Genomic DNA, 288,358 nt, shown 5'->3' on the forward strand with positions numbered 1-288,358 from the left:
GAGCATGAAACGGTCTGAAAAATAGGAGGAGCATGAAGCGGTGTTGAAAAAAATGAAGAGCCTGAAAAGGTGTGAAAAATATGAAGAGCTTCTAAAGGTGTCAAAAATATGAGGAGCCTGAAACGGTCTAAAAAATAGGAGGGTCATGAAGCGATGTTGAAAAACATGCAGAGCCTGAAAATGTGTGAAAAATATGAAGATCTTCTAAAGGTGTCAAATATATGAGGACAATGAAACGGCCTGAAAAATTGGAGGAGCATGAAGTGGTGTTGAAAAACATGAAGAGCTTGAAAAGGTGTGAAAATTATAAAGAGCTTCAAAAGGTGTCAAAATTATGAGGAGCATGAAACGGTCTGAAAAATAGGAGGAGCATGAAGTGGTGTTGAAACACATGAAGATCCTGAAATGGTGTGAAATATATAAAGACCTTCAAAATGTGTGAAACATATGAGGAGCTTCAAAACGTGTCAAAAATATGAGGAGCATGAAATGGTCTGAAAATTGGAGGAGCATGAAGTGCTGTTCAAAAACATGAAGAGCCTGAAAAGGTGAGAAAAATACGAAGAGCTTCTAAAGGTGTGAAAAATATGAAGAGCTTCAAAAAGGATGAAAAATATGAGGAGCATGAAACTGTCAGAAAAATAGGAGGATCATGAAGCGGTGTTGAAAAACATGAAGAGCCTGAAAAGGTGAGAAAAATACGAAGAGCTTCTAAAGGTGTGAAAAATATGAGGAGCATGAAACGGTCTCAAAATAGGAAGAGCATGAAACGGTCTGAAAAATAGGAGGAGCATGAAGCGGTGATGAAAAAATAGAAGAGCATGAAATGGTTTGAAGAATATAAGGAGCTTCAAAAGGTATCAAAAATAGTAGTAGCATGAAACGGTGTTGAAAAACTTGAAGAGCCTGAAAATGTGTAAAATATGAACAGGTTAAAAGGTGTCAAAATATGAGGAGCATGAAACGGTCTGAAAAATAGGAGGAGCATGAAGCGGTGATGAAAAAAAAGAAGAGCATGAAATGGTTTGAAGAATATGAGGAGCTTCAAAAGGTATCAAAAATAGGAGTAGCATGAAGCCGTGTTGAAAAACATGAAGAGCCTGAAAAGGTGTGAAAAATATGAAGAGCTTCAAAAGGTATCAAAAATAGGAGTAGCATGAAGAGGTGTTCAAAAATATGAAGAGCCTGAAAAGGTGTGAAAAATATGAAGAGCATGAAACGGTCTGAAAAATAGGTGGAGCATGAAGCGGTGTTCAGAAGCATGAAGAGCCTGAAAACTGTGAAAAATATGAAGAGCTTCAAAAAGTGTGAAAAATATGAAGAGTTTCAAAAGGTGTGAAAAATATGAGGAGCATGAAACGGTCTGAAAAATAGGAGGAGCATGAAACAGTGTGTAAAAAATGAAGAGCATGAATAGGTGTGAAAATTATGAAGAGCTTTAAAAGGTTTGAAAAATATGACGAGCATGAAATTGTCTGAAAAATTGGAGGAGCATGAAGCGGTGTTGAAATACATGAAGAGCCTGTAAAGGTTTGAAAAATATGAAGAGCTTCAAAAGGTGTGAAAAATATGAAGAGCTTCAAAAGGTGTCAAAAATAAGAGGAGAAAGACACGGTCTGAAAAATAGGAGGAGCATGAAGCGGTGTTGAAATACATGAAGAGCCTGTAAAGGTTTGAAAAATATGAAGAGCTTCAAAAGGTGTGAAAAATATGAAGAGCTTCAAAATGTGTCAAAAATAGGAGGAGCATGACACGGTCTGAAAAATAGGAGGAGCATGAAGCGGTGTTGAAAAACATGAAGAGCCTGAAAACGTGTAAAAAACATGAAGAGCCTAAAAAGGTGTCAAAAATATGAGGAATATGAAACGGTCTTAAAAATAGGAGGATCATGAAGAGGTGTTGAAAAACATGAAGTTCCTGAAAAGGTGTGAAATATATGAAGAGCTTCAAAAGTTGTGAAATATATGAGGAGCATGAAACGGTCTGAAAAATAGGAGGAGCATGAAACGGTGTTCAAAAACATGAAGAGCTTCAAAAGGTGTGAAAAATATGAACAGCTTCAAAAGGTGTCAAAAATGAGATGAGTAAAAAACGGTCTGAAAAATGGGAGGAGCATGAAGTTGTGTTGAAAATAATGAAGAGCCTGAAAAGGTGTGAAAAATATGAGGAGCATGATACGGTCTGAAAAATAGGAGGAGCATGAAGTGGTTGTGAAAAAACATGAAGAGCCTGAAAACGTGTGCAAAATATGACGAGCTTCAAAAGGTGTGAAATACATGAGAAGCTTGAAACGGTCTGAAAAATAGGAGGAGCATGAAGCGATGTTGAAAAACATGAAGAGCCTTAAAATGTGTGAAAAATATGAAGAGCTTCAAAAAGTGTGAAAAATATGAGGATCATGAAACGGTCTGAAAAATAGGAGGAGCATGAAGCGGTGTTGAAAAACATGAAGAGCCTGAAAAGGTGTGACAAATATGAAGAGCTTCAAAAGGTGTGAAATACATGAGGAGCATGAAACGATCTGAAAAATAGGAGGAGCATGAAGCGGTGTTCAAAAACATGCAGAGTCTGAAAAGGTGTGAAAAATATGAAGAGCTTCAAAAGGTGTCAAAAATGAGATGAGCATGAAACGGTCTGAAAAATAGGAGGAGCATGAAACGGTGTTCAAAAACATGAAGAGCCTGAAAAGGTGTGAAAAATATGAAGAGCCTCAAAAAATGTCAAAAATATGAGGAATATGAAACGGTCTGAAAAATAGGAGGATCATAAAGCGGTGTTGAAAAACATGAAGAGCCTGAAAATGGTGTGAAAAATATGAAGAGCTTCAAAAGGAGTCAAAAATGAAATGTGAATGAAAAGGTCTGAAAAATATGAGGAGCATGAAGTGGTTGTGAAAAACATGAAAAGCCTGAAAATGTGTGCAAAATACGAAGAGCTTCAAAAGGTGTGAAATACATGAGGAGCATGAAACGGTCTGAAAAATAGGAGGAGCATGAAAAGATGTTGAAAAACATGAAGAGCCTGAAAACGTGTGAAAATATGAAGATCTTCAAAAGGTGTGAAAAATATGAAGAGCTTCAAAAGGTGTCAAAAATGAGATGAGCATGAAACTGTCTGAAAAATGGGAGGAGCATGAAGTGGTGTTCAAAAAAATGAAGAGCCTAAAAAGGTGTGAAAAATATGCAGACTTTCAAAAGAAATCAAAAATATGAAGAGCATGAAACGGCCTGAAAAATTGGAGGAGCATGAAGCGGTATTCAAAAACATGAAGAGCCTGAAAAGGTGTGAAAAAAGTGAAGAGCTTCAAAAGGTCTCAAAAAAATGAGTAGCATGAAACGGTCTGAAAAATCGGAGGAGCATGAAACGGTGTTCAAAAACCTGAAGAGCCTGAAAAGGTGTGAAAAATATGACGAGCTTCAAAACGTGTCAAAAATATGAGGAGCATGATACGGTCTGAAAAATAGGAGGAGCAAGAAGCGGTGTTGAAAAACATGAAGAACCTGAAAAGGTGTGAAAAATATGAAGAACTTCAAAAGGTGTGAAAAATATGAGGAGCATGTAACGGTCTGAATAATAGGAGGAGCATGAAGCGGTGTTCATAAACATGGAGACCCTGAAAAGGTGTGAAAAATATGAAGAACTTCAAAAGGTGTGAAAAATATGAAGAGCTTCAAAATGTGTCAAAAAGAGATGAGCATGAAAGGGTCTGAAAAATAGGAGGAGCATGAAGTGGTTTTGAAAAACCTGAAGAGCCTGAAAAGGTGTGAGAAATATGAAGAGTTTCAAAAGGTATCAAAAATATGAGGAGACTGAAACGGTCTGAAAAATAAGAGGAGCATGAAGCGGTGTTCAAAAACATGAAGAGTCTGAAAAGGTGTGGAATATATGAAGACCTTCAAAAGGTGTCAAAGGTATGAGGAGAATGAAACGGTCTGAAAAATACGAGGAGCATGAAACGGTGTTCAAAAACATGAAGAGCCTGAAAAGATGTGAAAAATATGAAGAGCTTCAAAAGGCGTCAAAAATATGAGGAGCATGAAACGGTCTGAAAAATAGAAGCAGCATGAAGCGGGGTTGAAATAGATAAAGAGCCTGAAAACGTGTGAAAAATATGAAGAGATTCAAAAGGTGTGAAAAATATGAAGAGCTTCAAAAGGTGTGAAAAGAATTAAGAGCTTCAAAAGGTGTCAAAAATATGAGGAACATGAAATGGTCTGAAAAATTGGAGGAGCATGAAGCCGTGTTCAAAAACATGAACAGCTTGAAAATGTGTGAAAAATATGAAGAGCCTGAAAAGTTATGAAAAATACGAAGAGCTTCAAAAGGTGTCAAACATAAGAGGAGCATGAAACGGTCTGAAAAATAGGAGGAGCATGAAACGGTGTTCAAAAACATGAAGAGCCTGAAAATGGTGTGAAAAATATCAAAGGCTTCAAAAAGTGTCAAAAATGAGATGTGCATGAAACGGTCAGAAAAATAGGAGGAGCATGAAACGGTGATCAAAAACATGAAGAGCCTGAAAAGGTGTGAATAATATGAAGTACTTCAAAAGGTGTCAAATATATAAGGAGCATGAAACTGTCTGAAAAATAGGAGGATCATAAAGCGGTGTTGAAAAACATGAAGAGCCTGAAAATGGTGTGAAAAATATCAAAGGCTTCAAAAAGTGTCAAAAATGAGATGTGCATGAAACGGTCAGAAAAATAGGAGGAGCATGAAACGGTGTTCAAAAACATGAAGAGCCTGAAAAGTTGTGAAAAATATGAAGAGCCTCAAAAAATGTCAAAAATATGAGGAATATGAAACGGTCTGAAAAATAGGAGGATCATAAAGCGGTGTTGAAAAACATGAAGAGCCTGAAAATGGCGTGAAAAATATGAAGAGCTTCAAAAGGAGTCAAAAATGAAATGTGCATGAAACGGTCTGAAAAATATGAGGAGCATGAAGTGGTTGTGAAAAACATGAAAAGCCTGAAAATATGTGCAAAATACTAAGAGCTTCAAAAGGTGTGAAAAACATGAAGAGCTTCAAATGGTGTGAAATACATGAGGAGCATGAAACGGTCTGAAAAATAGGAGGAGCAAGAAGGTGTGCTCAAAAACATGAAGAGCCTGAGAAAGTGTGAAAAATATGAAGAGCTTCAAAAATATGAAAAATATGAAGAGCTTCAAAAGGTGTGAAAAATATGAGGAGCATGAAACGGTCTGAAAAATATGAGGAGCATAAAGCGCTGTTCAAAAACATGAAGAGCCTAAAAGGTGTGAAAAATATGAAGAGCTTCAAAAGGTGTCAAAAATATGAGGAGCATGAAACGGCCTCAAAATAGGAGGAGCATGAATCGGTGATGAAAAACATGGAGAGCCTGAAAAGGTGTGAAAAATATGAAGAGCTTCAAAAGGTTTCAAAATGTGTGGAGCATGAAACGGTCTGAAAAATAGGAGGAGCATGAAGCGGTGTTGAAAAACATGAAGAGCCTGAAAAGGTGTGAAAAATATGAAGAGCTTGAAAAGGTGTGAAAAATATGAAGAACTTCAAAAGGTGTGAAACATATGAAGAGCTTCAAAACGTGTGAAATACATGAGGAGCATGAAACTCTCTGAAAAATAGAAGGAGCATGAAGTGGTGTTCAAAAACATGAAGAGCCTGAAAAGGTGTGAAAAATATGAAAAGCTTCAAAAGGTGTCAAAAATATGAGGAGCATGAAACGGGCTGAAAAATAGGAGAAGCATGAAGTGGTGTTGAAAAACATGAAGATCCTGAAAAGGTGTGAAAAATATGAAGAGCTTCACAAGTGTGAAATACATGACGAGCATGAAAAGGCCTGAAAAATACGAGGAACATGAAACGGTGTTCAAAAACATGAAGAGCCTGAAAAGGTGTGAACAATATGAAGAGCTTCAAAAGGTGTCAAAAATATGAGGAGCATGAAAACGTATGAAAAATAGGAGGAGCATGAAGTGGTGTTGAAAAACATTAAGAGCCTGAAAGGGTGTGAAAAATATGAAGAGCTTCAAAAGGTGTCAAAAATATGAGAAGCATGAAACTGTCTGAATAATAGGAGGAGCATGAAGCGGTGTTCAAAAACATGAAGAGTCTGAAAAGGTGTGAAAAATATGAAGAGCTTCAAAAGGTGTCAAAAATATGAGGAGCATGAAACGGTCTGAAAAATGGGAGGAGCATGAAATGGTGATCAAAAACATGAAGAGCCTGAAAAGGTGTGAAAAATGTGAAGAGCTTCAAAAGGTGTGAAAGACATGAGGAGCATGAAACGGGCTGAAAAATAGGAGAAGAATGAAGTGGTGTTGAAAAACATGAAGAGCCTGAAAAAGAGTGAAAAATATGAAAAGCTTCAAAAGGTGTGAAATACATGAGGAGCATGAAACTCTCTGAAAAATAGAAGGAGCATGAAGTGGTGTTCAAAAACATGAAGAGCCTGAAAAGTTGTGAAAATATGAAGAGCTTCAAAAATATGAAAAATATGAAGAACTTCAAAGGGTGAGAAAAATATGAAGAGCTTCAAAAGGTGTCAAAAATATGAGGAGCATGAAACGTTCTGAAAAATAGGAGGAGCATGAAGCGGTGTTGAAATACATGAAGAGCCTGAAAATGTGTGAAAAACATGAAGAGCTTAAAAAGGTGTCAAAAATATGAGGAGCCTGAAACGGTCTGAAAAAGAAGAGGAGCATGAAGCGGTGTTGAAAAACATGAAGAGCCTGAAAAGGTGTGAAAAATATGAAGAGCTTCTAAAGGTGTCAAAAGTATGAGGAGCATGAAACGGTCTTAAAAATACGAGGAGCATGCAGTGGTGTTGAAAAACATGAAGAGCCTGAAAAGTTGTGAAAAATATGCATAGCTTCAAAAGGTGTCAAAAATTAGATGAGCATGAAACGGTCTGAAAAATTGGAGGAGCAAGAAGTACTGTTGAAAAAAATGAAGAGCCTGAAAAGGTGTGAAAAATATGAAAAGCTTCAAAAGGTGTCAAAAATATGAGGACCTTGAATCGGTCTGAAAAATAGGAGGAGCATGAAGCGGTGTTGAAAAATATGAAGAGCCTGAAAAGGTGTGAAAAATATGAAGAACTTCTAAAGGTGTCAAAAATATGAGGAGCAAGTAACGGTCTGAAAAATAGGAGAAGCATAAAGCGGTGTTGAAAAACATGAAGAGCCTGAAAAGGTGTGAAAAATATGAAGAGCTTGAAAAGGTGTGAAAAATATGAAGAACTTCAAAAGGTGTGAAACATATGAAGAGCTTCAAAACGTGTGAAATACATGAGGAGCATGAAACTCTCTGAAAAATAGAAGGAGCATGAAGTGGTGTTCAAAAACATGAAGAGCCTGAAAAGGTGTGAAAAATATGAAAAGCTTCAAAAGGTGTCAAAAATATGAGGAGCATGAAACGGGCTGAAAAATAGGAGAAGCATGAAGTGGTGTTGAAAAACATGAAGATCCTGAAAAGGTGTGAAAAATATGAAGAGCTTCAAAAGTGTGAAATACATGACGAGCATGAAATGGCCTGAAAAATACGAGGAACATGAAACGGTGTTCAAAAACATGAAGAGCCTGAAAAGGTGTGAACAATATGAAGAGCTTCAAAAGGTGTCAAAAATATGAGGAGCATGAAAACGTATGAAAAATAGGAGGAGCATGAAGTGGTGTTGAAAAACATTAAGAGCCTGAAAGGGTGTGAAAAATATGAAGAGCTTCAAAAGGTGTCAAAAATATGAGAAGCATGAAACTGTCTGAATAATAGGAGGAGCATGAAGCGGTGTTCAAAAACATGAAGAGTCTGAAAAGGTGTGAAAAATATGAAGAGCTTCAAAAGGTGTCAAAAATATGAGGAGCATGAAACGGTCTGAAAAATGGGAGGAGCATGAAATGGTGATCAAAAACATGAAGAGCCTGAAAAGGTGTGAAAAATGTGAAGAGCTTCAAAAGGTGTGAAAGACATGAGGAGCATGAAACGGGCTGAAAAATAGGAGAAGAATGAAGTGGTGTTGAAAAACATGAAGAGCCTGAAAAAGAGTGAAAAATATGAAAAGCTTCAAAAGGTGTGAAATACATGAGGAGCATGAAACTCTCTGAAAAATAGAAGGAGCATGAAGTGGTGTTCAAAAACATGAAGAGCCTGAAAAGTTGTGAAAATATGAAGAGCTTCAAAAATATGAAAAATATGAAGAGCTTCAAAGGGTGAGAAAAATATGAAGAGCTTCAAAAGGTGTCAAAAATATGAGGAGCATGAAACGTTCTGAAAAATAGGAGGAGCATGAAGCGGTGTTGAAATACATGAAGAGCCTGAAAATGTGTGAAAAACATGAAGAGCTTAAAAAGGTGTCAAAAATATGAGGAGCCTGAAACGGTCTGAAAAAGAAGAGGAGCATGAAGCGGTGTTGAAAAACATGAAGAGCCTGAAAAGGTGTGAAAAATATGAAGAGCTTCTAAAGGTGTCAAAAGTATGAGGAGCATGAAACGGTCTTAAAAATACGAGGAGCATGCAGTGGTGTTGAAAAACATGAAGAGCCTGAAAAGTTGTGAAAAATATGAAAAGCTTCAAAAGGTGTCAAAAATATGAGGACCTTGAATCGGTCTGAAAAATAGGAGGAGCATGAAGCGGTGTTGAAAAATATGAAGAGCCTGAAAAGGTGTGAAAAATATGAAGAACTTCTAAAGGTGTCAAAAATATGAGGAGCAAGTAACGGTCTGAAAAATAGGAGAAGCATAAAGCGGTGTTGAAAAACATGAAGAGCCTGAAAAGGTGTGAAAAATATGAAGAGCTTGAAAAGGTGTGAAAAATATGAAGAACTTCAAAAGGTGTGAAACATATGAAGAGCTTCAAAACGTGTGAAATACATGAGGAGCATGAAACTCTCTGAAAAATAGAAGGAGCATGAAGTGGTGTTCAAAAACATGAAGAGCCTGAAAAGGTGTGAAAAATATGAAAAGCTTCAAAGGTGTCAAAAATATGAGGAGCATGAAACGGGCTGAAAAATAGGAGAAGCATGAAGTGGTGTTGAAAAACATGAAGATCCTGAAAAGGTGTGAAAAATATGAAGAGCTTCAAAAGTGTGAAATACATGACGAGCATGAAATGGCCTGAAAAATACGAGGAACATGAAACGGTGTTCAAAAACATGAAGAGCCTGAAAAGGTGTGAACAATATGAAGAGCTTCAAAAGGTGTCAAAAATATGAGGAGCATGAAAACGTATGAAAAATAGGAGGAGCATGAAGTGGTGTTGAAAAACATTAAGAGCCTGAAAGGGTGTGAAAAATATGAAGAGCTTCAAAAGGTGTCAAAAATATGAGAAGCATGAAACTGTCTGAATAATAGGAGGAGCATGAAGCGGTGTTCAAAAACATGAAGAGTCTGAAAAGGTGTGAAAAATATGAAGAGCTTCAAAAGGTGTCAAAAATATGAGGAGCATGAAACGGTCTGAAAAATGGGAGGAGCATGAAATGGTGATCAAAAACATGAAGAGCCTGAAAAGGTGTGAAAAATGTGAAGAGCTTCAAAAGGTGTGAAAGACATGAGGAGCATGAAACGGGCTGAAAAATAGGAGAAGAATGAAGTGGTGTTGAAAAACATGAAGAGCCTGAAAAAGAGTGAAAAATATGAAAAGCTTCAAAAGGTGTGAAATACATGAGGAGCATGAAACTCTCTGAAAAATAGAAGGAGCATGAAGTGGTGTTCAAAAACATGAAGAGCCTGAAAAGTTGTGAAAATATGAAGAGCTTCAAAAATATGAAAAATATGAAGAGCTTCAAAGGGTGAGAAAAATATGAAGAGCTTCAAAAGGTGTCAAAAATATGAGGAGCATGAAACGTTCTGAAAAATAGGAGGAGCATGAAGCGGTGTTGAAATACATGAAGAGCCTGAAAATGTGTGAAAAACATGAAGAGCTTAAAAAGGTGTCAAAAATATGAGGAGCCTGAAACGGTCTGAAAAAGAAGAGGAGCATGAAGCGGTGTTGAAAAACATGAAGAGCCTGAAAAGGTGTGAAAAATATGAAGAGCTTCTAAAGGTGTCAAAAGTATGAGGAGCATGAAACGGTCTTAAAAATACGAGGAGCATGCAGTGGTGTTGAAAAACATGAAGAGCCTGAAAAGTTGTGAAAAATATGCATAGCTTCAAAAGGTGTCAAAAATTAGATGAGCATGAAACGGTCTGAAAAATTGGAGGAGCAAGAAGTACTGTTGAAAAAAATGAAGAGCCTGAAAAGGTGTGAAAAATATGAAAAGCTTCAAAAGGTGTCAAAAATATGAGGACCTTGAATCGGTCTGAAAAATAGGAGGAGCATGAAGCGGTGTTGAAAAATATGAAGAGCCTGAAAAGGTGTGAAAAATATGAAGAACTTCTAAAGGTGTCAAAAATATGAGGAGCAAGTAACGGTCTGAAAAATAGGAGAAGCATAAAGCGGTGTTGAAAAACATGAAGAGCCTGAAAAGGTGTGAAAAATATGAAGAGCTTGAAAAGGTGTGAAAAATATGAAGAACTTCAAAAGGTGTGAAACATATGAAGAGCTTCAAAACGTGTGAAATACATGAGGAGCATGAAACTCTCTGAAAAATAGAAGGAGCATGAAGTGGTGTTCAAAAACATGAAGAGCCTGAAAAGGTGTGAAAAATATGAAAAGCTTCAAAAGGTGTCAAAAATATGAGGAGCATGAAACGGGCTGAAAAATAGGAGAAGCATGAAGTGGTGTTGAAAAACATGAAGATCCTGAAAAGGTGTGAAAAATATGAAGAGCTTCAAAAGTGTGAAATACATGACGAGCATGAAATGGCCTGAAAAATACGAGGAACATGAAACGGTGTTCAAAAACATGAAGAGCCTGAAAAGGTGTGAACAATATGAAGAGCTTCAAAAGGTGTCAAAAATATGAGGAGCATGAAAACGTATGAAAAATAGGAGGAGCATGAAGTGGTGTTGAAAAACATTAAGAGCCTGAAAGGGTGTGAAAAATATGAAGAGCTTCAAAAGGTGTCAAAAATATGAGAAGCATGAAACTGTCTGAATAATAGGAGGAGCATGAAGCGGTGTTCAAAAACATGAAGAGTCTGAAAAGGTGTGAAAAATATGAAGAGCTTCAAAAGGTGTCAAAAATATGAGGAGCATGAAACGGTCTGAAAAATGGGAGGACCATGAAATGGTGATCAAAAACATGAAGAGCCTGAAAAGGTGTGAAAAATGTGAAGAGCTTCAAAAGGTGTGAAAGACATGAGGAGCATGAAACGGGCTGAAAAATAGGAGAAGAATGAAGTGGTGTTGAAAAACATGAAGAGCCTGAAAAAGAGTGAAAAATATGAAAAGCTTCAAAAGGTGTGAAATACATGAGGAGCATGAAACTCTCTGAAAAATAGAAGGAGCATGAAGTGGTGTTCAAAAACATGAAGAGCCTGAAAAGTTGTGAAAATATGAAGAGCTTCAAAAATATGAAAAATATGAAGAGCTTCAAAGGGTGAGAAAAATATGAAGAGCTTCAAAAGGTGTCAAAAATATGAGGAGCATGAAACGTTCTGAAAAATAGGAGGAGCATGAAGCGGTGTTGAAATACATGAAGAGCCTGAAAATGTGTGAAAAACATGAAGAGCTTAAAAAGGTGTCAAAAATATGAGGAGCCTGAAACGGTCTGAAAAAGAAGAGGAGCATGAAGCGGTGTTGAAAAACATGAAGAGCCTGAAAAGGTGTGAAAAATATGAAGAGCTTCTAAAGGTGTCAAAAGTATGAGGAGCATGAAACGGTCTTAAAAATACGAGGAGCATGCAGTGGTGTTGAAAAACATGAAGAGCCTGAAAAGTTGTGAAAAATATGCATAGCTTCAAAAGGTGTCAAAAATTAGATGAGCATGAAACGGTCTGAAAAATTGGAGGAGCAAGAAGTACTGTTGAAAAAAATGAAGAGCCTGAAAAGGTGTGAAAAATATGAAAAGCTTCAAAAGGTGTCAAAAATATGAGGACCTTGAATCGGTCTGAAAAATAGGAGGAGCATGAAGCGGTGTTGAAAAATATGAAGAGCCTGAAAAGGTGTGAAAAATATGAAGAACTTCTAAAGGTGTCAAAAATATGAGGAGCAAGTAACGGTCTGAAAAATAGGAGAAGCATAAAGCGGTGTTGAAAAACATGAAGAGCCTGAAAAGGTGTGAAAAATATGAAGAGCTTGAAAAGGTGTGAAAAATATGAAGAACTTCAAAAGGTGTGAAACATATGAAGAGCTTCAAAACGTGTGAAATACATGAGGAGCATGAAACTCTCTGAAAAATAGAAGGAGCATGAAGTGGTGTTCAAAAACATGAAGAGCCTGAAAAGGTGTGAAAAATATGAAAAGCTTCAAAAGGTGTCAAAAATATGAGGAGCATGAAACGGGCTGAAAAATAGGAGAAGCATGAAGTGGTGTTGAAAAACATGAAGATCCTGAAAAGGTGTGAAAAATATGAAGAGCTTCAAAAGTGTGAAATACATGACGAGCATGAAATGGCCTGAAAAATACGAGGAACATGAAACGGTGTTCAAAAACATGAAGAGCCTGAAAAGGTGTGAACAATATGAAGAGCTTCAAAAGGTGTCAAAAATATGAGGAGCATGAAAACGTATGAAAAATAGGAGGAGCATGAAGTGGTGTTGAAAAACATTAAGAGCCTGAAAGGGTGTGAAAAATATGAAGAGCTTCAAAAGGTGTCAAAAATATGAGAAGCATGAAACTGTCTGAATAATAGGAGGAGCATGAAGCGGTGTTCAAAAACATGAAGAGTCTGAAAAGGTGTGAAAAATATGAAGAGCTTCAAAAGGTGTCAAAAATATGAGGAGCATGAAACGGTCTGAAAAATGGGAGGAGCATGAAATGGTGATCAAAAACATGAAGAGCCTGAAAAGGTGTGAAAAATGTGAAGAGCTTCAAAAGGTGTGAAAGACATGAGGAGCATGAAACGGGCTGAAAAATAGGAGAAGAATGAAGTGGTGTTGAAAAACATGAAGAGCCTGAAAAAGAGTGAAAAATATGAAAAGCTTCAAAAGGTGTGAAATACATGAGGAGCATGAAACTCTCTGAAAAATAGAAGGAGCATGAAGTGGTGTTCAAAAACATGAAGAGCCTGAAAAGTTGTGAAAATATGAAGAGCTTCAAAAATATGAAAAATATGAAGAGCTTCAAAGGGTGAGAAAAATATGAAGAGCTTCAAAAGGTGTCAAAAATATGAGGAGCATGAAACGTTCTAAAAAATAGGAGGAGCATGAAGCGGTGTTGAAATACATGAAGAGCCTGAAAATGTGTGAAAAACATGAAGAGCTTAAAAAGGTGTCAAAAATATGAGGAGCCTGAAACGGTCTGAAAAAGAAGAGGAGCATGAAGCGGTGTTGAAAAACATGAAGAGCCTGAAAAGGTGTGAAAAATATGAAGAGCTTCTAAAGGTGTCAAAAGTATGAGGAGCATGAAACGGTCTGAAAATCGGAGGAGCATGAAGTGGTGTTCAAAAACATGAAGAGCCTGAAAAGGTGAGAAAAATACGAAGAGCTTCTAAAGGTGTGAAAAATATGAAGAGCTTCAAAAAGGATGAAAAATATGAGGAGCATGAAACTGTCAGAATAATAGGAGGATCATGAAGCGGTGTTGAAAAACATGAAGAGCCTGAAAAGGTGAGAAAAATACGAAGAGCTTCTAAAGGTGTGAAAAATATGAGGAGCATGAAACGGTCTCAAAATAGGAGGAGCATGAAACGGTCTGAAAAATAGGAGGAGCATGAAGCGGTGATGAAAAAATAGAAGAGCATGAAATGGTTTGAAGAATATAAGGAGCTTCAAAAGGTATCAAAAATAGTAGTAGCATGAAACGGTGTTGAAAAACTTGAAGAGCCTGAAAATGTGTAAAATATGAACAGGTTAAAAGGTGTCAAAATATGAGGAGCATGAAACGGTCTGAAAAATAAGAGGAGCATGAAGCGGTGATGAAAAAAAAGAAGAGCATGAAATGGTTTGAAGAATATGAGGAGCTTCAAAAGGTATCAAAAATAGGAGTAGCATGAAGCCGTGTTGAAAAACATGAAGAGCCTGAAAAGGTGTGAAAAATATGAAGAGCTTCAAAAGGTATCAAAAATAGGAGTAGCATGAAGAGGTGTTCAAAAATATGAAGAGCCTGAAAAGGTGTGAAAAATATGAAGAGCATGAAACGGTCTGAAAAATAGGTGGAGCATGAAGCGGTGTTCAGAAGCATGAAGAGCCTGAAAACTGTGAAAAATACGAAGAGCTTCAAAAAGTGTGAAAAATATGAAGAGTTTCAAAAGGTGTGAAAAATATGAGGAGCATGAAGCGGTCTGAAAAATAGGAGGAGCATGAAACAGTGTGTAAAAAATGAAGAGCATGAATAGGTGTGAAAATTATGAAGAGCTTTAAAAGGTTTGAAAAATATGACGAGCATGAAATTGTCTGAAAAATTGGAGGAGCATGAAGCGGTGTTGAAATACATGAAGAGCCTGTAAAGGTTTGAAAAATATGAAGAGCTTCAAAAGGTGTGAAAAATATGAAGAGCTTCAAAATTTGTTAAAAATAAGAGGAGAAAGACACGGTCTGAAAAATAGGAGGAGCATGAAGCGGTGTTGAAATACATGAAGAGCCTGTAAAGGTTTGAAAAATATGAAGAGCTTCAAAAGGTTTGAAAAATATGAAGAGCTTCAAAATGTGTCAAAAATAGGAGGAGCATGACACGGTCTGAAAAATAGGAGGAGCATGAAGCGGTGTTGAAAAACATGAAGAGCCTGAAAAGGTGTAAAAAACATGAAGAGCCTAAAAAGGTGTCAAAAATATGAGGAATATGAAACGGTCTTAAAAATAGGAGGATCATGAAGAGGTATTGAAAAACATGAAGTTCCTGAAAAGGTGTGAAATATATGAAGAGCTTCAAAAGTTGTGAAATATATGAGGAGCATGAAACGGTCTGAAAAATAGGAGGAGCATGAAACGGTGTTCAAAAACATGAAGAGCTTCAAAAGGTGTGAAAAATATGAACAGCTTCAAAAGGTGTCAAAAATGAGATGAGTAAAAAACGGTCTGAAAAATGGGAGGAGCATGAAGTTGTGTTGAAAATAATGAAGAGCCTGAAAAGGTGTGAAAAATATGAGGAGCATGATACGGTCTGAAAAATAGGAGGAGCATGAAGTGGTTGTGAAAAAACATGAAGAGCCGGAAAACGTGTGCAAAATATGACGAGCTTCAAAAGGTGTGAAATACATGAGAAGCTTGAAACGGTCTGAAAAATAGGAGGAGCATGAAGCGATGTTGAAAAACATGAAGAGCCTTAAAATGTGTGAAAAATATGAAGAGCTTCAAAAAGTGTGAAAAATATGAGGATCATGAAACGGTCTGAAAAATAGGAGGAGCATGAAGCGGTGTTGAAAAACATGAAGAGCCTGAAAAGGTGTGACAAATATGAAGAGCTTCAAAAGGTGTGAAATACATGAGGAGCATGAAACGATCTGAAAAACAGGAGGAGCATGAAGCGGTGTTCAAAAACATGCAGAGTCTGAAAAGGTGTGAAAAATATGAAGAGCTTCAAAAGGTTTGAAAAATATGAAGAGCTTCAAAAGGTGTCAAAAATGAGATGAGCATGAAACGGTCTGAAAAATAGGAGGAGCATGAAGCGGTGTTCAAAAACATGAAGAGCCTGAAAAGCTGTGAGAAATATGAAGAGCTTCAAAAGATGTCAAAAATATGAGGAGCATGAAACGGTCTGAAAAATAGGAGGAGCATGAAATGGTGTTCAAACACATGAAGAGCCTGAAAAGGTGTGAAAAATATGAAGAGCTTCAAAAGGTGTGAAATACATGAGGAGCATGAAACGGTCTGAAAATAGGAGGAGCATGAAGCGGTGTTCAAAAACATGCTGAGACTGAAATCTTGTGAAAAATATGAAGAGCTTCAAAAGGTGTGAAAAATATGAGGAGCATGATACGGTCTGAAAAATAGGAGGAGCATGAACCGGTGTTCAAAAACATGAAGAGCCTGAAAAGGTGTGAAAAATATGAAGAGCTTGAAAAGGTGTCAAAAATATGAGGAGCATGAAACGGTCTGAAAAATAGGAGAAGTAAGAAGCGTTATTGAAATACATGAAGAGCCTGAAAACGTGTGAAGAATATGAAGAGCTCAAAAGGTGTGAAAAATATGAAGAGCTTCAAAAATATGAAAAATATGAAGAGCTTCAGAAGATGTCAAAAATGAGATGAGCATGAAACGGTCTGAAAAATAGGAGGAGCATGATGTAGTGTTGAAAAAAATAGAGCCTGAACAGGTGTGAAATATATGAAGAGCTTCAAAAGGTGTGAAAAATATGAGAAGCATGAAACGGTCTGAAAAATATGAGGAGCATGAACCGGTGTCGAAAAACCTGAAGAGCCTGAAAAGGTGTGAAAAATATGAAGAGCTCCAAAAGGTGTGAAAAATATGAGGAGCATGATACGGTCTGAAAAATAGGAGGAGCATGAACCGGTGTTCAAAAACATGAAGAGCCTGAAAAGGTGTGAATAATAGGAAGAGCTTCAAAAGGTGTGAAAAATATGAGGAGCATGAAACGGTCTGAAAAATAGGAGGAGCATGAAGTGGTGTTGAAAAACATGAGGAGCCTGAAAAGGTGTGACAAATATGAAGAGCTTCAAAAGGTGGGAAATACATGAGGAGCATGAAACGGTCTCAAAAATAGGAGGAACATGAAGCGGTGTTCAAAAACATGAAGAGCCTGAAAAGGGGTGAAAAATATGAAGAGCTTCAAAAGGTGTCAAAAATATGAGGACCATGAAACGCTCTGAAAAATAGGAGGAGCATGAAGCGGTGTTGAAAAACATGAAGAGTCTGAAAAGGTGTGAAATATATGAAGAGCTTCAAAAGGTGTAAAAAATATGAGGAGTTTGAAACGGTCTGAAAAATATGAGGATCTGGTTTCCTCATTGTGTATGCCCAGAAGTGGAATTGCTGGGTCATATGGCAGTTCTATTTCCAGTTTTTTAAGAAATCTCTTCACCGTTTTCCATAGCGGCTGTACTAGTGTGCATTCCCACCAACAGTATAAGAGGGTTCCCTTTTCTCCACTCCCTCTCCAGCATTTATTGCTTGTAGACTTCTGGATAGCAGCCATCCTGACTGGCATGTAATGGTACCTCATTGTGGTTTTGATTTGCATTTCTCTAATAATGAGTGATGTTGAGCATCTTTTCATGTGTTTGTTATCCATCTGTATGTCTTCTTTGGAGAAATGTCTGTTTAGTTCTTTGGCTCATTTTTTATTGGGTCATTTATTTTTCTGGAATTGAGCTGCAGGATTTGCTTGTATATTTTTGAGATTAATCCTTTGTCTGTTTCTTCATTTGCTATTATTTTCTCCCAATCTGAGGGCTGTCTTTTCACCTTACTTATAGTTTCCTTTGTAGTGCAAAAGCTTTTAAGTTTCATTAGGTCCCATTTGTTTAGTTTTGCTTTTATTTCCAATATTCTGGGAGGTGGGTCATAGAGGATCTTGCTTTGATTTATGTCGGAGAGTGTTTTGCCTATGTTCTCCTCTAGGAGTTTTATAGTTTCTGGTCTTACATTTAGATCTTTAATCCATTTTGAGTTTATTTTTGTGTATGGTGTTAGAAAGTGTTCTATTTTCATTCTTTTACAAGTGGTTGACCAGTTTTCCCAGCACCACTTGTTAAAGAGGTTGTCTTTTTTCCATTGCATATCCTTGCCTCCTTTGTCAAAGATAAGGTGTCCATAGGTTCGTCTGAAAGAGACACGTGCACCCCAATGTTCATCGCAGCACTGTTTATAATAGCCAGGACATGGAAGCAACCTAGATGCCCGTCAGCAGATGAATGGATAAGAAAGCTGTGGTACATATACACCATGGAATATTACTCAGCCATTAAAAAGAATTCATTTGAATCAGTCCTAATGAGATGGATGAAGCTGGAGCCCATTTTACAGAGTGAAGTAAGCCAGAAAGATAAAGAACATTACAGCATACTGACACATGTATATGGAATTTAGAAAGGTGACAACGATAACCCTATATGCAGAACAGAAAAAGAGACACAGAAATACAGAACAGACTTTTAAACTTTGTGGGAGAATGTGAGGGTGGGATATTTCAAAAGAACAGCATGTATGCTATCTATGGTGAAACAGATCACCAGCCCAGGTAGGATGCACGAGACAAGTGCTCCGGCTTGGTGCACTGGGAAGACCCAGAGGAATCGGGAGGAGAGAGAGGTGGGAGGGGGAATCGGGACTGGGAATACATGTAAATCCATGGCTGATTCATATCAAAGTATGACAAAACCCACTGGAAAAAAAAATAAAAATAATAAAAAAAAATAAAAAAAAATAACAATAAAAAAAAAATAAGAGGAGCATGAAACGGTGTTCAAAAACATGAAGAGCCTGAAAAGGTGTGAAAAATATGAAGAGCTTCAAAACGTGTCAAAAATATGAGGAGCATGAAACAATCTGAAAAATAGGAGGAGCATTAAGCGGTGTTCAAAAACATGAAGAGCCTGAAAAGGTGTGAAAAATATGAAGAGCTTCAAAACGTGTCAAAAATATGAGGAGCATGAAACAATCTGAAAAATAGGAGGAGCATTAAGCGGTGTTCAAAAACATGAAGAGCCTGAAAAGGTGTGAAAAATATGAAGAGCTTCAAAACGTGTCAAAAATATGAGGAGCATGAATCGCTCTGAAAAATAGGAGGAGCATGAAGCAGTATTCAAAAACATGAAGAGACTGAAATGTGCGATAAATATGAAGAGCTTCAAAACGTGACAAAATATGAGGAGCATGAAACGGTCAGAAATATAGGAGGTGCATGAAGTGGTGTTGAAAAACATGAAGAGCCTGAAAAGGTTTGAAAAATATGAAGAGCTTCAAAGGTGTCAAAATTATGAGGAGCATGAAACGGTCTGAAATATAGGAGGTGCATGAAGAGGTGTTGAAAAACATGAAGAGCCTGAAAAGATGTGAAATATATGAAGAGCTTCAGAAGCTGTCAAAAATATGAGGAGCATGAAACGGTCTGAAAAATAGGAGGAATATGAAACGGTGTTGAAAAATATAAAGAGCTTGAAAAGGTGTGAAAAAAATGAAGAGCTTCAAAAGGTGTGAAAAATATGAGTAGCATGAAACGGTCTGAAAAGTAGAAGGAGCATGAAATGGTGTTCAAAAACATGAAGAGCCTGAAAAGGTGTGAAATATAGGAAGAGCTTCAAAAGGTGTAAAAATATGAGGAGCATGAAACGGTCTGAAAAATATGAGGAGCATTAAGCGGTGTTGAAAAACATGAAGAGCCTGAAAAGTTGTGAAAAAATATGAAGTGCTTCCAAAGGTGTGAAAAATATGAGGAGCATGAAACGGTCTGAAAAATAGGAGGAGCATGAAGCGGTGTTGATAAAAGTGAAGAGCCTGAAAAGGTGTGAAAAAATATGAAGTGCTTCCAAAGGTGTGAAAAATATGAGGAGCATTAATTGGGCTGAAAAATAGGAGGAGTATGAAACTGTGTTCAAAAACATGAAGAGCCTGAAAAGGTGTGAAAAATATGAAAAGCTTCAAAAGGGATCAAAATTATGAGGGGCATGAAACGGTGTGAAAAAGAGGAGGAGCTTGAAACAGTGTTCAAAAACATGAAGATCCTGAAAAGGTGTGAAAAATATGAAGAGCCTCAAAAGGTGTCAAAAATATGAGCATCAAGAAACGGTCTGAAAAATAGGAGGAGCATGAAGCGGTGTTGAAAAACATGAAGAGCCTGAAACGGTGTGAAATATATGAAGAGCTTCAAAAGGTGTCAAAAATATGAGGAGCAGGAAACGGTCTGAAAAATAGGAGGATCATGTAGCGGTGTTGAAAAACATGAAAAGCCTGAAAAGGTGTGAAAAATATGAAGAGCTTCAAAAGGTGTCAAAAATATGAGGAGCATGAAACGGTCTTAAAAATAGGAGAAAGATGAAGCGGTGTTCAAAAACATGAAGAACCTGAAAAGGTGTGAAAAATAAGAAGAGCTTTAAAAGGTGTGAAAATTATGAGGAACTTGAAACGGTCTGAAAAATAGGAGGAGCATGAACTGGTGTTGAAAAACATGAAGAGCCTGAAAAGGTGGGAAAAATATGAAGAGCTTCAAAAGGTGTGAAAAATATGAGGAGCATGAAACGATCTGAAAAATAGGAGGAGGATGAAACGGTAATCAAAAACATGAAGAGCCTGAAAAGGTGTGAAAAATTTGAAGAGCTTCAAAAGGTGTGAAATACATGAGGAGCATGAAACGGTCTGAAAAATAGGAGGAGCATGAAGCGGTGTTCAAAAAAATGCAGAGACTGAAAAGTTGTGAAAAATATGAAGAGCTTTAAAGGTGTGAAAAATATGAAGAAGTTCAAAATGTGTCAAAAATGAGATGAGCATGAAACGGTCTGAAAAATAGGAGGAGCATGAAGCGGTGTTCAAAAACATGAACAGCCTGAAAAGTTGTGAAAAATATGAAGAGCTTCAAAAGGTGTCAAATATATGAGGAGCATGAAACGGTCTGAAATATAGGAGGAGCATGAAGCGGTGTTCAAAAACATGAAGTGCCTGAAAAGGTTTGAAAAATCTGAAGAGCTTCAAAAGGTTTTAAAAATATGAGGAGCAAGAAATTGTCTGAAAAATAAAGGAGCATGAAGCGATGTTCAAAAACATGAAGAGCCTGAAAAGGTGTGAAAAATATGACGAGCTTCAAAAGTTGTCTAAAATATGAAGAGCATGAAACCGTCTGAAAAATAGGAGGAGCATGAAGCGGTGTTCAAAAACATGAAGAGCCTGAAAAGGTGTGAAAAATATGAAGAGCTTCAAAAGGTTTGAACTACATGAGGAGCATTAAACGGTCTGAAAAATAGCAGGAGCATTAAGTGGTGTTGAAAAACCTGAAGAGCCTGAAAAGATGTGAAAAATATGAAGAGCGTCAAAAGGTGTAAAAAAAATATGAAGAGCCTGAAACGGTCTGAAAAATAGGAGGAGCATGAAGCGGTGTTTAAAAACATGAAGAGCCTGAAAAGGTGTGAAATATATGAAGAGCTTCAAAAGGTGTGAAAAATATGGAGAGCTTCAAAAGGTGTCAAAAATATGAAGAGCATGAAACGGTCTGAAAAATAGGGGGAGCATGAAATGGTGTTCAAAAACATGAAGAGTTTGAAAAGGTGTGAAATATATGAAGAGCCTGAAAAGGTGTGAAAAATATGAAGAGCTTCAAAAGGTGTCAAAAATATGAAGAGCATGAAACTGTCTGAAAAATAGGAGGAGCATTAAAAGGTGTTCAAAAACATGAAGAGCCTGAAAAGGTGTGAAAAATATGAAAAGCTTCAAAGGTGTGATATACATGAGGAGCATGAAACGGTCTGAAAAATAGGAGAAGCATGAAGTGATGTGGAAAAACATGAACAGCCTGAAAAGGTGTGAAAAATATGAAGAGCTTCAAAAGGTGTGAAATACATGAGGAGCATGAAACTCTCTGAAAAACAGGAGGAGCATGAAGTGGTGTTCAAAAACATGAAGAGCCTGAAAATGTGTGAAAAATATGAAGAGCTTCAAAAGGTGTGAAATATATGAGGAGCTTCAAAAGGTGTGAAAAATATGAAGAGCTTCAAAAGATGTCAAAAATATGAAAAGCATGAAACGGTCTGAAAAATAGGAGGAGCATGAAATGGTGTTCAAAAACATGAAGAGCCTGAAAATGTGTGAAAAATTTGAAAAGCTTCAAAGGTTTGAAATACATGAGGAGCATGAAACGGTCTGAAAAATAGGAGAAGCATGAAGTGGTGTGGAAAAAAATGAAGAGCCTGAAAAAGTGTGAAAAATATGAAGAGCTTCAAAAGGTGTGAAATATATGTGGAGCATGTATCTCTCTGAAAAATAGGAGGAGCATGAAGTGGTGTTGAAAAACATGAAGAGCCTGAAAAGGTGTGAAAAATATGAAGAGCTCCAAAAGGTGTGAAAAATATGAGAAGCATGATACGGTCTGAAAAATAGGAGGAGCATGAAGTGGTGTTCAGAAACATGGAGAGCCTAAAAAGGTGTGAAAAATATGAAGAGCTTCAAAAAGTGTCAAAAATATGAGGAGCTTGAAACGGTCTGAAAAATAGGAGGAGCATGAAGCAGTGTTCACAAACATGAAGAGCCTGAAAAGGTGTGAAAAATATGAAGAGCTTCAAAACGTGTGAAATACATGAGGAGCATGAAAAGGTCTGAAAAATAGGAGGAGCATGAAATGGTGTTCAAAAACATGAAGAGCATGAAAAGGTGTGAAAATTATGAAGAGCTTCAAAAGGTGTCAAAAACATGAGGAGAATGAAATGGTCTGAAAAATAGGAGGAGCATGAAGCAGTGTTCAAAACATGAAGAGCCTGAAAAAGTGTGAAAAATATGAAGATCTTCAAAAGTTTGAAAAATATGAAGACCCTGAAAAGGTGTCAAAAATGAGATGAGCATGAAACAGTCTGAAAAGGAGGAGGAGCATGAAGTGTTGTTCAAAAACGTGAAGAGCCTGAAAAGTTGTGAAAAATATGAAGAGCTTGAAAAGGTGTGAAATACCTGAGGAGCATGAAACGGTCTGAAAAATAGGAGGAGCATGAAGCGGTGTTCAAAACATGAGGAGCCTGAAAAAGTGTGAAAAATATGAAGAGCTTCAAAAGGTTTAAAAAATAGGAGGAGGATGAAGCGGTGTTCAAAAACATGAAGAGCCTGAAAAAGTGTGATAAATATGAAGAGCTTATAAAATTGTCAAAAAAATGAGGAGCATGGAGAGATGTTCAAAAACATGAAGAGGCTGATAAGGTGTGAAAAACATTAAGAGCTTCAAAAGGTTTGAAAAATAGGAGGAGCATGAAGCTGTGTTCAAAAATATGAAGAGCCTGAAAATGTGTGAAAAATATGAAGAGCTTCAAAACATGTGAAATACATGAGGAGCATGAAAAGGTCTGAAAAATAGGAGGAGCATGAAGCGGTGTTCAAAACATGAAGAGCCTGAAAAAGTGTGAAAAATATGAAGAGCTTATAAAATTGTCAAAAATATGAGGAGCATGAAACGGTCTGAAAAATACGAGCAGCCTGAAACGATCTGAAAAATAGGAGGAGCATGATGCGGTGTTCAGAAACATGAAGAGCCTGAAAAGGTGTGAAAAATATGAAGAGCTTCAAAAGGTGTCAAAATATGAGGAGCATGAACGGTCTGAAAAATAGGAGGAGCATGAAACGGTGTTCAAAAACATGAAGAGCCTGAAAAGGTGTGAAAACTATGAAGAGCTTCAAAACGTGTCAAAAATATGAGGAGCATGAAACGGTCTGAAAAATGGGAGGAGAATGAAACCTTGTTCAAAAACATGAAGAGCCTGAAAAGATGTGAAAAATATGAAGAGCTTCAAAATGTGTCAAAATATGAGGAGCATGAACGGTCTGAAAAATAGGAGGAGCATGAAACGGTGTTCAAAAACATGAAGAGCCTGAAAAATGGGAAAAATATGAAGAGCTTCAAAACGTGTCAAAAATATGAGGAGCATGAAACGGTCTGAAAAATGGGAGGAGCATGAAACCTTGTTCAAAAACATGAAGAGCCTGAAAAGATGTGAAAAATATGAAGAGTTTCAAAAGGTGTGAAATACATGAGAAGCATGAAAGGGTGTGAAAAATGGAGGAGCAAGAAGCTGTGTTGAAAAACATGAAGAGCCTGAAAAGGTGTGAAAAATATGAAGAGCTTCAAAAGGTGTGAAAAATATGAGGAGCATGAAGCGGTGTTCAAAACCCTGAAGAGCCTGAAAAGGTGTGAAAAATATGAAGATCTTCAAAAGGTGTGAAATACTTGAGGAGCATGAAACGGTCTGAATAATAGGAAGATCATGAAGCGTTGTTGAAAAACATGAACAGCCTGAAAAGGTGTGAAATATATGAAGAGATTCAAAAGGTTTAAAATATATGAGGAGCATGAAACGGTCTGAAAAATAGAGGCAGCATAAAACGGTGTTCAAAAACATGAAGAGCGTGAAAAGGTGTGAAAAATACGAAGAGCTTAAAAAGGTGTGAAATGTATGAGGAGCATGAAACGGTCTGAAAATTAGGAGGAGCATGAAGCTGTGTTCAAAAACATGAAGAGCCTGAAAAGGTGTGAAAAACATGAAGAGCTTCAAAAGTTTGAAAAATAGGAGGAGCATGAAGCGGTGTTCAAAAACATGAAGAGCCTGAAAAAGTGTGAAAAATATGAAGAGCTGATAAAATTGTCAAAATTATGAGGAGCATGAAACGCTCTGAAATATAGGAGGATCATGAAGCGGTGTTGAAAAACATGAAGAGCCTGAAAAGGTGTGATAAATGTGAAGAGCTTCAAAAGGTGTCAAAAATATGAGGAGCATGAAACGGTGATCAAAAACATGAAGAATCTGAAAACGTGTGAATAATATGAAGAGCTTCAAACGGTGTGAAAAATATCAGGAGCATGAAACGGTCTGAAAAAGATGAGGAGCATGAAGTGGTCTTCAAAAACATGTACAGCCTGAAAAGGTGTGAAAAATATGAAGACCTTCAAAAGGTGTGAAATACATGAGTATCATGAAACGGTATAAAAAATAGGAGGAGCATGAAACTGTGTTCAAAAACATGAGAGCCTGAAAAGGTGTGAAAATATGAAGAGCTTTAAAAGGTGTGAAAAATACGAGGAGCATGAAACGGTGTTCAAAAACATGAAGAGCCTAAAATGGTGTGAAAATTATGAAGAGCCTCAAAACGTGTCAAAAATATGAGGAGTATGAAACGGTCTGAAAAATAGGAGGAGCATGAAGCGATGTTGAAAAACTTGAAGAGCCTGAAAACGTGTAAAATATGAAGAGCTTCAAAAGGTGTGAAAAATATGAAGAGCTTCAAAAGGTGTCAAAAATGAGATGAGCATGAAACGGTCTGAAAAATAGGAGGAGAATGAAACGATGTTGAAAAACTTGAAGACCCTGAAAAGCTGTGAAAAATATGAAGAGCTTCAAAAGGTGTGAAAAATATGAAGAGCTTCCAAAGGTGTCAAAAATATGAGGAGCATTAAAAGGTCAGAAAAAGAGGAGGAGCATGAGTGGAGTTGAAAAACATGAAGAGACTGAAAAGGTGTGAAAAATATGAAGAGCTTCAAAAGGTGTCAAAAATATGAGGAGCTTGAAACGGTCTGAAAAATAGGAGGAGCATGAAGCAGTGTTCAAAAACATGAAGAGTCTGAAAAGGTGTGAAAAATATGAAGAGCTTCAAAACGTGTGAAATACATGAGGAGCATGAAAAGGTCTGAAAAATAGGAGTAGCATGAAGAGGTGTTCAAAAACATGAAGAGGCTGATAAGGTGTGAAAAACATGAAGAGCTTCAAAAAGTTTGAAAAATAGGAGGAGCATGAAGCGGTGTTAAAAAACATGAAGAGCCTAAAAAAGTGTGAAAAATATGAAGAGCTTATAAAATGGTCAAAAATATGAGGAGCAAGAAACGGTCTGAAAAATAGGAGGAGCATGAAACGGTGATCAAAAACATGAAGAGCCTGAAAACGTGTGAAAAGTATGAAGAGCTTCCAACGGTGTGAAAAATATGAGGAGCATGAAACAGACTGAAAAAGATGAGGAGCATGAAGTCGTGTTCAAAAACATGTGCAGCCTGAAAAGCTGTGAAAAATATGAAAAGCTTCAAAAGGTGTGAAAAATAGGAGGAGGATGAAGCGGTGTTCAGAAACATGAAAAGCCTGAAAATGTGTGAAATATGTGAAGAGCTTCAAAAGATGTCAAAAATATGAGGAGCATGAAACGGTCTGAAAAATAGGAGGAGTAAGAAGCGTTATTGAAATACATGAAGAGCCTGAAAACGTGTGAAGAATATGAAGAGCTCAAAAGGTGTGAAAAAAATGAAGAGCTTCAGAAGGTGTCAAAAATGAGATGAGCATGAAACGGCCTCAAAAATAGGAGGAGCAGGAAGTGGTGTTCAGAAACATGGAGAGCCTGAAAAGGTGTGAAAAATATGAACAGCTTCAAAAGGTGTGAAATACATGAGGAGCATGAAACGGTCTGAAAAATAGGAGGAGCATGAAGAGGTGTTCAAAAACCTGAAGAGCCTGAAAAGGTGTGAAAAATATGAAGAGATTCAAAAGGTGTGAAAAACAGGAGGAACATGAAGCGGTGTTCAAAAATATGAAGAGCCTGAAAAGGTGTGAAAAATATGAAGTGCTTCAAAAGGTGTCAACAATATGAGGAGCATGAAACGGTCTGAAAAATAGGAGGAGCTAGAAGCGGTGTTGAAAAACAAGAAGAGAAGGAAAAGGTGTGAAAAATATGAAGAGCTTCAAAACGTGTCAAAAATATGAGGAGCATGAAACGGTCTGAAAAATAGGAGGAGCATGAAGCGGTGTTGAAAAACATGAAGAGCCTGAAAACGTGTGAAAAATCTGAAGAGCTTCAAAAGGTATGAAAATATGAAGAGCTTCAAAAGTTGTCAAAAAAGAGATGAGCATGAAACGGTCTGAAAAATAGGAGCAGCATGAAGCGGTGTTGAAAAACATGAAGAGTCTGAAAAGGTGTGAAAAATATGAAGAGCTTCAAAAGGTGTCAAAAATATGAGGAGCATGAAACGGTCTGAAAAATAGGAGGAGCATGAAGCGGTGTTGAAAAACATGAAGAGCCTGAAAACGTGTGAAAAATATGAAGAGCTTCAAAAGGTATGAAAATATGAAGAGCTTCAAAAGTTGTCAAAAAAGAGATGAGCATGAAACGGTCTGAAAAATAGGAGCAGCATGAAGCGGTGTTGAAAAACATGACGAGCCTGAAAATGTGTGAAAAACGTGAAGAGCTTCAAAAGATGTCAAAAATATGAGGAGCATGAAACGGTCTGAAAAATATGAGGAGCATGAAGCGGTGTTAAAAAACATGAAGAGCCTGAAAAGAAGTGAAAAATGTGAAGAGCTTCAAAAGGTGTGAAAAATATGAAGTCCTTCAAAAGGTGTCAAAAATATGAAGAGCTTCAAAAGATGTCAAAAATATGAGGAGCATGAAACGGTCTGAAAAATATGAGGAGCATGAAGCGGTGTTGAAAAACATGAAGAGCCTGAAAAGCTGTGAAAAATAGGAAGAGCTTCAAAAGCTGTGAAAAATATGAGGAGCATGAAAAGGTCTGAAAAATAGGAGTAGCATGAAGAGGTGTTCAAAAACATGAAGAGGCTGATAAGGTGTGAAAAACATGAAGAGCTTCAAAAAGTTTGAAAAATAGGAGGAGCATGAAGCGGTGTTAAAATACATGAAGAGCCTAAAAAAGTGTGAAAAATATGAAGAGCTTATAAAATGGTCAAAAATATGAGGAGCATGAAACGGTCTGAAAAATAGGAGGAGCATGAAACGGTGATCAAAAACATGAAGAGCCTGAAAACGTGTGAAAAATATGAAGAGCTTCAAACGGTGTGAAAAATATGAGGAGCATGAAACAGACTGAAAAAGATGATGAGCATGAAGTCGTGTTCAAAAACATGTGCAGCCTGAAAAGCTGTGAAAAATATGAAGAGCTTCAAAAGTTGTGAAAAATAGGAGGAGGATGAAGCGGTGTTCAGAAATATGAAAAGCCTGAAAATGTGTGAAATATGTGAAGAGCTTCAAAAGATGTCAAAAATATGAGGAGCATGAAACAGTCTGAAAAATAGGAGGAGTAAGAAGCGTTATTGAAATACATGAAGAGCCTGAAAACGTGTGAAGAATATGAAGAGCTCAAAAGGTGTGAAATAAATGAAGAGCTTCAGAAGGTGTCAAAAATGAGATGAGCATGAAACGGCCTCAAAAATAGGAGGAGCAGGAAGTGGTGTTCAGAAACATGGAGAGCCTGAAAAGGTGTGAAAAATATGAACAGCTTCAAAAGGTGTGAAATACATGAGGAGCATGAAACGGTCTGAAAAATAGGAGGAGCATGAAGAGGTGTTCAAAAACCTGAAGAGCCTGAAAAGGTGTGAAAAATATGAAGAGCTTCAAAAGGTATGAAAAACAGGAGGAACATGAAGCGGTGTTCAAAAATATGAAGAGCCAGAAAAGGTGTGAAAAATATGAAGTGCTTCAAAAGGTGTCAACAATATGAGGAGCATGAAACGGTCTGAAAAATAGGAGGAGCAAGAAGCGGTGTTGAAAAACAAGAAGAGAAGGAAAAGGTGTGAAAAATATGAAGAGCTTCAAAACGTGTCAAAAATATGAGGAGCATGAAACGGTCTGAAATATAGGAGGATCATCAAGCGGTGTTGAAAAACATGAAGAGCCTGAAAATGTGTGATAAACGTGAAGAGCTTCAAAAGATGTCAAAAATATGAGGAGCATGAAACGGTCTGAAAAATATGAGGAACATGAAGCGGTGTTAAAAAACATGAAGAGCCTGAAAAGAAGTGAAAAATATGAAGAGCTTCAAAAGGTGTGAAAAATATGAAGACCTTCAAAAGGTGTCAAAAATATGAAGAGCTTCAAAAGATGTCAAAAATATGAGGAGCATGAAACGGTCTGAAAAATATGAGGAGCATAAAGCGGTGTTGAAAAACATGAAGAGCCTGAAAAGCTGTGAAAAATAGGAAGAGCTTCAAAAGGTGTGAAAAATATGAAGAGCTTCAAAAAATGTCAAAAATATGAGGAGCATGAAATGGTCTCAAATATAGGAGAATCATGCAGCGGTGTTGAAAACTATAAACAGCCTGAAAAAGTGTGAAAAATATGAAGAGCTTCAAAAGGTGTCAAAAATATGAGTATCATGAAATGGTCTGAAAAACAGGAGCAGCATGAAACAGTGTTCAAAAACATGAAGAGTCTGAAAACGTGTGAATAATATGAAGAGCTTCAAACGGTGTGAAAAATATCAGGAGCATGAAACGGTCTGAAAAAGATGAGGAGCATGAAGTGGTCTTCAAAAACATGTACAGCCTGAAAAGGTGTGGAAAATATGAAGAGGTTCAAAAGGTGTGAAATACATGAGTATCATGAAACGGTATAAAAAATAGGAGGAGCATGAAGCTGTGTTCAAAAACATGAGAGCCTGAAAAGGTGTGAAAACATGAAGAGCTTTAAAAGGGTGTGAAAAATACGAGGAGTATGAAACGGTGTTCAAAAACATGAAGAGCCTAAAATGGTGTGAAAATTATGAAGAGCCTCAAAACGTGTCAAAAATAGGAGGAGCATGAAGCGATGTTGAAAAACTTGAAGAGCCTGAAAACGTGTAAAATATGAAGAGCTTCAAAAGGTGTGAAAAATATGAAGAGCTTCAAAAGGTGTCAAAAATGAGATGAGCATGAAACGGTCTGAAAAATAGGAGGAGAATGAAACAGTGTTGAAAAACTTGAAGACCCTGAAAAGCTGTAAAAAATATGAAGAGCATCAAAAGGTGTGAAAAATATGAAGAGCTTACAAAGGTGTCAAAATTATGAGGAGCATGAAAAGGTCACAAAAAGAGGAGGAGCATGAGTGGAGTTGAAAAACATGAAGAGACTGAAAAGGTGTGAAAAATATGAAGAGCTTCAAAAGGTGTCAAAAATATGAGGAGCTTGAAACGGTCTGAAAAATAGGAGGAGCATGAAGCAGTGTTCAAAAACATGAAGAGTCTGAAAAGGTGTGAAAAATATGAAGAGCTTCAAAACGTGTGAAATACATGAGGAGCATGAAAAGGTCTGAAAAATAGGAGTAGCATGAAGAGGTGTTCAAAAGCATGAAGAGTCTGATAAGGTGTGAAAAACATGAAGAGCTTCAAAAAGTTTGAAAAATAGGAGGAGCATGAAGCGGTGTTAAAAAACATGAAGAGCCTAAAAAAGTGTGAAAATTATGAAGAGCTTATAAAATGGTCAAAAATATGAGGAGCATGAAACGGTCTGAAAAATAGGAGGAGCATGAAACGGTGATCAAAAACATGAAGAGCCTGAAAACGTGTGAAAAATATGAAGAGCTTCAAACGGTGTGAAAAATATGAAGAGCATGAAACAGACTGAAAAAGATGAGGAGCATGAAGTCGTGTTCAAAAACATGTGAAGCCTGAAAAGCTGTGAAAAATATGAAGAGCTTCAAAAGGTGTGAAAAATAGGAGGAGGATGAACCGGTGTTCAGAAACATGAAAAGCCTGAAAATGTGTGAAAAATGTGAAGAGCTTCAAAAGATGTCAAAAATATGAGGAGCATGAAACGGTCTGAAAAATAGGAGGAGTAAGAAGCGTTATTGAAATACATGAAGAGCCTGAAAACGTGTGAAGAATATGAAGAGCTCAAAAGGTGTGAAATAAATGAAGAGCTTCAGAAGGTGTCAAAAATGAGATGAGCATGAAACGGCCTCAAAAATAGGAGGAGCAGGAAGTGGTGTTCAGAAACATGGATAGCTTGAAAAGGTGTGAAAAATATGAACAGCTTCAAAAGGTGTGAAATACATGAGGAGCATGAAACGGTCTGAAAAATAGGAGGAGCATGAAGAGGTGTTCAAAAACCTGAAGAGCCTGAAAAGGTGTGAAAAATATGAAGAGCTTCAAAAGGTGTGAAAAACAGGAGGAACATGAAGCGGTGTTCAAAAATATGAAGAGCCTGAAAAGGTGTGAAAAATATGAAGAGCTTCAAAAGGTGAGAAAAATATGAAGAGTTTCAAAAATGTGAAAAATATGAAGAGCTTTAAAAGGTGTGAAAAATATGAACAGCTTCTAAAGGTGTCAAAAAAGAGATGAGCATGAAACGGTCTGAAAAATAGCAGGAGCATGAAGCGGTGTTGAAAATCATGAAGAGCCTGAAAAGGTGTGAAAAACATGAAGAGCTTCAAAAGGTGTGAAAAATATGAAGAGCTTCAAAAGGTGTCAAAATTATGAGGTGCATGAAACAGTCTGAAAAATAGGAGGAGCATGATGCGGTGTTGTAAAACAAGAAGAGACTGAAAAGTTGTGCAAAATTGGAAGAGCTTCATTACGTGTGAAATACATGAGGAGAATGAAACGGTCTGTAAAATAGGAGGAGCATGAAGCGGTTTTCAAAATGATGAAGAGCTTGAAAAGGTGTGAAAAATAAGAAGAACTTCAAAAGATGTGAAAAATATGAGGAGCATGAAACGGTCTGAAAAATATGAGGAGCATAAAGCGGTGTTGAAAAACATGAAGAGTCTGAAAAGGTGTGAGAAATATGAAGAGCTTCAAAAGGTTTCAAAAATATGAGAGGCATGAACGGTCTGAAATGTAGGGGGAGCATGAAGCGGTGTAGAAAAACATGAAGAGCCTGAAAAGGTGTGGAAATTATGAAGAGCTTCAAAAGGTGTCAAATATATGAGGAGCATAAAACGGTCTGAAAAAAAGGAGGAGCATGAAGCGGTGTTGAAAAACATGAAGAGCCTGAAAAGGTGTGATAAATATGAAGAGTTTCAAAACGTGTCAAAAAGATGAGGAGCATGAAACGGTCTGAAAAATAGGAGGAGCATGAAGCGGTGTTGAAAAATATGAAGAGCCTGAAAAGGTGTGAAAAATCTGAAGAGCTTCAAAAGGTGTCAAATAAATGAGGAGCATGAAACGGTGTGAAAATTAGGAGGAGCATGAAGTGGTGTTGAAAATCATGAAGAGCCTGTAAGGTGTGAAAAATATGAAGAATTTCAAAAGGTGTCAAAAATATAAGGAGCATGAAACGGACTGAAAAATAGGAGGAGCATGAAGTGGTGTTGAAAAACGTGAAGAGCCTGAAAAGGTGTGAAAAATATGAAGAACTTCAAAAGGTGTCAAAAATATGAGGAGCATGAAACGGTCTGAAAAACAGGAGGAGCATGAAACGGTGTTCAAAAACATGAAGAGCCTGGAGAAGTGTGAAAAATATGAAGAGCTTCAAAAGGCGTCAAAAATATGAGGAGCATGAAACGGTCTGAAAAAAAGGAGGAGCATGAAGCGGTGTTGAAAAACATGAAGAGCCTGAAAAGGTGTGAATAATATGAAGAGCTTCAAAAGGTGTCAAAAATATGAGGAGCATGAAACCGTCTGAAAAATAGTAGGAGCATGAAGCAGTGTTGAAAACATGAAGAGCCTGAAAAGGTGTGAAAAATATGAAGAGGTTCAAAAGGTGTCAAAAATATGAGGAGCATGAAACGGTCTGAAAAATAGGAGGAGCATGAATCGGTGTTCAAAAACATGAAGAGCCAGAAAAGCTGTGAAATATATGAAGAGCCTCAAAGGTGTCAAAAATATGAGGAGCAAGAAACGCTCTGAAAAATAGGAGGAGCTTAAGCGGGTTGAAAAATATGAAGAGCCTGAAAAGATGTGAAAAATATGAAGAGCTTCAAAAGGTGTCATATATATGAGGAGCATGAAACGGTCTGAAAAATTGGAGAAGCATGAAGTGGTGTTGAAAAATATGAAGAGCCTGAAAAGGTGCGAAAAATATGAAGAGCTTCAAAGGGTGTCAAAAATATAAGGAGCATTAAACGGTCTGAAATATAGGAGGAGCATGAAAAGGTGTTAAAAAACATGAAGAGCTTCAAAAGGTGTGAAACATATGAGGAGCATGAAACGGTCTGAAAAATAGGATGATCATGAAACGGTGTTCAAAAACATAAAGAGCCTGGAAAGGTGTGAAAAATATGAAGAGCTTCAAAAAGTGTCAAAAATATGAGGAGCATGAAACGGTCTGAAAAATAGGAGGAGCATGAAGTGGTGTTGAGAAACATGAAGAGCCTGAAAAAGTTGTGAAGCATATGAGGAGAATGAAACGGTCTGAAAAATAGAAGGAGCATGAAGTGGTGTAGAAATACATGAAGACCCTGAAAAAGTGTGAAAAATATGAAGAGCTTCAAAAGTTGTCAAAAATATGAGGACCATGAAACGGTCTGAAAAATATGAGGAGCAAGAAACTGTTTTCAAAAACATGAAGAGCCTCAAAAGGTGTGAAAAGTAGGAAGAGCTTCAAACTGTGTCAAAAATATGATGAGCATGATACGGTCTGAAAAATAGGAGGACCATGAAGTGGTGTTGAAAAACATGAAGAGCCTGAAAAAGGTGTGAAACATATGAGGAGCATGAAACGGTCTGAAAAATAGGAGGCGCATGAGACGGTGTTGAAATACCTGAAAAGCCTGAAAAGGTGTGAAAAATATGAAGAGCTTCAAAGGATGTCAAAAATATGAGGAGCATGAAAATGTCTGAAAAATAGGAAGAGAATGAAGCAGTGTAGAAAAACATGAAAAGCCTGAAAAGGTGTGAAAAATATGAAGAACTTCAAAAGGTGTCAAAAATATGAGGAGCATGAAACGGTCTGAAAAATAGGAGGAGCATGAAGTGGTGTTGAGAAACATGAAGAGCCTGAAAAAGTTGTGAAACATATGAGGAGAATGAAACGGTCTGAAAAATAGGAGGAGCATGAAGTGGTGTAGAAAAATATGAAGACCCTGAAAAAATGTGAAAAATATGAAGAGCTTCAAAAGGTGTCAAAAATATGAGGAGCTTGAAACGGTCTGAAATATAGGAGGAGCGTGAAAAGGTGTTAAAAAACATGAAGAGCTTCAAAAGGTGTCAAAAATATGAGGAGCAAGAAACGGTCTGAAAAATAGGAGGAACATGAAACGGTTTGACAAATAGGAGGAGCATGAAACGGTGTTGAAAAGCATGAAGAACCTGAAAGGTGTCGAAAATATGAAGAGCTTCAAAATGTGTCAAAAATATGAGGAGCATGAAACGGTTTGAAAAATAGGAGGAGCATGAAACGGTGTTGAAAAACATGAAGAACCTGAAAGGTGTCGAAAATATGAAGAGCTTCAAAATGTGTCAAAAATATGAGGAGCATGAAACGATCTGAATAATCGGAGGAGCATGAAAGCGTGTTGAAAAACATGAAGAGCACGGACAGGTGTGAAAAATATGAAGAGCTTCAAAAGGTGTCAAAAATATGAGGACCATGAAACGGTCTGAAAAATAGGAGGAGCATGAAGCGGTGTTGAAAAACATGAAGAGCCTGAAAAGGTGTGAAATATATGAAGAGCTTCAAAAGGTGTAAAAAATATGAGGAGTTTGAAACGGTCTGAAAAATAAGAGGATCTGGTTTCCTCAGTGTGTATGCCCAGAAGTGGAATTGCTGGGTCATATGGCAGTTCTATTTCCAGTTTTTTAAGAAATCTCTACACCGTTTTCCATAGCGGCCGTACTAGTGTGCATTCCCACCAACAGTATAAGAGGGTTCCCTTTTCTCCACTCCCTCTCCAGCATTTATTGCTTGTAGACTTTTGGATAGCAGCCATCCTGACTGGCATGTAATGGTACCTCATTGTGGTTTTGATTTGCATTTCTCTAATAATGAGTGATGTTGAGCATCTTTTCAAGTGTTTGTTATCCATCTGTATGTCTTCTTTGGAGAAATGTCTGTTTAGTTCTTTGGCTCATTTTTTATTGGGTCATTTATTTTTCTGGAATTGAGCTGCAGGATTTGCTTGTATATTTTTGAGATTAATCCTTTGTCTGTTTCTTCATTTGCTATTATTTTCTCCCAATCTGAGGGCTGTCTTTTCACCTTACTTATAGTTTCCTTTGTAGTGCAAAAGCTTTTAAGTTTCATTAGGTCCCATTTGTTTAGTTTTGCTTTTATTTCCAATATTCTGGGAGGTGGGTCATAGAGGATCTTGCTTTGATTTATGTCGGAGAGTGTTTTGCCTATGTTCTCCTCTAGGAGTTTTATAGTTTCTGGTCTTACATTTAGATCTTTAATCCATTTTGAGTTTATTTTTGTGTATGGTGTTAGAAAGTGTTCTATTTTCATTCTTTTACAAGTGGTTGACCAGTTTTCCCAGCACCACTTGTTAAAGAGGTTGTCTTTTTTCCATTGTATATCCTTGCCTCCTTTGTCAAAGATAAGGTGTCCATAGGTTCGTCTGAAAGAGACACGTGCACCCCAATGTTCATCGCAGCACTGTTTATAATAGCCAGGACATGGAAGCAACCTAGATGCCCGTCAGCAGATGAATGGATAAGAAAGCTGTGGTACATATACACCATGGAATATTACTCAGCCATTAAAAAGAATTCATTTGAATCAGGCCTAATGAGATGGATGAAGCTGGAGCCCATTATACAGAGTGAAGTAAGCCAGAAAGATAAAGAACATTACAGCATACTGACACATGTATATGGAATTTAGAAAGGTGACAACGATAACCCTATATGCAGAACAGAAAAAGAGACACAGAAATACAGAACAGACTTTTGAACTTTGTGGGAGAATGTGAGGGTGGGATATTTCAAAAGAACAGCATGTATGCTATCTATGGTGAAACAGATCACCAGCCCAGGTAGGATGCACGAGACAAGTGCTCCGGCTTGGTGCACTGGGAAGACCCAGAGGAATCGGGTGGAGAGGGAGGTGGGAGGGGGAATCGGGACTGGGAATACATGTAAATCCATGGCTGATTCATATCAATGTATGCCAAAACCGACTGGGAAAAAAAATAAAAATAATAAAAAAAAATAAAAAAAATAACAATAAAAAAAAATAAGAGGAGCATGAAACGGTGTTCAAAAACATGAAGAGCCTGAAAAGGTGTGTAAATTATGAAGAGCTTCAACAGGTGTCAAATATATGAGGAGCATAAAACGGTTTGAAAAAAAGGAGGAGCATGAAATGGTGTTGAAAAACATGAAGAGCCTAAAAAGGTGTGAAAAATATGAAGAGCTTCAAAAGGTTTCAAAAATATGAGAGGCATGAACGGTCTGAAATGTAGGGGGAGCATGAAGCGGTGTAGAAAAACATGAAGAGCCTGAAAAGGTGTGGAAATTATGAAGAGCTTCAAAAGTTGTCAAATATATGAGGAGCATGAAACGGTGTGAAAATTAGGAGGAGCATGAAGTGGTGTTGAAAATCATGAAGAGCCTGTAAGGTGTGAAAAATATGAAGAACTTCAAAAGGTGTCAAAAATATAAGGAGCATGAAACGGACTGAAAAATAGGAGGAGCATGAAGTGGTGTTGAAAAACGTGAAGAGCCTGAAAAGGTGTGAAAAATATGAAGAACTTCAAAAGGTGTCAAAAATATGAGCAGCATGAAACGGTCTGAAAAACAGGAGGAGCATGAAAGGGTGTTCAAAAACATGAAGAGCCTGGAGAAGTGTGAAAAATATGAAGAGCTTCAAAAGGCGTCAAAAATATGAGGAGCATGAAACGGTCTGAAAAATAGGAGGAGCATGAAGTGGTGTTGAGAAACATGAAGAGTCTGAAAAAGTTGTGAAACATATGAGGAGAATGAAAAGGTCTGAAAAATAGGAGGAGCATGAAGTGGTGTAGAAAAACATGAAGACCCTGATAAATGTGAAAAATATGAAGAGCTTCAAAAGGTGTCAAAAATATGAGGAGCTTGAAACGGTCTGAAATATAGGAGGAGCGTGAAAGGTGTTAAAAAACATGAAGAGCTTAAAAAGGTGTGAAACATATGAGGAGCATGAAAAGGTCTGAAAAATAGTAGGAGCATGAAGCGGTGTTGAAAAACATGAAAAGCCTGAAAAGGTGTGAAATATATGAAGAGCTTCAAAAGGTGACAAAAATATGAGGAGCATGAATAGCTCTGAAAAATAGGAGGAGCAAGAAGCGGTGTAGAAAAACATGAAGAGCCTGAAAAGGTGTGAAATCTATGGAGAGCTTCAAAAGGTGTCAAAAATATGAGGAGCATGAAACGGTCTCAAATAAAGGAGGAGCATGAAGTTGTGTTGAAAAATATGTAGAGCCTGAAAAGGTGTGAAAAATATGAAGAGCTTCAAAAGGTGTCAAAAATATGAGGATCAAGAAACGGTCTGAAAAATAGGAGGAGCATTAATCGGTGTTCAAAAATATGAAGAGCCTGGAAAGGTGTGAAAAATATGAAGAGCTTCAAAAGGTGTCAAAAATATGAGGAGCAAGAAACGGTCTGAAAAATAGGAGGAGCATTAATCGGTGTTCAAAAATATGAAGAGCCTGGAAAGGTGTGAAAAATATGAAGAGCTTCAAAAGGTGTCAAACATATGAGGAGCATGAAACCGTCTGAAAAATAGGAGGAGCATGAAACCTTGTTGAAAAATATGAAGAGCCTGAAAAGGTGTGAAAAATATGAAGAGCTTCAAAAGGTGTCAAAATATGAGGAGCATGAAACGGTCTGAAAAAATGGAGGAGCATGAAACGGTGTTCAAAAACATGAGGAGCCAGAAAAATTGTGAAAAATATGAAGAGTTTCAAAAGGTGTCAAAAATATGAGGAGCATGAAACGGTCTGAAAAATATGAGGAGCATGAAACGGTGTTCAAAAACATGAAAACCCTGAAAAGGTGTGAAATATATGAAGAGCTTCAAAAGATGTCAAAAATAGGAGGAGCATGAAGCGGTGTAGAAAAACATGAAGAGCCTGAAAAGGTGTGAAAAATATGAAGAGCTTCAAAAGTTGTCAAAAATATGAGGAGCATGACACGGTCAGAAATATAGGAGGAGCGTGAAGTGGTGTTGAAAACATGAAGAACCTGAAAAGTTGTGAAAAATATGAAGAGCTTCAAAAGGTGTCAAATATATGAGGAGCATGAAACGGTCTGAAAATTAGGAGGAGGATGAAACGGTGTTCAAAACATGAAGAGCCTGAAATGTTTTGAAAAATGTGAAGAGCTTGAAAAGGTGTCAAAAATATGAGGGGCATGAAACTGTCTGAAAAATAGGAGGAGCATGAAACGTTGTTCAAAAACATGAAGAGCCTGAAAAGGTTTGAAAAATGTGAAGAGCTTGAAAAGGTGTCAAAAATATGAGGGGCATGAAACGGTCTGAAAAAGAGGATGAGCAAGAAACGGTGTTGAAAAACATGAAGAGCCTGAAAATGTGTGAAAAATATGAAGAGCTTCAAAAGGAGTCAAAATATGAGGCGCATGAAACGGTCTGAAAAATAGGAGGAGCATGAAACTGTGTTGAAAACATGAAGATCCTGAAAAGTTGTTAGAAATATGACGAGCTTCAAAAGATATCCAAAATATGAGGCGCATGAAACGGTCTGAAAAATATGAGGAGAATAAAGCGGTGTTGAAAAACATGAAGAGCCTGAAAAGCTGTGAAAAATATGAAGAGCTTCAAAAGGTGTCAAAAATATGAGGAGCATGAAACGGTCTGAAAAATAGGAGGAGCAGAAGCAAATTTGAAAAACATGAAGAGCCTGAAAAGGTGTGATAATTATGAAGCGCTTCAAAAGGTGTCAAAATTATGGGGAGCATTAAACGGTCTGAAAAATAGGAGGAGCATGAAAACTTGTTGTAAAATATGAAGAGCCTGAAAAGGTGTGAAAAATATGAAGAGCTTCAAAATGTGTGAAAAATATGAGGAGCATGAAACGGTTTAAAAAATAGGAGGAGCATGAAATGGTGTTCAAAAACATGAAGAGCATGAAAAGGTGTGAAAAATGTGAAGAGCTTCAAAAGGTGACAAAAACATGAGGACCATGAAACGGTCTGAAAAATAGGAGGAGCATGAAGCGGTGTTGAAAAACATGAAGAGCCTGAAAAGGTGTGAAATATATGAAGAGCTTCAAAAGGTGTAAAAAATATGAGGAGCTTGAAACGGTCTGAAAAATAAGAGGATCTGGTTTCCTCAGTGTGTATGCCCAGAAGTGGGATTGCTGGGTCACATGGCAGTTCTATTTCCAGTTTTTTAAGAAATCTCCACACTGTTTTCCATAGCGGCTGTACTAGTGTGCATTCCCACCAACAGTGTAAGAGGGTTCCCTTTTCTCCACACCATCTCCAGCATTTATTGCTTGTAGACTTCTGGATAGCAGCCATCCTGACTGGCATATAATGGTACCTCATTGTGGTTTTGATTTGCATTTCTCTAATTATGAGTGATGTTGAGCATCTTTTCATGTGTTTGTTATCCATCTGTATGTCTTCTTTGGAGAAATGTCTGTTTAGTTCTTTGGCTCATTTTGTATTGGGTCATTTATTTTTCTGGAATTGAGCTGCAGGATTTGCTTGTATATTTTTGAGATTAATCCTTTGTCTGTTTCTTCATTTGCTATTATTTTCTCCCAATCTGAGGGCTGTCTTTTCACCTTACTTATAGTTTCCTTTGTAGTGCAAAAGCTTTTAAGTTTCATTAGGTCCCATTTGTTTAGTTTTGCTTTTATTTCCAATATTCTGGGAGGTGGGTCATAGAGGATCTTGCTTTGATTTATGTCGGAGAGTGTATTGCCTATCTTCTCCTCTAGGAGTTTTATAGTTTCTGGTCTTACATTTAGATCTTTAATCCATTTTGAGTTTATTTTTGTGTATGGTGTTAGAAAGTGTTCTATTTTCATTCTTTTACAAGTGGTTGACCAGTTTTCCCAGCACCACTTGTTAAAGAGGTTGTCTTTTTTCCATTGTATATCCTTGCCTCCTTTGTCAAAGATAAGGTGTCCATAGGTTCGTCTGAAAGAGACACGTGCACCCCAATGTTCATCGCAGCACTATTTATAATAGCCAGGACATGGAAGCAACCTAGATGCCCGTCAGCAGATGAATGGATAAGAAAGCTGTGGTACATATACACCATGGAATATTACTCAGCCATTAAAAAATTCACTTGAATCAGGCCTAATGAGATGGATGAAGCTGGAGCCCATTATACAGAGTGAAGTAAGCCAGAAAGATAAAGAACATTAGAGCATGCTGACACATGTATATGGAATTTAGAAAGGTGATAACGATAACCCTATATGCAGAACAGAAAAATAGACACAGAAATACAGAACAGACTTTTGAACTTTGTGGGAGAATGTGAGGGTGGGATATTTCAAAAGAACAGCATGTATGCTATCTATGGTGAAACAGATCACCAGCCCAGGTAGGATGCACGAGACAAGTGCTCCGGCTTGGTGCACTGGGAAGACGGAGAGGAATCGGGTGGAGAGGGAGGTGGGAGGGGGGATTGGAATTGGGAATACATGTAAATCCATGGCTGATTCATATCAATGTATGACAAAACCGACTGGGAAAGAAAAAATAAAAATAATTTAAAAAAATTTAAAAAAAAAACAATAAAAAAAAAATAAGAGGAGCATGAAATGGTGTTCAAAAACATGAAGAGCCTGAAGAGGTGTGGAAATTATGAAGAGCTTCAAAAGGTGTCAAATATATGAGGAGCATAAAACGGTTTGAAAAAAAGGAGGAGCATGAAATGGTGTTGAAAAACATGAAGAGCCTAAAAAGGTGTGAAAAATATGAAGAGCTTCAAAAGGTTTCAAAAATATGAGAGGCATGAACGGTCTGAAATGTAGGGGGAGCATGAAGCGGTGTAGAAAAACATGAAGAGCCTGAAAAGGTGTGGAAATAATGAAGAGCTTCAAAAGGTGTCAAATATATGAGGAGCATAAAACGGTCTGAAAAAAAGGAGGAGCATGAAATTGTGTTGAAAAACATGAAGAGCCTGAAAAGGTGTGATAAATATGAAGAGTTTCAAAACGTGTCAAAAAGATGAGGAGCATGAAACGGTCTGAAAAACAGGAGGAGCATGAAACGGTGTTCAAAAACATGAAGAGCCTGGAGAAGTGTGAAAAATCTGAAGAGCTTCAAAAGGCGTCAAAAATATGAGGAGCATGAAACGGCCTGAAAAAAAGGAGGAGCATGAAGCGGTGTTGAAAAACATGAAGAGCCTGAAAAGGTGTGAATAATATGAAGAGATTCAAAAGGTGTCAAAAATATGAGGAGCATGAAACCGTCTGAAAAATAGTAGGAGCATGAAGCGGTGTTGAAAACATGAAGAGCCTGAAAAGGTGTGAAAAATATGAAGAGGTTCAAAAGGTGTCAAAAATATGAGGACCATGAAACGGTCTGAAAAATAGGAGGAGCATGAAATGGTGTTCAAAAACATGAAGACCTGAAAAGGTGTGAAAAATATGAAGAGCTTCAAAAGGTGCCAAAAATATGAGGAGCATCAAACGGTCTGAAAAAAGGAGGAGCATGAAGCGGTGTTGAAAAACATGAAGAGACTGAAAAGTTGTGAAAAATATGAAGAGCTTCAAAAGGTTTCAAAATATGAGAAGCATGAAACGGTCTGAAAATTAGGAGGAGCATGAAAAGGTCTGAAAAATAGGAGGAGCATGACGCGGTGTGGAAAAGCATGAAGGGCCTGAAAAGGTGTGAAAAATATGAAGAGCTTTAAAGGTGTCAAAAATATGAGGAGCATGAAACGGTCTGAAAAATAGGAGGAGCATGAAGCAGTGTTGAAAAACATGAAGAGCCTGAAAAGGTGTGTAAAATATGAAGAGCTTCATTATATGTGAAAAACATGAAGAGCTTCAAAACTTGTCAAAAATGAGATGAGCATGAAACGGTCTGACAAATAGGAGGAGCAATAAGCGGTGTTGAAAAATATGAAGAGCCTGAAAATGTGTAAAAAATATGAAGAGCTTCTAAATGTGTCAAAAATATGAAGAGCTTCAAAAGGTGTCAAAAATGAGATGAGCATTAAACGGTGTGAAAAAAATGAGGAGAATGAAGTGGTGTTGGAAATCATGAAGAGTCTGAAAAGGTGTGAAATATATGAGGAGCTTCAAAAGGTGTCAAAAATATGAGGGTCATGAAACGGTCTGAAAATTAGGAGGAGCATGAAGCGGTGTTGAAAAACATGAAGAGCCTGAAAAGTTGTCAAAAATATGAAGAGCCTCTAAAGGGGTCAAAAGTAGAGGAGCTTCAAAAGGTGTCAAAAATGAGATGAGCATGAAATGGTGTGAAAATAGGAGGAGCATGAAGCCGTTTTGAAAATCATGAAGAGCCTGAAAAGGTGTGAAAAATAAGAAGAGCTTCAAAAGTTGTCAAAAATATGAGGAGCATGAAACGGTCTGAAAAAGAGGAGGAGCATGAAGCGGTGTTGAAAACCATGAAGAGCCTGAAAAGGTGTGAAAAATATGAAGAGCTTCTAAAGGAGTCAAATATATGAGGACCATGAAACGGTCTGAAAAATAGGAGGAGCATGAAGTGGTGTTCAAAAACATGAAGAGCCTCAAAGGTGTCAAAAATATGAAGAGCTTCAAAAGGTGTGAAAAATAGGAGGAGCGTGAAATGGACTGAAATATAGGAGGAGCATGAAGTGGTGTTCAAAAACATGAAGAGCCTCAAAGGTGTCAAAAATATGAAGAGCTTCAAAAGTTGTCAAAAATATGAGGAGCATGAAACGGTCTGAAAAATAGGACGAGCATGAAGTGTTTGTGAAAAACATGAAGAGCCTGAAAAGCTGTGCAAAATATGAAGAGCTTCAAAAGGTGTGAAATACATGAGGAGCATGAAACGGTCTGAAAAATAGGACGAGCATGAAGCGGTGTTCACAAACATGAAGAGCATGAAAAGGTGTGAAAAATATGAAGAGCTTCAAAATGTGTCAAATATATGAGGAGCATGAAATGGTCTGAAAAATAGGAGGAGCATGAAGCGGTGTGGAAAAACATGAAGAGCCTGAAAAGGTGTGAAAAATATGAAGAGCATCAAAAGGTGTCAAAATTATGAGGAGCATGAAAGGGTCTGAAAAATAGGAGGAGCATGAAGCGGTGTTGAAAAACATGAAGAGCCTGAAAAGGTGTGAAAAATATGAAGAGTTTCAAAATGGGTCAAAAATATGAGGATCATGAAACGGTCTGAAAAATAGGAGAAGCAAGAAGTGGTGTTGAAAAACATGAAGAGCCTGAAAACGTGTGAAAAATATGAAGAGCTTCAAAACGTGTGAAAAATATGAAGAGTTTCAAAAGGTGATAAAAATGAGATGAGCATGAAACGGTCTGAAAAATATGAGGAGCATGAAGCGGTAATGGAAATCATGAAGAGTCTGAAAAGCTGTGAAATATATTAAGAGCTTCAAAAGATGTCAAAAATATGAGGAGCATGAAACGGTCTGAAAAATAGGAGGAGCATGAAGCGATGTTGAAAAACATGAAGAACCTGAAAAGGTGTGAAAAATATGAAGAGCTTCAAAATGTGTCAAAACTATGAGGAGTATGAAACGGTCTGAAAAATAGGAGGAGCATGAAAAGTTGTTCAAATGCATGAAGAGCCTGAAAAGGTGTGAAAAATATGAAGAGCTTCAAAAGGTGTAAAATACATGAGGAACATGATACGGTCTGAAAAATAGGAGGAGCATGAAGCTCTGTTCAAAAACATGAAGAGCCTGAAAAGTTGTGAAAAATATGAAAAGCTTCAAAAGTTGTCAAAAATATGAGGAGCATGAAACATTCTGAAAAATAGGAGGATGATGAAGCGGTGTTCAAAATCATGAAGAGGCTGAAAAGGTGTGAAAAATATGAAGAGCTTCAAAACGTGTGAAATACATGAGGAGCATGAAACGGTCTGAAAAATAGGAGGAGCATCAAGCGGTGTTCAAAAACATGAAGAGCCTGAAAAGGTGTGAAAAATATGAAGAGCTTCAAAAGGTGGGAAAATTGGAGGAGCATGGAACGGACTGAAATATAGGAGGAGCATGAAGCGGTGTTCAAAAACATGAAGAGCCTGAAAAGTTGTGAAAAATATGAAGAGCTTCAAAATGTGTCAAAAATACGACGAGCATGAAACCCCCTTAAAAATAGGAGGATGAAGCGGTGTTCAAAAACATGAAGAGCCTGAAAATTTGTGCAAAATATGAAGAGCTTCAAAAGGAGTGAAATACATGAGGAGCATGTAAAGGTGTTCAAAAACATGCAGAGACTTAAAAGGTGTGATAAATATGAAGAGCTTCAAAAAGTGCCAAAAATTAGATTAGCATGAAAGGGTCGGAAAAATAGGAGGAGCCTGAAGAGGTGTTGAAAAACATGAAGAGCCTGAAAAAGTGTGAAAAATATGAAGTGCTTCAAAAATATGAAAATTATGAAGAGCTTCAAAAGGTGTGAAAAATATGAAGAGCTTCAAAAGATGTCAAAAATGAGATGAGCATGAAACGGTCTGAAAAATAGGAGGAGCATGAAGTGTTGTTGAAAAACATGAAGAGCCTGAAAAGGTGTGAATAATATGAAGAGCTTCAAAAGGTGTCAAAAATATGCGGAGCATGAAACGGTCTGAAAAATAGGAGGATCATGAAGCGGTGTTGAAAAACATGAAGAGCCTGAAAAGGTGTGAAAAATATGAAGAGCTTCAAAGGTGTCAAAAGTATGAGGAGCATGAAATGGTCTGAAAAATAGGACGAGCATAAGCGGTGTTCAAAAACATGAACAGCCTGAAAAGGTGTGAAAAATATGAAGACCTTCAAAAGGTGTGAAAAATATGAAGAGCTTCAAAAGGTGTCAAAAATTAGATTAGCATGAAAGGGTGTGAAAAATAGAAGGAGCATGAAGTGGTGTTGAAAAACATCAAGAGCCTGAAAAGGTGTGAAATATATGAACAGCTTCAAAAGGGGTGAAAAATATGAAGAGCTTCAAAAGGTGTCAAAAATATGGGGAGCATGAAACGGTCTGAAAAATAGGAGGAGCATGAAGTGATGTTCAAAAACATGAAGAGCCTCAAAATGAGTGAGAAATATGAAAAGCTTCAAAAGGTGTGAAAAATATGAGGAGCATGAAACGGTCTGAAAAATAGAAGCAGCGTGAAACGGTTTTGAAAAACATGAAGAGCCTGAAAACTTGTGAAAAATATGAAGAGCTTTAAAAGGTGTGAAAAATATGAAGAGCTTCAAAGGTGACAAAAATGAGAAGAGCATGAAACGGTCTGAAAAATAGGAGGAGCATGAAGTGGTGGAGAAAAACATGAAGAGCCTGAAAAGGTGTGAAAAATATGAAGAGCTTCAAAATGTTTCAAAAATATGAAGAGCATGAAACGGTCTGAAAATCAGGAGGATCATGAAGCGGTGTTCAAAAACATGAAGAGCCTGAAAAGGTGTGAAAAATATGAAGAGCTCAAAAAGTGTCAAAAATATGATGAGCATGAAACGATCTGAAAAATAGAAGGAGCATGAAACGGTGATCAAAAACATGAAGAGCCTGAAAAGGTATGGAAAATATGAAGAGCTTCAAAAGCTGTGAAATACATGAGGAGCATGAAACTCTCTGAAAAATAGGAGGAGCATGAAGCGGTGTTCAAAAACATGAAGAGCCTGAAAAGGTGTGAAAAATATGAAGAGCCTCAAAAGGTGTAAAAAATGAGATGTGCATGAAACGATCTGAAAAATAGGAGGAGCATGAAGTGGTTGTGAAAAACATGAAGAGCCTGAAAAGGTGTGCAAAATATGAAGAGCTTCAAAAGGTGTGAAATACATGAGGAGCATGAAACGGTCTGAAAAATAGGAGGAGCATGAAGCGGTGTTCAAAAACATGAAGAGCCTGAAAAGGTGTGAAAAATATGAAGAGCCTCAAAACGTGTCAAAAATATGAGGAGTATGAAACGGTCTGAAAAATAGCAGGAGCAAGAAGCGGTGTTGAAAAACATGAAGAGGCTGAAAACGTGTGAAAAATATGAAGAGCTTCAAAAACGTGAAAAATAAGAAGATCTTCAAAAGGTGTGAAAAATATGAAGAGCTTCAAAAGGTGTCAAAAATGAGATGAGCATGAAACCGTCTGAAAAATAGGAGGAGCAAGAAAGGTTGTTGAAAAACATGCAGAGCCTGAAAAAGTGTGAAAAATATGAACAGCTTCAAAAGATGTGAAAAATATGAAGAGATTCAAAAGGTGTCAAAAATGAGATGAGTATGAAACCGTCTGAAAAATAGGAGGAACATGAAGCGGTGTTCAAACACATGAAGAGCCTGAAAATGTGTGAAAATTATGAAGATCTTCAAAAGGTGTCAAAATTATGAGGAACATGAAACGGTTTGAAAAATAGGAGGAGCATGAAACGGTGTTGAAAAACATGAAGAGCCTGAAAAGGTGTGAAAAATATGAAGAGCTTCAAAATCTTTGAAAAATATGTAGAGCTTTCAAAGGTGTGAAATACATGAGGAGCATGAAACTCTCTGAAAAATAGGAGGAGCCTGAAATGGTGTTCAAAAACATGAATAGACTGAAAACGTGTGAAAAATATGAAGAGCTTCAAAAGGTGTCAAAAATATGAGGAGCATCAAACGGTCTGAAAAATATGAGCAGCATGAAGCGGTGTTGAAAAACATGAAGAGCCTTAAAAGGTGTGAAAAAATTGAAGAGCTTCAAAAGGTGTCAAAAATATGAGGAGCATGAAACGGTCTGAAAAATAGGAGGAGTATGAAGCTGTGTCGAAAAACATGAAGAGCCTGAAAATGTGTGAAAAATATGAAGAGCTTCAAAAGGTGTGAAATACATGAGGAGCATGAAACTCTCTGAAAAATAGGAGGAGCATGAAGCGATGTTCAAAAACATGAAGAGCCTGAAAATGTGTGAAAAATATGAAGAGCTTCAAAAGGTGTCAAAAATATGAGGAGAATGAAACGGTCTGAAAAATAGGAGGAGCATGAAGCTGTGTCGAAAAACATGAAGAGCCTGAAAATGTGTGAAAAATATGAAGAGCTTCAAAAGGTGTCAAAAATATGAGGAGAATGAAACGGTCTGAAAAATAGGAGGAGCATGAAGCTGTGTCGAAAAACATGAAGAGCCTTAAAAGGTGTGAAAAATATGAAGAGCTTCAAAAGGTGTCAAAATTATGAGGAGCATGAAACGTTCTGAAAAATAGGACGAGCATGAAGCAGTGATAAAAAACATGAAGTGCCTGAAAAGGTGTGAAAAATATGAAGAGTTCCTAAAGGTGTCAAAAATATGCGGAGCACCAAACGGTCTCAAAAATAGGAGGAGCATGAAGTGGTGTTGAAAAATATGAAGAGCCTGAAAATGAGTGAAAAATATGAAGAGCTCCAAAAAGTGTCAAAAATATGAGGAGCATGATACGGTTTGAAAAATAGGAGGAGCATGAAGCGGTGTTGAAAAACATGAAGAGTGTGAAAACGTGTGAAAATATGAAGAGCTTCAAAAATATTAAAAATATGAAGAGCTTCAAAAGTTTTGAAAAATATGAAGAGATTAAAAAGGTGTCAAAAATGAGATGAGAATGAAACGGTCTGAAAAATAGGAGGAGCATGAGCGGTGTTGAAAATCATGAAGAGCCTGAAAAGGTGTGAAAAATATGAAGAGCTTCAAAAGGTGTGAAATACATGAGGAGCATGAAACTCTCTGAAAAATAGGAGGAGCATGAAGCGATGTTCAAAAACATGAAGAGCCTGAAAATGTGTGAAAAATATGAAGAGCTTCAAAAGGTGTCAAAATTGAGATGAGCATGAAACGGTCGGAAAAATAGGAAGAGCATGAAGCGGTGTTGAAAAACATTAAGAGCTGAAAACGTGTGAAAAATATGAAGAGCTTCAAAAGGTGTCAAAAATGAGATGAGCATGAAACGGTCTGAAAAATAGGAAGAGCATGAAGCGGTGTTGAAAAACAATAAGAGCTGAAAACGTGTGAAAAATATGAAGAGCTTCAAAAGGTGTCAAAAATATGAGGAGCATGAAACGGTCTGAAAAATAGGAGGAGCATGAAACGGTGACCAAAAACATGAAGAGCTTGAAAAGGTGTGAAAAATATGAAGAGCTTCAAAAGCTGTGAAATACATGAGGAGCATGAAACGGGCTGAAAAATAGGAGAAGCATGAAGTGGTGTGGAAAAATATGAAGAGCCTGAAAATGTGTGAAAAATATGAAAAGCTTCAAAAGGTGTCAAAAATGAGATGAGCATGAAACGGTCTGAAAAATATGAGGATCATGAAATGGTGTTGAAAAACATGAAGAGCCTGAAAAGATGTGAAAAATATGAAAAGCTTCAAAAAGTGTCAAAAATATGAGGAGCATGAAACGGTCTGAAAAATAGGAGGAGCATGAAGCTGTGTTCAAAAATATGAAGAGCCTGAAAAGGTGTGAAAAATATGAAGAGCTTCAAAAGTTGTCAAAAATATGAGGAGCATGAAACGGTCTGAAAAATAGGAGGAGCATGAAGCTGTGTTCAAAAACATGAAGATCTTAAAAGGGTGTGAAAAATATGAAGAGCTTCAAAAGGTGTGAAAAATATGAGGAGCATCAAACGGTCTGAAAAATAGAAGCAGCATGAAACGGTTTTGAAAAACATGAAGAGCCTGAAAACTTGTGAAAAATATGAAGAGCTTTAAAAGTTGTGAAAAATATGAAGAGCTTCAAAGGTGACAAAAATGAGAAGAGCATGAAACGGTCTGAAAAATAGGAGGAGCATGAAGTGGTGGATAAAAACATGAAGAGCCTGAAAAGGTGTGAAAAATATGAAGAGCTTCAAAATGTTTCAAAAATATGAAGAGCATGAAACGGTCTGAAAATCAGGAGGATCATGAAGCGGTGTTCAAAAACATGAAGAGCCTGAAAAGGTGTGAAAAATATGAAGAGCTCAAAAAGTGTCAAAAATATGATGAGCATGAAACGATCTGAAAAATAGAAGGAGCATGAAACGGTGATCAAAAACATGAAGAGCCTGAAAAGGTGTGGAAAATATGAAGAGCTTCAAAAGCTGTGAAAGACATGAGGAGCATGAAACTCTCTGAAAAATAGGAGGAGCATGAAGCGGTGTTCAAAAACATGAAGAGTCTGAAAAGTTGTGAAAAATATGAAAAGCTTCAAAAGGTGTTAAAATTAGATGAGCATTAAACGGTCTGAAAAATAGGAATAACATGAAACGGTGTTGAAAATCATGAAGAGCCTGAAAAACTGTGAAAAATATAAAGAGCTTCAAAAGGTGTCAAAAATATGAGGAGCATGAAACGGTCTGATATATAGGAGGAGCATGAAGCTGTGTTCCAAAACATGAAGATCCTGAAAAGGTGTGAAAAATATGAAGAGCTTCTAAAGGTGTCAAAAATATGAGGAGCATAAACGGTCTGAAAAATAGGAGTAGCATGAAGCAGTGTTCAAAAACATGAAGAGCCTGAAAAGGTGTGAAAAATATGAAGAGCTCAAAAAGTGTCAAAAATATGAGGATCATGAAACGGTGTGAAAAATTGGAGGAGCATGAAGCAGTGTTCAAAAACATGAAGAGCCTGAAAAGGTGTGAAAAATATGAAGAGCTTAAAAAGGTGTCAAAAATATGAGGAGCATGAAACGGTCTGAAAAATAGGAGTAGCATGAAGCGGTGTTCGAAAATATGAAGAGCCTGAAAAGGTTTGAAAAATATGAAGAGCTCAAAAAGTGTCAAAAATATGAGGAGCATGAAACGATCTGAAAAATACGAGGAGCATGAAGCAGTGTTCAAAAACATGAAGAGCTTCAAAAGGTATGAAAAATATGAGAGCTTCAAAAGGTGTCAAAAATATGAGGAGCATGAAACGGTCTGAAAAATAGGAGGAACATGAAGCGGTGTTCAAACACATGAAGAGCCTGAAAATGTGTGAAAATTATGAAGATCTTCAAAAGGTGTCAAAATTATGAGGAACATGAAACGGTTTGAAAAATAGGAGGAGCATGAAACGGTGTTGAAAAACATGAAGAGCCTGAAAAGGTGTGAAAAATATGAAGAGCTTCAAAATCTTTGAAAAATATGAAGAGCTTTCAAAGGTGTGAAATACATGAGGAGCATGAAACACTCTGAAAAATAGGAGGAGCCTGAAATGGTGTTCAAAAACATGAATAGACTGAAAACGTGTGAAAAATATGAAGAGCTTCAAAAGGTGTCAAAAATATGAGGAGCATGAAACGGTCTGAAAAATATGAGCAGCATGAAGCGGTGTTGAAAAACATGAAGAGCCTTAAAACGTGTGAAAAAATTGAAGAGCTTCAAAAGGTGTCAAAAATATGAGGAGCATGAAACGGTCTGAAAAATATGAGCAGCATGAAGCGGTGTTGAAAAACATGAAGAGCCTGAAAAGGTGTGAAAAATATGAAGAGCTTCAAAAGGTGTGAAATACATGAGGAGCATAAAACTCTCTGAAAAAGAGAAGGAGCATGAAGTGGTGTTCAAAAACATGAAGAGCCTGAAAAGGTGTGAAATATATGAAGAGCTTCAAAAGGTGTGAAAAATATGAGGAGCATGATATGGTTTGAAAAATAGGATTAGCATGAAGCGGTGTTCAAAAACATGAAGAGCCTGAAAAGTTGTGAAAAATATGAAAAACTTCAAAAGGTGTCAAAAATGAGATGAGCATGAAACGGTCTGAAAAATAGGACGGGCATGAAGCGGTGTTTAAAAACATGAAGAGCCTGAAAAGTTGTGAAAAATATGAAGAGCTTCAAAAGGTGTCAAAAATATGAGGAGCATGAAACGGTCTGAAAAATAGGAGAAGCATGAAGCGGTGTTCAAAAACATGAAGAGCCTGAAAAGGTGTGAAAAATATGAAGAGCTTCAAAAGGTGTCAAATATATGAGGAGCATGAAACGGTCTGAAAAATCGGAGGAGCATGAAGCGTTGTTGAAAAACATGAAGAGCCTGAAAGGTGTGAGAAATATGAAGAGCTTCAAAAGGTGTTAAAAATATGAGTAGCATGAAACGGTCTGCAAAAAAGGAGGAGCATGAAGTGGTGTTGAAAAAGATGAAGAGCCTGAAAAGGTGTTAAAAATATTAAAGCTTCAAAAGGTGTCAAAATATGAGGAGCATGAAACGGTCTGAAAAATAGGAATAACATGAAGTGATGTTGAAAAACATGAATTGTCTGAAAACGTGTGGAAAATATGAAGAGATTCATAAATGTGAAAAATATGAAGAGCTTCAAAAGGTGTGAAAAATATGAAGAGCTTCAAAAGATGTCAAAATGAGATGAGCATGAAACGGTCTGAAAAATAGGAGGAGCATGAAGTCGTATTCAAAAAAAGGAAAAGTCTGAAAAAGTGTGAAATATATGAAGAGCTTCAAAAGGTGTCAAAAATATGAGGAGAATGAAACGGTCTGAAAAATAGGAGGAGCATGAAGCGATGTTGAAAAACATGAATTGTCTGAAAACGTGTGGAAAATATGAAGAGATTCATAAATGTGAAAAATATGAAGAGCTTCAAAAGGTGTTAAAATGAGATGAGCATGAAACGATCTGAAAAATAGGAGGAGCATGAAGTGGTGTTGAAAAAATGAAGAGCCTGGAAAGGTGCGAAATATCTGAAGAGCTTCAAAAGGTGTCAAAAATATGAGGAGCATGAAACGGTCAGCAAAATACGACGAGCATGAAGCGGTGTTGAAAAACATGAAGAGCCTGAAAAGGTGTGAAAAATATGAAGAGCTTCAAAAGGTGTCAAAAATATGAGGAGCATGAAACAATCTGAAAAATAGGAGGAGCATGAAGCGGTGTTCAAAAACATGAAAAGCCTGAAAAGGTGTGAAAAATATGAAGAGCTTCAAAAGGTGTCAAAAATATGAGGAGCATGAAACGTTCTGAAAAATAGGACGAGCATGAAGCAGTGATAAAAAACATGAAGTGCCTGAAAAGGTGTGAAAAATATGAAGAGTTCCTAAAGGTGTCAAAAATATGCGGAGCACCAAAAGGTCTCAAAAATAGGAGGAGCATGAAGTGGTGTTGAAAAATATGAAGAGCCTGAAAATGAGTGAAAAATATGAAGAGCTTCAAAAAGTGTCAAAAATATGAGGAGCATGAAACGGTCTGAAAAAGAGGAAGAGCATGAAGAAGTGTTCAAAAACATGAAGAGCCTGAAAAGGTGTGAAAAATATGAAGAGCTTCAAAAGTTTTCAAAAATATGAGGAGCATGATACGGTTTGAAAAATAGGAGGAGCATGAAGCGGTGTTGAAAAACATGAAGAGTCTGAAAACGTGTGAAAATATGAAGAGCTTCAAAAATATTAAAAATATGAATAGCTTCAAAAGTTTTGAAAGATATGAAGAGATTAAAAAGGTGTCAAAAATGAGATGAGCATGAAACGGTCTGAAAAATAGGAGGAGCATAAGCGGTGTTGAAAAACATGAAGAGCCTGAAAAGGTGTGAAAAATATGAAGAGCTTCAAAAGGTGTGAAATACATGAGGAGCATGAAACTCTCTGAAAAAGAGGAGGAGCATGAAGCGATGTTCAAAAACATGAAGAGCCTGAAAATGTGTGAAAAATATGAAGAGCTTCAAAAGGTGTGAAATACATGAGGAGCATGAAACTCTCTGAAAAAGAGGAGGAGCATGAAGCGATGTTCAAAAACATGAAGAGCCTGAAAATGTGTGAAAAATATGAAGAGCTTCAAAAGGTGTCAAACTTGAGATGAGCATGAAACCGTCTGAAAAATAGGAAGAGCATGAAGCGGTGTTGAAAAACATTAAGAGCTGAAAACGTGTGAAAAATATGAAGAGCTTCCAAAGGTGTCAAAAATGAGATGAGCATGAAACGGTCTGAAAAATAGGAAGAGCATGAAGCGGTGTTGAAAAACATTAAGAGCTGAAAACGTGTGAAAAATATGAAGAGCTTCAAAAGATGTCAAAAACATGAGGAGCATGAAACGGGCTGAAAAATAGGAGAAGCATGAAGTGGTGTGGAAAAATATGAAGAGCCTGAAAATGTGTGAAAAATATGAAAAGATTCAAAAGGTGTCAAAAATGAGATGAGCATGAAACGGTCTGAAAAATAGGAGGATCATGAAATGGTGTTGAAAAACATGAAGAGCCTGAAAAGATGTGAAAAATATGAAAAGCTTCAAAAGGTGTCAAAAATATGAGGAGCATGAAACGGTCTGAAAAATAGGAGGAGCATGAAGCTGTGTTCAAAAATATGAAGAGCCTGAAAAGGTGTTAAAAATATGAAGAGCTTCAAAAGTTGTCAAAAATATGAGGAGCATGAAACGGTCTGAAAAAAAGGAGGAGCATGAAGCTGTGTTCAAAAACATGAAGATCTTAAAAGGGTGTGAAAAATATGAAGAACTTCAAAAGGTGTGAAAAATATGAGGAGCATGAAACGGTTTGAAAAATAGAAGCAGCATGAAACGGTTTTGAAAAACATGAAGAGCCTGAAAACTTGTGAAAAATATGAAGAGCTTCAAAAGGTGTGAAAAATATGAAGAGCTTCAAAGGTGACAAAAATGAGATGAGCATGAAACGGTCTGAAAAATAGGAGGAGCATGAAGTGGTGGAGAAAACAATAAAGAGCCTGAAAAGGTTTGAAAAATATGAAGAGCTTCAAAATGTTTCACAAATATGAAGAGCATGAAACGGTCTGAAAAACAAGAGGATAATGAAGCGGTGTTCAAAAACATGAAGAGCCTGAAAAGGTGTGAAAAATATGAAGAGCTTCAAAAGGTGTCAAAAATATGAGGAGCATGAAACGGTCTGAAAAATAGGAGGAGCATGAAACGGTGATCAAAAACATGAAGAGCCTGAAAATGTGTGAAAAATATGAAGAGCTTCTAAAGGTGTCAAAAATATGAGGAGCATAAACGGTCTGAAAAATAGGAGCAGCATGAAGCGGTGTTCAAAAACATGAAGAACCTGAAAAGGTGTGAAAAATATGAAGAGCACAAAAAGTATCAAAAATATGAGGATCATGAAACGGTGTGAAAAATTGGAGGAGCATGAAGCAGAGTTCGAAAACATGAAGAGCCTGAAAAGGTTTGAAAAATACGAAGAGCTCAAAAAGTGTCAAAAAATGAGGAGCATGAAACGATCTGAAAAATACGAGGAGCATGAAGCAGTGTTCAAAAACATGAAGAGCTTCAAAAGGTATGAAAAATATGAGAGCTTCAAAAGGTGTCAAAAATATGAGGAGCATGAAACGGTCTGAAAAATAGGAGGAACATGAAGCGGTGTTCAAACACATGAAGAGCCTGAAAATGTGTGAAAATTATGAAGATCTTCAAAAGGTTTCAAAATTATGAGGAACATGAAACGGTTTGAAAAATAGGGGGAGCATGAAACGGTGTTGAAAAACATGAAGAGCCTGAAAAGGTGTGAAAAATATGAAGAACTTCAAAATCTTTGAAAAATATGAAGAGCTTTCAAAGGTGTGAAATACATGAGGAGCATGAAACACTCTGAAAAATAGGAGGAGCCTGAAATGGTGTTCAAAAACATGAATAGACTGAAAACGTGTGAAAAATATGAAGAGCTTCAAAAGGTGTCAAAAATATGAGGAGCATGAAACGGTCTGAAAAATATGAGCATCATGAAGCGGTGTTGAAAAACATGAAGAGCCTTAAAAGGTGTGAAAAAAATGAAGAGCTTCAAAAGGTGTAAAAAATATGAGGAGCATGAAACGGTCTGAAAAATATGAGCAGCATGAAGTGGTGTTGAAAAACATGAAGAGCCTGAAAAGGTGTGAAAAATATGAAGAGCTTCAAAAGGTGTGAAATACATGAGGAGCAAAAAACTCTCTGAAAAAGAGAAGGAGCATAAAGTGGTGTTCAGAAACATGAAGAGCCTGAAAAGGTGTGAAATATATGAAGAGCTTCAAAAGGTGTGAAAAATATGAGGAGCATGATATGGTTTGAAAAATAGGATTAGCGTGAAGCGGTGTTCAAAAACATGAAGAGCCTGAAAAGTTGTGAAAAATATGAAAAACTTCAAAAGGTGTCAAAAATGAGATGAGCATGAAATGGTCTGAAAAATAGGACGTGCATGAAGCGGTGTTGAAAAACATGAAGAGCCTGAAAAGTTGTGAAAAATATGAAGAGCTTCAAAAGGTGTCAAAAATATGAGGAGCATGAAACGGTCTGAAAAATAGGAGAAGCATGAAGCGGTGTTCAAAAACATGAAGAGCCTGAAAAGGTGTGAAAAACATGAAGAGCTTCAAAAGGTGTCAAAAATATGAGGAGCATGAAACGGTCTGAAAAATCGGAGGAGCATGAAGCGTTGTTGAAAAACATGAAGAGCCTGAAAAGGTGTGAGAAATATGAAGAGCTTCAAAAAGTGTTAAAAATATGAGTAGCATGAAACGGTCTGCAAAAAAGGAGGAGCATGAAGTGGTGTTGAAAAAGATGAAGAGCCTGTAAAGGTGTTAAAAATATTAAAGCTTCAAAAGGTGTCAAAATTATGAGGAGCATGAAACGGTCTGAAAAATAGGAGGAGCATGAAGCGATGTTGAAAAACATGAATTGTCTGAAAACGTGTGGAAAATATGAAGAGATTCATAAATGTGAAAAATATGAAGAGCTTCAAAAGATGTCAAAATGAGATGAGCATGAAACGGTCGGAAAAATAGGAGGAGCATGAAGCAGTGTTGAAAAACATGAAGAGCCTGAAAACCTGTAAAAAATAGGAAGAGCTTCAAAAGGTGTCAAAAATGAGATGAGCATGAAACGGTCTGAAAAATAGGAGGAGCATGAAGCGGTGATGAAAATCATGAAGAGCCTGAAAAGGTGAGAAAAATATGAAGAGCTTCAAAATGTGTGAAAAATATGAGGAGCTTCAAAAGGTGTAAAAAATATGAAGAGCTTCAAAAGTGTCAAAAATTAGATGAGCATGAAAAGGTCTAAAAAATAGGAGGAGCAACAAGTAGTGTTGAAAAAAATGAAGAGCCTGAAAAGGTGTGAAAAATATGAAGAGCTTCAAAAGGTGTGAAAAATATGAGGAGCATGATACTGTCGAAAAAATAGGAGGAGCATGAAGCGGAGTTCAAAAACATGAAGAGCTTGAAAAGGTGTGAAAAATATGAAGAGCCTCAAAACGTGTCAAAATATTAGGAGTATGAAACGGTATGATAAATAGAAGGAGCATGAAGCGGTGTTGAAAAACATGAAGAGTCTGAAATTGTGTGAAAAATATGAAGAGCTTCAAAAAGGTGAAAAATATGAAGAGCTTCAAAAGTTGTCAAAAATTAGATGAGTATGAAACGGTCTAAAAAATAGGAGGAGTAACAAATAGTGTTGAAAAAAATGAAGAGCATGAAAAGGTGTGAGAAATATGAACGGCTTCAAAAGGTGTGAAAAATATGAGGAGCCTGAAACGGTCTGAAAAAAAGGAGGAGCATGAAGTGGTGTTGAAAAACATGAAGAGCCTGAAAAGGTGTGAAAAATATGAAGACCTTCAAAAGGTGTCAAAAATATGAGGAGCATGAAACGGTCTGAAAAATAGGAGGAGCATGAAATGCTGTTCAAAAACATGAAGAGCCTGAAAAGGTGTGGAAAATATGAAGAGCTTCAAAAGGTGTCAAAAATATGAGGAGCATGAAACGGTCTGAAAAATAGGAGGAGCATGAAGTGCTGTTCAAAAACATGAAGAGCCTGAAAAGGTGTGAAAAATATGAAGAGCTTCAAAAGGTGTGAAAAATATGAGGAGCATGATACGGTAGAAAAAATAGGAGGAGCATGAAGCTGTGTTCAAAAACATGAAGAGCCTGAAAAGGTGTGAAAAATATGAAGAGCCTCAAAACGTGTCAAAAATATGAGAAGTATGAAACGGTATGATAAATAGCAGGAGCATGAAGCGGTTTTGAAAAACATGAAGGGTCTGAAATCGTGTGAAAAATATGAAGAGCTTCAAAAATGTGAAAAATATGAAGAGCTTCAAAAGGTGTAAAAAATATGAAGTGCCTCAAAATGTGTCAAAGATTAGATGAGTATGAAAAGTTCTAAAAAATAGGAGGAGCAACAAGTAGTGTTGAAAAAAATGAAGAGCCTGAAAAGGTGTGAAAAATATGAAGACCTTCAAAAGGTGTCAAAAATATGAGGAGCATGAAACTTTCTGAAAAATAGGACGAGCATGAGGCAGTGATAAAAAACATGAAGAGCCTGAAAAGGTGTGAAAAATATGAAGAGTTTCTAAAGGTGTCAAAAATATGAGGAGCATGATACGGTTTGAAAAAAGGAGGAGCATGAAGCGGTGTTGAAAAACATGAAGAGTGTGAAAACGTGTGAAAATATGAAGAGCTTCAAAAATATTAAAAATATGAAGAGCTTCAACAGTTGTGAAAAATATGAAGAGATTAAAAAGGTGTCAAAAATGAGATGAGCTTGAAACGGTCTGAAAAATAGAAGGAGCATGAAGCGGTGTTGAAAATCATGAACAGACTGAAAACGTGTGAACAATATGAAAAGCTTCAAAAGGTGTCAAAATGAGATGAGCATGAAACGGTCTGAAAAATAGGAGGAACATGAAGCGGTGTTGAAAATCATGAAGAGCCTGAAAAGGTGTGACAAATATGAAGAGCTTCAAAAGGTGTCAAAAATATGAGGAGCATGAAACGGTCTGAAAAATAGCAGGAGCATGAAGCGGTGTTCAAAAACATGAAGAGCATGAAAATGTGTGAAAAATATAAAGAGCTTCAAAAGATGTGAAAAATATGAAGAGCTTCAAAAGGTGTCAAAAATGAGATGAGCATGAAACGGTCTGAAAAATAGGAGGAGCATGAAGCGGGTTGAAAAACATAAAGAACCTGAAAAGGTGTGAGAAATATCAAGAGCTTCAAAAGGTGTCAAGTATATGAGGAGCATGAAACGTTCTGAAAAAGAGGAGGAGCATGAAGCGGTGTTGAAAAACATGAAGAGCCTGAAAAGCTGTGTAAAATATGAAGAGGTTCTAAAGGTGTCAAAAATATGAGGAGCATGAAACGGTCTTAAAAATAGGCGGATTATGAAACGGTGTTCAAAAACATGAAGAGCCTGAAAAGGTGTGAAAAATATGAAAAGCCTCAAAACCTGTCAAAAATATGAGGAGCATGAAACGGTATGAAAAATCGCAGGGGCATGAAGCGTTGTTGAAAAACATGAAGAGTCTGAAAACGTGTGAAATTATGAAGAGCTTCAAACATATGAAAAATATGAAGAGCTTCAAAAGGTGTGAAAAATATGAAGAGCTTCAAAAGGTGTCAAAAATGAGATGAGCATGAAACGGTCCGAAAAATACGAGGATCATGAAGCGGTGTTGAAAATCATGAAGAGCCTGAAAAGGCGTGAAAAATATGAAGAGCTTCAATGATGTGAAAAATATGAAGAGCTTCAAAAGATGTCAAAAATATGAGGAGCATGAAACTGTCTGAAATAATAGAAGCAGCATGAAACGGTGTTGAAAAACATGAAGAGCCTGAAAAGGTGTGAAAAATATGAAGAGCTTCAAAACGTGTCAAAAATATGAAGAGCATGAAACGGTCTGACAAATAGCAGGAGCATGAAGCGGTGTTGAAAAACATGAAGAGTCTGAAAACGTGTGAAAAACATGAAGAGCCTAAAAAGGTGTGAAAAATATGAAGAGTTTTTAAAGGTGTCTAAAATATGAGGAGCATGAAACGGTCTGAAAAATAGCAGGAGCATGAAGCGTTGTTGAAAAACATGAAGAGTCTGAAAACGTGTGAAAAACATGAAGAGACTGAAAAGGTGTGAAAAATATGAAGAGCTTCAAAATGTTTCAAAAATATGAAGAGCATGAAACGGTCTGAAAAACAGGAGGATCATGAAGCGGTGTTCATAAATATGAAGAGCCTGAAAAGGTGTGAAAAATATGAAGAGCTTCAAAAGGTGTCAAAAATATGAGGAGCATGAAACGGTCTGAAAAATAGGAGGAGCCTGAAACGGTGTTGAAAGACATGAAGAGTCTGAAAAGTTGTGAAAAATATGAAAAGCTTCAAAAGGTGTCAAAAATATGAGGAGCAAAAAACGGTCTGAAAAATAAGAGGAGCATGAAGCGGTGTTCAAAAACATGAAGAGCCTGAAAAGGTGTGAAAAATATGAAGAGCTTCAAAAGGTGTGAAAAATATGAGGAGCATGAAACGGTCTGAAAAATAGAAGCAGCATGAAACGGTGTTGAAAAATATGAAGAGCCTGAAAACATGTGAAAAATATGAAGAGCTTCAAAAGGTGAGAAAAATATAAAGAGCTTCAAAGGTGAAAAAAATGAGATGAGCATGAAACGGTCTGAAAAATAGGAGGAGCATGAAGCTGTGTTGAAAAACATGAAAGGCCTGAAAAGGTGTGCAAAATATGAAGAGCTTCAAAAATGTGAAAAATATGAGGAGCATGAAACGTTCTGAAAAATAGGAGGAGCATGAAGCGGTGTTCAAAAACATGAAGAGCCTGAAAAGGTGTGAAAAATATGAATAGCATCAAAATGTTTCAAAAATATGAAGAGCATGAAACGGTCTGAAAAATAGGAGGAGCATGAAGTCGTGTTGAAAAAAAAAGAAGAGACTGAAAAGGTGTGAAATATATGAAGAGCTTCAAAAGGTGTCAAAAATATGAGGAGAATGAAACGGTCTGAAAAATAGGAGAATCATGAAGCTGTGTCGAAAAACATGAAGAGCCTGAAAAGGTGTGAAAAAAATCAAGAGCTTCTAAATGTTTCAAAAATATGAGGAGCATGAAACGGTCTGAAAAATAGGAGGATCATGAAGCGGTGTTCAAAAACATGAAGAGCCTGAAAAGGTGTGAAAAATATGAAGAGCTCAAAAAGAGTCAAAAATATGATGAGCATGAAACGATCTGAAAAATAGAAGGAGCATGAAACGGTGATTAAAAACATGAAGAGCCTGAAAAGGTGTGAAAAATATGAAGAGCTCAAAAAGTGTCAAAAATATGAGGAGCATGAAACGCTCTGAAAAATAGGAGGAGCATGAAGCGATGTTCAAAAACATGAAGAGCCTGAAAAGGTGTGAAAAATATGAAAAGCCTCAAAACCTGTCAAAATTATGAGGAGCATGAAACGGTATGAAAAATCGCAGGGGCATGAAGCGTTGTTGAAAAACATGAAGAGTCTGAAAACGTGTGAAATTATGAAGAGCTTCAAACATATGAAAAATATGAAGAGCTTCAAAAGGTGTGAAAAATATGAAGAGCTTCAAAAGGTGTCAAAAATGAGATGAGCATGAAACGGTCCGAAAAATACGAGGATCATGAAGCGGTGTTGAAAATCATGAAGAGCCTGAAAAGGCGTGAAAAATATGAAGAGCTTCAATGATGTGAAAAATATGAAGAGCTTCAAAAGATGTCAAAAATATGAGGAGCATGAAACTGTCTGAAATAATAGAAGCAGCATGAAACGGTGTTGAAAAACATGAAGAGCCTGAAAAGGTGTGAAAAATATGAAGAGCTTCAAAACGTGTCAAAAATATGAAGAGCATGAAACGGTCTGACAAATAGCAGGAGCATGAAGCGGTGTTGAAAAACATGAAGAGTCTGAAAACGTGTGAAAAACATGAAGAGCCTAAAAAGGTGTGAAAAATATGAAGAGTTTTTAAAGGTGTCTAAAATATGAGGAGCATGAAACGGTCTGAAAAATAGCAGGAGCATGAAGCGTTGTTGAAAAACATGAAGAGTCTGAAAACGTGTGAAAAACATGAAGAGCCTGAAAAGGTGTGAAAAATATGAAGAGCTTCAAAATGTTTCAAAAATATGAAGAGCATGAAACGGTCTGAAAAACAGGAGGATCATGAAGCGGTGTTCATAAATATGAAGAGCCTGAAAAGGTGTGAAAAATATGAAGAGCTTCAAAAGGTGTCAAAAATATGAGGAGCATGAAACGGTCTGAAAAATAGGAGGAGCCTGAAACGGTGTTGAAAGACATGAAGAGTCTGAAAAGTTGTGAAAAATATGAAAAGCTTCAAAAGGTGTCAAAAATATGAGGAGCAAAAAACGGTCTGAAAAATAAGAGGAGCATGAAGCGGTGTTCAAAAACATGAAGAGCCTGAAAAGGTGTGAAAAATATGAAGAGCTTCAAAAGGTGTGAAAAATATGAGGAGCATGAAACGGTCTGAAAAATAGAAGCAGCATGAAACGGTGTTGAAAAATATGAAGAGCCTGAAAACATGTGAAAAATATGAAGAGCTTCAAAAGGTGAGAAAAATATAAAGAGCTTCAAAGGTGAAAAAAATGAGATGAGCATGAAACGGTCTGAAAAATAGGAGGAGCATGAAGCTGTGTTGAAAAACATGAAAGGCCTGAAAAGGTGTGCAAAATATGAAGAGCTTCAAAAATGTGAAAAATATGAGGAGCATGAAACGTTCTGAAAAATAGGAGGAGCATGAAGCGGTGTTCAAAAACATGAAGAGCCTGAAAAGGTGTGAAAAATATGAATAGCATCAAAATGTTTCAAAAATATGAAGAGCATGAAACGGTCTGAAAAATAGGAGGAGCATGAAGTCGTGCTGAAAAAAAAAGAAGAGACTGAAAAGGTGTGAAATATATGAAGAGCTTCAAAAGGTGTCAAAAATATGAGGAGAATGAAACGGTCTGAAAAATAGGAGAATCATGAAGCTGTGTCGAAAAACATGAAGAGCCTGAAAAGGTGTGAAAAAAATCAAGAGCTTCTAAATGTTTCAAAAATATGAGGAGCATGAAACGGTCTGAAAAATAGGAGGATCATGAAGCGGTGTTCAAAAACATGAAGAGCCTGAAAAGGTGTGAAAAATATGAAGAGCTCAAAAAGAGTCAAAAATATGATGAGCATGAAACGATCTGAAAAATAGAAGGAGCATGAAACGGTGATTAAAAACATGAAGAGCCTGAAAAGGTGTGAAAAATATGAAGAGCTCAAAAAGTGTCAAAAATATGAGGAGCATGAAACGCTCTGAAAAATAGGAGGAGCATGAAGCGATGTTCAAAAACATGAAGAGCCTGAAAATTTGTGAAAAATATGAAAAGCTTCAAAAGGTGTCAAAAATGAGATTAGCATTAAATGGTCGGAAAAATAGGAATAACATGAAACGGTGTTGAAAATCATGAAGAGCCTGAAAAGGTGTGACAAATATGAAGAGCTTCAAAAGGTGTCAAAAATATGAGGAGCATGAAACGGTCTGAAAAATAGCAGGAGCATGAAGCGGTGTTCAAAAACATGAAGAGCCTGAAAATGTGTGAAAAATATAAAGAGCTTCAAAAGATGTGAAAAATATGAAGAGCTTCAAAAGGTGTCAAAAATGAGATGAGCATGAAACGGTCTGAAAAATAGGAGGAGCATGAAGCGGGTTGAAAAACATAAAGAACCTGAAAAGGTGTGAGAAATATCAAGAGCTTCAAAAGGTGTCAAGTATATGAGGAGCATGAAACGTTCTGAAAAAGAGGAGGAGCATGAAGCGGTGTTGAAAAACATGAAGAGCCTGAAAAGCTGTGTAAATATGAAGAGGTTCTAAAGGTGTCAAAAATATGAGGAGCATGAAACGGTCTTAAAAATAGGCGGATTATGAAACGGTGTTCAAAAACATGAAGAGCCTGAAAAGGTGTGAAAAATATGAAAAGCCTCAAAACCTGTCAAAAATATGAGGAGCATGAAACGGTATGAAAAATCGCAGGGGCATGAAGCGTTGTTGAAAAACATGAAGAGTCTGAAAACGTGTGAAATTATGAAGAGCTTCAAACATATGAAAAATATGAAGAGCTTCAAAAGGTGTGAAAAATATGAAGAGCTTCAAAAGGTGTCAAAAATGAGATGAGCATGAAACGGTCCGAAAAATACGAGGATCATGAAGCGGTGTTGAAAATCATGAAGAGCCTGAAAAGGCGTGAAAAATATGAAGAGCTTCAATGATGTGAAAAATATGAAGAGCTTCAAAAGATGTCAAAAATATGAGGAGCATGAAACTGTCTGAAATAATAGAAGCAGCATGAAACGGTGTTGAAAAACATGAAGAGCCTGAAAAGGTGTGAAAAATATGAAGAGCTTCAAAACGTGTCAAAAATATGAAGGGCATGAAACGGTCTGACAAATAGCAGGAGCATGAAGCGGTGTTGAAAAACATGAAGAGTCTGAAAACGTGTGAAAAACATGAAGAGCCTAAAAAGGTGTGAAAAATATGAAGAGTTTTTAAAGGTGTCTAAAATATGAGGAGCATGAAACGGTCTGAAAAATAGCAGGAGCATGAAGCGTTGTTGAAAAACATGAAGAGTCTGAAAACGTGTGAAAAACATGAAGAGCCTGAAAAGGTGTGAAAAATATGAAGAGCTTCAAAATGTTTCAAAAATATGAAGAGCATGAAACGGTCTGAAAAACAGGAGGATCATGAAGCGGTGTTCATAAATATGAAGAGCCTGAAAAGGTGTGAAAAATATGAAGAGCTTCAAAAGGTGTCAAAAATATGAGGAGCATGAAACGGTCTGAAAAATAGGAGGAGCCTGAAACGGTGTTGAAAGACATGAAGAGTCTGAAAAGTTGTGAAAAATATGAAAAGCTTCAAAAGGTGTCAAAAATATGAGGAGCAAAAAACGGTCTGAAAAATAAGAGGAGCATGAAGCGGTGTTCAAAAACATGAAGAGCCTGAAAAGGTGTGAAAAATATGAAGAGCTTCAAAAGGTGTGAAAAATATGAGGAGCATGAAACGGTCTGAAAAATAGAAGCAGCATGAAACGGTGTTGAAAAATATGAAGAGCCTGAAAACATGTGAAAAATATGAAGAGCTTCAAAAGGTGAGAAAAATATAAAGAGCTTCAAAGGTGAAAAAAATGAGATGAGCATGAAACGGTCTGAAAAATAGGAGGAGCATGAAGCTGTGTTGAAAAACATGAAAGGCCTGAAAAGGTGTGCAAAATATGAAGAGCTTCAAAAATGTGAAAAATATGAGGAGCATGAAACGTTCTGAAAAATAGGAGGAGCATGAAGCGGTGTTCAAAAACATGAAGAGCCTGAAAAGGTGTGAAAAATATGAATAGCATCAAAATGTTTCAAAAATATGAAGAGCATGAAACGGTCTGAAAAATAGGAGGAGCATGAAGTCGTGTTGAAAAAAAAAGAAGAGACTGAAAAGGTGTGAAATATATGAAGAGCTTCAAAAGGTGTCAAAAATATGAGGAGAATGAAACGGTCTGAAAAATAGGAGAATCATGAAGCTGTGTCGAAAAACATGAAGAGCCTGAAAAGGTGTGAAAAAAATCAAGAGCTTCTAAATGTGTCAAAAATATGAGGAGCATGAAACGGTCTGAAAAATAGGAGGATCATGAAGCGGTGTTCAAAAACATGAAGAGCCTGAAAAGGTGTGAAAAATATGAAGAGCTCAAAAAGAGTCAAAAATATGATGAGCATGAAACGATCTGAAAAATAGAAGGAGCATGAAACGGTGATTAAAAACATGAAGAGCCTGAAAAGGTGTGAAAAATATGAAGAGCTCAAAAAGTGTCAAAAATATGAGGAGCATGAAACGCTCTGAAAAATAGGAGGAGCATGAAGCGATGTTCAAAAACATGAAGAGCCTGAAAAGTTGTGAAAAATATGAAAAGCTTCAAAAGGTGTCAAAAATGAGATTAGCATTAAATGGTCGGAAAAATAGGAATAACATGAAACGGTGTTGAAAATCATGAAGAGCCTGAAATAGTGTGAAAAATATAAAGAGCTTCAAAAGGTGTCAAAAATATGAGGAGCATGAAACAGTCTGATAAATAGGTGGAGCATGAAGCTGTGTTCAAAAACATGAAGAGCCTGAAAAGTTGTGAAAAATATGAAGAGCTTCAAAATGTTTCACAAATATGAAGAGCATGAAACGGTCTGAAAAACAGGAGGATCATGAAGCCGTGTTCAAAAACATAAAGAGCCTGAAAAGGTTTGAAAAATATGAAGAGCTTCTAAAGGTGTCAAAAATATGAGGAGCATAAACGATCTGAAAAAAAGGAGTAGCATGAAGCGGTGTTCAAAAACATGAAGAGCCTGAAAAGGTGTGAAAAATATGAAGAGCTTCAAAAGGTGTCAAAAATATGAGGAGCATAAACGATCTGAAAAAAAGGAGTAGCATGAAGCGGTGTTCAAAAACATGAAGAGCCTGAAAAGGTGGGAAAAATATGAAGAGCTTCAAAAGGTGTGAAAAATATGAGGAGCATGAAACGGTCTGAAAAATAGAAGCAGCATGAAACGGTGTTGAAAAATATGAAGAGCCTGAAAACGTGTGAAAAATATGAAGAGCTTCAAAAGGTGTGAAAAATATAAAGAGCTTCAAAGGTGACAAAAATGAGATGAGCATGAAACGGTCTGAAAAATAGGAGGAGAATGAAGTGGTGGCGAAAAACATGAAGAGCCTGAAAAGGTGTGAAAAATATGAAGAGCTCAAAAAGTGTCAAAAATATGAGGAGCATGAAACGGTCTGAAAAATACGAGGATCATGAAGCAGTGTTCAAAAACATGAAGAGCCTGAAAAGGTGGGAAAAATACGAAGAGCTTCAAAAGGTGTGAAATATATGAGGAGAATGAAACGGTCTGAAAAATAGGAGGATCATGAAGCGGTTTTCAGAAACATGAAGAGCATGAAAAGGTGTGAAAAATATGAAGAGGTTCAAAAGGTGTGAAATATATGAGGAGAATGAAACGGTCTGAAAAATCGGAGGATCATGAAGCGGTTTTCAGAAACATGAAGAGCATGAAAAGGTGTGAAAAATAGGAAGAGTTTCAAAAGGTGTCATAAATATGAGGAGCATGAAACGGTCTGAAAAATAGGAGGAGCTTGAAACGGTGATCAAAAACATGAAGAGCCTGAAAAGGTGTGAAAAATATGAAGAGCTTCAAAAGGTGTGAAATACATGAGGAGCATGAAACTCTCTGAAAAATAGGAGGAGCATGAAGCGGTGTTCAAAAACATGAAGAGCCTGAAAAGGTTTGAAATATATGAAGAGCTTCAAAAGGTGTCAAAATATTAGGAGCATGAAACGGTCTGAAAAATAGGAGGAGCATGAAGCTGTGTTGAAAAACATGAAGGGCCTGAAAAGGTGTGCAAAATAAGAAGAGCTTCAAAAAGTGTGAAAAATATGAGGAGCATGAAACGTTCTGAAAAATAGGAGGAGCATGAAGCGGTGTTCAAAAACATGAAGAGCCTGAAAAGGTGTGAAAAATATGAAGAGCTCAAAAAGTGTCAAAAATATGATGAGCATGAAACGATCTGAAAAATAGAAGGAGCATGAAACGGTGATCAAAAACATGAAGAGCCTGAAAAGTTGTGAAAAATATGAAGAGCTCAAAAAGTGTCAAAAATATGAGGAGCATGAAACGCTCTGAAAAATAGGAGGAGCATGAAGCGGTGTTCCAAAACATGAAGAGCCTGAAAAGTTGTGAAAAATATGAAAAGCTTCAAAAGGTGTCAAAAATGAGATTAGCATTAAACGGTCGGAAAAATAGGAATAACATGAAACGGTGTTGAAAATCATGAAGAGCCTGAAATAGTGTGAAAAATATAAAGAGCTGCAAATGGTGTCTAAAATATGAGGAGCATGAAACGGTCTGATAAATAGGTGGAGCATGAAGCTGTGTTCAAAAACATGAAGAGCCTGAAAAGGTGTGAAAAATATGAAGAGCTTCAAAATGTTTCACAAATATGAAGAGCATGAAACGGTCTGAAAAACAGGAGGATCCTGAAGCGGTGTTCAAAAACATGAAGAGCCTGAAAAGGTGTGAAAAATATGAAGAGCTGCAAAAGGTGTCAAAAATATGAGGAGCATGAAACGGTCTGAAAAATAGGAGGAGCATGAAACGGTGATCAAAAACATGAAGAGCCTGAAAAGGTTTGAAAAATATGAAGAGCTTCTAAAGGTGTCAAAAATATGAGGAGCATAAACGATCTGAAAAATAGGAGTAGCATGAAGCTGTGTTCAAAATCATGAAGAGCCTGAAAAGGTGTGAAAAATATGAAGAGCTCAAAGAGTGTCAAAAATATGAGGAGCATGAAACGATCTGAAAAATAGAAGAAGCATGAAACGGTGATCAAACACATGAAGAGCCTGAAAAGGTGTGGAAAATATGAAGAGCTTCAAAAGGTGTGAAATACATGAGGAGCATGAAACTCTCTGAAAAATAGGAGGAGCATGAAGCGGTGTTCAAAAACATGAAGAGCCTGAAAAGTTGTGAAAAATATGAAAAGCTTCAAAAGGTGTCAAAAATGAGATGTGCATTAAACGGGCTGAAAAATAGGAATAACATGAAACGGTGTTGAATATCATGAAGAGCCTGAAATAATGTGAAAAATATAAAGAGCTGCAAAAGGTGTCAAAAATATGAGGAGCATGAAACGGTCTGATAAATAGGTGGAGCATGAAGCTGTGTTCAAAAACATGAAGAGCCTGAAAAGGTGTGAAAAATATGAAGAGCTTCAAAAGGTGTGAAAAATATGAGGAGCATGAAACGGTCTGAAAAATAGAAGCAGCATGAAACGGTGTTGAAAAATATGAAGAGCCTGAAAACGTGTGAAAAATATGAAGAGCTTCAAAAGGTGTGAAAAATATAAAGAGCTTCAAAGGTGACAAAAGTGAGATGAGCATGAAACGGTCTGAAAAATAGGAGGAGAATGAAGTGGTGGTGAAAAACATGAAGAGCCTGAAAAGGTGTGAAAAATATGAAGAGCTTCAAAATGTTTCAAAAATATGAAGAGCATGAAACGGTCTGAAAATCAGGAGGATCATGAAGCGGTGTTCAAAAACATGAAGAGCCTGAAAAGGTGTGAAAAATATGAAGAGCTCAAGAAGTGTCAAAAATATGAGGAGCATGAAACGATCTGAACAATACGAGGAGCATGAAGCAGTGTTCAAAAACATGAAGAGCCTGAAAATGTGTGAAAATTATGAAGAGCTTCAAAAGGTGTCAAAATTGAGATGAGCATGAAACGGTCTGAAAAATAGGAGGAGCCTGAAACGGTGTTGAAAGACATGAAGAGCCTGAAAAGTTGTGAAAAATATGAAAAGCTTCAAAAGGTGTCAAAAATGACATGAGCATGAAACGGTCTGAAAAATAGGAGGAGCATGAATCGGTGTTGAAAAATGAAGAGCCTGAAAAGGTGTGAAAAATATGAAGAGGATCAAAAGGTGTCAAATATATGAGGAGCATGAAAAGGTCTGCAAAAAAGAAGGAGCATGAAGTGGTGTTGAAAATCTTGAAGAGCCTGAAAAGGTGTGAAAAATATGAAAAGCTTAAAAAAGTGTTAAAAATATGAGGAGCAAAAAACGGTCTGAAAAATAAGAGGAGCATGAAGCGGTGTTCAAAAACATGAAGAGCCTGAAAAGGTGTGAAATATATGAAGAGCTTCAAAAGGTGTCAAAATATTAGGAGCATGAAACGGTCTGAAAAATAGGAGGAGCATAAAGCTGTGTTGAAAAACATGAAGGGCTAGAAAATGTGTGCAAAATATGAAGAGCTTCAAAAAGTGTGAAAAATATGAGGAGCATGAAACGTTCTGAAAAATAGGAGGAGCATGAAGCGGTGTTCAAAAACATGAAGAGCCTGAAAAGGAGTGAAAAATATGAAGAGCTTCAAAATGTTTCAAAAATATGAAGAGCATGAAACGGTCTGAAAAATAGGAGGAGCATGAAGTCCTGTTGAAAAAAAAAGAAGAGACTGAAAAAGTGTGAAATATATGAAGAGCTTCAAAAGGTGTCAAAAATATGAGGAGAATGAAATGGTCTGAAAAATAGGAGGATCATGAAGCTGTGTCGAAAAACATGAAGAGCCTGAAAAGGTGTGAAAAAAATGAAGAGCTTCTAAATGTGTCAAAAATATGAGGAGCATGAAACGGTCTGAATAATAGGAGGATCATGAAGCGGTGTTCAAAACCATGAAGAGCCTGAAAAGGTGTGAAAAATATGAAGAGCTCAAAAAGTGTCAAAAATATGATGAGCATGAAACGATCTGAAAAATAGAAGGAGCATGAAACGGTGATCAAAAACATGAAGAGCCTGAAAAGGTGTGAAAAATATGAAGAGCTCAAAAAGTGTCAAAAATATGAGGAGCATGAAACGCTCTGAAAAATAGGAGGAGCATGAAGCGGTGTTCAAAAACATGAAGAGCCTGAAAAGTTGTGAAAAATATGAAAAGCTTCAAAAGGTGTCAAAAATGAGATTAGCATTAAACGTTCGGAAAAATAGGAATAACATGAAACGGTGTTGAAAATCATGAAGAGCCTGAAATAGTGTGAAAAATATAAAGAGCTGCAAAAGGTGTCAAAAATATGAGGAGCATGAAACGGTCTGATAAATAGGTGGAGCATGAAGCTGTGTTCAAAAACATGAAGAGCCTGAAAAGGTGTGAAAAATATGAAGAGCTTCAAAATGTTTCACAAATATGAAGAGCATGAAACGGTCTGAAAAACAGGAGGATTATGAAGCGGTGTTCAAAAACATGAAGAGCCTGAAAAGGTGTGAAAAATATGAAGAGCTTCAAAAGGTGTCAAAAATATGAGGAGCATGAAACGGTCTGAAAAATAGGAGGAGCATGAAACGGTGATCAAAAACATGAAGAGCCTGAAAAGGTTTGAAAAATATGAAGAGCTTCTAAAGGTGTCAAAAATATGAGGAGCATAAACGATCTGAAAAAAAGGAGTAGCATGAAGCGGTGTTCAAAAACATGAAGAGCCTGAAAAGGTGTGAAAAATATGAAGAGCTCAAAAAGTGTCAAAAATATGAGGAGCATGAAACGATCTGAAAAATAGAAGAAGCATGAAAAGGTGATCAAACACATGAAGAGCCTGAAAAGGTGTGGAAAATATGAAGAGCTTCAAAAGGTGTGAAATACATGAGGAGCATGAAACTCTCTGAAAAATAGGAGGAGCTTGAAACGGTGATCAAAAACATGAAGAACCTGAAAAGGTTTGAAAAATATGAAGAGCTTCAAAAGGTGTCAAAAATGATAATGAGCATTAAACGGTCTGAAGAATAGGAATAACATGAAACGGTGTTGAAAATCATGAAGAGCCTGAAATAATGTGAAAAATATAAAGAGCTGCAAAAGGTGTCAAAAATATGAGGAGCATGAAACGGTCTGATAAATAGGTGGAGCATGAAGCTGTGTTCAAAAACATGAAGAGCCTGAAAAGGTGTGAAAAATATGAAGAGCTTCAAAAGGTGTGAAAAATATGAGGAGCATGAAACGGTCTGAAAAATAGAAGCAGCATGAAAAGGTGTTGAAAAATATGAAGAGCCTGAAAAGGTGTGAAAAATATGAAGAGCTTCAAAAGGTGTGAAAAATATAAAGAGCTTCAAAGGTGACAAAAATGAGATGAGCATGAAACGGTCTGAAAAATAGGAGGAGAATGAAGTGGTGGTGAAAAACATGAAGAGCCTGAAAAGGTGTGAAAAATATGAAGAGCTTCAAAATGTTTCAAAAATATGAAAAGCATGAAACGGTCTGAAAATCAGGAGGATCATGAAGCGGTGTTCAAGAACATGAAGAGCCTGAAAAGGTGTGAAAAATATGAAGAGCTTCAAAAGGTGTCAAAAATATGAGGAGCATGAAACGGTCTGAAAAATAGGAGGAGCATGAAACGGTGATCAAAAACATGAAGAGCCTGAAAAGGTGTGAAAAATATGAAGAGCTTCAAAAGGTGTGAAATACATGAGGAGCATGAAACCGGCTGAAAAATAAGAGAAGCATGAAGTGCTGTGGAAAAACATGAAGAGCCTGAAAAGCTGTGAAAAATATGGAGAGCTTCAAAAGGTGTGAAATACATGAGGAGCATGAAACGGGCTGAAAAATAGGAGAAGCATGAAGTGGTGTGGAAAAATATGAAGAGCCTGAAAATGTGTGAAAAATATGAAAAGCTTCAAAAGGTGTAAAAAATGAGATGAACATGAAACGGTCTGAAAAATAGGAGGATCATGAAGCTGTGTCAAAAAACATGAAGAGCCTGAAAAGGTGTGAAAAAAATGAAGAGCTTCTAAATGTGTCAAAAATATGAGAAGTATGAAACGGTCTGAAAAATAGGAGGATCATGAAGCGGTGTTCAAAAACATGAACATAAGGTGTCAAAATTATGAGGAGCATGAAACGGTCTGAAAAATAGGAGGAGCATGAAACGGTGATCAAAAACATGAAGAACCTGAAAAGGTTTGAAAAATATGAAGAGCTTCTAAAGGTGTCAAAAATATGAGGAGCATAAACGATCTGAAAAATAGGAGTAGCATGAAGCGGTGTTCAAAAACATGAAGAGCCTGAAAAGGTGTGAAAAATATGAAGAGCTCAAAAAGTGTCAAAAATATGAGGAGCATGAAACGGTCTGAAAAATAGGAGGATCATGAAGCGGTGTTCAAAAACATGAAGAGCCAGAAAAGGTGTGAAAAATATGAACAGCTTCAAAATGTGTCAAAAATATGAGGAGCACGAAACGGTCTGAAAAATAGGAGGAGCATGAAACGGTGATCAAAAACATGAAGAACCTGAAAAGGTTTGAAAAATATGAAGAGCTTCTAAAGGTGTCAAAAATATGAGGAGCATAAACGATCTGAAAAATAGAAGCAGCATGAAACGGTGTTGAAAACTATGAAGAGCCTGAAAACGTGTGAAAAATATGAAGAGCTTCAAAAGGTGTGAAAAATATAAAGAGCTTCAAAGGTGACAAAAATGAGATGAGCATGAAACGGTCTGAAAAATAGGAGGAGAATGAAGTGGTGGTGAAAAACATGAAGAGCCTGAAAAGGTGTGAAAAATATGAAGAGCTTCAAAATGTTTCAAAAATATGAAGAGCATGAAACGGTCTGAAAATCAGGAGGATCATGAAGCGGTGTTCAAAAACATGAAGAGCCAGAAAAGGTGTGAAAAATATGAAGAGCTTCATAAGGTGTCAAAATTATGAGGAGCATGAAACGGTCTGAAAAATAGGAGGAGCATGAAACGGTGATCAAAAACATGAAGAGCCTGAAAAGGTGTGAAAAATATGAAGAGCTTCAAAAGGTGTGAAAAATATAAAGAGCTTCAAAGGTGACAAAAATGAGATGAGCATGATACGGTCTGAAAAACAGGAGGATCATGAAGCGGTGTTCAAAAACATGAAGAGCCTGAAAAGGTGTGAAAAATATGAAGAGCTTCAAAAGATGTGAAAAATATGAGGAGCTTCAAAAGGTGTCAAAAATGAGATGAGCATGAAACGGTCTGAAAAATAGGAGGAGCATGAAGTGGTGTTGAAAAACATGAAGAACCTGAAAAGGTGTGAGAAATATCAAGAGCTTCAAAAGGTGTCAAATATATGAGGAGCATGAAACGTTCTGAAAAAGAGGAGGAGCATGAAGCGGTATTGAAAAACATGAAGAGCCTGAAAAGCTGTGTAAAATATGAAGAGGTTCTAAAGGTGTCAAAAATATGAGGAGCATGAAACGGTCTTAAAAATAGGCGGATTATGAAACGGTGTTCAAAAACATGAAGAGCCTGAAAAGGTGTGAAAAATATGAAAAGCCTCAAAACCTGTCAAAAATATGAGGAGCATGAAACTGTCTGAAAAATAGCAGGGGCATGAAGCGGTGTTGAAAAACATGAAGAGTCTGAAAACGTGTGAAAATATGAAGAGCTTCAAACATATGAAAAATATGAAGAGCTTCAAAAGGTGTGAAAAATATGAAGAGCTTCAAAAGGTGTCAAAAATGAGATGAGCATAAAACGGTCCGAAAAATACGAGGAGCATGAAGCGGTGTTGAAAATCATGAAGAGCCTGAAAAGGAGTGAAAAATATGAAGAGCTTCAATGAAGTGAAAAATATGAAGAGCTTCAAAAGGTGTGAAATATATGAGGAGCATGAAACGTTCTGAAAAATAGGAGGATCATGAAGCGGTTTTCAGAAACATGAAGAGCATGAAAAGGTGTGAAAAATATGAAGAGCTTCAAAAGGTGTCATAAATATGAGGAGCATGAAACGGTCTGAAAAATAGGAGGAGCATGAAACGGTGTCCAAAATCATGAAGAGCCTGAAAAGGTGTGAAAAATATGAAGAGCTTCAAAAGGTGTCAAAAATGAGATGAGCATTAAACGGTCTGAAAAATAGGAATAACATGAAACGGTGTTGAAAATAATGAAGAGCCTGAAAAACTGTGAAAAATATAAAGAGCTTCAAAAGGTGTCAAAAATATGAGGAGCATGAAACGGTCTGATAAATAGGAGGAGCATGAAGCTGTGTTCCAAAACATGAAGATCCTGAAAAGGTGTGAAAAATATGAAGAGCTTCAAAAGGTGTGAAATATATGAGGAGCATGAAACGGACTGAAAAATAGAAGCAGCATGAAACGGTGTTGAAAAATATGAAGAGCAAAAAACGTGTGAAAAATATGAAGAGCTTCAAAAGGTGTGAAAAAAATAAAGAGCTTCAAAGGTGACAAAAATGAGATGAGCATGATACGGTCTGAAATATAGGAGGAGCGTGAAGTGGTGGTGAAAAACATGAAGAGCCTGAAAAGGTGTGAAAAATATGAAGAGCTTCAAAATGTTTCAAAAATATGAGGAGCATGAAACGGTCTGAAAAATAGGAAGAGCATGAAGCGGTGACCAAAAACATGAAGAGCCTGAAAAGGTGTGAAAAATATGAAGAGCTTCAAAAGGTGTCAAATATATGAGGAGCATGAAACGGTCTGAAAAATAGGAAGAGCATGAAGCGGTGACCAAAAACATGAAGAGCCTGAAAAGGTGTGAAAAATATGAAGAGCTTCAAAAGCTGTGAAATACATGAGGAGCATGAAACGGGCTGAAAAATAGGAGAAGCATGAAGTGGTGTGGAAAAATATGAAGAGCCTGAAAATGTGTGAGAAATATGAAAAGCTTCAAAAGGTGTCAAAAATGAGATGAGCATGAAACGGTCTGAAAAATTGGAGGATCATGAAATGGTGTTGAAAAACATGAAGAGCCTGAAAAGATGTGAAAAATATGAAAAGCTTCAAAAAGTGTCAAAAATATGAGGAGATGAAACGGTCTGAAAAATAGGAGGAGCATGAAGCTGTGTTCAAAAATATGAAGAGCCTGAAAAGGTGTGAAAAATATGAAGAGCTTCAAAAGTTGTCAAAAATATGAGGAGCATGAAACGGTCTGAAAAATAGGAGGAGCATGAAGCTGTGTTCAAAAACATGAAGATCTTAAAAGGGTGTGAAAAATATTAAGAGCTTCAAAAGGTGTGAAAAATATGAGGAGCATGAAACGGTCTGAAAAATAGAAGCAGCATGAAACGGTTTTGAAAAACATGAAGAGCCTGAAAACTTGTGAAAAATATGAAGAGCTTTAAAAGGTGTGAAAAATATGAAGAGCTTCAAAGGTGACAAAAATGAGATGAGCATGAAACGGTCTGCAAAAATGTAGGAGCATGAAGTGATGTTGAAAAACTTGAAGAGCATGAAAAGGTGTGAAAAATATGAAGAGGTTCAAAGTTGTGAAATACAAGAGGATCATGAAACGGTGTGAAAAACTGGAGGAGCATGAAGCAGAGTTCGAAAACATGAAGAGCCGGAAAAGTTTTGAAAAATATGAAGAGCTCAAAAAGTGTCAAAAATATGAGGAGCATGAAACGATCTGAAAAATAAGAGGAGCATGAAGCAGTGTTCAAAAACATGAAGAGCTTCAAAAGGTATGAAAAATATGAGAGCTTCAAAAGGTGTCAAAAATATGAGGAGCATGAAACGGTCTGAAAAATAGGAGGAACATGAAGCGGTGTTCAAACACATGAAGAGCCTGAAAATGTGTGAAAATTATGAAGATCTTCAAAAGGTGTCAAAATTATGAGGAACATGAAACGGTTTGAAAAATAGGAGGAGCATGAAACGGTGTTGAAAAACATGAAGAGCCTGAAAAGGTGTGAAAAAAATGAAGAGCTTCAAAATCTTTGAAAAATATGAAGAGCTTTCAAAGGAGTGAAATACATGAGGAGCATGAAACTCTCTGAAAAATAGGAGGAGCCTGAAATGGTGTTCAAAAACATGAATAGACTGAAAAGGTGTGAAAAATAAGAAGAGCTTCAAAAGGTGTCAAAAATATGAGGAGCATGAAACGGTCTGAAAAATAGGATGAGCATGAAGTGGTGTGGAAAAATATGAAGAGCCTGAAAAGTTTTGAAAAATATGAAGAGCTTCAAAAGGTGTGAAATACATGAGGAGGATGAAACTCTCTGAAAAATAGGAGGAGCATGAAGCGGTGTTCAAAAACATGAAGAGCCTGAAAAGGTGTGAAAAATATGAAGAGCTTCAAAAGGTGTCAAAAATATGAGGAGCATGAAACGGTCTGAAAAATAGGAAGAACATGAAGCGGTCTTCAAAAACTTGAAGAGCCTGAAACGTTGTGAAAAATATGAAAAGCTTCAAGAAGTGTCAAAAATGAGATGAGCATGAAACGGTCTGAAAAATAGGAGGAGTATGAAGCGGTGTTGAAAAAATGAAGAGCCTGAAAAGGTGTGAAAAATATGAAGAGCATCAAAAGGTGTCAAAAATATGAGGAGGATGAAACGGTCTGAAAAATAGGAAGAACATGAAGCGGTGTTCAAAAACTTGAAGACCCTGAAACGTTGTGAAAAATATGAAAAGCTTGAAGAGGTGTGAAAAATATGAGGAGCATGATATGGTTTGAAAAATGGGATTAGCATGAAACGGTGTATAAAAACATGAAGAGACCTGAAAAGGTGTGAAAAATACGAAGAGCTTCAAAAGGTGTCAAAAATATGAGGAGCATGAAATGGTCTGAAAAATAGGAGGAGCATGAAACGGTGATCAAAAACATGAAGAGCCTGTAAATGTGTGAAAAAAATGAAGAGCTTCAAAAGGTGTGTAATACATGAGGAGCATGAAACGGTCTGAAATATAGGAGGAGCATGAAGCGCTGTTCAAAAACAGGAAGAGCCTGAAAAGTTTTGAAAAATATGAAGAGCTTCAAAAGGTGTGAAATACATGAGGAGCATGAAACCTGCTGAAAATTAGGAGAAGCATGATGTGGTGTGGAAAAACATGAAGAGCCTGAAAAGGTGTGAAAAATATGAAAAGCTTCAAAAGGTGTCAAAAATGAGATGAGCATGAAACGGTCTGAAAAATAGGAGGTGCATGAAGCGTTGTTGAAAAACATGAATAGCCTGAGAAGGTGTGAAAAATATGAAGAGCTTCAAAAGGTGTGAAATAAATGAGGAGCATGAAACGGGCTGAAAAATAGGAGAAGCATGAAGTGGTGTAGAAAAACATGAAGAGCCTGAAAAGGTATGAGAAATATGAAGAGCTTAAAAAGGTGTCAAAAATATGAGGAGCATGAAACGGTCTTAAAAATACAAGGAGCATGAAGCAGTGTTGAAAAACATGAATAGTCTGAAAGGTGTGAAAAATATGAAGAGCTTCAAAAGGTGTGAAAAATATGAGGAGCATGAAACGGTCTGAAAAATAGAAGCAGCATGAAACGGTTTTGAAAAACATGAAGAGCCTGAAATGGTGTGAAAAATATGAAGAGCTTCAAAAGGTGTGAAAAATATGAAGAGCTTCAAAAGGTGTCAAAAATTTGATGAGCATGAAACGGTCTGAAAAATAGGAGGAGCATGAAGCGGTGTTGAAAAACATGAAGAGCCTGAAAAAGTGTGAAAAATATGAAGAGCTTAAAAGGTGTGAAAAATATGAGGAGCATGATATGGTTTGAAAAATAGGATTAGCATGAAGCAGTGTTCAAAAACATGAAGTGCCTGAGAAGGTGTGAAAAATATGAAAAGATTCAAAAGGTGTCAAAAATGAGATGAGCATGAAACGGTCTGACAAATAGGAGGTGCATGAAGCGTTGTTGAAAAACATGAAGAGCCTGAAAAGGTGTGAGAAATATGAAGAGCTTAAAAAGGTGTGAAAAATAGGAAGAGCTTAAAAAGGTGTCAAAAATATGAGGAGCATGAAACGGTCTTAAAAATACAAGGAGCATGAAGCGGTGTTGAAAAACATGAATAGCCTGAAAATGTGTGAAATATATGAAGAGCTTAAAAATGTGTCAAGTATATGAGGAGCATGAAACGGTCTGAAAAATAGGAGGAGCATGAAGCTGTGTTCAAAAACATGAAGAGCCTGAAAATGTGTGAAATATATAAAGAGCTTCAAAAAGTGTCAAAAATATGAGGAGCATGAAACGGTCTGAATAGTAGGAGGAGAATGTAACGGTGATCAAAAACATGAAGAGCCTGAAAAGGTGTGAAATATATAAAGAGCTTCAAAAAGTGTCAAAAATATGAGGAGCATGAAACGGTCTGAATAATAGGAGGAGAATGTAACGGTGATCAAAAACATGAAGAGCCTGAAAAGGTGTGAAAAATATGAAGAGCTTCAAAAGGTGTAAAATATGAGGAGCATGAAACGGTCTGAAAAATAGGAGGAGCATGAAGCGGTGTAGAAAAACATGAAGAGCCTGAAAAGGTGTGAAAAATATGAAGAGCTTCAAAAAGTGTGAAAAATATGAGGAGCATGAAACGGTCTGAAAAATAGGAGGAGCATGAAGCGGTGTTCAAAAACTTGAAGAGCCTGAAACGTTGTGAAAAATATGAAAAGCTTCAAAAGGTTTAAAAAATGAGATGAGCATGAAATGGTCTGAAAAATAGGAGGAGCATGCAACGGAGTTCAAAAACATGAAGAGCCTGAAAAGGTGTGAAAAATATGAAGAGCTTCAAAAGGTGTGAAAAATATGAGGAATATGAAATGGTCTGAAAAATAGGAGGAGCATGAAGTTGTGTTCAAAAACATGAAGTGCCAGAAAAGGTGTGAAAATAATGAAGACCTTTAAAAGGTGTCAAAAATTATGAGGAGCATGAAACGGTCTGAAAAATAGGAGGAGCATGAAACGGTGATCAAAACAGGAAGAGCCTGAAAAGGTGTGAAAAATATGAAGAGCTTCAAAAGGTGTGTAATACATGAGGAGCATGAAACTCTCTGAAAAATAGAAGGAGCATGAAGTAGTATTAAAAAACATGAAGAGCCTGAAAAGGTGTGAAAAATATGAAGAGCTTAAAAAGGTGTGAAAATTATGAGGAGCATGATATGGTTTGAAAAATGGGATTAGCATGAAGCGGTGTTCAAAAACATGAAGAGCCTGAAAAGGTGTGAAAAATATGAAGATCTTCAAAAGGTGTCAAAAATGAGATGAGCATGAAACGGTCTGAAAAATAGGAGGAGCATGAAGCTGTGTTGAAAAACATGAAGAGCCTGAAAAGGTGTGAAAAATAAGAAGAGCTTCAAAAGATGTCAAAAATATGAGGAGCATGAAACGGTCTGAAAAATAGGATGAGCATGAAGTGGTGTGGAAAAATATGAAGAGCCTGAAAAGTTTTGAAAAATATGAAGAGCTTCAAAAGGTGTGAAATACATGAGGAGAATGAAACTCTCTGAAAAATAGGAGGAGCATGAATCGGTGTTCAAAAACATGAAGAGCATGAAAAGGTGTGAAAAATATGAAGAGCTTCAAAAGGTGTCAAAAATATGAGGAGCATGAAACGGTCTGAAAAATAGGAAGAACATGAAGCGGTGTTCAAAAACTTGAAGAGCCTGAAACGTTGTGAAAAATATGAAAAGCTTCAAGAGGTGTCAAAAATGAGATGAGCATGAAACGGTCTGAAAAATAGGAGGAGTATGAAGCGGTGTTGAAAAAATGAAGAGCCTGAAAAGGTGTGAAAAATATGAAGAGCATCAAAAGGTATCAAAAATATGAGGAGCATCAAACGGTCTGCAAAAAAGGAGGAGCATGAAGTGGTGTTGAAAAACTTGAAGAGCCTGAGAAGGTGTGAAAAATATGAAAAGCTTCAAAAGATGTCAAAAATACGAGGAGCAAGAAACGGTCTGAAAAATATGAGGAGCATGAAGCGGTGTTCAAAAACATGAAGATCCTGAAAAGGTGTGAAAAATATGAAGAGCTTAAAAAGGTGTGAAAAATATGAGGAGCATGATAAGGTTTGAAAAATGGGATTAGCATGAAACGGTGTATAAAAACATGAAGAGATCTGAAAAAGTGTGAAAAATACGAAGAGCTTCAAAAGATGTCAAAAATATGAGGAATATGAAATGGTCTGAAAAATATGAGGAGCATGAAACGGTCTGAAAAATAGGAGGAGCATGAAGCGGTGTTCAAAAACATGAAGAGCCTGAAAAGGTGTGAGAAATATGAAGAGCTTCAAAATGTGTCAAAAATATGAGGAGCATGAAACGGTCTGCAAAAATATAGGAGCATGAAGTGATGTTGAAAAACTTGAAGAGCATGAAAAGGTGTGAAAAATATGAAGAGGTTCAAAGTTGTGAAATACAAGAGGATCATGAAACGGTGTGAAAAACTGGAGGAGCATGAAGCAGAGTTCGAAAACATGAAGAGCCGGAAAAGTTTTGAAAAATATGAAGAGCTCAAAAAGTGTCAAAAATATGAGGAGCATGAAACGATCTGAAAAATAAGAGGAGCATGAAGCAGTGTTCAAAAACATGAAGAGCTTCAAAAGGTATGAAAAATATGAGAGCTTCAAAAGGTGTCAAAAATATGAGGAGCATGAAACGGTCTGAAAAATAGGAGGAACATGAAGCGGTGTTCAAACACATGAAGAGCCTGAAAATGTGTGAAAATTATGAAGATCTTCAAAAGGTGTCAAAATTATGAGGAACATGAAACGGTTTGAAAAATAGGAGGAGCATGAAACGGTGTTGAAAAACATGAAGAGCCTGAAAAGGTGTGAAAAAAATGAAGAGCTTCAAAATCTTTGAAAAATATGAAGAGCTTTCAAAGGAGTGAAATACATGAGGAGCATGAAACTCTCTGAAAAATAGGAGGAGCCTGAAATGGTGTTCAAAAACATGAATAGACTGAAAAGGTGTGAAAAATAAGAAGAGCTTCAAAAGGTGTCAAAAATATGAGGAGCATGAAACGGTCTGAAAAATAGGATGAGCATGAAGTGGTGTGGAAAAATATGAAGAGCCTGAAAAGTTTTGAAAAATATGAAGAGCTTCAAAAGGTGTGAAATACATGAGGAGGATGAAACTCTCTGAAAAATAGGAGGAGCATGAAGCGGTGTTCAAAAACATGAAGAGCCTGAAAAGGTGTGAAAAATATGAAGAGCTTCAAAAGGTGTCAAAAATATGAGGAGCATGAAACGGTCTGAAAAATAGGAAGAACATGAAGCGGTCTTCAAAAACTTGAAGAGCCTGAAACGTTGTGAAAAATATGAAAAGCTTCAAGAAGTGTCAAAAATGAGATGAGCATGAAACGGTCTGAAAAATAGGAGGAGTATGAAGCGGTGTTGAAAAAATGAAGAGCCTGAAAAGGTGTGAAAAATATGAAGAGCATCAAAAGGTGTTCAAAAATATGAGGAGGATGAAACGGTCTGAAAAATAGGAAGAACATGAAGCGGTGTTCAAAAACTTGAAGACCCTGAAACGTTGTGAAAAATATGAAAAGCTTGAAGAGGTGTGAAAAATATGAGGAGCATGATATGGTTTGAAAAATGGGATTAGCATGAAACGGTGTATAAAAACATGAAGAGACCTGAAAAGGTGTGAAAAATACGAAGAGCTTCAAAAGGTGTCAAAAATATGAGGAGCATGAAATGGTCTGAAAAATAGGAGGAGCATGAAACGGTGATCAAAAACATGAAGAGCCTGTAAATGTGTGAAAAAAATGAAGAGCTTCAAAAGGTGTGTAATACATGAGGAGCATGAAACGGTCTGAAATATAGGAGGAGCATGAAGCGCTGTTCAAAAACAGGAAGAGCCTGAAAAGTTTTGAAAAATATGAAGAGCTTCAAAAGGTGTGAAATACATGAGGAGCATGAAACTTGCTGAAAATTAGGAGAAGCATGATGTGGTGTGGAAAAACATGAAGAGCCTGAAAAGGTGTGAAAAATATGAAAAGCTTCAAAAGGTGTCAAAAATGAGATGAGCATGAAACGGTCTGAAAAATAGGAGGTGCATGAAGCGTTGTTGAAAAACATGAATAGCCTGAGAAGGTGTGAAAAATATGAAGAGCTTCAAAAGGTGTGAAATAAATGAGGAGCATGAAACGGGCTGAAAAATAGGAGAAGCATGAAGTGGTGTAGAAAAACATGAAGAGCCTGAAAAGGTATGAGAAATATGAAGAGCTTAAAAAGGTGTCAAAAATATGAGGAGCATGAAACGGTCTTAAAAATACAAGGAGCATGAAGCAGTGTTGAAAAACATGAATAGTCTGAAAGGTGTGAAAAATATGAAGAGCTTCAAAAGGTGTGAAAAATATGAGGAGCATGAAACGGTCTGAAAAATAGAAGCAGCATGAAACGGTTTTGAAAAACATGAAGAGCCTGAAATGGTGTGAAAAATATGAAGAGCTTCAAAAGGTGTGAAAAATATGAAGAGCTTCAAAAGGTGTCAAAAATTTGATGAGCATGAAACGGTCTGAAAAATAGGAGGAGCATGAAGCGGTGTTGAAAAACATGAAGAGCCTGAAAAAGTGTGAAAAATATGAAGAGCTTAAAAGGTGTGAAAAATATGAGGAGCATGATATGGTTTGAAAAATAGGATTAGCATGAAGCAGTGTTCAAAAACATGAAGTGCCTGAGAAGGTGTGAAAAATATGAAAAGATTCAAAAGGTGTCAAAAATGAGATGAGCATGAAACGGTCTGACAAATAGGAGGTGCATGAAGCGTTGTTGAAAAACATGAAGAGCCTGAAAAGGTGTGAGAAATATGAAGAGCTTAAAAAGGTGTGAAAAATAGGAAGAGCTTAAAAAGGTGTCAAAAATATGAGGAGCATGAAACGGTCTTAAAAATACAAGGAGCATGAAGCGGTGTTGAAAAACATGAATAGCCTGAAAATGTGTGAAATATATGAAGAGCTTAAAAATGTGTCAAGTATATGAGGAGCATGAAACGGTCTGAAAAATAGGAGGAGCATGAAGCTGTGTTCAAAAACATGAAGAGCCTGAAAATGTGTGAAATATATAAAGAGCTTCAAAAAGTGTCAAAAATATGAGGAGCATGAAACGGTCTGAATAGTAGGAGGAGAATGTAACGGTGATCAAAAACATGAAGAGCCTGAAAAGGTGTGAAATATATAAAGAGCTTCAAAAAGTGTCAAAAATATGAGGAGCATGAAACGGTCTGAATAATAGGAGGAGAATGTACGGTGATCAAAAACATGAAGAGCCTGAAAAGGTGTGAAAAATATGAAGAGCTTCAAAAGGTGTAAAATATGAGGAGCATGAAACGGTCTGAAAAATAGGAGGAGCATGAAGCGGTGTAGAAAAACATGAAGAGCCTGAAAAGGTGTGAAAAATATGAAGAGCTTCAAAAAGTGTGAAAAATATGAGGAGCATGAAACGGTCTGAAAAATAGGAGGAGCATGAAGCGGTGTTCAAAAACTTGAAGAGCCTGAAACGTTGTGAAAAATATGAAAAGCTTCAAAAGGTTTAAAAAATGAGATGAGCATGAAATGGTCTGAAAAATAGGAGGAGCATGCAACGGAGTTCAAAAACATGAAGAGCCTGAAAAGGTGTGAAAAATATGAAGAGCTTCAAAAGGTGTGAAAAATATGAGGAATATGAAATGGTCTGAAAAATAGGAGGAGCATGAAGTTGTGTTCAAAAACATGAAGTGCCAGAAAAGGTGTGAAAATAATGAAGATCTTTAAAAGGTGTCAAAAATTATGAGGAGCATGAAACGGTCTGAAAAATAGGAGGAGCATGAAACGGTGATCAAAACAGGAAGAGCCTGAAAAGGTGTGAAAAATATGAAGAGCTTCAAAAGGTGTGAAATTCATGAGCAGCATGAAACGAGCTGAAAAATCTGAGTAGCATGAAGTGGTGTGGAAACACATGAAGAGCCTGTAAAAGTGTGAAAAATATGAAGAGCTTCAAAAGGTGTGTAATACATGAGGAGCATGAAACTCTCTGAAAAATAGAAGGAGCATGAAGTAGTATTCAAAAACATGAAGAGCCTGAAAAGGTGTGAAAAATATGAAGAGCTTAAAAAGGTGTGAAAATTATGAGGAGCATGATATGGTTTGAAAAATGGGATTAGCATGAAGCGGTGTTCAAAAACATGAAGAGCCTGAAAAGGTGTGAAAAATATGAAGATCTTCAAAAGGTGTCAAAAATGAGATGAGCATGAAACGGTCTGAAAAATAGGAGGAGCATGAAGCTGTGTTGAAAAACATGAAGAGCCTGAAAAGGTGTGAAAAATAAGAAGAGCTTCAAAAGATGTCAAAAATATGAGGAGCATGAAACGGTCTGAAAAATAGGATGAGCATGAAGTGGTGTGGAAAAATATGAAGAGCCTGAAAAGTTTTGAAAAATATGAAGAGCTTCAAAAGGTGTGAAATACATGAGGAGAATGAAACTCTCTGAAAAATAGGAGGAGCATGAATCGGTGTTCAAAAACATGAAGAGCCTGAAAAGGTGTGAAAAATATGAAGAGCTTCAAAAGGTGTCAAAAATATGAGGAGCATGAAACGGTCTGAAAAATAGGAAGAACATGAAGCGGTGTTCAAAAACTTGAAGAGCCTGAAACGTTGTGAAAAATATGAAAAGCTTCAAGAGGTGTCAAAAATGAGATGAGCATGAAACGGTCTGAAAAATAGGAGGAGTATGAAGCGGTGTTGAAAAAATGAAGAGCCTGAAAAGGTGTGAAAAATATGAAGAGCATCAAAAGGTATCAAAAATATGAGGAGCATCAAACGGTCTGCAAAAAAGGAGGAGCATGAAGTGGTGTTGAAAAACTTGAAGAGCCTGAGAAGGTGTGAAAAATATGAAAAGCTTCAAAAGATGTCAAAAATACGAGGAGCAAGAAACGGTCTGAAAAATATGAGGAGCATGAAGCGGTGTTCAAAAACATGAAGATCCTGAAAAGGTGTGAAAAATATGAAGAGCTTAAAAAGGTGTGAAAAATATGAGGAGCATGATAAGGTTTGAAAAATGGGATTAGCATGAAACGGTGTATAAAAACATGAAGAGACCTGAAAAAGTGTGAAAAATACGAAGAGCTTCAAAAGATGTCAAAAATATGAGGAATATGAAATGGTCTGAAAAATATGAGGAGCATGAAACGGTCTGAAAAATAGGAGGAGCATGAAGCGGTGTTCAAAAACATGAAGAGCCTGAAAAGGTGTGAAAAATATGAAGAGCTTCAAAAAGGTGTGAAAAATATGAGGAATATGAAATGGTCTGAAAAATATGAGGAGCATGAAGCGGTGTTCAAAAACATGAAGAGCCTGAAAAGGTGTGAAAAATATGAAGAGCTTCAAAAAGGTGTGAAAAATATGAGGAATATGAAATGGTCTGAAAAACATGAGGAGCATGAAACGGTCTGCAAACCTGGAGGAGCTTGAAGTGGTGTTGCAAAACATGAAGAGCCTGAAATGGTGTGAAAAATATGAAGAGCTTCAAAAGGTGTGAAAAATATGAAGAGCTTCAAAAGGTGTCAAAAATTTGATGAGCATGAAACGGTCCGAAAAATAGGAGGAGCATGAAGCGGTGTTGAAAAACATGAAGAGTCTGAAAAAGTGTGAAAAATATGAAGAGCTTAAAAGGTGTGAAAAATATGAGGAGCATGATATGGTTTGAAAAATAGGATTAGCATGAAGCGGTGTTCAAAAACATGAAGAGCCTGAGAAGGTGTGAAAAATATGAAAAGATTCAAAAGGTGTCAAAAATGAGATGAGCATGAAACGGTCTGACAAATAGGAGGTGCATGAAGCGTTGTTGAAAAACATGAAGAGCCTGAAAAGGTGTGAGAAATATGAAGAGCTTAAAAAGATGTGAAAAATATGAAGAGCTTAAAAAGGTGTCAAAAATATGAGGAGCATGAAACGGTCTTAAAAATACAAGGAGCATGAAGCGGTGTTGAAAAACATGAATAGCCTGAAAATGTGTGAAATATATGAAGAGCTTAAAAATGTGTCAAGTATATGAGTAGCATGAAACGGTCTGAAAAAAAAGGATCATGCAACATTGTTGAAAAACATGAAGAGCCTGAAAATGTGTGAAAAATATGAAGAGCTTCCAAAGTTGTCAAAAATATGAGGAGCATGAAACGGTCTGAAAAATAGGAGGAGAATGTAACGGTGATCAAAAACATGAAGAGCCTGAAAAGGTGTGAAAAATATGAAGAGCTTCAAAAGGTGTAAAATATGAGGAGCATGAAACGGTCTGAAAAATAGGAGGAGCATGAAGCGGTGTTCAAAAACATGAAGAGCCTGAAAAGTTGTGAAAAATATGAAAAGCTTCAAAAGGTGTCAAAAATGAGATGAGCATAAAACGGTCTGAAAAATAGGAGGAGCATGAAGCGGTGTTCAAAAACTTGAAGAGCCTGAAAAGTTGTGAAAAATATGAAAAGCTTCAAAAGGTTTCAAAAATGAGATGAGCATGAAACGGTCTGAAAAATAGGAGGAGCATGAAGTGGTGTTGAAAAAATGAAGGGCCTGAAAAGGTGTGAAAAATATGAAGATAATCAAAAGGTATCAAAAATATGAGGAGCATGAAACGGTCTGCAAAAAAGGAGGAGCATGAAGTGGTGTTGAAAAACTTGAAGAGCCTGAAAAGGTGTGAAAAATATGAAAAGCTTCAAAAGATGTCAAAAATATGAGGAGCATGAAACGGTCTGAAAAATAGGAGAAGCATGAAGTGGTGTAGAAAAACATGAAGAGCCTGAAAAGGTGTGAAAAATATGAAGAGCTTCAAAAGGTGTGAAAAATATGAGGAGCATGAACCGGTCTGAAAAATAGAAGCAGCATGAAACGGTGTTGAAAAACATGAAGAGCCTGAAAAGGTGTGAAAAATATGAAGAGCTTCAAAAGGTATGAAATACATGAGGAGCATGAAACGGGCTGAAAAATAGGAGAAGCATGAAGTGGTGTAGAAAAACATGAAGAGCCTGAAAAGGTGTGAAAAATATGAAGAGCTTCAAAAGGTGTGAAAAATATGAGGAGCATGAACCGGTCTGAAAAATAGAAGCAGCATGAAACGGTGTTGAAAAACATGAAGAGCCTGAAAAGGTGTGAAAAATATGAAGAGCTTCAAAAGGTGTGAAATAAATGAGGAGCATGAAACGGGCTGAAAAATAGGAGAAGCATGAAGTGGTGTAGAAAAACATGAAGAGCCTGAAAAGGTGTGAGAAATATGAAGAGCTTCAAAAGGTGTGAAAAATATGAGGAGCATGAAACGGTCTGAAAAATAGAAGCAGCATGAAACGGTGTTGAAAAACATGAAGAGCCTGAAATGGTGTGAAAAATATGAAGAGCTTCAAAAGGTGTGAAAAATATGAAGAGCTTCAAAAGGTGTCAAAAATTTGATGAGCATGAAACGGTCTGAAAAATAGGAGGAGCATGAAGCGGTGTTGAAAAACATGAAGAGCCTGAAAAAGTGTGAAAAATATGAAGAGCTTAAAAGGTGTGAAAAATATGAGGAGCATGATATGGTTTGAAAAATAGGATTAGCATGAAGCGGTGTTCAAAAACATGAAGAGCCTGAGAAGGTGTGAAAAATATGAAAAGATTCAAAAGGTGTCAAAAATGAGATGAGCATGAAACGGTCTGACGAATAGGAGGTGCATGAAGCGTTGTTGAAAAACATGAAGAGCCTGAAAAGGTGTGAGAAATATGAAGAGCTTAAAAAGGTGTGAAAAATGTGAAGAGCTTAAAAAGGTGTCTAAAATATGAGGAGCATGAAACGGTCTTAAAAATACAAGGAGCATGATCGGTGTTGAAAAACATGAATAGCCTGAAAATGTGTGAAATATATGAAGAGCTTAAAAATGTGTCAAGTATATGAGGAGCATGAAACGGTCTGAAGAATAGGAGGATCATGCAACAGTGTTGAAAAACATGAAGAGCCTGAAAATGTGTGAAAAATATGAAGAGCTTCCAAAGTTGTCAAAAATATGAGGAGCATGAAATTGTCTGAAAAATAGGAGGAGCATGAAGCTGTGTTCAAAAACATGAAGAGCCTGCAAATGTGTGAAATATATAAAGAGCTTCAAAATGTGTCAAAAATATGAGGAGCATGAAACGGTCTGAATAATAGGAGGAGAATGTAACGATGATCAAAAACATGAAGAGCCTGAAAAGGTGTGAAAAATATGAAGAGCTTCAAAAGGTGTGAAATATGAGGAGCATGTAACGGTCTGAAAAATAGGAGGAGCATGAAGCGGTGTTCAAAAACATGAAGAGCCTGAAAAGTTGTGAAATATATGAAAAGCTTCAAAAGGTTTCAAAAATGAGATGAGCATGAAACGGTCTGAAAAATAGGAGGAGCATGAAGCGGTGTTGAAAAAATGAAGAGCCTGAAAAGGTGTGAAAAATATGAAGAGCATCAAAAGGTATCAAAAATATGAGGAGCATGAAACGGTCTGCAAAAAAGGAGGAGCATGAAGTGGTGTTGAAAAACTTGAAGAGCCTGAAAAGGTGTGAAAAATATGAAGAGCATCAAAAGGTATCAAAAATATGAGGAGCATGAAACGGTCTGCAAAAAAGGAGGAGCATGAAGTGGTGTTGAAAAACTTGAAGAGCCTGAAAAGGTGTGAAAAATATGAAGAGCTTCAAAAGTGTGAAATACATGAGGAGCATGAAACGGGCTGAAAAATAGGAGAAGCATGAAGTGGTGTAGAAAAACATGAAGAGCCTGAAAAGGTGTGAGAAATATGAAGAGCTTCAAAAGGTGTGAAAAATACGAGGAGCATGAAACGGTCTGAAAAATAGGAGGAGCATGAAACGCTGATCAAAAACATGAAGAACCTGAAAAGGTTTGAAAAATATGAAGAGCTTCTAAAGGTGTCAAAAATATGAGGAACATAAACGATCTGAAAAATAGAAGCAGCATGAAACGGTGTTGAAAACTATGAAGAGCCTGAAAACGTGTGAAAAATATGAAGAGCTTCAAAAGGTGTGAAAAATATAAAGAGCTTCAAAGGTGACAAAAATGAGATGAGCATGAAACGGTCTGAAAAATAGGAGGAGAATGAAGTGGTGGTGAAAAACATGAAGAGCCAGAAAAGGTGTGAAAAATATGAAGAGCTTCAAAATGTTTCAAAAATATGAAGAGCATGAAACGGTCTGAAAATCAGGAGGATCATGAAGCGGTGTTCAAAAACATGAAGAGCCAGAAAAGGTGTGAAAAATATGAAGAGCTTTAAAAGGTGTCAAAAATGAGATGAGCCTTAAACGGTCTGAAAAACAGGAATAACATGAAACGGTGTTGAAAATCATGAAGAGCCTGAAATAGTGTGAAAAATATAAAGAGCTGCAAAAGGTGTCAAAAATATGAGGAGCATGAAACGGTCTGAACAATAGGAGAAGCATGAAGCGGTGTTCAAAAACATGAAGAGCCTGAAAAGGGGTGAAAAATATGAAGAGCTTCAAAAGGTGTCAAAAATATGAGGAGCATGAAACGGTTTGAAAAATCGGAGGAGCATGAAGCGTTGTTGAAAAACATGAAGAGCCTGAAAAGGTGTGAGAAATATGAAGAGCTTCAAAAGGTGTTAAAAGTATGAGTAGCATGAAACGGTCTGCAAAAAAGGAGGAGCATGAAGTGGTGTTGAAAAAGATGAAGAGCCTGAAAAGGTGTTAAAAATATGAAAGCATCAAAAGGTGTCAAAATTATGAGGAGCATGAAACGGTCTGAAAAATAGGAGGAGCATGAAACGGATATCAAAAACATGAAGAGCCTGAAAAGGTGTGAAAAATATGAAGAGCTTCAAAAGGTATCAAAAATATGAGGAGCATGAAACGGTCTGAAAAATAGGAGGAGCATGAAACGGTGTTGAAAACCTGAAGCGCCTGAAAAGATGTGAAAAATATGAAGAGATTCAAAACATGTCAAAATATGAGGAGCATGAAACGGTCTGAAAAATAGGAGGAGCATGAAACGGTGTTGAAAAACATGAAGAGCCTGAAAAGGTGTGAAAAATATGAAGAGCTTCAAAAGGTGTGAAAAATATGAAGAGCTTCAAAAGGTGTCAAAAATATGCGGAGCATGAAACAGTCTGAAAAATAGGAGAATCATGTAACGGTATTCAAAAACATGAAGAGCCTGAATAGGTGTGAAATACATGAAGAGCTTCAAAAGGTGTCAAAAATATGAGGAGCATGAAACTTCTAAAAAATAGGAGGAGCATGAAACGGTGTACAAAAACATGAAGAGCCTGAAAAGGTGTGAAAATATGAAGAGCTTCAAAAGGTGTCAAATATATGAGGAGCATGAAATAGTCTGAAAAATAGGAAGAGCATGAAACGGTGTTGAAAATCTTGAAGAGCCTGAAAAAGTGTGAATTATATGAAGAGCTTCAAACGTGTCAAAAATACGAGGAGCATGATACAGTCTGAAAAATAGGAGGAGCATGAAGCGGTGTTGAAAGACATGAAGAGCCTGAAAAGGTTTGAAAAATATGAAGAGCTTCAAAAGGTATGAAATACATGAGGAGCATGAAACTCTCTGAAAAATAGAAGGAGCATGAAGCGGTGTTCAAAAACATGAAGAGCCTGAAAAAGTGTGAAAAATATGAAGAGCTTCAAAAGGTGTGAAAAATATGAAGAGCTTCAAAAAGTGTCAAAAATATGAGGAGCATGAAACGTTCTGAAAATAAGAGGAGCACGAAACGATGTTCAAAAATATTAAGAGCCTGAAAAGGTGAGAAAAATATGAAGAGCTTCAGAAGCTGTGAAAAATATGAGGAGCATGAAGCGGTGTTCAAAAACTTGAATACTGAAAAGGTGTGAAAAATATGAAGACCTTCAAAAGGTGTCAAAAGATGAGGAGCATGAAACGGTCTGAAAAATAGGAGGAGCATGAAGCGGCGTTGAAAACATGAAGAGCGTGAAAAGGTGTCAAAAATATGAAGAGCTTCAAAATGTGTCAAAAATATGAGGAGCATGAAACGGTCTGAAAATTACGAGGAGCATGAGGCACTGTTGAAAAACATGAAGAGCCTGAAAAGGTGTGAAAAATATAAAGAGTTTCAAAACGAGTCAAAAATATGAGGAGCATGAAACGGTCTGAAAAATAGGAGGAGCATGACGTGGTGTTGGAAAACATGAAGAGCCTGAAAAGGTGTGAAAAATATGAAGAGCTTCAAAAGGTGTGAAAACTATGAAGAGCTTCAAAAGGTGTCAAAAATATGAGGAGCATGAAACGGTCTGAAAAATAGGAGAAGCATGAAACCATGTTCAAAAACATGAAGAGCCTGAAAATGTATGGAAAAATATGAAGAGCTTCAAAAAGTGTCAGAAATATGAAGAGCAGGGAACGGTCTGAAAAATAGGGGTAGTATGAAGCAGTGTTCAAAAACATGAACAGCCCGAAAAGGTGTGTAAAATATGAAGAGCCCTAAAGGTGTCAAAATTATGAGGAGCATGACACGGTCTGAAAAATAGGAGGATCATGAAATGGTGTTCAAAAACATGAAGAACCTGAAAATTTGTGAAAAATATGAAGAGCTTCAAAAGGTCTGAAAAATATCAGGAGCATGAAACGGTGTTCAAAAAATTGAAGATACTGGAAATTTGTGAAAAATATGAAGAGCTTCAAAAGGTGTCAAAAATATGAGGTGCATGAAACGGTCTGAAAAATAGGAGAAGCATGAAACCATGTTCAAAAACATGAAGAGCCTGAAAATGTGTGAAAAATATGAAAAGCATCAAAAGGTTTGAAAAAAATGAGGAGCATGAAACGGTGTTCAAAACCATGAAGAGACTGAAAATGTGAGAAATGTATGAAGAGCTTCAAAAGGTGTCAAAAATATGAGGAGCTTGAAACGGTCTCAAATATAGGAGGAGAATGAAACGGTGTTGACAACATGTAGATACTGAAAAGTTGTGAACAATATGCAGAGCCTAAAAAGGAGTGAAAAATATGAGGAGCATGAAACGGGCTGAAAAATAGGAGGAGCATGAAACGCTGTTCAAAACCATGAAGAGACTGAAAAGCTGTGAAATACATGAAGAGCTTCAAAAGGTGTCAAAAATATGAGGAGCATGAAACGGTCAGACAAATAGGAGGAGCATGAAACGGTGTTGAAAAACATAAAGAGCCTGAAAAGGTGTGAAATATATGAAGAGCTTAAAAAGGTGTCAAAAATATGAGGAAATGAAACTGTCTGAAAAATAGGAGGAGCATGAAGTTTTGTTCAAAACATGAAGAGCCTGAAAAGGTGTGAAAAATATGAAGTGTTTCAAAAAGTGTCAAAAATATGAGGAGCATGAAACGGTCTGAAAAATAGGAGGAGCATGAAGCGGAGTTGAAAAACATGAAGAGCCTGACAAGGTGTGAAATATATGAGGAGCTTCAAAAGGTGTCAAAAATATGAGGAGCAGGAAAAGTTCTGAAAAATAGGAGGAGCATGACCTGGTGTTGAAATACATGAAGAGTCTGAAAAGATGTGAAAAATATGAAGAGCTTCAAAAGGTGTAAAAATATGAAGAGCTTCAAAAAGTGTCAAACATATGAGGAGCATGAAACTTTCTGAAAAATAGGAGGAGCATGAAGCGTTGTTGAAAACATGAAGAGCCTGAAAAGGAATGAAAATATGAAGAGCTTCAAAAGATGTCAAAAATATGAGGAGCATGAAACGGTCAGAAAAATAGGAGTAACATAAAACGGTGTTCAAAAACATGAAGAGCCTGAATAGGTGTGAAAAATATGAGGAGTTCCATAAGGTGTCAAAAATAGGAGGAGCATGAAATGGTGTTCAAAAACATGAAGAGCCTGAAAAGGTGTGAAAAATATGAATAGCTTCAAAGGTGTGAAAATATGAGGAGTATCAAACGGTCAGAAAAATAGCAGGAGCATGAAGCGGCGTTAAACAACATGAAGAGCTTGAAAAGGTGTGAAAAATATGAAGAGGTTCAAAAAGTTTGAAAAATATGAAGAGCTTCAAAATGTGTCAAAAATATGAGGAGTATGAAGTGGTGTTGAAAAACATGAAGAGCATGAAAAGGTGTGAAAAATATGAAGAGCCTGAAAAGGTGTGAAAGATATGAAGAGCTTCAAAAGGTGGCAAAAATATGAAGAGTTTCAAAATATGTCAAAAATATGAGGAGCATGAAACGGTGTTCAAAAACATGAAGAGCCTGAAAAGGTGTGAAAAATATGAAGAGCTTCAAAAGGCGTCAAAAATATGAGGAGCATGAAACGGTCTGAAACATAGGAGAAGCATGAAACCGTGTTCAACAACATGAAGAGCCTGAAAAGGCGTGAAAAATATGAAGAGCTTCAAAAGGTGTCAAAAATATGAGAAACTTGAAACGGTTTGAAAAATAGGAGGAGCATGAAACTGTGTTGAAAAACATGAAGAGCCTGAAAAGCTGTGAAAAATATGAAGAGCTTCAAAAGGTGTGAAAAATATGAAGATCTTCAATAGGTGTCAAAAATATGAGGAGCATGAAACGTTCTGAAAAATAGGAGGAGCATGAAACGGTGTTGAAAATCATTAAGAGTCTGAAAAGGTGTGAAAAATACGAAGAGTTTCAAAAAGTGTCAACAATATGAGGAACATGACACGGTCTGAAAAATAGGAGGAGCATGAAACTTTGTTCATAAACATGAAGAGCCTGAAAAGGTGTGAAAAATACGAAGAGCTTAAAAAGGCGTGGAAAATATGAAGATTATGAAAAGGTGTGAAATATAGGAGAAGCATGAAGCGGTGTTCCAAAACAAGAAGAGCCTGAAAAAGTGTGAAATATATGAAGAGCTTCAAAAGTCGTGAAAAATATGAGGAGCATGAAAAGTGCTGAAAAATAGGCGGAGCATGAAACTGTGTTGAAAACATGAAAGGTCTGAAAAGTTGTGAAAAACATGAAGAGCTTCAAAAGGTATCAAAAATATGAGGAGCATGAAACGGTCTGAAAAATAGGAGGAGCATGAAGCGGTGTTGAAAACCTGAAGCGCCTGAAAAGATGTGAAAAATATGAAGAGATTCAAAACATGTCAAAATATGAGGAGCATGAAACGGTCTGAAAAATAGGAGGAGCATGAAACGGTGTTGAAAAACATGAAGAGCCTGAAAAGGTGTGAAAAATATGAAGAGCTTCAAAAGGTGTGAAAAATATGAAGAGCTTCAAAAGGTGTCAAAAATATGCGGAGCATGAAACAGTCTGAAAAATAGGAGAATCATGTAACGGTATTCAAAAACATGAAGAGCCTGAATAGGTGTGAAATACATGAAGAGCTTCAAAAGGTGTCAAAAATATGAGGAGCATGAAACTTCTAAAAAATAGGAGGAGCATGAAACGGTGTACAAAAACATGAAGAGCCTGAAAAGGTGTGAAAAATATGAAGAGCTTCAAAAGGTGTCAAATATATGAGGAGCATGAAATAGTCTGAAAAATAGGAAGAGCATGAAACGGTGTTGAAAATCTTGAAGAGCCTGAAAAAGTGTGAATTATATGAAGAGCTTCAAACGTGTCAAAAATACGAGGAGCATGATACAGTCTGAAAAATAGGAGGAGCATGAAGCGGTGTTGAAAGACATGAAGAGCCTGAAAAGGTTTGAAAAATATGAAGAGCTTCAAAAGGTATGAAATACATGAGGAGCATGAAACTCTCTGAAAAATAGAAGGAGCATGAAGCGGTGTTCAAAAACATGAAGAGCCTGAAAAAGTGTGAAAAATATGAAGAGCTTCAAAAGGTGTGAAAAATATGAAGAGCTTCAAAAAGTGTCAAAAATATGAGGAGCATGAAACGTTCTGAAAATAAGAGGAGCACGAAACGATGTTCAAAAATATTAAGAGCCTGAAAAGGTGAGAAAAATATGAAGAGCTTCAGAAGCTGTGAAAAATATGAGGAGCATGAAGCGGTGTTCAAAAACTTGAATACTGAAAAGGTGTGAAAAATATGAAGACCTTCAAAAGGTGTCAAAAGATGAGGAGCATGAAACGGTCTGAAAAATAGGAGGAGCATGAAGCGGCGTTGAAAACATGAAGAGCGTGAAAAGGTGTCAAAAATATGAAGAGCTTCAAAATGTGTCAAAAATATGAGGAGCATGAAACGGTCTGAAAATTACGAGGAGCATGAGGCACTGTTGAAAAACATGAAGAGCCTGAAAAGGTGTGAAAAATATAAAGAGTTTCAAAACGAGTCAAAAATATGAGGAGCATGAAACGGTCTGAAAAATAGGAGGAGCATGACGTGGTGTTGGAAAACATGAAGAGCCTGAAAAGGTGTGAAAAATATGAAGAGCTTCAAAAGGTGTGAAAACTATGAAGAGCTTCAAAAGGTGTCAAAAATATGAGGAGCATGAAACGGTCTGAAAAATAGGAGAAGCATGAAACCATGTTCAAAAACATGAAGAGCCTGAAAATGTATGGAAAAATATGAAGAGCTTCAAAAAGTGTCAGAAATATGAAGAGCAGGGAACGGTCTGAAAAATAGGGGTAGTATGAAGCAGTGTTCAAAAACATGAACAGCCCGAAAAGGTGTGTAAAATATGAAGAGCCCTAAAGGTGTCAAAATTATGAGGAGCATGACACGGTCTGAAAAATAGGAGGATCATGAAATGGTGTTCAAAAACATGAAGAACCTGAAAATTTGTGAAAAATATGAAGAGCTTCAAAAGGTCTGAAAAATATCAGGAGCATGAAACGGTGTTCAAAAAATTGAAGATACTGAAAATTTGTGAAAAATATGAAGAGCTTCAAAAGGTGTCAAAAATATGAGGTGCATGAAACGGTCTGAAAAATAGGAGAAGCATGAAACCATGTTCAAAAACATGAAGAGCCTGAAAATGTGTGAAAAATATGAAAAGCATCAAAAGGTTTGAAAAAAATGAGGAGCATGAAACGGTGTTCAAAACCATGAAGAGACTGAAAATGTGAGAAATGTATGAAGAGCTTCAAAAGGTGTCAAAAATATGAGGAGCTTGAAACGGTCTCAAATATAGGAGGAGAATGAAACGGTGTTGACAACATGTAGATACTGAAAAGTTGTGAACAATATGCAGAGCCTAAAAAGGAGTGAAAAATATGAGGAGCATGAAACGGGCTGAAAAATAGGAGGAGCATGAAACGCTGTTCAAAACCATGAAGAGACTGAAAAGCTGTGAAATACATGAAGAGCTTCAAAAGGTGTCAAAAATATGAGGAGCAGGAAAAGTTCTGAAAAATAGGAGGAGCATGACCTGGTGTTGAAATACATGAAGAGTCTGAAAAAATGTGAAAAATATGAAGAGCTTCAAAAGGTGTAAAAATATGAAGAGCTTCAAAAAGTGTCAAACATATGAGGAGCATGAAACTTTCTGAAAAATAGGAGGAGCATGAAGCGTTGTTGAAAACATGAAGAGCCTGAAAAGGAATGAAAATATGAAGAGCTTCAAAAGATGTCAAAAATATGAGGAGCATGAAACGGTCAGAAAAATAGGAGTAACATAAAACGGTGTTCAAAAACATGAAGAGCCTGAATAGGTGTGAAAAATATGAGGAGTTCCATAAGGTGTCAAAAATAGGAGGAGCATGAAATGGTGTTCAAAAACATGAAGAGCCTGAAAAGGTGTGAAAAATATGAATAGCTTCAAAGGTGTGAAAATATGAGGAGTATCAAACGGTCAGAAAAATAGCAGGAGCATGAAGCGGCGTTAAACAACATGAAGAGCCTGAAAAGGTGTGAAAAATATGAAGAGGTTCAAAAAGTTTGAAAAATATGAAGAGCTTCAAAATGTGTCAAAAATATGAGGAGTATGAAGTGGTGTTGAAAAACATGAAGAGCATGAAAAGGTGTGAAAAATATGAAGAGCCTGAAAAGGTGTGAAAGATATGAAGAGCTTCAAAAGGTGGCAAAAATATGAAGAGTTTCAAAATATGTCAAAAATATGAGGAGCATGAAACGGTGTTCAAAAACATGAAGAGCCTGAAAAGGTGTGAAAAATATGAAGAGCTTCAAAAGGCGTCAAAAATATGAGGAGCATGAAACGGTCTGAAACATAGGAGAAGCATGAAACCGTGTTCAACAACATGAAGAGCCTGAAAAGGCGTGAAAAATATGAAGAGCTTCAAAAGGTGTCAAAAATATGAGAAACTTGAAACGGTTTGAAAAATAGGAGGAGCATGAAACTGTGTTGAAAAACATGAAGAGCCTGAAAAGCTGTGAAAAATATGAAGAGCTTCAAAAGGTGTGAAAAATATGAAGATCTTCAATAGGTGTCAAAAATATGAGGAGCATGAAACGTTCTGAAAAATAGGAGGAGCATGAAACGGTGTTGAAAATCATTAAGAGTCTGAAAAGGTGTGAAAAATACGAAGAGTTTCAAAAAGTGTCAACAATATGAGGAACATGAAACGGTCTGAAAAATAGGAGGAGCATGAAACTTTGTTCATAAACATGAAGAGCCTGAAAAGGTGTGAAAAATACGAAGAGCTTAAAAAGGCGTGGAAAATATGAAGATTATGAAAAGGTGTGAAATATAGGAGAAGCATGAAGCGGTGTTCCAAAACAAGAAGAGCCTGAAAAAGTGTGAAATATATGAAGAGCTTCAAAAGGTGTCAAAAATATGAGGAGCATGAAATGGTGTGAAAAATTGGAAAAGCATGAAGTGGTGTTCAAAAACATGAAGAGCCTGAAAAGGTGTGAAATACATGAAGAGCTTCAAAAGGTGTCAAAAATATGAGGAGCATGAAGTGGTGTTGAAAAAGATGAAGAGCATTAAAAGTTGTGGAAAATATGAAGAGCTTCAAAAAGTGTCAAAAATATGAGGAGCACGAAATGGACTGAAAAATAGGAGGAGCATGAAACGGTGTTGAAACCCTGAAGCGCCTGAGAAGGTGTGAAAAATATGAAGAGTTTCAAAACATGTCAAAAATAAGAGGAGGATGAATCTGTGAAAAACAGGAGAAGCATGAAACCGTGTTCAAAAACATGAAGAGCCTGAAAAGGTGTGAAAAAAATGAAGAGCATCAATAGGTGTCAAAAATATGAGGAGCATGAAATGGTCTGAAAAATAGGAGGAGCATGAAGCGGTGTTCAAAAACATGAAGAGCCTGAAAAGGTGTGAAATATATGAAGAGCTTCAAAAGGTGTCAAAAATATGAACAGCTTCAAAATGTGTGAAAAATATGAGGAGAATGAAACTTCTAAAAAATAGGAGGAGCATGAAACGGTGTACAAAAACATGAAGAGCCTGAAAAGGTGTGAAAAATATGAAGAGCTTCAAAAGGTGTGAAAAATATGAAGAGTTTCAAAAGATGTCAAAAATGAGATGAGCATGAAACGGTCTGAAAAAAAGGGGGAGCATGAACTTGTGTTGAAAAACATGAATAGCCTGAAAATGTGTGAAATATTTGAAGAGCTCTAAACGCTGTCAAAAATATGAGGAGCATGAAATGATCTGAAATATAGGAGGAGCATGAAACGGTGTTCAAAAACATGAAGAGCCTGAAAAGTTGTGAAAAATATGAAGAGCTTCAAAAGGTGTGAAAAATATGAAGAGCTTCAAAAGGTGTGAAAAATATGAGGAGCTTCAAAAGGTGTCAAAAATATGAGGAGCATGAAAAGGTCTGAAAAATAGGAGGAGCATGAAGTGGTGTTCAAAAAAATGACGAGCCTGAAAAGGTGTGAAATATATGAAGAGCTTTAAAAGGTGTCAAAAATTTGAGGAGCATGAAACGGTCTGAAAAATAGGAGGAGCATGAAGCGGTGATGAAAAACATGAAGAGCCTGAAAAAGTGTGAGAAATATGAAGAGCTTCAAAAGATGTCAAAAATATGAAGAGCTTCAAAAGGTGTCAAAAATGAGATGAGCATGAAGCCATCTGAAAAATATTTGGAGGATGAAGTGGTGTTGAAAAACATGAAGAGCCTGAAAAGGTGTGAAATTTATGAAGAGCTTCAAAAGGTGTCAAAAATATGAGGAGCATGGAACGGTCTGAAAATAGGAGGAGCATGATGCGCTGTTCAAAAACATGTGGAGCCTGAAAAGGAGTGAAAAATATGAAGAGCTTCAAAAGGTTTCAAAAATATGAGGAGCATGAAATGACCTGAAAAATAGGAGGAGCATGAAGCGGTGTTCAAAAAAATGAAGAGCCTAAAAAGGTGTGAAAAATATGAAGAGCTTCAAAAGATGTGGAAAAATATGAAGAGCTTCAAAAGGTTTCAAATATTAGATGAAAATGATACGGTCTGAAAAATAGGAGGAGCGTGAAGCGGTGTTGAAATACATGAAGAACCAGAAAAGTTGTGAGAAATATGAAGAGCTTCATATGGTGTCAAAATTATGAGGAGCAAAAATGGTCTGAAAAAGAGGAGGAGCATGAAGCGGTGTTGAAAAAATATGAAGAGCATGAAAAGCTGTGAAAAATATGAAGACCTTCACAAGGTGTCAAAAATATGAGGAGCATGAAACGGTCTGAAAAATAGGAGGAGCATGAAGCGGTGTTGAAAAAATGGAAGAGCCTGAAAAGGTGTGAAAAATATGAAGAGCTTCACAAGGTGTCAAATATATCAGGAGCATGAAACGGTCTGAAAAATAGGAGGAGCATGAAGCGGTGTTCCAAAACATGAAGAGCCTGAAAAGGTGTGAAAAATATGAAGAGCTTAAAAAGGTGTGAAACATATGAAGAGCTTCAAAAGGTGTCAAATGTATGAGGCACATGAAACGGTCTGAAAAATAGGAGGAGCATGAAATGGTGTTCAAAAACATGAAGAGCCTGAAAATGTGTGAAAAATATGAAGAGCTTCAAAAGGTGTGAAATACATGGGGAGGATTAAACTGTCTGAAAAAGAGGAGGAGCATGAAGCGGTGTTGAAAAACATGAAGAGCCTGAAAAGGTGTGAAAAATATGAAGAGCTTCAAAACGTGTCAAAATTATGAGGAGCATGAAACGGTCTGAAATAGGAGGAGCATGAAGCGGTGTTGAAAAACATGAAGAGCATGAAAAGTGTGAAAAATATGAAGAGCTTCTAAGGGTGTCAAAAATATGAGGAGCATGAAACGGTCTGAAAAATAGGAGGACCAAGAAGGCGTGTTGAAAAACATGAAGAGCCTGAAAACGATGAAAAATATGAAGAGCTTCAAAAGATGTGGAAAAATATGAAGAGCTTCAAAAGGTCTCAAAAATTAGATGAGCATGATACGGTCTGAAAAATAGGAGGAGCATGAAGCGGTGTTGAAATACATGAAGAACCAGAAAAGTTGTGAGAAATATGAAGAGCTTCATATGGTGTCAAAATTATGAGGAGCAAAAATGGTCTGAAAAAGAGGAGGAGCATGAAGCGGTGTTGAAAAAACATGAAGAGCATGAAAAGCTGTGAAAAATATGAAGACCTTCACAAGGTGTCAAAAATATGAGGAGCATGAAACGGTCTGAAAAATAGGAGGAGCATGAAGCGGTGTTGAAAAAATGGAAGAGCCAGAAAAGGTGTGAAAAATATGAAGAGATTCACAAGGTGTCAAATATATGAGGAGCATGAAACGGTCTGAAAAATTGGAGGAGCATGAAACGGTGTTCCAAAACATGAAGAGCCTGAAAATGTGTGAAAAATATGAAGAGCTTCAAAAGGTGTGAAATACATGAGGAGCATTAAACGGTCTGAAAAATAGGAGGAGCATGAAGCGGTGTTCTAAAACATGAAGAGCCTGAAAAGTTGTGAAAAATATGAAGAGCTTCAACAGGTGCGAAAAATATGAGGAGCATGAAACGTTCTGAAAAATAGGAGGAGCATGAAGCGGTGTTCAAAAACATGAAGAGCTTGAAAAGGTGTGAAAAATATGAAAACCTTCAAAAGGTGTCAAAAATGAGAAGAGCATGAAACGGTCTGAAAAATAGGAGGAGCATGAAGCGGTGTTGAAAAACATGAAGAGCCTGAAAAGGTGTGAGAAATATGAAGAGCTTCAAAAGGTGTCAAAAATATGAGGAGCATGAAACGGTCTGAAAAATTTCAGGAGCATGAAGCGGTTTTGAAAAACATGAAGAGTCTGAAAACGTGTGAAAATATGAAGAGCTTCAAAAATGTGAAAAATATGAAGAGCTTCAATAGGTGTGAAAAATATGAAGAGCTTCAAAAGGTGTCAAAAGGAGATGAGCATGAAACGGTCTGAAAAATAGGAGGAGCATGAAGCGGTGCTGAAAAACATGAACAGCCTGAAAAGGTGTGAGAAATATGAAGAGCTTCAAAAGGTGTCAAAAATATGAGGAGCATGAAACGGTCTGAAAAATTTCAGGAGCATGAAGCGGTGTTGAAAATCATGAAGAGTCTGAAAAGGTGTGAAAATATGAAGAGCTTCAAAAATATGAAAAATATGAAGAACTTCAAATTGTGAAAAATATGAAGAGCTTCAAAGGGTGTCAAAAAAGAAATGAGCATGAAACGGTCTGAAAATTAGGAGGAGCATGAAGCGGTGTTGAAAATCATGAAGAGCCTGAAAAGGTGTGAAAAATATGAAAAGCTTCAAAAGATGTGAAAAATATGAAGAGCTTCAAAATGTGTCAAAATGAGATAAGCATGAAACGGTCTGAAAAATAGGAGGAGAATGAAGTGGTGTTGAAAAAAATGAAAAGCCTGAAAAGGTGTGAAATACATGAAGAGCTTCAAAAGGTGTCAAAAATATGAGGAGAATGAAACGGTCTGCAAAATAGGAGGAGCATGGAGCGGTGTTCAAAAACATGAAGAGCCTGAAAAGGTGTGAAAAATATGAAGAGCTTCAAAAGGTGTCAAAAATATGAGGAGTATGAAACGGTTGAAAAATAGGAGGAGCATGAAGCGGTGTTCAAAAACATGAAGAGCCTGAAAAGGTGAGAAAAATATGACGAGCTTCAAAATGTGTCAAAAATATGAGGAGCATGAAACGGTCTGAAAAATAGGAGGATCATGAAGCGGTGTTGAGAAACATGAAGAGCCTGAAAATGTGTGAGAAATATGAAGAGCTTCAAAAGGTGTGAAAAATATGAGGTGCATGAAACGGTCTGAAAAATTGGAGGATCATGAAGCGATGTTGAAAAACATGAAGAGCCTGAAAACGTGTGAAAATTATGAAGAGCTTCAAAAGGTGTGAAAAATATGAAGAGCTTCAAAAGGTGTCAAAAATGAGATGAGAATGGAACGGTCTGAAAAATAGGAGGAGCATGAAGCGGTGTTGAAAATCATGAAGAGCCGGAAAAGTTGTGAAAAATATGAAGAGCTTCAAAAGGTGTCAAAAATATGAGGAGCATGAAACGGTCTGAAAAATACGAGGAACATGAAACGGTGTTCAAAAACATGAAGAGCCTGAAAAGATGTGAAAAATATGATGAGCTTCAAAAGGTTTCAAAAATATGAGGAGCATGAAACGGTCTGAAAAATAGGAGGAGCATGAAACAGTGATGAAAAACATGACGAGCCTGAAAAGGTGTGAAAAATATGAAGAGCTTCAAAAGGTGTGAAATACATGAGGAGCATGAAACTCTCTGAAAAATAGAAGGAGCATGAAGTGGTGTTGAAAAATATGAAGAGCCTGAAAAGGTGTGAAAAATATGAAGAGCTTCAAAAAGTGTCAAAAATGAGATGAGCATGAAACGGTCTGAAAAATAGGAGGAGCATGAAGCGGTGTTCAAAAATATGAAGAGCCTGAAAAGGTGTGAGAAATATGAAGAGCTTCAAAAGGTGTCAAAAATATGAGGAGCATGAAACGGTCTGCAGAAAAGGAGGAGCATGAAGCGGTGTTCAAAAACCTGAAGAGCCTGAATAGGTGTGGAAAATATGAAGAGCTTCAAAAGGTGTGAAATACATGAGGAGCATGAAACGGGCTGAAAAATAGGAGGAGCAAAAAGGGGTGTTGCAAAATATGAAGAGCCTGAAAATGCGTGAAAAGTACGAAGAGCTTCAAAATATGTGGAAAAATATGAAGAGCTTCAAAAGGTCTCAAAAATTAGATGAGCATGATACGGTCTGAAAAATAGGAGGAGCATGAAGCGGTGTTGAAATACATGAAGAACCAGAAAAGTTGTGAGAAATATGAAGAGCTTCAAATGGTGTCAAAATTATGAGGAGCAAAAATTGTCTGAAAAAGAGGAGGAGCATGAAGCGGTGTTGAAATACATGAAGAGCCTGAAATGGTGCGAAAAATATGAAGAACTTCAAAAGGTTGGAAAAATATGAAGAGATTCCATAGGTGTCAAAAATGAGATTAGCATGAAACGGTCTGAAAAATAGGAGGAGCATGAATTGGTGTTGATAAACATGAAGAGCATGAAAAGGTGTGAAATATACGAAGAGCTTCAAAAGGTGTCAAAAATATGAGGAGCATGAAACGGTCTGAAAAATAGGAGGAGCATTAAGTGGTGTTGAAAAACATGAAGAGCCTGAAAATGTGTGAAAAATATGAAGAGCTTCAAAAGGTGTGAACAATATGAGGAGCATGAAATGGTCTGAAAAATAGGAGGAGCATGAAGCGGTGTTCAAAAACATGAAAAAATATAACAATAAACAAAAAAAATATAAAAAAAAAAACATGAAGAGCCTGAAAACGTGTGAAAAATATGAAGAGCTTCAAAAGGTGTCAAGAATGAGATGAGCATGAAACGGTTTTAAAGATATTAGGAGCATGAAGTGGTGTTCAACAACATGACGAGCCTGAAAAGGTGTGAAAAATATTAAGAGCTTCAAAAGTTGTCAAAATATGAGGAGCATGAAACGGTCTGAAAAATATAAGGAGCATGAAGTGGTGTTCAAAAAAAAGAAGAGCCTGAAAAGGTGTGAAAAATATGAAGTGCTTCTAAAGGTGTCAAAAATATGAGGAGCATGAAAAGGTCTGAAAAATACGAGGAGCATGAAACTGTGTTCAATAATATGAAGAGCTTGAAAAGGTGTGAAAAATATGAAGAGTTTCAAAAGGTGTCAAAAATATGAGGAGCATGAAACGGTCTGAAAAATAGGAGAAGCATGAAGTGGTTTTGAAAAACATGAAGAGCCTGAAAAGGTGTCCAAAATATGAAGAGCTTCAAATGGTGTCAAAAATATTAGGAGGCTGAAACGGACTGAAAAATAGGAGGAGCATGAAGCGGTGTTCAAAAACATGAGACGCTGAAAAGGTGTGAAAAATATGAAGAGCTTCAAAAAGTGTGAAATACATGAGGAGCATGAAACGGTCTGAAAAATAGGAGGAGCATGAATCGGTGTTCAAAAACATGAAGAGCCTGAAAAGGTGTCCAAAATATGAAGAGCTTCAAATGGTGTCAAAAATATTAGGAGGCTGAAACGGTCTGAAAAATAGGAAGAGCATGAAGCGGTGTTCAAAAACATGAAGAGCCTGAAAAGGTGTCCAAAATATGAAGAGCTTCAAATGGTGTCAAAAATATTAGGAGGCTGAAACGGTCTGAAAAATAGGAGGAGCATGAAGCGGTGTTCAAAAACATGAAGAGCCTGAAAACTTGTGAAAAATATGAAGAGCTTCAAAAGGTGTGAAAAATATGAACAGCTTCAAAAGGTGTCAAAAATGAGATGAGCATGAAGCAATCTGAAAAATAGGAGGAGCATGAAGTGATGTTGAAAAACATGAAGAGCCTGAAAAAGTGTGAAATATATGAAGAGCTTCAAAATGTGTCAAAAATATGAGGAGTATGAAACGGTCTGAAAAGTAGGAGCAGCATGAAACGGTGTTTAATAACATCAAGAGCCTGAAAATGTGTGAAAAATATGAAGAGCTTCAAAAGGTGTGAAATACATGAGGAGCTTGAAATGGTCTGAAAATAGTAGGAGCATGAAGCAGTGTTCAAAATCATGAAGAGCCTGAAAAGGTGTGAAAAATATGAAGAGCTTCAAAAGGTGTCAAAAATATGAGGAGTATGAAACGATCTGAAAAATAGGAGGAGCGTGAAGTGGCATTGAAAAACATTAAGAGACTGAAAAAGTGTGAAAAATATGAAGTGCTTCAAAAGGTGTGAATAATGAGATGAGCATGAAAAGGAACGAAAAATAGGTGGAGCACGAAGTCGTGTTGAAAAACATGAAGAGCCTCAAAAGAAGTGAAATATATGAAGAGATTCAAAAGGTTTCAAAAATATGAGGAGCATGAAATGGTCTGGAATATAGGACGAGCATGAAGTGGTTTGAAAAACATGAAGAGCCTGAAAAGGTGTGAAAAATATGAAGAGCTTCAAAAGGTGTCAAAAATGAGATGAGCATGAAACGGTCTGAAAAATAGGAGGAGCATGAAGTGGTCTTCCAAAAAATGAAGAGCTTGAAAAGGTGTGAAATATATGAAGAGCTTCAAAAGGTGTGCAATAATGAGGAGCATGAAACAACCTTAAAAACAGGACGAGCATGAAGCTGTGTTCAAAAACATGAGATTTTGAAAAGGTGTGAAAAATATGAAGAACTTCAAAAGGTGTGAAAATATGAGGAGCATGAAACGGTCTGAAAATTAGGAGGAGCTAGAAGCGGGGTTGAAAAACCTGAAGAGCCTGAAATCGTGTGAGAAATATGAAGAACTTCAAAAGGTGTCAAAAATATGAAGAGCTTCAAAAGGTGTCAAAAATATGAGGAGCATGAAGCAGTCTGAAAAATAGCAGGAGCATGAAGCGGTCTGAAAAATAAAAGGAGCATGAAGCGGTCTGAAAAATAGGAGGAGCATGAAGCGGTGTTCAAAAACATGAAGAGCCTGAAAAGGTGTGAAATATATGAAGAGCTTCAAAAGGTGTGCAATAATGAGGACCATGAAACAACCTTAAAAACAGGACGAGCATGTAGATGTGTTCAAAAACATGAGATTTTGAAAAGGTGTGAAAAATATGAAGAGCTTCAAAAGGTGTCAAAAATAGGAGGAGCATGAAGCGGTGTTCAAAAACATGAAGAGCCTGAAAATGTGTGAAAAATATGAAGAGCTTCAAATCGTGTCAAAAATATGAGGAGCATGAAACGGTCTGAAAAATAGGAGGAGCATGAAGCGGTGTTCAAAACCATGAAGAGCCTGAAAAGGTGTGAAAAATACGAAGAGCTTCAAATGATGAGAAATACAGGAGGAGACTGAAACGGTCGATAAATACTAGGAGCATGAAGCGGTATTCAAAAACATGAAGAGCCTGAAAAGTTGTGAAAAACATGAAGAGCTACAAAACGTGTCAAAAACTTCGAGGAGCATGAAATGGTCTGAAAAATAGGATGAGCATTGAAGCGGGGTTCAAAAACATGAAGAGCCTGAAAATGTGTGAAAAAAATGAAGAGCTTCAAAAGGTGTCGAAAATAAGAGGAGCATGAAACGGTCTGAAAAATAGGAGGAGCATGAAGCAGTGTTGAAAAACATGAAGAGCCTGAAAACGTGTGAAACATATGAAGAGCTTCAAAAGGTGTGAAAAATATGAAGAGCATCAAAAGGTGTCAAAAATATGAGGAGCAAGAAACTGTTTAAAAAATAGGAGGAGCAGGAAGCGATGTTCAAAAACATGAAGAGCCTGAAAAGGTGTGAAAAATATGAAGAGCTTCAAAAGGTGTGAAATTATGAGGATCAGGAAGCTGTCTGAAAAATAGGAGGAGCATGAAGCGGTTTTCAAAAACATGAAGAACCTGAAAAGGTGTCAAAAATATGAAGAGCTTCAAAAGGTGTCAAAATATTAGGAGCATGAAACGACTGAAAAATAGGAGGAGCATGAAGCGGTGTTGAAAAACATGAAGAGCCTGAAAAGATGTGAAAAATATAAAGAGCTTCAAAAGGTGTCAAAAATATGTGGAGCATGAAACGGTCTAAAAAATAGCACGAGCATGAAGCGCTGTTCAAAAACATGAAGAGCCTGAAAAGGTGTCAAAAATATGAAGAGCTTCAAAAGGAGTGAAAATTATGAGGATCAGGAAGCGGTCTGAAAAATAGGAGGAGCATGAAGCGGTTTTCAAAAACATGAAGAGCCTGAAAAGGTGTCAAAAATATGAAGAGCTTCAAAAGGTGTCAAAATATTAGGAGCATGAAACGACTGAAAAATAGGAGGAGCATGAAGCGGTGTTGAAAAACATGAAGAGCCTGAAAAGATGTGAAAAATATAAAGAGCTTCAAAATGTGTCAAAAATATGTGGAGCATGAAACGGTCTAAAAAATAGCAGGAGCATGAAGCGGTGTTCAAAAACATGAAGAGCCTGAAAAGGTGTGAAAAATATGAAGAGCTTCAAAAGGTGTGAAAAATATGAGGTGCATAAAACGGTCTGAACAATAGGAGGAACATGAAACTATCTGAAAAATAGAGGAGCAAAAAGCGGTGTTAAACAACATGAAGAGCCTGAAAAGGTGTGAAATATATGAAGAGCTTCAAAAGGTGTCAAATATATGAGGAGCAAGAAACAGTCTGAAAAATAGCAGGGGCATGATGCGGTGTTCAAAACATGAAACCCTGAAAAGGTGTGAAAAATATGAAAAGCTTCAAAAGGTTTCAAAAATATGAGGAACATGAATCGGTCTGAAAAATAGGAGGAGCATGAAGCGGTGTTCAAAAACATGAAGAGCCTGAAAAGGTGTGAAAAATATGAAGAGCTTCATAATGTGTGAAAAATATGAGGATCATAAAACGATGTGAAAAATAGGAGGAGCATGAAGCGGTGTTGAAAAACATTAAGAGCCTGAAAAGGTGTGAAAAATATGAAGAGCTTCAAGGATGTTAAAATTATGAGGAGCATAAAACGGTCTGAAAAATAGGAGGAGCATGAAGCGGTGTTGAAAAACATGAAGAGCCTGAAAAGGTGTGAAAAATATGAAGAGCTTCAAAAGGTGTCAAATATATGAGGAGCAAGAAACAGTCTGAAAAATAGCAGGGGCATGAAGCAGACGTCAAAAACATGAACATCCTGAAAAGGTGTGAAACATATGAAGAGCTTTAAAAGGTGTCAAAAATATGAGGAGCATGAAACTGTCTGAAAAATAGGAGGATCATGAAGCGGTGTTCAAAAACATTAAGAGCATGAAAACGTGTGAAAAATATGAAGAGCTTCAAAAGGTTTCAAAAATATGAGGAGCATGAAACATTCTGAAAAATAGCAGGGGCATGAAGCAGAAGTCAAAAATATGAAGATCCTGAAAAGGTGTGAAAAATATGAAGAGCTTAAAAAGGTGTCAAAAATATGAAAAGCATGAAACGACTGAAAAATAGGTGGAGCAGGAAGCGGTGTTGAAAAACATGAAGAGCCTTAAAAGTTGTGAAATATATGAAGAACTTCAAAGGTGTCAAAAATATCAAGAACTTCAAAAGGTGTCAAAAATGAGATGAGCATGAAACGGTCTGAAAAATAGGAGGAACATGAAACGGTATGAAAAATAGGAGGAGCATGAAACGGTGTTCAAAAACATGAAGAGCCTGAAAAGGTGTGAAAAATATGAAGAGCTTCAAAAGCTGTGAAAAATATGAAGAGCTTCAAAAGGAGACAAACATATAAGGAGCAAGAAACGGTCTGAAAAATAGGAGGAGCATGAAACGGTTTTGAAAACATGAAGAGCCTGAAAACGTGTGAAAAATATGAAGAGTTTCAAAAGATGTGAAAAATAAGAAGAGCTTCAAAAGGTGTCAAAAGTGATGTGAGCATGAAACGGTCTGAAAAATAGGAGGAGCATGAAGTGGGGTTGAAAAAATTGAAGAGCCTGAAAAGGTGTGAAATATATGAAGAGCTTCAAAAGGTGTCAAAATATGAGGAGCATGAAATGATCTGAAAAATAGGAGGAACATGAAACGGTATGAAAAATAGGAGGAGCATGAAACAGTGTTCAAAAACATGAAGAGCCTGAAAACGTGTCAAATATATGAAGAGCTTCAAAGGTGTTAAAAATATGAAGAGCTTCAAAAAGGTGTCAAAAATGAGATGAGCATGAAACGGTCTGAAAAATAGGAGGAGCATGAAACGGTGTTCAAAAACATGCAGAGCCTGAAAAGGTGTGAAGTATATGAAGAGCTTCAAAATGTGTGAAATACATGGAGAGCATGAAACGGTCTGAAAAATAGGAGAATTATGAGACGGTGTTGAAAAACATGAAGAGACTGAAAAGGTGTGAAAAATATGAACAGCTTCAAAAGGTGTGAAAAATATGAGGAGCATGAAACGATCTGCAAATTAGGAGGAGCATGAAGCGGTGTTGAAAAACATGAAGAGCCTGAAAAGGTGTGAAAAATATGAAGAGCTTCAAAAGATGTGAAATACATGAGGAGCATGAAACGGTCTGAAAAATAGCACAAGCATGAAGCGGTGTTGAAAAACATGAAGAATCTGAAAACGTGTGAAAAATTAAAAGAGCTTCAAAAGGTGTGAAAAATATGAACAGCATCAACAGGTGTCAAAATTAGGAGGAGCATGAAACGGTCTGAAAAATAGGAGGAGCATGAATGGTGTTGGAAAACATGAATAGCCTGAAAAGGTGTGAAAAATATGAAGAGCTTCAAAAGGTATCAAAAATATGAGGAGCATGAATCGGTCTGAAAAATAGGAGGAGCATGAAGTGGTGCTGGAAAACATGAATAGCCTGAAAAGGTGTGAAAAATATGAAGAGCTTCAAAAGGTGTCAAAAATATGAGGAGCATAAAACGGTCTGAAAATTAGGAGGAGCATGAAACGGTCTGAAAAATAGGAGGAGCATGAAGCGGTGTTGAGAAACATGAAGAGCCTGAAAAGGTGTGAAAAATATGAAGTGCTTCAAATGGTGTGAAATACATGAGGAGCATGAAACGGTCTGAAAAATGGGAGGAGCATTAAGGTGTGCTCCAAAACATGAAGAGCCTGAAAAGGTGTGAAAAATATGAAGAGCTTCAAAAGGTGTCAAAAATATCAAGAACTTCAAAAGGTGTCAAAAATGAGATGAGCATGAAACGGTCTGAATAATAGGAGGAACATGAAGTGGTGTTGAAAAACATGAAGAGACTGAAAAGGTGTGAAAAATATGAAGTGCTTCAAATGGTGTGAAATACATGAGGAGCATGAAACGGTCTGAAAAATGGGAGGAGCATGAAGCTGTGCTCCAAAACATGAAGAGCCTGAAAAGGTGTGAAAAATATGAAGAGCTTCAAAAGGTGTAAAATATATGACGAGCATGAAACAGTCTGAAAATTAGTAGGAGCATATAGTGGTGTTGAAAAACATGAAGAGCCTGAAAAGGTGTGAAAAATATGAAGAGCTTCCAAAATTGTCAAAATTATTAGGAGCATGAAACGGTCTGAAAAATAGGAGGAGCATGAAACGGTTGGAAAAATAGGAGGAGCATGAAACGGTGTTGAAAAACATGAAGAGCCGGAAAACGTGTGTAAAATAGGAGCAGCTTCAAAAGGTGTCAAAAATATGAGGTGCATGAAACGGTCAGAAAAATAGGAGGAGCATGAAGCGGTGTTCAAAAACATGAAGAGCCTGAAAAGGTGTGAAAAATATGAAGAGCTTCAAAAGGTGTGAAAAATGAGAGGAGCATGAAACGGTCTGAAAAATAGGAGGAGCATGAAGCGGTCTGAAAATTAGGAGGAGCAAGAAGCGGTCTGAAAATTAGGAGGAGCAAGAAGCGGTGTTGAAAAACCTGAAGAGCCTGAAAATGTGTCAAAAATATGAAAAGCTTCAAAAGTTGTGAAAAATATGAAGAGCTTCAAAAGGTGTCAAAAATGAGATGAGCATGAAACGGTCTGAAAAATAGGAGGAGCATGAAGTGGTGTTCAAAACATGAAGAGCCTGAAAATGTTTGAAATATTTGAAGAGCTTCAAAATTTGTCAGAAATATGAGGAGCATGAAATGGTCTGAAATATAGGAGGAGCATGAAACGGTGTTCAAAAACATGAAGAGCCTGAAATGTTGTGAAAAATATGAAGAGCTTCAAAAGGTGTGAAAAATATGAAGAGCTTCAAAATGTGTCAAAAATATGAGGAGCATGAAACGGTCTGAAATATAGGAGGAGCATGAAAGGGTGTTCAAAAACATTAAGAGCCTGCAATGGTGTGAAAAATATGAAGAGCTTCAAAAGCTGTCAAAAATATGAGGAGCATGAAACGGTCTGAAAAATAGGAGGAGCATGAAGCTGTGCTCAAATACATGAAGAGCCTGGGAAGGTGGGAAAAATATGAAGAGTTTCTAAATGTGTGAAAAATATGAGGAGCATGAACCGGTCTCAAAAATAGGAGGAGCATGAAGTGGTGTTGAAAAACATGAAGAGCCTGAAAAGGTGTGAAAAATATGAATAGCTTCAAAAGGTGTCAATAATAAGAGGTGCGTGAAACAGTTTGAAATATAGGAGGAGCAAGAAACGATCTGAAAAATAGGAGGAGCATGAAGCGGTGTTGAAAAACATGAAGAGCCTGAAAAGGTGTGACAAATATAAAGAGATTCAAAAGGTGTGAAAAATATGAGGAGCATTAAATGGTCTGAAAAATAGGAGAAGCATGAAACGGTGTTAGAAACATGAAGAGCATGAAAAGGTGTGACAAATATAAAGAGATTCAAAAGGTGTGAAAAATATGAGGAGCATTAAACGGTCTGAAAAATAGGAGAAGCATGAAACGGTGTTAGAAACATGAAGAGCATGAAAAGGTGTGAAAAATATGAAGAGCTTCAAAAGGTGTGAAATATATGAAGAGCATGAAACGGTCTGAAAAATAGGAGGAGCATAAAGCGGTGTTCAAAACCATGAAGAGCCTGAAAAGGAGTGAATAATATGAAGAGCTTCAAAATGTGTCATAAATATGAGGAGCATGAAACCGTCTCAAAATTAGGAGGAGCAAGAAGCAGTGTTCAAAAATATGGAGAGCCTGAAAAGGTATGAGAAATATGAAGAGCCTCAAAAGGTGTCAAAAATATGAGGAGCATGAAACGTTCTGAAAAATAGGAGGAGCATGAAACGGTGTTCAAAAACATGAAGTGCCTGAAAAGGAGTGAAAAATATGAACAGCTTCAAAAGATGTCAAAAATATGAGGAGCATGAAACGGTCTGAAAATAGGAGGAGCATGAAGCGGTGTTGAAAAACATGAAGAGCCTGAAAAGGTGTGAAAAATATGAAGAGCTTCAAAAGTTGTCAAAAATATGAGGAGCATGAAACGTTCTGAAAATAGGAGGAGCATGAAGCGGTGTTGAAAAACATGAAGAGCCTGAAAAGGTGTTAAAAATATGAAGAGCTTCAAAAGATTTGAAAAATATGAGTAGCATGAACAGATCTGAAAAATGGGAGGAGCATGAAGGTGTGCTCCAAAACATGAAGAGCCTGAAAAGGTGTGAAAAATATGAAGAGCTTCAAAAGGTGTGAAAAATATGAAGAGCTTCAAAAGGTGTGAAAAATGAGAGGAGCATGAAACGTTATGAAAAATAGAAGGAGCATGAAGCGGTGTTCTAAAACATCAAGAGGCTGAAAAGGTGTGGAAAATAGGAAGAGCTTCAAAAGGTGTCAAAAATATGAGGAGCATGAAACGGTCTGAAAAATACGAGGAGCATGAAACGGTGTTGAAAAACATGAAGAGCCTGGAATGGTGCGAAAAATATGAAGAGCTTCAAAAGGTGTGAAAAATATGAAGAGCTTCAAAAGGTGTCAAAAATATGAGGAGCATGACACGGTCTGAAAAATAGGAGAAGCATGAAGCGGTGTTCAAAAACATGAAGAGCCTGGAATGGTGCGAAAAATATGAAGAGCTTCAAAAGATTTGAAAAATATGAGGAGCATGAAAAGTTCTGAAAAATACGAGGAGCATGAAGGGGTGTTTAAAAACATGACGATCCTGAAAAGGTGTGAAAAATATGAAGAGATTCAAAAGGTGTGAAAAATATCAAGAGCTTCAAGAGGTGTCAAAAATGAGATGAGCATGAAACGGTCTGAAAAATAGGAGGAACATGAAGTGGTGTTGAAAAACATGAAGAGACTGAAAAGGTGTGAAAAATATGAAGTGCTTCAAATGGTGTGAAATACATGAGGAGCATGAAAAGTTCTGAAAAATGGGAGGAGCATGAAGCGGTGTTTAAAAACATGAAGATCCTGAAAAGGTGTGAAAAATATGAAGAGCTTCAAAAGGTTTGAAAAATACCAATAGCTTCAAAAGGTGTCAAAAATGAGATGAGCATGAAACGGTCTGAATAATAGGAGGAATATGAAGTGGTGTTGAAAAACATGAAGAGCCTGAAAAGGTGTGAAAAATATGAAGAGCTTCAAAAGGTGTGAAAAATATGAGGAACATGAAACAGTCTGAAATTTAGTAGGAGCATATAGCGGTGTTGAAAAATATGAAGAGCCTGAAAAGGTGTGAAAAATATGAAGAGCTTCCAAAATTGTCAAAAATATGAGGAGCATGAAACGGTCTGAAAAATAGGAGGAGCATGAAACGGTAGGAAAAATAGGAGGAACATGAAACGGTGTTGAAAACCATGAAGAGCCTGAAAACGTGTGGAAAATAGGAGGAGCTTCAAATTGTTTCAAAATATGAGGAGCATGAACGGTCTGAAAAATAGGAGGAGCATGAAGAGGTGTTGAAAAACATGAAGAGCTTCAAAAGGTGTGAAATATATGAAGAGCTTCAAAAGGTGTGAAAAATATGAAGAGCTTCAAAAGGTGTGAAATACCTGAGGAGAATGAAACGGTCTGAAAAATAGGAGGAGCATGAAGCAGTGTTAAAAACATGAAGAGCCTGTAAAAGTGTGAAAAATATGAAAAGCTTCAAAAGGTGTCAAAAATATGAGGATCATGAAACGGTCTGAAAAATAGGAGGAGCATGAAGCGGTGTTCAAAATATGCAGAGACAGAAAAGGTGTGAAAAATATGAAGAGATTCAAAAGTTGTCAAAAATATGAAGAGCATACAAAGGTCTGTAAAATAGGAGGAGCATGAAGAGGTGTTCAAAAACATGAAGAGCCTGAAAACGTCTGAAAAATATGAAGAGCTTCAAAAGGTGTCAAAAATATGAGGAACATGAAACGGTCTGAAAAATAGGAGGAGCATGAAGCGGTGTTCAAAAACATGAAGAGTCTGGAAAGGTGTGAATAATAGGAAGAGCTTCAAAAGGTGTCAAAAATATGAGGAGCATGAAACGGTCTGAAAAATAAGAGGAGCATGAAGTGGTGTTGAAAAACAAGAAGAGCCTGAAAAGGTGTGAAAAATATGAAAGGCTTCAAAAGGTGTCAAAAATATTTGGAGCATGAAAAGGTCTGAAAAATAGTAGCAGCAAGAAACGGTGTTCAAAAACATGAAGAGCCTGAGAAGGTGTGAAAAATATGAAGAGCTTCAAAAGGTGACAAAAATATTAACAGCATGAAACGTTCTGAAAAAAGGAGGAGCATGAGGCGGTGTTGAAAAACATGAAGAGACTGAAAAGGTGTGAAGAATATGAAGAGCTTCACAAGGTGTCAAATATATGAGGAGCACGAAACGGTCTGAAAAATAGGAGGAGCATGAAACGGTGTTGAAAAACATGAAAAGCGTGAAAAGGTGTGAAAAATAAGAAGACCTTCAAAAGATGTCAAATATATGAGGAGCACGAAACGGTCTGAAAAATATGAGGAGCATGAAACGGTGTTCAAAAACATGAAGAGCCTGAAAAGGTGTGATACATGAAGAGCTTTAAAAGGTGTCAAATATATGAGGAGCATGAAACGGTCTGAAAATAGGAGGAGCATGAAACGGTGTTGAAAAACTTGAAAAGCATGAAAAGGTGTGAAAAATAAGAAGAGCTTCAAAAGATGTCAAATATATGAGGAGCAGGAAACGGTCTGAAAAATAGGAGAAGCATGAAATGGTGTTGAAAAACATGAAAAGCCTGAAAAGGTGTGAAAAATATGAAGAGCTTCCAAAATTGTCAAAATTATTAGGAGCATGAAACGGTCTGAAAAATAGGAGGAGCATGAAACGGTTGGAAAAATAGGAGGAGCATGAAACGGTGTTGAAAAACATGAAGAGCCTGAAAACGTGTGTAAAATAGGAGCAGCTTCAAAAGGTGTCAAAAATATGAGGTGCATGAAACGGTCAGAAAAATAGGAGGAGCATGAAGCGGTGTTCAAAAACATGAAGAGCCTGAAAAGGTGTGAAAAATATGAAGAGCTTCAAAAGGTGTGAAAAATGAGAGGAGCATGAAACGGTCTGAAAAATAGGAGGAGCATGAAGCGGTCTGAAAATTAGGAGGAGCAAGAAGCGGTCTGAAAATTAGGAGGAGCAAGAAGCGGTGTTGAAAAACCTGAAGAGCCTGAAAATGTGTCAAAAATATGAAAAGCTTCAAAAGTTGTGAAAAATATGAAGAGCTTCAAAAGGTGTCAAAAATGAGATGAGCATGAAACGGTCTGAAAAATAGGAGGAGCATGAAGTGGTGTTCAAAACATGAAGAGCCTGAAAATGTTTGAAATATTTGAAGAGCTTCAAAATTTGTCAGAAATATGAGGAGCATGAAATGGTCTGAAATATAGGAGGAGCATGAAACGGTGTTCAAAAACATGAAGAGCCTGAAATGTTGTGAAAAATATGAAGAGCTTCAAAAGGTGTGAAAAATATGAAGAGCTTCAAAATGTGTCAAAAATATGAGGAGCATGAAACGGTCTGAAATATAGGAGGAGCATGAAAGGGTGTTCAAAAACATTAAGAGCCTGCAATGGTGTGAAAAATATGAAGAGCTTCAAAAGCTGTCAAAAATATGAGGAGCATGAAACGGTCTGAAAAATAGGAGGAGCATGAAGCTGTGCTCAAATACATGAAGAGCCTGGGAAGGTGGGAAAAATATGAAGAGTTTCTAAATGTGTGAAAAATATGAGGAGCATGAACCGGTCTCAAAAATAGGAGGAGCATGAAGTGGTGTTGAAAAACATGAAGAGCCTGAAAAGGTGTGAAAAATATGAAGAGCTTCAAAAGGTGTCAATAATAAGAGGTGCGTGAAACAGTTTGAAATATAGGAGGAGCAAGAAACGATCTGAAAAATAGGAGGAGCATGAAGCGGTGTTGAAAAACATGAAGAGCCTGAAAAGGTGTGACAAATATAAAGAGATTCAAAAGGTGTGAAAAATATGAGGAGCATTAAACGGTCTGAAAAATAGGAGAAGCATGAAACGGTGTTAGAAACATGAAGAGCATGAAAAGGTGTGAAAAATATGAAGAGCTTCAAAAGGTGTGAAATATATGAAGAGCATGAAACGGTCTGAAAAATAGGAGGAGCATAAAGCGGTGTTCAAACCATGAAGAGCCTGAAAAGGAGTGAATAATATGAAGAGCTTCAAAATGTGTCATAAATATGAGGAGCATGAAACCGTCTCAAAATTAGGAGGAGCAAGAAGCAGTGTTCAAAAATATGGAGAGCCTGAAAAGGTATGAGAAATATGAAGAGCCTCAAAAGGTGTCTAAAATATGAAGAGCATGAAACGTTCTGAAAAATAGGAGGAGCATGAAACGGTGTTCAAAATCATGAAGTGCCTGAAAAGGAGTGAAAAATATGAACAGCTTCAAAAGATGTCAAAAATATGAGGAGCATGAAACGGTCTGAAAATAGGAGGAGCATGAAGCGGTGTTGAAAAACATGAAGAGCCTGAAAAGGTGTGAAAAATATGAAGAGCTTCAAAAGTTGTCAAAAATATGAGGAGCATGAAACGTTCTGAAAATAGGAGGAGCATGAAGCGGTGTTGAAAAACATGAAGAGCCTGAAAAGGTGTTAAAAATATGAAGAGCTTCAAAAGATTTGAAAAATATGAGTAGCATGAACAGGTCTGAAAAATGGGAGGAGCATGAAGGTGTGCTCCAAAACATGAAGAGCCTGAAAAGGTGTGAAAAATATGAAGAGCTTCAAAAGGTGTGAAAAATATGAAGAGCTTCAAAAGGTGTGAAAAATGAGAGGAGCATGAAACGTTATGAAAAATAGAAGGAGCATGAAGCGGTGTTCTAAAACATCAAGAGGCTGAAAAGGTGTGGAAAATAGGAAGAGCTTCAAAAGGTGTCAAAAATATGAGGAGCATGAAACGGTCTGAAAAATACGAGGAGCATGAAACGGTGTTGAAAAACATGAAGAGCCTGGAATGGTGCGAAAAATATGAAGAGCTTCAAAAGGTGTGAAAAATATGAAGAGCTTCAAAAGGTGTCAAAAATATGAGGAGCATGACACGGTCTGAAAAATAGGAGAAGCATGAAGCGGTGTTCAAAAACATGAAGAGCCTGGAATGGTGCGAAAAATATGAAGAGCTTCAAAAGATTTGAAAAATATGAGGAGCATGAAAAGTTCTGAAAAATACGAGGAGCATGAAGGGGTGTTTAAAAACATGACGATCCTGAAAAGGTGTGAAAAATATGAAGAGATTCAAAAGGTGTGAAAAATATCAAGAGCTTCAAGAGGTGTCAAAAATGAGATGAGCATGAAACGGTCTGAAAAATAGGAGGAACATGAAGTGGTGTTGAAAAACATGAAGAGACTGAAAAGGTGTGAAAAATATGAAGTGCTTCAAATGGTGTGAAATACATGAGGAGCATGAAAAGTTCTGAAAAATGGGAGGAGCATGAAGCGGTGTTTAAAAACATGAAGATCCTGAAAAGGTGTGAAAAATATGAAGAGCTTCAAAAGGTTTGAAAAATACCAATAGCTTCAAAAGGTGTCAAAAATGAGATGAGCATGAAACGGTCTGAATAATAGGAGGAATATGAAGTGGTGTTGAAAAACATGAAGAGCCTGAAAAGGTGTGAAAAATATGAAGAGCTTCAAAAGGTGTGAAAAATATGAGGAACATGAAACAGTCTGAAATTTAGTAGGAGCATATAGCGGTGTTGAAAAATATGAAGAGCCTGAAAAGGTGTGAAAAATATGAAGAGCTTCCAAAATTGTCAAAAATATGAGGAGCATGAAACGGTCTGAAAAATAGGAGGAGCATGAAACGGTAGGAAAAATAGGAGGAACAGGAAACGGTGTTGAAAACCATGAAGAGCCTGAAAACGTGTGGAAAATAGGAGGAGCTTCAAATTGTTTCAAAATATGAGGAGCATGAACGGTCTGAAAAATAGGAGGAGCATGAAGAGGTGTTGAAAAACATGAAGAGCTTCAAAAGGTGTGAAATATATGAAGAGCTTCAAAAGGTGTGAAAAATATGAAGAGCTTCAAAAGGTGTGAAATACCTGAGGAGAATGAAACGGTCTGAAAAATAGGAGGAGCATGAAGCAGTGTTAAAAACATGAAGAGCCTGTAAAAGTGTGAAAAATATGAAAAGCTTCAAAAGGTGTCAAAAATATGAGGATCATGAAACGGTCTGAAAAATAGGAGGAGCATGAAGCGGTGTTCAAAATATGCAGAGACAGAAAAGGTGTGAAAAATATGAAGAGACTCAAAAGTTGTCAAAAATATGAAGAGCATACAAAGGTCTGTAAAATAGGAGGAGCATGAAGAGGTGTTCAAAAACATGAAGAGCCTGAAAACGTCTGAAAAATATGAAGAGCTTCAAAAGGTGTCAAAAATATGAGGAACATGAAACGGTCTGAAAAATAGGAGGAGCATGAAGCGGTGTTCAAAAACATGAAGAGTCTGGAAAGGTGTGAATAATAGGAAGAGCTTCAAAAGGTGTCAAAAATATGAGGAGCATGAAACGGTCTGAAAAATAAGAGGAGCATGAAGTGGTGTTGAAAAACAAGAAGAGCCTGAAAAGGTGTGAAAAATATGAAAGGCTTCAAAAGGTGTCAAAAATATTTGGAGCATGAAAAGGTCTGAAAAATAGTAGCAGCAAGAAACGGTGTTCAAAAACATGAAGAGCCTGAGAAGGTGTGAAAAATATGAAGAGCTTCAAAAGGTGACAAAAATATTAACAGCATGAAACGTTCTGAAAAAAGGAGGAGCATGAGGCGGTGTTGAAAAACATGAAGAGACTGAAAAGGTGTGAAGAATATGAAGAGCTTCACAAGGTGTCAAATATATGAGGAGCACGAAACGGTCTGAAAAATAGGAGGAGCATGAAACGGTGTTGAAAAACATGAAAAGCGTGAAAAGGTGTGAAAAATAAGAAGACCTTCAAAAGATGTCAAATATATGAGGAGCACGAAACGGTCTGAAAAATATGAGGAGCATGAAACGGTGTTCAAAAACATGAAGAGCCTGAAAAGGTGTGATACATGAAGAGCTTTAAAAGGTGTCAAATATATGAGGAGCATGAAACGGTCTGAAAATAGGAGGAGCATGAAACGGTGTTGAAAAACTTGAAAAGCATGAAAAGGTGTGAAAAATAAGAAGAGCTTCAAAAGATGTCAAATATATGAGGAGCAGGAAACGGTCTGAAAAATAGGAGAAGCATGAAATGGTGTTGAAAAACATGAAAAGCATGAAAAGGTGTGAAAAATAAGAAGAGCTTTAAAAGGTGTCAAATATGTGAGGAGCATGAAACGGTCGGAAAATAGGAGGAGCATGAAACGGTGTTGAAAAACATGAAAAGCATGAAAAGGTGTGAAAAATAAGAAGAGCTTCAAAAGATGTCAAATATATGAGGAGCAGGAAACGGTCTGAAAAATAGGAGGAGCATGAAACGGTGTTCAAAAACCTGAAGAGCCTGAAAAGGTGTGAAAAATATGAAGAGCATGAAAATGTGTGAAAAATATGAGGAGCATAAACTGTGTTCAAAAACATGAAGATCTACAAAAGGTGTGAAAAATATGAAGAGCGTCAAAATGTCTCAAAGAAATGAGGAGCATGAAACGGTCTGAAAATAGAAGGAGCATGAAGAGGTGTTGAAAAACATGAAGAACCTGAAAAGGTTTGAAAAATATGAAAAGCTTCAAAATGTGTCAAAAATATGAGGAGCATGAAACGGTCTGAAAAATAGGAGGAGCATTAAGCGGTGTTGAAAAACATGAAGAACCTGAAAAGCTGTGAAAAATATGAAAAGCTTCAAAAGGTGTGAAAAATATGAGGAGCAGGAAACGATCTTAAAAATAGGAGGAGCATGAAATGGTGTTGAAAAACATGAAAAGCGTGAAAAGGTGTGAAAAATAAGAAGACCTTCAAAAGATGTCAAATATATGAGGAGCACGAAACGGTCTGAAAAATATGAGGAGCATGAAACGGTGTTCAAAAACTTGAAGAGCCTGAAAAGGTGTGAAATATATGAAAAGCTTCAAAAGGGATCAAAATTATGAGGGGCATGAAACGGTGTGAAAATGAGGAGGAGCTTGAAACAGTGTTCAAAAACATGAAGAGCCTGAAAAGGTGTGAAAAATATGAAGAGCCTAAAAAGGTGTCAAAAATATGAGCATCATGAAACGGTCTGAAAAATAGGAGGAGCATGAAGCGGTGTTGAAAAACATGAAGAGCCTGAAACGGTGTGAAATATATGAAGAGCTTCAAAAGGTGTCAAAAATATGAGGAGCAGGAAACGGTTTGAAAAATAGGAGGATCATGTAGCGGTGTTGAAAAACATGAAGAGCCTGAAAAGGTGTGAAAAACATGAAGAGCTTCAAAAGGTGTCAAATGTGAGATGAGCATGAAACCTTCTGAAAATTAGGAGGAGCATGAAACGGTGATTAAAATCATGAAGAATCTGAAAACGTGTGAAAAATATGAAGAGCTCCAAACGGTGTGAAAAATATCAGGAGCATGAAACGGTCTGAAAAAGATGAGGAGCATGAAGTGGTCTTCAAAAACATGTACAGCCTGAAAAGGTGTGAAAAATATGAAGAGCTTCAAAAGGTGTGAAAAACAGGAGGAACATGAAGCGGTGTTCAAAAATATGAAGAGCCTGAAAAGGTGTGAAAAATATGAAGTGCTTCAAAAGGTGTCAACAATATGAGGAGCATGAAACGGTCTGAAAAATAGGAGGAGTAAGAAGCAGTGTTGAAAAACAAGAAGAGACGGAAAAGGTGTGAAAAATATGAAGAGCTTCAAAACGTGTCAAAAATATGAGGAGCATGAAACGGTCTATAAAATAGGAGGAGCATGAAGCGGTGTTGAAAAACATGAAGAGCCTGAAAACGTGTGAAAAATATGAAGAGCTTCAAAAGGTATGAAAATATGAAGAGCTTCAAAAGTTGTCAAAAAAGAGATGAGCATGAAACGGTCTGAAAAATAGGAGAAGTAAGAAGCGTTACTGAAATACATGAAGAGCCTGAAAAGGTGTGAAAAATATGAAGTGCTTCAAAAGGTGTCAACAATATGAGGAGCATGAAACGGTCTGAAAAATAGGAGGAGCAAGAAGCGGTGTTGAAAAACAAAAAGAGACGGAAAAGGTGTGAAAAATATGAAGAGCTTCAAAAGGTGTCAACAATACGAGGAGCATGAAACGGTCTGAAAAATAGGAGGAGCATGAAACGGTGTTCAAAAACATGAAGAGCCTGAAAAAGTGTGAAAAATATGAAGAGCTTATGAAATTGTCAAAAATATGAGGAGCATGAAACGGTCTGAAAAATAGGAGGAGCATGAAACGGTGATCAAAAACATGAAGAGCCTGAAAACGTGTGAAAAATATGAAGAGCTTCAAACGGTGTGAAAAATATGAGGAGCATGAAACAGACTGAAAAAGATGAGGAGCATGAAGTGGTGTTCAAAAACATGTGCAGCCTGAAAAGCTGTGAAAAATATGAAGAGCTTCAAAAGGTGTGAAAAATAGGAGGAGCATGAAGCGTTGTTCAGAAACATGAAAAGCCTGAAAAGGTGTGAAAAATATGAAGAGCTTCAAAAGGTGTCAAAAATATGAGGAGCATGAAACGGTCTGAAAAATAGGAGAAGTAAGAAGCGTTATTGAAATACATGAAGAGCCTGAAAACGTGTGAAGAATATGAAGAGCTCAAAAGGTGTGAAAAAAATGAAGAGCTTCAGAAGGTGTCAAAAATGAGATGAGAATGAAACGGCCTCAAAAATAGGAGGAGCAGGAAGTGGTGATCAGAAACATGGAGAGACTGAAAAGGTGTGAAAAATATGAAGAGCTTCAAAAGGTGTGAAATACATGAGGAGCATGAAACGGTCTGAAAAATAGGAGGAGCATGAAGAGGTGTTCAAAAACCTGAAGAGCCTGAAAAGGTGTGAAAAATATGAAGAGCTTCAAAAGGTGTGAAAAACAGGAGGAACATGAAGCGGTGTTCAAAAATATGAAGAGCCTGAAAAGGTGTGAAAAATATGAAGTGCTTCAAAAGGTGTCAACAATATGAGGAGCATGAAACGGTCTGAAAAATAGGAGGAACAAGAAGCGGTGTTGAAAAACAAGAAGAGACGGAAAAGGTGTGAAAAATATGAAGAGCTTCAAAACGTGTCAAAAATATGAGGAGCACGAAACGGTCTGAAATATAGGAGGATCATCAAGCGGTGTTGAAAAACATGAAGAGCCTGAAAATGTGTGAAAAACGGGAAGAGCTTCAAAAGATGTCAAAAATATGAGGAGCATGAAACGGTCTGAAAAATATGAGGAGCATGAAGCGGTGTTAAAAAACATGAAAAGCCTGAAAAGAAGTGAAAAATATGAAGAGCTTCAAAAGGTGTGAAAAATATGAAGACCTTCAAAAGGTGTCAAAAATGAGATGAGCATGAAACGGTCGGAAAAATAGGAGGAGCATGAAGCGGTGTTGAATAACATGAAGAGCCTGAAAACCTGTGAAAAATAGGAAGATCTTCAAAAGGTGTGAAAAATATGAAGAGCTTCAATAAATGTCAAAAATATGAGGAGCATGAAATGGTCTCAAATATAGGAGAATCATGCAGCGGTATTGAAAACTATAAACACCTGAAAATTGTGAAAAATATGAAGAGCTTCAAAAGGTGTCAAAAATATGAGTATCATGAAAGGGTCTGAAAAACAGGAGCAGCATGAAACAGTGTTCAAAAACATGAAGACACTGAAAAGGTGTGAAAAATATGAAGAGGTTCAAAAGGTGTGAAATACATGAGGATCATGAAACGGTCTGAAAAATATGAGGAGCATGAAGCGGTGTTCAAAAACATGAGGAGCCTGAAAAGGTGAGAAAAATATGAAGAGCTTCAAAAGGTTTCAAAAATATGAGGAGCTTGAAATGGTCTGAAAAATAGGACGAGCATGAAACGGTGTTCAAAAACATGAAGAGCCGGAAAAGGTGTGAAAAATGTGAAGAGCTTCAAAAGGTGTCAAAAATATGAGGAGCATGAAACGCTCTGAAATATAGGAGGATCATGAAGCGGTGTTGAAAAACATGAAGAGCCTGAAAAGGTGTGATAAATGTGAAGAGCTTCAAAAGGTGTCAAAAATATGAGGAGTATGAAACGGTCTGAAAAATAGGAGGAGCATGAAACGGTGATCAAAAACATGAAGAATCTGAAAACGTGTGAAAAATATGAAGAGCTTCAAACGGTGTGAAAATTATCAGGAGCATGAAACGGTCTGAGAAAGATGAGGAGCATGAAGTGGTCTTCAAAAACATGTACAGCCTGAAAAGGTGTGAAAAATATGAAGAGCTTCAATAGGTGTGAAAAACAGGAGGAACATGAACCGGCGTTCAAAAATATGAAGAGCCTGAAAAGGTGTGAAAAATATGAAGTGCTTCAAAAGGTGTCAACAATATGAGGAGCATGAAACGGTCTGAAAAATAGGAGGAGCAAGAAGCGGTGTTGAAAAACAAGAAGAGACGGAAAAGGTGTGAAAAATATGAAGAGCTTCAAAAGGTTTCAAAAATATGAGGAGCTTGAAATGGTCTGAAAAATAGGACGAGCATGAAACGGTGTTCAAAAACATGAAGAGCATGAAAAGGTGTGAAAATTATGAAGAGCTTCAAAAGGTGTGAAAAACATGAGGAGAATGAAACGGTCTGAAAAATAGGAGGAGCATGAAGCAGTGTTCAAAACATGAAGAGCCTGAAAAAGTGTGAAAAATATGAAGATCTTCAAAAGTTTGAAAAATATGAAGACCCTGAAAAGGTGTCAAAAATGAGATGAGCATGAAACAGTCTGAAAAGTAGGAGGAGCATGAAGTGTTGTTCAAAAAGGTGAAGAGCCTGAAAAGGTGTGAAAAATATGAAGAGCTTCAAAAGGTGTGAAATACCTGAGGAGCATGAAACGGACTGAAAAATAGGAGGAGCATGAAGTGTTGTTCAAAACATGAAGAGCCTGAAAAAGTATGAAAAATATGAAGAGCTTCAAAAAATGTCAAAAATATGAGGAGCATGAAATGGTCTCAAATATAGGAGAATCATGCAGCGGTGTTTAAAACTATAAACAGCCTGAAAAAGTGTGAAAAACATGAAGAGCTTCAAAAGGTTTGAAAAATAGGAGGAGCATGAAGCGGTGCTCAAAAACATGAAGAGCCTGAAAAAGTGTGAAAAATATGAAGAGCTTATAAAATTGTCAAAAATATGAGGAGCATGAAGAGATGTTCAAAAACATGAAGAGGCTGATAAGGTGTGAAAAACATGAAGAGCTTCAAAAGGTTTGAAAAATAGGAGGAGCATGAAGCGGTGCTCAAAAACATGAAGAGCCTGAAAAAGTGTGAAAAATATGAAGAGCTTATAAAATTGTCAAAAATATGAGGAGCATGAAGAGATGTTCAAAAACATGAAGAGGCTGATAAGGTGTGAAAAACATGAAGAGCTTCAAAAGGTTTGAAAAATAGGAGGAGCATGAAGCGGTGTTCAAAAACATGAAGGGCCTGAAAACGTGTGAAAAATATGAAGAGCTTCAAAAGGAGTCAAAAATATGCGGAGCCTGAAACGATCTGAAAAATAGGAGGAGCATGAAGCGGTGTTGAAAAACATGAAGAGCCGGAAAAGGTGTGAAAAATAAGAGGAGCATGAAACGCTCTGAAATATAGGTGGATCATGAAGCGGTGTTGAAAAACATGAAGAGCCTGAAAAGGAGTGATAAATGTGAAGAGCTTCAAAAGGTGTCAAAAATATGAGGAGCATGAAACGGTCTGAAAAATAGGAGGAGCATGAAACGGTGATCAAAATCATGAAGAATCTGAAAACGTGTGAAAAATATGAAGAGCTTCAAACGGTGTGAAAAATATCAGGAGCATGAAACGGTCTGAAAAAGATGAGGAGCATGAAGTGGTCTTCAAAAACATGTACAGCCTGAAAAGGTGTGAAAAATATGAAGAGCTTCAAAAGGTGTGAAAAACAGGAGGAACATGAAAAGGTCTGAAAAATAGGAGTAGCATGAAGAGGTGTTCAAAAACATGAAGAGGCTGATAAGGTGTGAAAAACATGAAGAGCTTCAAAAAGTTTGAAAAATAGGAGGAGCATGAAGCGGTGTTAAAAAACATGAAGAGCCTAAAAAAGTGTGAAAAATATGAAGAGCTTATAAAATTGTCAAAAATATGAGGAGCATGAAACGGTCTGAAAAATAGCAGGAGCATGAAATGGTGATCAAAAACATGAAGAGCCTGAAAACGTGTGAAAAATATGAAGAGCTTATAAAATTGTCAAAAATATGAGGAGCATGAAGAGATGTTCAAAAACATGAAGAGGCTGATAAGGTGTGAAAAACATGAAGAGCTTCAAAAGGTTTGAAAAATAGGAGGAGCATGAAGCGGTGCTAAAAAACATGAAGAGCCTGAAAAAGTGTGAAAAATATGAAGAGCTTATAAAATTGTCAAAAATATGAGGAGCATGAAACCGTCTGAAAAATACAAGCAGCCTGAAACCGTCTGACAAATAGGAGGAGCATGAAGCGGTGTTCAAAAACATGAAGGGCCTGAAAACGTGTGAAAAATATGAAGAGCTTCAAAAGGAGTCAAAAATATGCGGAGCCTGAAATGATCTGAAAAATAGGAGGAGCATGAAGCGGAGTTGAAAAACATGAAGAGCCGGAAAAGGTGTGAAAAATGTGAAGAGCTTCAAAAGGTGTCAAAAATATGAGGAGCATGAAACGCTCTGAAATATAGGAGGATCATGAAGCGGTGTTGAAAAACATGAAGAGCCTGAAAAGGTGTGATAAATGTGAAGAGCTTCAAAAGGTGTCAAAAATATGAGGAGTATGAAACGGTCTGAAAAATAGGAGGAGCATGAAACGGTGATCAAAAACATGAAGAATCTGAAAACGTGTGAAAAATATGAAGAGCTTCAAACGGTGTGAAAATTATCAGGAGCATGAAACGGTCTGAGAAAGATGAGGAGCATGAAGTGGTCTTCAAAAACATGTACAGCCTGAAAAGGTGTGAAAAATATGAAGAGCTTCAATAGGTGTGAAAAACAGGAGGAACATGAACCGGCGTTCAAAAATATTAAGAGCCTGAAAAGGTGTGAAAAATATGAAGTGCTTCAAAAGGTGTCAACAATATGAGGAGCATGAAACGGTCTGAAAAATAGGAGGAGCAAGAAGCGGTGTTGAAAAACAAGAAGAGACGGAAAAGGTGTGAAAAATATGAAGAGCTTCAAAAGGTTTCAAAAATATGAGGAGCTTGAAATGGTCTGAAAAATAGGACGAGCATGAAACGGTGTTCAAAAACATGAAGAGCATGAAAAGGTGTGGAAATTATGAAGAGCTTCAAAAGGTGTGAAAAACATGAGGAGAATGAAACGGTCTGAAAAATAGGAGGAGCATGAAGCAGTGTTCAAAACATGAAGAGCCTGAAAAAGTGTGAAAAATATGAAGATCTTCAAAAGTTTGAAAAATATGAAGACCCTGAAAAGGTGTCAAAAATGAGATGAGCATGAAACAGTCTGAAAAGTAGGAGGAGCATGAAGTGTTGTTCAAAAAGGTGAAGAGCCTGAAAAGGTGTGAAAAATATGAAGAGCTTCAAAAGGTGTGAAATACCTGAGGAGCATGAAACGGACTGAAAAATAGGAGGAGCATGAAGTGTTGTTCAAAACATGAAGAGCCTGAAAAAGTATGAAAAATATGAAGAGCTTCAAAAAATGTCAAAAATATGAGGAGCATGAAATGGTCTCAAATATAGGAGAATCATGCAGCGGTGTTTAAAACTATAAACAGCCTGAAAAAGTGTGAAAAACATGAAGAGCTTCAAAAGGTTTGAAAAATAGGAGGAGCATGAAGCGGTGCTCAAAAACATGAAGAGCCTGAAAAAGTGTGAAAAATATGAAGAGCTTATAAAATTGTCAAAAATATGAGGAGCATGAAGAGATGTTCAAAAACATGAAGAGGCTGATAAGGTGTGAAAAACATGAAGAGCTTCAAAAGGTTTGAAAAATAGGAGGAGCATGAAGCGGTGCTCAAAAACATGAAGAGCCTGAAAAAGTGTGAAAAATATGAAGAGCTTATAAAATTGTCAAAAATATGAGGAGCATGAAGAGATGTTCAAAAACATGAAGAGGCTGATAAGGTGTGAAAAACATGAAGAGCTTCAAAAGGTTTGAAAAATAGGAGGAGCATGAAGCGGTGTTCAAAAACATGAAGGGCCTGAAAACGTGTGAAAAATATGAAGAGCTTCAAAAGGAGTCAAAAATATGCGGAGCCTGAAACGATCTGAAAAATAGGAGGAGCATGAAGCGGTGTTGAAAAACATGAAGAGCCGGAAAAGGTGTGAAAAATAAGAGGAGCATGAAACGCTCTGAAATATAGGTGGATCATGAAGCGGTGTTGAAAAACATGAAGAGCCTGAAAAGGAGTGATAAATGTGAAGAGCTTCAAAAGGTGTCAAAAATATGAGGAGCATGAAACGGTCTGAAAAATAGGAGGAGCATGAAACGGTGATCAAAATCATGAAGAATCTGAAAACGTGTGAAAAATATGAAGAGCTTCAAACGGTGTGAAAAATATCAGGAGCATGAAACGGTCTGAAAAAGATGAGGAGCATGAAGTGGTCTTCAAAAACATGTACAGCCTGAAAAGGTGTGAAAAATATGAAGAGCTTCAAAAGGTGTGAAAAACAGGAGGAACATGAAAAGGTCTGAAAAATAGGAGTAGCATGAAGAGGTGTTCAAAAACATGAAGAGGCTGATAAGGTGTGAAAAACATGAAGAGCTTCAAAAAGTTTGAAAAATAGGAGGAGCATGAAGCGGTGTTAAAAAACATGAAGAGCCTAAAAAAGTGTGAAAAAAATGAAGAGCTTATAAAATTGTCAAAAATATGAGGAGCATGAAACGGTCTGAAAAATAGCAGGAGCATGAAATGGTGATCAAAAACATGAAGAGCCTGAAAACGTGTGAAAAATATGAAGAGCTTATAAAATTGTCAAAAATATGAGGAGCATGAAGAGATGTTCAAAAACATGAAGAGGCTGATAAGGTGTGAAAAACATGAAGAGCTTCAAAAGGTTTGAAAAATAGGAGGAGCATGAAGCGGTGCTAAAAAACATGAAGAGCCTGAAAAAGTGTGAAAAATATGAAGAGCTTATAAAATTGTCAAAAATATGAGGAGCATGAAACCGTCTGAAAAATACAAGCAGCCTGAAACCGTCTGACAAATAGGAGGAGCATGAAGCGGTGTTCAAAAACATGAAGGGCCTGAAAACGTGTGAAAAATATGAAGAGCTTCAAAAGGAGTCAAAAATATGCGGAGCCTGAAATGATCTGAAAAATAGGAGGAGCATGAAGCGGAGTTGAAAAACATGAAGAGCCGGAAAAGGTGTGAAAAATGTGAAGAGCTTCAAAAGGTGTCAAAAATATGAGGAGCATGAAACGGTCTGAAAAATAGCAGGAGCATGAAACGGTGATCAAAAACATGAAGAGCCTGAAAACGTGTGAAATATATGAAGAGCTTCAAACGGTGTGAAAAATATGAGGAGCATGAAACAGACTGAAAAAGATGAGGAGCATGAATTCGTGTTCAAAAACATGTGCAGCCTGAAAAGCTGTGAAAAATATGAAGAGATTCAAAAGGTGTGAAAAATAGGAGGAGGATGAAGCGGTTTTCAGAAACATGAAAAGCCTGAAAATGTGTGAAAAATATGAAGAGTTTCAAAAGGAGGCAAAAATATGCGGAGCCTGAAATGATCTGAAAATTAGGAGGAGCATGAAGCGGAGTTGAAAAACATGAAGAGCCGGAAAAGGTGTGAAAAATGTGAAGAGCTTCAAAAGGTGTCAAAAATATGAGGAGCATGAAACGCTCTGAAATATAGGAGGATCATGAAGCGGTGTTGATAAACATGAAGAGCCTGAAAAGGTGTGATAAATGTGAAGAGCTTCAAAAGGTGTCAAAAATATGAGGAGTATGAAACGGTCTGAAAAATAGGAGGAGCATGAAACGGTGATCAAAAACATGAAGAATCTGAAAACGTGTGAAAAATATGAAGAGCTTCAAACGGTGTGAAAATTATCAGGAGCATGAAACGGTCTGAGAAAGATGAGGAGCATGAAGTGGTCTTCAAAAACATGTACAGCCTGAAAAGGTGTGAAAAATATGAAGAGCTTCAATAGGTGTGAAAAACAGGAGGAACATGAACCGGCGTTCAAAAATATGAAGAGCCTGAAAAGGTGTGAAAAATATGAAGTGCTTCAAAAGGTGTCAACAATATGAGGAGCATGAAACGGTCTGAAAAATAGGAGGAGCAAGAAGCGGTGTTGAAAAACAAGAAGAGACGGAAAAGGTGTGAAAAATATGAAGAGCTTCAAAAGGTTTCAAAAATATGAGGAGCTTGAAATGGTCTGAAAAATAGGACGAGCATGAAACGGTGTTCAAAAACATGAAGAGCATGAAAAGGTGTGAAAATTATGAAGAGCTTCAAAAGGTGTGAAAAACATGAGGAGAATGAAACGGTCTGAAAAATAGGAGGAGCATGAAGCAGTGTTCAAAACATGAAGAGCCTGAAAAAGTGTGAAAAATATGAAGATCTTCAAAAGTTTGAAAAATATGAAGACCCTGAAAAGGTGTCAAAAATGAGATGAGCATGAAACCGTCTGAAAAGTAGGAGGAGCATGAAGTGTTGTTCAAAAAGGTGAAGAGCCTGAAAAGGTGTGAAAAATATGAAGAGCTTCAAAAGTTGTGAAATACCTGAGGAGCATGAAACGGTCTGAAAAATAGGAGGAGCATGAAGTGTTGTTCAAAACATGAAGAGCCTGAAAAAGTGTGAAAAATATGAAGAGCTTCAAAAAATGTCAAAAATATGAGGAGCATGAAATGGTCTCAAATATAGGAGAATCATGCAGCGGTGTTTAAAACTATAAACAGCCTGAAAAAGTGTGAAAAAGATGAAGAGCTTCAAAAGGTTTGAAAAATAGGAGGAGCATGAAGCGGTGCTCAAAAACATGAAGAGCCTGAAAAGTGTGAAAAAAATGAAGAGCTTATAAAATTGTCAAAAATATGAGGAGCATGAAGAGATGTTCAAAAACATGAAGAGGCTGATAAGGTGTGAAAAACATGAAGAGCTTCAAAAGGTTTGAAAAATAGGAGGAGCATGAAGCGGTGCTCAAAAACATGAAGAGCCTGAAAAAGTGTGAAAAAAATGAAGAGCTTACAAAATTGTCAAAAATATGAGGAGCATGAAGAGATGTTCAAAAACATGAAGAGGCTGATAAGGTGTGAAAAACATGAAGAGCTTCAAAAGGTTTGAAAAATAGGAGGAGCATGAAGCGGTGTTCAAAACATGAAGGGCCTGAAAACGTGTGAAAAATATGAAGAGCTTCAAAAGGAGTCAAAAATATGCGGAGCCTGAAACGATCTGAAAAATAGGAGGAGCATGAAGCGGTGTTGAAAAACATGAAGAGCCTGAAAAGGTGTGATAAATGTGAAGAGCTTCAAAAGGTGTCAAAAATATGAGGAGCATGAAACGCTCTGAAATATAGGTGGATCATGAAGCGGTGTTGAAAAACATGAAGAGCCTGAAAAGGTGTGATAAATGTGAAGAGCTTCAAAAGGTGTCAAAAATATGAGGAGCATGAAACGGTCTGAAAAATAGGAGGAGCATGAAACGGTGATCAAAATCATGAAGAATCTGAAAACGTGTGAAAAATATGAACAGCTTCAAACGGTCTGAAAAATAGGAGGAGCATGAAGTGGTGTTGAAAAACATGAAGAGCCTGAAAACGTGTGAAAAATATGAAGAGCTTCAAAAGGTTTGAAAAATATGAAGAGCTTCAAAAGGTGTCAAAAAGGAGATCTGCATGAAACGGTCTGAAAAATAGGAGGAGCATGAAGTGGTGTTGAAAAAAATAAATAGCCTGAAAAGGTGTGAAAAATATGAAGAGCTTCAAAAGGTGTCAAAAATATGAGGAGCATGAAACGGTTTGTAAAATAGGACGAGCATGAAGCGATGTTCAAAAACATGAAGAGCCTGAAAAGGTGTGAAAATTATGAAGAGCTTCAAAATATGTCAAAAATATGACGAGCATGAAACCCTGTTAAAAATAGGAGGAGGATGAAGCGGTGTTCAAAAACATGAAGAGCCTGAAAAGGTGTGCAAAATATGAAGAGCTTCAAAAGGTGTGAAATACATGAGGAGCATGAAACGGTGTTCAAAAACATGCAGAGACTGAAAAGGTGTGAAAAATATGAAGAGCTTCAAAAAGTGTCAAAAATTAGATTAGCATGAAAGGGTCTGAAAAATAGGAGGAGCCTGAAGTGGTGTTGAAAAACATGAAGAACCTGAAAATGTGTGAAAAATATGAAGAGCTTCAAAAATATGAAAATTATGAAGAGCTTCAAAAGTTGTAAAAAATATGAAGAGCTTCAAAAGATGTCAAAAATGAGATGGGCATGAAACGGTCTGAAAAAAAGGAGCATGAAATGGTGTTGAAAATCATGAAGAGCCTGAAAAGGTGTGAAAAATATGCAGAGCTTCAAAAAGTGTCAAAAATATGAGGAGCATGAAACGGTCTGCAAAATACGAGGAGCATGAAGTGGTGTTGAAAACCATGAAGAGCCTGAAAAGGTGTGAAAAATATGAAGAGCTTCAAAAGGTGTCAAAAATGAGATGAGCATGAAACGGTGTGAAAAATAGGAGGAGCATGAAGTGGTGTTGAAAAAAAAGAAGAGACTGAAAAGGTGTGAAAAATATGAAGAGCATCAAAAGGTGTCAAAAATATGAGGAGCATGAAACGGTCTCAAAAATAGGAGGAGCATGAAGCGGTTTTCAAAAACATGAAGAGCCTGAAAAGTTGTGAAAAATATGAAAAGCTTCAAAAGGTGTCAAAAATGAGATGAGCATGAAACGGTTTGAAAAATAGGAGGACCATGAAGTGGTGTTGAAAAAAAAGAAGAGACTGAAAAGATGTGAAAAATATGAGGATCATGAAAATGTGTCAAAAATATGAGGAGCATGAAAAGGTCTGCAAAAAGGAGGAGCATGAAGTGGTGTTGAAAAACTTGAAGAGCCTGAAAAGGTGTGAAAAATATGAAAAGCTTCAAAATCTGTCAAAAATATGAGGAGCATGAAACGGTCTGAAAAATAGGAGGCGCATGAAGCGGTGTTCAAAAACATGACGAGCCTGAATAGGTGTGAAAAATATGAAGAGCTTCAAAAGGTGTCAAAAATATGAGGAGAATGAAACGTTCTGAAAAATAGGAGGAGCATGAAGCTGTGTTGAAAACATGAAGAGCCTGAAAACGTGTGAAAAATAAGAAGAGCTTCTAAAGGTGTCATAAATATGAGGAGCATGAAACGGTCTGAAAAATAGGAGCAGCATGAGGTGTTGTTGAAAAACATGAAGAGCCTGAAAAGGTGTGAAAAATATGAGGAGCTTTAAAAGGTGTCAAAAATATGAGGATCATGAAACGGTCTGAAAAATAGGAGAAGCATGAAATGGTGATCAAAAACATGAAGAGCCTGAAAAGGTGTGAAAAATATGAAGAGCTTCAAAAGGCGTGAAATACATGACGAGCATGTAACGGGCTGAAAAATAGGAGAACCATGAAGTGGTGTGCAAAAACATGAAGAGCCTGAAAAGGTGTGAAAAATATGAAGAGCTTCAAACGGTGTCAAAAATATGAGGAGCATGAAACGGTCTGAAAATAGGACGAGCACAAGCGATGTTCAAAAACATGCACAGCATGAAAAGGTGTGAAAAATATGAAGAGCTTCAAAAGGTGTGAAAAATATGAAGAGCTTCAAAAGGTGTCAAAAATTAGATTAGCATGAGAGGGTCTGAAAAATAGGAGGAGCATGAAGTGGTGTTGAAAAACATGAAGAGCCTGAAAAGGTGTGAATTATATGAATAGCTTCAAAAGGTGTGAAAAGTATGAAGAGCTTCAAAATGTGTCAAAAATATGACGAGAATGAAACCCTCTTAAAAATAGGAGGAGGATGAAGCGGTGTTCAACAACATGAAGAGCCTGAAAAGGTGTGCAAAATATGAAGAGCTTCAAAAGGTGTGAAATACATGAGGAGCATGAAACGGTGTTCAAAAACATGCAGAGTCTGAAAAGGTGTGAAAAATATAAAGAGCCTCAAAACGTGTCAAAAATATGAGAAGTATGAAACGGTATGATAAATAGCAGGAGCATGAAGCGGTGTTGAAAAACAGGAAGAGTCTGAAATCGTGTGAAAAATATGAAGATCTTCAAATTATGAAAAGTATGAAGAGCTTCAAAAGGTGTGAAAACTATGAGGAACTTGATACGGTCTGAAAAATAGGAGGAGCATGAAGCGGAGTTGAAAAACATGAAGAGCCTGAGAAGGTGTGAAAAATATGAAGAGCTTCAAAACGTGTCAAAAATATGAGGAGCATGAAACGGTCTGAAAAATAGGAGGATTATGAAACGGTGTTGAAAAACATGAAGAGCCTGAAAAGGTGTGATAAATGTGAAGAGCTTCAAAAGGTGTCAAAAATATGAGGAGCATGAAACGGTCTGAAAAATAGTAGGAGCATGAAACGGTGATCAAAAACATGAAGAGCCTGAAAAGGTGTGAAAATTATGAAGAGCTTCAAAATATGTCAAAAATATGACGAGCATGAAACCCTGTTAAAAATAGGAGGAGGATGAAGCGGTGTTCAAAAACATGAAGAGCCTGAAAAGGTGTGCAAAATATGAAGAGCTTCAAAAGGTGTGAAATACATGAGGAGCATGAAACGGTGTTCAAAAACATGCAGAGACTGAAAAGGTGTGAAAAATATGAAGAGCTTCAAAAAGTGTCAAAAATTAGATTAGCATGAAAGGATCTGAAAAATAGGAGGAGCCTGAAGTGGTGTTGAAAAACATGAAGAACCTGAAAATGTGTGAAAAATATGAAGAGCTTCAAAAATATGAAAATTATGAAGAGCTTCAAAAGGTGTAAAAAATATGAAGAGCTTCAAAAGATGTCAAAAATGAGATGAGCATGAAACGGTCTGAAAAAAAGGAGCATGAAATGGTGTTGAAAATCATGAAGAGCCTGAAAAGGTGTGAAAAATATGCAGAGCTTCAAAAGGTGTCAAAAATATGAGGAGCATGAAACGGTCTGCAAAATACGAGGAGCATGAAGTGGTGTTGAAAACCATGAAGAGCCTGAAAAGGTGTGAAAAATATGAAGAGCTTCAAAATGTGTCAAAATATGAGGTGCATGAATCGGTCCGAAAAATAGGAGGTTCATGAAGCGGTGTTGAAAAACATGAAGAGCCTGAAAAGGTGTGAAAAATATGAAGAGCTTCAAAAGGTGTCAAAAATGAGATGAGCATGAAACGGTGTGAAAAATAGGAGGAGCATGAAGTGGTGTTGAAAAAAAAGAAGAGACTGAAAAGGTGTGAAAAATATGAAGAGCATCAAAAGGTGTCAAAAATATGAGGAGCATGAAACGGTCTCAAAAATAGGAGGAGCATGAAGCGGTTTTCAAAAACATGAAGAGCCTGAAAAGTTGTGAAAAATATGAAAAGCTTCAAAAGGTGTCAAAAATGAGATGAGCATGAAACGGTTTGAAAAATAGGAGGACCATGAAGTGGTGTTGAAAAAAAAGAAGAGACTGAAAAGGTGTGAAAAATATGAGGATCATGAAAATGTGTCAAAAATATGAGGAGCATGAAAAGGTCTGCAAAAAGCAGGAGCATGAAGTGGTGTTGAAAAACTTGAAGAGCCTGAAAAGGTGTGAAAAATATGAAAAGCTTCAAAATCTGTCAAAAATATGAGGAGCATGAAACGGTCTGAAAAATAGGAGGCGCATGAAGCAGTGTTCAAAAACATGACGAGCCTGAATAGGTGTGAAAAATATGAAGAGCTTCAAAAGGTGTCAAAAATATGAGGAGAATGAAACGTTCTGAAAAATAGGAGGAGCATGAAGCTGTGTTGAAAACATGAAGAGCCTGAAAACGTGTGAAAAATAAGAAGAGCTTCTAAAGGTGTCATAAATATGAGGAGCATGAAACGGTCTGAAAAATAGGAGCAGCATGAGGTGTTGTTGAAAAACATGAAGAGCCTGAAAAGGTGTGAAAAATATGAGGAGCTTTAAAAGGTGTCAAAAATATGAGGATCATGAAACGGTCTGAAAAATAGGAGAAGCATGAAATGGTGATCAAAAACATGAAGAGCCTGAAAAGGTGTGAAAAATATGAAGAGCTTCAAAAGGCGTGAAATACATGACGAGCATGTAACGGGCTGAAAAATAGGAGAACCATGAAGTGGTGTGCAAAAACATGAAGAGCCTGAAAAGGTGTGAAAAATATGAAGAGCTTCAAAAGGTGTCAAAAATATGAGGAGCATGAAACGGTCTGAAAATAGGACGAGCACAAGCGATGTTCAAAAACATGCACAGCATGAAAAGGTGTGAAAAATATGAAGAGCTTCAAAAGGTGTGAAAAATATGAAGAGCTTCAAAAGGTGTCAAAAATTAGATTAGCATGAGAGGGTCTGAAAAATAGGAGGAGCATGAAGTGGTGTTGAAAAACATGAAGAGCCTGAAAAGGTGTGAATTATATGAATAGCTTCAAAAGGTGTGAAAAGTAAGAAGAGCTTCAAAATGTGTCAAAAATATGACGAGAATGAAACCCTCTTAAAAATAGGAGGAGGATGAAGCGGTGTTCAACAACATGAAGAGCCTGAAAAGGTGTGCAAAATATGAAGAGCTTCAAAAGGTGTGAAATACATGAGGAGCATGAAACGGTGTTCAAAAACATGCAGAGTCTGAAAAGGTGTGAAAAATATGAAGAGCCTCAAAACGTGTCAAAAATATGAGAAGTATGAAACGGTATGATAAATAGCAGGAGCATGAAGCGGTGTTGAAAAACAGGAAGAGTCTGAAATCGTGTGAAAAATATGAAGATCTTCAAATTATGAAAAGTATGAAGAGCTTCAAAAGGTGTGAAAACTATGAGGAACTTGATACGGTCTGAAAAATAGGAGGAGCATGAAGCGGAGTTGAAAAACATGAAGAGCCTGAGAAGGTGTGAAAAATATGAAGAGCTTCAAAACGTGTCAAAAATATGAGGAGCATGAAACGGTCTGAAAAATAGGAGGATTATGAAACGGTGTTGAAAAACATGAAGAGCCTGAAAAGGTGTGATAAATGTGAAGAGCTTCAAAAGGTGTCAAAAATATGAGGAGCATGAAACGCTATGAAATATAGGTGGATCATGAAGCGGTGTTGAAAAACATGAAGAGCCTGAAAAGGTGTGATAAATGTGAAGAGCTTCAAAAGGTGTCAAAAATATGAGGAGCATGAAACGGTCTGAAAAATAGGAGGATTATGAAACGGTGTTGAAAAACATGAAGAGCCTGAAAAGGTGTGAAAAATATGAAGAGCTTCAAAAGGTGTGAAATAGATGAGGCGCATGAAACTCTCTGAAAATTAGGAGGAGCAAGAAGCAGTGTTGAAAAACATGAAGAGCCTGAAAAGGTGTGAAAAATATGAAGACCTTCAAAAGGTGTGAAATACATGAGGCGCATGAAACTCTCTGAAAATTAGGAGGAGCAAGAAGCAGTGTTCAAAAACATGAAGAGCCTGAAAACTTGTGAAAAATATGAAGAGCTTCAAAAGGGGTCAAAAATATGAAGAACATGAAACCGTCTGAAAAATAGGAGGAGCATGAGGTGGTGTGAAAAACATGAAGAGCCTGAAAACGTGTGAAAAATATGAAGAGCTTTAAAAGGTGTGAAAAATATGAACAGCTTCAAAAGGTGTGAAATATATGAAGAGCTTCAAAATGTGTCAAAAATATGAGGAGCATGAAACGGTCTGAAAAATAGGAGGAGCATGAAGCGGTGTTGAAAAACATGAAGAGCCTGAAAACTTGTGAAAAATATGAAGAGCTTCAAAAGGGGTCAAAAATATGAAGAACATGAAACCGTCTGAAAAATAGGAGGAGCATGAGGTGGTGTTGAAAAACATGAAGAGCCTGAAAACGTGTGAAAAATATGAAGAGCTTCAAAATGTGTCAAAAATATGAGGAGCATGAAACGGTCTGAAAAATAGGAGGAGCATGAAGCAGTGTTGAAAAAACATGAAGAGCCTGCAAAGGTGTGAAAAATATGAAGAGTTTCAGAAATGTGAAAATTATGAAGAGCTTCAAAAGGTGTGAAATATATGAAGAGCATGAAACGGTCTGAAAAATAGGAGGAGCATGAAACGGTTTTCAAATACATGAAGAGCCTGAAAGGTGTGAAAAACATGAAGAGCTTCAAAAGGTGTCAAAAATATGAAGAGCATGAAACGGTTTGAAAAATAGGACGAGCATGAAGCGGTGTTCAAAAACATGAAGAGCCTGAAAAGGTGTGAAAAATATGAAGAGCTTCAAAAGGCGTGAAATACATGACGAGCATGTAACGGGCTGAAAAATAGGAGAACCATGAAGTGGTGTGCAAAAACATGAAGAGCCTGAAAAGGTGTGAAAAATATGAAGAGCTTCAAAAGGTGTCAAAAATATGAGGAGCATGAAACGGTCTGAAAATAGGACGAGCACAAGCGATGTTCAAAAACATGCACAGCATGAAAAGGTGTGAAAAATATGAAGAGCTTCAAAAGGTGTGAAAAATATGAAGAGCTTCAAAAGGTGTCAAAAATTAGATTAGCATGAGAGGGTCTGAAAAATAGGAGGAGCATGAAGTGGTGTTGAAAAACATGAAGAGCCTGAAAAGGTGTGAATTATATGAATAGCTTCAAAAGGTGTGAAAAGTATGAAGAGCTTCAAAATGTGTCAAAAATATGACGAGAATGAAACCCTCTTAAAAATAGGAGGAGGATGAAGCGGTGTTCAACAACATGAAGAGCCTGAAAAGGTGTGCAAAATATGAAGAGCTTCAAAAGGTGTGAAATACATGAGGAGCATGAAACGGTGTTCAAAAACATGCAGAGTCTGAAAAGGTGTGAAAAATATGAAGAGCCTCAAAACGTGTCAAAAATATGAGAAGTATGAAACGGTATGATAAATAGCAGGAGCATGAAGCGGTGTTGAAAAACAGGAAGAGTCTGAAATCGTGTGAAAAATATGAAGATCTTCAAATTATGAAAAGTATGAAGAGCTTCAAAAGGTGTGAAAACTATGAGGAACTTGATACGGTCTGAAAAATAGGAGGAGCATGAAGCGGAGTTGAAAAACATGAAGAGCCTGAGAAGGTGTGAAAAATATGAAGAGCTTCAAAACGTGTCAAAAATATGAGGAGCATGAAACGGTCTGAAAAATAGGAGGATTATGAAACGGTGTTGAAAAACATGAAGAGCCTGAAAAGGTGTGATAAATGTGAAGAGCTTCAAAAGGTGTCAAAAATATGAGGAGCATGAAACGCTATGAAATATAGGTGGATCATGAAGCGGTGTTGAAAAACATGAAGAGCCTGAAAAGGTGTGATAAATGTGAAGAGCTTCAAAAGGTGTCAAAAATATGAGGAGCATGAAACGGTCTGAAAAATAGGAGGAGCATGAAACAGTGATCAAAATCATGAAGAATCTGAAAACGTGTGAAAAATATGAACAGCTTCAAACGGTCTGAAAAATAGGAGGAGCATGAAGTGGTGTTGAAAAACATGAAGAGCCTGAAAACGTGTGAAAAATATGAAGAGCTTCAAAAGGTTTGAAAAATATGAAGAGCTTCAAAAGGTGTCAAAAAGGAGATCTGCATGAAACGGTCTGAAAAATAGGAGGACCATGAAGTGGTGTTGAAAAAAAAGAAGAGACTGAAAAGGTGTGAAAAATATGAGGATCATGAAAATGTGTCAAAAATATGAGGAGCATGAAAAGGTCTGCAAAAAGGAGGAGCATGAAGTGGTGTCGAAAAACTTGAAGAGCCTGAAAAGGTGTGAAAAATATGAAAAGCTTCAAAATCTGTCAAAAATATGAGGAGCATGAAACGGTCTGAAAAATAGGAGGCGCATGAAGCGGTGTTCAAAAACATGACGAGCCTGAATAGGTGTGAAAAATATGAAGAGCTTCAAAAGGTGTCAAAAATATGAGGAGAATGAAACGTTCTGAAAAATAGGAGGAGCATGAAGCTGTGTTGAAAACATGAAGAGCCTGAAAACGTGTGAAAAATAAGAAGAGCTTCTAAAGGTGTCATAAATATGAGGAGCATGAAACGGTCTGAAAAATAGGAGCAGCATGAGGTGTTGTTGAAAAACATGAAGAGCCTGAAAAGGTGTGAAAAATATGAGGAGCTTTAAAAGGTGTCAAAAATATGAGGATCATGAAACGGTCTGAAAAATAGGAGAAGCATGAAATGGTGATCAAAAACATGAAGAGCCTGAAAAGGTGTGAAAAATATGAAGAGCTACAAAAGGCGTGAAATACATGACGAGCATGTAACGGGCTGAAAAATAGGAGAACCATGAAGTGGTGTGCAAAAACATGAAGAGCCTGAAAAGGTGTGAAAAATATGAAGAGCTTCAAAAGGTGTCAAAAATATGAGGAGCATGAAACGGTCTGAAAATAGGACGAGCACAAGCGATGTTCAAAAACATGCACAGCATGAAAAGGTGTGAAAAATATGAAGAGCTTCAAAAGGTGTGAAAAATATGAAGAGCTTCAAAAGGTGTCAAAAATTAGATTAGCATGAGAGGGTCTGAAAAATAGGAGGAGCATGAAGTGGTGTTGAAAAACATGAAGAGCCTGAAAAGGTGTGAATTATATGAATAGCTTCAAAAGGTGTGAAAAGTATGAAGAGCTTCAAAATGTGTCAAAAATATGACGAGAATGAAACCCTCTTAAAAATAGGAGGAGGATGAAGCGGTGTTCAACAACATGAAGAGCCTGAAAAGGTGTGCAAAATATGAAGAGCTTCAAAAGGTGTGAAATACATGAGGAGCATGAAACGGTGTTCAAAAACATGCAGAGTCTGAAAAGGTGTGAAAAATATGAAGAGCCTCAAAACGTGTCAAAAATATGAGAAGTATGAAACGGTATGATAAATAGCAGGAGCATGAAGCGGTGTTGAAAAACAGGAAGAGTCTGAAATCGTGTGAAAAATATGAAGATCTTCAAATTATGAAAAGTATGAAGAGCTTCAAAAGGTGTGAAAACTATGAGGAACTTGATACGGTCTGAAAAATAGGAGGAGCATGAAGCGGAGTTGAAAAACATGAAGAGCCTGAGAAGGTGTGAAAAATATGAAGAGCTTCAAAACGTGTCAAAAATATGAGGAGCATGAAACGGTCTGAAAAATAGGAGGATTATGAAACGGTGTTGAAAAACATGAAGAGCCTGAAAAGGTGTGATAAATGTGAAGAGCTTCAAAAGGTGTCAAAAATATGAGGAGCATGAAACGCTATGAAATATAGGTGGATCATGAAGCGGTGTTGAAAAACATGAAGAGCCTGAAAAGGTGTGATAAATGTGAAGAGCTTCAAAAGGTGTCAAAAATATGAGGAGCATGAAACGGTCTGAAAAATAGGAGGATTATGAAACGGTGTTGAAAAACATGAAGAGCCTGAAAAGGTGTGAAAAATATGAAGAGCTTCAAAAGGTGTGAAATAGATGAGGCGCATGAAACTCTCTGAAAATTAGGAGGAGCAAGAAGCAGTGTTGAAAAACATGAAGAGCCTGAAAAGGTGTGAAAAATATGAAGACCTTCAAAAGGTGTGAAATACATGAGGCGCATGAAACTCTCTGAAAATTAGGAGGAGCAAGAAGCAGTGTTCAAAAACATGAAGAGCCTGAAAACTTGTGAAAAATATGAAGAGCTTCAAAAGGGGTCAAAAATATGAAGAACATGAAACCGTCTGAAAAATAGGAGGAGCATGAGGTGGTGTTGAAAAACATGAAGAGCCTGAAAACGTGTGAAAAATATGAAGAGCTTTAAAAGGTGTGAAAAATATGAACAGCTTCAAAAGGTGTGAAATATATGAAGAGCTTCAAAATGTGTCAAAAATATGAGGAGCATGAAACGGTCTGAAAAATAGGAGGAGCATGAAGCGGTGTTGAAAAACATGAAGAGCCTGAAAACTTGTGAAAAATATGAAGAGCTTCAAAAGGGGTCAAAAATATGAAGAACATGAAACCGTCTGAAAAATAGGAGGAGCATGAGGTGGTGTTGAAAAACATGAAGAGCCTGAAAACGTGTGAAAAATATGAAGAGCTTCAAAATGTGTCAAAAATATGAGGAGCATGAAACGGTCTGAAAAATAGGAGGAGCATGAAGCAGTGTTGAAAAAACATGAAGAGCCTGCAAAGGTGTGAAAAATATGAAGAGTTTCAGAAATGTGAAAATTATGAAGAGCTTCAAAAGGTGTGAAATATATGAAGAGCATGAAACGGTCTGAAAAATAGGAGGAGCATGAAACGGTTTTCAAATACATGAAGAGCCTGAAAGGTGTGAAAAACATGAAGAGCTTCAAAAGGTGTCAAAAATATGAAGAGCATGAAACGGTTTGAAAAATAGGACGAGCATGAAGCGGTGTTCAAAAACATGAAGAGCCTGAAAAGGTGTGAAAATTATGAAGAGCTTCAAAATATGTCAAATATATGACGAGCATGAAACCCTCTTAAAAATAGGAGGAGGATGAAGCGCTGTTCAAAAACATGAAGAGCCTGAAAAGGTGTGCAAAATATGAAGAGCTTCAAAAGGTGTGAAATACATGAGGAGCATGAAACGGTGTTCAAAAACATGCAGAGACTGAAAAGGTTTGAAAAATATGAAGAGCTTCAAAAAGTGTCAAAAATTAGATTAGCATGAAAAGGTCTGAAAAATAGGAGGAGCCTGAAGTGGTGTTGAAAAACATGAAGAACCTGAAAACGTGTGAAAAATATGAAGAGCTTTAAAAGGTGTGAAAAATATGAACAGCTTCAAAAGGTGTGAAATATATGAAGAGCTTCAAAATGTGTCAAAAATATGAGGAGCATGAAACGGTCTGAAAAATAGGAGGAACATGAAGCGGTGTTGAAAAACATGAAGAGCCTGAAAATGTGTGAAAAATATGAAGACCTTCAAAAGGTGTGAAACATATGAAGAGCTTCAAAAGGTGTAAAAAATATGAAGAGATTCAAAAGATGTCAAAAATGAGATGAGCATGAAACGGTCTGAAAAATAGGAGCATGAAGTGGTGTTGAAAATCATGAAGAGCATGAAAAGGTGTGAAAAATATGCAGAGCTTCAAAAGGTGTCAAAAATATGAGGAGCATGAAACGGTCTGAAAAATACGAGGAGCATGAAGTGTTGTTGAAAACCATGAAGAGCCTGAAAAGGTGTGAAAAATATGAAGAGCTTCAAAATGTGTGAAAAATATGAGGTGCATGAATCGGTCCGAAAAATAGGAGGTTCATGAAGCGGTGTTGAAAAACATGAAGAGCCTGAAAAGGTGTGAAAAATATGAAGAGCTTCAAAAGGTGTCAAAAATATGAGGAGCATGAAACGGTCTGAAAATAGGACGAGCACAAGCGATGTTCAAAAACATGCACAGCCGGAAAAGGTGTGAAAAATATGAAGAGCTTCAAAAGGGGTCAAAAATATGAAGAACATGAAACCGTCTGAAAAATAGGAGGAGCATGAGGTGGTGTTGAAAACATGAAGAGCCTGAAAACGTGGAAAAATATGAAGAGCTTTAAAAGGTGTGAAAAATATGAACAGCTTCAAAAGGTGTGAAATATATGAAGAGCTTCAAAATGTGTCAAAAATATGAGGAGCATGAAACAGTCTGAAAATTAGGAGGAGCATGAAGCGGTGTTGAAAAACATGAAGAGCCTGAAAAGGTGTGAAAAATATGAAGAGCTTCAGAAATGTGAAAATTATGAAGAGCTTCAAAAGATGTGAAATAGATGAAGAGCATGAAACGGTCTGAAAAATAGGAGGAGCATGAAACGTTGTTCAAATACATGAAGAGCCTGAAAATGTGTGAATAAAATGAAGAGCTTCAAAACGTGTCAAAAATATGAGGAGCAGGAAACGGTCTGAAAAATAGGAGGAGCATGAAGCGATGTTCAAAAACATGAAGAGACTGAAAAGTTGTGAAAAATATGAAAAGCTTCAAAAGGTGTCAAAATTGAAATGAGCATGAAACGGTCTGAAAAATAGAGGTGCATGAAGCGGTGTTGAAAAACATGAAGAGCCTGAAAAGGTGTGAAAAATATGAAGAGCTTCAAAATGTGTGAAATACATGAGGAGCATGAAACGGATGAAAAATAGGAGAAGCATGAAGTGGTGTGGAAAAACATGAAGAGACTGCAAAGGTGTGAAAAATATGAAGAGCTTCAAAAGGTGTGAAATACATGAGGAGCATGAAACTCTCTAAAAAATAGGAGGAGCATGAAGTGCTGTTCAAAAACATGAAGAGCCTGAAAAGGTGAGAAAAATATGAAGAGCTTCAAAAGGTGTGAAAAATATGAGGAGCATGATACGGTCGAAAAAATAGGAGGAGCATGAAGCGGAGTTCAAAAACATGAAGAGCCTGAAAAGGTGTGAAAAATATGAAGAGCCTCAAAACGTGTCAAAATATGAGGAGTATGAAACGGTATGATAAATTGAAGGAGCATGAAGCGGTGTTGAAAAACATGAAGAGTCTGAAATTGTGTGAAAAATATGAAGAGCTTCAAAAATGTGAAAAATATGAAGAGCTTCAAAAGGTGTGAAATACATGAGGAGCATGAAATGGGCTGAAAAATAGGAGAAGCATGAAGTGGTGTTTAAAAATATGAAGAGCTTGAAAAGGTGTGAAAAATATGAAGACCTTCAAAAGGTGTTAAAAATGAGATGAGCATGAAACGGTCTGAAAAATAGGAGGATCATGAAACGGTGTTGAAAAACATGAAGAGCCTGTAAAGATGTGAAAAATATGAAGAGCTTCAAAAGGTGTCAAAAATATGAGGAGCATGAAACGTTCTGAAATATAGGAGGAGCATCAACCTGTGTTCAAAAACATGAAGAGCCTGAAAAGGTGTGAAAAATATGAAAAGCTTCAAAATGTGTCAAAAATATGAGGAGCATGAAACGGTCTGCAAAAATGTAGGAGCATGAAGTGATGTTGAAAAACTTGAAGAGCATGAAAAGGTGTGAAAAATATGAAGAGGTTCAAAGTTGTGAAATACATGAGGATCATGAAACGGTGTGAAAAATTGGAGGAGCATGAAGCAGAGTTCGAAAACATGAAGAGCCTGAAAAGGTTTGAAAAATATGAAGAGCTCAAACAGTGTCAAAAATATGAGGAGCATGAAACGATCTGAAAAATATGAGGAGCATGAAGCAGTGTTCAAAAACATGAAGAGCTTCAAAAGGTTTGAAAAATATGAGAGCTTCAAAAGGTGTCAAAAATATGACGAGCATGACACGGTCTGAAAAATAGGAGGAACATGAAGCGGTGTTCAAACACATGAAGAGCCTGAAAATGTGTGAAAATTATGAAGACCTTCAAAAGGTGTCAAAATTATGAGGAACAAGAAACGGTTTGAAAAATAGGAGGAGCATGAAACGTTGTTGAAAAACATGAAGAGCCTGAAAAGGTGTGAAAAATATGAAGAGCTTCAAAATCTTTGAAAAATATGAAGAGCTTTCAAAGGTGTGAAATACATGAGGAGCATGAAACTCTCTGAAAAATAGGAGGAGCCTGAAATGGTGTTCAAAAACATGAATAGACTGAAAACGTGTGAAAAATATGAAGAGCTTCAAAAGGTGTGAAAAATATGAGGAGCATGATACGGTCTGAAAAATAGGAGGAGCATGAAGCTGTGTTCAAAAACATGAAGAGCCTGAAAAGTTGTGAAAAATATGAAAAGCTTCAAAAGGTGTCAAAAATGAGATGAGCATGAAACGGTCCGAAAAATAGGAGGAGCATGAAGCGATGTTCAAAAACATGAAGAGCCTGAAAAGTTGTGAAAAATATGAAAGGCTTCAAAAGGTGTGAAAAATATGAGGAGCATGAAACGGTCTGAAAAATCGGAGGAGCATGAAGCGGTGTTGAAAAACATGAAGAGCCTGAAAATGTGTGAAAAATATGAAGAGCTTCAAAAGGTGTCAAAAATATGAGGAGCAGGAAACCGTCTGAAAAATATGAGCAGCATGAAGCGGTGTTGAAAAACATGAAGAGCCTAAAAGGTGTGAAAAATATGAAAAGCTTCAAAAGATGTTACAAATACGAGGAGCATGAAACGGTCTGAAAAATAGGAGGAGCATGAAACGGTGTTCAAAAACATGAACAGCCTGAAAAGGTGTGAAAAATATGAAGAGCTTCAAAAGGTGTGAAATACATGAGGAGCATGAAACGGTCTGAAAAATAGGAGGAGCATGAAGCTGTGTTGAAAAACATTAAGAGCCTGAAAAGATGTGAAAATTATGAAGAGCTTCAAAAGGTGTCAAAAATATGAGGAACATGAAACGGTCTGAAAAATAGGATGAGCATGAAGTGGTGTTGAAAAATATGAAGAGCCTTAAAAGGTGTGAAATATATGAAGAGCTTCAAAATGTGTCAAAATTATGAGGAGTATGAAACCGTCTGAAAAATAGGAGCAGCATGAAACGCTGTTCAAAAACATGAAGAGACTGAAAAGGTGTGAAAAATATGAAGAGCTTCAAATGGTGTGAAATACCTGAGGAGTTTGAAACGGTCTGAAAATTGTAGGAGCATGAAGCGTTGTTCAAAAACATGAAGAGCCTGAAAAGGTGTGAAAAATATGAACAGCTTCAAAAGGTGTGAAAAATAGGAGGAGCATGAAGCGTTGTTGAAAAACATGAAGAGCCTGAAAATGTGTGAAATATATGAAGACCTTCAAAAGGTGTGAAAAATAGGAGGAGCATGAAACGGTGCTCAAAAACATGAAGAGCCTGAAAAGGTGTGAAAAATATGAAGAGCTTCAAAAGGTGTGAAATACATGAGGAGCATGAAACTGTCCGAAAAATAAGAGGAGCATGAAGCTGTGTTGAAAAACATGTAAAGACTGAAAAGGTGCAAAAAATATGAAGAGCTTCAAAAGGTGTCAAAAATATGAGGAGCATGAAACTGTCTGAAAAATAGGAGGAGCATTGTAGCGTTGTTCAAAAACGTGAAGAGCCTGAAATCGTGTGAAAAATATGAAGAGCTTCAAAAGGTGTCAAAAATATGAGGAGCATGAAACGGTCTGAAAAATAGGAGGAACATGAAACGGTGTTCAAAAACATGAAGAGCCTGAAAAGGTGTGAAAAATATGAAGAGCTTCAAAAGGTGTGAAATACATGAGGAGTATGAAACGGTCTGAAAAATAGGAGGATCATGAGCTGTATTGAAAAACATAAATAGCCTGAAAAGGTGTGAAAAATATGAAGAGCTTCAAAAGGTGTCAAATATATGAGGAGCATGAAACGGTCTGAAAAATAGGAGGAGCATGAAACGGTGTTGACAAACATGAAGAGCCTGAAAAGGTGTGAAAAATATGAAGAGCTTCAAAAGGTGTGAAATACATGAGGAGTATGAAACGGTCTGAAAAATAGGAGGAGCATGAAGCCGTGTTCAAAATTATGAAGAGCCTGCATAGGTGTGAAAAATATGAAGAGCTTCAAAGGTGTGAAAAATATGAGGAGCACAAAGCGGTCTGAAAAATAAGAGGAGCATGGAGCCTGTTGAAAAACATAAAGAGCCTGAAAAGGTGTAAAAAATATGAAGAGCTTCAAAAGTTGTGAAACATATGAGGAGCATGAAACGGTCTGAAAAATAGGAGGAGCAAGAAACTGTTTTCAAAAACATGAAGAGCCTCAAAAGGTGTGAAAAATGTGAAGAGCTTAAAACTGTGTCAAAAATATGAGGAGCATGTAACGGTCTGAAATATAGGAGGAGCGTGAAAAGGTGTTAAAAAAATATGAAGAGCTTCAAAAGGTGTGAAACATATGAGGAGCATGAAACGGTCTGAAAAATCGGAGAAGCATGAAGTGGTGTTGAAAAATATGAACAGCCTGAAAAGGTGTGAAAAATATGAAGAGCTTCAAAGGTGTCAAAATTGTGAGGAGCATGAAACGGTCTGAAATATAGGAGGAGCATGAAAAGTTGTTAAAAAATATGAAGAGCCTGAAAAGGTGTGAAAAATATGAAAAGCTTCAAATGGTGTCAAAAATATGAGGAGAATGAAACGGTCTGAAAATTAGAAGGAGCATGAAGCGGTGTTGAAAAACATGAAGAGCCTGAAAATGTGTGAAATATATGAAGAGCCTCAAAGGTGTCAAAAATATGAGGACCAAGAAACGGTCTGAAAAATAGGAGGAGCTTGAAGCGGTGTTGAAAAATATGAAGAGCCTGAAAAGGTGTGAAATATATGAAGAGCTTCTAAAGGTGTCAAAAATATAAGGAGCATGAAACGGTATGAAATATAGGAGGAGCAAGAAAGGGGTTAAAAAACATGAAGAGCTTCAAAAGGTGTGAAACATATGAGGAGCATGAAACGGTCTGAAAAATAGGAAGAGCATGAAGTGGTGTTGAAAACCATGAAGAGCCTGAAAGGTGTGAAAAATATGAAGAACTTCAAAAGGTGTCAAAAATATAAGGAGCATGAAACGATCTGAAAAATAGGAGGAGCATGAAGTGGTGTTGAAAAACATGAAGAGCCTTAAAAGGTGTGAAAAATATGAAGAACTTCAAAAGGTGTCAAATATATGAGGAGCATGAAACGGTCTGAAAAATAGGAAGATCATGAAACGGTGTTCATACACTTGAAGAGCCTGGAAAGGTGTGAAAAAAATGAAGAGCTTCAAAAAGGTGTCAAAAATATGAGGAGGGTGAAAGGGTCTGAAAAACATGAGGAGCAAGAAACTGTTTTCAAAAACATGAAGAGCCTCAACATTTGTGAAAAATATGAAGAGCTTCAAACTGTGTCAGATATATGAGAAACATGAAAAGGTCTGAAAAATAGGAGGAGCATGAAGTGGTGTTGAAAACCATGAAGAGCCTGAAAAAGGTGTGAAACATATGAGGAGCATGAAACGGTTTGAAAAATAGGCGGAGCATGAAGCGGTGTTGAAAAACATGAAAAGCCTGAAAAGGTATGAAAAATATGAAGAGCTTCAAAAGGTCTCAAAAATATGAAGAGCATGAAACGGTCTGAAAAATAGGAGGAGCATGAAGTGGTGTGGAAAAACATGAGGAGCCTGAAAAGGTGTGAAAAATATGAAGTGCTGTAAAAGGTGACAAAAATATGAGGAGCATGAAACGGTCTGAAAAATAGGAGGAGCTTGAAGCGGTGTTGAAAAACATGAAGAGCCTGAAAAGGTGTGAAAAATACGAAGAGCTTCAAAAGGTATCAAAAATATGAGGAGAATGAAACGGTCTGAAAAATATGAGGAGCATGAAGCTGTGTTGAAAAACTTGAAGAGCCTGAAAAGGTTTGAAATATATGAAGAGCTTCAAAGGTGTCAAAAATATGAGGAGCTTGAAACGGTCTGGAAAATAGGAGGAGCATGAAGCGGTGCTGAAAAACATGAAGAGCCTGAAAAGGTGTGAAAAATATGAAGAGCTTCAAGAGGTATCAAAAATATGAGGAGCATGAAACGGTCTGAAAAATAGGAGGAGCATGAAATGGTCTGAAAAATAGGAGGAGCATGAAGTGTTGTTGAAAATCATGAAGAGCCTGAAAAAGGAGTGAAACATATGAGGAGCATGAAACGGTCTGAAAAATAGGAGAAGCAAGAAGTGGTGTTCAAAAACATGAAGAGCATGAAAAGGTGTGAAAAATATGAAGAGCTTCAAAACTTGTCAAAAATATGAGGAGCATGAAACAGTCTGAAAAATAGGAGGAGCATGAAGCGGAGTTGAAAAAAATGAAGAGTCTGAAAAGGTGTGAAAAAAAGGAAGAGATTCAAAAAGTGTCAAAAATATGAGGAGCATGAAACGGTCTGAAAAATAGGAGGAGTATGCAGCGGTTAAAAAACATGAAGAGCCTGAAAAAGTTTGAAAAATATGAAGAGCTCCAAAAGTTGTCAAAAATATGTGGAGCGTGAAACAGTCTCAAAAATAGGAGGAGCGTGAAGCGGTGATGAAAAACTTGAAGAGCTTGAAAACGTGTGATAAAATATGAAGAGCTTCAAAGGTGTCAAAAATATGAGGAGCATGAAACGGTCGCAAAAATAGGAGGAGCATGAAGCGGTGTTGAAAAACATGAAGAGCCTGAAAAGGTGTGAAAAATATGAGAGCTTCAAAAGGTGTCAATAATAAGAGTAGCATGAAACAGTCTGAAAAATAGGAGGAGCATGAAACGGTCTGAAAAATAGGAGAAGCATGAAGCGGTGTTGAAAAAGATGAACAGCATGAAAAGCTGTGAAAAAAAGGAAGAGCTTGAAAAAGTGTCAAAAATATGAGGAGCATGAAACGGTTTGAAAAATTGGAGAAGCATGAAGTGGTGTTGACAAATATGAAGAGCCTGAAAAAGTGTGAAAAATATGAAGAGTTTCAAAAGGTGTCAAAAATATAAGGAGCATGAAACGGTCTGAAATATAAGAGGAGTATGAAAAGGTGTTAAAAAACATGAAGAGCTTCAAAAGGTGTGAAATATATGAGGAGCATGAAACGGTCTGAAAAATAGGAAGAGCCTGAAGTGGTGTTGAAAACGATGAAGAGCCTGTAAAGTTTGAAAATTATGAAGAACTTCAAAAGGTGTCAAAAATATAAGGAGCATGAAACGGTCTGAAAAATAGGAGGAGTTTGAAGAAGTGCTGAAAAACATGAAGAGCGTGAAAAGGTGTGAAAAATATGAAGAACTTTAAAACGTGTCAAATATATGAGGAGCATGAAACGGTCTGCAAAATGGGAGGATCATGAAACGGTGTTCAAAAACTTGAAGAGCCTGGAAAGGTGTGAAAAATATGAAGAGCTTCAAAAAGGTGTCAAAAATATGAGGAGGGTGAAAGGGTCTGAAAAATATGAGGAGCAAGAAACTGTTTTCAAAAACATGAATAGCCTCAGCAGGTGTGAAAAATATGAAGAGCTTCAAACTGTGTCAAAAATATAAGGAACATGAAACGGTCTGAAAAATAGGAGGAGCATGAAGTGGTGTTGAAAAAATGAATAGCCTGGAAAGGTGTGAAATATATGAAGAGCTTCAAAAGGTGTCAAAAACATGAGGAACATGAAATGGTCTGAAAAATAGGAGGAGCATGAAGTGGTGTTGAAAACCATGAAGAGCCTGAAAAAGGTGTGAAACATATGAGGAGCATGAAACGGTTTGAAAAATAGGCGGAGCATGAAGCGGTGTTGAAAAACATGAAAAGCCTGAAAAGGTATGAAAAATATGAAGAGCTTCAAAAGGTCTCAAAAATATGAAGAGCATGAAACGGTCTGAAAAATAGGAGGAGCATGAAGTGGTGTGGAAAAACATGAGGAGCCTGAAAAGGTGTGAAAAATATGAAGTGCTGTAAAAGGTGACAAAAATATGAGGAGCATGAAACGGTCTGAAAAATAGGAGGAGCTTGAAGCGGTGTTGAAAAACATGAAGAGCCTGAAAAGGTGTGAAAAATACGAAGAGCTTCAAAAGGTATCAAAAATATGAGGAGAATGAAACGGTCTGAAAAATATGAGGAGCATGAAGCTGTGTTGAAAAACTTGAAGAGCCTGAAAAGGTTTGAAATATATGAAGAGCTTCAAAGGTGTCAAAAATATGAGGAGCTTGAAACGGTCTGGAAAATAGGAGGAGCATGAAGCGGTGCTGAAAAACATGAAGAGCCTGAAAAGGTGTGAAAAATATGAAGAGCTTCAAGAGGTATCAAAAATATGAGGAGCATGAAACGGTCTGAAAAATAGGAGGAGCATGAAATGGTCTGAAAAATAGGAGGAGCATGAAGTGTTGTTGAAAATCATGAAGAGCCTGAAAAAGGAGTGAAACATATGAGGAGCATGAAACGGTCTGAAAAATAGGAGAAGCAAGAAGTGGTGTTCAAAAACATGAAGAGCATGAAAAGGTGTGAAAAATATGAAGAGCTTCAAAACTTGTCAAAAATATGAGGAGCATGAAACAGTCTGAAAAATAGGAGGAGCATGAAGCGGAGTTGAAAAAAATGAAGAGTCTGAAAAGGTGTGAAAAAAAGGAAGAGATTCAAAAAGTGTCAAAAATATGAGGAGCATGAAACGGTCTGAAAAATAGGAGGAGTATGCAGCGGTTAAAAAACATGAAGAGCCTGAAAAAGTTTGAAAAATATGAAGAGCTCCAAAAGTTGTCAAAAATATGTGGAGCGTGAAACAGTCTCAAAAATAGGAGGAGCGTGAAGCGGTGATGAAAAACTTGAAGAGCTTGAAAACGTGTGATAAAATATGAAGAGCTTCAAAGGTGTCAAAAATATGAGGAGCATGAAACGGTCGCAAAAATAGGAGGAGCATGAAGCGGTGTTGAAAAACATGAAGAGCCTGAAAAGGTGTGAAAAATATGAGAGCTTCAAAAGGTGTCAATAATAAGAGTAGCATGAAACAGTCTGAAAAATAGGAGGAGCATGAAACGGTCTGAAAAATAGGAGAAGCATGAAGCGGTGTTGAAAAAGATGAACAGCATGAAAAGCTGTGAAAAAAAGGAAGAGCTTGAAAAAGTGTCAAAAATATGAGGAGCATGAAACGGTTTGAAAAATTGGAGAAGCATGAAGTGGTGTTGACAAATATGAAGAGCCTGAAAAAGTGTGAAAAATATGAAGAGTTTCAAAAGGTGTCAAAAATATAAGGAGCATGAAACGGTCTGAAATATAAGAGGAGTATGAAAAGGTGTTAAAAAACATGAAGAGCTTCAAAAGGTGTGAAATATATGAGGAGCATGAAACGGTCTGAAAAATAGGAAGAGCCTGAAGTGGTGTTGAAAACGATGAAGAGCCTGTAAAGTTTGAAAATTATGAAGAACTTCAAAAGGTGTCAAAAATATAAGGAGCATGAAACGGTCTGAAAAATAGGAGGAGTTTGAAGAAGTGCTGAAAAACATGAAGAGCGTGAAAAGGTGTGAAAAATATGAAGAACTTTAAAACGTGTCAAATATATGAGGAGCATGAAACGGTCTGCAAAATGGGAGGATCATGAAACGGTGTTCAAAAACTTGAAGAGCCTGGAAAGGTGTGAAAAATATGAAGAGCTTCAAAAAGGTGTCAAAAATATGAGGAGGGTGAAAGGGTCTGAAAAATATGAGGAGCAAGAAACTGTTTTCAAAAACATGAATAGCCTCAGCAGGTGTGAAAAATATGAAGAGCTTCAAACTGTGTCAAAAATATAAGGAACATGAAACGGTCTGAAAAATAGGAGGAGCATGAAGTGGTGTTGAAAAAATGAATAGCCTGGAAAGGTGTGAAATATATGAAGAGCTTCAAAAGGTGTCAAAAATATGAGGAACATGAAATGGTCTGAAAAATAGGAGTAGCATGAAGTGGTGTAGAAAACCATGAAGAGCCTGAAAAAGGTGTGAAACATATGAGGAGCATGAAACGGTTTGAAAAATAGGAGGAACATTAAACGGTGTCAAATATATGAGGAGCAAGAAACGGTCTGAAAAATAGGAGGAGCATGAAGTGGTGTTGAAAAAATGAATAGCCTGGAAAGGTGTGAAATATATGAAGAGCTTCAAAAGGTGTGAAAAATATGAAGAGCTTCAAAATGTGTCAAAAATATGAGGAGCAAGAAACGGTCTGAAAAATAGGAGCAGCATGAAATGGTGTTCAAAAACCTGAAGAGCCTGAAAAGGTGTGAAAAATATGAAGAGCGCCAAAACTTGGCAAAAATATGAGGACCATGAAACGGTCTGAAAAAGAGGAGCAGCATGAAATGGTGTTCAAAAACATGAAGAGCCTGAAAAGGTGTGAAAAATATGAAGAGCTTCAAAAGGTGTCAAATATATGAGGAGCATGAAACGGTCTGAAAAATTGGAGAAGCATGAAGTGGTATTCAAAAATATGAAGAGCCTGAAAAGGTGTGAAAAATATGAAGAGCTTCAAAAGGTGTCAAAAATATAAGGAGCATGAAATGGTCTGAAATATATGAGGAGCATGAAAAGGTGTTAAAAAACAAGAAGAGCTTCAAAAGGTGTGAAATATATGAGGAGCATGAAACGGTCTGAAAAATAGGAAGAGCATGAAGTGGTGTTGAAAACGATGAAGAGCCTGAAAAGTTTGAAAAATATGAAGAACTTCAAAATGTGTCAAAAATATAAGGAGCATGAAACGGTCTGAAAAATAGGAGGAGCATGAAGCTGTGCTCAAATACATGAAGAGCCTGAGAAGGTGTGAAAAATATGAAGAGCTTGAAAAGGTGTGAAAGATATGAAGAGTTTCTAAAGATGTCAAAAATATGAGGAGCATGAAACGGTCTGAAAAATAGGAGGAGCATGAAGTGGTGTTGAAAAACATGAAGAGCCTGAAAGGGTGTGACAATTATGAAGAGCTTCAAAAGGTGTCAAAAATATGAGGAGCATGAAACGGTCTGAAAAATAGGAGGAGCATGAAGTGGTGTTCAAAAACAAGAAGAGACTGAAAAGGTGTGAAAAAAATGAAGAGCTTCAAAAGGTGTCAAAAATATGAGGAGCATGAAACGGTCTGAAAAATAGGAGGAGCATGAAGTGGTTTTGAAAACATGAAGAGCCTGAAAGGGTGTGAAAAATATGAGGAGCTTGAAAATGTGTGAAATATATGAAGAGCTTCAAAAGGTGTCAAAAATGAGATGAGCATGAAACGGTCTGAAAAATAAAGGAGCATGAAATGGTGATCAAAACGTGAAGAGCCTGAAAAGGTGTGAAATATTTGAAGAGCTTCAAAAGGTGTGAAATACATGAGGAGCATGAAACGGGCTGAAAAATAGGAGAAGCATGAAGTGGTGTGGAAAAACATGAAGAGCCTGAAAAGGTGTGAAAAATATGAAGAGCTTCAAAAGGTGAGAAATACATGAGGAGCATGAAACTCTCTGAAAAATAGAAGGAGCATGAAGCGGTGTTCAAAAACATGAAGAGCCTGAAAAGGTGTGAAAATATGAAGAGCTTGAAAAGGTGTGAAAAATATGAAGAGCTTCAAAAGGTGTGAAATATATGAGGAGCATGAAACGGTCTGAAAAATAGGAGGAGTATGCAGCGGTTAAAAAACATGAAGAGCCTGAAAAGGTGTGAAAAATACGAAGAGCTTCAAAAGGTGTCAAAATTACAAGGAGCATGAAACGGTCTGAAAAATAGGAGGAGCATGAAGCGGTGTTCAAAAATATGAAGAGCCTGAACAGGTGTGAAAATTATGAAGAGCTTCAAAAGGTGTCAAAAATATGAGGTGCATGAAATGGTCTGAAAAAGAGGAGGACCATGAAGCGGTGTTCAAAAACATGAAGAGCCTTTAAAGGTGTGAAAAATATGAAGAGCTTCAAAAGGTGTCAAAAATATGAGAAGCATGAAACGGTCTGAAAAATAGGAGGAGCATGAAGCGGTGTTGAAAAACATGAGGAGGCTGAGAACTTGTGAAAAATATGAAGAGCTTCAAAAGGTGTCAAAAATATGAGGAGCATGAAAGGGTCTGAAAAATAGGAGGAGCAAGAAACGGTGATCAAAAAAATGGAGAGCCTAAAAAGATGTGAAAAATATGACGAGCTTCAAAAGGTGTGAAAACTATGAGGAGCATGAAACGGTCTGAAAAATAGGAGGAGCAAGAAACGGTGATCAAAAACATGGAGAGCCTTAAAAGGTGTGAAAAATATGACGAGCTTCAAATGGTGTGAAAAACATGATGAGCATGAAACGGGCTGAAAAATAGGAGAAGCATGAAGTGGTGTTGAAAAACATGAAGAGCCTGAAAAAGTGTGAAAAATATAAAGAGCTTCAGAAGGTGTGAAAAATATGAAGAGCTTCAACAGGTGTCAAAAATTAGATGAGCATGAAATGCTCTGAAAAAGTGGAGGAGCAAGAAGTAGTGTTGAAAAAAATGAAGAGCATGAAAAGGTGTGAAAAATATGAAAAGCTTCAAAAGGTGTCAAAAATATGAGGAGCATGAAACGGTCTGAAAAATAGGTGGAGCATGAAGCAGTGTTGAAAAATATGAAGAGCCTGGAAAGGTGTGCAAAATATGAAGAGCTTCAAAAGGTGTGAAATATATGAAGATCTTGAAAAGGTGTCGACAATGACATGAGCATGAAACGGTCTGATAAATAGGAGGAGCATGAAACGGTGATCAAAAACATGAAGAGCCTGAAAAGGTGTGAAAAATATGAAGAGCTTCAGAAGGTGTCAAGAATATGAGGAGCACGAAACGGTCTGAAAAATATGAGGAGCATGAAGCGGTGTTCAAAAACATGAGGAGCCTGAAAACGTGTGGAAAATATGAAGAGCTTCAAAAGGTGTGAAAAATATGAAGAGCTTCAAAAGGTGTGAAAAATATGAGGAGAATGAAACGGTCTGACAAATAGGACGAGCATGAAATGGTGTTCGAAGACATGAAGAGCATGAAAATTTGTGAAAAACATGAAGACCTACAAAACGTGTCAAAAATGAGATGAGCATGAAACGGTCTGAAAAAAAGGAGGTGCATGAAGCGGTGTTGAAAAACATGAAGAGGCTGAGAACGTGTGAAAAATATGAAGAACTTCTAAAGGTGTGAAAAATATGAAGAGCTTCAAAAGGTGTCAAAAATGAGATGAGCATGAAACAGCCTGAAATATAGGAGGAGCATGAAGTGGTGTTGAAAACCATGATGAGCCTGAAAAAGTGGGAAATATATGAAGAGCTTCCAAAGGTGTCAAAAATATAAGGAGCATGAAACGGTCTGAAAAATAGGAGGAGCATGAAGCGATATTCAAAACCATGAAGAGCCTGAAAAGCTGTGCAATTATGTCAAGCTTCAAAAGGTGTGAAAATTATGAGGAGCATGAAACTGTCTGAAAAATAGGAGGAGCATGAAGCGGTGTTAAAGAAAATGAAGAGCCTGAAAAGGTGTGAAATATATGAAGAGCTTCAAAAGGTGTCAAAAATATGAGGAGCAGGAAACGGTCTGAAAAATAGGAGGAGTATGAAACGGTGTTCAAAAATATGAAGAGTCTGGAATGGTGTGAAAAATATGAAGAGCCCAAAACGTGTCAAAAATATGAGGAGCATGTAACGGTCTGAAAAATAAGAGGAGCATGAAATGGTGTTGAAAAACAGGAAGAGCCTGAAACTGCGAGAAAAATATGAAGAGCTTCAAAAGGTTTCAAAAATATGAGGAACATGAAACTTTCTGAAAAAGAGGAGGAGCATGAACCGGTGTTGAAAAACATGAAGAGCCTGAAAAGGTGTGAAAAATATGAAGAGCGTCAAAAGGTGTGAAAAATATGAAGAGCTTCAAAAGGTGTCAAAAATATGAGGAGAATGAAACGGTCTGAAAAATAGGCGGAGCATGAAACAGTGTTCAAAAACATGAAGAGCCTAAAAAGGTGTGAAAAATATGAAGAGCGTCAAAACGTGTCAAAATATGAGGAGCATGAAACGGTCTGAAAAATAGGAGGAGCAAGAAGCGGTGTTGAAAAACATGAAGAGCCTGAAAATGTGTGAAAAATATGAAGAGCCTGAAAAGGTGTGAAAAATATGAAGAGCTTCAAAAGGTGTCAAAATTATGAGGAGCATTAAACGGTCTGAAAAATAGGAGGAGCAAGAAGCGGTGTTGAAAAACATGAAGAGCCTGAAAATGTGTGAAAAATATGAAGAGCCTGAAAAGGTGTGAAAAATATGAAGAGCTTCAAAAGGTGTCAAAATTATGAGGAGCATGAAACGGTCTGAAAAATAGGAGGAGCATTAAACGGCGTGGAGAAACATGAAGAGCCAGAAAAGGTGTGGAAAAATAGGAGGAGCTTCAAAATGTGTCAAATATATGAGGAGAATGAAACGGTCTGAAAAATAGGAGGAGCATGAAACGGTCTGAAAAATAAGAAGAGCATGAAACGGTCTGAAAAATAGGAGGATCATGAAGCGGTGTTGAAAATCGTGAAGAGCCTGAAATGGTGTGAAAAATGTGAAGAGCTTCAACAGGTGTCAAAAACTTGAGGAGAATGAAACGGTCTGAAAAATAGGAGGAGCATGAAGCTGTGTTGAAAAACATGAAGAGCCTGAAAAGGTGCGTAAAATATGAAGAGCTGCAAAAGGTGTAAAAAATGAGATGAGCATGAAACGGTCTGAAAAATAGGAGGAGCATGAACTGGTGCTGAAAACATGAAGAGCCTGAAAAGGTGTGAAAAATATGAAGAGCTTTAAAAGGTGTCAAATATATGAGGAGAAAGAAACGGTCTGAAAAATAGGAGGAGCATGAAGTGATGTTCAAAAACTTGAAGAGCCTGAAAAGGTGTGAAAAATGTGAAGAGCTTCAAAAGGTGTGAAAAATATGAAGAGCTTCAAAAGCTGTCAAAAATGAGATGAGCATGAAACGGTCTGAAAAAAAGCAGGAGCATGATGCGTTGTTGAAAATCTTGAAGAGCTTGAAAAGGTGTGAAAAATATGAAGAGCTTCAAAAGTTTTCAAAAATATGAGGATCATGAAACGGTCTGAAAAATAGGAGCAACATGAAACGGTCTTAAAAATAGGGGGATTATGAAGCAGTGTTGAAAAACATGAAGAGCCTGAAAAGGTGTGAAAAATATGAAGAGCTTCAAAAGGTGTGAAAAATATGAAGAGCTTCAAAAGGTGTCAAAAATATGAGGAGACTGAAACGGTCTGAAAAATAGGCGGAGCATGAAACGGTGTTCAAAAACATGAAGAGCCTGAAAAGGTGTGAAAAACATGAAGAGCTTCAAAACGTGTCAAAATATGAGGAACATGAAACGGTCTGAAAAATAGGAGGAGCAAGAAGCGGTGTTGAAAAACATGAAGAGCCTGAAAATGTGTGAAGAATATGAAGAGCTTCAAAAGGTGTGAAAAATATGAAGAGCTTCAAAAGCTGTCAAAAGAGATGAGCATGAAACGGTCTGAAAAATAGCAGGAGCATGAAGCGGTGTTCAAAAACATGAAGAGCCTGAAAAGGGGTGAAAAATATGAAGAGTTTCAAAAGGTGTCAATAATAAGACGTGCATGAAACAGTCTGAAAAATAGGAGGAGCATGAAACGGTCTGAAATATAGGAGGAGCATGAATCTGTGCTCAAATACCTGAAGCGCCTGAGAAGGTGTGAAAAATATGAAGAGCTTCAAAAGGTGTGAAAAATATGAGGAGCATAAAACGATCTCAAAAATAGGAGGAGCATGAAGCGGTGTTAAAAAACATGAAGAGCCTGAAAAGGTGTGACAAATATAAAGAGCTTCAAGATGTGTGAAAAATATGAGGAGCATGAAACGGTCTGAAAAATAGGAGGAGCATGAAACGGTGTGAAAAAAATGAAGAGCATGAAAAGGTGTGAAAAATATGAAGAGCTTCAAAAGGTGTGAAAAATATGAGGAGCATGAAACGGTCTGAAAAATAGGAGGAGCATGAAACGGTGTTCAAAAATATGAAGAGCCTGGAAATGGTGTGAAAAATATGAGAGCCCCAAAACGTGTCAAAAATATGAGGAGCATGAAACGGTCTGAAACATACGAGGAGCATGAAGTGGCGTTCAAAAACATAAAGAGCCTGAAAAGGTGTGAAATATATGAAGAGCTTCAAAAGGTGTAAAAAATTTGAGCAGCATGAAACGGTCTGAAAAATAGGAGGAGCATGAAGTGGAGCTGAAAAACATGAAGTGCCTGAAAAGGTGTGCAAAATATGAAGAGCTTCAAAAGGTGTAAAAAAAGAGATGAGCATGAAACGGTCTGAAAAATAGGAGGAGCATGAACTGGTGCTGAAAAACATGAAGAGCCTGAAAAGGTGTGAAAAATATGAAGAGCTTCAAAAGGTGTGAAAAATATGAGGAGCATGAAACATTCTGAAAAATAGGAGGAGCATGAACTGGTGCTGAAAAACATGAAGAGCCTGAATAGGTGTGAAAAATATGAAGAGCTTCAAAAAGTGTCAAATATATGAGGAGAAAGAAAAGGTCTGAAAAAAAGGAGGAGCATGAAGTGGTGTTCAAAAACATGAAGAGCCTGAAAAGGTGTGAAAAATATGAAGAGCTTCAAAAGCTGTCAAAAATGAGATGAGCATGAAACGGTCTGAAAAAAAGCAGGAGCATGAAGCGTTGTTGAAAATCTGGAAGAGCTTGAAAAGTTATTAAAAATATGAAGAGCTTCAAAAGGTTTCAAAAATATGAGGATCATGAAACGGTCTGAAAAATAGGAGCAACATGAAATGGTCTTAAAAATAAGAGGAGCATGAAATGGTTTTGAAAAACATGAAGAACCTGAAAAGGTGTGAAAAATATGAAGACGTTTAAAAGGTGTCAAAAATATGAGGAGCATGAAACTTTCTGAAAAATAGGAGGATCATGAAGCGGTGTTGAAAAACATGAAGAGCCTGAAAAGGTGTGAAAAATATGAAGAGCTTCAAAAGTTGTGAAATATATTAGGAGCATGAAACGATTTGAAAAATAGGACGAGCATGAAACGGTGTTCAAAAACATGAAGAGCCTGAAAATGTGAGAAAAATATGAACAGCTTCAAAAGGTTTCAAAAATATGAGGAGCATGAAACTTTCTGAAAAAGAGGAGGAGCATGAACCGGTGTTGAAAAACATGAAGAGCCTGAAAAGGTGTGAAAAATATGAAGAGGTTTAAAAGGTGTCAAAAATATGAGGAGCATGAAACTTTCTGAAAAATAGGAGGATCATGAAACCGTGTTCAAAAACATGAAGAGCCTGAAAAGGTGTGAAAAATATGAAGAGCCTTAAAAAATGTCAAAAATATGAGGAGTATGAAATGGTCTGTAAAATAGCAGGAGCATGAAGCGGTGTTGAAAAACATGAAGAGCCTGAAAAGGTGTGAAAAATATGAAGAGCTTCAAAAGGTGTGAAAAATATGAAGAGCTTCAAAAGGTGTCAAAAATATGAGGAGAATGAAACGGTCTGAAAAATAGGCGGAGCATGAAACGGTGTTCAAAAACATGAAGAGCCTGAAAAGGTGTGAAAAATATGAAGAGCTTCAAAACGTGTCAAATTATGAGGAGCATGAAACGGTCTGAAAAATAGGAGGATCTAGAAGCGGTGTTGAAAAACATGAAGAGCCTGAAAATGTGTGAACAATATGAAGAGCTTCAAAAGGTGTGAAAAATATAAAGAGCTTCAAAAGCTGTCAAATTAGATGAGCATGAAACGGTCTGAAAAATAGAAGGAGCATGAAGCGGTGTTCAAAAACATGAAGAGCCTGAAAAGGGGTGAAAAATGTGAAGAGCTTAAAAAGGTGTCAAAATTATGAGGAGCATTAAACGGTCTGAAAAATAGGAGCATGAAGCTGTGTTCAACAACATGAAGAGACTGAAAAGGTGTGAAAAATATGAAGAGCCTGAAAAGGTGTGAAAATTATGAAGAGCTTCAAAAGGTGTCAAAAATGAGATGAGCATGAAACGGTCTGAAAAATAGGAGGAGCATTAAGCGGTGTTGAAAATCATGAAGAGCCTGAAAAGGTGTGAAAAATATGAAGAGCTTCAAAAATGTGAAAAATATGAAGAGCTTCAAAATGTATCAAATATATGAGGAGAATGAAACGGTCTGAAAAATAGGAGGAGCATGAAACGGTCTGAAAAATAGGAGGAGCATGAAGCTGTGTTCAAAAACATGATGAGCCAGACAAGGTGTGAAAAATATGAAGAGCTTCAAAAAGTGTCAAAAATATGAGGAGCAAGAAACGGTCTGAAAAATAGGAGTAGCATGAAACAATCTGAAAAATAGGAGGAGCATGAAGCTGTGTTGAAAAACATGAAGAGCCTGAAAAGGTGTGAAAAATATGAAGAGCTTCAAAAGGTGTAAAAAATGAGAGCAGCATGAAACGGTCTGAAAAATAGGAGGAGCATGAAGTGGAGCTGAAAAACATGAAGTGCCTGAAAAGGTGTGCAAAATATGAAGAGCTTCAAAAGGTGTAAAAAATGAGATGAGCATAAAACGGTCTGAAAAATAGGAGGAGCATGAACTTGTGCTGAACAACATGAAGAGCCTGAAAAGGTGTGAAAAACATGAAGAGATTTAAAAGGTGTGAAAAATATGACGAGCATGAAACGTTCTGAAAAATTGGAGGAGCATGAAGCTGTTTTCCAAAACATGAAGAGCCTGAAAAGGTGTGAAAAATATGAAGAGCTTCAAAATTTGTAAAAAATTTGAGCAGCATGAAACGGTCTGAAAAATAGGAGGAGCATGAAGTGGAGCTGAAAAACCTGAAGAGCCTGAAAACGTGTGAAAAATATGAAGAGCTTCAAAAGGTGTGAAAAATATGAGGAGCATGAAACGGTCTGAAAAATAGGAGGAGCATGGATCGGTGTTCAAAAACATGAAGAGCCTGAAAAGTTGTGAAAAATATGAAGAGCTTCAAAAAGTGTCAAATATATGAGGAGAAAGAAACGGTCTGAAAAAAAGGAGGAGCCTGAAGCGGTGTTCAAAAACATGAAGAGCCTGAAAAGGTGTGAAAAATATGAAGAGCTTCAAAAGCTGTCAAAAATGAGATGAGCATGAAATGGTCTGAAAAAAAGGAGGAGCATGATGCGTTGTTGAAAATCTTGAAGAGATTGAAAAGGTGTGAAAAATATGAAGAGCTTCAAAAGGTTTCAAAAATATGAGGATCATGAAACGGTCTGAAAAATAGGAGCAACATCAAACGGTCTGAAAAATAAGAGGAGCATGAAATGGTGTTGAAAAACAGGAAGAGACTGAAAATGTGAGAAATATATGAAGAGCTTCAAAAGGTTTCAAAAATATGAGGAGCATGAAACTTTCTGAAAAAGAGGAGGAGCATGAACCGTTGTTGAAAAACATGAAGAGCCTGAAAAGGTGTGAAAAATATGAAGAGGTTTAAAAGGTGTCAAAAATATGAGGAGTATGAAACGTTCTGAAAAATAGGAGGATCATGAAACCGTGTTCAAAAACATGAAGAGCCTGAAAAGGTGTGAAAAATATGAAGAGCTTCAAAATGTGTCAAAAATATGAAGAGCATGAAATGGTCTGAAAAATAGGAGGAGCTTGAAGCGGTGTTGAAAAACATGAAGAGCCTGAAAAGGTGTGAAAAATATGAAGAGCTTCAAAAGGTGTGAAAAATATGAAGAGCTTCAAAAGGTGTCAAAAATATGAGGAGATTGAAACGGTCTGAAAAATAGGCGGAGCATGAAACGGTGTTCAAAAACATGAAGAGCCTGAAAAGGTGTGAAAAATATGAAGAGCTTCAAAAGGGGTAAAAAATGAGAGCAGCATGAAACGGTCTGAAAAATAGGAGGAGCATGAAGTGGAGCTGAGAAACATGAAGTGCCTGAAAAGGTGTGCAAAAAATGAAGAGCTTCAAAAGGTGTAAAAAATGAGATGAGCATGAAACGGTCTGAAAAATAGGAGGAGCATGAACTGGTGCTGAAAAACATGAAGAGCCTGAAAAGGTGTGAAAAATATGAAGAGCTTTAAAAGGTGTGAAAAATATGACGAACATGAAACGGTCTGAAAAATAGGAGGAGCATGAAGCTGTGTTCAAAAACATGAAGAGCCAGAAAAGGTGTGAAAAATATGAAGACCTTCAAAAAGTGTCAAAAATATGAGGAGCAAGAAACGGTCAGAAAATAGGAGGAGCATGAAACGATCTGAAAAATAGGAGGAGCATGAAGCTGTGTTCAAAAACATGAAGAGCCTGAAAAGGTGTGAAAAATATGAAGACCTTCAAAAAGTGTCAAAAATATGAGGAGCAAGAAACGGTCAGAAAATAGGAGGAGCATGAAACGGTCTGAAAAATAGGAGGAGCATGAAGCTGTGTTCAAAAACATGAAGAGCCTGAAAAGGGGTGAAAAATATGAAGAGCTTAAAAAGGTGTCAAAATTATGAGGAGCATTAAACGGTCTGAAAAATAGGAGGAGCATGAAGCTCTGTTCAACAACATGAAGAGCCTGAAAAGGTGCGAAAAATATGAAGAGCCTGAAAAGGTGTGAAAATTATGAAGAGCTTCAAAAGTTGTAAAAAATGAGATGAGCATGAAACGGTCTGAAAAATAGGAGGAGCATTAAGCGGTGTTGAAAATCATGAAGAGGCTGAAAAGTTGTGAAAAATATGAAGAGCTTCAAAAATGTGAAAAATATGAAGAGCTTCAAAAGGTCTCAAAAATTAGATGAGCATGAAACGGTCTGAAAAATAGGAGGAGCATTAAACGGTGTGGAAAAACATGAAGAGCCTGAAAAGGTGTGGAAAAATAGGAAGAGCTTCAAAATGTGTCAAATATATGAGGAGAAGGAAACGGTCTGAAAAATATGAGGAGCATGAAACGGTCTGAAAAATAGGAAGAGCATGAAACGGACTGAAAAAATAGGAGGATCATGAAGCGGTGTTGAAAATCGTGAAGAGCCTGAAATGGTGTGAAAAATGTGAAGAGCTTCAACAGGTGTCAAAAACTTGTGGAGAATGAAACGGTCTGAAAAATAGGAGGAGCATGAAGCTGTGTTGAAAAACATGAAGAGCCAGACAAGGTGTGAAAAATATGAAGAGCTTCAAAAAGTGTCAAAAATATGAGGAGCAAGAAAAGGTCTGAAAAATAGGAGTAGCATGAAACGATCTGAAAAATAGGAGGAGCATGAAGCTGTGTTGAAAAACATGAAGAGCCTGAAAAGGTGTGAAAAATATGAAGAGCTTCAAAAGGTGTAAAAAATGAGAGCAGCATGAAACGGTCTGAAAAATAGGAGGAGCATGAAGTGGAGCTGAAAAACATGAAGTGCCTGAAAAGGTGTGGAAAATATGAAGAGCTTCAAAAGGTGTAAAAAATGAGATGAGCATGAAACGGTCTGAAAAATAGGAGGAGCATGAACTGGTGCTGAAAAACATGAAGAGCATGAAAAGGTGAGAAAAATATGAAGAGCTTTAAAAGGTGTGAAAAATATGACGAGCATGAAACGGTCTGAAAAATTGGAGGAGCATGAAGCTGTATTCAAAAACATGAAGAGCCAGAAAAGGTGTGAAAAATATGAAGAGCTTCAAAAAGTGTCAAAAGTATGAGGAGCAAGAAACGGTCGGAAAATAGGAGGAGCATGAAACGATCTGAAAAATAGGAGGAGCATGAAGCTGTGTTCAAAAACATGAAGAGCCTGAAAAGGTGTGAAAAATATGAAGAGCTTGAAAAGGTGTACAAAATTTGAGCAGCATGAAACGGTCTGAAATATAGGAGGAGCATGAAGTGGAGCTGAAAAACCTGAAGAGCCTGAAAAGGTGTGAAAAATATGAAGAGCTTCAAAAGGTGTGAAAAATATGAGGAGCATGAAACGGTCTGAAAAATAGGAGGAGCTTGGATCGGTGTTGAAAAACATGAAGAGCCTGAAAAGGTGTGAAAAATATGAAGAGCTTCAAAAAGTGTCAAATATAAGAGGAGAAAGAAACGGTCTGAAAAAAAGGAGGAGCATGAAGCGGTGTTCAAAAACATGAAGAGCCTGAAAAGGTGTGAAAAATATGAAGAGCTTCAAAAGCTGTCAAAAATGAGATGAGCATGAAACGGTCTGAAAAAAAGGAGGAGCATGAAGCGATGTTGAAAATCTTGAAGAGCTTGAAAAGGTGTGAAAATATGAAGAGCTTCAAAAGGTTTCAAAAATATTAGGATCATGAAACGGTCTGAAAAATAGGAGCAACATGAAACGGTCTGAAAAATAAGAGGAGCATGAAATGGTGTTGAAAAACAGGAAGAGCCAGAAAATGTGAGAAAAATATGAACAGCGTCAAAAGGTTTCAAAAATATGAGTAGCATGAAACTTTCTGAAAAAGAGGAGGAGCATGAACCGGTGTTGAAAAACATGAAGAGCCTGAAAAGGTGTGAAAAATATGAAGAGGTTTAAAAGGTGTCAAAAATATGAGGAGCATGAAACTTTCTGAAAAATAGGAGGATCATGAAACCGTGTTCAAAAACATGAAGAGCCTGAAAAGGTGTGAAAAATATGAAGAGCCTTAAAAAATGTCAAAAATATGAGGAGTATGAAATGGTCTGTAAAATAGCAGGAGCATGAAGCGGTGTTGAAAAACATGAAGAGCCTGAAAAGGTGTGAAAAATATGAAGAGCTTCAAAAGGTGTGAAAAATATGAAGAGCTTCAAATGGTGTCAAAAATATGAGGAGAATGAAACGGTCTGAAAAATAGGCGGAGCATGAAACGGTGTTCAAAAACATGAAGAGCCTGAAAAGGTGTGAAAAATATGAAGAGCTTCAAAACGTGTCAAAATATGAGGAGCATGAAACGGTCTGAAAAATAGGAGGAGCAAGAAGCGGTGTTGAAAAACATGAAGAGTCTGAAAATGTGTGAAAAATATGAAGAGCTTCAAAAGATGTGAAAAATATGAAGAGCTTCAAAAGCTGTCAAATGAGATGAGCATGAAACGGTCTGAAAAATAGCAGGAGCATGAAGAGGTGTTCAAAAACATGAAGATCCTGAAAAGGGGTGAAAAATATGAAGAGCTTCAAAAGGTGTCAAAATTATGAGGAGCATTAAAAGGTCTGAAAAATGGGAGGAGCATGAAGCTGTGTTCAACAACATGAAGAGCCTGAAAAGGTGCGAAAAATATGAAGAGCCTGAAAAGGTATGAAAAATATGAAGAGCTTCAAAAGGTGTCAAAAATGAAATGAGCATGAAACGGTCTGAAAAATAGGAGGAGCATTAAGCGGTGTTGAAAATCATGAAGAGCCTGAAAAGTTGTGGAAAAATAGGAAGAGCTTTAAAATGTGTCAAATATATGAGGAGAATGAAACGGTCTGAAAAATAGGAGGAGCATTAAACGGTGTGGAAAAACATGAAGAGCCTGAAAAGGTGTGGAAAAATAGGAAGAGCTTCAAAATGTGTCAAATATATGAGGAGAATGAAACGGTCTGAAAAATAGGAGGAGCAAGAAATGGTCTGAAAAATAGGAAGAGCATGAAACGGTCTGAAAAATAGGAGGATCATGAAGCGGTGTTGAAAATCGTGAAGAGCCTGAAAAGGTGTGAAAAATGTGAAGACCTTCAACAGGTGTCAAAAACTTGAGGAGAATGAAACGGTCTGAAAAATAGGAGGAGCATGAAGCTGTGTTGAAAAACATGAAGAGCCTGAAAAGGTGTGAAAAATATGAAGAGCTTCAAAAGCTGTCAAATATATGAGGAGCACAAAACGGTCTGAAAAAAAGGAGGAGCATGAAGCGTTGTTGAAAATCTTGAAGAGCTTGAAAAGGTGTGAAAAATATGAAGAGCTTCAAAAGGTTTCAAAAATATGAGGATCATGAAACGGTCTGAAAAATAGGAGCAGCATGAAACGGTCTGAAAAATAAGAGGAGCATGAAATGGTGTTGAAAAACAGGAAGAGCCTGAAAAGGTGTGAAAAATATGAAGAGTTTTAAAAGGTGTCAAAATTATGAGGAGCATGAAACTTTCTGAAAAATAGGAGGATCATGAAACCGTGTTCAAAAACATGAAGAGCCTGAAAAGGTGTGAAAAATATGAAGAGCCTTAAAAAATGTCAAAAATATGAGGAGTATGAAACGGTCTGAAAAATAGCAGGAGCATGAAGCGGTGTTGAAAAACATGAACAGCCTGAAAAGGTGTGAACAATATGAAGAGCTTCAAAAGGTGTGAAAAATATGAAGAGCTTCAAAAGGTGTCAAAAATATGAGGAGAATGAAACGGTCTGAAAAATAGGCGGAGCATGAAATGGTGTTCAAAAACATGAAGAGCCTGAAAAGGTGTGAAAAATATGAAGAGCTTCAAAACGTGTCAAAAATATGAGGAGCATGAAACGGTCTGAAAAATAGGAGGAGCAAGAAGCGGTGTTGAAAAACATGAAGAGCCTGAAAATGTGTGAAAAATATGAAGAGCTTCAAAAGATGTGAAAAATATGAAGAGCTTCAAAAGGTGTGAAATACATGAGGAGCATGAAACGGTCTGAAAAATAGGAGGAGCATGAAACGGTCTGAAAAATAGGAGGAGCATGAAACAGTGTTGAAAAACATGAAGATCCTGAAAAGCTGTGAAAAATATGAAGAGCTTCAAAAGGTGTCAAATATATGAGGAGCTTGAAACGGTCTGAAATTAAGAGTAACATGAAACGGTCTGATAAATAGGAGGAGCATGAAGCGGTGTTCAAAAACATGAAGAGCCTGAAAAGGTGTGAAAAATAAGAAGAGCTTCAAAAGGTATGAATAATGAGAGGAGCATGAAACGGTCTGTAAAATAAGAGGAGCATGAAGCGGTGTTGAAAAATATGAAGACCCTGAAAAGGTGTTAAAAATATGAAGAGCTTCAAACCTGTCAAAAATATGAGGAGCCTGAAACAGTCTCAAAAATAGGAAGAGCATGAAACGGTCTGAAAAATAGGAGGATCATGAAGCGGTGTTGAAAATCGTGAAGAGCCTGAAAAGGTGTGAAAAATGTGAAGAGCTTCAACAGGTTTCAAAAACATGAGAAGAATGAAACTGTCTGAAAAATAGGAGGAGTATGAAGCTATGTTCAAAAACATGAAGAGCCAGAAAAGGTGTGAAAAATATGAAGAGCTTCAAAAAGTGTAAAAAATGAGATGAGCATGAAACGGTCTGAAAAATAGGAGGAGCATGAAGCGGTGCTGAAAAACATGAAGAGCCTGAAAAGGTTTGAAAAATATGAAGAGCTTCACACGGTGTGAAAAATATGAGGAGCATGAAACGGTCTGAAAAATAGGAGGAGCATGAAGTGGAGCTGAAAAACATGAAGAGCCTGGAAATGTGTGCAAAATATGAAGAGCTTCAAAAGGTGTAAAAAATGAGATGAGCCTGAAACGGTCTGAAAAATAGGAGGAGCATGAAGCGGTATTCAAAAACATGAAGAGCATGAAAAGGTGTGAAATATATGAAGAGCTTGAAAAGGTGTAAAAATATGAGGAGCATGAAACCGTCTGCAAAATAGGAGGAGCATGAAATGGTGTTCAAAAACATGAAGAGCATGAAAAGATGTGCAAATTATGAAGAGCTTCAAAAGGTGTGAAATACATGAGGAGGATTAAACGGTCTGAAAAATAGGAGGAGCATGAAGTGGTGTTCAAAAACATGAAGACCATGAAAAGGTGTGAAAAATATGAAGAGCCTCAAAAGTGTGAAAAATATGATGAACATGATATGTTTTGAAAAATAGGATTAGCCTGAAGCGGTGTTCAAATACATGAAGAGCCTGAAAAGTTGTGAAAAATATGCAAAGCTTCAAAAGGTGTCAAAAAAGAGATGAGCATGAAACGGTCTGAAAAATAGGAGCAGCATGAATCAGTGCTGAAAAACATGAAGAGCCTGAAAAGGTGTGAGAAATATGAAGAGCTTCAAAAGGTGTCAAAAATATGAGGAGTATGAAAAGATCTGCAAAAAATAAGGAGCAAGAAGTGGTGTTCAAAAACATGAAGAGCCTGAAAAGATGTCAAAAATATGAAGAGCTTCAAAAGGTGTCAAAAATATGAGGAGCATGAAACGGTTTGACAAATTGGAAGAGCATGAAACGGTGTTCAAAAACATGAAGAGACTGAAAAGTGGTGAAAAATATGAAGAGCTTCAAAACGTGTCAAATATATGAGGAGCATGAAACGGTCTGAAAAATAGGAGGAGCAAGAAGCGGTGTTGAAAAACATGAAGAGCCTGAAAATGTGTGAAAAATATGAAGAGCTTCAAAAGATGTGAAAAATATGAAGAGCTTCAAAAGGTGTGAAATACATGAGGAGCATGAAACGGTCTGAAAAATAGGAGGAGCATGAAACGGTCTGAAAAATAGGAGGAGCATGAAACAGTGTTGAAAAACATGAAGATCCTGTAAAGCTGTGAAAAATATGAAGAGCTTCAAAAGGTGTCAAATATATGAGGAGCTTGAAACGGTCTGAAAAATAAGAGTAACATGAAACGGTCTGATAAATAGGAGGAGCATGAAGCGGTGTTCAAAAACATGAAGAGCCTGAAAAGGTGTGAAAAATAAGAAGAGCTTCAAAAGGTATGAATAATGAGAGGAGCATGAAACGGTCTGTAAAATAAGAGGAGCATGAAGCGGTGTTGAAAAATATGAAGACCCTGAAAAGGTGTGAAAAATATGAAGAGCTTCAAACCTGTCAAAAATATGAGGAGCCTGAAACAGTCTCAAAAATAGGAAGAGCATGAAACGGTCTGAAAAATAGGAGGATCATGAAGCGGTGTTGAAAATCGTGAAGAGCCTGAAAAGGTGTGAAAAATGTGAAGAGCTTCAACAGGTTTCAAAAACATGAGAAGAATGAAACTGTCTGAAAAATAGGAGGAGTATGAAGCTATGTTCAAAAACATGAAGAGCCAGAAAAGGTGTGAAAAATATGAAGAGCTTCAAAAAGTGTAAAAAATGAGATGAGCATGAAACGGTCTGAAAAATAGGAGGAGCATGAAGCGGTGCTGAAAAACATGAAGAGCCTGAAAAGGTTTGAAAAATATGAAGAGCTTCACACGGTGTGAAAAATATGAGGAGCATGAAACGGTCTGAAAAATAGGAGGAGCATGAAGTGGAGCTGAAAAACATGAAGAGCCTGGAAATGTGTGCAAAATATGAAGAGCTTCAAAAGGTGTAAAAAATGAGATGAGCCTGAAACGGTCTGAAAAATAGGAGGAGCATGAAGCGGTATTCAAAAACATGAAGAGCATGAAAAGGTGTGAAATATATGAAGAGCTTGAAAAGGTGTAAAAATATGAGGAGCATGAAACCGTCTGCAAAATAGGAGGAGCATGAAATGGTGTTCAAAAACATGAAGAGCATGAAAAGATGTGAAAATTATGAAGAGCTTCAAAAGGTGTGAAATACATGAGGAGGATTAAACGGTCTGAAAAATAGGAGGAGCATGAAGTGGTGTTCAAAAACATGAAGACCATGAAAAGGTGTGAAAAATATGAAGAGCCTCAAAAGTGTGAAAAATATGATGAACATGATATGTTTTGAAAAATAGGATTAGCCTGAAGCGGTGTTCAAATACATGAAGAGCCTGAAAAGTTGTGAAAAATATGCAAAGCTTCAAAAGGTGTCAAAAAAGAGATGAGCATGAAACGGTCTGAAAAATAGGAGCAGCATGAATCGGTGCTGAAAAACATGAAGAGCCTGAAAAGGTGTGAGAAATATGAAGAGCTTCAAAAGGTGTCAAAAATATGAGGAGTATGAAAAGATCTGCAAAAAATAAGGAGCAAGAAGTGGTGTTCAAAAACATGAAGAGCCTGAAAAGATGTCAAAAATATGAAGAGCTTCAAAAGGTGTCAAAAATATGAGGAGCATGAAACGGTTTGACAAATTGGAAGAGCATGAAACGGTGTTCAAAAACATGAAGAGACTGAAAAGTGGTGAAAAATATGAAGAGCTTCAAAACGTGTCAAATATATGAGGAGCATGAAACGGTCTGAAAAATAGGAGGAGCAAGAAGCGGTGTTGAAAAACATGAAGAGTCTGAAAATGTGTGAAAAATATGAAGAGCTTCAAAAGATGTGAAAAATATGAAGAGCTTCAAAAGCTGTCAAATGAGATGAGCATGAAACGGTCTGAAAAATAGCAGGAGCATGAAGAGGTGTTCAAAAACATGAAGATCCTGAAAAGGGGTGAAAAATATGAAGAGCTTCAAAAGGTGTCAAAATTATGAGGAGCATTAAAAGGTCTGAAAAATGGGAGGAGCATGAAGCTGTGTTCAACAACATGAAGAGCCTGAAAAGGTGCGAAAAATATGAAGAGCCTGAAAAGGTATGAAAAATATGAAGAGCTTCAAAAGGTGTCAAAAATGAAATGAGCATGAAACGGTCTGAAAAATAGGAGGAGCATTAAGCGGTGTTGAAAATCATGAAGAGCCTGAAAAGTTGTGGAAAAATAGGAAGAGCTTTAAAATGTGTCAAATATATGAGGAGAATGAAACGGTCTGAAAAATAGGAGGAGCATTAAACGGTGTGGAAAAACATGAAGAGCCTGAAAAGGTGTGGAAAAATAGGAAGAGCATCAAAATGTGTCAAATATATGAGGAGAATGAAACGGTCTGAAAAATAGGAGGAGCAAGAAATGGTCTGAAAAATAGGAAGAGCATGAAACGGTCTGAAAAATAGGAGGATCATGAAGCGGTGTTGAAAATCGTGAAGAGCCTGAAAAGGTGTGAAAAATGTGAAGAGCTTCAACAGGTGTCAAAAACTTGAGGAGAATGAAACGGTCTGAAAAATAGGAGGAGCATGAAGCTGTGTTGAAAAACATGAAGAGCCTGAAAAGGTGTGAAAAATATGAAGAGCTTCAAAAGCTGTCAAATATATGAGGAGCACGAAACGGTCTGAAAAAAAGGAGGAGCATGAAGCGTTGTTGAAAATCTTGAAGAGCTTGAAAAGGTATGAAAAATATGAAGAGCTTCAAAAGGTTTCAAAAATATGAGGATCATGAAACGGTCTGAAAAATAGGAGCAGCATGAAACGGTCTGAAAAATAAGAGGAGCATGAAATGGTGTTGAAAAACAGGAAGAGCCTGAAAAGGTGTGAAAAATATGAAGAGTTTTAAAAGGTGTCAAAATTATGAGGAGCATGAAACTTTCTGAAAAATAGGAGGATCATGAAACCGTGTTCAAAAACATGAAGAGCCTGAAAAGGTGTGAAAAATATGAAGAGCCTTAAAAAATGTCAAAAATATGAGGAGTATGAAACGGTCTGAAAAATAGCAGGAGCATGAAGCGGTGTTGAAAAACATGAACAGCCTGAAAAGGTGTGAACAATATGAAGAGCTTCAAAAGGTGTGAAAAATATGAAGAGCTTCAAAAGGTGTCAAAAATATGAGGAGAATGAAACGGTCTGAAAAATAGGCGGAGCATGAAATGGTGTTCAAAAACATGAAGAGCCTGAAAAGGTGTGAAAAATATGAAGAGCTTCAAAACGTGTCAAAAATATGAGGAGCATGAAACGGTCTGAAAAATAGGAGGAGCAAGAAGCGGTGTTGAAAAACATGAAGAGCCTGAAAATGTGTGAAAAATATGAAGAGCTTCAAAAGATGTGAAAAATATGAAGAGCTTCAAAAGGTGTGAAATACATGAGGAGCATGAAACGGTCTGAAAAATAGGAGGAGCATGAAACGGTCTGAAAAATAGGAGGAGCATGAAACAGTGTTGAAAAACATGAAGATCCTGAAAAGCTGTGAAAAATATGAAGAGCTTCAAAAGGTGTCAAATATATGAGGAGCTTGAAACGGTCTGAAAAATAAGAGTAACATGAAACGGTCTGATAAATAGGAGGAGCATGAAGCGGTGTTCAAAAACATGAAGAGCCTGAAAAGGTGTGAAAAATAAGAAGAGCTTCAAAAGGTATGAATAATGAGAGGAGCATGAAACGGTCTGTAAAATAGGAGGAGCATGAAGCGGTGTTGAAAAACATGAAGACCCTGAAAAGGTGTGAAAAATATGAAGAGCTTCAAACCTGTCAAAAATATGAGGAGCCTGAAACAGTCTCAAAAATAGGAAGAGCATGAAACGGTCTGAAAAATAGGAGGATCATGAAGCGGTGTTGAAAATCGTGAAGAGCCTGAAAAGATGTGAAAAATGTGAAGAGCTTCAACAGGTTTCAAAAACATGAGAAGAATGAAACGGTCTGAAAAATAGGAGGAGTATGAAGCTATGTTCAAAAACATGAAGAGCCAGAAAAGGTGTGAAAAATATGAAGAGCTTCAAAAAGTGTAAAAAATGAGATGAGCATGAAACGGTCTGAAAAATAGGAGGAGCATGAAGCGGTGCTGAAAAACATGAAGAGCCTGAAAAGGTTTGAAAAATATGAAGAGCTTCACACGGTGTGAAAAATATGAGGAGCATGAAACGGTCTGAAAAATAGGAGGAGCATGAAGTGGAGCTGAAAAACATGAAGAGCCTGGAAAGGTGTGCAAAATATGAAGAGCTTCAAAAGGTGTAAAAAATGAGATGAGCCTGAAACGGTCTGAAAAATAGGAGGAGCATGAAGCGGTGTTCAAAAACATGAAGAGCATGAAAAGGTGTGAAATATATGAAGAGCTTGAAAAGGTGTAAAAATATGAGGAGCATGAAACCGTCTGCAAAATAGGAGGAGCATGAAATGGTGTTCAAAAACATGAAGAGCATGAAAAGATGTGAAAATTATGAAGAGCTTCAAAAGGTGTGAAATACATGAGGAGGATTAAACGGTCTGAAAAATAGGAGGAGCATGAAGTGGTGTTCAAAAACATGAAGACCATGAAAAGGTGTGAAAAATATGAAGAGCCTCAAAAGTGTGAAAAATATGATGAACATGATATGTTTTGAAAAATAGGATTAGCCTGAAGCGGTGTTCAAATACATGAAGAGCCTGAAAAGTTGTGAAAAATATGCAAAGCTTCAAAAGGTGTCAAAAAAGAGATGAGCATGAAACGGTCTGAAAAATAGGAGCAGCATGAATCGGTGCTGAAAAACATGAAGAGCCTGAAAAGGTGTGAGAAATATGAAGAGCTTCAAAAGGTGTCAAAAATATGAGGAGTATGAAACGATCTGCAAAAAATAAGGAGCAAGAGGTGGTGTTCAAAAACATGAAGAGCCTGAAAAGATGTCAAAAATATGAAGAGCTTCAAAAGGTGTCAAAAATATGAGGAGCATGAAACGGTTTGACAAATTGGAAGAGCATGAAACGGTTTTCAAAAACATGAAGAGACTGAAAAGTGGTGAAAAATATGAAGAGCTTCAAAACGTGTCAAATATATGAGGAGCATGAAACGGTCTGAAAAATAGGAGGAGCATGAAGCGGTGTTGAAAAACGTGAAGAGCCTGAAAACGTGTGAAAAATATTAAGAGCTTCAAAAGGTGTGAAAAATATGAAGACCTTCAAAGTGTCAAAAATCGATGAGCAGGAAATGGTCTAAAAAATAGGAGAGCATGAAATGGTGTTAAAAACATGAAGAGCCTGAAAAGGTGTTAAATATATGAAGAGCTTCAAAAGGTATCAAAAATATGAGGAGAATGAAACGGTCGGAAAAATAGGAGGGGCATGAAGCGGTGTTCAAAAACATGAAGATCCTGAAAAGGTGTGAAAACTACGAAGAGCTTCAAAAGGTGTGAAATACATGAGGAGCATGAAACGGTCTGAAAAATAGGAGAAGCATGAAGCGGTTTTGAAAAAAAAAAAGCCTGAAAATGTGTGAAAAATATGAAGAATTTCAAAAGGTGTGAAAAATATGAGGACCATGAAACGGTATGAAAAATAGGAGGAGCATCAAGTGGTGTTGAAAACCATAAAGAGCTTGAAAACGTGGGAAAATATGAAGAGCTTCAAAATGTCTCAAAAATATGAGGAATATGAAACGGTCTGAAAAATAGGAGGATCATAAAGCGGTGTTGAAAAACATGAAGAGCCTGAAAATGGTGTGAAAAATATGAAGAGCTTCAAAAGGTGTCAAAAATGAGATGTGCATGAAACGGTCTGAAAAATAGGAGCAGCATGAAGTGGTTGTGAAAAACATGAAAAGCCTGAAAATGTGTGCAAAATATGAAGAGCTTCAAAAGGTGTGAAATACATGAGGAGCATGAAATGGTCTGAGAAATAGGAGGAGCATGAAGCGGTGTTCAAAAACATGAAGAGCCTGAAAAGGTGGGAAAATGTGAATAGCTTCAAAAGGTGTCAAAAATATGAGGAGTTTGAAACGGTCTGAAAAATAGGAGGAGCATGAAGCGTTGTTCAAAACCAAGAAGAGCTTGAAAAGGTGTGAAAATTATGAAGAGCTTCAAAAGTTGTCAAAAATATGAGGAGCATGATACGGTCTGAAAAATAAGGGGGAGCATGAAGTGGTGTTCAAAAACAGGAAGAGCCTGAAAAGGGGTGAAAAATATGAAGAGCTACAAAATGTGTAAAAATTATAAGGAGCATGAAACGGTCTGAAAAATAGGAGAAGCATGAAGCGGTTTTGAAAAACATGAAAAGCCTGAAAATGTGTGAAAAATATGAAGAATTTCAAAAGGTGTGAAAAATATGAGGACCATGAAACGGTATGAAAAATAGGAGGAGCATCAAGTGGTGTTGAAAACCATAAAGAGCTTGAAAACGTGGGAAAATATGAAGAGCTTCAAAATGTCTCAAAAATATGAGGAATATGAAACGGTCTGAAAAATAGGAGGATCATAAAGCGGTGTTGAAAAACATGAAGAGCCTGAAAATGGTGTGAAAAATATGAAGAGCTTCAAAAGGTGTCAAAAATGAGATGTGCATGAAACGGTCTGAAAAATAGGAGCAGCATGAAGTGGTTGTGAAAAACATGAAAAGCCTGAAAATGTGTGCAAAATATGAAGAGCTTCAAAAGGTGTGAAATACATGAGCAGCATGAAATGGTCTGAGAAATAGGAGGAGCATGAAGCGGTGTTCAAAAATATGAAGAGCCTGAAAAGGTGTGAAATAAATGAAGAGCTTCAAAAGGTGTGAAAAATATGAATAGCATGATACTGTCGGAAAAATAGGAGAAGCATGCAGTGGTGTTCAAAAACATGAAGAGCCTGAAAAGTTGTGAAAAATACGCATAGCTACAAAAGGTGTCAAAAATTAGATGAGCATGAAACGGTCTGAAAAATTGGAGGAGCAAGAAGTAGTGTTGAAAAATATGAAGAGCCTGAAAAGGTGTGAAAAATATGAAGAGCTTCAAAAGGTGTGAAATACATGAGGAGCATGAAACTCTCTGAAAAATAGGAGGAGCATGAAGTGGTGTTGAAAAACATGAAGAGCCTGAAATGTTGTGAAATATATGAAGACCTTCATAACGTGTGAAAAATATGAGGAGCTTGAAAAAGTGTCAAAATTATGAGGACATGAAAGGGTCTGAAAAATAGGAGGAGCATGAAAATGTCTGAAAAATAGGAGGAGCATGAAGTGGTGTTGAAAAACATGAAGAGCCTGAAAAGTGTGAAAAATATGAAGAGCTTCATAAGGTGACAAAAATATGAGGAGCATGAAACGGTCTGAAAAATAGGAGGAGCATGAAGCGGTGTTCAAAACATGAAGACCCTGAAAATGTGTGAAAAATATGAAGAGATTCAAAAGGTGTCAAAAATATGAGGAGCATGAAACGGTCTGAAAAATAGAAGGAGCATGAAATGCTGATCAAGAACATGAAGAGCCTGAAAAGGTGTGAAAAATATGAAGAGCTTCAAAAGGTGTGAAATACATGAGGAGCATGAAACAGTCTGAAAAATAGGAGGAGCATGAACTGGTGTTGAAAAACATGAAGAGCCTGAAAAGGTGTGAAAAATATGAAGACTTTCAAAAGGTGTCAAAAATATGAGGAGCATGAAACGGTCTGAAAAATACGAGGAGCATGAAACGGTGTTCAAAATATGAAGGGCCTGAAAAGGTGTGAATTATATGAAGAGCCTCAAAATGTGTCAAAAATATGAGGAGCATGAAACTGTCTGAAAAATAGGAGGAGCATGAAGCGGTGTTGAAAAATATGAAGAGACTGAAAACGTGTGAATAATATGAAGAGCTTCAAAAGGTTTGAAAAATATGAAGAGATTCAAAAGGTGTGAAAAATATGAAGAGCTTCAGAAGGTGTCAAAAATGAGATGAGCATGAAACGGTTTGAAAAATAGGAGGAGCATGAAACGATCTGAAAAATAGGAGGAGCATGAAACGGTGTTGAAAACATAAAGAGCATGAAAAGGTGTGAAATAAACGAAGAGCTTCAAAAGGTGTCAAAAATATGAGGCGCATGAAACGGTCTGAAAAATAGGAGGAGCAGGAAGCGGTGGTGAAAAACATGAAGAGCCTTAAAAGGTGTGAAAAATATGAAGAGCTTCAAAAGTGTGAAAAATATGAGGAGCATGAGACGGTCTGAAAAAAAGGAGGAGCATGAAGTGGTGTTGAAAAACATGAAGATGCTGAAATGGTGTGAAATATATGAAGAGCTTCAAAATGTGTGAAACATATGAGGAGCTTCAAAAAGTGTCAAAAATATGAGTGGCATGAAATGGTCTGAAAAATAGGAGGAGCATGAAGCGGTTTTGAAAAACATAAAGAGCATGAAAACGTATGAAGAATATGAAGAGCTTCAAAAGGTGTGAAAAATATGAAGAGCTTCAAAAGGTGTCCAAAATGAGATGACCATGAAACGGTCTGAAAAATAGGAGGAGCAGGAAGTGGTGTTGAAAAACATGAAGAGCCTGAAAAGGTGTGAAATATATGAAGAGCTTCAAAAGATGTCAAAAATATGAGGAGCATGAAACGGTCTGAAAAATAGGAGGAGCATGAAGCAGTGTTGCAATACATGAAAAGCCTGAAAAGATGTGAAAAATATGAAGAGCTTCAAAAGGTGTCAAAAATATGAGAAGCATGAAACGGTCTGAAAAAGAGGAGGAGCATAAAGTGGTGTTGAAAAACATGAAGAGCCTGAAAAGGTGTGAAGAATATGAAGAGCTTCAAAAGGTGCCAAAAATATGAGGAGCATGAAACGGTCTGAAAAATAGGAGGAGCATGAAACGGTGTTGAAAAACATGAAGAGCCTGAAAAGGTGTGAAAAATATGAAGAGCTTCAAAATGTGTCAAAAATATGAAGAGCATGAAATGGTCTGAAAAATAGGAAGAGCTTGAAGCGGTGTTCAAAAACCTGAAGAGCCTGAAAAGGTGTCAAAAATATAACGAGCATGAAACGGTCTGAAAAATAGGAAGAACATAAAGCAGTGTTCAAAAACATGAAGAGCCTGAAAAGGTGTGAAAAATATGAAGACCTTCAAAAGGTGTCAAAATATGAGGAGCATGAAACGGTCTGAAAAATACGAGTAGCATGAAACGGTGTTCAAAATATGAAGGGCCTGAAAAGGTGTGAATTATATGAAGAGCCTCAAAATGTGTCAAAAATATGAGGAGCATGAAACTGTCTGAAAAATAGGAGGAGCATGAAGCGGTGTTGAAAAACATGAAGAGACTGAAAACGTGTGAATAATATGAAGAGCTTCAAAAGGTTTGAAAAATATGAAGAGATTCAAAAGGTGTGAAAAATATGAAGAGCTTCAGAAGGTGTCAAAAATGAGATGAGCATGAAACGGTTTGAAAAATAGGAGGAGCATGAAACGATCTGAAAAATAGGAGGAGCATGAAACGGTGTTGAAAACATAAAGAGCATGAAAAGGTGTGAAATAAACGAAGAGCTTCAAAAGGTGTCAAAAATATGAGGCGCATGAAACGGTCTGAAAAATAGGAGGAGCAGGAAGCGGTGGTGAAAAACATGAAGAGCCTGAAAAGGTGTGAAAAATATGAAGAGCTTCAAAAGGTGTAAAAAATGAGAGCAGCATGAAACGGTCTGAAAAATAGGAGGAGCATGAAGTGGAGCTGAAAAACATGAAGTGCCTGAAAAGGTGTGCAAAATATGAAGAGCTTCAAAAGGTGTAAAAAATGAGATGAGCATGAAACGGTCTGAAAAATAGGAGGAGCATGAACTGGTGCTGAAAAACATGAAGAGCATGAAAAGGTGAGAAAAATATGAAGAGCTTTAAAAGGTGTGAAAAATATGACGAGCATGAAACGGTGTGAAAAATTGGAGGAGCATGAAGCTGTGTTCAAAAACATGAAGAGCCAGAAAAGGTGTGAAAAATATGAAGAGCTTCAAAAAGTGTCAAAAGTATGAGGAGCAAGAAACGGTCGGAAAATAGGAGGAGCATGAAACGATCTGAAAAATAGGAGGAGCATGAAGCTGTGTTCAAAAACATGAAGAGCCTGAAAAGGTGTGAAAAATATGAAGAGCTTGAAAAGGTGTAGAAAATTTGAGCAGCATGAAACGGTCTGAAATATAGGAGGAGCATGAAGTGGAGCTGAAAAACCTGAAGAGCCTGAAAAGGTGTGAAAAATATGAAGAGCTTCAAAAGGTGTGAAAAATATGAGGAGCATGAAACGGTCTGAAAAATAGGAGGAGCTTGGATCGGTGTTGAAAAACATGAAGAGCCTGAAAAGGTGTGAAAAATATGAAGAGCTTCAAAAAGTGTCAAATATAAGAGGAGAAAGAAACGGTCTGAAAAAAAGGAGGAGCATGAAGCGGTGTTCAAAAACATGAAGAGCCTGAAAAGGTGTGAAAAATATGAAGAGCTTCAAAAGCTGTCAAAAATGAGATGAGCATGAAACGGTCTGAAAAAAAGGAGGAGCATGAAGCGATGTTGAAAATCTTGAAGAGCTTGAAAAGGTGTGAAAATATGAAGAGCTTCAAAAGGTTTCAAAAATATTAGGATCATGAAACGGTCTGAAAAATAGGAGCAACATGAAACGGTCTGAAAAATAAGAGGAGCATGAAATGGTGTTGAAAAACAGGAAGAGCCAGAAAATGTGAGAAAAATATGAACAGCGTCAAAAGGTTTCAAAAATATGAGGAGCATGAAACTTTCTGAAAAAGAGGAGGAGCATGAACCGGTGTTGAAAAACATGAAGAGCCTGAAAAGGTGTGAAAAATATGAAGAGGTTTAAAAGGTGTCAAAAATATGAGGAGCATGAAACTTTCTGAAAAATAGGAGGATCATGAAACCGTGTTCAAAAACATGAAGAGCCTGAAAAGGTGTGAAAAATATGAAGAGCCTTAAAAAATGTCAAAAATATGAGGAGTATGAAATGGTCTGTAAAATAGCAGGAGCATGAAGCGGTGTTGAAAAACATGAAGAGCCTGAAAAGGTGTGAAAAATATGAAGAGCTTCAAAAGGTGTGAAAAATATGAAGAGCTTCAAATGGTGTCAAAAATATGAGGAGAATGAAACGGTCTGAAAAATAGGCGGAGCATGAAACGGTGTTCAAAAACATGAAGAGCCTGAAAAGGTGTGAAAAATATGAAGAGCTTCAAAACGTGTCAAAATATGAGGAGCATGAAACGGTCTGAAAAATAGGAGGAGCAAGAAGCGGTGTTGAAAAACATGAAGAGTCTGAAAATGTGTGAAAAATATGAAGAGCTTCAAAAGATGTGAAAAATATGAAGAGCTTCAAAAGCTGTCAAATAAGATGAGCATGAAACGGTCTGAAAAATAGCAGGAGCATGAAGAGGTGTTCAAAAACATGAAGATCCTGAAAAGGGGTGAAAAATATGAAGAGCTTCAAAAGGTGTCAAAATTATGAGGAGCATTAAAAGGTCTGAAAAATGGGAGGAGCATGAAGCTGTGTTCAACAACATGAAGAGCCTGAAAAGGTGCGAAAAATATGAAGAGCCTGAAAAGGTATGAAAAATATGAAGAGCTTCAAAAGGTGTCAAAAATGAAATGAGCATGAAACGGTCTGAAAAATAGGAGGAGCATTAAGCGGTGTTGAAAATCATGAAGAGCCTGAAAAGTTGTGGAAAAATAGGAAGAGCTTTAAAATGTGTCAAATATATGAGGAGAATGAAACGGTCTGAAAAATAGGAGGAGCATTAAACGGTGTGGAAAAACGTGAAGAGCCTGAAAAGGTGTGGAAAAATAGGAAGAGCTTCAAAATGTGTCAAATATATGAGGAGAATGAAACGGTCTGAAAAATAGGAGGAGCAAGAAATGGTCTGAAAAATAGGAAGAGCATGAAACGGTCTGAAAAATAGGAGGATCATGAAGCGGTGTTGAAAATCGTGAAGAGCCTGAAAAGGTGTGAAAAATGTGAAGAGCTTCAACAGGTGTCAAAAACTTGAGGAGAATGAAACGGTCTGAAAAATAGGAGGAGCATGAAGCTGTGTTGAAAAACATGAAGAGCCTGAAAAGGTGTGAAAAATATGAAGAGCTTCAAAAGCTGTCAAATATATGAGGAGCACGAAACGGTCTGAAAAAAAGGAGGAGCATGAAGCGTTGTTGAAAATCTTGAAGAGCTTGAAAAGGTGTGAAAAATATGAAGAGCTTCAAAAGGTTTCAAAAATATGAGGATCATGAAACGGTCTGAAAAATAGGAGCAGCATGAAACGGTCTGAAAAATAAGAGGAGCATGAAATGGTGTTGAAAAACAGGAAGAGCCTGAAAAGGTGTGAAAAATATGAAGAGTTTTAAAAGGTGTCAAAATTGTGAGGAGCATGAAACTTTCTGAAAAATAGGAGGATCATGAAACCGTGTTCAAAAACATGAAGAGCCTGAAAAGGTGTGAAAAATATGAAGAGCCTTAAAAAATGTCAAAAATATGAGGAGTATGAAACGGTCTGAAAAATAGCAGGAGCATGAAGCGGTGTTGAAAAACATGAACAGCCTGAAAAGGTGTGAACAATATGAAGAGCTTCAAAAGGTGTGAAAAATATGAAGAGCTTCAAAAGGTGTCAAAAATATGAGGAGAATGAAACGGTCTGAAAAATAGGCGGAGCATGAAATGGTGTTCAAAAACATGAAGAGCCTGAAAAGGTGTGAAAAATATGAAGAGCTTCAAAACGTGTCAAAAATATGAGGAGCATGAAACGGTCTGAAAAATAGGAGGAGCAAGAAGCGGTGTTGAAAAACATGAAGAGCCTGAAAATGTGTGAAAAATATGAAGAGCCTGAAAAGGTGTGAAAAATATGAAGAGCTTCAAAAGGTGTGAAATACATGAGGAGCATGAAACGGTCTGAAAAATAGGAGGAGCATGAAACGGTCTGAAAAATAGGAGGAGCATGAAACAGTGTTGAAAAACATGAAGATCCTGAAAAGCTGTGAAAAATATGAAGAGCTTCAAAAGGTGTCAAATATATGAGGAGCTTGAAACGGTCTGAAAAATAAGAGTAACATGAAACGGTCTGATAAATAGGAGGAGCATGAAGCGGTGTTCAAAAACATGAAGAGCCTGAAAAGGTGTGAAAAATAAGAAGAGCTTCAAAAGGTATGAATAATGAGAGGAGCATGAAACGGTCTGTAAAATAGGAGGAGCATGAAGCGGTGTTGAAAAACATGAAGACCCTGAAAAGGTGTGAAAAATATGAAGAGCTTCAAAACCTGTCAAAAATATGAGGAGCCTGAAACAGTCTCAAAAATAGGAAGAGCATGAAACGGTCTGAAAAATAGGAGGATCATGAAGCGGTGTTGAAAATCGTGAAGAGCCTGAAAAGGTGTGAAAAATGTGAAGAGCTTCAACAGGTTTCAAAAACATGAGAAGAATGAAACGGTCTGAAAAATAGGAGGAGTATGAAGCTATGTTCAAAAACATGAAGAGCCAGAAAAGGTGTGAAAAATATGAAGAGCTTCAAAAAGTGTAAAAAATGAGATGAGCATGAAACGGTCTGAAAAATAGGAGGAGCATGAAGCGGTGCTGAAAAACATGAAGAGCCTGAAAAGGTTTGAAAAATATGAAGAGCTTCACACGGTGTGAAAAATATGAGGAGCATGAAACGGTCTGAAAAATAGGAGGAGCATGAAGTGGAGCTGAAAAACATGAAGAGCCTGGAAAGGTGTGCAAAATATGAAGAGCTTCAAAAGGTGTAAAAAATGAGATGAGCCTGAAACGGTCTGAAAAATAGGAGGAGCATGAAGCGGTGTTCAAAACATGAAGAGCCTGAAAAGGTGTGAAATATATGAAGAGCTTGAAAAGGTGTAAAAATATGAGGAGCATGAAACCGTCTGCAAAATAGGAGGAGCATGAAATGGTGTTCAAAAACATGAAGAGCATGAAAAGATGTGAAAATTATGAAGAGCTTCAAAAGGTGTGAAATACATGAGGAGGATTAAACGGTCTGAAAAATAGGAGGAGCATGAAGTGGTGTTCAAAAACATGAAGACCATGAAAAGGTGTGAAAAATATGAAGAGCCTCAAAAGTGTGAAAAATATGATGAACATGATATGTTTTGAAAAATAAGATTAGCCTGAAGCGGTGTTCAAATACATGAAGAGCCTGAAAAGTTGTGAAAAATATGCAAAGCTTCAAAAGGTGTCAAAAAAGAGATGAGCATGAAACGGTCTGAAAAATAGGAGCAGCATGAATCGGTGCTGAAAAACATGAAGAGCCTGAAAAGGTGTGAGAAATATGAAGAGCTTCAAAAGGTGTCAAAAATATGAGGAGCATGAAACGATCTGCAAAAAATAAGGAGCAAGAAGTGGTGTTCAAAAACATGAAGAGCCTGAAAAGATGTCAAAAATATGAAGAGCTTCAAAAGGTGTCAAAAATATGAGGAGCATGAAACGGTTTGACAAATTGGAAGAGCATGAAACGGTGTTCAAAAACATGAAGAGACTGAAAAGTGGTGAAAAATATGAAGAGCTTCAAAACGTGTCAAATATATGAGGAGCATGAAACGGTCTGAAAAATAGGAGGAGCATGAAGCGGTGTTGAAAAACGTGAAGAGCCTGAAAACGTGTGAAAAATATTAAGAGCTTCAAAAGGTGTGAAAAATATGAAGACCTTCAAAGTGTCAAAAATCGATGAGCAGTAAATGGTCTAAAAAATAGGAGAGCATGAAATGGTGTTAAAAACATGAAGAGCCTGAAAAGGTGTGAAATATATGAAGAGCTTCAAAAGGTATCAAAAATATGAGGAGAATGAAACGGTCGGAAAAATAGGAGGGGCATGAAGCGGTGTTCAAAAACATGAAGATCCTGAAAAGGTGTGAAAAATACGAAGAGCTTCAAAAGGTGTGAAATACATGAGGAGCATGAAACGGTCTGAAAAATAGGAGAAGCATGAAGCGGTTTTGAAAAAAAAAAAGCCTGAAAATGTGTGAAAAATATGAAGAATTTCAAAAGGTGTGAAAAATATGAGGACCATGAAACGGTATGAAAAATAGGAGGAGCATCAAGTGGTGTTGAAAACCATAAAGAGCTTGAAAACGTGGGAAAATATGAAGAGCTTCAAAATGTCTCAAAAATATGAGGAATATGAAACGGTCTGAAAAATAGGAGGATCATAAAGCGGTGTTGAAAAACATGAAGAGCCTGAAAATGGTGTGAAAAATATGAAGAGCTTCAAAAGGTGTCAAAAATGAGATGTGCATGAAACGGTCTGAAAAATAGGAGCAGCATGAAGTGGTTGTGAAAAACATGAAAAGCCTGAAAATGTGTGCAAAATATGAAGAGCTTCAAAAGGTGTGAAATACATGAGGAGCATGAAATGGTCTGAGAAATAGGAGGAGCATGAAGCGGTGTTCAAAAACATGAAGAGCCTGAAAAGGTGGGAAAATGTGAATAGCTTCAAAAGGTGTCAAAAATATGAGGAGTTTGAAACGGTCTGAAAAATAGGAGGAGCATGAAGCGTTGTTCAAAACCAAGAAGAGCTTGAAAAGGTGTGAAAATTATGAAGAGCTTCAAAAGTTGTCAAAAATATGAGGAGCATGATACGGTCTGAAAAATAAGGCGGAGCATGAAGTGGTGTTCAAAAACAGGAAGAGCCTGAAAAGGGGTGAAAAATATGAAGAGCTACAAAATGTGTAAAAATTATAAGGAGCATGAAACGGTCTGAAAAATAGGAGAAGCATGAAGCGGTTTTGAAAAACATGAAAAGCCTGAAAATGTGTGAAAAATATGAAGAATTTCAAAAGGTGTGAAAAATATGAGGACCATGAAACGGTATGAAAAATAGGAGGAGCATCAAGTGGTGTTGAAAACCATAAAGAGCTTGAAAACGTGGGAAAATATGAAGAGCTTCAAAATGTCTCAAAAATATGAGGAATATGAAACGGTCTGAAAAATAGGAGGATCATAAAGCGGTGTTGAAAAACATGAAGAGCCTGAAAATGGTGTGAAAAATATGAAGAGCTTCAAAAGGTGTCAAAAATGAGATGTGCATGAAACGGTCTGAAAAATAGGAGCAGCATGAAGTGGTTGTGAAAAACATGAAAAGCCTGAAAATGTGTGCAAAATATGAAGAGCTTCAAAAGGTGTGAAATACATGAGCAGCATGAAATGGTCTGAGAAATAGGAAGAGCATGAAGCGGTGTTCAAAAATATGAAGAGCCTGAAAAGGTGTGAAATAAATGAAGAGCTTCAAAAGGTGTGAAAAATATGAATAGCATGATACTGTCTGAAAAATAGGAGAAGCATGCAGTGGTGTTCAAAAACATGAAGAGCCTGAAAAGTTGTGAAAAATACGCATAGCTTCAAAAGGTGTCAAAAATTAGATGAGCATTAAACGGTCTGAAAAATTGGAGGAGCAAGAAGTAGTGTTGAAAAATATGAAGAGCCTGAAAAGGTGTGAAAAATATGAAGAGATTCAAAAGGTGTGAAATACATGAGGAGCATGAAACTCTCTGAAAAATAGGAGGAGCATGAAGTGGTGTTGAAAAACATGAAGAGCCTGAAATGTTGTGAAATATATGAAGACCTTCATAACGTGTGAAAAATATGAGGAGCTTGAAAAAGTGTCAAAATTATGAGGACATGAAACGGTCTGAAAAATAGGAGGAGCATGAAAATGTCTGAAAAATAGGAGGAGCATGAAGTGGTGTTGAAAAACATGAAGAGCCTGAAAAGTGTGAAAAATATGAAGAGCTTCATAAGGTGACAAAAATATGAGGAGCATGAAACGGTCTGAAAAATAGGAGGAGCATGAAGCGGTGTTCAAAACATGAAGACCCTGAAAATGTGTGAAAAATATGAAGAGCTTCAAAAGGTGTCAAAAATATGAGGAGCATGAAACGGTCTGAAAAATAGAAGGAGCATGAAATGCTGATCAAGAACATGAAGAGCCTGAAAAGGTGTGAAAAATATGAAGAGCTTCAAAAGGTGTGAAATACATGAGGAGCATGAAACGGTCTGAAAAATAGGAGAAGCATGACTTGGTGTGGAAAAAGATGAAGAGCCTGAAAAAGTGTGAAAAATATGAAGAGCTTCAAAAGATGTGAAATACATGAGGAGCATGAAACGGTCTGAAAAATAGGAGGAGCATGAAGCGGTGTTCAAAAACATGAAGAGCCTGAAAAGTGTGAAAAATATGAAGAGCTTCAAAAGGTGTGAAAAATATTAAGAGCTTCAAAATGTGTCAAAAATCGATGAGCAGGAAATGGTCTGAAAAATAGGAGAGCATGAAGTGTTTTTAAAAACATGAAGAGCCTGAAAAGGTGTGAAATATATGAAGAGCTTCAAAATGTGTGAAACATATGAGGAGCTTCAAAAAGTGTCAAAAATATGAGGAGCATGAAACGGTCTGAAAAATAGGAGGAGGATGAAACGGTGTTCAGAAACATGAAGAGCCTGAAAAGGTGTGAAAAATATGAAGAGCTTCAAAATGTGTCAAAAATATGAGGAGCATGAAACGGTCTGAAAAATAGGAGAAGCATGAAGTGGTGTTGAAAAACATGAAGAGCCTGAAAAGTGTGAAAAATATGAAGAGCTTCTAAAGGTATCAAAAATATGAGGAGAATGAAAGGTCTGAAAAATAGGAGGAGCATGAAGTGGTGTTGAAAAACATGAAGAGCCTGAAAAGTGTGAAAAATATGAAGAGCTTCAAAAGGTGTCAAAAATATGAGGATCATGAAACGGTCTGAAAAATAGGAGAAGCATGAAGTGGTGTGGGAAAAGATGAAGAGCCTGAAAAAGTGTGAAAAATATGAAGAGCTTCAAAAGGTGTGAAATACATTAGGAGCATGAAACTCTCTGAAAAATAGGAGGAGCATGAAGTGGTGTTCAAAAACATGAAGAGCCTGATAATTTGTGAAAAATATGAAGAGATTCAAAAGGTGTGAGAAATATGAGGAGGATGAAACGGTCTGAACAATAGGAGGAGTATGAAGCGGTGTTCAGAAACATGAAGGGCCTGAAAAGTTGTGAAAAATATGAAAAGCTTCAAAAGGTGTCAAAAATATGAGGAGCATGAAACGGTCTGAAAAATAGGAGGAGCATGAAATGGTGTTGAAAAACATGAAGAGCCTGAAAAGGTGTGAGAAATATGAAGAGTTTCAAAAGGTGTGAAAAATATGAAGAGCTTCAAAAGGTGTCAAAAAGTAGATGAGCACGAAACGGTCTGAAAAATAGGAGGAGCATGAAGTGGTTTTGAAAAACATGAAGAGCCTGAAAAGGTGTGAAATATATGAAGAGCTTCAAAAGGTGTCAAAAATATGAGGAGCATGAAACGGTCTGAAAAATAGGAGGAGCATGAAGCAGTGTTGCAATACATGAAAGGCCTGAAAAGATGTGAAAAATATGAAGAGCTTCAAAAGGTGTCAAAAATATGAGGAGCATGAAACGGTCTGAAATATAAAGGAGCATGAAACGCTGATCAAATACATGAAAAGTCTGAAAAGGTGTGAAAAATATAAAGAGCTTCAAAAGCTGTCAAGTTTATGAGAAGCATGAAACGGTCTGAAAAATAGGAGGAGCATGAAGCGCTGTTCAAAAACATGAAGAGCCTTAAAAGGTGTGAAAAATATGAAGAATTTTAAAAGGTGTCAAATATATGAGGAGCATGAAACGTTCTGAAAAAGAGGAGGATCATGAAACGGTGTTCAAAAACATGAAGAGCATGAGAAGTTGTGAAAAATATGAAGAGCTTCAAAAGGTGTCAAAAATATGAAGAGCTTCAAAAGGTGTCAAAAATGAGATGAGCATGAAACGGTTTGAAAAATCGGAGGAGCATGAAGCGGTGTTGAAAATCATGAAGAGCCTGAAACGGTGTGAAAAATATGAAGAGCTTCAAAAGGTGTGAAAAATATGAAGAGCATCAAAAGGTGTCAAAAATATGATGAGGATGAAACGGTCTGAGAAATAGGAGGAGCAAGAAGCGGTGTTGAAAAACATGAAGAGAGAGAAATGATGTGAAAAATATGAAGAGCCTCAAAAGGTGTCAAAAATATGGGGACCATGAAACGGTCTGAAAAATAGGAGGAGCATGAACTGGTGTTGAAAAACATGAAGAGCCTGAAAAGGTGTGAAAAATATGAAGACCTTCAAAAGGTGTCAAAAATATGAGGAGCATGAAACGGTCTGAAAAATACGAGGAGCATGAAACGGTGTTCAAAATATGAAGGGCCTGAAAAGGTGTGAATTATATGAAGAGCCTCAAAATGTGTCAAAAATATGAGGAGCATGAAACTGTCTGAAAAATAGGAGGAGCATGAAGCGGTGTTGAAAAATATGAAGAGACTGAAAACGTGTGAATAATATGAAGAGCTTCAAAAGGTTTGAAAAATATGAAGAGATTCAAAAGGTGTGAAAAATATGAAGAGCTTCAGAAGGTGTCAAAAATGAGATGAGCATGAAACGGTTTGAAAAATAGGAGGAGCATGAAACGATCTGAAAAATAGGAGGAGCATGAAACGGTGTTGAAAACATAAAGAGCATGAAAAGGTGTGAAATAAACGAAGAGCTTCAAAAGGTGTCAAAAATATGAGGCGCATGAAACGGTCTGAAAAATAGGAGGAGCAGGAAGCGGTGGTGAAAAACATGAAGAGCCTTAAAAGGTGTGAAAAATATGAAGAGCTTCAAAAGTGTGAAAAATATGAGGAGCATGAGACGGTCTGAAAAAAAGGAGGAGCATGAAGTGGTGTTGAAAAAACATGAAGATGCTGAAATGGTGTGAAATATATGAAGAGCTTCAAAATGTGTGAAACATATGAGGAGCTTCAAAAAGTGTCAAAAATATGAGTGGCATGAAATGGTCTGAAAAATAGGAGGAGCATGAAGCGGTGTTGAAAAACATAAAGAGCATGAAAACGTATGAAGAATATGAAGAGCTTCAAAAGGTGTGAAAAATATGAAGAGCTTCAAAAGGTGTCCAAAATGAGATGACCATGAAACGGTCTGAAAAATAGGAGGAGCAGGAAGCGGTGTTCAAAAACATGAAGAGCCTGAAAAGGTGTGAAAAATATGAAGAGCTTCAAAAGGTGTGAAAAATATGAGGAGCATGAGACGGTCTGAAAAATAGGAGGAGCATGACGGGGTTCAAAAACATGAAGAGCCTGAAAAGGTGTGAAAAATATGAGAGCTTGAAAAGGTGTGAAATACATGAGAAGCATGAAACGGTCTGAAAAATAGGAGGAACATAAAACGGTGTTCAAAAACATGAAGGGCCTGAAAAGGTGTGAAATATATGAAGATCCTCAAAACGTGTCAAAAATATGAGGAGCATGAAACGGTCTGAAAAATAGGAGGAGCATGAAGCGGTGTTGAAAAACATTTAGAGACTGAAAACGTGTGAAAAATAAGAAGAGTTTCAAAAGGTGTGAAAAATATGAAGAGATTCAAAGGTGTCAAAAATTTGAGGAGCATGAAACGGTCTGAAAAATAGGAGGAGCATGAAGCGGTGTTGAAAAACATTTAGAGACTGAAAACGTGTGAAAAATAAGAAGAGTTTCAAAAGGTGTGAAAAATATGAAGAGATTCAAAGGTGTCAAAAATATGAGGAGCATGAAACGGTCTGAAAAATAGGAGGAGCATGAAACGGTGTTCAAAAACATGAAGAGCCTTAAAAGGTGTGAAAAATATGAAGAGCTTCAATAGATGTGAAAAATATGAGGAGCATGAAACGGTCTGAAAAATAGGAGGAGCATGAAGCCGTGTTCAAAAATATGAAGAGCCTGAAAAGAGGTAAAAATATGAAGAGCTTCCAAAGTTGTCAAATATATGAGGAGCATGAAACGGTCTGAAAAATAGGAAGAGCAAGAAGCGGTGCTGAAAAACATGAAGAGCATGAAAAGGTGTGAAAAATATGAAGAGCTACAAAGGTGTCAAATATATGAGGAGCATGAAACGGTCTGAAAATATGAGGAGCATGAAGCGGTGCTCTAAAACATGAGGAGCCTGAAAACATGTGAAATATATGAAGAGCTTCAAAATGTGTGGAGAATATGAGGAGAATTAAAAGGTCTGAAAAATAGGAGGAGCATGAAGAGGTGTTGAATAATATGAAGAGCATGAAAAGGTGTGAAAAATATGAAGAGTTTTAAAAGGTGTCAAAAATACGAGGAGCATGAAACGGTGTGAAAAATAGGAGGAGCATGAATCATTGTCGAAAAACATGAAATGCCTGAAAAGGTGTGAAAAACATGAAGAGACTGAAAAGGTGTGAAATATATGAAGAGCTTCAAAAAGTGTGAAAAATATGAGGAGCATGAAATGTTCTGAAAAATTGGAGGAGCATGAAGCGGTGTTGAAAAACATGAAGAGACAGAAATGATGTGAAAAATATGAAGAGCTTCAAAAGGTGTCAAAAATATGGGGACCATGAAACGGTCTGAAAAATAGGAGGAGCATGAACTGGTGTTGAAAAACATGAAGAGCCTGAAAAAGTGTGAAATATATGAAGAGCTTCAAAAGGTGTCAAACAGATGAAGAGGATGAAAAGGTCTGAAAAATAGGAGGAGCATGAAGCGGTGTTGAAAAACATGAAGAACCTGAAAAGGTGTGAAAAATATGAAGAGCTTCAAAAGGTGTCAAAAATAAAAGGAGCATGAAATGGTCTGAAAAACAGGAGGAGCATGAAGCGGTGTTGAAAAACATGAAGAGCCTGAAAAGGTGTGAAAAATATAAAGAGCTTCAAAAGGTGTGAAATACATTAGGAGCATGAAACGGTCTGAAAAATAGGAGGAGCATGAAGCGGTGTTCAAAAACATGAAGAGCCTGAAAAGCTGTGAAAAATATGAATAGCTTCAAAAGGTGTGAAAAATATGAAGAGCTTCAAAAGGTGTGAAAAATATGAAGAGCTTCAAAAGGTGTCAAAAATGAGATGAGCATCAAAAGGTCTGAAAAATAGGAGGAGTATGAAACGGTGTTCAAATACATGAAGAGCCTGAAAAGGTGTGAAAAATATGAAGAGCTTCAAAAGGTGTGAAAAATATGAGGAGCTTCAAAAGGTTTCAAAAATATGAGGAGCATGAAACGCTCAGAAAAGTAGGAGGATCATGAAGCGATGTTGAAAAACATGAAAAGCCTGAAAAGGTGTGAAAAATATGAAGAGCTTCAAAAGGTGTCAAAAATATGAGGAGCATGAAACGGTCTGAAAAATAGGAGGCGTAAGAAATCGTGTTCAAAAACATGCGGAGCCTGAAAACGTGTGAAAAATATAAAGAGCTTCAAAATGTGTGAAATACATGAGGAGCATGAAACGGTCTGAAAAATAGGAGGAGCATGAAGCGGTGTTGAAAAACATGAAGAGCCTGAAAAGGTGTGAAAAATGTGAAGAGCTTCAAAAGTTGTGAAATACAAGAGGAGCATGAAACGGTCTGAAAAAAAGGAGGAGCATAAAGCGGTGTTGAAAAACATGAAGAACCTGAAAACTTGTGAAAAATATGAAGAACTTCAAAAGGTGCCAAAAATATGAGGAGCATGAAACGGCTGAAATAAAGGAGGAGCATGAAACGGTCTGAAAAATAGGAGGAGCATGAAACGTTGTTCAAAAACATGAAGAGCCTGAAAAGCTGTGAAATATATGAAGAGTTTCAAAAGGTGTGAAATATATGAAGAGCTTCAAAAGGTGTGAAATACATGAGGAGCAGGAAACAGTCTGAAAAATAGGAGGAGCATGAAGTGGTGTTCAAAAACATGAAGAGCCTGAAAAGGTGTGAAATATATGAAGAGATTCAAAAGGTGTCAAAAATATGAGGAGCATGAAACGCTCTGAAAAATAGGAGTATAATGAAGCGGTGTTGAAAAACATGAAGAGCCTGAAAAGGTCTGAAAAATATGAAGAGCTTCAAAAGGTGTCCAAAATATGAGGAGCATGAAACGGTCTGAAAAATAGGAGGAGCATGAAGTGGTGTTGAAAAACATGAAGAGCCTGAAAAGGTGTGAGTAATATGAAGAGCTTCAAAAGATGTCAAAAATATGAGGAGCAGGAAGCGGTGTGTAAAATAGGAGGAGCATGAAGCGGTGTTCAAAAACATGAAGAGCCTGAAAAGGTGTGAAAAATGTGAAGAGCTTCAAAAGTTGTGAAATAGAAGAGGAGCATGAAACGGTCTGAAAAATAGGAGGAGCATGAAGCGGTTTTGAAAAACATGAAGAACCTGAAAAGGTGTGAAAAATATGGAGAACTTCAAAAGGTGCCAATAATATGAGGAGCATGAAACGGTCTGAAAAATAGGAGGGGCATGAAACGTTGTTCAAAAACATGAAGAGCCTGAAAAGGTGTGAAAAATATGAAGAGCTCAAAAGGTGTGAAATACATGAGGGGCATGAAACGGTCTGAAAAATGGGAGGAGCATGAAGCGGTGTTCAAAAACCTGAAGAGCCTGAAAAGGTGTGAAGAATATGAAGAGCTTCAAAAGGTGCCAAAAATATGAGGAGCATGAAACGGTCTGAAAAATAGAAGGAGCATGAAACGGTGTTGAAAAACATGAAGAGCCTGAAAGGTGTGAAAAATATGAAGAGCTTCAAAATGTGTCAAAAATATGAAGAGCATGAAACGGTCTGAAAAATAGGAGGAGCTTGAAGCGGTGTTCAAAAACCTGAAGAGCCTGAAAAGGTGTCAAAAATATGACGAGCATGGAACGGTCTGAAAAATAGGAAGAACATGAAGCGGTGTTCAAAAACATGAAGAGCCTGAAAAGGTGTGAAAAATATGAAGACCTTCAAAAGGTGTCAAAAATATGAGGAGCATGAAATGGTCTGAAAAATACGAGGAGCATGAAACGGTGTTCAAAATATGAAGGGCCTGAAAAGGTGTGAATTATATGAAGAGCCTCAAAATGTGTCAAAAATATGAGGAGCATGAAACTGTCTGAAAAATAGGAGGAGCATGAATCGGTGTTGAAAAACATGAAGAGACTGAAAACGTGTGAATAATATGAAGAGCTTCAAAAGGTTTGAAAAATATGAAGAGATTCAAAAGGTGTGAAAAATATGAAGAGCTTCAGAAGGTGTCAAAAATGAGATGAGCATGAAACGGTTTGAAAAATAGGAGGAGCATGAAAAGATCTGAAAAATAGGAGGAGCATGAAACGGTGTTGAAAACATAAAGAGCATGAAAAGGTGTGAAAAATACGAAGAGCTTCAAAAGGTGTCAAAAATATGAGGCGCATGAAACGGTCTGAAAAATAGGAGGAGCATGAAGCGTTGTTGAAAAACATGAAAGCCTTAAAAGGTGTGAAAAATATGAAGAGCTTCAAAAGGTTCAAAAATATGAGGAGCATGAGACGGTCTGAAAAATAGGAGGAGCATGACAGGGTTCAAAAACATGAAGAGCCTGAAAAGGTGTGAAAAATATGAGAGCTTCAAAAGGTGTGAAATACATGAGAAGCATGAAACGGTCTGAAAAATAGGAGGAACATAAAACGGTGTTCAAAAACATGAAGGGCCTGAAAAGGTGTGAAAAATATGAAGAGCTTCAAAAGGTGTGAAAAAAATGAAGATCCTCAAAACGTGTCAAAAATATGAGGAGCATGAAACGGTCTGAAAAATAGGAGGAGCATGAAGCGGTGTTGAAAAACATGAGGAGCATGAAAAGGTGTGAAAAATATGAAGAGCTACAAAGGTGTCAAATGTATGAGGAGCATGAAACGGTCTGAAAATATGAGGAGCATGAAGCGGTACTCTAAAACATGAGGAGCCTGAAAAGATGTGAAATATATGAAGAGCTTCAAAATGTGTGAAGTATATGAGGAGAATTAAAAGGTCTGAAAAATAGGAGGAGCATGAAGAGGTGTTGAATAATATGAAGAGCCTGAAAAGGTGTGAAAAATATGAAGAGTTTCAAAAGGTGTCAAAAATATGAGGAGCATGAAACGGTGTGAAAAATAGGAGGAGCATGAATCATTGTTGAAAAACATGAAATGCCTGAAAATTTGTGAAAAACATGAAGAGACTGAAAAGGTGTGAAATATATGAAGAGCTTCAAAAAGTGTGAAAAATATGAGGAGCATGAAACGTTCTGAAATATTGGAGGAGCATGAAGCGGTGTTGAAAAACATGAAGAGACAGAAATGATGTGAAAAATATGAAGAGCTTCAAAAGGTGTCAAAAATATGGGGACCATGAAACGGTCCGAAAAATAGGAGGAGCATGAACTGGTGTTGAAAAACATGAAGAGCCTGAAAAAGTGTGAAATATATGAAGAGCTTCAAAATGTGTGAAATACATGAGGAGCATTAAACGGTCTGAAAAAATAGGAGGAGCATGATGCGGTGTTCTAAAACATGAAGAGCCTGAAAAGGTGTCAAAAATATGAAGAGATTCAAAAGGTGTGAAAAATATGAAGAGCTTCAAAATGTTTCAAAAATGAGATGAGCATGAAACGGTCTGAAAAAGATGAGGAGCATGAAGTGGTGTTGAAACACATGAAGAGCCTGAAAAGGTGTGAAAAAAATGAAGACGTTCAAAGGTGTCAAATACATGAGGATCATGAAATGGTTTGAAAAATAGGAGGAGCATGAAACGGTGTTCAAAAACATGAAGAGCCTGAAAAGGTTTGAAAAATATGAAGAGCTTCAAAAGGTGTCAAAAATATGAGGAGCATGAAACGGTCTAAAAAATAGGAGGAGCATGAAGTGTTGTTGCAAATCATGAAGAGCCTGAAAAAGTATGAAATATATGAAGAGTTTCAAAAGGTGTAAAAAATATGAGGAGCTTAAAAAGGTGTCAAAAATATGAGGAGCATGAAACGGTCTGAAAAAAGGAGGAGCATGAAGCGGTGTTGAAAAACATGAAGAGCCTGAAAATGTGTGAGAAATATGAAGAGTTTCAAAAGGTGTCAAAAATATGAAGAGCATCAAAAGGTGTCAAAAATGAGAGGAGCATGAAGGGGTCTGAAAAATAGGAGGAGGAGGAAGTGCTGTTGAAAAACATGAAGAGCCTGAAAAGTTGTGAAATATATGAAGAGCTTCAAAAGGTGTCAAAAATACGAGGAGCATGAAACGGTCTGAAAATTAGGAACAGTTTGAAACTGTGTTCAAAAACATGAAGAGCCTGAAAAGGTGTGAACAATGTGAAGGACTTCAAAAGGTGTGAAATACATAAGGAGCATGAAACGGTCTGAAAATAGGAGGAGCATGATGCGGTTTTCAAAACATGAGGAGTCTGAAATCGTGTGAAAAATATGAAGAGCTTCAAAAGGTGTCAAAAATATGAGGAGCATGAAACCATCTGAAAAATAGGAGGATCATGAAGCGGTGTTCAAAAACATGAAGAGTATGAAAAGGTGTGAAAAATATGAAGAGCTTCAAAAGGTGTCAAAAATATGAGGAGCATGAAACGGTCTGAAAAATAGGAGGAGCATGAAACCGTGTTATAAAACCTGAAGAGTCTGAAAAGTTGTGAAAAATATGAAGGGCTTCAAAATGTGTGAAATACATGAGGAGCATGAAACGGTCTGTAAATTAGGAGGAGCAAGAAGCTGTGTTCAAAAACATGAGAGCCTGAGAAGTTGAGAAAAATATGAAGAGCTTCAAAAGGTGTGAAATACATGAGGAGCATGAAACGGTCTGAAAAATAAGAGGAGCATGAAGCGGTGTTCAAAAATATGAAGAGCCTGAAAATGTGTGAAAAATATGAAGAGCTTCAAAAGGTGTCAAAATAGGAGGAGCATGAAGCGGTGTTCAAAAATATGAAGAGCCTGAAAAGGTGTGAAAAATATGAAGAGCTTCAAAATGTGTCAAAAATATGAGGAGCATGAAACGGTCTGAAAATTAGGAGCAGCAAGAAGCGGTATTGAAAGACCTGAAGAGCCTGAAAAAGTGTGGAAAATATGAAGAGGTTCAAAAGCTGGGGAAAATATTAAGAGTTTGACAAGATCTTAAAAATGAGATGAGCATGAAACGGTCTGAAAAATAGGGGGAGCATGAAGTTGTGTTGAAAAATATGAAGAGCCTGAAAATGTGTGAAATATTTGAAAAGCTTCAAAATGTGTCAGAAATGAGAGGAGCATGAAACGATCTGAAAAATAGGAGGAGCATGAATCGGTGTTGAAAAACATGAAGAGCCTGAAAAGAAGTGAAAAATATGAAGAGCTTCAAAAGGTGTCAAAAATATGAGGAGCATCGAACGGTCTGAAAAATTGGGGGAGCATGAAACGGTGTTGAAAAATATGAAGAGCCTGAAAAGGTGTGAACATTATGAAGAGCTTCCAAAGGTGTGATATACATGAGGAGCATGAAACGGTCTGAAAAATAGGAGGAGCATGAAGCGGTGTTGAAAAACATGAAGAGCCTCAAATGGTGTGTAAAATATGAAGAGCTTCCAATGTGTCAAAACTATGAGGAGCAGGAAACGGTCTGAAAAATAGGAGGAGCATGAAGTGGTGTTGAAAAACATGAAGAGCCTGAAAAGCTGTGAAAAATATGAAGAGCACCAAAACCTGTCAAATTATGAGAAGCATAAAACGGTGGTCAAAAACATGAAACGCCTGAAAAGGTGTGCAATATATGAACAGCTTCAAAAGGTGTCAAAAATAGGAGGAGCATGAAGCGGTGTAGAAAAACATGAAGACCCTGAAAAGGTGTGAAAAATATGAAGACCTTCAAATCGTGTCAAAAATATGAGGAGCATGAAACGGTCTGAAAATTGGAGGAGCATGAAGCAGTGTTGAAAAACATGAAGACCCTGAAAAGATGTGAAAAATTTGAAGAGCTTCAAATTGTGTCAAAAATATGAGGAGCATGAAACGGTCTGAAAATAGGAGGAGCATGAAGTGGTGTTGAAAAACATGAAGAGCCTGAAAAGCTGTGAAAAATATGAAGAGCACCAAAACCTGTCAAATTATGAGGAGCATAAAACGGTGGTCAAAAACATGAAACGCCTGAAAAGGTGTGCAATATATGAACAGCTTCAAAAGGTGTCAAAAATAGGAGGAGCATGAAGCGGTGTAGAAAAACATGAAGACCCTGAAAAGGTGTGAAAAATATGAAAACCTTCAAATCGTGTCAAAAATATGAGGAGCATGAAACGGTCTGAAAATTGGAGGACCATGAAGCAGTGTTGAAAAACATGAAGACCCTGAAAAGATGTGAAAAATATGAAGAGCTTCAAATCGTGTCAAAAATATGAGGAGCATGAAACGGTCTGAAAATTGGAGGAGCATGAAGCGGTGTTGAAAAACCTGAAGAGCCTGAAAAGGTGTGAAAAATATGAAGAGCTTCAAAAGGTGTCAAAAATATGAGGAGCATGAAACGGTCTGAAAAATAGGAGGAGAATGAAACGGTGTTCAAAAACATGAAGAGCCTGAAAAGGTGTGAAAAATATGAAGAGCTTCAAAAGGTGTCAAAAATATGAGGAGCATGAAACGGTCTGAAAAATAGGAGCAGCATGAAGCGGTGTAAAAAACATGAAGAGCCTGAAAACGTGTGAAAGATATGAAGACCTTCAAAAGGTGTCAAAAATATGAGGAGCATGAAACGGTCTGAAAAATAGGAGCAGCATGAAGCGGTGTAATAAACATGAAGAGCCTGAAAAGGTGTGAAAAATATGAAGAGCTTCAAAAGGTGTGAAAAAAATGAAGAGCTTCAAAACGTGTCAAAAATATGAGGAGCATGAAACGGTCTGATAAATAGGAGGAGCCAGAAGCGGTGTTGAAAAACATTAAGAGCCTGAAAACGATTGAAAAATATGAAGAGCTTCAAAAGGTGTGGAAAATATGAAGAGCTTCAAAATGTGTCAAAAGCGAGATGAGTATGAAACGGTCTGAAAAATAGGAGGAGCATGAAATGGTGTTGAAAAACATGAAGAGCCTGAAAATGTGTGAAATATATGAAGAGCTTCAAAAGGTGTCAAAAATATGAGGAGCATGGAACGGTCTGAAAAATTGGGGGAGCATGAAACGGTGTTGAAAAATATGAAGAGCCTGAAAAGGTGTGAACATTATGAAGAGCTTCCAAAGGTGTGATATACATGAGGAGCATGAAACGGTCTGAAAAATAGGAGGAGCATGAAGCGGTGTTGAAAAACATGAAGAGCCTCAAATGGTGTGTAAAATATGAAGAGCTTCCAATGTGTCAAAACTATGAGGAGCAGGAAACGGTCTGAAAAATCGGAGGAGCATGAAGTGGTGTTGAAAAACATGAAGAGCCTGAAAAGCTGTGAAAAATATGAAGAGCATCAAAACCTGTCAAATTATGAGGAGCATAAAACGGTGGTCAAAAACATGAAACGCCTGAAAAGGTGTGCAATATATGAACAGCTTCAAAAGGTGTCAAAAATAGGAGGAGCATGAAGCGGTGTAGAAAAACATGAAGACCCTGAAAAGGTGTGAAAAATATGAAGACCTTCAAATCGTGTCAAAAATATGAGGAGCATGAAACGGTCTGAAAATTGGAGGAGCATGAAGCAGTGTTGAAAAACATGAAGAGCCTGAAAAGGTGTGAAAAATATGCAGAGCTTCAAAAGGTGTCAAAAATATGAGGAGCATGAAACGGTCTGAAAAATAGAAGGAGAATGAAACGGTGTTCAAAAACATGAAGAGCCTGAAAAGGTGTGAAAAATATGAAGAGCTTCAAAAGGTGTCAAAAATATGAGGAGCATGAAACGGTCTGAAAAATAGGAGGAAAATGAAAAGGTGTTCAAAAACATGAAGAGCCTGAAAACGTGTGAAAGATATGAAGACCTTCAAAAGGTGTCAAAAATATGAGGAGCATGAAACGGTCTGAAAAATAGGAGCAGCATGAAGCGGTGTAATAAACATTAAGAGCCTGAAAAGGTGTGAAAAATATGAAGAGCTTCAAAAGGTGTGAAAAAAATGAAGAGCTTCAAAACGTGTCAAAAATATGAGGAGCATGAAACGGTCTGATAAATAGGAGGAGCCAGAAGCGGTGTTGAAAAACATTAAGAGCCTGAAAACGTTTGAAAAATATGAAGAGCTTCAAAATGTGTCAAAAGCGAGATGAGTATGAAACGGTCTGAAAAATAGGAGGAGCATGAAATGGTGTTGAAAAACATGAAGAGCCTGAAAATGTGTGAAATATATGAAGAGCTTCAAAAGGTGTCAAAAATATGAGGAGCATGGAACGGTCTGAAAAATTGGGGGAGCATGAAACGGTGTTGAAAAATATGAAGAGCCTGAAAAGGTGTGAACATTATGAAGAGCTTCCAAAGGTGTGATATACATGAGGAGCATGAAACGGTCTGAAAAATAGGAGGAGCATGAAGCGGTGTTGAAAAACATGAAGAGCCTCAAATGGTGTGTAAAATATGAAGAGCTTCCAATGTGTCAAAACTATGAGGAGCAGGAAACGGTCTGAAAAATCGGAGGAGCATGAAGTGGTGTTGAAAAACATGAAGAGCCTGAAAAGCTGTGAAAAATATGAAGAGCATCAAAACCTGTCAAATTATGAGGAGCAAAAAACGGTGGTCAAAAACATGAAACGCCTGAAAAGGTGTGCAATATATGAACAGCTTCAAAAGGTGTCAAAAATAGGAGGAGCATGAAGCGGTGTAGAAAAACATGAAGACCCTGAAAAGGTGTGAAAAATATGAAGACCTTCAAATCGTGTCAAAAATATGAGGAGCATGAAACGGTCTGAAAATTGGAGGAGCATGAAGCAGTGTTGAAAAACATGAAGACCCTGAAAAGATGTGAAAAATATGAAGAGCTTCAAATCGTGTCAAAAATATGAGGAGCATGAAACGGTCTGAAAATTGGAGGAGCATGAAGCGGTGTTGAAAAACATGAAGAGCCTGAAAAGGTGTGAAAAATATGAAGAGCTTCAAAAGGTGTCAAAAACATGAGGAGCATGAAACGGTCTGAAAAATGGGAGGAGCATGAAGCGGTGTTGAAAAACATGAAGAGCCTGAAAAGGTGTGAAAAATATGAAGAGCTTCAAAAGGTGTCAAAAATATGAGGAGCATGAAACGGTCTGAAAAATAGGAGCAGCATGAAGCGGTGTAAAAAACATGAAGAGCCTGAAAACGTGTGAAAGATATGAAGACCTTCAAAAGGTGTCAAAAATATGAGGAGCATGAAACGGTCTGAAAAATAGGAGCAGCATGAAGCGGTGTAATAAACATGAAGAGCCTGAAAAGGTGTGAAAAATATGAAGAGCTTCAAAAGGTGTGAAAAAAATGAAGAGCTTCAAAACGTGTCAAAAATATGAGGAGCATAAAACGGTCTGAAAAATAGGATGAGCAAGAAGGGGTCTTGAAAAACATGAAGAGCCTGAAAACGTTTGAGAAATATGAAGAGCTTCAAAAGGTGTGAAAAATATGAAGAGCTTCAAAATGTGTCAGAAATGAGAGAAGCATGAAACGGTCTGAAAAATAGGATGAGCAAGAAGGGGTGTTGAAAAACATGAAGAGCCTGAAAACGTTTGAGAAATATGAAGAGCTTCAAAAGGTGTGAAAAATATGAAGAGCTTCAAAAGTTGTTAAAAATGAGATGAGCATGACACAGTTTGAAAAATAGGAGGAGCACGAAACCGTGTTCAAAAACATGAAGAGCCTAAAAAGGTTGAAAAATATGAAGAGCTTCAAAAGGTGTGAAAAATACGAGGAGCATGAAACGGTCTGAAAAATAGGAGAAGCATGAAGTGGTGTTGAAAAACATGAAAAACAGGAAAAGGTGTGAAAAAAATATGAAGAGCTTCAACAGGTGTCAAAAATATGAGGAGCATGAATCGGTGTTGAAAAACTTGAAGAGCCTGAAAATGTGTGAAAAATATGAAGAGCTTCAAAAGGTGCAAAAATATCAGGAGCATGAAACGGTCTGAAAAATAGGAGAAGCATGAAGCGGTGTTGAAAAATATGAAAAACATGAAAAGGTGTGAAAAATATGAAGAGCTTCAAAAGGTGTCAAAAATATGAGGAGCATGAACCGGTCTGAAAAATAGGAGGAGCATGAAGCGGTATTCAAAAACATGAAGAGCATGAAAATGTGTGAAAAATATGAAGAGCTTCAAAAGGTGTCAAAAATAAGAGGAGCATGAAACGGTCTGAAAAATAGGAAGAGCATGAAGCGGTGTTGAAAAACATGAAGAGCCTGAAAAGGTGTGAAAAATATGAAGAGCTTCAAAAGGTGTCAAAAACATGAGGAGCATGAAACGGTCTGAAAAATGGGAGGAGCATGAAGCGGTGTTGAAAAACATGAAGAGCCTGAAAAGGTGTGAAAAATATGAAGAGCTTCAATAGGTGTCAAAAATATGAGGAGCATGAAACGGTCTGAAAAATAGGAGGAGCATGAAACGGTGTTGAATAACGTGAAGAGCCTGAAAACGTGTGAAAAATATTAAGAGCTTCAAAACGTGTGAAAAATATGAAGAGCTTCAAAGTGTCAAAAATCGATGAGCAGGAAATGGTCTAAAAAATAGGAGAGCATGAAGTCGTGTTAAAAACATGAAGAGCCTGAAAATGTGTGAAATATATGAAGAGCTTCAAAAGGTGTGGAAAATATGAAGAGCTTCAAAATGTGTCAAAAGTGAGATGAGCATGAAACGGTCTGAAAAATAGGAGGAGCAAGAAGAGGTGTTGAAAAAAATGAAGAGCCTGAAAACGTTTGAAAAATATGAAGAGCTTCAAAAGGTGTGGAAAATATGAAGAGCTTCAAAATGTGTCAAAAGTGAGATGAGCATGAAACGGTCTGAAAAATAGGAGGAGCATGAAGTGGTGTTGAAAAACATGAAGAGCCTGAAAATGTGTGAAATATATGAAGAGCTTCAAAAGTTGTCAGAAATGATAGAAACATGAAACGGTCTGAAAAATAGGATGAGCAAGAAGGGGTGTTGAAAAACATGAAGAGTGTGAAAACGTTTGAGAAATATGAAGAGATTCAAAAGGTGTGAAAATTATGAAGAGCTTCAAAAGGTGTCAAAAATGAGATGAGCATGAAACATTCCGAAAAATAGGAGGAGCCTGAAATCATGTTCAAAAACATGAAGAGCCTGAAAAGGTGTGAAAAATATGAAGAGCTTCAAATGGTGTCAAAAATATGAGAAGCATGAAACGGTCTGAAAGATAGGAGAAGCATGAAACGGTGATCAGAAACATGAAGAGCCTGAAAAGTTGTGAAAAATATGAATAGCTTCAAAAGGTGTGAAATTCATGAGGAGCATGAAACCTTTCTGAAAAATAGGAGAAGCATGAAGTGGTGTGGAAAAACATGAAGAGCCTGAAAAGGTGTGAAAAATATGAAGAGCTTCAAATGGTGTCAAAAAAATGAGAAGAATGAAACGGTCTGAAAGATAGATGCGGCATGAAATGGTGTTGAAAAACATGAAGAGCCTGAAAAGGTGTGAAAAATATGAAGAGCTTCAAAAGGTGTGAAATACATGAGGACCATGGAACGGGCTGAAAAATAGAAGCATGAAGTGGTGTGGAAAAACATGAAGAGCCTGAAAAGGTGTGAAAAATATGAAGAGCTTCAAAAGGAGTGAAATATATTAGGAACATGAAACTCTCTGAAAAATAGGAGGACCATGAAGCGGTGTTCAAAAACATGAAGAGCCTAAAAAGTTGTGAAAAATATGAAAAGCTTCAAAAGGTGTCAAAAATGAGATGAGCATGAAACGGTCTGAAAAATAGGAGGATCATGAAACGGTGTTGAAAAACATGAAGAGCCTGAAAAGGTGTGAAAAATATGAAGAGTTTCAAAAGGTGTCAAAAATATGAGGAGCATGAAACGGTCTGAAAAATAGGAGGAGCATGAAGCTGTGTTCAAAAATATGAAGAGCCTGAAAAGGTGTGAAAAATATGAAGAGCTTCAAAAGGTGTGAAAAATATGAGGAGCATGAAACGGTCTGAAAAATAGAAGCAGCATGAAACGGTGTTGAAAAACATGAAGAGCCTGAAAAGGTGTGAAAAATATGAAGAGCTTCAAACGGTGTCAAAAATATGAGGAGCATGAAACGGCCTGAAAAATAGAAGCAGCATGAAACGGTGTTGAAAAATATGAAGAGCCTGAAAAGGTGTGAAAAATATGAAGAGCTTCAAAAGGTGTCAAGAATATGAGTGGCATGAAATGGTCTGAAAAATGGGAGGAGCATGAAGCGGTGTTGAGAAACATAAAGAGCATGAAAACGTATGAAGAATATGAAGAGCTTCAAAAGGTGTGAAAAATATGAAGAGCTTCAAAAGGTGTCCAAAATGAGATGACCATGAAACGGTCTGAAAAATAGGAGGAGCAGGAAGTTGTGTTGAAAAACATGAAGAGCCTGAAAAGGTGTGAAATATATGAAGAGCTTCAAAAGATGTCAAAAATATGAGGAGCATGAAACGGTCTGAAAAATAGGAGGAGCATGAAGCAGTGTTGCAATACATGAAAAGCATGAAAAGATGTGAAAAATATGAAGAGCTTCAAAAGGTGTCAAAAATATGAGAAGCATGAAACGGTCTGAAAAAGAGGAGGAGCATAAAGTGGTGTTGAAAAACATGAAGAGCCTGAAAAGGTGTGAAGAATATGAAGAGCTTCAAAAGGTGCCAAAAATATGAGGAGCATGAAACGGTCTGAAAAATAGGAGGAGCATGAAACGGTGTTGAAAAACATGAAGAGCCTGAAAAGGTGTGAAAAATATGAAGAGCTTCAAAATGTGTCAAAAATATGAAGAGCATGAAACTGTCTGAAAAATAGGAGGAACTTGAAGCGGTGTTCAAAAACCTGAAGAGCCTGAAAAGGTGTCAAAAATATAACGAGCATGAAACGGTCTGAAAAATAGGAAGAACATAAAGCGGTGTTCAAAAACATGAAGAGCCTGAAAAGGTGTGAAAAATATGAAGACCTTCAAAAGGTGTGAAAAATATGAGGAGCTTCAAAAGGTTTCAAAAATATGAGGAGCATGAAACGGTCTGAAAAATAGGAGGAGCATGAAGCGGTGTTGAAAAACATTTAGAGACTGAAAACGTGTGAAAAATAAGAAGAGTTTCAAAAGGTGTGAAAAATATGAAGAGATTCAAAGGTGTCAAAAATATGAGGAGCATGAAACGGTCTGAAAAATAGGAGGAGCATGAAACAGTGTTCAAAAACATGAAGAGCCTTAAAAGGTGTGAAAAATATGAAGAGCTTCAATAGGTGTGAAAAATATGAGGAGCATGAAACGGTCTGAAAAATAGGAGGAGCATGACGGGGTTCAAAAACATGAAGAGCCTGAAAAGGTGTGAAAAATATGAGAGCTTGAAAAGGTGTGAAATACATGAGAAGCATGAAACGGTCTGAAAAATAGGAGGAACATAAAACGGTGTTCAAAAACATGAAGGGCCTGAAAAGGTGTGAAATATATGAAGATCCTCAAAACGTGTCAAAAATATGAGGAGCATGAAACGGTCTGAAAAATAGGAGGAGCAAGAAGCGGTGTTGAAAAACATTTAGAGACTGAAAACGTGTGAAAAATAAGAAGAGTTTCAAAAGGTGTGAAAAATATGAAGAGATTCAAAGGTGTCAAAAATATGAGGAGCATGAAACGGTCTGAAAAATAGGAGGAGCATGAAACGGTGTTCAAAAACATGAAGAGCCTTAAAAGGTGTGAAAAATATGAAGAGCTTCAATAGGTGTGAAAAATATGAGGAGCATGAAACGGTCTGAAAAATAGGAGGAGCATGAAGCCGTGTTCAAAAATATGAAGAGCCTGAAAAGAGGTAAAAATATGAAGAGCTTCCAAAGGTGTCAAATATATGAGGAGCATGAAACGGTCTGAAAAATAGGAAGAGCAAGAAGCGGTGCTGAAAAACATGAAGAGCATGAAAAGGTGTGAAAAATATGAAGAGCTACAAAGGTGTCAAATATATGAGGAGCATGAAACGGTCTGAAAATATGAGGAGCATGAAGCGGTGCTCTAAAACATGAGGAGCCTGAAAACATGTGAAATATATGAAGAGCTTCAAAATGTGTGGAGAATATGAGGAGAATTAAAAGGTCTGAAAAATAGGAGGAGCATGAAGAAGTGTTGAATAATATGAAGAGCATGAAAAGGTGTGAAAAATATGAAGAGTTTTAAAAGGTGTCAAAAATACGAGGAGCATGAAACGGTGTGAAAAATAGGAGGAGCATGAATCATTGTCGAAAAACATGAAATGCCTGAAAAGGTGTGAAAAACATGAAGAGACTGAAAAGGTGTGAAATATATGAAGAGCTTCAAAAAGTGTGAAAAATATGAGGAGCATGAAATGTTCTGAAAAATTGGAGGAGCATGAAGCGGTGTTGAAAAACATGAAGAGACAGAAATGATGTGAAAAATATGAAGAGCTTCAAAAGGTGTCAAAAATATGGGGACCATGAAAAGGTCTGAAAAATAGGAAGAGCATGAACTGGTGTTGAAAAACATGAAGAGCCTGAAAAAGTGTGAAAAATATGAAGAGCTTCAAAAGGTGTCAAAAATAAAAGGAGCATGAAATGGTCTGAAAAACAGGAGGAGCATGAAGCGGTGTTGAAAAACATGAAGAGCCTGAAAAGGTGTGAAAAATATAAAGAGCTTCAAAAGGTGTGAAATACATTAGGAGCATGAAACGGTCTGAAAAATAGGAGGAGCATGAAGCGGTGTTCAAAAACATGAAGAGCCTGAAAAGCTGTGAAAAATATGAAGAGCTTCAAAAGGTGTGAAAAATATGAAGAGCTTCAAAAGGTGTGAAAAATATGAAGAGCTTCAAAAGGTGTCAAAAATGAGATGAGCATCAAAAGGTCTGAAAAATAGGAAGAGCATGGAGTGGAGTTGAAAAACATGAAGCGCTTGAAAAAGTGTGAAATATAGGAAGAGTTTCAAAAGGTGTGAAAAATATGGGGAGCTTAAAACGTGTCAAAAATATGAGGAGCATGAAACGGTCTGAAAAATAGGAGGAGCATGAAACAGCATTCAAAACATGAAGAGCTTGAAAAGGTGTGAAAAATATGAGGAGCTTCAAAAGGTGTGAAATACATGAGGAACATGGAACGGTTTGAAAAATAGGAGGAGCTTGAAGCGGTGTTCAAAAACATGAAGAGCCTGAAAAGGTGTGAAAAACATGAAGACCTTCAAAATGTGTCAAATATATGAGGAGCATGAAACGGTCTGAAAAATAGGAGGAGTATGAAACGGTGTTCAAATACATGAAGAGCCTGAAAAGGTGTGAAAAATATGAAGAGCTTCAAAAGGTGTGAAAAATATGAGGAGCTTCAAAAGGTTTCAAAAATATGAGGAGCATGAAACGCTCAGAAAAGTAGGAGGATCATGAAGCGATGTTGAAAAACATGAAAAGCCTGAAAAGGTGTGAAAAATATGAAGAGCTTCAAAAGGTGTCAAAAATATGAGGAGCATGAAACGGTCTGAAAAATAGGAGGAGTAAGAAATCGTGTTCAAAAACATGCGGAGCCTGAAAATGTGTGAAAAATATAAAGAGCTTCAAAATGTGTGAAATACATGAGGAGCATGAAACGGTCTGAAAAATAGGAGGAGCATGAAGCGGTGTTGAAAAACATGAAGAGCCTGAAAAGGTGTGAAAAATGTGAAGAGCTTCAAAAGTTGTGAAATACAAGAGGAGCATGAAACGGTCTGAAAAAAAGGAGGAGCATAAAGCGGTGTTGAAAAACATGAAGAACCTGAAAAGTTGTGAAAAATATGAAGAACTTCAAAAGGTGCCAAAAATATGAGGAGCATGAAACGGCTGAAATAAAGGAGGAGCATGAAACGGTCTGAAAAATAGGAGGAGCATGAAACGTTGTTCAAAAACATGAAGAGCCTGAAAAGCTGTGAAATATATGAAGAGTTTCAAAAGGTGTGAAATATATGAAGAGCTTCAAAAGGTGTGAAATACATGAGGAGCAGGAAACAGTCTGAAAAATAGGAGGAGCATGAAGTGGTGTTCAAAAACATGAAGAGCCTGAAAAGGTGTGAAATATATGAAGAGCTTCAAAAGGTGTCAAAAATATGAGGAGCATGAGACGGTCTGAAAAATAGGAGGAGCATGACAGGGTTCAAAAACATGAAGAGCCTGAAAAGGTGTGAAAAATATGAGAGCTTCAAAAGGTGTGAAATACATGAGAAGCATGAAACGGTCTGAAAAATAGGAGGAACATAAAACGGTGTTCAAAAACATGAAGGGCCTGAAAAGGTGTGAAATATATGAAGAACCTCAAAACGTGTCAAAAATATGAGGAGCATGAAACGGTCTGAAAAATAGGAGGAGCATGAAGCGGTGTTGAAAAACATGAAGAGCATGAAAAGGTGTGAAAAATATGAAGAGCTACAAAGGTGTCAAATGTATGAGGAGCATGAAACGGTCTGAAAATATGAGGAGCATGAAGCGGTGCTCTAAAACATGAGGAGCCTGAAAAGATGTGAAATATATGAAGAGCTTCAAAATGTGTGAAGAATATGAGGAGAATTAAAAGGTCTGAAAAATAGGAGGAGCATGAAGAGGTGTTGAATAATATGAAGAGCCTGAAAAGGTGTGAAAAATATGAAGAGTTTCAAAAGGTGTCAAAAATATGAGGAGCATGAAACGGTGTGAAAAATAGGAGGAGCATGAATCATTGTTGAAAAACATGAAATGCCTGAAAATTTGTGAAAAACATGAAGAGACTGAAAAGGTGTGAAATATATGAAGAACTTCAAAAAGTGTGAAAAATATGAGGAGCATGAAACGTTCTGAAATATTGGAGGAGCATGAAGCGGTGTTGAAAAACATGAAGAGACAGAAATGATGTGAAAAATATGAAGAGCTTCAAAAGGTGTCAAAAATATGGGGACCATGAAACGGTCCGAAAAATAGGAGGAGCATGAACTGGTGTTGAAAAACATGAAGAGCCTGAAAAAGTGTGAAATATATGAAGAGCTTCAAAATGTGTGAAATACATGAGGAGCATTAAACGGTCTGAAAAATAGGAGGAGCATGATGCGGTGTTCTAAAACATGAAGAGCCTGAAATGGTGTCAAAAATATGAAGAGATTCAAAAGGTGTGAAAAATATGAAGAGCTTCAAAATGTTTCAAAAATGAGATGAGCATGAAACGGTCTGAAAAAGATGAGGAGCATGAAGTGGTGTTGAAACACATGAAGAGCCTGAAAAGGTGTGAAAAAAATGAAGACGTTCAAAGGTGTCAAATACATGAGGATCATGAAATGGTTTGAAAAATAGGAGGAGCATGAAACGGTGTTCAAAAACATGAAGGGCCTGAAAAGGTTTGAAAAATATGAAGAGCTTCAAAAGGTGTCAAAAATATGAGGAGCATGAAACGGTCTAAAAAATAGGAGGAGCATGAAGTGTTGTTGCAAATCATGAAGAGCCTGAAAAAGTATGAAATATATGAAGAGCTTCAAAAGGTGTAAAAAATATGAGGAGCTTCAAAAGGTGTCAAAAATATGAGGAGCATGAAACGGTCTGAAAAAAGGAGGAGCATGAAGCGGTGTTGAAAAACATGAAGAGCCTGAAAATGTGTGAGAAATATGAAGAGTTTCAAAAGGTGTCAAAAATATGAAGAGCATCAAAAGGTGTCAAAAATGAGAGGAGCATGAAGGGGTCTGAAAAATAGGAGGAGGAGGAAGTGCTGTTGAAAAACATGAAGAGCCTGAAAAGTTGTGAAATATATGAAGAGCTTCAAAAGGTGTCAAAAATACGAGGAGCATGAAACGGTCTGAAAATTAGGAACAGTTTGAAACTGTGTTCAAAAACATGAAGAGCCTGAAAAGGTGTGAACAATGTGAAGGACTTCAAAAGGTGTGAAATACATAAGGAGCATGAAACGGTCTGAAAATAGGAGGAGCATGATGCGGTTTTCAAAACATGAGGAGTCTGAAATCGTGTGAAAAATATGAAGAGCTTCAAAAGGTGTCAAAAATATGAGGAGCATGAAACCATCTCAAAAATAGGAGGATCATGAAGCGGTGTTCAAAAACATGAAGAGTATGAAAAGGTGTGAAAAATATGAAGAGCTTCAAAAGGTGTCAAAAATATGAGGAGCATGAAACGGTCTGAAAAATAGGAGGAGCATGAAACCGTGTTATAAAACCTGAAGAGTCTGAAAAGTGGTGAAAAATATGAAGGGCTTCAAAATGTGTGAAATACATGAGGAGCATGAAACGGTCTGTAAATTAGGAGGAGCAAGAAGCTGTGTTCAAAAACATGAGAGCCTGAGAAGTTGAGAAAAATATGAAGAGCTTCAAAAGGTGTGAAATACATGAGGAGCATGAAACGGTCTGAAAAATAGGAGGAGCATGAAGCGGTGTTCAAAAACATGAAGAGCCTGAAAAGGTGTGAAAAATATGAAGAGCTTCAAAAGGTGTGAAAAATATGAAGAGCTTCAAAACGTATCAAAAATATCAGGAGCATGAAACGGTCTGGAAAATAGGATGAGCATGAAGCGGTGGTTAAAAACATGAAGAGCATGAAAGGTGTGAAAAATATGAAGAGCTTCAAAAGGTGTGAAAAAAATGAGGAGCATGAAACGGTCTGGAAAATAGGAGGAGCATGAAGCGGTGTTGAAAAACATGAAGAGCCTGAAAAGGTGTGAAAAATATGAAGAGCTTCAAACGATGTGAAAAATAGGAGGAGCATGAAGCGGTGTAATAAACATGAAGAGCCTGAAAAGGTGTGAAAAATATGAAGAGCTTCAAAAGGTGTGAAAAAAATGAAGAGCTTCAAAACGTGTCAAAAATATGAGGAGCATGAAACGGTCTGATAAATAGGAGGAGCCAGAAGCGGTGTTGAAAAACATTAAGAGCCTGAAAACGTTTGAAAAATATGAAGAGCTTCAAAAGGTGTGGAAAATATGAAGAGCTTCAAAATGTGTCAAAAGCGAGATGAGTATGAAACGGTCTGAAAAATAGGAGGAGCATGAAATGGTGTTGAAAAACATGAAGAGCCTGAAAATGTGTGAAATATATGAAGAGCTTCAAAAGGTGTCAAAAATATGAGGAGCATGGAACGGTCTGAAAAATTGGGGGAGCATGAAACGGTGTTGAAAAATATGAAGAGCCTGAAAAGGTGTGAACATTATGAAGAGCTTCCAAAGGTGTTATATACATGAGGAGCATGAAACGGTCTGAAAAATAGGAGGAGCATGAAGCGGTGTTGAAAAACATGAAGAGCCTCAAATGGTGTGTAAAATATGAAGAGCTTCCAATGTGTCAAAACTATGAGGAGCAGGAAACGGTCTGAAAAATAGGAGGAGCATGAAGTGGTGTTGAAAAACATGAAGAGCCTGAAAAGCTGTGAAAAATATGAAGAGCATCAAAACCTGTCAAATTATGAGGAGCATAAAACGGTTGTCAAAAACATGAAACGCCTGAAAAGGTGTGCAATATATGAACAGCTTCAAAAGGTGTCAAAAATAGGAGGAGCATGAACCGGTGTAGAAAAACATGAAGACCCTGAAAAGGTGTGAAAAATATGAAGACCTTCAAATCGTGTCAAAAATATGAGGAGCATGAAACGGTCTGAAAATTGGAGGAGCATGAAGCAGTGTTGAAAAACATGAAGACCCTGAAAAGGTGTGAAAAATATGAAGAGCTTCAAATCGTGTCAAAAATATGAGGAGCATGAAACGGTCTGAAAATTGGAGGAGCATGAAGCGGTGTTGAAAAACATGAAGAGCCTGAAAAGGTGTGAAAAATATGCAGAGCTTCAAAAGGTGTCAAAAATATGAGGAGCATGAAACGGTCTGAAAAATAGAAGGAGAATGAAACGGTGTTCAAAAACATGAAGAGCCTGAAAAGGTGTGAAAAATATGAAGAGCTTCAAAAGGTGTCAAAAATATGAGGAGCATGAAACGGTCTGAAAAATAGGAGGAAAATGAAAAGGTGTTCAAAAACATGAAGAGCCTGAAAACATGTGAAAGATATGAAGACCTTCAAAAGGTGTCAAAAATATGAGGAGCATGAAACAGTCTGAAAAATAGGAGCAGCATGATGCGGTGTAATAAACATGAAGAGCCTGAAAAGGTGTGAAAAATATGAAGAGCTTCAAAAGGTGTGAAAAAAATGAAGAGTTTCAAAACGTGTCAAAAATATGAGGAGCATGAAACGGTCTGATAAATAGGAGGAGCCAGAAGCGGTGTTGAAAAACATTAAGAGCCTGAAAACGATTGAAAAATATGAAGAGCTTCAAAAGGTGTGGAAAATATGAAGAGCTTCAAAATGTGTCAAAAGCGAGATGAGTATGAAACGGTCTGAAAAATAGGAGGAGCATGAAATGGTGTTGAAAAACATGAAGAGCCTGAAAATGTGTGAAATATATGAAGAGCTTCAAAAGGTGTCAAAAATATGAGGAGCATGAAACAGGCCGAAAAATACGAGAAGCATGAAGTGATGTGGAAAAACATGAAGAGCCTAAAAAGTTGTGAGAAATATGAAGAGCTTCAAAAGATGTGAAATACATGAGGAGCATGAAACTCTCTGAAAAATAGGAGGAGCATGAAGCGGTGTTCAAAAATATGAAAAGCCTAAAAAGTTGTGAGAAATATGAAGAGCTTCAAAAGGTGTCAAAAATGAGATGAGCATGAAACGGTCTGAAAAATATGTGGAGCATGAAGCCGTGTTGAGAAACATGAAGAGCCTAAAAAGTTGAGAAAAATCTGAAAAGCTTCAAAAGGTGTCAAAAATGAGATGAGCATGAAACAGTCTGAAAAATAGGAGGATCATGTAACGGTGTTGAAAAACATGAAGAGCCTGAAAAGGTGTGAAAAATATGAGGAGCTTCAAAAGGTGTGAAAAATATGAGGAGCATGAAACAGTCTGAAAAATAGGAGTAGCATGAAGCTGTGTTCAAAAACATGAAGAGCCTGAAAAGGTGTGAAAAATATGAGGAGCTTCAAAAGGTGTGAAAAATATGAGGAGCATGAAACGGTCTGAAAAAGAGAAGCAGCATGAAACGGTGTTGAAAAACATGAAGAGCCTGAAAAGGTGTGAAAAATATGAGGAGCTTCAAAAGGTGTCAAAAATATGAGGAGCATGAAACGGTCTGAAAAATAGGAAGAGCATGAAGCAGTGTGCAAAAACATGAAGAGCTTGAAAAGGTGTGAAAAATATGAAGAGCTTCAAAAGGTGTCAAAAATATGAGGAGCATGAAACGGTCTGAAAAATAGGAGGAGGATGAAACGGTGTTCAAAAACATGAAGAGCCTGTAAATGTGTGAAAAATATGAAGAGCTTTAAAAGGTGTGAAATACATGAGGAGCATGAAACTCTCTGAAAAATAAAAGGAGCAAGAAGGGGTGTTCAAAAACATGAAGAGGCTGAAAATGTGTGAAAAACATGAAGAGGCTGAAAAGGTGTGAAAAATATGAAGAGTCTAAAGGTGTCAAAAATATGAGGAGCATGAAACGGTCTGAAAAATAGAAGCAGAATTAAACGGTGTTGAAAAACATGAAGAGCCTGAAAACGTGTGAAAAATATGAAGAGCTTCAAAAGGTGTGAAAAATATGAGGAGCATGAAACGGTCTGAAAAATAGAAGCAGCATGAAACGGTGTTGAAAAATATGAAGAACCTGAAAACGTGTGAAATATATGAAGAGCTTCAAAAGGTGGGAAAAATATGAAGAACTTCAAAAGGTGTCAAAAATGAGATGAGCATGAAACGGTCTGAAAAATAGGAGGAGCATGAAGTGGTCTTGAAAAACATGAAGAGCCTGAAAAGGTGTGAAAAATATGAAGAGCTTCAAAAGTTATCAAAAATATGAATAGCATGAAACCGTCTGAAAAATAGGAGGAGCATGAAGAGGTGTGGAAAACCATGAAGTGCTTGAAAAGGTGTGAAAAATATGAAGAGTTTCTAAAGGTGTCAAAAATATGAGGAGCATTAAACGGTCAGAAAAATAGGAGGATCATGAAATGGTGTTCAAAAACATGAAGAGCCTGAAAAGGTGTGAAAAATATGAAGAGCCTGAAAACGTGTGAAAAATATGAAGAGCTTCAAAACGTGTCAAAAATATGAGGAGCATGAAACGGTCTGAAAAATAGGAGGAAGATGAAGCGGTGTTGAAAAACATGAAGAGCCTGAAAAGGTGTGGAAAATATGAAGCGCTTCAAAAGGTGAGAAAAATATGAGGTGCAAGAAACGGTCTGAAAAATAGGAGGAGCATGAAGCGGTGTTGAAAAACAAGAAGAGCCTGAAAACGTGTGAAAAATATGAAGAGCATCAAAAGGAGTGAAAAATATGAGGAGCAGGAAACGGTCTAAAAAATAGAAGCGGCATGAAATGGTGTTCAAAAACATGAAGAGACTGAAAAGATGTGAAAATTATGAAGAGCTTCAAAAGGTGTGAAAAATATGAGGAGCATGAAACGGTCTGAAAAATAGGAGAAGCATGAAACGGTGATAAAAAACATGAAGAGCCTGAAAAGGTGTGAAAAATATGAAGAGCTTCAAAAGGTGTGAAATTCATGAGGAGCATGAAATGGTCTGAAAAATAGGAGAAGAATGAAGTGGTGGGGAAAAACATGAAGAGCCTGAAAAGGTGTGAAAAATATGAAGAGCTTCAAGAGATGTCAAATATATGATGAGCATGAAACGGTCTGAAAAATAGGAGGATCATGAAGCGGTGATCAAAAACATGAAGAGCCTAAAAATGTGTGAAAAATATAAAGAGCTTCAAAATGTGTGAAATTCATGAGGATCATGAAACGGTCTGAAAAATAGGAGAAGCATGAAGTGGTGTGGAAAAACATGAAGAGCCTGAAAAGGTGTGAAAAATATGAAGAGCTTCAAAAGGTGTCAAAAATATGAAGAGCATGAAACGGTCTGAAAAATAGGAGGATCATGAAGCAGTGTTCAAAAATATGAAGAGCCTGAAAAGGTGTGAAAAATATGAAGACCTGCAAAAGGTGTCAAAAATATGAGGAGCATGAAACGGTCTGGAAAATAGGAGGAGCATGAAGCGGTGTTCAAAAACATGAGGAGCCTGAAAAGTTGTGAAAAATATGAAGAGCTTCAAAAGGTGTGAAATACATGAGGAGCATGAAACGGTCTGAAATTGGAGGAGCATGAAGCGGTGTTCAAAAACATGAAGAGCCTGAAAAGGTGTGAAAAATATGAGGAGCTTCAAAAGGTGTGAAAAATATGAGGAGCATGAAACGGTCTGAAAAAGAGAAGCAGCATGAAGCGGTGTTGAAAAACATGAAGAGCCTGAAAAGGTGTGAAAAATATGAAGAGCTGCAAAAGGTGTCAAAAATATGAAGAGCATGAAACGGTCTTAAAAATAGGAGGATCATGAAGCGGTGTTCAAAATCATGAAGAGACTGAAAACTTGTGAAAAATATGAAGAGCTGCAAAAGGTGTCAAAAATGTGAGGAGCATGAAACGGTCTGAAAAATAGGAGCATGAAACGGTGATAAAAAACATGAAGAGCCTGAAAAGGTGTGAAAAATATGAAGAGCTTCAAAAGGTGTGAAATTCATGAGGAGCATGAAATGGTCTGAAAAATAGGAGAAGAATGAAGTGGTGGGGAAAAACATGAAGAGCCTGAAAAGGTGTGAAAAATATGAAGAGCTTCAAGAGGTGTCAAATATATGAAGAGCATGAAACGGTCTGAAAAATAGGAGGATCATGAAGCGGTGATCAAAAACATGAAGAGCCTGAAAATATGTGAAAAATATAAAGACCTTCAAAATGTGTGAAATTCATGAGGATCATGAAACGGTCTGAAAAACAGGAGAAGCATGAAGTGGTGTGGAAAAAAATGAAGAGCCTGAAAAGATGTGAAAAATATGAAGAGCTTCAAAATGTGTCAAAACTATGAGGAGTATGAAACGGTCTGAAAAATAGGAGCAGCATGAAACGGTGTTCAAAAACATGAAGAGCCTGAAAAGGTGTGAAAAATATGAAGAGCTTCAAAAGGTGTGAAATACATGAGGAGGATGAAACCGTCTGAAAAATAGGAGGAGCATGAAGCGTTGTTCAAATATATGAAGAGCCTGAAAAGGTGTGAAATATATGAAGAGATTCAAAACGTGTCAAAAATATGAGGAGCATGAAACGGTCTGAAAAAAAGGAGGAGCAGGAAACCGTGTTCAAAAACATGAAGAGCCTGAAAAGGTGTGAAAAATATGAAGAGCTTCAAAAGGTGTTAAAAATAGGAGGAGCATGAAGCGGTGTTGAAAAACATGAAGAGGCTGAAAATGTGTGTAAAATATGAAGAGCTTCAAAACGTGACAAAAATATTAGGAGCATGAAACAGTCTGAAATATAGGTGGATCAAGAAGCGGTGTTGAAAACATGAAGAGCGTGAAAACATGTGAAAAATATGAAGAGCTTCAAAAGTTGTGAAAAATATGAAGAGCTTCAAAAGTTGTGAAAAATATGAAGAGCTACAAAAGACGTGAAAAACATGAGGAGCATGAAACGGTCTGAAAAATAGGAGGAGCATGAAGCAGTGTTGAAAAACATGAAAATCTGAAAATGTGTGAAAAATATGAAGGGCTTCAAAAGGTGTCAAATATATGAGGAGCATGAAACGGTCTGAAAAATAGGAGGAGCATGAAGCGGTGTTCAAAAAAATGAAGAGCCTGAAAAGGTGTGAAAAATACGAAGTGCTTCAAAAGGTGTCAAAAATATGAGGAGCATGAAACGGTCTGAAAAATAGGAGGAGCATGAAGCGGTGTTCAAAAAAATGAAGAGCCTGAAAAGGTGTGAAAAATATGAAGTGCTTCAAAAGGTGTCAAAAATATGAGGAGCTTGAATCGGTCTGAAAAATAGGAGGAGCATGAAGCGGTGTTGAAAAAAATGAAGAGCCTGAAAAGGTGTGAAATATATGAAGAGCCTCAAAACGTGTCAAATATAAGAGGAGCATGAAACGGTCTGAACAATAGGAGGAGCATGAAGCGGTGTTGAAAAACATGAAGAGCCTGAAAATATGTGAAAAATATTAAGAGCTTCAAAAGGTGTGAAAAATATGAGGAGCATGAAACGGTCTGAAAAATAGGAGGAGCATGAAGCCGTGTTGAAAAACATGAAGAGCCTGAAAGGGTGTAACAAATATGAAGAGTTTCAGAAGGTGTCAAAAATGAGAAGAGCATGAAACGGTCTGAAAAATAGGAGGAGCATGAAGTGGTGTTGAAAAACATGAAGAGCCTGAAAAAGTGTGAAATATATGAAGAGCTTCAAAAGGTGTGAAGTACATGAGGAGAATGAAACCGTCCGAAAAATAGGAGGAGCATGAAGCGGTGTTCCAATACATGAAGAGCCTGAAAAGGTGTGAAATATATGAAGAGATTCAAAAGCTGTCAAAAATATGAGGAGCATGAAACGGTCTGAAAAAAAGGAGGAGCAGGAAACCGTGTTCAAGAACATGAAGAGCCTGAAAAGGTGTGAAAAATTTGAGGTGCTTCAAAAGGTGTGAAAATTCGGAGGAGCATGTAGCGATGTTCAAATACATGAAGAGCCTGAAAATGTGTGTAAAATATGAAGAGCTTCAAAACGTGACAAAAATATGAGGAGCATGAAACGATCTGAAAAATAGGAGGATCAAGAAGCGGTGTTGAAAAACATGAAGATCTGAAAACTTGTAAAAAAAAAAGAAGAGCCTGAAAATGTGTGAAAAATATGAAGAGCTTCAAAATGTGTCAAAAATATGAGGAGCATGAAACGGTCTGAAATATAGGAGGAGCATGAAGCGGTGTTGAAAAACCTGAAGAGACTGAAAACGTGTGAAATACATGAAGAGCTTCAAAAGGTGTGAAAAATATGAAGAGCTTCAAAAGGTGTCAAAAATATGAGGAGCATGAAACGGTCTGAAAAATAGGAGGAGCATGAAACGGTGTTCAAAAACATGAAGCGGCTGAAAAGGTGTGAAAGATATGAAGAGCCTCAAAATGTGTGAAATACATGAGGACCATGAAACGGTCTGAAAAAAAGGAGGAGCATGAAGCGGTGTTGAAAAACATGAAGAGCCTGAAAATGTGTGAAATATATGAAGAGCTTCAAAAAGTGTGAAAAATATGAAGAGCTTCAAAAGGTGTGAAATACATGAGGAGCATGAAACGGTCTGAAAAATAAGAGGAGCATGAAGTGGTGTTGAAAAACACGAAGAGCCTGAAAAGGTGTGAAAAATATGAAGAGCTTCAAAAGGTGTCAAAAATAAGAGGAGCATGAAACGGTCTGAAAAATAGGAGGAGCATGAAGTGGTGTTGAAAAACACGAAGAGCCTGAAAAGGTGTGAAAAATATGAAGAGCTTCAAAAGCTGTGAAAAATATGAGGAGCACCAAATGGTCTGAAAAATTAGAGGAGCATGAAGCTGTGGTGAAAAACATGAAGAGCCTGAAAAGGTGTAGAAAATATGAAGAGCTTCAAAAGGTGTCAAAAATATGAGGAACATGAAACGGTCTGAAAAATAGGAGGAGCATGAAGTGGGGTTGAAAATCATGAAGAGCCTGAAAACGTTTGAAAAATATGAAGAGCTTCAAAAGGAGTGAAATACATGAGGAGCATGAAACCGTCGCAAAAATAGGAGGAACTTGAAGTGGTGTTCGAAAACATGAAGAGTCTGAAAAGGTGTGAAATATAAGAAGAGCTTCAAAGGGTGTCAAAATTATGAGGAGCATGAAACGGTCTGAAAAATAGGAGGATCATGAAGCGTTGTTGAAAAACATGAACAGCCTGAAAAGGTGTGAATAATATGAAGAGATTCAAAGGTTTAAAATATATGAGGAGCATGAAACGGTCTGAAAAATAGAAGCAGCATAAAACGGTGTTCAAAGACATGAAGAGCCTGAAAAGGTGTGAAAAATACGAAGAGCTTCAAAAGGTGTGAAATACATGAGGAGGAAGAAACGGTCAGAAAAATAGGAGGAGCATGAAGCGGTATTCTAAACATGAAAAGCCTGAAAAAGTGTGAAAAATATGAAGAGCTTCACTTGTTTGAAAAATAAGAAGAGCCTGAAAAGGTGTGAAAAATATGAAGAGCAACAAAAGGTGTCAAAAATATGAGGAGCATGAAATGGTCTGCAAAAAAGGAAAAGCATGAAGTGGTGTTGAAAAACTTGAAGAGCCTGAAAAGGTGTGAAAAATATGAAAAGCTTCAAAAGGTGTCAAAATATGAGGAGCATGAAACGGTCTGAAAAATAGGAGGAGCATGAAGCAGTGTTCAAAAACATGAAGAGCCTGAAAAGGTGTGAAAAATATGAAGAGCTTCTAAAGGTGTCAAAAATATGAGGAGCATGAAACAGTCTGAAAAATAGCAGGAGCATGAAGCGGTGTTGAAAAACATGAAAAGTCTGAAAAGGTGTGAAAAATATGAAGAGCTTCAAAAGATGTGAAAAATATGAGGAGCATGAAACTGTCTGAAAAATAGAAACAGCAGGAAACGGTGTTGAAAAACATGAAGAGCCTGAAAATGTGTGAAAAACATGAAGAGCCTGAAAAGGTGTGAAAAATATGAAGAGTTTCAAAAGGTGTGAAAAATATGAAGAGCTTCAAAAGGTGTCAAAAATGAGATCAACAAGAAACCGTCTGAAAAATAGGAGGAGCATGAAGCGGTGTTGAAAAATATGAAGAGCCTGAAAAGGTGTGAAAAATATGAAGAGTTTCAAAAGGTGTGAAAAATATGAAGAGCTTCAAAAGGTGTCAAAAATGAGATCAACAAGAAACCGTCTGAAAAATAGGAGGAGCATGAAGCGGTGTTGAAAAATATGAAGAGCCTGAAAAGGTGTGAAAAATATGAAGAGCTTATAAATGTGTCAAATATATGAGGAGCATGAATCGGTCTGAAAAATAGGAGGAGCATGAAGTGGTGTTGAAAAACATTAAGAGCCTGAAAAGGTGTGTAAAATATGAAGAGCTTCAAAAAGTGTCAAAAATATGAGGAGCATGAAACTGTCTGAAAAATAGGAGGAGCATGGAACGGTGATCAAAAACATGAAGAGCCTGAAAAGGTTTGAAAAATATGAAGAGCTTCAAAAGATGTGAAATACATGAGGAGCATGAAACGGGCTGAAAAATAGGAGAAGCATGAAGTGGTGTGGAAAAACATGAACAGCCTGAAAAGGTGTGAAAAATATGAAGAGCTTCAAAAGGTGTGAAATACATGAGGAGCATGAAACTCTTTGAAAAATAGGAGGAGCATGAAGCTGTTTTCAAAATCATGAAGAGCCTGAAAAGTTGTCAAAAATATGAAAAGCTTCAAAAGGTGTCAAATATGAGATGAGCATGAAACGGTCTGAAAAATAGGAAGATCATGAAAAGGTGTTGAAAAATATGAAGTCACTAAAAGTTGTGAAAAATAGAAAGAGCTTCAAAAGGTGTCAAAAATATGAGGAGCATCAAACGGTCTGAAAAATAAGAGGAGCATTAAGCGGTCGTCAAAAACATGAAGAGCCTGAAAAGGTGTGAAAAATAGGAAGAGCTTCAAAAGGTGTGAAATATATGAGGAGCATGAAACGGTCTGAAAATTAGGAGAAGCATGAAGTGGTGTGGAAAAACATGAAGAGCCTGAAAAGGTGTGAAAAATATGAAGAGCTTCAAAATGGGTCAAAAATATGAAGAGCATGAAACGGTCTGAAAAATAGGAGAACCATGAAGCGGTGTTCAAAAACATGAACAGCCTGAAAAGGTGTGAAAAATATGAAGAGCTTCAAAAGTTGTGAAATACATGAGGAGCATGAAACTCTCTGAAAAATAGGAGGAGCATGAAGCGGTGATCAAAAACATGAAGAGCCTAAAAAGTAGTGAAAATTATGAAAAGCTTCAAAAGGTGTCAAAAATGAGATGAGCATGAAACGGTCTGAAAAATAGGAGTGTCATGAAACGGTCTGAAAAATAGAAGCAGCATGAAACTGTGTTGAAAAACATGAAGAGCATGAAAATGTGTGAAAAATATGAAGAGCTTCAAAAGGTGTGAAATACATGAGGAGCATGAAACGTCTGAAAATTAAGTGAAGCATGAGGTGGTGTGGAAAAACATGAAGAGCCTGAACAGGTGTGAAAAATATGAAGAGTTTCAAAAGGTGTAAAAAATATGAAGAGCATGAAATGATCTGAAAAATAAGAGGATCATGAAGCGTTGTTCAAAAACATGAAGCGCCTGAAAAGGTGTAAAATATATGACGAGCTTCAAAATGTGTGAAATACATGAGGAGCATTAAACGGCCTGAAATATAGGAGGAACATGAACCGGTGTTCAAATACAAGAAGAGCCTGAAAAGTTGTGAAAAATATGAAGAGCTCCAAAAGGTGTGAAAATATGAAGAGCTTCAAAACCTTTCAAAACTGAGATGAGCATGAAACGGTCTGAAAAATAGGAGGAGCATGAAGTGGTGTTGAAAAATGAAGAGCCTGAAAAGGTGTGAAAAATATGAATACCTTCTAAATGTGTCAAAAATATGAGGAGCATGAAACGGTCTGAGAAATTGGAGGAGCATGAAATGATGTTGAAAAACTAGAAGAGCATGAAAAGGTGTGAAAAATATGAAGAGCTTCTAAAAGTATCAAAAATATGAGGTGCATGAAACAGTCTGAAAAATAGGAGGAGCATTATGTTGTGTTGAAAAACATTAAGAGCCTGAAAAGTGTGAAAAATATGAAGAGCTTCAAAAGGTGTCAAAAATATAGGGGCATGAAACGGTCTGAAAAATACGAGGAGCATGAAGTGGTGTTAAAATCATGAAGAGCCTGAAAAGGTGTGATAAATATGAAGAGCTTCAAAAGGTGTGAAAAATATGAGGAGCATGAAACGGTCTGAAAAACAGAAGCAGCATGAAACGGTGATGAAAAATATGAGAGCCTGAAAAGGTGTGAAAAATATGAAGAGCTTCAAAAGGTGTGAAAAACATGAAGAGCTTCAAAAGGTGTGAAAAACATGAGGAGCATGAAACGGTCTTAAAAACAGAAGCAGCATGAAGCAGTGTTGAAAAACATGAAGAGCCTGAAAACGTGTGAAAAATATGAAGAGCTTCAAAAGGTGTGAAAAATATGAAGAGCTTCAAAAGATGTGAAAAATATGAAGAGCATGAAACGGTCTGAAAAATAGAAGCAGCATGAAGCGGTGTTGAAAAACATGAAGAACCTGAAAAGGTGTGAGAAATATGAAGAGCTTCAATAGGTGTCAAAAATATGAGGAGCATGAAACGGTCTTAAAAATACTAGGAGAATGAAGTTGTGTTGCAAAACATGAAGAGCCTGAAAAGGTGTGAAAAACATGAAGAGCCTGAAAAGGTGTGAAAAATATGAAGAGCTTCATAAGGTGTGAAATACATGAGGAGCATGAAACTCTCTGAAAAATAGGAGGAGCATGAAGTGGTGTTGTAAAACCTGAAGAGCCTGAAAAGGTGTGAAAAATATGAAGAGCTTCAAAAGGTGTCAAAAATATGAGGAGCATGAAACGGTCTGAAAAATAGGTGGAGCATGAAGCGGTGTTCAAAAACATGAAGAGCCTGAAAACGTGTGAAAAATATGAAGAGCTTCAAAAGGTGTCAAATACATGAGGATCTTAAACGGTCTGAAAAAATGGGGGCATGAAGCGGTGTTCAAAATAGGAAGAGCCTGAAAAGTTGTGAAAAATATGAAGAGCTTCAAAAGGTGTGAAAATTATGAGGAGCATGAAACGGTCTGAAAAATAGGAGGAGCATGAAGCTGTGTTCAAAATCACGAAGAGCCTGAAAAGGTGTGAAAAATATGAAGAGCTTTAAAAGGTGTCAATTTTATGAGGAGCATGAAACGGTCTGAAAAATAGGAGGAGAATGAATCGGTGTTGAAAAACATAAGGAGCATGAAAAGGTGTGAAAAATATGAAGAGCTTTAAAAGGTGTGAAAAATATGAGGTGCATGAAACGGTCTGAAAAATAGGAGGAGCATGATGCGGTGTTGAAAAATATGAAGAGCCTGAAAAGGTGTGAAAAATATGAAGAGCTTCAAAAGGTGTCAAAAATATGAGGAGCATGAAACGGTCTGAAAATTAGGAGGAGCATGAAGCGTTGTTGAAAAACATGAAGAGCATGAAAAGGTGTGAAAATATGAAGATCTTCTAAAGGTGTCAAAAATATGAGGAGCATGAAACGGTCTTAAAAATTGGAGGAGCATGAAGCGGTGTTGAAAAACATGAAAAGTCTGAAAAGGTGTGAAAAATATGAAGAGCTTCAAAAGATGTGAAAAATATGAGGAGCATGAAACTGTCTGAAAAATAGAAACAGCAGGAAACGGTGTTGAAAAACATGAAGAGCCTGAAAAGGTGTGAAAAATATGAAGAGTTTCAAAAGGTGTGAAAAATATGAAGAGCTTCAAAAGGTGTCAAAAATGAGATCAACAAGAAACCGTCTGAAAAATAGGAGGAGCATGAAGCGGTGTTGAAAAATATGAAGAGCCTGAAAAGGTGTGAAAAATATGAAGAGTTTCAAAAGGTGTGAAAAATATGAAGAGCTTCAAAAGGTGTCAAAAATGAGATCAACAAGAAACCGTCTGAAAAATAGGAGGAGCATGAAGCGGTGTTGAAAAATATGAAGAGCCTGAAAAGGTGTGAAAAATATGAAGAGCTTATAAATGTGTCAAATATATGAGGAGCATGAATCGGTCTGAAAAATAGGAGGAGCATGAAGTGGTGTTGAAAAACATTAAGAGCCTGAAAAGGTGTGTAAAATATGAAGAGCTTCAAAAAGTGTCAAAAATATGAGGAGCATGAAACTGTCTGAAAAATAGGAGGAGCATGAAACGGTGATCAAAAACATGAAGAGCCTGAAAAGGTTTGAAAAATATGAAGAGCTTCAAAAGATGTGAAATACATGAGGAGCATGAAACGGGCTGAAAAATAGGAGAAGCATGAAGTGGTGTGGAAAAACATGAACAGCCTGAAAAGGTGTGAAAAATATGAAGAGCTTCAAAAGGTGTGAAATACATGAGGAGCATGAAACTCTTTGAAAAATAGGAGGAGCATGAAGCTGTTTTCAAAATCATGAAGAGCCTGAAAAGTTGTCAAAAATATGAAAAGCTTCAAAAGGTGTCAAATATGAGATGAGCATGAAACGGTCTGAAAAATAGGAAGATCATGAAAAGGTGTTGAAAAATATGAAGTCACTAAAAGTTGTGAAAAATAGAAAGAGCTTCAAAAGGTGTCAAAAATATGAGGAGCATCAAACGGTCTGAAAAATAAGAGGAGCATTAAGCGGTCGTCAAAAACATGAAGAGCCTGAAAAGGTGTGAAAAATAGGAAGAGCTTCAAAAGGTGTGAAATATATGAGGAGCATGAAACGGTCTGAAAATTAGGAGAAGCATGAAGTGGTGTGGAAAAACATGAAGAGCCTGAAAAGGTGTGAAAAATATGAAGAGCTTCAAAATGGGTCAAAAATATGAAGAGCATGAAACGGTCTGAAAAATAGGAGAACCATGAAGCGGTGTTCAAAAACATGAACAGCCTGAAAAGGTGTGAAAAATATGAAGAGCTTCAAAAGTTGTGAAATACATGAGGAGCATGAAACTCTCTGAAAAATAGGAGGAGCATGAAGCGGTGATCAAAAACATGAAGAGCCTAAAAAGTAGTGAAAATTATGAAAAGCTTCAAAAGGTGTCAAAAATGAGATGAGCATGAAACGGTCTGAAAAATAGGAGTATCATGAAACGGTCTGAAAAATAGAAGCAGCATGAAACTGTGTTGAAAAACATGAAGAGCATGAAAATGTGTGAAAAATATGAAGAGCTTCAAAAGGTGTGAAATACATGAGGAGCATGAAACGTCTGAAAATTAAGTGAAGCATGAGGTGGTGTGGAAAAACATGAAGAGCCTGAACAGGTGTGAAAAATATGAAGAGTTTCAAAAGGTGTAAAAAATATGAAGAGCATGAAATGATCTGAAAAATAAGAGGATCATGAAGCGTTGTTCAAAAACATGAAGCGCCTGAAAAGGTGTAAAATATATGACGAGCTTCAAAATGTGTGAAATACATGAGGAGCATTAAACGGCCTGAAATATAGGAGGAACATGAACCGGTGTTCAAATACAAGAAGAGCCTGAAAAGTTGTGAAAAATATGAAGAGCTCCAAAAGGTGTGAAAATATGAAGAGCTTCAAAACCTTTCAAAACTGAGATGAGCATGAAACGGTCTGAAAAATAGGAGGAGCATGAAGTGGTGTTGAAAAATGAAGAGCCTGAAAAGGTGTGAAAAATATGAATACCTTCTAAATGTGTCAAAAATATGAGGAGCATGAAACGGTCTGAGAAATTGGAGGAGCATGAAATGATGTTGAAAAACTAGAAGAGCATGAAAAGGTGTGAAAAATATGAAGAGCTTCTAAAAGTATCAAAAATATGAGGTGCATGAAACAGTCTGAAAAATAGGAGGAGCATTATGTTGTGTTGAAAAACATTAAGAGCCTGAAAAGTGTGAAAAATATGAAGAGCTTCAAAAGGTGTCAAAAATATAGGGGCATGAAACGGTCTGAAAAATACGAGGAGCATGAAGTGGTGTTAAAATCATGAAGAGCCTGAAAAGGTGTGATAAATATGAAGAGCTTCAAAAGGTGTGAAAAATATGAGGAGCATGAAACGGTCTGAAAAACAGAAGCAGCATGAAACGGTGATGAAAAATATGAGAGCCTGAAAAGGTGTGAAAAATATGAAGAGCTTCAAAAGGTGTGAAAAACATGAAGAGCTTCAAAAGGTGTGAAAAACATGAGGAGCATGAAACGGTCTTAAAAACAGAAGCAGCATGAAGCAGTGTTGAAAAACATGAAGAGCCTGAAAACGTGTGAAAAATATGAAGAGCTTCAAAAGGTGTGAAAAATATGAAGAGCTTCAAAAGATGTGAAAAATATGAGGAGCATGAAACGGTCTGAAAAATAGAAGCAGCATGAAGCGGTGTTGAAAAACATGAAGAACCTGAAAAGGTGTGAGAAATATGAAGAGCTTCAATAGGTGTCAAAAATATGAGGAGCATGAAACGGTCTTAAAAATACTAGGAGAATGAAGTTGTGTTGCAAAACATGAAGAGCCTGAAAAGGTGTGAAAAACATGAAGAGCCTGAAAAGGTGTGAAAAATATGAAGAGCTTCATAAGGTGTGAAATACATGAGGAGCATGAAACTCTCTGAAAAATAGGAGGAGCATGAAGTGGTGTTGTAAAACCTGAAGAGCCTGAAAAGGTGTGAAAAATATGAAGAGCTTCAAAAGGTGTCAAAAATATGAGGAGCATGAAACGGTCTGAAAAATAGGTGGAGCATGAAGCGGTGTTCAAAAACATGAAGAGCCTGAAAACGTGTGAAAAATATGAAGAGCTTCAAAAGGTGTCAAATACATGAGGATCTTAAACGGTCTGAAAAAAGGGGGAGCATGAAGCGGTGTTCAAAATAGGAAGAGCCTGAAAAGTTGTGAAAAATATGAAGAGCTTCAAAAGGTGTGAAAATTATGAGGAGCATGAAACGGTCTGAAAAATAGGAGGAGCATGAAGCTGTGTTCAAAATCACGAAGAGCCTGAAAAGGTGTGAAAAATATGAAGAGCTTTAAAAGGTGTCAATTTTATGAGGAGCATGAAACGGTCTGAAAAATAGGAGGAGAATGAATCGGTGTTGAAAAACATAAGGAGCATGAAAAGGTGTGAAAAATATGAAGAGCTTTAAAAGGTGTGAAAAATATGAGGTGCATGAAACGGTCTGAAAAATAGGAGGAGCATGATGCGGTGTTGAAAAATATGAAGAGCCTGAAAAGGTGTGAAAAATATGAAGAGCTTCAAAAGGTGTCAAAAATATGAGGAGCATGAAACGGTCTGAAAATTAGGAGGAGCATGAAGCGTTGTTGAAAAACATGAAGAGCATGAAAAGGTGTGAAAATATGAAGATCTTCTAAAGGTGTCAAAAATATGAGGAGCATGAAACGGTCTTAAAAATTGGAGGAGCATGAAGCGGTGTTGAAAATCATGAAGGGCCTGAAAAGGTGTGAAAAATATGAAGAGTTTCAAAAGGTGTGAAAATATGAAGAGCTTCAAAAGGTGTCAAAAATGAGATCAACATGAAACCGTCTGAATAATAGGAGGAGCATGCAGCGGTGTTGAAAAATATGAAGATCCTGAAAAGGTGTGAAAATATGAAGAGCTTCTAAATGTGTCAAATATATGAGGAGCATGAAACGGTCTGAAAAAGAGGAGGATCATGAAACGGTGATGAAAAATATGAGAGCCTGAAAAGGTTTGAAAAATATGAAGAGCTTCAAAAGGTGTGAAAAACATGAAGAGCTTCAAAAGGTGTGAAATACATGAGGAGCATGAAACGGTCTTAAAAACAGAAGCAGCATGAAGCAGTGTTGAAAAACATGAAGAGCCTGAAAACGTGTGAAAAATATGAAGAGCTTCAAAAGGTGTGAAAAATATGAAGAGCTTCAAAAGATATGAAAAATATGAGGAGCATGAAACGGTCTGAAAAATAGAAGCAGCATGAAGCGGTGTTGAAAAACATGAAGATCCTGAAAAGGTGTGAGAAATATGAAGAGCTTCAATAGGTGTCAAAAATATGAGGAGCATGAAACGGTCTTAAAAATACTAGGAGAATGAAGATGTGTTGCAAAACATGAAGAGCCTGAAAAGGTGTGAAAAACATGAAGAGCCTGAAAAGGTGTGAAAAATATGAAGAGCTTCATAAGGTGTGAAATACATGAGGAGCATGAAACTCTCTGAAAAATAGGAGGAGCATGAAGTGGTGTTGTAAAACTTGAAGAGCCTGAAAAGGTGTGAAAAATATGAAGAGCTTCAAAAGGTGTCAAAAATATGAGGAGGATGAAACGGTCTGAAAAATAGGTGGAGCATGAAGCCGTGTTGAAAAACCTGAAGAGCCTGAAAAGGTGTGAAAAATATGAAGAGCTTCAAAAGGTGTCAAAAATATGAGGAGCATGAAACGGTCTGAAAAATAGGTGGAGCATGAAGCGGTGTTCAAAAACATGAAGAGCCTGAAAACGTGTGAAAAATATGAAGAGCTTCAAAAGGTGTCAAATACATGAGGATCTTAAACGCTCTGAAAAAAGGGGGAGCATGAAGCGGTGTTCAAAATAGGAAGAGCCTGAAAAGTTGTGAAAAATATGAAGAGCTTCAAAAGGTGTGAAAATTATGAGGAGCATGAAACGGTCTGAAAAATAGGAGGAGCATGAAGCTGTGTTCAAAATCACGAAGAGCCTGAAAAGGTGTGAAAAATATGAAGAGCTTTAAAAGGTGTCAATTTTATGAGGAGCATGAAACGGTCTGAAAAATAGGAGGAGAATGAATCGGTGTTGAAAAACATAAGGAGCATGAAAAGGTGTGAAAAATATGAAGAGCTTTAAAAGGTGTGAAAAATATGAGGTGCATGAAACGGTCTGAAAAATAGGAGGAGCATGATGCGGTGTTGAAAAATATGAAGAGCCTGAAAAGGTGTGAAAAATATGAAGAGCTTCAAAAGGTGTCAAAAATATGAGGAGCATGAAACGGTCTGAAAATTAGGAGGAGCATGAAGCGTTGTTGAAAAACATGAAGAGCATGAAAAGGTGTGAAAATATGAAGATCTTCTAAAGGTGTCAAAAATATGAGGAGCATGAAACGGTCTTAAAAATTGGAGGAGCATGAAGCGGTGTTGAAAATCATGAAGGGCCTGAAAAGGTGTGAAAAATATGAAGAGTTTCAAAAGGTGTGAAAATATGAAGAGCTTCAAAAGGTGTCAAAAATGAGATCAACATGAAACCGTCTGAATAATAGGAGGAGCATGCAGCGGTGTTGAAAAATATGAAGATCCTGAAAAGGTGTGAAAATATGAAGAGCTTCTAAATGTGTCAAATATATGAGGAGCATGAAACGGTCTGAAAAATAGGAGGATCATGAAACGGTGATGAAAAATATGAGAGCCTGAAAAGGTTTGAAAAATATGAAGAGCTTCAAAAGGTGTGAAAAACATGAAGAGCTTCAAAAGGTGTGAAAAACATGAGGAGCATGAAACGGTCTTAAAAACAGAAGCAGCATGAAGCAGTGTTGAAAAACATGAAGAGCCTGAAAACGTGTGAAAAATATGAAGAGCTTCAAAAGGTGTGAAAAATATGAAGAGCTTCAAAAGATATGAAAAATATGAGGAGCATGAAACGGTCTGAAAAATAGAAGCAGCATGAAGCGGTGTTGAAAAACATGAAGATCCTGAAAAGGTGTGAGAAATATGAAGAGCTTCAATAGGTGTCAAAAATATGAGGAGCATGAAACGGTCTTAAAAATACTAGGAGAATGAAGATGTGTTGCAAAACATGAAGAGCCTGAAAAGGTGTGAAAAACATGAAGAGCCTGAAAAGGTGTGAAAAATATGAAGAGCTTCATAAGGTGTGAAATACATGAGGAGCATGAAACTCTCTGAAAAATAGGAGGAGCATGAAGTGGTGTTGTAAAACTTGAAGAGCCTGAAAAGGTGTGAAAAATATGAAGAGCTTCAAAAGGTGTCAAAAATATGAGGAGGATGAAACGGTCTGAAAAATAGGTGGAGCATGAAGCCGTGTTGAAAAACCTGAAGAGCCTGAAAAGGTGTGAAAAATATGAAGAGCTTCAAAAGGTGTCAAAAATATGAGGAGCATGAAACGGTCTGAAAAATAGGTGGAGCATGAAGCGGTGTTCAAAAACATGAAGAGCCTGAAAACGTGTGAAAAATATGAAGAGCTTCAAAAGGTGTCAAATACATGAGGATCTTAAACGCTCTGAAAAAAGGGGGAGCATGAAGCGGTGTTCAAAATAGGAAGAGCCTGAAAAGTTGTGAAAAATATGAAGAGCTTCAAAAGGTGTGAAAATTATGAGGAGCATGAAACGGTCTGAAAAATAGGAGGAGCATGAAGCTGTGTTCAAAATCACGAAGAGCCTGAAAAGGTGTGAAAAATATGAAGAGCTTTAAAAGGTGTCAATTTTATGAGGAGCATGAAACGGTCTGAAAAATAGGAGGAGAATGAATCGGTGTTGAAAAACATAAGGAGCATGAAAAGGTGTGAAAAATATGAAGAGCTTTAAAAGGTGTGAAAAATATGAGGTGCATGAAACGGTCTGAAAAATAGGAGGAGCATGATGCGGTGTTGAAAAATATGAAGAGCCTGAAAAGGTGTGAAAAATATGAAGAGCTTCAAAAGGTGTCAAAAATATGAGGAGCATGAAACGGTCTGAAAATTAGGAGGAGCATGAAGCGTTGTTGAAAAACATGAAGAGCATGAAAAGGTGTGAAAATATGAAGATCTTCTAAAGGTGTCAAAAATATGAGGAGCATGAAACGGTCTTAAAAATTGGAGGAGCATGAAGCGGTGTTGAAAATCATGAAGGGCCTGAAAAGGTGTGAAAAATATGAAGAGTTTCAAAAGGTGTGAAAATATGAAGAGCTTCAAAAGGTGTCAAAAATGAGATCAACATGAAACCGTCTGAATAATAGGAGGAGCATGCAGCGGTGTTGAAAAATATGAAGATCCTGAAAAGGTGTGAAAATATGAAGAGCTTCTAAATGTGTCAAATATATGAGGAGCATGAAACGGTCTGAAAAATAGGAGGATCATGAAACGGTGATGAAAAATATGAGAGCCTGAAAAGGTTTGAAAAATATGAAGAGCTTCAAAAGGTGTGAAAAACATGAAGAGCTTCAAAAGGTGTGAAAAACATGAGGAGCATGAAACGGTCTTAAAAACAGAAGCAGCATGAAGCAGTGTTGAAAAACATGAAGAGCCTGAAAACGTGTGAAAAATATGAAGAGCTTCAAAAGGTGTGAAAAATATGAAGAGCTTCAAAAGATATGAAAAATATGAGGAGCATGAAACGGTCTGAAAAATAGAAGCAGCATGAAGCGGTGTTGAAAAACATGAAGATCCTGAAAAGGTGTGAGAAATATGAAGAGCTTCAATAGGTGTCAAAAATATGAGGAGCATGAAACGGTCTTAAAAATACTAGGAGAATGAAGATGTGTTGCAAAACATGAAGAGCCTGAAAAGGTGTGAAAAACATGAAGAGCCTGAAAAGGTGTGAAAAATATGAAGAGCTTCATAAGGTGTGAAATACATGAGGAGCATGAAACTCTCTGAAAAATAGGAGGAGCATGAAGTGGTGTTGTAAAACTTGAAGAGCCTGAAAAGGTGTGAAAAATATGAAGAGCTTCAAAAGGTGTCAAAAATATGAGGAGGATGAAACGGTCTGAAAAATAGGTGGAGCATGAAGCCGTGTTGAAAAACCTGAAGAGCCTGAAAAGGTGTGAAAAATATGAAGAGCTTCAAAAGGTGTCAAAAATATGAGGAGCATGAAACGGTCTGAAAAATAGGTGGAGCATGAAGCGGTGTTCAAAAACATGAAGAGCCTGAAAACGTGTGAAAAATATGAAGAGCTTCAAAAGGTGTCAAATACATGAGGATCTTAAACGCTCTGAAAAAAGGGGGAGCATGAAGCGGTGTTCAAAATAGGAAGAGCCTGAAAAGTTGTGAAAAATATGAAGAGCTTCAAAAGGTGTGAAAATTATGAGGAGCATGAAACGGTCTGAAAAATAGGAGGAGCATGAAGCTGTGTTCAAAATCACGAAGAGCCTGAAAAGGTGTGAAAAATATGAAGAGCTTTAAAAGGTGTCAATTTTATGAGGAGCATGAAACGGTCTGAAAAATAGGAGGAGAATGAATCGGTGTTGAAAAACATAAGGAGCATGAAAAGGTGTGAAAAATATGAAGAGCTTTAAAAGGTGTGAAAAATATGAGGTGCATGAAACGGTCTGAAAAATAGGAGGAGCATGATGCGGTGTTGAAAAATATGAAGAGCCTGAAAAGGTGTGAAAAATATGAAGAGCTTCAAAAGGTGTCAAAAATATGAGGAGCATGAAACGGTCTGAAAATTAGGAGGAGCATGAAGCGTTGTTGAAAAACATGAAGAGCATGAAAAGGTGTGAAAATATGAAGATCTTCTAAAGGTGTCAAAAATATGAGGAGCATGAAACGGTCTTAAAAATTGGAGGAGCATGAAGCGGTGTTGAAAATCATGAAGGGCCTGAAAAGGTGTGAAAAATATGAAGAGTTTCAAAAGGTGTGAAAATATGAAGAGCTTCAAAAGGTGTCAAAAATGAGATCAACATGAAACCGTCTGAATAATAGGAGGAGCATGCAGCGGTGTTGAAAAATATGAAGATCCTGAAAAGGTGTGAAAATATGAAGAGCTTCTAAATGTGTCAAATATATGAGGAGCATGAAACGGTCTGAAAAATAGGAGGATCATGAAACGGTGATGAAAAATATGAGAGCCTGAAAAGGTTTGAAAAATATGAAGAGCTTCAAAAGGTGTGAAAAACATGAAGAGCTTCAAAAGGTGTGAAAAACATGAGGAGCATGAAACGGTCTTAAAAACAGAAGCAGCATGAAGCAGTGTTGAAAAACATGAAGAGCCTGAAAACGTGTGAAAAATATGAAGAGCTTCAAAAGGTGTGAAAAATATGAAGAGCTTCAAAAGATATGAAAAATATGAGGAGCATGAAACGGTCTGAAAAATAGAAGCAGCATGAAGCGGTGTTGAAAAACATGAAGATCCTGAAAAGGTGTGAGAAATATGAAGAGCTTCAATAGGTGTCAAAAATATGAGGAGCATGAAACGGTCTTAAAAATACTAGGAGAATGAAGATGTGTTGCAAAACATGAAGAGCCTGAAAAGGTGTGAAAAACATGAAGAGCCTGAAAAGGTGTGAAAAATATGAAGAGCTTCATAAGGTGTGAAATACATGAGGAGCATGAAACTCTCTGAAAAATAGGAGGAGCATGAAGTGGTGTTGTAAAACTTGAAGAGCCTGAAAAGGTGTGAAAAATATGAAGAGCTTCAAAAGGTGTCAAAAATATGAGGAGGATGAAACGGTCTGAAAAATAGGTGGAGCATGAAGCCGTGTTGAAAAACCTGAAGAGCCTGAAAAGGTGTGAAAAATATGAAGAGCTTCAAAAGGTGTCAAAAATATGAGGAGCATGAAACGGTCTGAAAAATAGGTGGAGCATGAAGCGGTGTTCAAAAACATGAAGAGCCTGAAAACGTGTGAAAAATATGAAGAGCTTCAAAAGGTGTCAAATACATGAGGATCTTAAACGCTCTGAAAAAAGGGGGAGCATGAAGCGGTGTTCAAAATAGGAAGAGCCTGAAAAGTTGTGAAAAATATGAAGAGCTTCAAAAGGTGTGAAAATTATGAGGAGCATGAAACGGTCTGAAAAATAGGAGGAGCATGAAGCTGTGTTCAAAATCACGAAGAGCCTGAAAAGGTGTGAAAAATATGAAGAGCTTTAAAAGGTGTCAATTTTATGAGGAGCATGAAACGGTCTGAAAAATAGGAGGAGAATGAATCGGTGTTGAAAAACATAAGGAGCATGAAAAGGTGTGAAAAATATGAAGAGCTTTAAAAGGTGTGAAAAATATGAGGTGCATGAAACGGTCTGAAAAATAGGAGGAGCATGATGCGGTGTTGAAAAATATGAAGAGCCTGAAAAGGTGTGAAAAATATGAAGAGCTTCAAAAGGTGTCAAAAATATGAGGAGCATGAAACGGTCTGAAAATTAGGAGGAGCATGAAGCGTTGTTGAAAAACATGAAGAGCATGAAAAGGTGTGAAAATATGAAGATCTTCTAAAGGTGTCAAAAATATGAGGAGCATGAAACGGTCTTAAAAATTGGAGGAGCATGAAGCGGTGTTGAAAATCATGAAGGGCCTGAAAAGGTGTGAAAAATATGAAGAGTTTCAAAAGGTGTGAAAATATGAAGAGCTTCAAAAGGTGTCAAAAATGAGATCAACATGAAACCGTCTGAATAATAGGAGGAGCATGCAGCGGTGTTGAAAAATATGAAGATCCTGAAAAGGTGTGAAAATATGAAGAGCTTCTAAATGTGTCAAATATATGAGGAGCATGAAACGGTCTGAAAAATAGGAGGATCATGAAACGGTGATGAAAAATATGAGAGCCTGAAAAGGTTTGAAAAATATGAAGAGCTTCAAAAGGTGTGAAAAACATGAAGAGCTTCAAAAGGTGTGAAAAACATGAGGAGCATGAAACGGTCTTAAAAACAGAAGCAGCATGAAGCAGTGTTGAAAAACATGAAGAGCCTGAAAACGTGTGAAAAATATGAAGAGCTTCAAAAGGTGTGAAAAATATGAAGAGCTTCAAAAGATATGAAAAATATGAGGAGCATGAAACGGTCTGAAAAATAGAAGCAGCATGAAGCGGTGTTGAAAAACATGAAGATCCTGAAAAGGTGTGAGAAATATGAAGAGCTTCAATAGGTGTCAAAAATATGAGGAGCATGAAACGGTCTTAAAAATACTAGGAGAATGAAGATGTGTTGCAAAACATGAAGAGCCTGAAAAGGTGTGAAAAACATGAAGAGCCTGAAAAGGTGTGAAAAATATGAAGAGCTTCATAAGGTGTGAAATACATGAGGAGCATGAAACTCTCTGAAAAATAGGAGGAGCATGAAGTGGTGTTGTAAAACTTGAAGAGCCTGAAAAGGTGTGAAAAATATGAAGAGCTTCAAAAGGTGTCAAAAATATGAGGAGGATGAAACGGTCTGAAAAATAGGTGGAGCATGAAGCCGTGTTGAAAAACCTGAAGAGCCTGAAAAGGTGTGAAAAATATGAAGAGCTTCAAAAGGTGTCAAAAATATGAGGAGCATGAAACGGTCTGAAAAATAGGTGGAGCATGAAGCCGTGTTGAAAAACCTGAAGAGCCTGAAAAGGTGTGAAAAATATGAAGAGCTTCAAAAGGTGTCAAAAATATGAGGAGCATGAAACGGTCTGAAAAAAGGGGGAGCATGAAGCGGTGTTCAAAATAGGAAGAGCCTGAAAAGGTGTGAAAAATATGAAGAGCTTCAAAAGGTGTCAAAAATATGAGGAGCATGAAACGGTCTGAAAAATAGGAGGAGCATGAAGCTGTGTTCAAAATCACGAAGAGCCTGAAAAGGTGTGAAAAATATGAAGAGCTTTAAAAGGTGTCAATTTTATGAGGAGCATGAAACGGTCTGAAAAATAGGAGGAGAATGAATCGGTGTTGAAAAACATAAGGAGCATGAAAAGGTGTGAAAAATATGAAGAGCTTTAAAAGGTGTGAAAAATATGAGGTGCATGAAACGCTCTGAAAAATAGGAGGAGCATGATGCGGTGTTGAAAAATATGAAGAGCCTGAAAAGGTGTGAAAAATATGAAGAGCTTCAAAAGGTGTCAAAAATATGAGGAGCATGAAACGGTCTGAAAATTAGGAGGAGCATGAAGCGTTGTTGAAAAACATGAAGAGCATGAAAAGGTGTGAAAATATGAAGATCTTCTAAAGGTGTCAAAAATATGAGGAGCATGAAACGGTCTAAAAATTGGAGGAGCATGAAGCGGTGTTGAAAATCATGAAGGGCCTGAAAAGGTGTGAAAAATATGAAGAGTTTCAAAAGGTGTGAAAATATGAAGAGCTTCAAAAGGTGTCAAAAATGAGATCAACATGAAACCGTCTGAATAATAGGAGGAGCATGCAGCGGTGTTGAAAAATATGAAGATCCTGAAAAGGTGTGAAAATATGAAGAGCTTCTAAATGTGTCAAATATATGAGGAGCATGAAACGGTCTGAAAAATAGGAGGATCATGAAACGGTGTTCTAAAACATGAAGAGCCTGAATAGGTGTGAAAAATATGAAGAGCTTCAAAAGGTGTCAAAAATATGACGAGCATGAAACGGTCTGAAAAATAGGAGGAGCATGAAGCTGTGTTCAAAAACATGAAGAGCCTGAAAAGGTGTGAAAAATATGAAGAGCTTTAAAAGGTGTCAATTTTATGAGGAGCATGAAACGGTCTGAAAAATAGGAGGAGAATGAATCGGTGTTGAAAAACATAAGGAGCATGAAAAGGTGTGAAAAATATGAAGAGCTTTAAAAGGTGTGAAAAATATGAGGTGCATGAAACGGTCTGAAAAATAGGAGGAGCATGATGCGGTGTTGAAAAATATGAAGAGCCTGAAAAGGTGTGAAAAATATGAAGAGCTTCAAAAGGTGTCAAAAATATGAGGAGCATGAAACGGTCTGAAAATTAGGAGGAGCATGAAGCGTTGTTGAAAAACATGAAGAGCATGAAAAGGTGTGAAAATATGAAGATCTTCTAAAGGTGTCAAAAATATGAGGAGCATGAAACGGTCTTAAAAATTGGAGGAGCATGAAGCGGTGTTGAAAATCATGAAGGGACTGAAAAGGTGTGAAAAATATGAAGAGTTTCAAAAGGTGTGAAAATATGAAGAGCTTCAAAAGGTGTCAAAAATGAGATCAACATGAAACCGTCTGAATAATAGGAGGAGCATGCAGCGGTATTGAAAAATATGAAGATCCTGAAAAGGTGTGAAAATATGAAGAGCTTCTAAATGTGTCAAATATATGAGGAGCATGAAACGGTCTGAAAAATAGGAGGATCATGAAACAGTGTTCAAAAACATGAAGAGCCTGAATAGGTGTGAAAAATATGAAGAGCTTCAAAAGGTGTCAAAAATATGACGAGCATGAAACGGTCTGAAAAATAGGAGGAGCATGAAGCTGTGTTCAAAAACATGAAGAGCCTGAAAAGGTGTGAAAAATATGAAGAGCTTCAAAATGTATCATAAATGAGAAGAACATGAAACGGTCTGAAAATTAGGAGGAGCATGAAGTGGTTTTGAAAAACATGAAGAGCCTGAAAAGGTGTGAAATATATGAAGAGCTTCAAAATGGGTCAAAATTATGAAGAGCATGAAATGGTCTGAAAAATAGGAGGATCATGAAGTGGTGTTCAAAAACATGAAGACCCTGAAAAGTTGTGAAAGATATGAAGAGCTTCAAAAGGTGTGAAAAATATGAGGAGCATGAAACGGTCTGAAAAATAGGAGGAGCATGAAACGGTGATCAAAAACATGAAGAGCCTGAAAAGGTGTGAAAAATATGAAGAGCTTCAACGGTGTGAAATACATGAGGAGCATGAAACGGTCTGAAAAATAGGAGAAGCATGAAGTTGTCTGGAAAAACATGAACATCCTGAAAAGGTGTGAAAAATATGAAGAGCTTCAAAAGGTGTCAAAAATGAGATGAGAATGTAACGGTCTGAAAAATAGGAAGATCATGAAACGGTGTTGAAAAACATGAAGAGCCTAAAAGGTGTGAAAAATATGAAGAGCTTCAAAAGGTGTCAAAAAATATGAGGAGCATCAAATGGTCTGAAAAATAGGAGGAGCATGAAGCGGTCGTCAAAAACATGAAGAGCCTAAAAAGGTGTGAAAAATATGAAGAGCTTCAAAATGTGTGAAATACAAGAGGAGCATGAAACGGTCTGAAAATTAGGCGAAGCATGAAGTGGTGTGGAAAAACATGAAGAGCCTGAAAAGGTGTGAAAAATATGAAGAGCTTCAAAATGTGTCAAAAATATGAAGAGAATGAAAGGGTCTGAAAAATAGGAGAATCATGAAGCGGTGTTCAAAAACATGAAGAGCCTGAAAAGGTGTGAAAAATATGAAGAGCTTCATAAGGTGTGAAATACATGTGGAGCATGAAACTCTCTGAAAAATACGAGGAGCATGAAGTGGTGTTCAAAACATTAAGAGCCTGAAAAGGTGTGAAAAATATGAAGAGCTTTAAAACTTGTCAAGAATATGAGGAGCATGAAACGGTCTGAAAAATAGGAGGAGAATGAATCGGTGTTGAAAAACATAAGGAGCCTGAAAAGGTGTGAAAAATATGAAGAGCTTTAAAAGGTGTGAAAAATATGAGGTGCATGAAACGGTCTGAAAAATAGGAAGAGCATGATGCGGTGTTGAAAAATATGAAGAGCCTGAAAAGGTGTGAAAAATATGAAGAGCTTCAAAAGGTGTCAAAAATATGAGGAGCATGAAACGGTCTGAGAAATAGGAGGAGCATGAAGCGTTGTTGAAAAACATGAAGAGCCTGATAAGGTGTGAAAAATATGAAGATCTTCTAAAGGTGTCAAAAATATGAGGAGTATGAAACGGTCTTAAAAATAGGAGGAGCATGAAGTGGTGATGAAAATCATGAAGGGCCTGAAAAGCTGTGAAAAATATGAAGAGTTTCAAAAGGTGTGAAAAATATGAAGAGCTTCAAAAGGTGTCAAAAATTAGATCAACATGAAACCGTCTGAAAAATAGGAGGAGCATGAAGCGGTGATGAAAAATATGAAGAGCCTGAAAAGGTGTGCAAATATGAAGAGCTTCTAAATGTGTCAAATATATGAGGAGCATGAAACGGTCTGAAAAATAGGAGGAGCATGAAGTGGTGTTGAAAAAAATGAAGAGCCTGAAAAGGTGTGAAAAATATGAAGATCTTCAAAGAGTGTCAAAAATATGAGGAGCATGAAACCGTCTGAAAAATAGGAGGAGCATGAAACGGTGATCAAAAACATGAAGAGCCTGAAAAGGTTTGAAAAATATGAAGAGCTTCAAAAGGTGTGAAATATATGAGGAGCATGAAACGGGCTGAAAAATAAGAGAAGCATGAAGTGGTGTGGAAAACATGAAGAGCCTGAAAAGGTGTGAAAAATATGAAGAGCTTCAAAAGGTGTGAAATACATGAGGAGCATGAAACGGTCTGAAAATTAGGAGAAGCATGAAGTGGTGTGGAAAAACATGAAGAGCCTGAAAAGCTGTGAAAAATATGAAGAGCTTCAAAATGTGTCAAAAATATGAAGAGCATGAAACGGTCTGAAAAATAGGAGAATCATGAAGCGCTGTTAAAAAACATGAACAGCCTGAAAAGGTGTGAAAAACATGAAGAGCTTCAAAAGTTGTGAAATACATGAGGAGCATGAAACTCTCTGAAAAATAGGAGGAGCATGAAGCAGTGTTCAAATATATGAAGAGCCTGAAAAGGTGTGAAAAATATAAAGAGCTTCAAAATGTGTGAAATACATGAGGACCATGAAACAGTCTGAAAAATATGAGAAGCATGAAGTGGTGTTCAAAAACATGAAGAGCCTGAAAAGGTGTGAAATATATGAGGAGCTTCAAAATGTTTCAAAAATATGAGGAGCATGATACGGTCTGAAAAATAGGAGGAGCATGAAGCACTGTTCAGAAACATGAAGAGCCTGACAAGGTGTGAAAAATATAAAGAGCTTCAAAAGGTGTGAAATACATTACGACCATGAAACAGTCTGAAAAATAGGAGGAGCATGAAATGTTGTTGAAAAACTTGAAGAGCCTGAAAACGTGTGAAAAAATATGAAGAGTTTCCAAAGGTGTCAAAAATGAGATGAGCATGAAACAGTCTGAAAAATAGGATGAGCATGAAGCGGTGTTGAAAATCATGAAGAGCCTGAAAAGATGTGAATAATATGTAGAGCTTCAAAAGGTGTGAAAATATGAAGAGCTTCAAAAGCTGTCAAAATAAGATGATCATGAAACGGTCTGAAAATTAGGAGGAGCATGAAGTGGTGTTGAAAAAAAAGAAGAGCCTGAAAAGGTGTGAAATATATGAAGAGCTTCAAAAGGCGTGAAAATATGAAGAGCTTCAAAAGCTGTCAAAATGAGATGAGAATGAAACGGTCTGAAAATTAGGAGCAGCATGAAACGGTGTTCAAACAAATGAAGAGCCTCAAAATGTGTGAAAAATAAGAAGAGCTTCAAAAGGTGTGAAATACATTTGGAGCATGAAACTGTGTGTAAAATAGGAGGAGCATGAAGTGGTGTTCAAAAACATGAAGAGCCTGAAAAGGTGTGAAAAATATGAAGAGCTTCAAAAGGTGTGAAATACATGAGAGGAATGAAACTGTCTGAAAAATAGGAGGAGCATGAAGCGGTTGTGAAAAACATGAAGAGCCTGAAAAGTTGTGAAAAATATAAAGAGCTTCTAAAGGTGTCAAAAATATGAGGACAATGAAACGCTCTGGAAAAGAGGAGGAGCATGAAGTGGTGTTGAAAAAGATGAAGAGCCTGAAAAGGTGTGAAAAATTTGAAGAGCTTCAAAACGTGTCAAAATTATGAGGAGCATGAAACGGTCTGAAAAATAGGAGGAGCATGAAGTGGTGTTGAAAAACATGAAGAGCCTGAAATGATGTGAAATATATGAAGAGGTTCAAAAGGTGCGAAAAATATGAGGAGGTTCAAAAAGGGTCAAAAATATGAGGAGCAGGAAACGGTCAGAAAAATACGAGGAGCATGAAAAGGTGTTCAAAAACATGAAGAGCCTGAAAAGGTGTGAAAAATATGAAGAGCTTCAAAAGGTATTAAATACATGAATAGCATGAAACGGTCTGAAAAATAGGAGAAGCATGAAGCGGTGTTCAAAAACATGAAGAGCCTGAAAAGGTGTGAAAAATATGAAGAGATTCAAAATGTGTCAAAAATATGAGGAGCATGAAATGATCTGAAAAATAGGAGGAGCATGAAACGGTGTTCAAAAACATGAAGAACCTGAAAAGGTGTGAAAAATATGAAGAGTTTCTAAAGGTGTCAGAAATATGAGGAGCATGAAACGGTCTGAAAAATAGGAAGACCATGAAACGGTGTTCAAAAACATGAAGAGCCTGAAAGGTGGGAAAATTCTGAAGAGATTCAAAAGCTGTGAAATACATGTGGAGCATAAAACGGTCTCAAAAATAGGAGGAGCATGAAGCGGTGTTCGAAAACATGAAGAGCCTGAAAAGGTGAGAAAAATATGAAGAGCCTCAAAACGTGTCAAAAATAGGAAGAGCATTAAACGGTCTGAAAAAATAGGAGGAGCATGAAGCGGTGTTGAAAAACATGAAGAGCCTGAAATGGTGTGAAAAATATGAAGAGCTTCAACAGGTGTGTAAAAGATGAGGAGCATGAAACGGTCGGAAAAATAGGAGGAGCATGAAATGGTGTTCAAAACATGAAGAGCCTGAAAAGGTGTGAAAAATATGAAGAGCTTCAAAGGTATCAAAAATATGAGGAGCATGAAACGGTCTGAAAAATAGGAAGAGCATGAAGTGGTTGTGAAAAACATGAAGAGCCTGAAAAGGTGTGCGAAATACGAAGAGGTTCAAAAGGTGTGAAATACATGAGGAGCATGAAACGGTCTGAAAAATAGGAGGAGCATGAAGCGGTGTTCAAAAACATGAAGAGCCTGAAAAAGTGTGAAAAATATGAAGAGCTTCAAAAAGTGTGAAAAATATGAGGAGCATAAGCGATCTGAAAAATAGGTGGAGCAGGAAGCGGTGTTCAAAAACATGAAGAGCCTGACAGGTGTGAAAAGTATGAAGAGCTTCAAAAAGTGTGAAAAATATGAGGAGCATGAAATGGTCTGAAAAACAGGAGAAGAATGAAGAGGTGTTTAAAAACATGAAGAGCCTGAAAAGGTGTGAAATATATGACGAACTTCAAAAGGTTTCAAAAATATGAGGAGCATGAAACGGTCTGAAACATAGGAGGAGCATGAAGCAGTGTTCAAAAACATGAAGAGCATGAAAAAGTGTGAAGAAAATGAAGAGTTTCAAAAGTTGACATAAATATGAGGAGAATGAAACAGTCTGAAAAATATGAGGAGCATGAAACGGTGTTGAAAAAGATGAAGAGCCTGAAAAGGTGTGAAAAATATGAAGAGCTTCAAAAAGTGTCAAAAATATGAAGAGAATGAAACAGTCCGAAAAATAGGAGGAGCATGAAAAGGTGTTGAAAAACATGAAGAGGGTGAAAATATGTGTAAAATATGAAGAGCTTCAAAAGGTGTGAAAAATATGAAGAGCTTCAAAAGGTGTGAAAAATATGAAGAGCTTCAAAAGGTGTCAAATATATGAGGAGCATGAAACGGTCAAAAAAATAGGAGGAGTATGAAGTGATGTTGAAAAACATGAAGAGTCTGAAAAGGTGTGAAATATATGAAGAGCTTCAAAAGGTGTGAAATATAGGAGGAGCATGAAGCGGTGTTCAAAAACATGAAGAGCCTGAAAAGGTGTGAAATATATGAAGAGCTTCAAAAGGTGTCAAAAATAAGAGGAGCATGAAGCGGTGTTCAGAAACATGAAGAGCTTGAAAAGGTGTGAAATATATGAAGAGCTTCAAAAAGTGTGAAATATAGGAGGAGCATGAAGCGGTGTTCAAAAACATGAAGAGCCTGAAAAGGTGTGAGAAATATGAAGAGCTTCAAAAGGTGTCAAAAATATGAGGAGCATGAAACGATCTGAAAAATAGAAGGAGCATAAAGCGGTGTTGAAAAACATGAAGAGCCTGAAAAGGTGTGAGAAATATGAAAAGCTTCAAAAGGTGTGAAATACATGAGGAGCATGAAAGAGCTGAAAATTAGGAGAAGCATGAAGTGGTGTGGAAAAACATGAAGAGCCTGAAAAGGTGTGAAAAATATGAAGAGCTTCAAAGGTGTGAAATACATGAGGAGCATGAAACTCTCTGAAAAATATAAGGAGCATGAAGTGGTGTTCAAAAACATGAAGAGCCTGAAAAGGTGTAAAAAATATGAAGAGCTTCAAAAGGTGTGAAAAATATGAGGAGCATGTTATGGTTTGAAAAATAGGATTAGCATGAAGAGGTGTTCAAAAACATGAAGAGCCTGAGAAGTTGTGAAAACTATGAAAAGCTTCAAAAGGTGTCAAAAATGAGATGAGAATGAAACTGTCTGAAATATAGGAGGAGTATGAAGCGGTGTTCAAAACATGAAGAGCCCGAAAAGGTGTGAAAAATATGAAGAGCTTCAAAAGGTGTCAAATATATGAGGAGCATGAAACGGTCTGAAAAAGAGGAGGAGCATGAAGCGGTGTTGAAAAACATGAAGAGCCTGAAAAGGTGTGAAAAATATGAAAAGATTCAAAAGGTGTGAAATACATGAGGAGCATGAAAGAGCTGAAAATTAGGAGAAGCATGAAGTGGTGTGGAAAAACATGAAGAGCCTGAAAAGGTGTGAAAAATATGAAGAGCTTCAAAAGGTGTGAAATACATGAGGAGCATGAAACTCTCTGAAAAATAGGAGGAACATGAAGCGGTGTTCAAAAATATGAAGAGCCTGAAAAGGTGTGAACAATATGAAGAGCTTCAAAAATATGAAAAATATGAAGAGCTTCAAAAGGTGTGAAAAATATGAAGAGCTTCAAAAGGTGTGAAATTTATGAGGAGCATGAAACGGTCTGAAAAATAGCTGGATCATGTAGCGGTGTTGAAAAACTTGAAGAGTCTGAAAACGTGTGAAAATATGAAGAGCTTCAAAAATATGAAAAATATGAAGAGCTTCAAAAGGTGTGAAATATATGAAGAGCTTCAGAAGGTGTCAAAAATATGAGGAGCAAGAAACGGTCTGCAAAATAGGAGGAGCATGAAATGGTGTTCAAAAACATGAAGAGCCTGAAATCGTGTGAAAAATATGAAGAGCTTCAAAAGGTGTGAAAAATATGAGCAGCATGAAACGGTCTAAAAAAAAGGAGGAGCATGAAGCGGTGTTCAAAAATATGAAGAGCCTGAAAAGGTGTGAAAAATATGAAGAGCTTCAAAAGGTGTCAAAAATATGAGGAGCATGAAACGGTCTGAAAAATAGGAGGAGCATGAAGCGGTGTTGAAAAACAGGAAGAGCCTGAAAAGGTGTGAGAAATATGAAGAGCTTCAAAAGGTGTCAAAAATATGAGGAGCATGAAACGGTCTGAAAAAGAGGAGGAGCATGAAGCGGTGTTGAAAAACATGAAGAGCCTGAAAACGTGTGAAAAATATGAAAAGCTTCAAAAGGTGTGAAATACATGAGGAGCATGAAAGAGCTGAAAATTTGGAGAAGCATGAAGTGGTGTGGAAAAACATGAAGAGCCTGAAAAGGTGTGATAAATATGAAGAGCTTCTGAAGGTGTGAAATACATGAGGAGCATGAAACTCTCTGAAAAATATAAGGAGCATGAAGTGGTGTTCAAAAACATGAAGAGCCTGAAAAGGTGTAAAAAATATGAAGAGCTTCAAAAGGTGTGAAAAATATGAGGAGCATGTTATGGCTTGAAAAATAGGATTAGCATGAAGAGGTGTTCAAAAACATGAAGAGCCTGAAAAGTTGTGAAAAATATGAAAAGCTTCAAAAGGTGTCAAAAATGAGATGAGCATGAAACTGTCTGAAATATAGGAGGAGTATGAAGCGGTGTTCAAAACATGAAGAGCCCGAAAAGGTGTGAAAAATATGAAGAGCTTCAAAAGGTGTCAAAAATATGAGGAGCATGAAACGGGCTGAAAAAGAGGAGGAGCATGAAGCGGCGTTGAAAAACATGAAGAGCCTGAAAAGGTGTGAAAAATATGAAAAGCTTCAAAGGTGTGAAATACATGAGGAGCATGAAAGAGCTGAAAAATAGGAGAAGCATGAAGTGGTGTGGAAAAACATGAAGAGCCTGAAAAGGTGTGAAAAATATGAAGAGCTTCAGAAGGTGTGAAATAAATGAGGAGCATGAAACACTCTGAAAAATAGGAGGAGCATGAAGCGGTGTTCAAAAATATGAAGAGCCTGAAAAGGTGTGAAAAATATGAAGAGCTTCAAAAATATGAAAAATATGAAGAGCCTCAAAAGGTGTGAAAAATATGAAGAGCTTCAAAAGGTGTGAAATGTATGAGGAGCATGAAACGGTCTGAAAATAGCAGGATCATGAAGCGGTGTTGAAAAACATGAAGAGTCTGAAAACGTGTGAAAATATGAAGAGCTTCAAAAGGTGTGAAAAATATGAGGAGCATGAAGCGGTCTAAAAAATAGGAGGAGCATGAAGCGGTGTTCAAAAATATGAAGAGCCTGAAAAGGTGTGAAAAATATGAAGAGCTTCAAAAGGTGTCAAAAATATGAGGAGCATGAAACGGTCTGAAAAATAGGAGGAGCATGAAGCGGTGTTGAAAACATGAAGAGCCTGAAAAGGTGTGAGAAATATGAAGAGCTTCAAAAGGTGTCAAAAATATGAGGAGCATGAAACGGTCTGAAAAAGAGGAGGAGCATGAAACGGTGTTGAAAAACATGAAGAGCCTGAAAAGGTGTGAAAAATATGAAAAGCTTCAAAAGGTGTGAAATACATGAGGAGCATGAAAGAGCTGAAAATTAGGAGAAGCATGAAGTGGTGTGGAAAAACATGAAGAGCCTGAAAAGGTGTGAAAAATATGAAGAGCTTCAGAAGGTGTGAAATACATGAGGAGCATGAAACGGACTGAAAAATCGGAGGAGCATGAAGCGGTGTTGAAAAACATGAAGAGCCTGAAAAGGTGTGAAAAATATGAAGAGTTTCAAAAGGTGTCAAAAATATGAATAGCATGAAAAGGTCTGCAAAAAAGGAGCATGAAGTGGTGTTGAAAAACATGAAGAGCCTGAAAAGGTGTGAAAAGTATGAACAGTTTCAAAAGGTGTCAAAAATATGAGGAGCATGAAACGGTCTGAAAAATAGGAGGAACATGAAGAAGTGTTCAAAAACATGAAGAGCCTGAAAAGGTGTGAAAAATATGAAGAGCTTCAAAAGGTGTGAAATATATGAGGAGCATGAAACTCTCTGAAAAATAGAAGGAGCATGATGTGGTGTTCAAAAACATGAAGAGCCTGAAAACGTGTGAAAAATACGAAGAGCTTCAAAAGGTGTGAAAAATATGAGGAGAATGATACGGTTTGAAAAATAGGAGGAGCATGAAGCGGTGTTGAAAAACATGAAGAGTCTGAAATCGTGTGAAATTATGAAGAACTTCAAAAATATGAAAAATATGAAGAGCTTCAAAAGGTGTGAACAATATGAAGAGCTTCAAAAGGTGTCAAAATGAGATGAACATGAAACGGTCTGAAACATAGGAGGAGCATGAAGCGGTGTTGAAAATCATAAAGAGCCTGAAAATTTGTGAAAAATATGAAGAGCTTCAGAATATGTGAAAAACATGAAGAGCTTCAAAAAGTGTCAAAATGAGATGAGCATGAAACGGTCTGAAAAATAAGAGGAGCATGAAGTGGTGTTGAAAATAATGAAAAGCCTGAAAAGGTGTGAAATATATGAAGAGCTTCAAAAGATGTCAAAAATATGAGGAGAATGAAACGGACTGTAAAATAGGAGGAGCATGAAATGGTGTTCAAAAACATGAAGAGCCTGAAAAGGTGTGAAAAATAAGAAGAGCTTCAAAAGGTGTCAAAAATATGAGGAGCATGAAAAGTTCTGAAAAATAGGAGGAGCATGAAGCGGTGTTCAAAAACAGGAAGACCCTGAAAAGTAGTGAAAAATATGAAGAGCTTCAAAAGGTGTCAAAAATATGAGGAGCATGAAACGGTCTGAAAAATAGGAGGACTATGAAACGGTGTTCAAAAACATGAAGAGCCTGAAAAGGTGTGAAAAATATGAAGAGCTTCAAAACGTGTCAAAAATATGAGGAGCATGAAACGGTCTGAAAAATAGGAGGAGCAAGAAAGGTTGTTGAACAACATGAAGAGCCTGAAAACGTGTGAAAAATATGAAGAGCTTCAAAAGATGTGAAAAATATGAAGAGCTTCAAAAGGTGTCAAAAATGAGATGAGCATGAAACCGTCTGAAAAATAGGAGGAGCATGAAGTAGTGTTGAAAAACATGAAGAACCTGAAAAGCTGTGAGAAACATGAAGAGCTTCAAAATGTGTCAAATATATGAGGAGCATGAAACGGTCTGAAAAAGTGGAGGAGCAGGAAGCGGTGTTGAGAAACATGAAGAGCCTGAAAATGTGTGAAAAATATGAAGAGCTTCTAAAGGTGTCAAAAATATGAGGAGCATGAAACGGTCTTAAAAATACGAGGAGCATGAAGTGGTGTTGAAAAACATGAACAGCCTGAAAAGGTGTGAAATATATGAAGAGCTTCTAAAGGTGTCAAAAATATGAGGAGCATGAATCGGTCTAAAAAATAGGAGGATCATGAAAAGTTGTTGAAAAACATGAAGATCCTGAAAAGATGTGAAAATTATGAAGAGCTTCAAAAGGTGTGAAATATATGAAGAGCTTCAAAAGGTGTCAAAAATGAGATGAGCATGAAATGGTCTGAAAAATAGGAGGAGCATGAAGCGGTGTTGCAAAACATGAGGAGCCTGAAAAGGTGTGAAAAATATGAAGAGCTTCAAAAGGTGAGAAAAATAGGAGGTGCATGAAACGGTCTGAAAAAGAGGAGGAGCATGAAGCGGCGTTGAAAAACATGAAGAGCCTGAAAAGGTGTGAAAAATATGAAGAGCTTCATAAGGTGTGAAATACATGAGGAGCATGAAACTCTCTGAAAAATAGGAGGAGCATGAAGCGGTGTTCAAAAATATGAAGAGCCTGAAAAGGTGTGAAAAATATGAAGAGCTTCAAAAATATGAAAAATATGAAGAGCCTCAAAAGGTGTGAAAAATATGAAGAGCCTCAAAAGGTGTGAAAAATATGAAGAGCTTTAAAAGGTGTCAAAAATGAGATGAGCATGAAACGGTCTGAAAAATAGGAGGAGCAAGAAGCGGTGTTGAAAAACATAAAGAGCATGAAAACGTATGAAGAATATGAAGAGCTTCAAAAGGTGTGAAAAATATGAAGAGCTTTAAAAGGTGTCAAAAATGAGATGAGCATGAAACGGTCTGAAAAATAGGTGGAGCATGAAGTGGTATTGAAAAACATGAAGAGCCTGAAAAGGTGTGAATGATATGAAGAGCTTCAAAAGGTCTCAAAAATATGAGGAGCATGAAACGGTCTGAAAAATAGGAACAGCATGAAGCGGTGTTGCAAAACATGAAGAGCCTGAAAGGGTGTCAAAAATATGAAGAGCTTCAAAAGGTGTGAAATACATGAGGAGCATTAAACGCCCTGAAAAATAGGAGGAGCATGCAGAGGTGTTCAAAAACATGAAGAGCCTGAAAAGGTGTCAAAAATATGAAGAGATTCAAAAGGTGTGAAAAATATGAAGAGCTTCAAAATGTTTCAAAAATGAAATGAGCATGAAACGGTCTGAAAAAGCTGAGGAGCATGAAGTGGTGTTGAAACACATGAAGAGCCTGAAAAGGTGTGAAAAATATGAAGAGGTTCAAAGGTGTGAAATACATGAGGATCATGAAATGGTTTGAAAAATACGAGGAGCATGAAGCAGTGTTCAAAAACATGAAGAGCCTGAAAAGGTTTGAAAAATATGAAGAGCTTCAAAAGGTGTCAAAAATATGAGGAGCATGAAACCGTCTGAAAAATAGGAGGAGCATGAAGCGGTGTTGAAAAACATGAAGAGCGTGAAAACGAGTGAAAAATATGAGGAGCTTCAAAAGGTATGAAAAATATGAAGAGCTTCAAAAGGTGTCAAAAAAGAGATGAGCATGCAACCGTCTGAAAAATAGGTGGAGCATGAAGCGGTGTTGAAAAACATGAAGAGCCTGAAAAGATGTGAAAAATATGAAGAGCTTCAAAAGGTGTCAAAAATATGAGGAGCATGAAACGGTCTGAAAAATAGGAGGAGCATGAAACCGTGTTCAAAAACATGAAGAGACTGAAAAGGGTGAAAAATATGAAGAGCTTCAAAAGGTGTGAAAAATAGGAGGAGCATGAAGCGGTGTGCAAAAACATGAAAAGCCTGAAAAGGTGTGAAAAATATGAAGAGCATCAAAAGGTGTCAAAAATATGAGGAGCATGAAACGGTCTGAAAAATAGGAGGAGCATGAAGCGGTGTTGAAAAACATGAAGAGCCTGAAAAGGTGTTAAAAATATGAAGAGTTTCAAAAGGTGTCAAATATATGAGCAGCAAGAATCGGTCTGAAATATAGGAGTAGCATGAAACGGTGTTCAAATACATGCAGAGCCTGAAAAGTTGTGAAAAATATGAAGAGCTTCAAATGGTGTCAAATATATGAAGAGCTTCAAAAGGTGTCAAAAATGAGATGAGCATGAAACGGTCTGAAAAATAGGAGGAGCAAGAAGTCGTGTTCCAAAAAATGAAGAGCCTGAGAAGGTGTGAAATATATCAAGAACTTCAAAATGTGTCAAAAATATGAGGAGCATGAAACGGTCTGAAAAATAGGAGGAGCATGAAACGGTGTTGAAAAACATGCAGAGCCTGAAAAGGTGTGAAAAATATGAAGAACTTCAAAAGGTGTGAAATATATGAGGAGCATGAAATGGTCTTAAAAATAGGAGGAGCATGAAGCGGTTTTCAAAAATATGAAGAGCCTGAAAAGGTGTGAAAAATATGAGGAGCTTCAAAAGGTATGAAATACATGAGGAGTATGAAACTGTCTTGAAAATAGGAGGAGCATGAAGCGGTGCTAAAAAACATGAAGAGGCTTAAAAGGTGTGAAAAATATGAAGAGCTTCAAAAGGTGTGAAAAATATGAGGAGCATGAAACGGTCTGAAAAATAGGAGGAGCATGAAGCCGTGTTGAAAAACATGAAGAGCCTGAAAAAGTGTGAAATATATGAAGAGGTTCAAAAGGTGTAAAAAATATGAGGAGATTCAAAAGGTATCAAAAATATGAGGAGCATGAAACGGTCTGAAAAAGAGGAGGAGCATGAATCGGTGTTGAAAATCATGAAGAGCCTGAAAACGTGTGAGAAATATGAAGAGCTTCAAAAGGTGTCAAAAATATGAAGAGCTTCAAAAGGTTTCAAAAATGAGAGGAGTATGAAGCAGTCTGAAAAATAAGAGGAGCATGAAGCGGTGTTCAAAAACATGAAGAGCCTGAAAAGGTGTGAAAAATATGAAGAGCTTCAAAAGGTGTCAAAAATGAGATGAGCATGAAACGGTCTGAAAAATAGGAGGAGCATGAAGTGGTGTTGAAAATAATGAAAAGCCTGAAAAGGTGTGAAATATATGAAGAGCTTCAAAAGGTGTCAAAAATATGAGGAGAATGAAACGGTCTGTAAAATAGGAGGAGCATGAAATGGTGTTCAAAAACATGAAGAGCCTGAAAAGGTGTGAAAAATATGAAGAGCTTCAAAAGGTGTCAAAAATATGAGGAGCATGAAAAGTTCTGAAAAATAGGAGGAGCATGAAGCGGTGTTCAAAACAGGAAGACCCTGAAAAGTAGTGAAAAATATGAAGAGCTTCAAAAGGTGTCAAAAATATGAGGAGCATGAAACGGTCTGAAAAATAGGAGGACTATGAAACGGTGTTCAAAAACATGAAGAGCCTGAAAAGGTGTGAAAAATATGAAGAGCTTCAAAAGGTGTCAAAAATGAGATGAGCATGAAACGGTCTGAAAAATAGGAGGAGCATGAAGTGGTGTTGAAAAAAAAGAAGAGACGGAAAAGGTGTGAAATATATGAAGGGCTTCAAAAGGTGTCAAAAATATAAGGAGAATGAAACGGTCTGAAAATAGGAGGAGCATGAAGCGGTGTTCAAAAACATGAAGAGCCTGAAAAGGTGTGAAAAATATGAAGAGCTTCAAAAGGTGTCAAAAATATGAGGAGCATGAAACGGTTTGAAAAATAGGAGGAGCATGAAGCGGTGTTCAAAAACAGGAAAAGCCTGAAAAGTTGTGAAAAATATGAAGAGCTTCAAAAGTTGTCAAAAATATGAGGAGCATGAAAAGGTCAGAAAAATAGGAGGATCATGAAGCGGTGTTCAAAAACATGAAGAGCCTGAAAAGGTGTGCAAAATATGAAGAGCTTCAAAAGGTGTCAAAAATATGAGGAGCATGAAACGGTCTGCAAAAAAGGAGGAGCATGAAGTGGTGTTGAAAAAATTCAAGAGCCTGACAAGGTGTGAAAAATATGAAAAGCTTCAAAAGTTGTCAAAAATATGAGGAGCATGAAACGGTCTGAAAAATAGGAGGAGCATGAAGCGGTGTTCAAAAACATGAAGAGCCTGAAAAGGTGTGAAAAATATGAAGAGCTTCAAAAGGTGTCAAAAATATGAGGAGCATGAAACGGTCTGAAAAATAGGAGGAGCATGAAGTGGTGTTGAAAAACATGAAGAGTCTGAAAACGTGTGAAATTATGAAGAACTTCAAAAATATGCAAAATATGAAGAGCTTCAAAAGGTGTGAAAAATATGAAGAGCTTCAAAAGGTGTCAAAATGAGATGAACATGAAACGGTCTGAAAAATAGGAGGAGCATGAAGCGGTGTTGAAAATCATAAAGAGCCTGAAAATTTGTGAAAAATATGAAGAGCTTCAGAAGATGTGAAAAACATGAAGAACTTCAAAAGGTGTCAAAATGAGATGAGCATGAAACGGTCTGAAAAATAAGAGGAGCATGAAGTGGTGTTGAAAATAATGAAAAGCCTGAAAAGGTGTGAAATATATGAAGAGCTTCAAAAGGTGTCAAAAATATGAGGAGAATGAAACGGTCTGTAAAATAGGAGGAGCATGAAATGGTGTTCAAAAACATGAAGAGCCTGAAAAGGTGTGAAAAATATGAAGAGCTTCAAAAGGTGTCAAAAATATGAGGAGCATGAAAAGTTCTGAAAAATAGGAGGAGCATGAAGCGGTGTTCAAAACAGGAAGACCCTGAAAAGTAGTGAAAAATATGAAGAGCTTCAAAAGGTGTCAAAAATATGAGGAGCATGAAACGGTCTGAAAAATAGGAGGACTATGAAACGGTGTTCAAAAACATGAAGAGCCTGAAAAGGTGTGAAAAATATGAAGAGCTTCAAAAGGTGTCAAAAATATGAGGAGCATGAAATGGTCTGAAAAATAGGAGGAGCAAGAAAGGGTGTTGAACAACATGAAGAGCCTGAAAACGTGTGAAAAATATGAAGAGCTTCAAAAGATGTGAAAAATATGAAGAGCTTCAAAAGGTGTCAAAAATGAGATGAGCATGAAACCGTCTGAAAAATAGGAGGAGCATGAAGTAGTGTTGAAAAACATGAAGAACCTGAAAAGCTGTGAGAAACATGAAGAGCTTCAAAATGTGTCAAAAATATGAGGAGCATGAAACGGTCTGAAAAAGAGGAGGAGCAGGAAGCGGTGTTGAGAAACATGAAGAGCCTGAAAATGTGTGAAAAATATGAAGAGCTTCTAAAGGTGTGAAATATATGAGGTGCAAGAAACGGTCTGAAAAATAGGAGGAGCATGAAGCAGTGTTGAAAAACATGAAGAGCCTGAAAAGGTGTGAAAAATATGAAGAGCTTCAAAAGGTGTCAAAATTATAAGGAGCATGAAACGTTCTGAAAAATAGGAGGAGCATGAAGCAGTGTTGAAAAAAATGAAGAACCTGAAAAGGTGTGAAAAATATGAACAGCTTCAAAAGTTGCCAAAAATATGAGGAGCATGAAACGGTCTAAAAAATAGGAGTACCATGAACCGGTGTTGAAAAACATGAAGAGCCAGAAAAGGTGTGAAAAATATTAAGAGCTTAAAAATGTGTGAAAAATATGAAGAGCTTCAAAAGGTGTCAAAAAAGAGATGAGCATGAAACGGTCTGAAAAATAGGAGGAGAATGAAGTGGTGTTGAAAAAAATGAGGAGCCTGAAAAGGTGTGAAAAATATGAAGAGCTTCAAAAGGTGTCAAAAATGAGATGATCATGAAACGGTCTGAAAAATAGGAGGTGCATGAGGTGGTGTTGAAGAAAAAGAAGAGACTGAAAAGGTGTGAAATATGTGAAGAGCTTCAAAAGGTGTCAAAATATGAGGAGCATGATACGGTCTGAAAAATAGGAGGAGCATGAAGCGGTGTTCAAAACATGAAGAGCCTGAAAAATTGTGAAAAATATGAAAAGCTTCCAAAGGTGTTAAAAATGAGATGAGCATGAAACGGTCTGAAAAATAGGAGGAGCATGAAGCGGTGTTGAAAAAATGAAGAGCCTGAAAAGGTGTGAAAAATATGAAGAGCATCAAAAGTTGTCAAAAATATGAGGAGTATGAAACGGTCTGAAAAATAGGAGGACCATGAAGCGGTGTTGCAAAACATGAGGAGCCTGAAAAGGTGTGAAAAATATGAAGAGCTTCAAAAGGTGAGAAAAATATGAGGTGCATGAAACGGTCTGAAAAATAGGAGGAGCATGAAGCGGTGTTGAAAAACATGAAGAGCCTGAAAAGGTGTGAAAAATATGAAGAGCTTCAAAAGGTGTGAAATACATGAGGAGCATGAAACGTGTTGAAAAATAGGAGAAGCATGAAGTGGTGTGGAAAAACATCAAGAGCCTGAAAAGGTGTGAAAAATATGAAGGGCTTCCAAAGGTGTGAAATACATGAGGAGCAAGAAACGGTCTGAAAAATAGGAGGAAGAGGAAGAGGTGTTCAAAAATATGAAGAGCCTGAAAAGGTGTGAAAAATATGAAGAGCTTCAAAAGGTGTCAAAAATATGAGGAGCATGAAACGTTGTGAAAAATAGGAGCAGCATGAAACGGTGTTCAAAAACATGAAGACATTGAAAAGGTGTGAAAAATATGAAGAGGTGCAAAAGGTTTGAAATATATGAGGAGCATGAAACGGTCTGAAAAATATGAGGAGCATGAAGCGGTGTTCAAAAACATGAAGAGCCTGAAAAGGTGAGAAAAATATGAAGAGCTTCAAAAGGTGTGAAATACATGAGGAGCATTAAACGCCCTGAAAAATAGGAGGAGCATGCAGAGGTGTTCAAAAACATGAAGAGCCTGAAAAGGTGTCAAAAATATGAAGAGATTCAAAAGGTGTGAAAAATATGAAGAGCTTCAAAATGTTTCAAAAATGAAATGAGCATGAAACGGTCTGAAAAAGCTGAGGAGCATGAAGTGGTGTTGAAACACATGAAGAGCCTGAAAAGGTGTGAAAAATATGAAGAGGTTCAAAGGTGTGAAATACATGAGGATCATGAAATGGTTTGAAAAATACGAGGAGCATGAAGCAGTGTTCAAAAACATGAAGAGCCTGAAAAGGTTTGAAAAATATGAAGAGCTTCAAAAGGTGTCAAAAATATGAGGAGCATGAAACCGTCTGAAAAATTGGAGGAGCATGAAGCGGTGTTGAAAACCATGAAGAGCGTGAAAACGAGTGAAAAATATGAAGAGCTTCAAAAGGTATGAAAAATATGAAGAGCTTCAAAAGGTGTCAAAAAAGAGATGAGCATGAAACGGTCTGAAAAATAGGAGGAGAATGAAGTGGTGTTGAAAAAAATGAGGAGCCTGAAAAGGTGTGAAAAATATGAAGAGCTTCAAAAGGTGTCAAAAATGAGATGATCATGAAACGGTCTGAAAAATAGGAGGTGCATGAGGTGGTGTTGAAGAAAAAGAAGAGACTGAAAAGGTGTGAAATATATGAAGAGCTTCAAAAAGTGTCAAAATATGAGGAGCATGATACGGTCTGAAAAATAGGAGGAGCATGAAGCGGTGTTCAAAACATGAAGAGCCTGAAAAATTGTGAAAAATATGAAAAGCTTCCAAAGGTGTTAAAAATGAGATGAGCATGAAACGGTCTGAAAAATAGGAGGAGCATGAAGCGGTGTTGAAAAAATGAAGAGCCTGAAAAGGTGTGAAAAATATGAAGAGCATCAAAAGTTGTCAAAAATATGAGGAGTATGAAACGGTCTGAAAAATAGGAGGACCATGAAGCGGTGTTGCAAAACATGAGGAGCCTGAAAAGGTGTGAAAAATATGAAGAGCTTCAAAAGGTGAGAAAAATATGAGGTGCATGAAACGGTCTGAAAAATAGGAGGAGCATGAAGCGGTGTTGAAAAACATGAAGAGCCTGAAAAGGTGTGAAAAATATGAAGAGCTTCAAAAGGTGTGAAATACATGAGGAGCATGAAACGTGTTGAAAAATAGGAGAAGCATGAAGTGGTGTGGAAAAACATCAAGAGCCTGAAAAGGTGTGAAAAATATGAAGGGCTTCCAAAGGTGTGAAATACATGAGGAGCAAGAAACGGTCTGAAAAATAGGAGGAAGAGGAAGAGGTGTTCAAAAATATGAAGAGCCTGAAAAGGTGTGAAAAATATGAAGAGCTTCAAAAGGTGTCAAAAATCTGAGGAGCATGAAAACGTCAGAAAAATAGGAGGATCATGAAGCGGTGTTCAAAAACATGAAGAGCCTGAAAAGGTGTGCAAAATATGAAGAGCTTCAAAAGGTGTCAAAAATATGAGGAGCATGAAACGGTCTGCAAAAAAGGAGGAGCATGAAGTGGTGTTGAAAAAATTCAAGAGCCGGACAAGGTGTGAAAAATATGAAAAGCTTCAAAAGTTGTCAAAAATATGAGGAGCATGAAACGGTCTGAAAAATAGGAGGAGCATGAAGCGGTGTTCAAAAACATGAAGAGCCTGAAAAGGTGTGAAAAATATGAAGAGCTTCAAAAGGTGTCAAAAATATGAGGAGCATGAAACGGTCTGAAAAATAGGAGGAGCATGAAGTGGTGTTGAAAAACATGAAGAGTCTGAAAACGTGTGAAATTATGAAGAACTTCAAAAATATGCAAAATATGAAGAGCTTCAAAAGGTGTGAAAAATATGAAGAGCTTCAAAAGGTGTCAAAATGAGATGAACATGAAACGGTCTGAAAAATAGGAGGAGCATGAAGCGGTGTTGAAAATCATAAAGAGCCTGAAAATTTGTGAAAAATATGAAGAGCTTCAGAAGATGTGAAAAACATGAAGAGCTTCAAAAGGTGTCAAAATGAGATGAGCATGAAACGGTCTGAAAAATAAGAGGAGCATGAAGTGGTGTTGAAAATAATGAAAAGCCTGAAAAGGTGTGAAATATATGAAGAGCTTCAAAAGGTGTCAAAAATATGAGGAGAATGAAACGGTCTGTAAAATAGGAGGAGCATGAAATGGTGTTCAAAAACATGAAGAGCCTGAAAAGGTGTGAAAAATATGAAGAGCTTCAAAAGGTGTCAAAAATATGAGGAGCATGAAAAGTTCTGAAAAATAGGAGGAGCATGAAGCGGTGTTCAAAACAGGAAGACCCTGAAAAGTAGTGAAAAATATGAAGAGCTTCAAAAGGTGTCAAAAATATGAGGAGCATGAAACGGTCTGAAAAATAGGAGGACTATGAAACGGTGTTCAAAAACATGAAGAGCCTGAAAAGGTGTGAAAAATATGAAGAGCTTCAAAAGGTGTCAAAAATATGAGGAGCATGAAATGGTCTGAAAAATAGGAGGAGCAAGAAAGGGTGTTGAACAAAATGAAGAGCCTGAAAACGTGTGAAAAATATGAAGAGCTTCAAAAGATGTGAAAAATATGAAGAGCTTCAAAAGGTGTCAAAAATGAGATGAGCATGAAACCGTCTGAAAAATAGGAGGAGCATGAAGTAGTGTTGAAAAACATGAAGAACCTGAAAAGCTGTGAGAAACATGAAGAGCTTCAAAATGTGTCAAAAATATGAGGAGCATGAAACGGTCTGAAAAAGAGGAGGAGCAGGAAGCGGTGTTGAGAAACATGAAGAGCCTGAAAATGTGTGAAAAATATGAAGAGCTTCTAAAGGTGTGAAATATATGAGGTGCAAGAAACGGTCTGAAAAATAGGAGGAGCATGAAGCAGTGTTGAAAAACATGAAGAGCCTGAAAAGGTGTGAAAAATATGAAGAGCTTCAAAAGGTGTCAAAATTATAAGGAGCATGAAACGTTCTGAAAAATAGGAGGAGCATGAAGCAGTGTTGAAAAAAATGAAGAGCCTGAAAAGGTGTGAAAAATATGAACAGCTTCAAAAGTTGTCAAAAATATGAGGAGCATGAAACGGTCTAAAAAATAGGAGTACCATGAACCGGTGTTGAAAAACATGAAGAGCCAGAAAAGGTGTGAAAAATATTAAGAGCTTCAAAATGTGTGAAAAATATGAAGAGCTTCAAAAGGTGTCAAAAAAGAGATGAGCATGAAACGGTCTGAAAAATAGGAGGAGAATGAAGTGGTGTTGAAAAAAATGAGGAGCCTGAAAAGGTGTGAAAAATATGAAGAGCTTCAAAAGGTGTCAAAAATGAGATGATCATGAAACGGTCTGAAAAATAGGAGGTGCATGAAGTGGTGTTGAAGAAAAAGAAGAGACTGAAAAGGTGTGAAATATATGAAGAGCTTCAAAAGGTGTCAAAATATGAGGAGCATGATACGGTCTGAAAAATAGGAGGAGCATGAAGCGGTGTTCAAAACATGAAGAGCCTGAAAAATTGTGAAAAATATGAAAAGCTTCCAAAGGTGTTAAAAATGAGATGAGCATGAAACGCTCTGAAAAATAGGAGGAGCATGAAGCGGTGTTGAAAAAATGAAGAGCCTGAAAAGGTGTGAAAAATATGAAGAGCATCAAAAGTTGTCAAAAATATGAGGAGTATGAAACGGTCTGAAAAATAGGAGGACCATGAAGCGGTGTTGCAAAACATGAGGAGCCTGAAAAGGTGTGAAAAATATGAAGAGCTTCAAAAGGTGAGAAAAATATGAGGTGCATGAAACGGTCTGAAAAATAGGAGGAGCATGAAGCGGTGTTGAAAAACATGAAGAGCCTGAAAAGGTGTGAAAAATATGAAGAGCTTCAAAAGGTGTGAAATACATGAGGAGCATGAAACGTGTTGAAAAATAGGAGAAGCATGAAGTGGTGTGGAAAAACATCAAGAGCCTGAAAAGGTGTGAAAAATATGAAGGGCTTCAAAAGGTGTGAAATACATGAGGAGCAAGAAACGGTCTGAAAAATAGGAGGAAGAGGAAGAGGTGTTCAAAAATATGAAGAGCCTGAAAAGGTGTGAAAAATATGAAGAGCTTCAAAAGGTGTCAAAAATATGAGGAGCATGAAACGTTGTGAAAAATAGGAGCAGCATGAAACGGTGTTCAAAAACATGAAGACATTGAAAAGGTGTGAAAAATATGAAGAGGTGCAAAAGGTTTGAAATATATGAGGAGCATGAAACGGTCTGAAAAATATGAGGAGCATGAAGCGGTGTTCAAAAACATGAAGAGCCTGAAAAGGTGAGAAAAATATGAAGAGCTTCAAAAGGTGTGAAATACATGAGGAGCATTAAACGCCCTGAAAAATAGGAGGAGCATGCAGAGGTGTTCAAAAACATGAAGAGGCTGAAAAGGTGTCAAAAATATGAAGAGATTCAAAAGGTGTGAAAAATATGAAGAGCTTCAAAATGTTTCAAAAATGAAATGAGCATGAAACGGTCTGAAAAAGCTGAGGAGCATGAAGTGGTGTTGAAACACATGAAGAGCCTGAAAAGGTGTGAAAAATATGAAGAGGTTCAAAGGTGTGAAATACATGAGGATCATGAAATGGTTTGAAAAATACGAGGAGCATGAAGCAGTGATCAAAAACATGAAGAGCCTGAAAAGGTTTGAAAAATATGAAGAGCTTCAAAAGGTGTCAAAAATATGAGGAGCATGAAACCGTCTGAAAAATAGGTGGAGCATGAAGCGGTGTTGAAAAACATGAAGAGCCTGAAAAGATGTGAAAAATATGAAGAGCTTCAAAAGGTGTCAAAAATATGAGGAGCATGAAACGGTCTGAAAAATAGGAGGAGCATGAAACCGTGTTAAAAACATGAAGAGACTGAAAAGGGTGAAAAATATGAAGAGCTTCAAAAGGTGTGAAAAATAGGAGGAGCATGAAGCGGTGTGCAAAAACATGAAAAGCCTGAAAAGGTGTGAAAAATATGAAGAGCATCAAAAGGTGTCAAAAATATGAGGAGCATGAAACGGTCTGAAAAATAGGAGGAGCATGAAGCGGTGTTGAAAAACATGAAGAGCCTAAAAAGGTGTTAAAAATATGAAGAGTTTCAAAAGGTGTCAAATATATGAGCAGCAAGAATCGGTCTGAAATATAGGAGTAGCATGAAACGGTGTTCAAATACATGCAGAGCCTGAAAAGTTGTGAAAAATATGAAGAGCTTCAAATGGTGTCAAATATATGAAGAGCTTCAAAAGGTGTCAAAAATGAGATGAGCATGAAACGGTCTGAAAAATAGGAGGAGCAAGAAGTCGTGTTCCAAAAAATGAAGAGCCTGAGAAGGTGTGAAATATATCAAGACTTCAAAATGTGTCAAAAATATGAGGAGCATGAAACGGTCTGAAAAATAGGAGAAGCATGAAACGGTGTTGAAAAACATGCAGAGCCTGAAAAGGTGTGAAAAATATGAAGAACTTCAAAAGGTGTGAAATATATGAGGAGCATGAAATAGTCTTAAAAATAGGAGGAGCATGAAGCGGTTTTCAAAAATATGAAGAGCCTGAAAAGGTGTGAAAAATATGAGGAGCTTCAAAAGGTATGAAATACATGAGGAGTATGAAACTGTCTTGAAAATAGGAGGTGCATGAAGCGGTGTTAAAAAACATGAAGAGGCTTAAAAGGTGTGAAAAATATGAAGAGCTTCAAAAGGTGTGAAAAATATGAGGAGCATGAAACGGTCTGAAAAATAGGAGGAGCATGAAGCCGTGTTGAAAAACATGAAGAGCCTGAAAAAGTGTGAAATATATGAAGAGGTTCAAAAGGTGTAAAAAATATGAGGAGATTCAAAAGGTATCAAAAATATGAGGAGCATGAAACGGTCTGAAAAAGAGGAGGAGCATGAATCGGTGTTGAAAATCATGAAGAGCCTGAAAAAGTGTGAGAAATATGAAGAGCTTCAAAAGGTGTCAAAAATATGAAGAGCTTCAAAAGGTGTCAAAATTTTGAAGAGCTTCAAAGGTGTCAAAAATATGAGGAGCATGGAACGGTGTTCAAAAACATGGAAAGCAAGAAAAGGTTGAAAAATATGAAGAGCTTCAAAAGGTGTCAAAAATATGTGGAGCATGAAACGGTCTGAAAAATAGGAGGAAAATGAAGCTCTGTTTAAAAACATGAAGAGCTTGAAAAGGTTTGAAAAATATGGAGAGCTTCAAAAGGTGTCAAAAATATGAGGAGCATGAAACGGTATGAAAAATAGGAGGAGCATGAACCGGTGTTGAAAAACAAGAAGAGCCTGAAAAGGTGTGAAAAATATGAAGAGTTTGAAAATGTGTCAAAAATATGAGGAGCAGGAAACGGTCTAAAAAATAGGAGCATGAAGTGGTGTTGAAAAACATGAAGAGCCTGAAAAGCTGTGAAAAATATGAAGAGCATCAAAAACTGCCAAAATATGAGGAGCATGAAACGGTGTTCAAGACATGAAACGCCTGAAAAGGTGTGAAATATATGAACAGCTTCAAAAGGTATCAAAAATAGGAGGAGCATGAAACGGTCTGAAAAATTGGAGGAGCAAGAAGCAGTGTTGAAAAACATGAAGGGGTGGAAAAGGTGTGAAATATATGAAGAGCTTCAAAAGGTGTCAAAAATATGAGGAGCATGAAACCGTTTGAAAAATAGGAGGAGCATGAAGCGGTGTTGAGAAACATGAAGAGCCTGAAAAGGCTTGAAAAATATGAAGAGCTTCAAAATGTGTCAAAAATAGAGGGGGCATGAAACTATCTGAAAAATAGGAGGAGCATGAAGCGGTGTTGAAAAATATGAAGAACCTGAAGAGGTTTGAAAATTATGAAGAGCTTCAAAAGGTGTCAAAAATAAGAGGAGCATTAAACGGTCTGAAAATAGGACGAGCATGAAGTGGTGTTGAAAAACATAAAGAGCCTCAAAAGGTGTGCAAAATATGAAGAGCTTCAAAAGGTGTCAAAAATATGAGGAGCATGGAACGGTCTGAAAAAAAGGAAGAGCAGGAAGCGGTGCGGAAAAACATGAAGAGCCTGAAAAGGTGTGAAAAATATGAAGACCTTCAAAAGATGTTAAAAAGAGGAGGCACATGAAACTGTCTGAAAAATACGAGGAGCATGAAGCGGTGTTGAAAAACAAGAAGAGCCTGAAAAGGTGTGAAAAATATGAAGAGTTTGAAAATGTGTCAAAAATATGAGGAGCAGGAAACGGTCTGAAAAATAGGAGCATGAAGTGGTGTTGAAAAACATGAAGAGCCTGAAAAGCTGTGAAAAATATGAAGAGCATCAAAAACTGTCAAAATATGACGAGCATGAAACGGTTTTCAAAGACATGAAACGCCTGAAAAGGTGTGAAATATATGAACAGCTTCAAAAGGTATCAAAAATAGGAGGAGCATGAAACGGTCTGAAAAATTGGAGGAGCAAGAAGCAGTGTTGAAAAACATGAAGAGGTGGAAAAGGTGTGAAATATATGAATAGCTTCAAAAGGTGTCAAAAATATGAGGAGCATGAAACGGTTTGAAAAATAGGAGGAGCATGAAGCGGTGTTGAAAAACATGAAGAGCCTGAAACGGTTTGAAAAATATGAAGAGCTTCAAAAGGTGTCAAAAATAAAGGGGGCATGAAACTATCTGAAAAAAAGGAGGAGCATGAAGCGGTGTGGAAAAACATGAAGAGCCTGAAAACGTTTGAAAAATATGAAGAGCTTCAAAAGGTGTGGAAAATATGAAGAGCTTCAAAATGTGTCAAAAGTGAGATGAGCATGAAACGGTCTGAAAAATAGGAGGAGCATGAAGTGGTGTTGAAAAACATGAAGAGCCTGAAAATGTGTGAAATATATGAAGAGCTTCAAAAGATGTCAGAAATGAGAGAAGCATGAAACGGTCTGAAAAATAGATGAGCAAGAAGGGGTGTTGAAAAACATGAAGAGCCTGAAAACGTTTGAGAAATATGAAGAGCTTCAAAAGGTGTGGAAAATATGAAGAGCTTCAAAAGGTATGAAATATAGGAGCAGCATGAAGTGGTGTTAAAAACATAAAAAGCCTGTAAAGGTGTGAAAAATATGAAGAGCTTCAAAACGTGTCAAATATATGTGGAGCATGAAACGGTGTGAAAAATAGGAGGAGCATGAAGCGGTGTTGAAAAACATGAAGAACCTGAAAACTTGTGAAAAATATGAAGAGCTTCAAAAGGTGTCAAAATATGAGGAGCATGAAACGATCTGAAAAATAGGAGGAGCATGAAGCGGTGTTGAAAAATATGAAGTGCCTGAAAAGGTGTGAAAAATATGAAGAGCTTCAACAGGTGTCAAAAATATGAGGAGCATGAAACGCTCTGAAATATAGGAGGAGCATGAAGTGGTGTCGAAAAACTTGAAGAGCTGAAAAGGTGGAAAAATATGAAGAACTTCAACAGGTGTCAAAAATATGAGGAGCATGAAATGGACTGAAAAATAGGAAGATCATGAAGCGGTGTTGAATAACATGAAGAGCCTGAAAAGGTGTGAAAAATGTGAAAAGCTTCAAAAGGTGTGAAATACATGAGGAGCATGAAACGGTCTGAAAAATAGGAGTAGAATGAGACGGTGTTGAAAAACATGAAGAGCCTGAAAAGTTGTGAAAAATATGAAGAGCTTCAAAAGGTGTCAAAATTATGAGGAGTATAAAACGGTCTAAAAAATAGGAGGAGCATGAAACGGTGTTCAAAACATGAAGAGCCTGAGAAGATGTGAAATATATGACGAGCTTCAAAAGGTTTGAAATACATGAGGAGCATTAAACTGTCTGAAAAATAGGAGGAGCATGAAGCTGTGTTCAAAAACATGAAGAGCCTGAAAAGGTGTGAAAATAATGAAGAGCTTCAAAAGATGTGAAATATAGGAGCAGCTTGAAGCGGTGTTCAGAAACATAAAAAGCCTGAAAAGGTGTGAAAAATATGAAGAGCTTCAAAACGTGTCAAAAATATGTGGAGCATGAAATAGTCTGAAAAATAGGAGGAGCATGAAGCGGTGTTGAAAAACATGAAGAACCTGAAAACTTGTAAAAATATGAAGATCTTCAAAAGGTGTGAAAAATATGAACCGTTTCAAAAGTGTGAAAAATGAGATGAGCATGAAGCGGTCTTAAAAATAGGAGGAGCATGAAGTGTTGTTGAAAAACATAAAGATCCTGAAAATGTATGAAATATATGAAGAACTACAAAAGGTGTCAAAAATGTGAGGAGCATTAAAAGTTCTGAAAAATAGGAGGAGCATGAAGCGGTGTTCAAAGACATGAAGAGCCTGAAAAGGTGTGAAAAACATGAAGAGCTTCAAAACGTGTCAAAAATATGTGGAGCATGAAAGGGTCTGAAAATTAGCAGGAGCATGAAGCGGTGTTGAAAAACATGAAGAACCTGAAAACGTGTGAAAAATATGAAAAGCTTCAAATGGTGTGAAAAATATGAACAGCTTCAAAAGGTGTGAAAAATATGAAGAGCTTCAAAAGGTGTCATAAATATGAGGAGCAAGAAATGGTCTGAAAAATAAGAGAAGCATGAAATGGTGTTCAAAATATGAAGAGCCTGAAAAGGTGTGAAAAATATGAAGAGCTTCAAAAGGTGTGAAATACATGAGGAGCATGAAACTCTCTAAAAAATAAGAGGAGCATGAAGCGGTGTTCAAAAACATGAAGAGCCTGAAAAGTTGTGAAAAATATGAAGAGCTTCAAAATGTGTGAAAAAAAAAAGAAGAGCTTCAAAAGGTGTCAAAAATATGAGGAGCATGAATCGGTCTGAAAAATAGGAGGAGCATGAAACGGTGTTGAAAACATGAAGAGATGAAAAGGTGTGAAAAATATGAAGAGGTTCTAAAGGTGTCAAAAATATGAGGAGCATGAAACAGTCTTTAAAATAGGATGAGAATGAGACGGTTTTGAAAAAGATGAAGAGCATGAAAAGGTGTGAAAAACATGAAGAGCTTCAAAAGGTGTAAAAAATATGAGAGGCATGAAACGACTGAAAAATAGGAGGAGCATGATGCGGTGGTCAAAAACATGAAGAGCCTGAAAAGGTGTGAAAAATATAAAGAGCTTCAAAAGGTGTCAAAAATATTAGGAGCGTGAAACAGTATGAAACATAGGATGAGCATGAAACTTTTTTGAAAAAGATGAAGAGCATGAAAAGGTGTGAAAAAAATGAAGAGCTTCAAAAGATGTTAAAAATATGAGGAGCATGAAACTTTCTGAAAAATTGGAGGAGCATGAAGTGGTGTTGAAAAACATGAAAAGCCTGAAAAGGTGGAAAAATATGAAGAGCTTCAAAAGGTGTCAACAATATGAGGAGCATGAAACGGTCTGAAATTTAGGAAGAGCATGAAACTGTGTTGATAAACATGAAGAGCCTGAAAAGGTGTGAAAAATATGAAGAGCTTCAAAAGGTGTCAAATATATGAGGAGCATGAAACAGTGTGAAAAATAGGATGAGCATGAAACGGTTTTAAAAAGACGAAGAGCCTAAAAGGTGTGACATATATGAAGAGCTTCAAAAGGTGTGAAATACATGAGGAGGTGGAAACGGTCTGAAAATAGTAGGAGCATGAAGCGGCGTTGAAAAACATGAATAGCCTGAAAACGTGTGAAAAATATGAAGAGCTTCAAAAGGTGTGAAATATATGAAGAGCTACAAAAGGTGTCAAAAATATGAGGAGCATGAACCGGTCTGAAATATAGGAGGAGCATGAAGTGATGTTGAAAAACATGAAGTGCCTGAAAAGTTGTGAAATATATGAAGAGCTTCAAAAGGTGTGAAAAATATGAGGAGCTTCAAAAGGTGTCAAAAATATGAGGAGCCTGAAACGGTCTGAAAAATAGGAGGAGCATGATACGGTGTTCAAAAATATGAAGAGCCTGAAAAGGTGTGAAAAACATGAAGATCTTCAAAAGGGGTCAAAAATATGAGGAGCATGAAACGATCTTAAAAATAGGAGGAGCATGAAGTGGTGTTCAAAAACATGAAGAGCTTGAAAAGGTGTGAAAAACATGAAGAGCCTCAAAACGTGTCAAAAATATGAGGAGCATGAAACGGTCTGAAAAATAGGAGGAGCATGAAGCGGTGTTGAAAAACATGAAGAGCCTGAAAACGTGTGAAAAATATGAAGAGCTTCAAAAGATGTGAAATATATGAAGAGCTTCCAAAGGTGTCAAAAATGAGATGAGCATGAAACGGTCTGAAAAATAGGAGGAGCATGAAGTGGTCGTGGAAATCATGAAGTGCCTGAAAAGGTGTGAAATATATGAAGAGTTTCCAAAGTTGTGAAAAAATGAGGAGGTTCAAAAGGTGTCAAAAATATGAGGAGCATGAAACGGTCTGAAAAATAGGAGGAGCATGAAACGGTGTTCAAAAACATGAAGAGCCTGAAAAGGTGTGAAAAATATGAAGAGCTTGAAAAGGTGTGAAATACATGAGGAGACTGAAGCGGTCTGAAAAATAGGAGGAGCATGAAAAGGTGTTGAAATACATGAAGAGCCTGAAAAGGTGTGAAAAATAGGAGGAGCTTCACAAGGTGTCAAATATATAAGGAGCATGAAACGGTCTGAAAAATAGGAGGAGCATGAAGCAGTCGTCAAAAACATGAAGAACCTGAAAAGTTTTGTAAAATATGAAGAGCTTCAAAAGGTGTGAAAAATATGAGGAACATGAAACGGTCTGAAAAATAGGAGCAGCATGAAACAGTGTTGAAAAACATGAAGAGCCTGAAAAGGTGTGAAAAACATGAAGAGCCTCAAAACGTGTCAAAAATATGAGGAGCATGAAACGGTCTGAAAAATAGGATGAGCATGAAGCGGTGTTGAAAACTTTAAGAGCCTGAAAAGGTGGGAAATATATGAAGAGTTTCCAAAGTTGTGAAAAAATGAGGAGGTTCAAAAGGTGTCAAAAATATGAGGAGCATGAAACGGTGTGAAAAATAGGAGAAGCATGAAGTGATGTTGAGAAACCTGAAGAGACTGAAAAGGTGTGAAAAATATGAAGAGCTACAAAAGATGTGAAATATATGAGGAGCATGAAATGATCTGAAAAATAGGAGGAGCATGAAACAGTGTTGTAAAACATGAAGAGCCTGAAAGGTGTGAAAATTATGAAGACGTTCAAAATGTGTCAAAAAAAAGGAGGAGCATGAAATGGTGTTCAAAAACATGAAGAGCCTGAAAAGGTGTGAAAAATATTAAGATCTTCAAAAGGTGTCAAAAATATGAGGAGCATGAAACGGTGTGAAAAATAGGAGGAACATGAAGCACGGTTGAAAAACATGAAGAGCCTGAAAAGGTGTGAAAAATATGAACAGCTTCAAAAGCTGTCAAAAATATGAGGAGCATGAAACAGTCTGAAAAATAGGAGGAGCATGAAGCGGTGTTGAAAAACATGAAAAGCCTGAAAAGGTGTGAAAAATATGAAGAGCATTAAAAGGTGTGAAAAATATGAGGAACATGAAACGGACTGAAAAAAAGGAGGAGTATGAAGAGGTGTTGAAAACATGAAAAGCCTGAAAATGTGTGAAAAATATGAAGAGCTTCCAAAGGTGTGAAAAATATGAATAGCTTCAAAATGTGTCAATAATGAGAGCAGCATGAAACGGTGTGAAAAATAGGAGGAGCATGAAGCGGTGTGCAAAAAGATGAAGAGCCTGAAAATCTGTGAAATATATGAAGAGCTTCAAAAGGTGTCAAAAATATGAGGAGAAAGAAACGGTCTGAAAAATAGGAGGAGCATGAAGTGGTGTTGACAAACATGAAGAGCTGAAAAGCTGTGAAAAATATGAAGAGCGTTAAAAGGTCTCAAATATATGAGGATCATGAAATTTTCTGAAAAATAGGAGGAGCATGAAACGTTGTTCAAAACATGAAGAGCCTGAAATGGTGTGAAAAATATAAAGAGATTCAAAACATGTCAAACATTGAGGAGCATGAAACGATCTGAAAAATAGGAAGAGCATGATGCAGTGTTGAAAAACATGAAGAGGCTGAAAACGTGTGAAAAATATGAAGTGCTCCAAAGATGTCAAAAATCTGAGGAGCATGAAGCGGTCCGAAAAATAGGATGAGCATGAAGCGGTGTTGACAACATTCAGAGCCTGAAAAGGTGTGAAATATATGAAGAGCTTGAAACGGTGTCAAAAATATGAGGAGCATGAAACGTTCTGAAAAATAGGAGGACCATGAAGCGGTGTTGAAAAACATGAAGAGCCTTAAAAGTTGTGAAAAATATGAAGAGCTTCAAAAGGTGTGAAAAATATGAAGAGCTTCAAAAGGTGTCAAAAATGAGAGGAGCATGAAACGGTCTGAAAAAACGGAGGAGCATGAAGCGGTGTTGAAAAACATGAAGAGTCTTAAAAGATGTGAAAAATATGAAGAGCTTCAAAATGTGTCAAAAATAGGAGGAGGATGAAACGGTCTGAAAAAACGGAGGAGCATGAAGCTGTGTTGAAAAACATGAAGAGTCTTAAAAGATGTGAAAAATATGAAGAGCTTCAAAATGTGTCAAAAATAGGAGGAGGATGAAACGTTTTTAAATAAACATGAAGAGCCTGAAAAGATGTGAAATATATGAAGAGCTTCAAAAGGTGTGAAAAATATGAAGAGCTTCAAAAGGTGTGAAATACATGAGGAGCATGAAACTCTCTGAATAATAGGAGGAGCATGAAGTGGTGTTCAAAACATGAAGAGCCTGAAAAGGTGTGAAAAATATGAAGAGTTTCAAAAGGTTTGAAAAATATGAGGAGCATGAAATGGTCCGAAAAATAGGAGATGCATGAAGTTGTGTTGAAAAATATGAAGAGCCTGAAAAGGTGTGAAAAATATGAAGAGCTTCAAAAGGTGTCAAAAATTAGATGAGCATGAAACGGTCTGAAAAATCGGAGGAGCATGAAGCGGTGTTGAAAATCTTGAAGAGCCTGAAAAGGTGTGAAAAACATGAAGTGGTTCAAAAATATGAAAAATAGGAAGAGCTTCAAAAGGTGTGAAAAATACGAAGTGCTTCAAAAGATGTCAAAAATGAGATGAGCATGAAACGGTCTGAAAAATCGGAGGAGCATGAAGCGGTGTTGAAAATCTTGAAGAGCCTGAAAAGGTGTGAAAAATATGAAGAGCTTCAAGAGGTGTCAAATATATCAGGATCATGAAACGGTCTGAATAATAAGAGGAGCAAGAAACGGTGTTCAAAACATGAAGAGCCTGAAAAGGTGTGAAAAATGTGAAGAGCTTAAAAGGTGTAAAAATATGAAGAGCTTCAAAAGGTGTCAAAATAGATGAGCATGAAACGGTCTGAAAAATAGGAGGAGCATGAAGTGGTGTTGAAAAAATGAAGAGCCTGAAAAGGTGTGAAATATATGAAGAGCTTTAAAATGTGTCAAATTTATGAGGAGAATGAAACGGTCTGAAAAATAGGAGGAGCTGAAGCGGTGTGGAAAAACATGAAGAGCCTGAAAAAGTGTGAAAAATATGAAAAGTTTCTAAAGGTGTCAAAAATATGAGGAACATGAAACGTCTGAAAAATAGGAGGAGCATGAAGTGGTGTTGAAAAACATGAAGAGCTTGAAAAAGTGTGAAAAATATGAAGAGCTTCAAAAGGTGTCAAAATATGAGGAGCATGAAACCGTCTGAAAAATAGGAGGAGCATGAAACGGTGTTCAAAAACATGAAGAGCCTGAAAAGGTGTGCAAAATATGAAGAGCTTCAAAAGGTGTGAAATACATGAGGAGAATGAAACTCTCTGAAAATAGAAGGAGCATGAAGTGGTGTTCAAAAACATGAAGAGTCTGAAAAGGTTTGAAAAATATGAAGAGCTTCAATATGTGTGAAAAATATGAGGAGCATGATATGGTTTCAAAAATAGGATTACCATGAAGCGGTGTTCAAAACATGAAAAGCCTGAAAAGTTTTGAAAAATATGAAAAGCTTCAAAAGGTGTCAAAAATGAGATGAGCATGAAACGTTCTGAAAAATAGGAGGTGCATGAAGCGGTGTTGAAAAACATGAAGAGCCTGAAAAGGTGTGAAAAATATGAAGAGCTTCAAAAGGTGTCAAAAGTATGAGGAGCATGAAACCGTCTGAAAAATCGGAGGAGCATGAAGCGTTGTTGAAAAACATGAAGAGCCTGAAAAGGTGTGAGAAATATGAAGAGCTTCAAAAGGTGTCAAAAATATGACTAGCATGAAATGGTCTGAAAAACAGGAGGAGCATGAAGCGGTGTTGAAAAACATGAAGAGGCTGAAAAGGTGTGAAAAATATGAAGAGCTTCATAAGGTGTGAAATACATGAGGAGCATGAAACTCTCTGAAAAATAGGAGGAGCATGAAGCGGTGTTCAAAAATATGAAGAGCCTGAAAAGGTGTGAAAAATATGAAGAGCTTCAAAAATATGAAAAATATGAAGAGCCTCAAAAGGTGTGAAAAATATGAAGAGCCTCAAAAGGTGTGAAAAATATGAAGAGCTTTAAAAGGTGTCAAAAATGAGATGAGCATGAAACGGTCTGAAAAATAGGAGGAGCAAGAAGCGGTGTTGAAAAACATAAAGAGCATGAAAACGTATGAAGAATATGAAGAGCTTCAAAAGGTGTGAAAAATATGAAGAGCTTTAAAAGGTGTCAAAAATGAGATGAGGATGAAACGGTCTGAAAAATAGGTGGAGCATGAAGTGGTATTGAAAAACATGAAGAGCCTGAAAAGGTGTGAATGATATGAAGAGCTTCAAAAGGTCTCAAAAATATGAGGAGCATGAAACGGTCTGAAAAATAGGAACAGCATGAAGCGGTGTTGCAAAACATGAAGAGCCTGAAAGGGTGTCAAAAATATGAAGAGCTTCAAAAGGTGTGAAATACATGAGGAGCATTAAACGCCCTGAAAAATAGGAGGAGCATGCAGAGGTGTTCAAAAACATGAAGAGCCTGAAAAGGTGTCAAAAATATGAAGAGATTCAAAAGGTGTGAAAAATATGAAGAGCTTCAAAATGTTTCAAAAATGAAATGAGCATGAAACGGTCTGAAAAAGCTGAGGAGCATGAAGTGGTGTTGAAACACATGAAGAGCCTGAAAAGGTGTGAAAAATATGAAGAGGTTCAAAGGTGTGAAATACATGAGGATCATGAAATGGTTTGAAAAATACGAGAAGCATGAAGCAGTGTTCAAAAACATGAAGAGCCTGAAAAGGTTTGAAAAATATGAAGAGCTTCAAAAGGTGTCAAAAATATGAGGAGCATGAAACCGTCTGAAAAATAGGAGGAGCATGAAGCGGTGTTGAAAAACATGAAGAGCGTGAAAACGAGTGAAAAATATGAGGAGCTTCAAAAGGTATGAAAAATATGAAGAGCTTCAAAAGGTGTCAAAAAAGAGATGAGCATGAAACCGTCTGAAAAATAGGTGGAGCATGAAGCGGTGTTGAAAAACATGAAGAGCCTGAAAAGATGTGAAAAATATGAAGAGCTTCAAAAGGTGTCAAAAATATGAGGAGCATGAAACGGTCTGAAAAATAGGAGGAGCATGAAACCGTGTTCAAAAACATGAAGAGACTGAAAAGGGTGAAAAATATGAAGAGCTTCAAAAGGTGTGAAAAATAGGAGGAGCATGAAGCGGTGTGCAAAAACATGAAAAGCCTGAAAAGGTGTGAAAAATATGAAGAGCATCAAAAGGTGTCAAAAATATGAGGAGCATGAAACGGTCTGAAAAATAGGAGGAGCATGAAGCGGTGTTGAAAAACATGAAGAGCCTGAAAAGGTGTTAAAAATATGAAGAGTTTCAAAAGGTGTCAAATATATGAGCAGCAAGAATCGGTCTGAAATATAGGAGTAGCATGAAACGGTGTTCAAATACATGCAGAGCCTGAAAAGTTGTGAAAAATATGAAGAGCTTCAAATGGTGTCAAATATATGAAGAGCTTCAAAAGGTGTCAAAAATGAGATGAGCATGAAACGGTCTGAAAAATAGGAGGAGCAAGAAGTCGTGTTCCAAAAAATGAAGAGCCTGAGAAGGTGTGAAATATATCAAGAACTTCAAAATGTGTCAAAAATATGAGGAGCATGAAACGGTCTGAAAAATAGGAGGAGCATGAAACGGTGTTGAAAAACATGCAGAGCCTGAAAAGGTGTGAAAAATATGAAGAACTTCAAAAGGTGTGAAATATATGAGGAGCATGAAACGGTCTTAAAAATAGGAGGAGCATGAAGCGGTTTTCAAAAATATGAAGAGCCTGAAAAGGTGTGAAAAATATGAGGAGCTTCAAAAGGTATGAAATACATGAGGAGTATGAAACTGTCTTGAAAATAGGAGGAGCATGAAGCGGTGCTAAAAAACATGAAGAGCCTGAAAACGTGTGAAAAATATGAAGAGCTTCAAAAGATGTGAAAAATATGAAGAGCTTCAAAAGGTGTCAAAAATGAGATGAGCATGAAACCGTCTGAAAAATAGGAGGAGCATGAAGTAGTGTTGAAAAACATGAAGAACCTGAAAAGCTGTGAGAAACATGAAGAGCTTCAAAATGTGTCAAAAATATGAGGAGCATGAAACGGTCTGAAAAAGAGGAGGAGCAGGAAGCGGTGTTGAGAAACATGAAGAGCCTGAAAATGTGTGAAAAATATGAAGAGCTTCTAAAGGTGTGAAATATATGAGGTGCAAGAAACGGTCTGAAAAATAGGAGGAGCATGAAGCAGTGTTGAAAAACATGAAGAGCCTGAAAAGGTGTGAAAAATATGAAGAGCTTCAAAAGGTGTCAAAATTATAAGGAGCATGAAACGTTCTGAAAAATAGGAGGAGCATGAAGCAGTGTTGAAAAAAATGAAGAGCCTGAAAAGGTGTGAAAAATATGAACAGCTTCAAAAGTTGTCAAAAATATGAGGAGCATGAAACGGTCTAAAAAATAGGAGTACCATGAACCGGTGTTGAAAAACATGAAGAGCCAGAAAAGGTGTGAAAAATATTAAGAGCTTCAAAATGTGTGAAAAATATGAAGAGCTACAAAAGGTGTCAAAAAAGAGATGAGCATGAAACGGTCTGAAAAATAGGAGGAGAATGAAGTGGTGTTGAAAAAAATGAGGAGCCTGAAAAGGTGTGAAAAATATGAAGAGCTTCAAAAGGTGTCAAAAATGAGATGATCATGAAACGGTCTGAAAAATAGGAGGTGCATGAGGTGGTGTTGAAGAAAAAGAAGAGACTGAAAAGGTGTGAAATATATGAAGAGCTTCAAAAGGTGTCAAAATATGAGGAGCATGATACGGTCTGAAAAATAGGAGGAGCATGAAGCGGTGTTCAAAACATGAAGAGCCTGAAAAATTGTGAAAAATATGAAAAGCTTCCAAAGGTGTTAAAAATGAGATGAGCATGAAACGGTCTGAAAAATAGGAGGAGCATGAAGCGGTGTTGAAAAAATGAAGAGCCTGAAAAGGTGTGAAAAATATGAAGAGCATCAAAAGTTGTCAAAAATATGAGGAGTATGAAACGGTCTGAAAAATAGGAGGACCATGAAGCGGTGTTGCAAAACATGAGGAGCCTGAAAAGGTGTGAAAAATATGAAGAGCTTCAAAAGGTGAGAAAAATATGAGGTGCATGAAACGGTCTGAAAAATAGGAGGAGCATGAAGCGGTGTTGAAAAACATGAAGAGCCTGAAAAGGTGTGAAAAATATGAAGAGCTTCAAAAGGTGTGAAATACATGAGGAGCATGAAACGTGTTGAAAAATAGGAGAAGCATGAAGTGGTGTGGAAAAACATCAAGAGCCTGAAAAGGTGTGAAAAATATGAAGGGCTTCCAAAGGTGTGAAATACATGAGGAGCAAGAAACGGTCTGAAAAATAGGAGGAAGAGGAAGAGGTGTTCAAAAATATGAAGAGCCTGAAAAGGTGTGAAAAATATGAAGAGCTTCAAAAGGTGTCAAAAATATGAGGAGCATGAAACATTGTGAAAAATAGGAGCAGCATGAAACGGTGTTCAAAAACATGAAGACATTGAAAAGGTGTGAAAAATATGGAGAGGTGCAAAAGGTTTGAAATATATGAGGAGCATGAAACGGTCTGAAAAATATGAGGAGCATGAAGCGGTGTTCAAAAACATGAAGAGCCTGAAAAGGTGAGAAAAATATGAAGAGCTTCAAAAGGTGTGAAATACATGAGGAGCATTAAACGCCCTGAAAAATAGGAGGAGCATGCAGAGGTGTTCAAAAACATGAAGAGCCTGAAAAGGTGTCAAAAATATGAAGAGATTCAAAAGGTGTGAAAAATATGAAGAGCTTCAAAATGTTTCAAAAATGAAATGAGCATGAAACGGTCTGAAAAAGCTGAGGAGCATGAAGTGGTGTTGAAACACATGAAGAGCCTGAAAAGGTGTGAAAAATATGAAGAGGTTCAAAGGTGTGAAATACATGAGGATCATGAAATGGTTTGAAAAATACGAGGAGCATGAAGCAGTGTTCAAAAACATGAAGAGCCTGAAAAGGTGTGAAAAATATGAAGAGCATCAAAAGGTGTCAAAAATATGAGGAGCATGAAACGGTCTGAAAAATAGGAGGAGCATGAAGCGGTGTTGAAAAACATGAAGAGCCTGAAAAGGTGTTAAAAATATGAAGAGTTTCAAAAGGTGTCAAATATATGAGCAGCAAGAATCGGTCTGAAATATAGGAGTAGCATGAAACGGTGTTCAAATATATGCAGAGCCTGAAAAGTTGTGAAAAATATGAAGAGCTTCAAATGGTGTCAAATATATGAAGAGCTTCAAAAGGTGTCAAAAATGAGATGAGCATGAAACGGTCTGAAAAATAGGAGGAGCAAGAAGTCGTGTTCCAAAAAATGAAGAGCCTGAGAAGGTGTGAAATATATCAAGAACTTCAAAATGTGTCAAAAATATGAGGAGCATGAAACGGTCTGAAAAATAGGAGGAGCATGAAACGGTGTTGAAAAACATGCAGAGCCTGAAAAGGTGTGAAAAATATGAAGAACTTCAAAAGGTGTGAAATATATGAGGAGCATGAAATGGTCTTAAAAATAGGAGGAGCATGAAGCGGTTTTCAAAAATATGAAGAGCCTGAAAAGGTGTGAAAAATATGAGGAGCTTCAAAAGGTGTAAAAAATATGAGGAGATTCAAAAGGTATCAAAAATATGAGGAGCATGAAACGGTCTGAAAAAGAGAAGGAGCATGAATCGGTGTTGAAAATCATGAAGAGCCTGAAAACGTGTGAGAAATATGAAGAGCTTCAAAAGGTGTCAAAAATATGAAGAGCTTCAAAAGGTGTCAAAAATGAGAGGAGTATGAAGCAGTCTGAAAAATAGGAGGAGCATGAAGCGGTGTTCAAAAACATGAAGAGCTTGAAAAGGTGTGAAAAATATGAAGAGCTTCAAAAGGTGTCAAAAATGAGATGAGCATGAAACGGTCTGAAAAATAGGAGGAGCATGAAGTGGTGTTGAAAAAAAAGAAGAGACGGAAAAGGTGTGAAATATATGAAGGGCTTCAAAAGGTGTCAAAAATATGAGGAGAATGAAACGGTCTGAAAATAGGAGGAGCATGAAGCGGTGTTCAAAAACATGAAGAGCCTGAAAAGGTGTGAAAAATATGAAGAGCTTCAAAAGGTGTCAAAAATATGAGGAGCATGAAACGGTTTGAAAAATAGGAGGAGCATGAAGCGGTGTTCAAAAACAGGAAAAGCCTGAAAAGTTGTGAAAAATATGAAGAGCTTCAAAAGTTGTCAAAAATATGAGGAGCATGAAAAGGTCAGAAAAATAGGAGGATCATGAAGCGGTGTTCAAAAACATGAAGAGCCTGAAAAGGTGTGCAAAATATGAAGAGCTTCAAAAGGTGTCAAAAATATGAGGAGCATGAAACGGTCTGCAAAAAAGGAGGAGCATGAAGTGGTGTTGAAAAAATTCAAGAGCCTGACAAGGTGTGAAAAATATGAAAAGCTTCAAAAGTTGTCAAAAATATGAGGAGCATGAAACGGTCTGAAAAATAGGAGGAGCATGAAGCGGTGTTCAAAAACATGAAGAGCCTGAAAAGGTGTGAAAAATATGAAGAGCTTCAAAAGGTGTCAAAAATATGAGGAGCATGAAACGGTCTGAAAAATAGGAGGAGCATGAAGTGGTGTTGAAAAACATGAAGAGTCTGAAAACGTGTGAAATTATGAAGAACTTCAAAAATATGCAAAATATGAAGAGCTTCAAAAGGTGTGAAAAATATGAAGAGCTTCAAAAGGTGTCAAAATGAGATGAACATGAAACGGTCTGAAAAATAGGAGGAGCATGAAGCGGTGTTGAAAATCATAAAGAGCCTGAAAATTTGTGAAAAATATGAAGAGCTTCAGAAGATGTGAAAAACATGAAGAGCTTCAAAAGGTGTCAAAATGAGATGAGCATGAAACGGTCTGAAAAATAAGAGGAGCATGAAGTGGTGTTGAAAATAATGAAAAGCCTGAAAAGGTGTGAAATATATGAAGAGCTTCAAAAGGTGTCAAAAATATGAGGAGAATGAAACGGTCTGTAAAATAGGAGGAGCATGAAATGGTGTTCAAAAACATGAAGAGCCTGAAAAGGTGTGAAAAATATGAAGAGCTTCAAAAGGTGTCAAAAATATGAGGAGCATGAAAAGTTCTGAAAAATAGGAGGAGCATGAAGCGGTGTTCAAAACAGGAAGACCCTGAAAAGTAGTGAAAAATATGAAGAGCTTCAAAAGGTGTCAAAAATATGAGGAGCATGAAACGGTCTGAAAAATAGGAGGACTATGAAACGGTGTTCAAAAACATGAAGAGCCTGAAAAGGTGTGAAAAATATGAAGAGCTTCAAAACGTGTCAAAAATATGAGGAGCATGAAATGGTCTGAAAAATAGGAGGAGCAAGAAAGGGTGTTGAACAAAATGAAGAGCCTGAAAACGTGTGAAAAATATGAAGAGCTTCAAAAGATGTGAAAAATATGAAGAGCTTCAAAAGGTGTCAAAAATGAGATGAGCATGAAACCGTCTGAAAAATAGGAGGAGCATGAAGTAGTGTTGAAAAACATGAAGAACCTGAAAAGCTGTGAGAAACATGAAGAGCTTCAAAATGTGTCAAAAATATGAGGAGCATGAAACGGTCTGAAAAAGAGGAGGAGCAGGAAGCGGTGTTGAGAAACATGAAGAGCCTGAAAATGTGTGAAAAATATGAAGAGCTTCTAAAGGTGTGAAATATATGAGGTGCAAGAAACGGTCTGAAAAATAGGAGGAGCATGAAGCAGTGTTGAAAAACATGAAGAGCCTGAAAAGGTGTGAAAAATATGAAGAGCTTCAAAAGGTGTCAAAATTATAAGGAGCATGAAACGTTCTGAAAAATAGGAGGAGCATGAAGCAGTGTTGAAAAAAATGAAGAGCCTGAAAAGGTGTGAAAAATATGAACAGCTTCAAAAGTTGTCAAAAATATGAGGAGCATGAAACGGTCTAAAAAATAGGAGTACCATGAACCGGTGTTGAAAAACATGAAGAGCCAGAAAAGGTGTGAAAAATATTAAGAGCTTCAAAATGTGTGAAAAATATGAAGAGCTTCAAAAGGTGTCAAAAAAGAGATGAGCATGAAACGGTCTGAAAAATAGGAGGAGAATGAAGTGGTGTTGAAAAAAATGAGGAGCCTGAAAAGGTGTGAAAAATATGAAGAGCTTCAAAAGGTGTCAAAAATGAGATGATCATGAAACGGTCTGAAAAATAGGAGGTGCATGAAGTGGTGTTGAAGAAAAAGAAGAGACTGAAAAGGTGTGAAATATATGAAGAGCTTCAAAAGGTGTCAAAATATGAGGAGCATGATACGGTCTGAAAAATAGGAGGAGCATGAAGCGGTGTTCAAACCATGAAGAGCCTGAAAAATTGTGAAAAATATGAAAAGCTTCCAAAGGTGTTAAAAATGAGATGAGCATGAAACGCTCTGAAAAATAGGAGGAGCATGAAGCAGTGTTGAAAAAATGAAGAGCCTGAAAAGGTGTGAAAAATATGAAGAGCATCAAAAGTTGTCAAAGATATAAGGAGTATGAAACGGTCTGAAAAATAGGAGGACCATGAACCGGTGTTGAAAAACATGAAGAGCCAGAAAAGGTGTGAAAAATATTAAGAGCTTCAAAATGTGTGAAAAATATGAAGAGCTACAAAAGGTGTCAAAAAAGAGATGAGCATGAAACGGTCTGAAAAATAGGAGGAGAATGAAGTGGTGTTGAAAAAAATGAGGAGCCTGAAAAGATGTGAAAAATATGAAGAGCTTCAAAAGGTGTCAAAAATGAGATGATCATGAAACGGTCTGAAAAATAGGAGGTGCATGAGGTGGTGTTGAAGAAAAAGAAGAGACTGAAAAGGTGTGAAATATATGAAGAGCTTCAAAAGGTGTCAAAATATGAGGAGCATGATACGGTCTGAAAAATAGGAGGAGCATGAAGCGGTGTTCAAAACATGAAGAGCCTGAAAAATTGTGAAAAATATGAAAAGCTTCCAAAGGTGTTAAAAATGAGATGAGCATGAAACGCTCTGAAAAATAGGAGGAGCATGAAGCGGTGTTGAAAAAATGAAGAGCCTGAAAAGGTGTGAAAAATATGAAGAGCATCAAAAGTTGTCAAAAATATGAGGAGTATGAAACGGTCTGAAAAATAGGAGGACAATGAAGCGGTGTTGCAAAACATGAGGAGCCTGAAAAGGTGTGAAAAATATGAAGAGCTTCAAAAGGAGAGAAAAATATGAGGTGCATGAAACGGTCTGAAAAATAGGAGGAGCATGAAGCGGTGTTGAAAAACATGAAGAGCCTGAAAAGGTGTGAAAAATATGAAGAGCTTCAAAAGGTGTGAAATACATGAGGAGCATGAAACGTGTTGAAAAATAGGAGAAGCATGAAGTGGTGTGGAAAAACATCAAGAGCCTGAAAAGGTGTGAAAAATATGAAGGGCTTCCAAAGGTGTGAAATACATGAGGAGCAAGAAACGGTCTGAAAAATAGGAGGAAGAGTAAGAGGTGTTCAAAAATATGAAGAGCCTGAAAAGGTGTGAAAAATATGAAGAGCTTCAAAAGGTGTCAAAAATATGAGGAGCATGAAACGTTGTGAAAAATAGGAGCAGCATGAAACGGTGTTCAAAAACATGAAGACATTGAAAAGGTGTGAAAAATATGAAGAGGTGCAAAAGGTTTGAAATATATGAGGAGCATGAAACGGTCTGAAAAATATGAGGAGCATGAAGCGGTGTTCAAAAACATGAAGAGCCTGAAAAGGTGAGAAAAATATGAAGAGCTTCAAAAGGTGTGAAATACATGAGGAGCATTAAACGCCCTGAAAAATAGGAGGAGCATGCAGAGGTGTTCAAAAACATGAAGAGCCTGAAAAGGTGTCAAAAATATGAAGAGATTCAAAAGGTGTGAAAAATATGAAGAGCTTCAAAATGTTTCAAAAATGAAATGAGCATGAAACGGTCTGAAAAAGCTGAGGAGCATGAAGTGGTGTTGAAACACATGAAGAGCCTGCAAAGGTGTGAAAAATATGAAGAGGTTCAAAGGTGTGAAATACATGAGGATCATGAAATGGTTTGAAAAATACGAGGAGCATGAAGCAGTGTTCAAAAACATGAAGAGCCTGAAAAGGTTTGAAAAATATGAAGAGCTTCAAAAGGTGTCAAAAATATGAGGAGGATGAAACCGTCTGAAAAAGAGGAGGAGCATGAAGCGGTGTTGAAAACCATGAAGAGCGTGAAAACGAGTGAAAAATATGAAGAGCTTCAAAAGGTATGAAAAATATGAAGAGCTTCAAAAGGTGTCAAAAAAGAGATGAGCATGAAACGGTCTGAAAAATAGGAGGAGAATGAAGTGGTGTTGAAAAAAATGAGGAGCCTGAAGAGGTGTGAAAAATATGAAGAGCTTCAAAAGGTGTCAAAAATGAGATGATCATGAAACGGTCTGAAAAATAGGAGGTGCATGAGGTGGTGTTGAAGAAAAAGAAGAGACTGAAAAGGTGTGAAATATATGAAGAGCTTCAAAAGGTGTCAAAATATGAGGAGCATGATACGGTCTGAAAAATAGGAGGAGCATGAAGCGGTGTTCAAAACATGAAGAGCCTGAAAAATTGTGAAAAATATGAAAAGCTTCCAAAGGTGTTAAAAATGAGATGAGCATGAAACGGTCTGAAAAATAGGAGGAGCATGAAGCGGTGTTGAAAAAATGAAGAGCCTGAAAAGGTGTGAAAAATATGAAGAGCATCAAAAGTTGTCAAAAATATGAGGAGTATGAAACGGTCTGAAAAATAGGAGGACCATGAAGCGGTGTTGCAAAACATGAGGAGCCTGAAAAGGTGTGAAAAATATGAAGAGCTTCAAAAGGTGTGAAATACATGAGGAGCATGAAACGTGTTGAAAAATAGGAGAAGCATGAAGTGGTGTGGAAAAACATCAAGAGCCTGAAAAGGTGTGAAAAATATGAAGGGCTTCCAAAGGTGTGAAATACATGAGGAGCAAGAAACGGTCTGAAAAATAGGAGGAAGAGGAAGAGGTGTTCAAAAATATGAAGAGCCTGAAAAGGTGTGAAAAATATGAAGAGCTTCAAAAGGTGTCAAAAATATGAGGAGCATGAAACGTTGTGAAAAATAGGAGCAGCATGAAACGGTGTTCAAAAACATGAAGACATTGAAAAGGTGTGAAAAATATGAAGAGGTGCAAAAGGTTTGAAATATACGAGGAGCATGAAACGGTCTGAAAAATATGAGGAGCATGAAGCGGTGTTCAAAAACATGAAGAGCCTGAAAAGGTGAGAAAAATATGAAGAGCTTCAAAAGGTGTGAAATACATGAGGAGCATTAAACGCCCTGAAAAATAGGAGGAGCATGCAGAGGTGTTCAAAAACATGAAGAGCCTGAAAAGGTGTCAAAAATATGAAGAGATTCAAAAGGTGTGAAAAATATGAAGAGCTTCAAAATGTTTCAAAAATGAAATGAGCATGAAACGGTCTGAAAAAGCTGAGGAGCATGAAGTGGTGTTGAAACACATGAAGAGCCTGAAAAGGTGTGAAAAATATGAAGAGGTTCAAAGGTGTGAAATACATGAGGATCATGAAATGGTTTGAAAAATACGAGGAGCATGAAGCAGTGTTCAAAAACATGAAGAGCCTGAAAAGGTTTGAAAAATATGAAGAGCTTCAAAAGGTGTCAAAAATATGAGGAGCATGAAACCGTCTGAAAAATAGGAGGAGCATGAAGCGGTGTTGAAAAACATGAAGAGCGTGAAAACGAGTGAAAAATATGAAGAGCTTCAAAAGGTATGAAAAATATGAAGAGCTTCAAAAGGTGTCAAAAAAGAGATGAGCATGAAACCGTCTGAAAAATAGGTGGAGCATGAAGCGGTGTTGAAAAACATGAAGAGCCTGAAAAGATGTGAAAAATATGAAGAGCTTCAAAAGGTGTCAAAAATATGAGGAGCATGAAACGGTCTGAAAAATAGGAGGAGCATGAAACCGTGTTAAAAACATGAAGAGACTGAAAAGGGTGAAAAATATGAAGAGCTTCAAAAGGTGTGAAAAATAGGAGGAGCATGAAGCGGTGTGCAAAAACATGAAAAGCCTGAAAAGGTGTGAAAAATATGAAGAGCATCAAAAGGTGTCAAAAATATGAGGAGCATGAAACGGTCTGAAAAATAGGAAGAGCATGAAGCGGTGTTGAAAAACATGAAGAGCCTGAAAAGGTGTTAAAAATATGAAGAGTTTCAAAAGGTGTCAAATATATGAGCAGCAAGAATCGGTCTGAAATATAGGAGTAGCATGAAACGGTGTTCAAATATATGCAGAGCCTGAAAAGTTGTGAAAAATATGAAGAGCTTCAAATGGTGTCAAATATATGAAGAGCTTCAAAAGGTGTCAAAAATGAGATGAGCATGAAACGGTCTGAAAAATAGGAGGAGCAAGAAGTCGTGTTCCAAAAAATGAAGAGCCTGAGAAGGTGTGAAATATATCAAGAACTTCAAAATGTGTCAAAAATATGAGGAGCATGAAACGGTCTGAAAAATAGGAGGAGCATGAAACGGTGTTGAAAAACATGCAGAGCCTGAAAAGGTGTGAAAAATATGAAGAACTTCAAAAGGTGTGAAATATATGAGGAGCATGAAATGGTCTTAAAAATAGGAGGAGCATGAAGCGGTTTTCAAAAATATGAAGAGCCTGAAAAGGTGTGAAAAATATGAGGAGCTTCAAAAGGTGTAAAAAATATGAGGAGATTCAAAAGGTATCAAAAATATGAGGAGCATGAAACGGTCTGAAAAAGAGAAGGAGCATGAATCGGTGTTGAAAATCATGAAGAGCCTGAAAACGTGTGAGAAATATGAAGAGCTTCAAAAGGTGTCAAAAATATGAAGAGCTTCAAAAGGTGTCAAAAATGAGAGGAGTATGAAGCAGTCTGAAAAATAGGAGGAGCATGAAGCGGTGTTCAAAAACATGAAGAGCTTGAAAAGGTGTGAAAAATATGAAGAGCTTCAAAAGGTGTCAAAAATGAGATGAGCATGAAACGGTCTGAAAAATAGGAGGAGCATGAAGTGGTGTTGAAAAAAAAGAAGAGACGGAAAAGGTGTGAAATATATGAAGGGCTTCAGAAGGTGTCAAAAATATGAGGAGAATGAAACGGTCTGAAAATAGGAGGAGCATGAAGCGGTGTTCAAAAACATGAAGAGCCTGAAAAGGTGTGAAAAATATGAAGAGCTTCAAAAGGTGTCAAAAATATGAGGAGCATGAAACGGTTTGAAAAATAGGAGAAGCATGAAGCGGTGTTCAAAAACAGGAAAAGCCTGAAAAGTTGTGAAAAATATGAAGAGCTTCAAAAGTTGTCAAAAATATGAGGAGCATGAAAAGGTCAGAAAAATAGGAGGATCATGAAGCGGTGTTCAAAAACATGAAGAGCCTGAAAAGGTGTGCAAAATATGAAGAGCTTCAAAAGGTGTCAAAAATATGAGGAGCATGAAACGGTCTGCAAAAAAGGAGGAGCATGAAGTGGTGTTGAAAAAATTCAAGAGCCTGACAAGGTGTGAAAAATATGAAAAGCTTCAAAAGTTGTCAAAAATATGAGGAGCATGAAACGGTCTGAAAAATAGGAGGAGCATGAAGCGGTGTTAAAAACATGAAGAGCCTGAAAAGGTGTGAAAAATATGAAGAGCTTCAAAAGGTGTCAAAAATATGAGGAGCATGAAACGGTCTGAAAAATAGGAGGAGCATGAAGTGGTGTTGAAAAACATGAAGAGTCTGAAAACGTGTGAAATTATGAAGAACTTCAAAAATATGCAAAATATGAAGAGCTTCAAAAGGTGTGAAAAATATGAAGAGCTTCAAAAGGTGTCAAAATGAGATGAACATGAAACGGTCTGAAAAATAGGAGGAGCATGAAGCGGTGTTGAAAATCATAAAGAGCCTGAAAATTTGTGAAAAATATGAAGAGCTTCAGAAGATGTGAAAAACATGAAGAGCTTCAAAAGGTGTCAAAATGAGATGAGCATGAAACGGTCTGAAAAATAAGAGGAGCATGAAGTGGTGTTGAAAATAATGAAAAGCCTGAAAAGGTGTGAAATATATGAAGAGCTTCAAAAGGTGTCAAAAATATGAGGAGAATGAAACGGTCTGTAAAATAGGAGGAGCATGAAATGGTGTTCAAAAACATGAAGAGCCTGAAAAGGTGTGAAAAATATGAAGAGCTTCAAAAGGTGTCAAAAATATGAGGAGCATGAAAAGTTCTGAAAAATAGGAGGAGCATGAAGCGGTGTTCAAAACAGGAAGACCCTGAAAAGTAGTGAAAAATATGAAGAGCTTCAAAAGGTGTCAAAAATATGAGGAGCATGAAACGGTCTGAAAAATAGGAGGACTATGAAACGGTGTTCAAAAACATGAAGAGCCTGAAAAGGTGTGAAAAATATGAAGAGCTTCAAAACGTGTCAAAAATATGAGGAGCATGAAATGGTCTGAAAAATAGGAGGAGCAAGAAAGGGTGTTGAACAACATGAAGAGCCTGAAAACGTGTGAAAAATATGAAGAGCTTCAAAAGATGTGAAAAATATGAAGAGCTTCAAAAGGTGTCAAAAATGAGATGAGCATGAAACCGTCTGAAAAATAGGAGGAGCATGAAGTAGTGTTGAAAAACATGAAGAACCTGAAAAGCTGTGAGAAACATGAAGAACTTCAAAATGTGTCAAAAATATGAGGAGCATGAAACGGTCTGAAAAAGAGGAGGAGCAGGAAGCGGTGTTGAGAAACATGAAGAGCCTGAAAATGTGTGAAAAATATGAAGAGCTTCTAAAGGTGTGAAATATATGAGGTGCAAGAAACGGTCTGAAAAATAGGAGGAGCATGAAGCAGTGTTGAAAAACATGAAGAGCCTGAAAAGGTGTGAAAAATATGAAGAGCTTCAAAAGGTGTCAAAATTATAAGGAGCATGAAACGTTCTGAAAAATAGGAGGAGCATGAAGCAGTGTTGAAAAAAATGAAGAGCCTGAAAAGGTGTGAAAAATATGAACAGCTTCAAAAGTTGTCAAAAATATGAGGAGCATGAAACGGTCTAAAAAATAGGAGTACCATGAACCGGTGTTGAAAAACATGAAGAGCCAGAAAAGGTGTGAAAAATATTAAGAGCTTCAAAATGTGTGAAAAATATGAAGAGCTTCAAAAGGTGTCAAAAAAGAGATGAGCATGAAACGGTCTGAAAAATAGGAGGAGGATGAAGTGGTGTTGAAAAAAATGAGGAGCCTGAAAAGGTGTGAAAAATATGAAGAGCTTCAAAAGGTGTCAAAAATGAGATGATCATGAAACGGTCTGAAAAATAGGAGGTGCATGAAGTGGTGTTGAAGAAAAAGAAGAGACTGAAAAGGTGTGAAATATATGAAGAGCTTCAAAAGGTGTCAAAATATGAGGAGCATGATACGGTCTGAAAAATAGGAGGAGCATGAAGCGGTGTTCAAACCATGAAGAGCCTGAAAAATTGTGAAAAATATGAAAAGCTTCCAAAGGTGTTAAAAATGAGATGAGCATGAAACGCTCTGAAAAATAGGAGGAGCATGAAGCGGTGTTGAAAAAATGAAGAGCCTGAAAAGGTGTGAAAAATATGAAGAGCATCAAAAGTTGTCAAAAATATAAGGAGTATGAAACGGTCTGAAAAATAGGAGGACCATGAAGCGGTGTTGCAAAACATGAGGAGCCTGAAAAGGTGTGAAAAATATGAAGAGCTTCAAAAGGTGAGAACAATATGAGGTGCATGAAACGGTCTGAAAAATAGGAGGAGCATAAAGCGGTGTTGAAAAACATGAAGAGCCTGAAAAGGTGTGAAAAATATGAAGAGCTTCAAAAGGTGTCAAAAATGAGATGATCATGAAACGGTCTGAAAAATAGGAGGTGCATGAGGTGGTGTTGAAGAAAAAGAAGAGACTGAAAAGGTGTGAAATATATGAAGAGCTTCAAAAGGTGTCAAAATATGAGGAGCATGATACGGTCTGAAAAATATGAGGAGCATGAAGCGGTGTTCAAAACATGAAGAGCCTGAAAAATTGTGAAAAATATGAAAAGCTTCCAAAGGTGTTAAAAATGAGATGAGCATGAAACGGTCTGAAAAATAGGAGGAGCATGAAGCGGTGTTGAAAAAATGAAGAGCCTGAAAAGGTGTGAAAAATATGAAGAGCATCAAAAGTTGTCAAAAATATGAGGAGTATGAAACGGTCTGAAAAATAGGAGGACCATGAAGCGGTGTTGCAAAACATGAGGAGCCTGAAAAGGTGTGAAAAATATGAAGAGCTTCAAAAGGGGAGAAAAATATGAGGTGCATGAAACGGTCTGAAAAATAGGAGGAGCATGAAGCGGTGTTGAAAAACATGAAGAGCCTGAAAAGGTGTGAAAAATATGAAGAGCTTCAAAGGTGTGAAATACATGAGGAGCATGAAACGTGTTGAAAAATAGGAGAAGCATGAAGTGGTGTGGAAAAACATCAAGAGCCTGAAAAGGTGTGAAAAATATGAAGGGCTTCCAAAGGTGTGAAATACATGAGGAGCAAGAAACGGTCTGAAAAATAGGAGGAAGAGGAAGAGGTGTTCAAAAATATGAAGAGCCTGAAAAGGTGTGAAAAATATGAAGAGCTTCAAAAGGTGTCAAAAATATGAGGAGCATGAAACGTTGTGAAAAATAGGAGCAGCATGAAACGGTGTTCAAAAACATGAAGACATTGAAAAGGTGTGAAAAATATGAAGAGGTGCAAAAGGTTTGAAATATATGAGGAGCATGAAACGGTCTGAAAAATATGAGGAGCATGAAGCGGTGTTCAAAAACATGAAGAGCCTGAAAAGGTGAGAAAAATATGAAGAGCTTCAAAAGGTGTGAAATACATGAGGAGCATTAAACGCCCTGAAAAATAGGAGGAGCATGCAGAGGTGTTCAAAAACATGAAGAGCCTGAAAAGGTGTCAAAAATATGAAGAGATTCAAAAGGTGTGAAAAATATGAAGAGCTTCAAAATGTTTCAAAAATGAAATGAGCATGAAACGGTCTGAAAAAGCTGAGGAGCATGAAGTGGTGTTGAAACACATGAAGAGCCTGAAAAGGTGTGAAAAATATGAAGAGGTTCAAAGGTGTGAAATACATGAGGATCATGAAATGGTTTGAAAAATACGAGGAGCATGAAGCAGTGTTCAAAAACATGAAGAGCCTGAAAAGGTTTGAAAAATATGAAGAGCTTCAAAAGGTGTCAAAAATATGAGGAGGATGAAACCGTCTGAAAAAGAGGAGGAGCATGAAGCGGTGTTGAAAACCATGAAGAGCGTGAAAACGAGTGAAAAATATGAAGAGCTTCAAAAGGTATGAAAAATATGAAGAGCTTCAAAAGGTGTCAAAAAAGAGATGAGCATGAAACGGTCTGAAAAATAGGAGGAGAATGAAGTGGTGTTGAAAAAAATGAGGAGCCTGAAAAGGTGTGAAAAATATGAAGAGCTTCAAAAGGTGTCAAAAATGAGATGATCATGAAACGGTCTGAAAAATAGGAGGTGCATGAGGTGGTGTTGAAGAAAAAGAAGAGACTGAAAAGGTGTGAAATATATGAAGAGCTTCAAAAGGTGTCAAAATATGAGGAGCATGATACGGTCTGAAAAATAGGAGGAGCATGAAGCGGTGTTCAAAACATGAAGAGCCTGAAAAATTGTGAAAAATATGAAAAGCTTCCAAAGGTGTTAAAAATGAGATGAGCATGAAACGCTCTGAAAAATAGGAGGAGCATGAAGCGGTGTTGAAAAAATGAAGAGCCTGAAAAGGTGTGAAAAATATGAAGAGCATCAAAAGTTGTCAAAAATATGAGGAGTATGAAACGGTCTGAAAAATAGGAGGACCATGAAGCGGTGTTGCAAAACATGAGGAGCCTGAAAAGGTGTGAAAAATATGAAGAGCTTCAAAAGGTGTGAAATACATGAGGAGCATGAAACGTGTTGAAAAATAGGAGAAGCATGAAGTGGTGTGGAAAAACATCAAGAGCCTGAAAAGGTGTGAAAAATATGAAGGGCTTCCAAAGGTGTGAAATACATGAGGAGCAAGAAACGGTCTGAAAAATAGGAGGAAGAGGAAGAGGTGTTCAAAAATATGAAGAGCCTGAAAAGGTGTGAAAAATATGAAGAGCTTCAAAAGGTGTCAAAAATATGAGGAGCATGAAACGTTGTGAAAAATAGGAGCAGCATGAAACGGTGTTCAAAAACATGAAGACATTGAAAAGGTGTGAAAAATATGAAGAGGTGCAAAAGGTTTGAAATATATGAGGAGCATGAAACGGTCTGAAAAATATGAGGAGCATGAAGCGGTGTTCAAAAACATGAAGAGCCTGAAAAGGTGAGAAAAATATGAAGAGCTTCAAAAGGTGTGAAATACATGAGGAGCATTAAACGCCCTGAAAAATAGGAGGAGCATGCAGAGGTGTTCAAAAACATGAAGAGCCTGAAAAGGTGTCAAAAATATGAAGAGATTCAAAAGGTGTGAAAAATATGAAGAGCTTCAAAATGTTTCAAAAATGAAATGAGCATGAAACGGTCTGAAAAAGCTGAGGAGCATGAAGTGGTGTTGAAACACATGAAGAGCCTGAAAAGGTGTGAAAAATATGAAGAGGTTCAAAGGTGTGAAATACATGAGGATCATGAAATGGTTTGAAAAATACGAGGAGCATGAAGCAGTGTTCAAAAACATGAAGAGCCTGAAAAGGTTTGAAAAATATGAAGAGCTTCAAAAGGTGTCAAAAATATGAGGAGCATGAAACCGTCTGAAAAATAGGAGGAGCATGAAGCGGTGTTGAAAAACATGAAGAGCGTGAAAACGAGTGAAAAATATGAAGAGCTTCAAAAGGTATGAAAAATATGAAGAGCTTCAAAAGGTGTCAAAAAAGAGATGAGCATGAAACCGTCTGAAAAATAGGTGGAGCATGAAGCGGTGTTGAAAAACATGAAGAGCCTGAAAAGATGTGAAAAATATGAAGAGCTTCAAAAGGTGTCAAAAATATGAGGAGCATGAAACGGTCTGAAAAATAGGAGGAGCATGAAACCGTGTTAAAAACATGAAGAGACTGAAAAGGGTGAAAAATATGAAGAGCTTCAAAAGGTGTGAAAAATAGGAGGAGCATGAAGCGGTGTGCAAAAACATGAAAAGCCTGAAAAGGTGTGAAAAATATGAAGAGCATCAAAAGGTGTCAAAAATATGAGGAGCATGAAACGGTCTGAAAAATAGGAAGAGCATGAAGCGGTGTTGAAAAACATGAAGAGCCTGAAAAGGTGTTAAAAATATGAAGAGTTTCAAAAGGTGTCAAATATATGAGCAGCAAGAATCGGTCTGAAATATAGGAGTAGCATGAAACGGTGTTCAAATACATGCAGAGCCTGAAAAGTTGTGAAAAATATGAAGAGCTTCAAATGGTGTCAAATATATGAAGAGCTTCAAAAGGTGTCAAAAATGAGATGAGCATGAAACGGTCTGAAAAATAGGAGGAGCAAGAAGTCGTGTTCCAAAAAATGAAGAGCCTGAGAAGGTGTGAAATATATCAAGAACTTCAAAATGTGTCAAAAATATGAGGAGCATGAAACGGTCTGAAAAATAGGAGGAGCATGAAACGGTGTTGAAAAACATGCAGAGCCTGAAAAGGTGTGAAAAATATGAAGAACTTCAAAAGGTGTGAAATATATGAGGAGCATGAAATGGTCTTAAAAATAGGAGGAGCATGAAGCGGTTTTCAAAAATATGAAGAGCCTGAAAAGGTGTGAAAAATATGAGGAGCTTCAAAAGGTGTAAAAAATATGAGGAGATTCAAAAGGTATCAAAAATATGAGGAGCATGAAACGGTCTGAAAAAGAGAAGGAGCATGAATCGGTGTTGAAAATCATGAAGAGCCTGAAAACGTGTGAGAAATATGAAGAGCTTCAAAAGGTGTCAAAAATATGAAGAGCTTCAAAAGGTGTCAAAAATGAGAGGAGTATGAAGCAGTCTGAAAAATAGGAGGAGCATGAAGCGGTGTTCAAAAACATGAAGAGCTTGAAAAGGTGTGAAAAATATGAAGAGCTTCAAAAGGTGTCAAAAATGAGATGAGCATGAAACGGTCTGAAAAATAGGAGGAGCATGAAGTGGTGTTGAAAAAAAAGAAGAGACGGAAAAGGTGTGAAATATATGAAGGGCTTCAAAAGGTGTCAAAAATATGAGGAGAATGAAACGGTCTGAAAATAGGAGGAGCATGAAGCGGTGTTCAAAAACATGAAGAGCCTGAAAAGGTGTGAAAAATATGAAGAGCTTCAGAAGGTGTCAAAAATATGAGGAGCATGAAACGGTTTGAAAAATAGGAGGAGCATGAAGCGGTGTTCAAAAACAGGAAAAGCCTGAAAAGTTGTGAAAAATATGAAGAGCTTCAAAAGTTGTCAAAAATATGAGGAGCATGAAAAGGTCAGAAAAATAGGAGGATCATGAAGCGGTGTTCAAAAACATGAAGAGCCTGAAAAGGTGTGCAAAATATGAAGAGCTTCAAAAGGTGTCAAAAATATGAGGAGCATGAAACGGTCTGCAAAAAAGGAGGAGCATGAAGTGGTGTTGAAAAAATTCAAGAGCCTGACAAGGTGTGAAAAATATGAAAAGCTTCAAAAGTTGTCAAAAATATGAGGAGCATGAAACGGTCTGAAAAATAGGAGGAGCATGAAGCGGTGTTCAAAAACATGAAGAGCCTGAAAAGGTGTGAAAAATATGAAGAGCTTCAAAAGGTGTCAAAAATATGAGGAGCATGAAACGGTCTGAAAAATAGGAGGAGCATGAAGTGGTGTTGAAAAACATGAAGAGTCTGAAAACGTGTGAAATTATGAAGAACTTCAAAAATATGCAAAATATGAAGAGCTTCAAAAGGTGTGAAAAATATGAAGAGCTTCAAAAGGTGTCAAAATGAGATGAACATGAAACGGTCTGAAAAATAGGAGGAGCATGAAGCGGTGTTGAAAATCATAAAGAGCCTGAAAATTTGTGAAAAATATGAAGAGCTTCAGAAGATGTGAAAAACATGAAGAGCTTCAAAAGGTGTCAAAATGAGATGAGCATGAAACGGTCTGAAAAATAAGAGGAGCATGAAGTGGTGTTGAAAATAATGAAAAGCCTGAAAAGGTGTGAAATATATGAAGAGCTTCAAAAGGTGTCAAAAATATGAGGAGAATGAAACGGTCTGTAAAATAGGAGGAGCATGAAATGGTGTTCAAAAACATGAAGAGCCTGAAAAGGTGTGAAAAATATGAAGAGCTTCAAAAGGTGTCAAAAATATGAGGAGCATGAAAAGTTCTGAAAAATAGGAGGAGCATGAAGCGGTGTTCAAAACAGGAAGACCCTGAAAAGTAGTGAAAAATATGAAGAGCTTCAAAAGGTGTCAAAAATATGAGGAGCATGAAACGGTCTGAAAAATAGGAGGACTATGAAACGGTGTTCAAAAACATGAAGAGCCTGAAAAGGTGTGAAAAATATGAAGAGCTTCAAAACGTGTCAAAAATATGAGGAGCATGAAATGGTCTGAAAAATAGGAGGAGCAAGAAAGGGTGTTGAACAAAATGAAGAGCCTGAAAACGTGTGAAAAATATGAAGAGCTTCAAAAGATGTGAAAAATATGAAGAGCTTCAAAAGGTGTCAAAAATGAGATGAGCATGAAACCGTCTGAAAAATAGGAGGAGCATGAAGTAGTGTTGAAAAAATGAAGAGCCTGAAAAGGTGTGAAATATATGAAGAGCATCAAAAGTTGTCAAAAATATGAGGAGTATGAAACGGTCTGAAAAATAGGAGGACCATGAAGCGGTGTTGCAAAACATGAGGAGCCTGAAAAGGTGTGAAAAATATGAAGAGCTTCAAAAGGTGAGAAAAATATGAGGTGCATGAAACGGTCTGAAAAATAGGAGGAGCATGAAGCGGTGTTGAAAAACATGAAGAGCCTGAAAAGGTGTGAAAAATATGAAGAGCTTCAAAGGGTGTGAAATACATGAGGAGCATGAAACGTGTTGAAAAATAGGAGAAGCATGAAGTGGTGTGGAAAAACATCAAGAGCCTGAAAAGGTGTGAAAAATATGAAGGGCTTCCAAAGGTGTGAAATACATGAGGAGCAAGAAACGGTCTGAAAAATAGGAGGAAGATGAAGAGGTGTTCAAAAATATGAAGAGCCTGAAAAGGTGTGAAAAATATGAAGAGCTTCAAAAGATGTGAAAAATATGAGGAGCATGATACGGTCTGAAAAATAGGAGGAGCATGAAGCGGTGTTCAAAACATGAAGAGCCTGAAAAGTTGTGAAAAATATGAAAAGCTTTCAAAGGTGTCAAAAATGAGATGAGCATGAAACAGTCTGAAAAATAGGAGGATCAAGAAGCGGTGTTGAAAAAATGAAGAGCCTGAAAAGGTGTGAAAAATATGAAGAGCAGTAAAAGGTGTCAAAAATATGACGAGTATGAAATGGTCTGAAAAATAGGAGGACCATGAAGCGGTGTTGCAAAACATGAGGAGCCTGAAAAGGTGTGAAAAATATGAAGAGCTTCAAAAGGTGAAAAAAATATGAGGTGTATGAAACGGTCTGAAAAATAGGAGGATCATGAAGCGGTGTTCAAAAACATGAAGAGCCTGAAAAGGTGTGAAATATATGAAGAGATTCAAAAGGTGTCAAAAATATGAGGAGCATGAAACGGTCTGAAAAATAGGAGGAGCAAGAAGCGGTGTTGAAAAACATGAAGAGCTTGAAAAGGTTTGAAAAATATGAAGAGCTTCAAAAGGTGTCAAAATTTTGAAGAGCTTCAAAGGTGTCAAAAATATGAGGAGCATGGAACGGTGTTCAAAAACATGGAAAGCAAGAAAAGGTTGAAAAATATGAAGAGCTTCAAAAGGTGTCAAAAATATGTGGAGCATGAAACGGTCTGAAAAATAGGAGGAAAATGAAGCTCTGTTTAAAAACATGAAGAGCTTGAAAAGGTTTGAAAAATATGGAGAGCTTCAAAAGGTGTCAAAAATATGAGGAGCATGAAACGGTATGAAAAATAGGAGGAGCATGAACCGGTGTTGAAAAACAAGAAGCGCCTGAAAAGGTGTGAAAAATATGAAGAGTTTGAAAATGTGTCAAAAATATGAGGAGCAGGAAACGGTCTAAAAAATAGGAGCATGAAGTGGTGTTGAAAAACATGAAGAGCCTGAAAAGCTGTGAAAAATATGAAGAGCATCAAAAACTGCCAAAATATGAGGAGCATGAAACGGTGTTCAAGACATGAAACGCCTGAAAAGGTGTGAAATATATGAACAGCTTCAAAAGGTATCAAAAATAGGAGGAGCATGAAACGGTCTGAAAAATTGGAGGAGCAAGAAGCAGTGTTGAAAAACATGAAGGTGTGGAAAAGGTGTGAAATATATGAAGAGCTTCAAAAGGTGTCAAAAATATGAGGAGCATGAAACCGTTTGAAAAATAGGAGGAGCATGAAGCGGTGTTGAGAAACATGAAGAGCCTGAAAAGGCTTGAAAAATATGAAGAGCTTCAAAATGTGTCAAAAATAGAGGGGGCATGAAACTATCTGAAAAATAGGAGGAGCATGAAGCGGTGTTGAAAAATATGAAGAACCTGAAGAGGTTTGAAAAATATGAAGAGCTTCAAAAGGTGTCAAAAATAAGAGGAGCATTAAACGGTCTGAAAATAGGACGAGCATGAAGTGGTGTTGAAAAACATAAAGAGCCTCAAAAGGTGTGCAAAATATGAAGAGCTTCAAAAGGTGTCAAAAATATGAGGAGCATGGAACGGTCTGAAAAAAAGGAAGAGCAGGAAGCGGTGCGGAAAAACATGAAGAGCCTGAAAAGGTGTGAAAAATATGAAGACCTTCAAAAGATGTT

The sequence above is a fragment of the Dama dama genome, unplaced genomic scaffold, assembly GCF_033118175.1.
Source record: "Dama dama isolate Ldn47 unplaced genomic scaffold, ASM3311817v1 ptg000093l, whole genome shotgun sequence".
Classification (NCBI taxonomy): Eukaryota; Metazoa; Chordata; class Mammalia; order Artiodactyla; family Cervidae; genus Dama; species Dama dama.